Here is a 258,597-nt window from a genome sequence, read left to right as displayed (position 1 = left end):
AACCACCACACTCTTGCTATGGCTCTAATAGCTCTGACCCCAGGGCAACTTTATTTATTAACATACAATTAAAATCATATTTCAGTACAAATAAAATATCACCATACTGTAGCATACAAGAAACATACCTCAACTTTAAAGACAGACACTAGCTCAGAATAAAAGGCTGGGAAAAGACTTTCCAATCAAATGGACTTAAGAAGCAAGCTGGTGTAGCTAACCTAATATTTAATAAAAGAGACATCAAACTAAAATCAATTGAAAGAGATCAGCAAGGACATTTCATACTTATCACAGGGAAAATCCACCAAGATAAAGTCTTAATTCTGAATATTTATGCCCCAAACACAAGAGCACCCACATACGCAAAAGAAACATTACTAAATGTTAAATCGCACACCAAGCCCCACACATTAATTGTGGGAGATTTCAACACCCCAACTTACCACTGGGTGAATCTGCCAGGTTGAAACTTAACAGAGAAATAAGGGACCTAATAGAAGTTATGACTCAAATGGACTTAATAGATATATACAGAACATTTCACTGAAACACAAAAGAATATAACTTCTTCTCAGCACCCCATGGAACCTTCTCTAAAATCGACCACATGCTCGATCACAAAGGAAATCTCAATGGATAAAAAAAATTGAAATAGCCTCCTGTATCCTTTTGGACCACCATGGCTTAAAGTTTGATTTCAACAACAACAAAATTTACAGAAAGTCTCATGGAAACTGGACAGTGCACAAATGAATCACCAATGAGTCAAGGAAGAAATAAAGAAAGAAATTAAGATTTCCTAGAATTCAATGAAAATGAAAGTACTTCATACCCAAACTTATGGAACAGTATGAAAGCAGGGCTAAGAGGAAAATTCATAGCACTAAATGCTCACATAAAGAAGATGGAGAAAAGCCGGGCGGTGGTGGTGCACGCCTTTAATCCCAGCACTCGGGAGGCAGAGGCAGGCGGATCTCTGTGAGTTCGAGGCCAGCCTGGACTACTAAGTGAGTCCCAGGAAAGGCACAAAGCTACACAGAGAAACCCTGTCTTGAAAAACCAAAAAAAAAAAAAAGAAGAAGATGGAGAAATCTAACACTCATGACTTAACAGCTCACCTGAAAGCTCTAAAACAAAAAGAAGCAAAACTCTTCCGGAAGGCATAGATACTAGGAAATGATCAAATTGAGGGCTAAAATCAATGAAATAGAAACAGAGAAAAATAAAACAAGGAGTTGGTTCTTTGAAAAAAATCAACAATATAGATAAACCCTTATCCAAATTAACCAAAAGGCAATGAGAGAGAGAGCATCCAAATTAACAAAATCAGAAATGAAAAGGGAGACATAACAACAGACAATGAGGAAATCCAGATAATCATCAAGTCATACTTCAAAAACCTGTATTCCATAAAATTGGGAAATTAAAAAAATTGGACAGTTTTCTGGATAGGTACCACATACCAAAATTAAATCAACACCAGATAAACAATTTAAATACCTATAACTCCTAAGTAAATAGAAGCAGTTGTTAATATTAAATTCCCCTCAGGTGCCTGGCCTGAGATTTCTTACAGAGTCCTGAGGAAGACGCTATGTGGGCAGGGGTTACCAATCTCAAGGATATCAAATGAAACTACTTCCATGAAACTGTTAGGTTCATTCACTTTATTCTTCTGAGACAAAATTCTATCTACACAGATTCAGTTCTGTTCTCATCCTTAGCTCCTCTCTGTCCCTTCTCCTCCTGTCCTCTCATAGTTCTAAGTTCTTTGTATTCCATTCTCCTCATTCTCTTCACTCCTCTCTTCATCCTTGTTCCTTCCTCTCCTCTCCCTGTGACCCATCCATATACCTATCATCAGCAATATTCTGGCCCTCCTTCTTTCTGGTCAGGTGGGGTAAGTCTGCTCAGAGCTAGGAAATATGCCCCATAGCTTGGACGGGTCGGAGGGAGAGGAGAGGAAGGAACAAGGATGAAGAGAGGAGTGCCTTTGGTTAATTTGGATAAAGGTTTATCTATCTTGTTGATTTTTTTCAAAGAACCAACCCTTTGTTTTATTTTTCTCTGTTTCTATTTCATTGATTTTAGCCCTCAATTTGATCATTTCCTAGTATCTATGCCTTCCGGAAGAGTTTTGCTTCTTTTTGTTTTAGAGATTTCAGGTGAGCTGTTAAGTCATGAGTGTTAGATTTCTCCATCTTCTTTATGTGGGCATTTAGTGCTATGAATTTTCCTCTTAGCCCTGCTTAGTGTTCCATAAGTTTGGGTATGAAGTACTTTCGTTTTCACTGAATTCTGGGAAATCTTAATTTCTTCCTTTATTTCTTCCTTGACAAGACAGTTACCCTAATATACAAACCACACAAAGACACAATGATGAAAGAGAATTATAGGCCAAATTCACTCATGAACATTTATGTGAAAATACTCAATAAAATACTGGCATATTGAATCCAAAAACACATCAAAAAAATCATCCACTATGATCAAGTAGGCTTCATCCCAGAGATGCAGAGATGGTTCAACATACAAAAATCTGTCAATGTAATCTACCACATAAACAAATGGAAAGAAAAAAACCATGATCATCTCATTAGATGTTGAAATAGCCTCAACAAAATCCAATAGCCCTTCATATAAAGGTCTTGGAGAGATCAGGTATAAAAGGAACACAGTTAAACATAATAAAACAACACACAGCAAGCCAACATCAAACTAAATGGATATAAACTCAAAGCAATTTCATTAAAATCAGAAAAAGACAAGGTTTTCCACTCTCTCCAGGTCTATTCAATCTAGTACTCAAAGTTCTAGCTAGAGCAATAAGACAATAAAAGAAGATCAAGGGGATAAAAATTGGAAAGGAAGAAGTCAAACTTTCGTTATTTCCAGATGATATGATAGTATATATAAATGACCCCCAAAACTCTTCCAGGGAATTCCTGCCACTGATGAACACCTTTAATAATGTGACAGGATACAAGATTAACTCGAATCAGTATCCCTCATATACACAAATGATAAGAAGGCTGAGAAGGAATTAGAGAAACATCACCCTTTACAATAGCCAAAAATAACATAAAATATCTTGGGGTAACTCTAACCTAATAAGTGAAAGACCTGTATGACAAGACTTTAAGTTTTTGAAGAAAGGAATTGAAGAATATATCAGAAAATGGAAAGATCTCCTATGCTCTTGAATAGGTAGGATGAACATAGTAAACATGGCAATCTTATCAAAAGCAAGCTAAAGGTTCAATGCAATCCCCATCAAAATTCCAAAGCAATTCTTCACAGACTTCAAAAGAACAATACCCAAATTCATATGAAAAAAAAAACAGTATAGTCAAAACAATCCTGTATAATAAAGGAAATTCTGGAGACATCAGAATCCCTGACTTCAAGCTCTACTATAGAGCTATAGTAACAAAACAGCTTGTTATTGACATAAAAACTGACATGTGGACCAGTGGAATCAAGTTGAAGATCCTTACATTAATCCACACAATTATGAATGCCTGATTTTTTACAAAGAATCCGAAACTATACAATGGAAAAAAGAAAGTTTCTTCAACAAATGGTGCTGGCATAACTGGCTGTCAACATGTGTAGAAAAATTCAAATAGATCCATATCTATCACCATGCACAAAACTCAAGTTCATATGGATGAAAGACTTCAACATAAATCCAGCTACACTGAACCTGATAGAAGAGAAAGTAGGAAGTAGTCTTGAATGCATTAACATGGGAGACCACTTCCTAAATATAACACCCATAGCACAGACACTGAGAGAAATAATTAATAAATGGGACCTCCTGAAACTGAGAAGCTTCTGTAAGACAAAGGACACAGTAAATAAGACAAAACAATAGCCTACAGAATTGGAAAAGATTTTTACCAACCCCACATCTGATAGAGGGCTGATCTCCAAAATATATAAAGAACTCAAGAAATTAGACATCAAAATACCAAATAATCCAATTAAAAATGGGGTACAGATCTAATCAGAGAATTCTCAACAGAAAAATCTCAAATGACCCAAAGACATTCAAGAAAGTGTTCAACATCCTTAGCCATCAGGGAAATGCCAATCAAAATGACTCTGAGATATCATCTTATGCCTCTCAGTATGACTAAGATCAAAAACACTGATGACCTCTTATGCTGTAGAGGTTATAGAGCAAGGGGAACACTTCTCCACTGCTGGTGGGAGTGCAATATTGTACAGTCATTTTGGAAATCAGTATGGCAGTATTTCAGAAAACTGGGAATCGACCTACCTCAAGACCCAGCAATACCACTCTTGGACATATACTCAAAAGTTGTTCACCCATACCACAAGGATATTTGCTCAACTATGTTCATGGCAGCACTATTCATAATAGCCAGAACTTGAAAACATCCTAGTTGCCCTTCAACTGAAGAATGGATAGAGAAATTTTGGCACATTTACACAATGGAGTATTACGTAGTCATAAGAAAACAAACAAAACAAACAAACAAACAAAAAACAATGCCATCATGAAATTTGCAGCCAGTTGATGGAACTAGAAAAAAAAACATCTTGAATCACATGACCCAGACCCAGAGACAAACATGGTATGTTCTCACTCATAAGTGAATATTAGCGGCAAAGCAAAGGATAAACAGGTTATAAACCACAGCTCCAGAGAAGCCGGTAAAGAGGAGGACCCTAAAAGGAACACACATGGATCACCCCAGGAAGGGGAATGGATTAAGATGTCTTGGGTAAACTAGGAGCTGGGGAGTAGAAGGGAGGAGATGAGAGGAACATGAGGGTTCGAGATGGCCAACTTCGGGGAAGGACAGTGAGGGAGGGTAATGACAGAGATATCTTGACAAAGTGAGCCATTATGGGGTTAGGGAGAAATGTGATGTACGCTTTAGAAATGTGTCTTTCACACATCCACAAGGATGTCCCCAGCTAAGACTCATAGCAATGGTGGAGAGGGTGCTTGAAATAGCTTTCCTCTGTACTCAGATCAGTGACAACCCTAATTTTCATCATGGAACCTATATCCAGTGACAGATAGAAGCAGATGCAGAGACCCATAGCCAAGCACTTGGCCAAGCTCCTAGAGTTCAGCTGAAGAGAGGGAGGAGAAATAGGAGCAAGGTGAGTCAAGATTATGATGGGAAAGACCACAGAGACAGTGGAATCCATGGATACTGAACTGACAGCTGGGGAATTTGCATGGGACCACACTAGGCCCTCTGAATGAGGGTGAAAGTTGTGCAGCTTGATGTGTTTGTGGGTTCCCTGGCAATGGGACCAGGACTCATCCTGAGGGCATGAACTGACTTTTTTAAAGTCTGTTCACTATGGTGCCATGCCTTACTCAGCCTTGATGCAGGGGCAGGGAGTTGAGTCTGCCCCAACTTGGTGAGACAGCTTGTGTTGAATACTCAAGGGAGGTCTTACCCACTATGAGTAGTGGGTGGGAGTGGGATGGGGAGAGGTGGGGGGAAGCGGGAGAAGGGGAGGGAGAGGGAAAAGTGGATTTATAAAGAAAACAACAATTTTAAATTAATAGATAAACCTTTAAAAACCAAGAAGAAGAGCAAAAAGAAATAAGATCCTCTTTCATGGGAATGCAGTGGTATTTGCTCTGCCCATGACCTTGGGCTATAGGAACAGTAGGAGGTGGTGCTTCTTGCCATTGTATGTGACCTCTTAAAAGGAAAAGGGGAAGTGTGATGAGCCCTTGCTCCCTGCTGGCTGGTCCCTAGTGTGATTGAACTGCCAGATGGATTTGCCCTGGTCAGATCAGAGGAAGACTTCAGCTGTCTACTCTGTTCTGTATTCATGAGTGTATTTCTTCAATTTACCCTAATAAATTTCACCAATACTCCTTAAGCAGACTCCAATGCATTTATTTCATTACCAGGGCCTATACTGCCTCCCTGACTCCTATCCCTGGGGACTCCAGGGTGTCAGGTCAAAAAAAAAAATTGGAACCAATTGCTAACTGTGAAGCATATCAGCATAACAAAATACATGCTGGTTTCCAGGTTCTCTCAGCATCTGAAGTAGCTCTTACAGAGTGCATGCTGGCATCCTGGTTCCTACCAGCTTTTCTCACAATGCTGCCTACCACAAAATTTTCATTCATGGGTTCTCTTCCTCCAGGTCCTCATTCATATATAGCCCTGCAATTTTGGCCTTGTGCCCTCTTGGCTGTCTTGTGGTCCTCTTGGTCCCCTCTCTCTTGACCCTTTCTCCTCTTTGTACTCCCTCTTCTGGCTCCTCTGTCTCTGTCATTGTCTCTCTGTTTCTCTCTCTCTATTCCTGTCTCTCTCCTTTCATGGCCCAGTTCAGTAGTCTACTGACCATGTTTAGTCTACTAATTTCTTTCCCTCCTCTAGACTCTTCCAGATGCCCATGGCTGTACTTTTCTTCCTTTCAACATTAAGAACCTTCTCCTCAACCATACCTTGGAGTGGTCGTGCCCTTACTTTATACAAAGGGATTATCATGGCAGACTCGGGTGTCCTCTTTCCTGGGGACCTTGTCCAACTCCGCTCTGACCCATTTCCACAACATTGTATCAGCCATCCAATACCTGGAGACATTCAACTAGGTAATCCTCTGGCCACTTCAGGCTAGGAATCAGGGGATGGTGTGGGGGCTACAGGGTTGTGCCCCTGGGCCCAAAGCCTAGGGGCTGCAGAGTTCGGGTATGAGGAATAAAGACTTACCTCTTAGTCCAATTGGGTGCTGGCAGGCTCTGTCTCAGGGAACAGTTGCAGCCCATACTCAGATATTTTAACATTACTTCATCAACATAAAAACTTCCAATTTTTTGGTGACTTTAATATGCCTAAATTTGAAATGTGCATATTGAGACTGATTTTACAGACCACCAAAGACTTAATGTGCAAATAAGTACTTTCTGTACACTGGAGTCATGGTTAAGTTTATGTTAAACACATTGATGTGAGGAAACCAGTAACATCAATGTCAAACTCTGCATGATTGCATTTTAAGAAGACAATTCAAAAATATTTTTAGTTTGAAAGAAGAAACTAAAACATAAATGCTAAATATTTCAAAACTGTGAATCCTATACTTCCAATCCTATGGAAAAGGTGTATCCATCTTTAAAAAATGTTTAAATTTCTATAAAATATTTGCCATTTCTTATATACCCTGTGCTTTTACTAATGAAGATACGGTGTTGTGCATATGAAGCATTCATGCTCTGTGAGAAATAAACAGAAGTAAACACACGAGTTATAGAAAAGATGGAGTGCCTCTGTAGAGAGTAGCAGTTAGGAACATCTGGAAGAAATAACAAATAAAATGCTGATAATGGAGGAAATAATATAATAGGCACTAGAGAAATAAAGAATTCAATAGATATTAATAAGATTTTTCAGAAAAAGCGAAATTGAAAAATCTACTTTGCAAATATACTGGATATTTTAAAGAATGAAAATAAATAACCAATATATTGATAGTTATATCTTTTGAATTCATGATGACAGTCACAAATTGTAAGTGGACAAGTATCACAAAATTATTTCATGACCAACTAAGACTAAAGCAAGAGTTTTATATCTATCTGTTAAAAAGATCTTTGCTCCCTGGAAATGACGAAACGGTTTCACAAAGGGAGTTTTTCCCAGCTTTCAAGAATCTAATAATTCACATTCTCTCATGTACAGTCACAGAATGAACACACAGGAGAATTCAATAAATCTTATGGAAATAGGTAGAATTGTTTCTGATGACTGAGAACAACATTAAAAGGAAAAAAATTCAAAGCACGTACTCCTTATACTGAACTCACATGAAAAAAGACAAGATTATTCAAAAGGAGGAAATTCTATGATCATATTAGGTTTTTTAGTTTATTTCAATAATTTTTGTCAATATAAGTAAATACAAATTATCATGTATTTGAAAATATACTAAAGTATAACAATGAAATAGATAGATTGTTCACCTTATGTCCAACAAAGTAGATGAGCAATATCAATCTGGAATGGTTAAGTGAGAGCATTTGGGAATTTTCACTATTGAGAAATGATTTACTTGAGTCTGAAAAGTCAAAGGAAATGTGGGCAAATTCCAGAGAGCTGGTGCAGAGAAATGGCTTGAAGTAAAAGGAGAACCTGAGCAGAGACCCAAAACAACTTTTGTTCCTAGTGGATATGGATTATTGTGTGACGTGTCCAGAAAGTCATTATGCAAACACAGAGCAGATCCACTGCCTCCTGAAGACCCTTTGGGAAAGGCACTCACCTACTTGGCCCTGGGCTTCTCTGCACTAACAGGAGGTGTTCTTGGTGTCTTTGTGAAGTATCACCACACTCCCATTGTCAAGGCCAACAATCAGGTTCTCACTTACATCCTGATCATCACTCTGACCTTCTGTTTTCTCTCTCCATTGCTCTTCATTGGCCGTCCTAACACAGCCACCTGTATCCTGCAGCAGAGCACATTTGTAGTTCTGTTCATGGTGGCTCTCTCCACAGTCTTGGCCAAACTATTACTGTAGTTCTGGATTTCAAGATAACTGTTGCAGGGAGACTAATAAGGTGAAAAATGGTATCAAGAGCACCTAACTACATAATTCCCATCTGCACCATTATCCAACTTGTGCTCTGTGGAATTTGGCTGAGAACCTCTCCTCCATTTATTGAGTCAGATGCTTACTCTGAGCATGGATACATAAATATTATATGCAACAAGGGCTCCACTATTGCCTTCCATTCTTTTCTGGCATACATCTATGAATCTTACAGATTACTCCATGTTTTTCTTAATTACACAGAAGTCTTCAAGCCTGTTTAGCACAAATCCAATTGTCAGAGTTCATATAGCAATTTGAGGTTTTATATTTGTTGGTTCTAGTTCCTGATGAAATTGATCTTTATTCTCTCATCTTCTATTGTTTTTACATAGTTCTCTAAATTAGAAAGCCTGTTTTCATAAAATTTCATTGTTTCTCTCAATAAATATTAAAGAGAATATTAATGGGATGTATATGTATTCTTTACCTTTCCCACATTGCATAACTTTGCCTTTACAGCATCAAATGTTTTCATATGGATCCATGTGTTTTTGATGCCTTTGGTATGTTTCTTGGATTCATGGTGCTTACATTTCATGTATGCTTTTGCTATGAAGGAAGGCAATTATTAAAATGAATATGATTTTGACATGAAGGAATTACTCTGCCATAAAATCTGCATAATTAGCTGCATACTAGAATAGAATAGACCAATTCATTTCTTAATTATATCCCAAAGTCAGATGTCAGTTAATAAGATATTTACCCAATTACATGAAGCTTCTGTTAAATCTGTAAAGATTGTGAAATGTCCTGCTCTATCCAGTTCTGTAGAATCTGTGCTCATGTCTATCTTTGACTATAGATATCAAAATGGCTTTTCTACTCACTCATTCACAATTTTTCAATTTTGATAAATTACTCTATATTCTTTATTGTGTAACTCCTGCATATTTATGAGTACTCATTTCTCCATATTTTATCAGTATTGCTTAAGAGATATGTAATTCTTTGGGAACAACATTTCTGACTCTTCTTATTTCATGTGCAGTGTACATTTGCATAAATATGTAAGACATTATGTGTTGTGTGCCTTGTATCTTGTGGTTTGTCAACATTTTTTTAGTTTACAAGCTGTAAACTTTCAAGAATAAGGTAAAGGATAACTTATGACAATCACTACAGGTAAATTGAAAACAAGCCAGAGTCTATCTTTGTGAATGGGTTCATCAGGGTGACTTTTATAAATACATTTTCTCATACGATAAATTGTTATCATGGTTTGCCTTCCCTCATCTCCTCCCAGATCTTCCTTAAAACCAACCAACCAACTACCTGACCCCTTTTTCTCTCGCTTTAGGAAACAAACATGAAAAACACCCAACCAGAACAAAATAAAACAAACAACAACAAAACTAGGTAAAGTTTGTAGAACACATGGAAAGGTAGGCAGGCACACACACACACACACACACACACACACACACGTGTCTTGCCTGCAATATAAGCTAGTGCAACTGTGGCATAGATTTTGAGGGAGTAACCAGTCAACATCTGATTTGACTTTAGGTCCACTCTATGGAAAACACACCTGACACTTTTGTGACTGTGCCAAACACCTGAAAGTAAACGGAACAAGGGAGGAGGCTAAAACCAAATACCACTGTTCTATTAAAAGGCCATAGCAATAAGATGACTCCTAATGACATTCTGGAATAGATCAGTGCCTTCCTCAACCACTGTCAGAGAAGCTTCCTCCTGCAGCAGATGAGAGCTAATAGAGATACCCACAGTCAGACATTATGCTGAGAATGATATACCTGGGAACTCTCAGCCCTGAATGTTATGTCTCCCTCTAATCCCTCCCCTCCGGATGTAGGGATGACTGTGGTAGATGCAGCAGAAAGAGTGTTGGAGGGAGAAGGACTAGAGGACACTAGAAGAACAAGGCCCTCTACATCAACAAGATAGGCACACAAGTGATCTCACAGAGACTGTGGCAACATGCACAGGGTCTGCACTGGTCTGTACTAGATGGGGTGAAAGTGGATGTGTTCACATTCCTCCATTCCTAACACAGTAGCTGTTTCCAATTGCTAAGCAATTGCAAATGGAAAGTCTACTTTTTTCCAAGAGAGTCTCACTAAGGAAACAAAAGCTCCTTCTAAGTATAGGATACAAAAGTAACACTAGATTGCCAACAGAAAAGAAACTCAATGGTTTCTTTGGAGCATCCTTGTGTCATAATGCCCTGTCAGGCTTCTCATTTTTCTCTTTTGTATTTTATGTATTTTGTGTATGTATTATGGCTTCTCATTTAGTGGTTTTATGAGATTCCTGAGAGCGTGAACAAGTGGGTCTTGGTGTCTATATCTGTTTTTGTGTGCTCTCTTGGGCAATTTTCCTCTTGTGTGGTAGTTTTGTACTATTCTGATGTGCTAGTTTTTGTTTGATATACTGCAATATTATATTTATTATATTATATTATATTATATTATATTATATTATATTATATTATATTATATTATATTATATTATATTATATTTTATAAATATTCCTTAGAAGCCTGATTGTTTTCTAATGAGAGATAGAATGGAGTTAGATCTGAGCAGGAGGAGTGATGGGGAGGAACATGGAGAAGAACAGAGTGGGGAAACTGTAATTAGGATATCTCATGCAAGAAAAAAGATATTTTCTATCAATAAAAAGGAAAAATAAAAAATATAAAAAATATAATTGGGAACCATCATATCTAAGCAAATGATGTGTAAGCCAAATATTGCAAAAACAGAATATTATGAGCCCCAAAACTTCCAAGATATCATTGATTTCATTTTTTAATTTTGTTGTTTATTGAAAATAGATTTTTTTCATGCACCATTTTGTTATTAGGGTTTTCCTTCCCCCACTCCTCCCAGATCTCCTGCACCTTCCTACTCACCCCAAAATACATTTTTTCTCTTGCCATCATTAAAAACACACAGACATGCAAAATAAATAAGTGAATAAAAATAATCCAGAATAGGAAACAAACAAATAGAAAAAGTCATCATTCCCCGCTGAGTTCATTTTGTGTTGCCATCTACTGCTGGGCATAGGGCCTGCCCTTCAGTGTCCTTTGTGTATCTTGTGAGACCTCATGGGAGAAACAAATTTTTCCTATCATTTCCTAAGCAGGTTTAAGTTTCTGCCTTGATTAACTGAAAACGTTGGATTTTTCTTTTTAAAGCATCTGAAGTAACAAAAAATGGGTCATAAGAGGAGAGGAAATTGTCTTTGTCTTTGGTTTTGTTTTTTGAGACAGGGTTTCCATGTGTAACAGCCCTAGCTGTCCTAGTACTTGCTTTGTAGACCAGGCTGGTCTCAAACTCACTGAGATCCACCTGCTTCTGCCTCCTGAGTGCAGGCATTAAAGGCATGAGCCACCACTGCACAGGTGGAAATTCTTTAAAATGAGCTTGTTCATGATATATTGTGTACCACATTAACTTTGTCAGAAGATCAGAGAGACAAAGGAACAAGCCACTGCCAGGTCTTACCTCTAGGACTCCTCAGCATGAAAAGTCTTCAGCTGATAGGATTCAGGTTGAATGAGCTTCCTCAACCAAAAAGGCCACCACTCTTTGACTCTGTTTATCTCCTAGATTGAGTCAATCTTATGTAGTCCAGGGTGGCTTTGAACTCACAGACATCCAGATGATCTCTGCCTTAGGAGTGCTAGGATTAAAGGTAGGTGCCACCACTGTCTGGCATCTATGTTTAATCTAGTGGCTTGTTCTGTTCTCTGATCTTCAGGTAAATTTTATTAGGGTGCACAATATATCACCACATTTCCACATTTTGTCTAAAATAATAAGAGAAGGTTATAGCCAATATAAGAAAAACTATATAAAATAAGTATATACAATACATACAGTCTAGAATTACATTAACAATGTACAGTCCATTAACATTTGACAAATTCAGACAAAGAGCTCCATTATTTATCCTATTTTAGTGAGTCCAAAATGTTGTATCTAATTCATTTCCTACCCTAACTTGTATTACCAACCGAAAACTGTCTTTTGATGTCTTTCAGACTTGTACACTTTACACCTCTTTTGTGAGTTTCTTTTCTGCATTTGTTAGCATGGAAAACTATTGCTATAACTATCTAGTCTTCAGAACTCATGCTCTTTCTTTAAAATGTAATAAATACTTGATGGTGGAAAACAAACCTGGACAGATTACCTCCCAAAAGATAGCTTTGACTCTAGATCAAAATTTATTAAAGTAAGCAATGTTCAATTTATTTCTTATAGTAACAAGGACAAGTACTGTGGAGAGAGACATAAGATAAAACAAAGACATTTACACACTCACACCCCACACTTTAACCTAAAACTTCTTTAAAACACACCTCTCCAGTTTTAGTATTCCAATATTCTAACAGAATCCAAAATACATATCAGCTCATATATAGAAGGACTTATAGATATTGACTTCTGGACAAATAGTTGCTCATCATTTTCATAATTTACTTCTCTGTTCCCTGTGAGAAAAATTACCTGAAATGAAAAATATAATGGCAGATAGGCTTATTTTGCGTCCTTGTTTTTAAGAGATATCATCAATATTAAGAGCAGACATAGTAGGATTCAGGAGAGCTGCAGGTGGTGAGATTTGAGTGTATCAACTCTTTACAGAGTAGAGTACAAGGAACCTGAACTGGAGGCCAGAACCTGAGGTAGGTAGAACCCTCAAAAGTCTGTGAATAATGACCTACTTTCACCATAAAGGCCCAAACTCTTCAAAATCCTACAATCTCCTCGTATAACCAGAACCTCAGTATCACAGTCAACTGAATTAGAGAAAGAACAGCAGCCATAAGTAAAAATATTCCCAATTTCAGACACACACCCAACATCCAAGTGTAGTATTGAGATGATATGATCCACAATGCACCATCCCTTAACATCAGGTCTGCTTGCTATATAACACACAATTTGGGTTCAACTCCACACCATGCATATGACTTTCCTCAGCAAAAGACATCCAAGATGCAATATCCTCTAAGGCCCTCCCTCCTCACAGGACTCTGGGCATGCCTTACTACACTGGTCAGTTAAGTTGGAAACCTTGACACACACTTCCTTAGGCCCCTCAAGTTTGCAACTCTTTACTTCCTGCAACACAGAACCATTTTTAAAATTCTAGTATGCCCTGCCACCATCTTAAACTGTACCCTGATGCCTTGGGTTATAGTTACAGTAGTCTCTTTGTGATAATCCATAGGAATTTGTCTGTATTTAATCACTCTCTAGCAGGGATCCATCTCATCAGCCTTTTCAGTCAAATACATTCCAAAGGAATTGCCATATTCTCATTTATAGTCTTCTATGGGTGCTCTTTTAAACTGAAGGGACCCCAAATATTATCACTGTGCACAGCTTAAGTTTTCTGTATAGTATTATACATCTGTCAATTCCAGGAGCTTTGTCATAAACTTCCTGCAGCTTTACATTACCAGGTTTGACACAAGATCACGGAATTACTTGTTTCTTGTTATTATTTCTTTTGAGATTTGCACTTGGTCCCTTCCTCTAAGTTACCTTAGCTCTAACACCTGTCTGTATCCCTAAAACTTTCTGTCCTAGTTTTCAACCATCGAGTAAAATGAGTCCTGTCCACATATATGTAGAACATAGTAGAGTAACCCAGGATATAACTATAGATGAAATTTCATACTACTTCTCCCCATGAATGTGTCAAATGACAGTTACTCCTCTTCATGGCTACCTCCAATGTCAATGCAGGAATGTGGTCTGCTGTGTGCTTGCACTAGGCTTGTGCATGCTGTCACACTTAATGTGAGTTCATGACTCAGCTGCCGTGTTGTGTACCGAGGACACTGTTTCCTAGAAGTAATCAACACTGCCTGTCCCTTAGAATCTTTCTACTCCTCCACAGTGATCCATGAACTGGTGAGGAGGCGATAAGATGTAAATGTCCCTAAGGCTGATCATTATCCACTCATATTCCATGTACCTTGGCCAATGGCTTGTCTCAGTGTTAGACACCACCTGCTCTGAATAGAAGCATTTTTTGCATTACTTAACTTTGACATCACTATTTTCACAGTTTGGAATATAACACCTGTTTGATTAAAAATTAAATACTTCATTGTGTGTGATATCACAATATAAAATGAAATTTGGAACTCAGCAACCTAAAGACAATGGGTAATAATGCTGGACTCACATTTATAATCTTAAAAAATAAAAATTATATAGCTGAGAAGTATCAGTGTGGATGGAAGTATAGACAGTGTTTCCATGGTACAAGATGAGTATAAAGGTTCAGGGTAACAAAGGGGGAGTTCATTCTTTGGCATGCAAGAAAGGAAGAGCACTGGAATCCACAAAGAAGTAAGGACCCATATAAAGAGGAAACCAGAAAGGCAATGTGGAGAAAGGAAGGGAACAGTCCACTCTTCCACATGGAGACCAGGTGATAGTAGACGGGAGGACCCACAGAGGATACGGTATCTGGGCAAAGAGCCCTGTTTCTGAAAGACTGGTCTTCCATTTCAAATGAGAGACATGTGGTGTTGGTATGTGTCAACCTAGTGGAGAAATTTCCTGTGACAGTATTCTAGGCAGACTAGATTTGTGAACACAGGGACTCCATTTATTCACAATTCATAGAGTACTATTATCAGGGGCCCACTGGACAGTTTATGGAAGAGTCAAATACCAAGGTGCCTGGGGATCACACTCATTGAGTTTGTGTATGTCAGGTGGTCCAATAGACAGGCATGAATATTGGCCTGTTCACATGCAGATACTCTGGCTAAAGTCAAGAAGAAAGAACCACAGATTACTGTATCTGTCAGGGCACCTAAAATGTAACTTGACACTCTGACTAGAGACATATGCTTGAGGTTGCATTAGTGCTACTTGGATAGGTCAAGGAAATGTCAGAAGAATATTGAAATGACAAATGCCATATAACCAAAAGGACAAGTCTGGTGATGTCCATGCCATTATTTCCTACCATTGGGTTGACTTGTGTTTCTATATCTGAAGTTAAATAAACCCTGCCTCCTGTAAGTAGATCTTTGCCAACTATTAGATCATAACCAGGAAAAAAATTAGTAGTAGAGTGGCTTGACACAAGAATGTGAGAGAAAAAAAATAAAAATCACTATGGATTTTGCCAAGCCTTGATTGGACCATTGCATGTGACATCACATGGAGTCCAAGTGATGTAAGCTAGATATCAGCCAATAAAAGAGCGCCACCTAGGGCTGGGTTTTGTCTTTGTACTTCAAAGAAGCAGTTGGTTGGTGGGAGAGCAGTTGGATTCAGTTGCTTCTGCTAAATTTGGACTTTTCAAAGCCTGTTGGATCTCGACTTAGTGAGTATATTTCCCAGGCTTTCAGTTTGGGCTTTTGTATCTATTAGGTATCTATTCATTGCTTTATTTACATCTTTGGTTTGGGTTTTGATTTGTGCCTGTAAATGCTTTTTCCTTATTTCACCTCATTATTTATTTATCATTTTTGCCTTTGTTCTTGTGGAATTTACACATATAGTGGTATATATTATCTCTATAGCATGAAGAATTTGATCATGACTTCCCATATGTGACTATTTTGCATTTTGATCATATTTACATGCTCTATTTCACTTACCCACACATTGAATGTGACAAGTACTTCCAAATCATCTAAGTTTCTTCTCTCTGCTTGTTTAGAATCACTAGGAAACAAAATGTGACACTGGTGTTTGTGGAACTGGAACATTTGAAGTAACATTTTTTTCTAGTTCCAAATGTTTTCCTGAAAAAGGCATTTCATTCCTTTGATGTCCGATTATAGGTCTTACCTCAGTGTTGTGTGTGTGTTCTGCTTTGTGTCATTTTGTATGTGTAGACGAATCCTAATGTTCCTGGGTGATCGTGAAGTATGGTCTTAATGTGTTGTTGAATTTGGTGTGAGCTATCTCTCATTAAGGATTTTTATAACCTATTAGTCCAGGATATTGCCTGACACTGGCCCCCTTTTACATTTTATTTACTTGGTGTGAGAATAAGGGTAATGCGTTTTTGATGAGAAAATATTTGAAAATGTTCTTTCACTCAGACATATAGGATACCGAAATATCTGGAGAACATTGCTGTTTTCTGTTGAGATGATAGAATTCATCACTGAATTGTCCTGGTCACTGTCTGAGTCTTTCTTGATACTCAGTACTCAGAGTGTTTGTCTAGTTTTATTTCCTAGACTTTAATTTTCTCTTTGACTTATTGTTTCCCTCCTTCTTGGATGCATTTTTGTTTTTATCAGAGGAGGGAGGGAATGGCCAGAGCTTACAAAAGGACAGTGATGCATGGACAGATCTTCCTTTCAGACAAAAGGTCATTAGTAAAGATGGTCTGGACACTCTGTGGGTGTCTTAAGGAGTTTTCTTCCCACCAGACAAAGTGTGTCTCCATTAACTTCATGGTGTCTGAGGGGAAAGGAGTTGCTTCAATATCAAGAAGCAGGCTTGGTTAATATGAGACCTATGCTACATGACAGAGGATGGGATCTGGAATTTAGGCTACTTGAAGAGCTCATTCACAGGGTGGATGGGAGAGTTATGTTCAATGTGTGACTGTGTGACAGCAATGAATCTGTCTTGGCTTCTGGGAAAGTAACAGGAGTGGGGTTGGGAAGGATAGTAGCCTTCTCTGCTAAGGGCATTTCCTTGGGAACATGAACGTGAATAGAAAAAAAATTAATAATTTAACAGAAAATAATTTTTAAAAAATCACTGTGGTTTTTTTCTGAGCCTTGATTGGTCCATAGTATGTGACATCACACGGAATCCTTGTGATGTATGCTAGATACAAGCCAATGAAAAGGCACTGCCTGAGGCTGAGTTTTGTCTGTACTTCGGAAAATCTGTTGGTTGGTGGGAGAGCAGTTGGACTCTGTTGTTTCCCATATACTTGACCTTTTCCCTGACCTGTTGGATCTGGACATAGTGAGTTTGATTCCCAAGTTCTCAGTTTGGGATTTTGTCAATTGTATTTAATTATTTCTTTATTTACATTATTGGTTTGGGTAGTATTTTTTTTCTATAATTCCTTTTTCTTCATCTCAACTTATTTTCCTTCTATCACCTTCTTTTCTTTGTCATTTTTGGCAGTGTTCTTGTGTATTTTACAAATTTATTGTTATATATTAAATGCATAGGATGAGGAATTTGATCATGACTGACATCTGGCTGTACTCTACTTTGATCATATTTATCTGCTACACTTTACTTCCCGACCCATTGAATTGGACAAGTACTTTGTCAAAGGGCCAAGTCCCATTAAATTGGACCCCTTATACAAGGGCTATCCCCCTGCCTGCTCATGACCTGCAGTGAACAAAATGTGACACTTGTGTTTGTGGAACTGACATATTTGTAGTAACACTTTCACTAATTCCAAGTTTTTCCTGAATTAGGCACTCCATTCCACTGATGTCTGATTTAGGACCTACCTCAGTGAGGAGTGTATGCTATGCCCTTTGGCAATTTGTGTCTGTGTACGAATCTTGAGTGTTCCTGGTTAAAGATGTCTTGATCATGAAGACTGGTCTTATTAATGTGGTGTTGAATTTGAGGTGAGCTATCAATTATTCTCATTCAGGTTTTTTTCCAATCTGTCATTCAAGGATATTGGCTGATACTAGGATCTTGTTGAAATGTCTTATATGGCTTGGAAATTGGGGTAATATTTCTTTCATGAAATGTGCTTGAAAGTGTACCTTCCCTCTGTTTTATGGACTACTGAAATACTGCAGATCATTGCTGCTGGTTGTTGAGATTGGACAAGTTGATTTCCAGTTTGTTAGTTTTGGGTCCTGGGATCTAGATTTGCTGCTTCATATTTATATTTATGTTTTTTGGTTTTCTTTATATTTATTCTTGTTTGTACACTACATCCTGACTGCATCCTCCCCTCCCTCCACTCCTCCCAGTTGCCCCTCACCTCCTCTCTCCACCAGATCCACTGCTCTCCAGTTTTCCTTGAGAAAAGAGCAGGCCCCAAGTGATAGCAACTAAACATGGGATAACGAGATTCAATTAGAGTACATTTAAATTTTGTTTTTTTTTTCTTTTTTTAATGTGTAAATACTTTTGAAGAAACATTTAATTTTTTGTTCTTTGAGAATTTCATTTTATTTTTATTATTATAAATTTTCATTTTACATACCAACCACAGATTTCCCCGTCCTCCTTCCCCCGACCCCCGAGCCTCCTCCCAACCCACCCCTCATTCCCAACTCCTTCAAGGCAAGGTCTCCCATGGGGAGTCAGCAGAGCCTGGTACATTCAGATGAGGCAGGTCCAAGCCCCTCTCCCTGCACTAAGTCTGCACAAGGTGTCCCACCATAAGCACTGAGTTCCAAAAATCCTGCTTATGCATCAGGCATGGATCCCAATCCCACTGCCTGGGGACCCCCTAGCCAGTTCAAGCTAAACAACAGTCTCGCCTATCCAGAGGGCTTAGTCCAGTCCCATGGGGGCCCCTCAGCTTTTGGTGCACAGTTCATGTGTCCTCTAGTTTGGCTAGTTTTCTCTGTACTTTTTTCCATCATGATCTCAATGTCCCTTGCTCATAGAATCCCTCCTCTCTCTCATTGATTGGACTTCTGGAGCTTGGCCTGGCCTTGGTTGTGGATATCTGCATCTGTTTCTATCAGTTACTGCATGGAGGCTCTATGATGATAGTTAGACTATTCACTGTTCTGATTACTGGAGTAGGACAGTTCAGGCACCCTCTTGAATATTGCTAATAGCCTAAGGTGGGGTCATCCTTGTGGATTCCTGAGAACTTCTCTAGCACCCTGTTTCTCTCTATTCCAATGATTTCTTCTTTTATTATGTTATCTCGTTCCTTGCTCTTCCACTCTGTCCTTTTTCCAGCTCAACCCCCACCCCATTCCCTTATGTTCTCATTCTCCATTCCTTGCCCTCCATTACCCCACCTCACCCCCAGTTTGCTCATGTAGATCTCATCTATTTCTCCTTCATTGTGCTAGCTATGTGTCTCTCTTGGCATCTTCATTGTTAGCTAGCTTCTCTGGAGCTGTGGGTTGTAATCTGGTTAACCTTTGCTTTGCATCTAATATCCACTTGTGAGTGAATACATACCATGTTTATCATTCTGAGTATGGGTTATCTTGGGATAATTTTTATATACATTTTCATAAGCAATTGCATGATACATTTCCATACATGCCTATACTGTTCTTTGATCATGTTCCTCTGCACTATGTCAGTCCCCTACCATATCTTTGTGACTGATACTGTGACTTTACACAAGCCTAGCCCTCTCCTTCCTGTGACCAGGAGAGACAAAGTAGACAAAAAGACTGTTTCTGTTTGTGGACCTGCCTTGTCTCCTAAAAACTATATCTAGTTTAGCTACTTTCCTTATAACACAGCAGTTCTCTAGTCACTGTGCTGAGTGTGGATTCTTCCCAAAGTCTCATTATGTGGTATGCTGTTCTTCCATTTGTTACAAATGTTACTTCTGCCATTCTGACCATGAACAAAGGCTCTTTAGTGTGTTGCTGAGATGGAGGTGAAGTATGAGGGACTCTCATGAATGATTTTCACACCTATGTTCATCAAGGAAAGGAGCTCACACTTGCTTCATTTGTTGAGCTTACTTGGTGGTGGGATCAGGCTAACACTGGCACAGGGATGTGTTTGGGTGTGTTCCTTTGCTTTTTATTTCTTGCACTATTTTCTATAATCCTGGTATTCATTCTTCTGCAAAGCTTTGAATGATTCAGGGAATCCATGAGATCTGGGCTCTGCCTTGTTTGGAGCTGTTTTTGTTGCCAATCCACACTGGTGTTTATGACTTATGTGTTTAAGTGTTTTTATTTTATTTTAACTCAATATTCACACATGTCTAGGAATTCCTTTCATATTTTATAATTTTCTGGAGTATAAATATTGTAACATCCTAAAGACCATCTGGACTGTAGTTGTATTAGTTACAACATCGATTTTTCTATGGTGTTATTTTTATCTGATCTCTCTTTTTTTGCATAGTGGCTCATCTGTGAACAGAGCAGATCATTCTTTCAGGATTCTCAGTATTTTCTTTGAATACCAAATTTACTAATACCAACTCTGAACTTTCCTATGATTTCTCATCCACTGCCTTAGATTTGGGTTCTTCTAGTATTTTTATATTCTTGAAGAGCATCATTAGATTGTTTGGGATATCTCAATTTCATAACAGAGAATCCAAAGCTATGTCCTCCACTTCTAAAACTGGAATTAATCTTTTTTCTTTTAGCATTGTGTGGGTCTGAGATTGCCCACAAGATAAAGTGGTTGAAATTGAGCAGAACACCATGGGCAGCCACATGGATGAGGACATTCTTGAAAAGGATTTCAGGATGTTAACATCTCTAGGTTGTGGTTCCTTCGGGGAGGTGAAGCTGGCCTGCCACCTTCCCACACATACACGAGTGGCTGTCAAGGTCCTTGAGAAAAACACCAACAGTGTGGCTGACATCAGTACTGAAGTGAACATCCTTCAGTCTTTAGAACATAGGAACATCGTTCGATTTTTTGACATGATCGACACACTGACAACCACTTATCTGATTATGGAGTATGTGGCAGGAGAAGACCTGGAGAGCTGCCTCGGGGCTCTGGGCTGTTTTAAGGAGGAGGAGGCTAGAGTGATTTTCCGGCAGGTGGTGTCAGCAGTTCACTTCCTCCACCAGAGACACATTGCACACCGTGATATCAAATTAGAAAACATCCTAGTTGATGCAGCAGGAAATGCAAAACTTTGTGACTTTGGTATGGCAATTGAAATCACAGAGGGGCAGATGTTGGAGGAGATCTGTGGCTCCTTGCTCTATTGGGCCCCAGAGATCTTGGCAAGAAAGCCCTATGATGGACTGGCAGGTGATATGTGGAGCTTGGGTATCGTCCTGTATGTCCTGGTCACAGGGCACTTCCCATACATGGAAGAAACCCTTGAAGGTATGCACAGGGTCATCACCACCACAATGTGTCCCATTCCCTACCATCTGTCAAAACCCTGTAATTTCATCATTGCCCGACTACTTATGGTCCCTATCTGCTACCGATTCACAATCTGTCAGCTTGTGAAAACAGCATGGCTGGGCCCAATTCAAGAACATGTACTGCCTGCCACCAAAGAAATCCTGCCCAAGGTCGTGGAGACCATGTGCACCATCGGCTATACATGTGAGGAGATTGTTTCATCCCTAACTCACAGGCAAGAAGATAATCATGTAACAGCTACTTGCAACATTCTCAAATATCAGCTGAGTGGTGGGGACAGCCATCAGCAAGAGCAGTTGCCCTGGTTAACCAACAGCCCTGCAGTTCCTGTTCGTCTCCCTCTCCCCTTGAAGAGAGCCAGTGAACCAGCATTTACAACCAGTACACATGCTGGGAAGGGTCACTTTAAGGAGGAAGGTGTGGAGGAAAGAGGCAAAAGATGTAGAAGCTACACCATGCCTCACAGATCCTCCTTCCTGGAGGTGCTGTCCTCTTCAGACAACACAGTCCCAGAAAGAGATGCTCTTATGGCTGATGTCATCAACACTGCTGCGGAGGACATTGCAGTCAAGAGGAATTCTGTTGACCCCCTGCCTGGCAATCTCTCCTCCCCTGAATCAGTCTTGGATGAAACACCCACAGGATTTCTGAACCTGGGCTTCTGTGAAGAAGATTCATCCCGGGAGCCAGACATTCCCAGTGACCAGCCCCAGGTGGCACCCATAACAGCTGGATCCAGGCCATTCAGGGTCTGGAAGCTGGTCAGGAATCAAATTTCCCATGCACTGAGAGCACTCTGCAGCTGCTGTTGCTGCTGCTGCCTGCCCACCCCAAGGTGAGCCCTGAACCCTTGCATCAGGGGCCACAAGGAAATAGAGGACAGTGGAGACCTATATGGAGAACAGTTGGTTGGGCCACACAGATGAATTCCTATGTTGTCTTTTCAATCTGCCATTTTAATATCCTTATACCCACTCAGAAGGCCCAGAATTTGATATGTAGTACATTAGATGGCAAATTCACAGCTTCCTGTTCATGTAAAGTCCTGTCAGGTTGAGGCAAAAGCAGATAGCCTAAAATGGGGACGACAGGGTGGGAAGGAAGGGAGGAGAGTTTTTCTAATGGGGTTAAAGGTTCAGAATGGAGGAATCAGGAAGGGAAATATAGCACAGAAATTTATCTGTCAAAGTCACTAATAGAGGTGCTTTCACGTTTCTTTCTGCTTTGAAGTGTGGAAACTGAAATGGCCAAATAGAATTCCAGACCGGGTGAGGAGTGACTGCCACAGAAGTGAGCCAGAAATCATCTCCAGAGTGCCAGCTCCCTCCAACCCAGGGCAACAGGCTCCTGCCTGCATTTGTCCTCCAGCTATTGGGTCTGAGCTGCCACTTTGCATCTCTTTCAGCTTAATCCAGCTTCAGAACTGTTGTGGGACAATGGGGTTCATAAAGCAGATGGACCCCATGACCCTCTACCTTCCTAGCTTTGGTTGTGCTTGTAGGACCACTCACACTGCATGGAAAACAGCAGCCTCTACAACCAGGAAGGACTTCATACAATCACGGCTGCTCATCATCTTGGTCACTTTATCCCTCCAACTTACTCTGTGACTGCCTTTTGGACAAAACAGCAAGACCTGTGTAAATCCTCTGTAAAATGGAGGTGGGTGAAAGGAGATAAAGAGGACTAATTGGGGAACAATTTTGAGACAGGAATAGAGGACATGAGAGGTGGTGTAGAATACGGAGTAGAGTCTGTCCTGAGGAACTTCCTGTCAACAAAGTAACATGAAAGAGATGTGTGTGCTGACCTGTGACAGGGGCCGTGCACAGTCTACAGCAGGAACAAACCTCCCCTGAAGTGCAGACTGGGAGGGAGCTAGAAATAGCCAGCAGTGAGGAGGAGAGGGCCTGCTCTGATGGTTCCTAGCATGTGTCAAGGCACACAAGTAGGATGTTGTCTTGGAAATAACATCCTGTTCATTCCTACAGAGCTGGGGTATAGCAGGAGAAAAGTGCAGCACTATTGGTCAGTGGAGTCCCATCCTCCTCAGTGCTGAGTAAGTCTTGTCTGTTAAGGTCTCACTAAAAGAGGCACTTTCTTTATTCTTTTGGGTTTTATTTGGGGAAAGTGAATTGAATTAGAGTCTTGGTGTGGTTTAGTGCAACAGGAAGGATCCAGGTTGGAAATCTGTGTCCTGTGTGATGATATGTTAGGCTACAGGTTCCAGTATCCATCCTCCAGGTTAGGGTCTCAGATGCCATCTTCCCCATCCTTCACCTCACTGCTGCCCCTGCACTGTTGTTGAACATCCCTAAGTAGTCACGTGTATCATCGACCCAATGAATGTCTACATCCCTCATGGTTCCTGTGGTGCCAGGGTCCATGGCATCTAAAAGGGCTGCCTCTGTCAACAGGACAGACTGGCACACAGGTCTCAGGATTTCCTCTTCTTGATTCATTCATCACCTCCAAACTGCTTTCTGACTGTCTTTCAGAAGAACTGCAGTAACTGTAAATCCAGTGGGAGATGGAAGAATGGAGTTAAGGGGGAGGAAGAGGGGAAAGGAAGTGCAGAGGATGGAGAGGAAATGAGAGGACACGTAGAGAGGGTAGAGTCTGTCCAGAGGAGCTTACCTGAAATGATCCAGGAGAAAAGGAGATTTTCATGGAACAGGGGTCTTGAAAAGTGAGACCAGGAACAAATGTCTCAAACAGAGCAGAGTGTGACCATGGGTTTATTGCGAGCCATGAGGAGGAAAGACCCTTCTCTGATGGTTCCTGGTATAAGTCAATGTAGTGAAGTATGAGGCTGCTTTGGAAAGGGGCTTCCATTCTGGGCTACTGAAGAAGGGTCTGGCAGAAGAAAAGGGTGGCTCCATCATGTAGTGGGGTCCTCTGCTGCTCCTGTCTGACATGTCCTTTGGCAGATCTGATGACGTCTATGTCTTTGTCTCAGCCTCCTTCATCCAGGATTCCCTTGCTGTCTCCCACCTCCTGATCCAAGAATCTTACATCATTTTTTCCATCTCATGGAGGGATTTATAACTGACATTTGACCTTACATTAACATTGTTCTGCTCCAATGTGGGAAGGTAAGTAGGCCTTGCCAAGCCTGATCCTGGGTTGTTGTCTTTACAAGGCCATAACACTGGACTTCTCTATGACCAATGCCCACCATTGGGGTCAGACTTACAAGGAAACCTTGATCATCATGGATCTCTTGATGACAGCCCTGGTGCATTGTGAAGCACTGGTTGAGGTGGAGTGTCTGAACTGTTTTCCAGGACACCTTCCAGGTAGGGAGCAGAACACTGAGTTGGCAAGGGGAAATGAACTCAACAGTAAATCCAGGGTCTAATTTGTGTGAATCATGGGCCTACAGGTAAGTTTGAGTACAGTAAGTGTCTGTGTGTGGTAGAAGATGAGTCTCTGAAGCCTGGTCTGGATGTGGTAAAAAGGATCCATGAGGTGGCATGTGCCAGCATCCCTGACACAGAGGGAAAGTTATCACTGACTTGCTCAACTGAAGAACAATGGGAGACTGAGAGACTGCAGAGGTTGACAAGGGAGGAACCAGCTTCTCTGCTGTAGTTGGCCTCCAGCTCCATTCTGACCATTTGATCTTGTCCTGTTAACAGAAACTTATGCATATTAAAGTCTTCAGCAAGGTCTTCCCAGCAGCTATCAGTTACTTCTAGAACCCTGACCATCTGGCGAGTCCCATGTGCAGAGAAGAAGATCAGTCATTTTCTTCAAGAAGAGAGAAATTTTCAGTTTGTGGGTATCACCTGGTGTCAGACTGTGTTTCTGCTGCATATCAGTGAAGGCAGGGTTGAGAAATGTTTGAGGATTCTGTTGAATTCTAGAAATGAGATGGGGAAATTTTCTGAATCCTCATTTTATATTTTACTTTTTTTGAGACTGGATCTCACTATATAGCCCTTACTATCCCGACACTCTCTGTGTAGAACATGCAGTCTCAATCTCACAGAGATTGACCTCCTTTCTCTGCATCCTGAGTGCTGCGATTACAGATGTGGACGGCCATGCCTGGCTTCAAGTACTGTATGTATAGCATCAGTGGTAAATTCCTCAAACTTTTGAGGGAAAAGAGACAAGTCTTGTGCTTCTTTCATCCTAACAGGTTCAGGAATGAAGTGAAGGTTCTTTCATCCAGGATGGACTACAAACAGCAGCAAAGTCCAAATCTAATCTTCAGAATAGAAGTCTATGTCCACCAGTAAACATACCTGGAGGTGAGATCTGTTGTCATGAATTCTTCTGGGGACCCCAGTCAGTGGGCTGGAGGAGGTATGCACTAGCTGATACATCCTTGGAAACAAGGCACAGAGCATGCAAAGGCTACTCTCTAACCCTGTTTTTACAGGATCCTTCAGTGCAGTCCAGGCACAAATCCCATGACTTCAACCTGACCAACCAGGAGCGTCCAGATTGACAACCTGGTCTAATTGATTGAGTTCTTTCCATTTGAGCCTTGAGATCACAGCTGAGGACTCAAGGTGGGTCACTGAGACAGCTGGTGCCTGTCTTGGGATGTTGGAGGCAGGGCTTTCACTTTAAGGACACCAGTGGCAGAGGCAGTACATGAAGCCACAGATTCTAGATAGGAGCTTCCATTTCTACTAATCTGACACCCAGATTCTGTCTGCTTGTCTGCTGACTTCCATGGTTCCTCTTGCTCATGGGTCCCACAGTGCTTTTGTTATTTGTCAAAACCACTTTGGGTTGGTTTTAGGCAACTGAACTTTGTTCATACTCCCTGGTTAATGGAGAGCCCAGGGATGAAGGTTTCTGAAATCTGAACCAACTGGGACTCTATGCAGCCCACTATAGACAGTGCATGATGATAGAGGTGATCAGCCCCTCCCAGGAACATTGTGGACCAATCCAGCAAGACCACTGTACTATTTCATGTCCTGAGTGTTCTGTTGTTCATGTTCTGATGCCTACAACCTGTACATTTTGCTTATGAAAGAAAACAGTGATCCTTGTTTTTTTGGGACAAGCTTGTCACACATAACACAGTCATCCTCAGTTGTATCTGTTTTCTGAAAAATGTCTAAATTTCATTTACTCTTGAGAGTGAGAATGTTCTTTTTATCCTGTATGCTCTTCATTTACTTATTTCATCTATTTATTTACTTATCTCTCTGCTGAGTTATTTATTCATTTATATATTCATTGTGTGTCTTTTATATCAGTATCTTGATCACACTCATGATCCTATCTCTTCACACCTGCCCTCCACTCCTACATCTGCCCAAACAAAATTTAAGAGATTCAAAGGGAAAATAAGATAAATTTTAAAAAGGGGAGAGACTTCAAGGTTTCCTCGTGGAGGCTGCAGTGACCAAGAGTGACAGAGTGAGTCACACTATAAACCCCTCTGTCCACATGTCTTCACTTGCTAGTGCTCATTACAGAGTCACTGGTCTGGTTCCAGGCCTTGGGTTTCTACTACGCTAATTTTGTATTTGATACTGTCATCTGTCCTTTGCAATTGGCACATTAACTTTTTTCACTGTCTGGGTATGCAAATTTAAAACTCTGACTTCAAAATTACCAGTGCCACAATACAAACCCGCTTCTAAATAAAGTGTCATGGTGGAGATGGAGAACAGAGGACGATAACCAGGGATTGCAGAGGCAGCAGGAAAGAATTGACTAAGGGAGGAATTTAGATAGAATGGAAGAGACAGATGGGAGGAGCCATGGGGAGAGGGATGCACAGTAGGTCTAGCTTAAGTGCTGCATATTTCAAGTTCCCCTAGAGTCCCTTTCCCATGTCCGTCCTCTTTAAAGTGATGAGCTCTCTACATCAGGAGACACAGGGTGGCGACTTACAGGTGTGGCCTGAGACAGCAGAAGTTGGAGCTCTGCAGGAAGTCCAGATGGCAGTGTGCCCACTTCCCTAGCATGAATGGTCTGTGTCCAGCACAGGAGGAGGTAAGCCAATTACCATAGATTTCCCTCCAGAAAATCCTCATTATCAAGGGAATATGTTTCAGGGCTGGTGTTTCACAGCATCCTTGTCTGAGGGGGACTTGAGCCAATATCATTTACAAGCTACCCTTGAACATGCAGACCATGTGGACCAGTCTGCAGGGGAATAACTAGGAGTATTCATTAACCTGTCCACACTTCAGTTTTCTGATCCTAGTGAATTGTTTCCCCACATGAGGGGAAGGGATCTCCTTCCTCTCCTTCCTCTCCTTCCTCTCCTTCCTCTCCCTCCTTCCCTGCTGTTGTATTTGCATCCTTCATTTATCTCTGTGTCCTGACCATCAGAAAAGACACAGTCCCACTGAATGCTGGTCTAGTTTATGTGTTTGTGAAGGGGCCTCACTCTAGGGAGTTTCATCAGAACCATATTTGTCTCCTAACAGGAAAGTGACAGCAAGCTGGAGGAAAATGGGTACCACTTTGGATGGAATGCTGGGACATTGCTCCACTTTGGAAGTGAGTAGGCCTTACCTAGCCTAGGGCACAGTGGTCAGAGGTGTGGTCAGCACTCTTGAAACTACTTTGTACCCAGTTCCCACTGGGTACAGTGGTCAGGCCTAGACATCCTTGTTGACCATAGAGCTATGGCTTTCTGCTAGGCCTTCTGCTTGCTTGACCTGCTGGGATAATTGTCTAGAGTGTTGTCAGGTGCACCTGACAGGCAGACAGCCTCTCCATGCAGTGAAGGATGGCCACTCTGAGTAGCATGATTGTCAAGGCTCATCTCTGGGCAGCACATTGCTGAAAGCATCTCTGAGACCACTAGTAGATGCATAGTTTTTTGTTTCTTGTCTAAACTTGACTCTGGCTTAGGGGATAGGAAGAATGAGGCTGATCAGGCAGGTCTGCCTCAATCCCAAGAGTAGGTGGTCACTTAGCTTGTATTACAGAGGGCAAGAGATCGATAGATGGATAGATAGCGATAGATAGATAGATAGATAGATAGATAGATAGATAGATAGATAGATAGATGATGGATGGATAGATAGATAGATAGATAGATAGATAGATAGATAGATAGATAGATAGATAGATAGAAACAGCTGTGTCATGGCTATAGAGGGATATTGATATAACCTGGTGTAGGTGGCACATCTCTCCCCTCTGACCCTAACACCATTGAGAAGGAACACTTTGAATCACAGATCGTGAACATCTTCTCACACCTGTATGCTGTGACATCCATTCTGTCACTGGCCAGTGACTTAGTCTGTGTTGGGTTCCAGAGACTGGGGAATGGGGATTGACACAACCTAGCAAGGGAAACCAGCCAGGAGACAATGACTGCTTCCTCCTCTGCCCATGTCTGGTCTGTATGTCAGTGAGTGACCATTAAGGAATGTCTCACCCTGATGCACTTAACTGAACTCATGGCCTGTGGAAGGGAGCCTTGGGTAATGTGGCCAGCCATGGAATCTCTCAGGAGACAGCACATGTTGTCCAGGACTCCAAACCCTAGTAATGATGGTCTCTAAGAATGTGACCCAAGGCCGGGCGATGGTGGGGCATGCCTTTAATCCCAGCACTTGGGAGGCAGAGGCAGGCGGATCTCTGTGAGTTCGAGGCCAGCCTGGGCTACCAAGTGAGTTCCAGGAAAGGCACAAAGCTACATAGAGAAACCCTGTCTCAAAAAACCAAAAAAAAAAAAAATGTGACCCTTAGGAACCAGAGTTGATGCCTAAGAGGCCAGGTGAGTTTAATGTGAACTTTTTATATTGCTGGCCACTGTAGGGAGCATGTGGTGGCTTTTAGATTGTTACATGTCAAATGTCAGATTATGATGAGGCTCACACATTCAACACACTCCTTTCCCACTGCCTACGTCCTGGAGGCAGCAGGAACAGGTTCAGACAATACATGCGTTTTGTACCAAGATCTTTTCACACACTACCCCAAAGTTGCTCAGTAATACTCACTTCCCAGTGGAATAAAGTGAGTCCACATGATGCTGGGTAGCTTGCTTTTGGAGAAAGGCTGACTAGTTTGGACTGTTTAAATTCCTCCAAGGTCATTGACACAGATAGGATGACTAGTGTGGTAACAGCCTGGGTCTCTTTTAGTCTCAGAGGCCAACTCCAGAACTCTCATTGACATCCTTTCTTTCCTCAGATCTGCAGGTTCTGCTGGATATGTTCAGACAAACCTCATCTTCACCGTATGTGCATCCTGTCTCATCTAGGCAAGTGTTCAGTGAGCTGGGTGCAGGAAGCACAGCGTCTAGACACAGACATGTTGGTGAAACTGTGTTTCCTTCTTGATCCTAGAGCCTGTTTATGGGACAGTAGCAGAGCAGCTAGGACAAACCAGTCCCTGCAATCAGGGCTTCTCAAGGAGACCCCACTGAGTTCTCCCACAGGAAGTCACATGGGAAGAAAAGGGTCATTATTCCTGCCTCATTATGTCCTGAACTCCACCAGAAATAAACCAGCTATTATCTGAAAGGCCACAGGTCTAGGGTGGTGAATGTATCTTTCTGACAGCCTCATCAACTACCTAATATAAGCTTTTTCTTTTAGGTGCCTGGCCATATCCTGAATCCTGGAACCTGAGAACTCCTGACCTGACCTTTATGCACACTGAGCAATAGTGACCTTGAGGAAAAAGAGCACCTCTTCCCTCTCCTTCCTATCAGACTAGCATGCCATTGTCTGAGCTCCAGAGGAACTCAGAGGCTCCACACAGCAACAGGAGGACACGCTGTGGAGGACGATGACATGGTTTCTCTGCCACCATCTAACTACAGACAACCACCCCAAATTACCAACAAGATCTGGGGAATCTACAGGAACATCCCCCTGTGAAAGCCTCCCAGTGGGTACTTACTGTTGAATCCTGCCCAACATAGACCCCTTTGCATTTCAACAATTCAGAAAGTCACCTATGCCTCTCTGTCTTCACAGATAACAAAGAAAACCTGCCTGAGCAGGTAAGAAATATCTCAGAAGAACTTTGGGAATTAAATATGCTTCTATTTCTGAATTCAAGAGTGGATCTCCTGAGAAGGGCAGTACCCATGGACAACCTGTCCCAGGCCTCCACTAACATGAAGAGGCAGAACTTGAGGTCATACATTTGGCCCATTTCTCACTGTTTTAGGCAGAAACAATTTACAAAGAAATACTGAAGTATTTCATTAGAATTCCAACATAATTTCTATAAATGGGCATTTAGAATGCTTTGACACCTGGAGGAGAGAAATCCAAACAATATGAGCTCTCAGTTTCTACCAGTTGTTATTCTAAAGGTGACAGATGTTTGCACTTCATCTATAGACTCAGCAAAACCCAGTCTGATGCTCAAACACAAGATGTAACAACCAATGGGACCTAAACCTAAGAGACATGGAAGAGGACAGGAGAGATCCCTCCAGACCCAGATCTTCTTCTTCCAGGACTTCCCACAAATCCTCAGAGATCCATAAAGAGCTACATGGAAGTTATGGAGACTGGATATGTGGAACAGAATAGAAAGACCAGAAACAGACCCAGCAAAACCCTGCCAGCTGATTTTCTCATGGTCACCCATGGAAATCAAGGCAGAGAGAATGGCTTGTCCACAATTGACTGCAGAAGGAGATTTAAAAACAAGCAATAAGGAACCAATTGAAAAACTGAACACAGTCACCATTTCAATTGACCTCAAATACAAACACTATAATGCTCACATAAAGTTATAGAAGAGGACTACATGATTTCTTGCCTTATAAAAAGGAAGATCAGAAATAACACAGAGTAGATGAACTGTGGACTCGGGAGCCCTGATGCCACCAGCCATGAAAATAGAGAAGCTGGAGCATGGCTGGAGCAGACACTCCCTGAGGACATCTAGAGAGAGCCTGGCCCCTGACACACCCCAGCAGACAGCAAATCCCTGACAGTGAACGTTGTGTGGCTATGAGGAGGTGGAGGTGTAGTGTGTGCTGTGTGGTTGTGACGAGGGCTGAAACCTATCACACCATGTGGGATGGAGATGAGCTGTGCAGCTGATCTGATGATAGCACTGTATGGATGGTCCAGTCAGCTGGGGGAAAGCAGCAGGGCTGACACTTAGATACTCACATGTGCTACCCTTGCCCCTCCCCTTGTTAACAACTTACATACAGTGTCAGTGTAAGGACATGAAGGACTCCTCTCATCCACACTCACTACTTAGTTCTCTAGGTTTTAGGACTAGATATTCAACTCCCTTCTGATGTCCCCCAGACAATGCTAGATTCTAGACAATGCTAGACATGCCTCAAACCACAGTGTACTAAGACATGGGGAAAGGTATCAGTCCCTGTTGGACACTTGACCTCCTACAAGGACACACAGTTACTGCGTGGTTCAAACACTCCTGGAATCTTCCTGCACTGACATACAACACTAGGTATAATGCAGTGTGTGACACCACAGCCATGCATCCTCACTTGAACTAGCAGCTGTCAGACCATGACAAACAATCTCTACATCACATACACACACACACACACACACACACACACACACACACACACATACACACACGCTCTAATACACTTCTAAGTATTAGGCCATGCATGACTTCCTACCATATCACACATTGACTGCTAGATATCAGGTATTGCAAAACAAATACTCTCACATACCTCTCATATATTTTTAGGTCTGGATCCAGAATGTAACCCACACAATCCTTTACTAACAGCTACTTATCAGGTCATACAGGACACTATCTTGCCACTATACCAAAATACTCTGCTAGTATTGGTCCCCAGTTGACACCCTAATATCACTGAAATTCCACATACACTGCTAGGGTTCACACCCTCTTGAATATCACACCCAACCACTATAATGTACAATTATAGCATCAGTGCCCAAAGGATATCACATTTAATCAACCCATATATCCCTGTTGGATATCAGACTGCTGGTCATTCCATACTCCATGGCAACTCCTACAAGGCTAGCTGAAGGCCCTGGAATGCACACCTCACCCTACAGCTGCCTCACATTCACTGCTATGTGTCAGGCACTGCTGGATCCCTCAATGCCTCACACACACTCGGAAGTGTCAAGCACACTCGGACATCACATTGCACACTGCCAACATACTTCAAAATGTGATCAGACCTTGACAGACACCAGATCAGCCATCAGCTGACACACACTCAGTAGGGATTGTGCAGAGCTTGACACCCCGTTCTTCCACTGCTCCCCTCTGACATACAGTTAGCATCAAAAACACTGGACACACCACCACCCCTGTGACCACACATCCACTCTAGGTACCAGGTCCAGTTTGACCTCATACCCCACATTAATCGACAGCCATCAGACCATGTGGGGAACATTCACCCTGTGAGGTCTTGCACAATACCTAACAATTAGCATTGATGGACACCCTGCTTCTGCCTAAGACACATCCACACTGCTAGGCATCAGCTTCTACTGGACTCCTTCCTATGCTATACCATGTGCTGGGTCACAGTCTCTACTGCTAGTTACTGGGCCATGCTGGACATAACCCCTGTCCAAACCACAGTGCATATAAAGTGCTGTGTGTCAGGTTCACTTGAGCACCAGGCTCCATCACATGGGACATGCTAGGTACCAGACAATGTTGACACACACCCTTAACCCCGATATGCATTACTGACCCAGTGATCATTGCAATTTCAAGGCTCTTCTAGACACCTCCATCACTGACATATCAAGTTTCTTGCTATCAGACACTACCACTTTGTGCAGATTTCAGTCATGTATATTGAAGTATATTGTATGCATATACAATAATTGTCTTCAAGTCTTACCCAACATAGCACCATTCTGTTGACAACATACACTACCAGACAGGGGCATGGGTCTAAGCACAGTTGAAAATTAGCAGGGCTATTGTGGCAGAATGGGTGAAGGAAGAGAAACTTATTAGATGAGGCTGTTATCATGCACAACATCCGGGTTAGGACTGGGGAGTCCTGAGGATGTGATACACAGTAGGGCATCCAGGCCTCAGGCAGGTATGCAGCAAAGCCTGAAACAAAGCAGTGTGTTTCAGGCTATATGGCAGGGGTAGGAGTGTCCAGCCGGGCCTGATAACTAGTGGTACATGGGTAGGTTTGGCACCAGGACTGGGGGGGGGCAGTAGATAGTAAGTCCTGTCATGCGGCAGTTCCTGATAGTGGGATGAGTCTCTGTGGGAGAAGCAGGGGGATGCTCTGTTGTGTGTCTTATGAACACAATGGTATATGTTGGGTGGCAGCAGTTGGGAGCTGTCTAGATCCATTAGGACATGACACCTAGCAGTCTATGCAGGAAACCAGGGGGGTTGCAGCCATGCCTGTTCAATAGTAATATATGTGGAGCAGTGGTGAAGATGATGATGTTATAAAGAAAAGTGTGTGTTTGAACTTGTGGTGAGTAGTCAGAGAGTGTGCTGTATTGTCATGGAGATAGCTGTCTTAGAGAAAATGAGTCAGTGACTAGGCAAATAGAAGCCCAGGGTCAGTATATTATTAATGAAGTTGATCAGAGAAAGTATCTTCAAGAAATGGATTTGAGAGATTTGGAAGAGTAAGGGTAGAAAACAAGAAATGTGAGGCTTGATGAATACAGGCCTGGGGGAGGAATTTGACTTTATTTTTACTGTACCAAGAAGCCATGTTTTTTCTTTGCCAACAACACTAGGTATCATCATCTCTAAGGTGTCCTCACACTTAAAACCCACCCCCACATTGCTAGGTGTCAGCTTCTACACTGAAAAATGGCTTCTACAGCAGGTGCCAAACACACATGTCTAGGCGTGAGGTCTGGTGGGTCAACTGTCCATTAAAGAAAATGCTCCTCTCATACAGTTGGGTAGCTTGTTCTCCACGACATCAACAATGCAATGGCTAAAGCTCCATGCTCAGGGCTGGGTATCTGGTGTTTCTAAGGATCCCTTTACCTACAGCAGCAGAAGCCATAAACAGACGCCCACATACTATAACACAAGTGTCAGGGGCCAGTATTTATCTCTTCCCATAGAAGCACATATACATACATGGTTAGGTCACATTCCTGATAGGAATCACCTCAGCTGCATCAGAGCTAGGCGTCAGATCCTGCTGGGCACCTCTTCCCCTACATCCAAAAGACCACACAGTTACACAGCTAGTCTTCTAGTACTGGTACCCCTCCCCTATATCAAATGCCTTGTACACAGCCCCACACTCACAAACACACTCAGACACACATGCTTGTATGATCCCATGCACATGCTCATGCACTCTCATCTAGCTGTCATGTCAACAAGGTCTCCCCCATTCATCAAAAGCCCTATTTACACACTGCTGTCAAAGTGCTGCCCTTCTGGGTGTCCATTCCCTGCAGCCAAACACATACACAGAGAGCAACAGATAGACAGACAGAGACAAAGAGATAGAAACAGAGAGACACAGAGTCTGAGATCAGGTCCTGCTTTTCCCACTCTACAACAGACAAAGCTGTCTACTCAGGGCTAGGTGTCAGGTCCTGATACCTACCTCTTTTCCTATATTCAAAGTGCAATATTCTTACACATCTAGTTTACCAGTATGCACCCCTTCCCCTATAATCAAATGCTAGGTACACACTCACACACTCAGAAACATACTCAAGCATGCATGCCCCTACAAATGCCTTCACAAACTCAATGCACTCTCAGCTAGCTATGAGGTCCTAGAAGATAGCCACCATACAAGGAAAGCCCCACATATACTTCTAGGTGTTAAGTCCTGTGAGGTAGAGGTATCACCCATACAAAAAACAACCCCACATACACCTCTAGGTGTTAGGTCCTGTGAGGTGTCACACATAGAGCCAAAGCCCTATTTACACACAGCCAACAAGGTGCTTCTGCTGCTAGGTGTCCATTACCTACAGCCAATCTCTCTCTCTCTCTCTCTCTCTCTCTCTCTCTCTCTCTCTCTCTCTCTCTCTCTCTCTCTCTCTCTCTCTCTCTCTCTCTCTCTCTCTCTCTCTCTCTCTCTCTCTCTCTCTCCTCTCTCTCTCTCTCCCTTCTGCTCTCTCTGTTCTCTGTCTCTCATACACACACAAATACACACAAAAGCACACACACACACACACACACACACACACACACACATGCACACACAATGTATGTGCAGGCCCTGCTAGGTAAAACCTTACCTCTAGCCCATCTCTCATACACATAAACAACTATGTGTCTGTTACTTCTAGACATTTCCTCCCCACAGCAAAAGCCCCACATACACACACAGGGCTAGATTTCTACTCCTGCTGGGTACAATCTCCCTAGGAGGATCTCAGGAAGATCTCTAAGAAGGCATGGTATCAAGCTCTGGAAGAGAAATATACATACAGCCAAAGCTAGACACAAAAAGCCAGGTGTCAGGTACTTTTGGTATCCCCTCCCTTCTCTGCACCTCCATGTTTTATACTCACTTCAGAAGTTTGTGATTCAGAAACAGCTGATGGTTATGATCTCTGGCATTTGTCTTTCTGGATCTGGGTTCTCTCAATATCTTTTCCACATCCATCCATTTACACAAAAAGACGACTTAAAAACAAAGAGGATGATTGTGCTGAGTGTCTGAAACTAGTCCTGTGATTTTTGCAGTTGCATGCAGCTTACAGGACCATTTCTTTATGAATGTCTAATGTGGGAAAAAATGGCCAACTGTGGGTGCCTCCACTCCTGTATTTTGGTCCGGAATTGTGTAAGAAAGTAAAGTGAAGTAGCTGTGAAGAGCAAGCCAGTAAAGAGCTGTCCTCTGAATCTACTAGAGTTCCTAGAAAACTTCCCAAATGATGGACTTTGAACAGAACACAGGAACCTATTAAACTCTTTCTACCACACTGAGTTATGTCACAACTGTCTATAAACAATACTAAGTATACTAGGACAATATCCCAGGACCTGTCTATAAACAATACAAAGTATACTAGGACAGTTTCCCAGGACTGGCCTCAATTTGTAATCCTCCAAACATCACCTACTGACTGCTGGCTTTAAGACTGTAATATAAACCTATATAAACAATAGAAGTTTTAAGGTTGTCTAGATCTCAGGGAGAAAAGAAATCAAGGATCAGTACAATACAAATCCATGGGGTGAGGTTATTTTAATGAAGTTAAACATAGAACACATCTCAAGTAGACAGATTGGAGAAATACTGATGAATGAAGACAGACACAACAAATAGTGCCTAATGATATATACAGAGACAGGGGAGGAATTGAGTGTATTTTTAGTATGTTAAGCACCAATCAGAGGGTATAAACACAGGAGTGAAATCCTATGACTTGAGATAATCATGGGACATATAAGCAGCAACAGAGGTTGCAGGAAGGTCAGTTTAGGAGGCTGGCAGAACTGTGGAAATCATGGCTTGTTCACACTCTGGATCCAATGTTGGTGAATATACCCACTTAACTCTGTGGAACATGGCTCATGAGGTCAGAATACATGTTAGCACATCGTGACCAGCACACACAACCATTGTAATACACATAACCTGGCTCATGAGCAGACATCTCATCTCAACTCCTGCATTCTGGTTGGTGAGGTCAGAAGGGATACTACTCCTAGATCATCCAGTATCAGGAATTTATCCCACCTACAAAACAGCACCATGTGTCTCCACACCTGAGCTCAAGCAGTCTTGCGGGCCGCAGAAATATATCATAAGAACTCAGCTGGTTATGGCAAAGTCACTACCTGGAGGGATCAGGGAATTCCTCCAGAGGAAGCCAAATCCCAAGGAGTTTTTGGTGTTACTTGGCTTGTTATATATCAGCTGTATTCTGTTATGAAAATCATGTGTGCCTTCATAGTTTTCCCAATTGACTTTCCCCTAAGAAGGACTAACAGTGTAGACTGATCACTCTCTGGACATACACATTCCAGGTATTTGGAGAACAGCCTCAGGAAAGGCTTTCTCTGGAACCAGTTATCTCCCTTAGCCACTTTCAAGGACTACAGGAAACACCACCCAGGTGGACGCCCAACTGCCAAAGACTAACAATGATAACAGCCCACCTGAAAGTCTCCTGACTTAAATTCCACAAGGAGACACCACCCAGGGGGGCGCCCAACTTCCAAGGACTAACAAGTGATAGCAGCCCACGTACAAGTCTCCTGACTTACAGTAAATTCACAAGAGGACGCCGCCTAGGCCAGGTGGACACTAAGTAATAGTTTTACACAATTTAGCTTAGGCCCTCCTTTCTTACAGCCTTACTAACTTTATAGACCTCTAACTACTTACCTAACCACTTCTAGGAATACTTAGATAAACTTCTGTGCTAACAGCTATGCTCAGTCAGAACTCCCAGTTCAAGCCTCCCTGTAATTATCATTATTGGTAGCATCCGGCCAGGTCCATCACTGGATGGAGGAAAGTACCTTATCAGAGATACCTTTGTACTCTCTAAGAACAGACTTAAGCATCCAGGCTACCTGTTTGAGAAGGCCTGGTGGATGTGCTAATTAAGCTTAACTTCCTCCTTTCCCAAACCTTACCTCCAGTTCCAGATCTCCCTTTAACTATCACCAGGGGCATCTAGCTGTACACAGGTTGCCTAGAGACTGAGCACACTTTCCTCCACCCTGCAGAAAAACGGCAGACAGCTTGGACAGATAGGAGCCACAGGAAAAAAGAAGACAGTTTTATTTTCTCCCATTGACCTAGCAACTTATAGATTTTTAACATCCTTTACCAAACACATTTAAGGTTATAGCTGTGCACGTAAGATCCCTCTTCTTAGATGTTACCCATATTTAGCCTTTAGTTAATTCATTAGTCACTTCCCCTTTGGGTCACAAATGGTAATTAACAACTAGTGCCCCTCTTTGTAATTCTTATCAACCCTCCATTTGATCCTGATAGCGGACAATCACTGCCTGAGGAAGTTCAGGCTGAGTGTCCTGGGTGGAGGGGAGGATCGTGATTTTGGGGAGATATATAACTGTAAAGCAGAGGACTAGAGGGGAGAAGAGAAAAGAGAATGGAAGAACTAGATGGGTAAGAACTTGAGAGGAACAAGCTGAGATGGGGAAGAACTAGATTGAAGAGCTAAAAGAGAGGACTAGAGGAACGAGATGGAAGATGAGGAAGAGCCAGATGGGGAAGAACAAGATGAGGAAGAGCCAGATGAGAGAGAAGGAGACAGGAGAGGAGCTGATAGGGGAAAGAACTAGATAGATGAGAACCTAGAAGGGACAGAACTAGATGAAGGAATTAAGATAGAACATAGAGGGGACAGTAGATAAATATAGAGAGAAATCAGGCAAGAAAGGAGCTAGACATGAGAACAGAACTGAAGCTGTGTATAAAGGATGTTATGCCAGAGGAATTAAAGCGAATGGATCAAAGAACTCTGAGTGCGTAGACTGATTTACCGACCCTAAAGATTCTCTGCTGGTTGATAGAGCCTTCCGCGGACCCTGGGAGGGGACTATCGAGGGGCTGGACCCCCATAGTCCTCGTTAAAGCAGAACACAGATGAACCTAGCATAGCCAAACTCTGAACACCAAATATCAACCTAAACACTCCCCAACATAAAGGAAACAGAAACACTCAAGTAACAAGGCCCATGACAAAAGCAGAAGTAACATGAAAAACCCAGGACAACATAACTCCTCCCAAAATGACCAATTCCAAAGTAGAGAGGCTTAACCAAATTCAAGGCTGGGTAACAGGGAAAGCCCAAAGGCAGATGCATGGATCTCCCTGCGAGGGGGAAATAAAAGAATATCTCCTGGGGACAGGTGAGGATGGGAGCATGAGGGTTTAGGTTGGGAGGTGCATGAAGGGGCACTCTACTGAGAGATGACTGGAACAGGGGAGCAGAATGGGGTCAGGTAGAACATGATGCAAAGGGAACTCCCCGAAATCTATGAGGATGAAACCAACTAAGATGTCTAGTAATGTCAGATACACAGCCTGAACTGGCCATCTCCTGTGATCAGATTGTTGGCTACCAATTGTCAGAGAGTCTTCATCCAGTAACTGATGGAAATAGATGCAGAGACCCACAGCCAAAAATTACATTTCTTTGGGGTTTCAGGGAATCTTGCTGAAGAAAGGGAGGAAGGATTGTAGGAGTCACAGGGGTCAAGAATATCATAAGAAAACAGAAACAACTAACCTGGTTTATAGGAACTCTGTCTGAACCAACAACCAGAGAGCCTACATGAGACTGAGTAGGCCCTCTACATATATCTGACAGCTGTGTAACTGGGTCTACTTGTGTGACTCCTAACAATGGTAACAGGGGCTGTCCCTCGGGCTTTGGCTGGCTCTTGGGAACCTATTTGTGAGTCCGTGCTGTGCACCACTCTGCTTCTCAACACGTACTGCCAATTGGACAAGTCCTGACTCTCAGAAGGGTAGAGGACACTGAGATAATGTGAGGTCCTTAGATGGACAAGAAAACATGGCTATTACTTTGGGAATATATTGGTGTCATTGGCAGATACTGTTGTGGGGTGTAGGGTGTGAGCACTTTTGAAGATCTGGCAGATCCAGTGCTGGGTAGTGATTAGTACAAACCACATGGCAGGGACCAGGTCAAGGAAGGACTGATGCTCCATTAGTGGGAGCAAACTGCCCATGAGTAATATCCCCGCTGGGTAAGGCTTGTTATTATGCATGTCTTTCCTGACCTCACCCAGCAGCTTACTCCCCAGCTTGCCCATTGGTGGAACCCCAGGAAAGTTAAAGCACTCTGAGAGCAGTGGGCTATGGAGACCACCTGGTGAGACTTAAGGAGGACAGCTCCACAGTGATGCAAACCCCAGGAAAGCAAAGTGGAATGCCATGACCATTGACCTTCAGCTGTGTCTGGGCCACAACATAGCTCCCTTCCCACCTTGGTTTTACATCATACTGCCTAGCCATTCAGTGTTATATGTTAATGACCAAGATCTCATATAGAAAACAACACCCAAATAATGTTGATCCTCCATGGACTGTAAGAATGAAGTTAAAGACCAAGGCCAAAGGGCAAGTTGCATGGTACTAATGACTATGGGGTCTGCTCATTGCTGGTTCATTGCCCACCAGAAAGAACAAGATAGAATGCATACCATGAGAGTTCTTTGGGAATGAAAGCTCAGCAGAGTGGGGAGATTGGATAAAGGTAAAAAGTTCCATAGCAGCCCATGCCAGGAGCAGCTGAGTGGGTAAGAGGCCTTGGCACTTCATTTCCTACACTAACACATATTATACCTTATACCAGGCAAGTGGTCCCCAATCACTAAGGAGCAACTGGGGATCTGTCTTCACACTCAGGTACCCTGTCCTTTGCAGCCATCACTGAGCCAGTCCTGGTCACCTCTTTAGTACCCTTACTCACATGTAGACACCACTGAAGATTCTGATTCCACCTTGTATTGATGACTTCTCAGGGATCACATGGTTCTGTGGGGAAGACAAAGGGAGAACACTACCCATTTTCAGTCCTTTTGAGACTGTTGGCCCCTCCTTTCATCTATCCACTCCCCTTCAAATCAAGATTGGGACTGAACTTCAGATCTCAGAGCTCAATGAACACTGGTTTGGAAATCATCTGCAGCCCTGGTTTTCCCTGGTTCACACCTATCCAGTTCTTAAATTCTCAGAAGACTTTTGGCGATGGGGTGAACATTACCTTTGCATTTAGATTTTACAGTCCTGGCAGGTAAACCAGGGGCCTAGGGTTATATATCCACACTGCCCTGGTCGTCATCCCTTATGCTGAGATCTGAAAACAAAGTAACCCTGACTTGCCTGATACAGACCCTCCATCTGCTAGGAAAGTCCTTGAACTTTCTGAGAAGTTTTTGCACCCTGAAGGCAATCCAAATTAAACTGAATCAGACAGAATTATAAAAGCCCAGGTTTAATGGTTAAAGTGTTCCCAGATGAATCCCCCGTCCCTCAGAGAGGAGAAGGGATGGTAGACTGGAAGAAGCATATGTCTGTTTTTTGGGATGCAGCTCTGGGGGAGGAGCTGTGTTTGGCAGGCTTTGAAGGGGTGGATTTGGGGAGGAACTGTGTTTGGTGAGCTTTGAAGGTGTAGGTTTGGGGAAAGAAATGGGGGAGGAGAGTTAAGATGGATCTTCCACCAGACTCCTTCCAAACATTCCAGACTCTTTGGGTATAGGGAAGCCAGGGTGCCAGGGGCTGAGGTGGAGCTCCCACCCAAATATTCCAGACTCTTTGGGTATAGGGGTACTGGTTCAAGTCTGACTACTTCCTTCAGGCATGGAGCGACATGAGGAAGAGGAGTTGGGGGTTGCTGGGCTCACATACAGCAGGAGGTGTGAGGGGAGGAGCCTCCAGTCAATTGTCATCCTGGAGACCTCAGGCATCTGTTTCCTGAGGCAGCAAGGAAGGCAAATTTCTATGAAAAATAGATTATTAACATCTACTCTAGTTGTACTGTAAAGATGAATGTACAGAGCAGAAGAGCTGACAAACCCTTAATGGGACATGTTGGAAAACCAGTGGATTGCTGGATGTCTTTCTGTATATGGTGAATGTGTGTTGCTCTGATGTGGTTGATAAATTAAATACTGATTGGCCAGTAGCCAGGCAGGAAGTATAGTATAGTTGGGAAAAGCAGGGAGGAGAATTCTGGCAACAGGAAGGTTGATACGGGGGTCACCGGCCAGACACAGAGGAAGCAAGATGTGAAGGTAGAGCTCAGAAAAGGTACCAAGCCATGTGGCTGAACATAAATAAGAATTATGGGTTAATTTAAGTGTAAGAGCTAGTCAATAGTTATCTTGAGCTAATGGCCGAGCAGTCTTAATTAATATAAGCCTCTCTGTGTTTACTTGGGTCCAAGAGGCTACAGGGCTGCAGTAGCCAGGCAGGAGCAATAAAACTTCAGCTACAAATGGCACCCAATAGCTGGAATTTGTACCTGAATCTTGAGAATATTTAATAAGCAATTCTAAATGGAGTCCAAAACAGGTTCCTGCTTCATGTGTCATGTGGGTGGTGAGATACCACACCATGTGGGTTTGAGGTACTTCATAGTGGGTTCGTGGCATGCGGGCTTGACCTGCAGCATGGCAGCAATGAGGCTTCTCCATGTTGCACATTGCACTGCATGGCAAATTTAGCCTTTGCTAATGAAAAAAGAAAGAGAGAGAGAGAGAGAGAGAGAGAGAGAGAGAGAGAGAGAGAGAGAGAAAGGGAGGGAGGAAGGAAGGAAAGAAGGAGAGAAAGAAAGAGAGAGAAAGGTAGGAAGGAAGGAAGGAAGAAAGGAAGGAAGGAAGGAAGGAAGGAAGGAAGGAAGGAAGGAAGTGAAAGAAAAGTTTTTTGGGCTATAAATGGTGAGATGGAAGCATAGACCCACTGCTCCACTGCTCCCCAGAGTTCTGCCATGTTGGGAAGCTGAGTTGGGCGGAGTCAGCAGCCAAGGCTTCTACTTCAGTACTAGCCACTGCAGTTTAAAGCTATAGTTACACAATAAGGCAGATTCAGATGGAACAAGACTTTAAATGGTTTACAATGTGTATATAGGTAAAAATGTATGTAGACTTGGAAGAGAGAAAAAATGAATATAGACAATTATATAAACTAATAGTTTTAAAAATAGAATCTTTAAAGAGACAGTAAAAGTAATATAAAAAATAAACCATGAAAAGATGGATATTACACAGAAAATCTGTATTGTGTTGTCTTTGATATTTTTAACTGCAGAAAGACATTCAATTGTAAAAACTGCTCAGTTAAACCAATATTGCATTTTAAAGGTAACTTGACTTTAAAATTTGGATCTAAGGATATGTTGCTTTGGAAAGGATGCTCTGCTTTTGTTTCCACAGAAAGCAAGAGGCAATGGATTTGTTCCATATGAAGATATATCAGGTTTGAGTAGCCAAGATCCCCTGAAAGGTCTCCAATGACACCATGTCCCAGATGATCCAACATCCAGAACAGTTTCAAGGCAACCCCTCGAAGCCTGCCTGGGCACATACCACATGCCGATTTAGGTGCTTTTCCAACCTTCTTGGTATAAAGGTAAACAATCCTGTTGCCAGGGGTTTGAGACAGCCTAGTTTTGTTAGAGGTTGTGTTGTATGAAAGCCCATGACGGTATGTCAAATGCTGGACCATTCTGAGTGCCTCTAAGCATGGTCCCCGGAGGAGGAAAAGGAAAGCAAGTCCATTTATGTATGAGGTGAAATTTAAGGATGAGAACATCACCCTGAAGGTTCAGGTCCTGGTATTTTGTCCATGGCAAATGATGAACCAAGGCAATTTCCAGTTTTCATCTGCAATGCAGAGACTCAATGTTTTCATGGCAAACACATGGTCCTTGGGAATGCTAAAGAAGACATGAACATTGTTGAATCCATGAGCAACTTGGGTCCAAGAAGAGCAAGTTCAGCAAGAAGCACACCACTGACAACTATGGCACAGCTGTGACAGTTCTGACTGACATACACCTTAAACACCAGACTGTCCCATCTTCAGCTCAAAGGGCACCCATCCATCTGTGGCACCCATCCTTCTTCTATTAATATCTTATAGTCCTTGAGTCCTGCTGCTCTTCTTTGGGTTTGTATTTTCCTCATTCCCCTGAAGTTGAGCTGGATTGCACAGTTAAGTTTGTGGTTATGAGTAGAAACTAAATAAGGGAAAGAAAGACACCATATTGTAATAAGTCAATACCTTCTATCCAAAGGGATTTATTTTGCCAAGCAGAGGGGAGGCTGGGGAGGAGCTGGTAGTTCAATCTTGGGGTAGCAAGCTGAAGAGCTAGACAAACACTAGAGCTGTCAACTTCCTTCCGACCCTCCTTTGATGCTAAAGCATCTGTATGGTGATTCCAAAATGCCTTCCTAAATGCCTCCTGACAGCTTCCTTTGTGAACACATGCAACTCCTCCAGACCTTTGCTGCTGCTGTGAAAGTCTGTTAGTGCTGCTAGGCAAGAGAACCTCTGAATGTTGCCTTCTTTATAGAGAAGCAAAGAGGCCTAACTCAACATTAGTGCAGCCATGACAGGCTGAAAACTAACAATATTAGAACTAGGCCTCACCATTACAATAACCAGGAAAAGCCACAAACTGTACACTGCAGGAGATCAATCAGAATTGAGACAAACAAGTACTAAGTGCTCTAGAACATTAAGGATAGCTTATATAATTTGTACATAGATTGCCAGTTTCCTTGCAGCCAGTACCAACTACTGTTTGACAAAACTTCTGTTACCTTACTCCTGCCCAATCAATCAGGAGTCCAACTCCCATCTGAATCCAGAATTCCCCCAGCCCCGGCCCCCCCCCCCCCCCCCCCCCGTGCCTCAACTGAGCTCCTTGCTCTCCCTGATCCAACTGCTGTGTCAGAATGGATGGAGAGACCAAGCTGGATCTTGCATTAAGGTTCTTTGCTTTTGCATATGAACTCGAACTTCTGGTGATCTCTGAGAGTCTCATGACGTGGACATAACCGGAAGTAGGTTGTAAAAGGAGAACTTGGCATCTGTGTTCATTTCTGAAATTGTATCATAGATTAAATGTGGTATAAAGAGATTTGCTGGGAGTTAAGATCAAGACTGTGATTTTTTTCCATCCTAGCATCAGACTGCTTAGTTATAAAGTAGGTGTTTTATTAGATCTGTTTTCCATTATATTGTGAATTGACTTAGTAGTCAGGAAGATAACCTCTAGCCTTTGCCTGTCATGACTAGTTGAAACTGGTAACTAAAATCTTTATGAACTCCCTTTTTTCTCATAGTTTCAAGAGACCATAAATTATATATTATCTGTCATGAAAAGGATTAAGTGACCACAGTGAGGTAGACCGTGGCAGGATGTGATAAAGTGTGCCATCTAGGGTTTGCTCTCTCTCTCTCTCTCTCTCTCTCTCTCTCTCTCTCTCTCTCTCTCTCTCTCTCTCTTTATCTCTATCTCTATCTCTAACTCTATCTCTCTTTCCTGAGCTTGCACACACACACACACACACACACACACACACACACACACACACGCGCACACACACATGCGCACGCACACACATGCACACACGCACGCATGCACGCACGTGCACATCTAGAAAAGTGACTATGAGATGGCAGAAGGGGACCTAAAGGGAGGGAGGGAGGCAAAGAGGATAATGGTGTGTATATGAGATGAACGCAGAAAGTCAATCTGTTTGGGGCAGGAGAGAGGGAAGGTCTATTTGATGGGGTGGAAGGTGCTCCAACCCTGAGTCATGCTCTAACCCTGAAAAGATCTATTTTTAATAAAATATACTTACTTCTGAAGGCTGTAAGAACAAAGAATGGGTTGATGCTCCTAATAGCCTATCTGGTATCTTGCAGAAAGAGACACAAATGCCGTATGGGTCAAGTGCATGAGATCACTGTGTACCAACTGAAGACAAATGAGGCCTTTGCTCTAGGCCAGCAAGAGAAGCTGGTCTGCAACCAAGAGAAATTGAAACACAGTAAGAGTGACTCTTCTAGAGCTGACAAGCACTCTAGAAAACGTATGGTAACCTAAAAGAGGGGCTCTGAAGGATGAAGAGGAGTTTGTTCATGAGACTGGCCAGTAGAAGCAGGATGTGGTAGTCTTCCTTGCCTGCTTTTATAAATAAAGTTTTATATCAAGGCAGAAATACTGCATGTGGCCACTTTTGCTACAATACCAAAAATGAATGGTCACAAGAGAGGCCGAGGGCTGACGAGGCTGTGATATTTAACTCTTGGTCACTTCCAGACATTTGAGGCTTCTGACTTTGCAGAAGTGTGACTCAGCACTTGTGTCTTTCATAGGGTCCTACTGATATTGAGTGGAAGTTTGCAAGAACAAAGCTCTAGATAGATACTTTGATGAAGGTGGAACTTGCTGCCTCGTTTCAAAATTATCCCAACCGCAAATCATTTCTCTATCTTGGCAACTGATTTAACAACACCTTTGTTGGGATTTTGCCACAGTCCAGCTGCATGACAACACATGCCCAGTTCAGGAACTACTCAAGGGGTCTGGGGTCTTGTGTCTGAAGTCATCAGTGTGCGCTGGTGATTACATATGGGTAGTGTGGTCAAGCAATCTAGCATGCATGGCGTAGCTCTGTAACCTCATCTGCACCTTAAAGAGCCAGACACAGACCTCACCTCCTCCCAGTCTGTTCTGTTGTCCCCGCCCCCCACCATCTTTCTCTCTATCTCCTTCCCCAGGCCTGGTTCTCTTGTTTCCTCCTAACCCTCTTCCTCATAATAAAGCTCTGATACTGATACTGGGGTTTGTCATGGCCATGACCTTTCCTCACAGTAACCAACGCTGGTAACCAGTACAGATTATCATTATTACAACCTTCAGGACTAAAAGTGACCCTAATGGAAGACAGAGGAAGCACAACTTGAGAAGCCTCACAGTGAGACTACAATAAAATCTGTTTTCCTGGACACAAACTGTTTTCCTCCTTTCTCTTCTGCATGACAGTTCTTAAATTAGATATGATAAAATCACTCATACATATGCTTTTGTTATTTCTCAGCCGTGAGCCACTAATCCATTTTACATGCCGAATGTTTACCAAACCACGTGGGCAGGTGAAGGATAAGGGTGCAGTCCCGCTGATGCAAGCTCCCTGTCCATGCTGAGTAACAGGAACGCCAAGCTGATGACCTGATACAAAATCAACATTGTTAGGTACTGCTTCCTCACTGGGATAATCACAGCCAGTTCTGAGGAATAAAAGTCAACTCTAATCTAGCTGTCTGTGGAATTGACTTGACTAGGGTCCGTGTCTCATACAAGCAGCTGTGTGATTTTGAGAAAGAAACTATCTGGTTGTCATTTTAATTTTCTCCTTTTTGCAATAAAGCAGCGCTATCTGGTGGCCTCCAAGAGCGCCAAATGGGATTTCTGTTAAGTTAAGAGGATGTGAGGCTAAGTCAGTAAGATGTGGCAAGGTGAGACAACAACAACTATGGGATGGTAGGTGTGCAGCTCTGGCCACAAGGCCTCGCTCTGTAACTGATGAGCAGACCATGGAGGCCTGAGCGTCCCTCTTGTCCTGTGCTGAGCTGTAAGTCTGATATGTGCAGACCCCAGTGTTGAGAGGCTCCACAATATCTGTCCCTTTGAGACACTGCAGACCTTTGAAACATTGCAGACCCACCAAAAGCCACATCCCACCAGAAAATGCCAGCCTCCCAATAGAGCCACATGCAACACATCCAATCATAAATGGCATGTGAGGCTTAAGCCCGCCCCTGAAGCACTCCGGCCCAATCAGCATCCAGGCAGAGACTCTAAGCCTCCCCCATTCCACCTTGGTCTTCCTGCCTGGGACATTGAGCATGCTCAGACTTGAGGTCGTTAAGGAAAGGCTGAGGAGGTGCTGAGCCGTTGTGGAGGAGGTCAGTGGAGTTCATCTGGTGAGGACAGTCTCATGCCAGGGTGGCCAGGCTCAGGGTCTCCTAAGAGTCTGGACTTCCTCACAGACCCGGTTCTGGGCAGGCTGAGGTGAAGACAAACCTGCCTTCTTGACAGCATTCTCTTCTCAGACCAGGTCAAGCGAGGCCGTCTTCTCATAGCCTGGAGACTCCTCACAGCCCAGTTCTCATGAGGCTGAGATGCCCTCAGTGAAGATCCAGGATGGCAGGATGCAGTTCTGAAAAAAATTATAGGCTTTCATCCAGATTATTATGGGCTTAACGTTTTCTGTATTTCTTTACTTCATCTTAGTACCCGTGGAATCTGCAATATCCGCCTTCTCATTCCTTATGTGAGTAACTTTAATAATCTTTCATTTTTCTTTGCTAGTGTGCCTAGAGATTTATCAGTTTTGTATAGATATACGTCTTTTTTCTACCTCTTGTCATGTTTATTTTCAATTGATTGAATTTTAAAAATTGACTAGAGGCTTCTTAATCACTTTGTTTTTAGTATTTATATAAAATTTATGTCATAGATTACAAATCTACTTAAGTCAGGTGTTAAGTATTTCATGTCTATAATCCAAGCCTTTGGAAATCAGGATTCCATGAGTTTGAGAACAGTGTGGGTTACACACGTAACTCTGGATACAATGCTACAGAGTGAGATCTTATTGTAGAACATACAAACAAAATCCAAATGTATTCACTTTCATATGAAATCATCTAATGTTTTAGTTTTTCTAATCATGGTTTAGCTTATTCCATAAATTTGGTTATATTTTATTTCCACTTCAATACTTTTACTTTCACTATGACTTTCTCTTTTAATTTATTGATTATTTTAAGAATGAAATATTTAATTTTCATTTATTGGGGATTATCAAGATACTATTCTTTAATTATCTTGCCTTTTAATTTTCCTGTAGTCAGATTGCACACATCACTTTATATCAGGTCTTCTATGTTTATTAAAACCTGTTTAGTAGCTTGTAATGTGGAGTATGTTGAAAAGTGACTTGTGTGTTCTGGAAATGCTGTCTTAAGCTGTCATTTGAGGAGGTGTTCTGTAAATGTCTGTCAGGTGAAATTGATTGACAGCAGTGTTCATGTTCTCCTTGTCCTTAATGACTTTCTCTGCTTTTTATTCTTTCTTTTCTCTTTTTACATTAATAGAACTTAATTTGGTTATAATTTAATTTTTCTTAATAGCAAATTATTGCCATATGGATATATCAGGAATTAAATGGAATTTTCTATTCCAAATACAACATCTTGAAGCCTTGTTATATAGGAACTTCTGTTCCTATGTCAAAATTGCACTGAATTATTCAATATGTTCATGTTTTTTAAAAGTTTAAAACCTCATTCATTTGACAACTTCTTATTGTTTAGTTCATATTAACAAATGGTAGAAAGTGAAAGTCAATTTTTTTACATATGCATTGTATTTTTTATTGATTCTTTGGGAATTTCATACCATATACTCTAATCCCACTCCTCTCCCAGACCCTCCATATCTGCCCCTACCTCTTGTAGAGTCCCACCACAAAGGAAAACAAAAAAAAAGAATAAAAATAAGATAAAAATAAACAATAGTAATAAAAAAGAAGAAAACAGTAAAGCACTTTTTACCCCTAGCCCCCATCTTTCCCACCTCTCCATCACCTCACCATCACCTCTCCATCATCTCTCCATCATCTCTACATCATCGTAGTGGCATTGACAGCTGCTGTGTATCATGCAGGTCTAGTATTGATGGTGTACTGAAGCCAGGGACCTTGAACCTGACCAACATCCCATTACACAACAAACATTTGCAAGTGAAGCTGTTGGACTTTCCCTCCTTTTGTTCTGTCGACTCCCATCTCCAACTTCAATTGTGGATTTGTCAGTTTCCATCCACTTTCTCATCCAGGTTGGAGGATTCATAGTTAAATAATTTTCAAGTGGAGTGTTCTGTCTCCCTGGAAAATTGATCGATTTTCACCACACACATGTATGTTATAATATTTGTGTTATTCAGAATAGACACTTTCCCTAGTAAAACTTACTGTTCAGCAGTTTACTTTGGTAGCAGCATGGATACTAGGGCATTTTAAAGAATTCTGCCTTTTCCTGCCTCATTACTCTGACACTCTGCCCATACATTTGTTTTCTATTCATCATAGAGTGAAATCCTGTGTGGTTGTTTATCTTCTCTGGTGATTTCTCCCATCTAGAACTTTATGTTTAATGCAGTTACATGGTTAGTTTGAGTCTTCTATCTTGATTGTTTTCAGTTCACTGTTTCTGTCCAAAATGTCTTTTGTGTCTGGTTTTGGGTTCAGTTTGTCATTCTATTTATCCCCTTACCTAGCTTGTTATTTAGACATCTTTATAAAAAATTAATAGCTGCTTTTCAGGCACTGAAGACCTGAGAGCTACTAAACTCAGAGCTCCTTCTTTGCTAAAAATGCCAGAAAGCTGCCAGACCTCTGGAGCTCATCCATTGTGTGTTATATCAGATGAGACAAATAATAGTTTATATTTTACAGATTATTTGTGCCAAAATTTCTGTCTTTTGTTATGGTGGAATTCAAGACTTTTGTAAACCTCTCTTAATTAAGTACACATGATGAATGACAATATGGTGATGGAACACTGGACCTTTTAGTGACTAAAACTAACGAAATGCTAAGAAATCCCTTATAAAGTTTAAATTTTTTTTCATCACAGGCAATTTATTTTGTTCTATTCATTTACAGTTAATACAGAAAATACTTGGAAACATTTCCATAGAATGTTTGACACAGAAATCATCAAATAGAAGTATACAATGTTGACAGGAGGCAGTACATTTATAATTTATAACCCCAAATGTATTTATAAATTAGAAATGGAAAGATCTACAAATGAAATTATGAAGGTTCACCAAAGTCATTTAATCTCTCATTCTCTCATTCATTTTTATGTCTTAATAATATTCTATTGTATGAATAAGCCACATTTTATTTCTCTCCAGTATTTGATAGCTATTTGAGTTGTTTTAACTTTTTTACTATTAGCAACACACTGCTGTAAACTTTCATGTACATGTTTCGTAGGTGCACATTTTCAGTAGTTTGAGGATATATTCCTAAGGGTAGAATTGTTGAGTAACAGAGTAACAGTGTTTTGCATTTTGACCAACCACCAAACTGTTTTGCCAAAGTGGCACACCATTTTACAATCTCACCAAATCCTTGTTTTTAAGGCTCTGATTTTTGTACAAAAGCATTCAATCATTCTGTCAGACCAAACCAGGAAAAGTAAGCTATAGTTCAGAGCTGTTCTATTCCATTTACTATGCAAAGCCATTCTTGGCATTTGCAACTCTCAGCCCTTTTGAGTATTCTTGCAGTGTTCACCTTTTCCTCCACCACTTTTTTTTCTTCTTTCTTTCTGGTTTATTTCTATCTATTACAAATGTATAAAAAATCCTCCATCAACGCTGCTGTTAGCAGCAGAACCTTGAGAAATATACCTTTGGTTTGCCTCAGAAAAGGAACACATATTGCACTGTAAAGTTTATAAAATTGGCGCAAAACATTGTGATGATGTTACAATACCAATTTTAAGAGTTCAGTGACTAATGGGGAGCCGATGGGATACATGCAGAACTGTGAAAGCGATCTGACTTAGCCAGCTGTACACGTAGACTGTAAATCTACATTCAGATCATTTCTGAACTAAGACTATCATCTCAGTTTATCTGTTGAGGTCAACCAGGAAACCCTAGAATATACCTTGATTTTTGCAAAAAACAAAATAGGGGGAGGGGTTTCTTCAGCATTTCAGTCCACGAGTAACAGTATCCTAACAGGCAAAGTGTTCTCTCACTGTCACCATAGAATGAACTGCTGCTGGAGGTCAACTTGGGCTTTAATTTGCATTAGCACTTACATGCATAGTAGTCCAAGTTGTTGACCTCATGACTTTAAAAAGTAACTCTAAAAAAGTAAAATGGCCCTTCTTGGAAGACTAAAGAAAGACATCCAGCCACACTTGTAAAAAGTCTCATCAAAACAATATACCCTTTTATGAATTACGCCTCAATTAAAAAAAAAAAGTAGACCCAAATAAGAAGCAGCTCTGAAAAAGAAAATATAACTTAAGATATTTGAAAAAATACTTGCAGCTTGATCTGCACTGACAATGATTGTCGAAGCCTAGAATTCAACATTTACAAATTCTCATTCACACACACAAAACACACTATTATCACACAACTTGTGTCTTGAGAGAATCTTCTGCTTTTTAAATCTTTGGCCTCCCAGTCAATCCCAAGTTCAACCAACTTTAACTAAATCTTCACTCAGAATTTCACCAAGCTTTTTCACCCACACATTAATGCTTGTTGTATCTTTCATCAACTGTCAAAATCTGAAGCCTGCTCAGAGATCGCCAGGTAAAAGAAAATAAATGAAATACACAGAGGTTATTTCAAAACAGAACATAACCATCATCCAAAAAAAAAAAAAAGTCACGATTCCCGATTGGGATCATCTTTTGTTTCCCACGTTGGACTATTTCACACTCCGGCCTTGGCCAAAGGACGCGAGAGCTGGTTCTGGAGCATACTGTTTCTCACACAGATGTCCCCAGAGGAACACCAGAGACAAAGTCACGTGAGGCCTCTCCCATACAGAGACTGTCTCACAGGGGCAGTGAGAGAGAACACCCACTAGTTTGTGGAGATCCCTGAGAGAATATGATTCTTAAAATCTGGACTTTACATAATTCACATCAGCCCTGTTCAGGTACTTACTGGAAGAAAGATGCAGCTGTTTGCCAGAACTCAGCACTCCACTCTAGATCTCTGCTGCCTTAGTCTCCGTCGCGGATTTCCGAGTTCTGGTAGTTACCTGGACCACTGAGGCATTACCACAAGACTTCTTCTCTTTTGAAACATCCTTTTTCTCTAGATATTAGGATAGCTACACCAGCTTGTTTCTTAGGTCCATTTGCTTGGAAAGCCTTTTCCCAGCCCTTTACTCGGAGGTAGTGTCTATCTTTGAAGTTAAGGTGTTTTTCTTGTATGCAGCAGATGGATGGGTTCTGTTTTCTTATCCATTCTGTTAGCCTATGTCTTTTTATAGGTGAGTTGAGACTATTGATATTGATGGATATTAATGACCAGTGATTGTTAATTCCTGTTATTATTTGTGGTTGTGTTGTGTTGTCCTTCTGTGGTGTATGTTGGTGTGGGATTATCTATTGCTTGATTTTTCATGGAAGTGTTTAGCTTCTTTGGGTTGAATTTTTCCTTCTAGTGCTTTCTGTAGGGCTGGGTTTGTAGACAGGTATTGATTAAATCTGGTTTTATCCTGGAATATTTTGTTTACTCCGCCTATGGTAATTAAGAGTTTTGCTGGGTATAATAGTCCCGGTTGGCATCCGTGGTCTCTTAGTGTCTGCGTGAGATTTGTCCATGATCTTCTAGCTTTCATAGTCTCTATTGAGTAGTCTGGTGTTATTCTGATGGGTTTACCTTTATATGTTACTTAGTCTTTTTCCTTTGCGGCTCTTAATATTTTTTCTTTGTTCTGTGTGTTTAGTGTTTTAATTATTATGTGGCAAGGGGACTTTTTTTTTGGATCCAGCCTATTCGGTGTTCTGTAAGCTTCTTGTATCTTCGTAGGTATTTCTTTCTTCAGGTTAGGAAAGTTTTCTTCTATGATTTTGTTGAATATATTTTCTGTGCCTTTGAGTTGGTATTCTTCTCCTTCTTCTATTCCTATTATTCTTAAGTTTGGTCTTTTCATGGTGTCCCAAATTTCCTGGATGTTTTGTGTTACTACTTTTTTGTCTTTAGTGTTTTCTTTGACTGACAAATCTATTTTCTCTATCGTGTCTTCAGTATCAGAGATTCTCTGTTCCATCTCTTGCAATCGGTTGGTTATGCTTGTTTCTGTAGTTCCTGTTCGTTTTGTCAGAATTTCTATTTCCAGCATTCCCTCAGCATGTGTTTTCTTTATTGTCTCAAATTCATTTTTCAGATCTTGGAATGTTTCTTTCATCTGTTTAATTGCTTTTTCTTGGCTTGATTTGATTTCTTCCCATTTTTTGTTCGTTTTTTCTTCCATTTCTTTAAGGGAGTTTTTTATTTCCTCTTTAATGTAGTTTTTCATTTCCTGTTTAAGGGAAGTTTTTATTTCCTCTTTAAGGTAGTTTTTCATTTCCTCTTTAAGGAAAGTTTTTATTTCCTCTTTAAGGTAGTTTTTCATTTCCTCTTTAAGGGAAGTTTTTATTTCCTCTTTAAGAGAGTTTTTCATTTCCTCTTTAAGGAAAGTTTTTATTTCCTCTTTAAGGTAGTTTTTCATTTCCTCTTTAAGGAAAGTTTTTATTTCCTCATTGAGGGAATGTTTTATTTCTTCTTTAAGGGCCTCTATCATCTTCTTAAAGTCATTTTTAGGGTTGATTTCTTCTGTTTCTTCTGTCATGGTATGTTTAGGTCTTGCAGGTGTAGAATCACTAGGTTCTGATGTTGCCATATAGGTCTTTATGTTATTGCCTGTATTTTTGCGCTGGCATCTACTCATCTTTTCCTCTGTGCGGTGCAGGTGGTGTCTGTGTCTGAGAGTGCCTCTCTTGTTCTAATTTTTAGTCTTGGTTTAGTAGGGGTTCTTGGTTAAATTGGTGCTATTGGGCTATTTCTTCAGGGGCAGCTGATTTCAGTCGGTGAATTATATACTTATGATTCTGGTGATCTGGTTTGGTGGCTGGGTAGCGCCTTCTTCTGTGTTCCCAGGTCACGTTTTGTTCATTTGTCAACTCCTCAGCTGATCTTGTTTCTTTAGACTTCCAACTGTAGGCATCTGAATCCTCTCCCAGATGTGTTTCAGCTGAACAGGGTAGTCTCACCTCCAAGTTGTTGGGTTTCACAGGATCAGCAGTTGGGCCCTGGGTTGTCCCCAGACAGAGTGCCCAGACTCGCCCTGGTTCCGACCCACGGAGATAGCCTCTTCCCCAGGTGTTGGGGCCAGGGGCGTCCCCGCTCCAAGCTGCGTCTGCCCCTCTCCGTCCCCGGGCCTGTCCACTCCTGCGGCCTGCCGCCACAGGCCCACCTGTGTCCACTTGTCTCAACCGCCGGGCCTATATGTCCCTGTCAGCTGCTGCTGGGTCTGTCTGCCTCTGCAGGCCACCAACAGGCCTGTATGTCCCTGCCGGCTGCCACTACGGGCCTACCTACCTCTGCTTGTCACTGCTGGCGGGGGCCCATCCACCTCTGCAGGCCACCACCGGGCCTGTATCATAAAGTTTAAATTTTATGCAGATTTATTTGCATCAACTCTGTACAACTCAGGTTTCTTGCATGATCCAATTATTTTATATTTCCGTGGCACTATCTTTTTATGGTTCTGGTTTCCAGAATCACCTTATAGTCCTTACATTCTGTTTGGTCACAATCCTTTATTCTTACAAGTGAGAGTAGGAGAATGAACTCATGTCATGTACTGCATGGGTGCAAGCCTCTCTGCCTCCCTGGGTCCATAAAATAAACCGAGAAATTATGAAACAATGATTTGAAATTTGCACATATGTGATTAGACATGTAGGTATGTACACATGAGTGCAGTTCCCACAGAGATGGAAGAGGTGCCAAATTACCTGGAACTAGAGATATTGGTGTTTGATTATGGGTCACTGTGATGGGTGATGGGAACTGGACTCAAGTCCTTCGAAAGAGTACAGTGTGCGTTTTTCTGTTAGGCCAACTCTAGCTCCATCATTCAAAAACATTAAGAGAAGTGTGGAAGATAGTAAAAATGTAGTTATTATGTTTAGTTGTATAAAAATATGTCAGGGACAAGGACAGAATCACTAGTTAGTGGAAAAATACAGACCCCCGATAAGACAGGGAACTAGATCATCTTACAGTCAGGTTGCCTAGCAACAGGACATTGAGTCAGAGCCCTTGACCCATTCACCCTGTAAACATCCTACATGAACATTCTGTTAGCTTGCACCACCTTGGGCAGATAACAGCTTCTTGCTCCCCCTACCCTGCAGGAACTATATAAACCCTCCTGGAGAAAAATCAAGTGGCACCTTGATCAGAATCTTGACTTGGTGTATTTCCTTTGTGTCTCCTGTCCCTGTCATTCTGTCCTTAGGGTGGTCGAGAACCTGTTGAAGCCCTGCTGGCTGGGGCAAAAATATATGAACCCTTGTGCAAATAAGTAATTCTTTTTCTATTTTGTTACTTCTAAAGTTAATCTTATTATTCTGTACATTTTAATTATATACAATAAGTCATTTGTTTCTGTACACCACATTGTTTCCCAGTTATACTCCCTCCATTTAAAATATTTTCCCTCACACTTCAAAATTTTTTAACCCTTTTCCTATTTTTCTAGATTCCATTTATGAAACAAGATATGTGTTAATTGTTTTTGGAGAGTTGTCTGTTTCTAAACTTGATGATACATAGTTGGAACAATTTTCTTGAGAATTATGCAACTTTTTCTATAATTTTATTTTGAATTATCTTGCTTTATTTATGCATATTGTGTGGTCTTTAGTCATTCATATAATGGTGGTTCTCTGAGCTCATTCCCTGAATCATCTATTGCAGGTAGTACAGTGATAAAAAATTACACACAAACTCACCTTACATATGTAGTGATTCAGTGCCGTTCATTTCGATAAGTATGCACACCCAGGAGTGATACAGCAGGCATGACTATGTTAAATTTTCATTCATAACCATCGTTACAGCGTCCACAGTACCTGGAATGTTTTAGTTTACAATGAACATAGCGTATATGTTCTTGTTCCACCTCCTTTGCAGAATTTGAAATACTAGATTTGGTGAAAATGTAATCATTTAAAAGACGTTTAAAGCTGGAATTATGGAGCAATCTGAATATTATTTTACTAATGTGACAAATTGATCTGGGGCCCCAAGAAAATGACCACAGAATCTATAGTATTTGAGCCAGGCTATAAATCCTGCTGAAAATTTATTCTAATTGAAATGGTTGCCATGCATTATTCTGAGTGGTCAAAGCTTGACCTCATATTACTGCAAGGCTGGTTACCTCAAAGTGGTCCATTTGGTAAGGAGAATGTACTTTTGAGTATCTAGTTTAACTTTGCCCCCATATTTGTATTTCCCATATTTGTTGGCATGTGAGATACTATCTAAGATATGCTGATTGTGAAAAATTGTTTTCATCATGCAGAAAATGAAACTCTGCTCTCTATCTTCTACCATACACAAGCTCTGCACCAAATGTGCCATAGACCAGATACCCTGAAAATGCCAAAGGATACAGAAGAGAAAATACTCCTACTTCTAAGCACAGGTAAGGATTTTCTGAATAGGACTCTTGTCCAATAGTAAATGAGACCAAAAATCAACAAATAGGATCTCGTGAAATTAAGACTTTTTATTTCCGCATAAGAAAATACAACTTAAGTGGTAGCATACAGAATACGAGAAAATCACTAGTGTAATAGTGGCATGCGCATTATTGTGTAATTAACTTCCTTCTGATCTGGTGAGGCCTGCACTATAGGAAGGAATTAGTACCTGCTACTGTGTACCTGGTCAAAAGACACTGGCTTGACAGGTCATAGCCCTTCAGATGATGCTACTATTGTTACTTAGTGTAGTAGCAACTGCTTTGTAAATATTTTATTTTACACATAGATCTCTTCAGCTTTCAGTCTTGGCCAGAGGTTCTCTTTCTGTGGTTTGCAGCAGCAAATGCACAGCCTCATAACTTCAAAATGTTGAAATGACCATGAATGCTCATTCCTAAATGGGACCTGTAGATCAACCACTTCCCCTAGGATAGGAAACATCCTGGAAGTGTGTCCTGAATGTCCTGACTGAGCATGAGGGAACTGCTGTGACATGCTGTCCTCTGGACATGACATAGCCATTGCTCACTCACAAGAGCTGTGATCACCTGCAGCTTCAGGTGACCGTGTTCAGGACTGACTGTCAACACACCTATCTGCCCCAAACCAGAGAGCTGGAAGAGGCAGCCTGCTGGTGGAAGACAAAGCCTACTAAGCCTCTCTCTCAGTACAGAAAATAAAAAGGAAGCTAGAAGTTGGCCATTTGTATTACTTATCAATTCCACTTTCTTTATCTGTCTGCCTCCCAGGGAAGACTCTGATTCCTATTCCCTCAAATTAATGAGTTTACTGAGGTTAATACAGGAGTATATGTATGGTATTACTTATAGGTATATGAATAACTCTAATGTGTGGCATCACAAAGGCTCACATTAGAATGGGTGGTTCATGAAGACTAGAACTCTGAATGGGATAGAGGGTCTCATTTCTTCAGTTCTCCTTAGTTATCACCTATTTAACCTTGGGAGTGTAAGAGCCTTGTTAGTCCAGTAAGTTTCAGCTTTTCCAGCCATGATTAATTGCTGGGTATTATGAACCTCCTCTACAGTGATATTTTATTGGTACTAAAATGTGATTTGTATGTTAATAAATAAAGTTGCCTGGGGGTCAGAGTTATTAGAGCCATAGCAAAAGCTGGGCGGTAGTGGTGAATGCCTTTAATCCCAGCGCTTGGTAGGCAGAGCTAGGTAGATTTCTGTGTGGTCAAGGATACAGCTAGCATTGGAGACACATGCCTTTAATCTCAATACTAACCATAAAAGACCTGGAGGTCTGTACAGACAGGCAGTGACCAGGCAGTCATGTGGTTGGGTTTACAACCAAGGGGAATGCAGACCAGAAAGTCTAAAGAAAGACAAACACAGAGGAAGTAGGTCTCGCTTGGCTGAAGAGGCTAGCTGCAGCAAACGGGTAAGGCTCTTACCTCTGGTCTCTTGGCTTTCTTCTTTGCGTTGGTTCTGTTTTTTATTTAATAATACAGTTGGTTACATCTACACTCCTCTCTTTTTCCATAGAACTTTCTGAGACTTAAGGAAATAGGCCTGCCCAGGGAAGAGCACACCAGTTGGATACTCAATATCAAATGGTCATTCTTGAAAATATATATGCCAGCTATACAGAATGACTGGCTTACATTCAGGAAATATATATATATATATATATATATATATATATATATATATATATATGTGTGTGTGTGTGTGTGTGTGTGTGTGTATCTTCATGCACATATATATGTATAAGCATGTAGCAACAATTAATGAAAATAGAGGTCATTAATTAGAAATAGAGCAAGGAAGAGTGTAGAAAGCGTTTGAAAGGATAAAAAGAAAATAATGTAATTATAATCTCAAAAATAATAGAAGAGAATTCATGTCATAAAAAGGAAAACTGTTATACAACACTTCACCCTTTCCTTAAGATGTTAGTTGTTTCTACATGTTCACATTCTCCCATGGAGCTCTGCAAAGGCACTAACGGCAAACACCAGTCCTGAAGTCCCTGGTGAATCAACCATTTTATGTTTGACCTCTGTAAGCATAGCCCAGTGCTCCATCATGCCCAGTGAATTGGCTGTAAAGCACTGCTTCTCTCATATGTATTTTATCAGGAAAACCCCATCCTTCCTTCATCATCTTCCAGTCTGCATGAGACCCTTGCTTGTGATTACCAAGCATCCACAATACTTCCTGTGAGCCAGTCACTCAGAAAGTAATCTCTCTCAGATTTCATTAGATTACATAGCCTGTATTTCAAGGAGGTGTAAGTAAGTGCATGACCTACTTTCCCACTTCTGAAGCACTCAGATTGATCTCATCTGTTCTCATAGCCTACAATCCCATGAGCCAAGCTTTGGCAGGATGTTCCACTGACCTTTTGAAAGTCTTTTGTAATTTAAGCATTTGAGAGACATAATACCCCCAAACTAAGACAGTCTCTTGTAGGCCATTTTAAGGCTCTCTAATATAAGTTCTAGCATGGATTTTCCTTTTCTCTGTATAAACGGTTGAACTATGTGATATCCTCTATCACCTTTATTCCAAACAGAGAATTACATTCTAATTGTATACAAGTGTACTGAATTTTGGCCTAAGGAATTTTAAGAGCAGACTTAGTAGGGGGGTTTCTAGCATTGCACTCACCAGCACAAGGACACCACATACAATGATTAGTCTGGAATTCTTTAAGGAAGGAGGAGATACAGTTTATATATGATCTTGATTTTTTATCTTCCATAAACTTCTGACTTAGGATTAACTCGATTTTCTGGCTTTGTGTACATCTTTCCATTTCCATTTAGAAAACTCTACAGATTTTACCTCTTGACGAAAATCTATTTAGTGAGAAAACGTTTTTGTGAACTTCATGATGGAGAACTAATAAACACTGAATATATCAACTAATTGAATTCATCATATCTAAATTACATTTGTCATATAAAAAACAAACTAAGATGATGTGTTTGCAAGTTATTAAAGTATCAAGCTTTTAGATGTCACTTTTTAGCTGGTTTACACAGTTGCATTCTTTTTTTTTTTTTTTTAAACTTTTATACACTATATTTTCTTCCTATAATGGTTGTGGGTTTTACTTGTTTTTTTTTAAATTATTATTATTATTATTATTATTATTATTATTTTACAACACCATTCAGTTCAACATAATAGCCACAGAATCCCCTGTTCTCCCCCTCTCGCCCACCCCTCCCCCCAGCCCACCCCCCATTCCCACCTCCTCCAGATCAAGGTCTCCCCCGAGGACCGGGGTTGACCTGGCAGACTCAGTCCAGGCAGGTCCATTCCCCCCTCCCAGACCGAGCCAAGTGTCCCTGCATAAGTCCCAGGATTCAAACAGCCAACTCATGCAACGAGCCCAGGACCTGGCACCAATGCACAGCTGCCTCCCAAACAGATCAAGCCAAATGACTGTCTCACCCGTTCAGGGGGTCGCGAGACGGCAGGAACTGACCTACTCTGGTGATGGGATGGCCAGACACCCAGATAGTGGTGCCATAAACCCCATCCAAGGACTGAGGAATCTGAAGGCAGACATCCACGGCTGGGCCCCTGGTGGAACACTGGGAGTCTAATTGGTGAGTAAGAAGAGGGTTTATATGAGCGAGAATTGTTGAAGCCAAGGTTGGATAAAGCACCGGGACAAATAACCAAATGAATGGAAGCACAGGATCTATGGACCAAAGGCTGAGGGGCCCCCAACTGGCACAGTTGCATTCTTTAACAAACACACTTTTATACAAGATTTTTAGTGTCACAGTGTCAGAGATCTAAGGAATGTCACATTTCAGCAAGTGCTGGGGAGGATATGGATTACAAAGATTTTGGGGGGGAAAATATGGAGAATAAAACCCACAGAGAAAAGTTTTTATTTGTTATAATGTAACTAGCATTTTATAAGGCCCTGTAAAAACTTAGGGAGGCAAAAATGATTATAATATCCTGGATGAATAAGGGAAGAGCAAGAAGAAGGAGAAATAGAAGAGGAAGAATAGTAGTAGGAGAAGATGGATGCATGGATGGATGGATGGATGGATGGATGGATGGATGGATGTAGATAGATAGATGGATTGATGGGTGGAGATAGCTGATGGAAAGATAGATAGATAGATAGATAGATAGATAGATAGATAGAAAAAATAGAGTATATACAGTTTTTCAGGCTATAGAATACAGTGGCTATTGTGTCCCACAAAGGCAAAATGGACTCAGAACATTTTTCCTTTTTTTCCCATATTGGTCAGAGAACCAGTTATGGGTGAATAACTCTGGATTTTTTCTTTCAGCATCTGTAGCCTTTTGAATCTGAACAATTCTAGGACTTCTGGTTCCAAGAAATAGCCCTCAAATTTAGTTCCGTTCTAGTTGTCTCTCAGTGGTCCCACTTTTACTTTATTCTGATATATGAGGTGAGGTGGGACAAATACTGGTCATCCAGGGAGCCCTGGCATTCTAGACCCCCACGAATCTTTCTAAATGAATGCTCCAGGTTCTGTGTAAAACTTTAGAAAAGGAACAAGGAATCCTGCCTACAGCAGATGATACAGAACAGGATGAGTTCTCGCATGGTGATATGGATTATTATAATGGAGAGGCAAGAGTCAGTCTCTGGGTCAGGAATATGCAACAGGGTAGACACTCTGAAGATAAAATTTAGACCACTTTTTTTTTTTAGAGCTGCGGACCAAGCCTAAGACCTTGTGCTTGCTAGACAAGCACTCTACCAGTGAACTAAATCCCCATCGCCTGACTTTTAAGGACAGACTTTAGAGAAAAGTCAGAGGGAAATGGAAGATTTAAGACTACCAATGTCTGATGCCATCTCATAGACTTCCCTAGAATGTGTTGGACTGATCGTGTTTATCTTTGGGGGTTGTAGTTTTTATAAAGACAACAGACTTAGTAGGGGGTTCCTAGCATTGAGCTCACCACCACAAGGACACCCCACTCAATGACTAGTCTGGAATTCCTTAAGGAAGGAAGAGATGCAGCAAGTTGATGAAATGAAATGTGGAAGTGACTGCAGTTGAAAGGTCTGAAAGGTCAGGATGAGATGGGTCACTCCAGAATGTTAACCAAGAAAAGTCAGAATAAGGAAAATTAAATATGGGAGAAACTCTGACAATATGTGGGAAAAGTTTGTATTTGTTAATGCTTTGGTGATTGTCATTACACATCATCCTGGGAGTTTAAAATATAATACAATGGGATCCTTCTTTGAGAAATCATTTCCACAATTGATATAATATTTTATATTAAGTTCAACTGTCAGAAATCCTGTAAGAAAAGAGGAACATTATGGACCATGTTTCTGTTAAAAAGAAGTAGAAAAGAATTATTGAAGCAGATTTTGGGTTAGTCCAAGCTTCTTGGTAGGAAGGGTTATTCTAATGTTACTTTCGAGACTTGTTTGTTCCTAAAAGTATCAGCTGAAGTCAAGATTTGGAGTTTTATCAGGCCACAACAGCATGCAGTATATCACCATTTGTATTATGCTATGTCCATATTCATTGGTTACTCAGATGAGAGCTTACATCATATGGTGAGTGGCACATCCTGGCTTGCATGTACTGAGGATGATAAGTGTTGTAAATGAAATGTATGTGATCCACACAGTGGTATATTTGTACATGAAGTCCGTGAGCCTAAGATCTTCAATAAACATTCATCTTTGTGTCTCTGTTGAGGCTTTGACTGACTGTAAAACATCAAGTGAAATTTATGTCTGGGATCAGAGTGCTTCAAGGTTCCCTCTAACTACCACATATGTTAATGATGTTCATTTGCTTTCATCTGTAAGGGAGCCATTGACTCCACTGAGAACATGGTGTTTCTGGCTCCCTTTTCGTTAGGGTGTTGGATGAAGAAGAGAATATTGTGCCCACACATCCTAATGTTCAGGGCTTCTGAGTTTAATTCTTGCTCAGTAGACTGCAGGTTTCCACTGATAGCAGTTTATGATCGGGATGTTTCTTCTCTTGGATTGCCTGGACTCCTTTCACACAGGGCTTGGTCCTTGGCTACTTGATATCAGGGTTTGGCCTAGGAAAAGTTCTTCATTGTGGTTGGAGCAGGCTTCATTTAAATTGTCTCTTCACACTGCACTTTCTAGGGTCAACATTAAGTCTGATCACGTATCTCTTATTGGGTTGGCAGGAGCTCCCTTGATTTAAAAGTTTGTGGTTTATCTTCATCAAGGTCTATTGTTGACCTGTAACATTTCCACTTTTGATTTTGCCTGTTTTGTTCTATGAGTTTTGTATGAGCTCTGAATTCTTCCCAGTCAATATTTGCCCCAGACCTCCTTCTTCATTTGGAGAGTGTTCCAGGTCTTCTTCTCTCCTTATTTTGGCTCAGGCTTTTGTCAGGGTAAGTGTTAGGCTCCTGTGTTCTCCTTTTCCTGCTTTGCCCTGGCCTCTTTCATTTGAGGGATTGGTCTGGGCCCACTTCCTTTCTTAGTTTGGCCCAGTCTTCTTCAGGGTCAGAGGTGAGCTGAGGCCAACTTCTCATCTTGGTGAAGGCTCTGGCTTCTGTCCAGGTAAAGTTTAGTCATGGATACTCTCCTTTTCTTTCTCTGAGCCAGGTCTTTTTCTTCTGAGGAATAGGGTAGGACTCATTTCCCTCTTGGTTGGGGCCAGCCTTCTTTATGGTGAAGGTTAGGTATGGGCATTCTTTTTTTTCTTTTTGATTAATTTCGTTTTGTTACTTTTCCTTCTTCTCCTTTGCCCTTGACTCTTCCATTTAATGAACTGGCCCAGGGATACCTCTTTTTTCTTCTGGGTCAGAGCTTTTTCAGCTTCAGGTTTTGGTGAAGGCCTCTTTTAGGTCATGTTTTGGCCTTTTCATTCCTAGGGTTGGTCCCTGGCCTTTCTGGGTGAGGGAAGCCATTGATAATGTAGATGTTATTCCTGGTCTTCATCAGGTTCATCCTCAGGCCTTGGAATACTTCTTTCTTGACATCATGGTTTAACGTTGAACCCTCGTCTACTTTCACTTTAGGTGCTTAGCATGGGCTTTCTCAGGAGCCATGTCGGTCTGGAGTACATTCAGTGTGTGGCTGTGTCCAGGCAGTTTTTGTGTTAGAGTTAAGCCTGGTTACATTGATATTCTGGGACTGTTGGTACCTGTTTCTCTTTAGGGTTGAAGAAGATGGATACTTTTGAGTGGAGGTTTGACTGAAGCTATTTTGTATTTGTAATTAGCCTTGGATTATGCTCAGCCATTCTGAATAAAATTAACATGTGGATATTGATAGAGGACTGTATTTATTGTTCTTCTCTTACATCTCAAGTATATTCTGAGGAACATTGGCTCTTTCCAAGGGAAATGGGCACAGACACCAACACACAGCACAGACTCCAGATGAAATGAACTACATATTACACAAATAGAAAGGGGAAGTAGGTCGGAGACAGAGGTGCTTGGGAGAGTCCTTGCTGTTGCATTGGTGACTGTGGCCACCATGTGTCAAATTGTTGCTTCTCAATAAAGATAACAAAATAGAGTCCCATCAAGGTCTCTGCTGCCTTTCCTTCCTTCTGTGGTCTGCTCCCATGAAGGCATATCACAGGCAGTTAATTTAACCGCAGAGGCTGGTCCTCTATTGATTTAGAGGCTGCCTTGATAGGCACATGAGGGTTGTGCAGATCTTCATGGGGCCTCTTATGCATTGTGGACATGGTGTCCTCTCCTGTATGTCATTCATGGCATGCCCTATGAGGGTGTTCCTCCTGTCCTTGCTATGGAAACACTTCTCAAAATGTCATTTGTCTTCTACCTTGAAAATCCCTGGAACAATGAACAATTCCTTTGTGATCCCTTTCAAGAAAACTCCTTGTCATGTCCACTCACTAATGTGAGATCAGGTCTTCCCACAAAGAATGTCTGCACTGACTTACAAGATTGATTCCTGCTCACATTGTGAATCACAGGCCACTTTAATAGAGTGAGCTGCCAATGTGTCAAGGGCACACATGTAACCATGACAGTGATTCCTTGTGTAGTGTAACAGAGGTCAGGCCTCACTCTGCTCAGGGAAACTCAAAGGTGGTCAAGCTATGCAGATGTTTTTTGACTGGAATTAGGAGAGGTGCCTGAAGGCTACAGTTATCATCATTGCGTGGGGACAATTCCTGTCCAATCATCTTCTCCTACTACAGAAGTTCACTGGTGAGAAGAGAAAGGATATGGGGATGGGGCAGACGCAGTCAGTATGTACACATTTTAAATACTGCGCCATCATTTCTGAGACTCACTTTATCATCAAGATTCTCTCATCATGACGCTTGTATTGTGCCATCTGCAGTACCCGGGGCTTGGGGAACAGAGCTGTTTGAAATTTTCCCTCCAGCCTGTCCCTTCAACATCATTAAACACACCTTGAAGTGGGACTGACCAGAAAGCAGAAAGCCATGAGGCTTTCCCTACCTCCCCTCATCATGGTTGTTGATGACTTCTGAGGCTGTCACTCACTGGATAGCAGTGTAACAGCAGTTCATCCTGTCCCATTTGGAAAGTGGAGTCCTGGGACAGGTGCTGACTCTGCCTCAGCTGTTGTCACCTTTCCTAACAAACACAAGTGGGAATAGGAGTAGAAAATAATGGAGATATCCCACTCTAAGAATACCCCTTCCCAATCTCCCACTGTCCTTTGCCTTCATGCCTCTCTCCTTCCCTGAAAGTTTATCCCTGAAGGCTGGTCTCAGACCTAACTCAGGGTCCTTTATTGTTGGGTTTCCTTTTTATACTTTGTGGGATGACTCATTCCTAACAGGCTTGAGGGCCAGCCTGCCCAAACAAGTAAAAAAGATACTTTCTGAGAGGCAGCCTGAATCTACCTAATGGTCTTAGCAACTGCAGCTGAAACATGATTTGGAGATGACCTGGACTAATGAAACACATCCATGTCACACCAGCTGATGCATATTCATCAGACCTCCCCCCCCCCATGGAGGGTGGAGGGTATATATGGCTTGCCTCTAACTGAATAAACTGAGTTTGTTGTTTCTACTTTCTCCCTGAGTCTGTGAGGTTTGACTCTGTGTCTACTTGGCCCCTCCCACAAAGGGAACAACAGCAAAGGACCCTGCTACACTTCTTTACCATGGATGCTTTTTTCTTGCCCTAACAAGACATTTGAAGGGTAGTGAGAAGGAGGCATCTTAGCTCTCTGAGAAGTTAGTCAAGGTACCACAGTGTTCCATTCCTCTATCTTATTGCAGATGGAAACCTACAGTTAAGAACTGTAGCATGCAAAAAGAAAGAAAACAAAGCTGAGTTAACATCTTTTTCTACTGGTCCTTAACCAATCAAATCTCAGTTATAAAAGAAAAAGTGTGGGGAAATTCTTCCTGTGATTTCTAGATGAAGTGTAAGCATTGTGCTACCCTCAAAGCCAAACAGGATTTAGGGAGGGTGGCCTCAATAAAACCAGCTATCTAATCACAGAACTTGAAATAATTTTTCTGTCTACACCAGCGGTATGGAAGAAGAGAAGTTATACAGTTGCCCAGCAGAGATGCCCCTTTGCTGTCTCAGCCTGGATGCCTGTGGCAACAGTTGCAGTAGGAACAGCCCACCTGGAAGTCTTCCTGTCAGCATCATTGGAATCTGGGAACCCACAATTTCTTGCTCTTCACCAAGTTCTGGATTGCCAGTAAGCATTGTTAAACTTACTTGATGGGGGTGATTTACTGTAATCTGAAAGAGCAGTGGAGGAGGAAGGAGAAACTGAAAACTTCCATGTGCTTGGTGTCAAATGGTATCTGAGGGACTTAACATGTGACATAGATTGTAGATCTCCATCTAAGAAAGATGCTGAACCATCTACACGTTGTTAGTAACATGGTAGACAACATCAGTGCTCTAGAAGCATGCAAGTTCCATGCACAGAGTGAAGCATGATCAAGCATGCCCCACCCCACTGTAATAATGCCACTACCCCATTGTAAAGGATGAAGGCACCATCAGTGTTGTGCCACAATACACACATGCTTGTTTTCATACAACACACACAAATATGTGCCCACATTCATACATTTAAAAACATGTATGTGTCTACACCTTTGCATGTACACACACACACACTCAGAATTATACTTTGAAATTAAATTAGATGTATTATAAATTGGCATAACAAGAAATTAAAAAGAAACAAACAGCCTTTGTGGCATTGGTATGCATGTGTATGATATGCATGTTTTATACAGAACTATGAGGATAGTTATGTGCATATTTTTATAAGTATCTATATGATATACCTAATGTGTACAACCATATCTAACTGCATATACATGTGTATATAAATATAAAGATAAACTGAAATCCCAACTTCCAGACACCAGCCAAGGAGGCAGCAGAACTTTCCGAGTGGCCAGCTTGATGTGTTAGCTCTTTCCTGCCTTCACCTCTGAGTGCCTGTTATGTTTATTATCAGTATCATTCATTTGAAACAAAATTCTGCACAAATTTTTCACAATGCCCTTTAATATTAAAATATTCTCTAACTTTCAGAACCACAAGAAAACCCTCTAAGGCAGAAAGCCACGAGTTGATCATGAAAAGGACCAGGGAAGGGCCAATGAGATGGCTAGTTGGGTGGAAGTAAAGAGCTGACTCCTCCTAATTTGTTCATTGACCTCCATATGAACAGAATGACAGAATGGCATGGCGTGTATTCTATGTTCATTCTCTCTCTATCGTATGTATGTATTTATTTCTTCATCTCTAAATAAGTAAATAGATAGATGTTATTATTTTAAATTCCAATCAGAAAATATCGATACACTCATCATATGAAATACTTAATTTTTAAAAATAATGAAAAATCTCATGCAGCTCACAACTGTTTGTAACTCCAGGACCAGAGGTTTCGACACCCTCCTACAGGCATACATGAAGGCAAAACACCAATGCACATAAAATAATGAATAAACAATTAAATATTTGTAGGAGCTAGTGGGGCCAGGAGCCCCACAAGCATCCCACAGAACTAAATAACCTAGGCTCATAGTGACTCAGAGACTGAACCACCAACCAGGGAGTATGCATGGGACTGACCTAGGCTCTATGCATATATTTTACAGTTGTATAACTTGATCTTCTTGTGAGATTCCTAACAGTGGGAGCAGGGTTTGTCTCTAATACCTGCTTTTGGGACCCATTCCTCCTACTGAATTGCTATGTCCTGCCTTAATGTAAGAAGTCATGCCTAGTCTCACCACAACTTGATATAATATGGCAGGCAGATATGCACGGGAAGTCTGTCCATTTCTGAAGAGAAAAAAGAGAAGGAGGAATGGATGGGGAGCAGGAAGATTGGAGGGTGGGGGAAGGACTGAGAGGAGAGGATGGAGGGGAAATTTTGGTTAGGATGTAAAAACAAAAATAAATAAATAAAACAAAATTTATTGCAAAAGAGGGAGAATATTGATGGTTACCATATTTAAATTTGAGATACTAAAAGAATGTCCCTCCAGGGACATGGCCACTTATTCTAACTTTATAATGTGTTTGCAGTTGTACAGGGATTGCTGGGGATGACTTTCTGTATTCTGTGAATGTGTTGCTCTGAGTGATTGATTAAAAAAAAAAAAGAAAAAAAAAACGCTAGTTGGACAGTAGCCAGGAAAGAAGTATAGTATTGGCAGGATAAGCAGAGAGGAGAATGCTGGGAGTGGAAGGCTGAGTCAGGAGAAGCCACTGCCACCATGAGAAGTAAGATGTAAAGTACCAGTAAGCCACAAGCCACATGGCAACTAATAGATTAATAGAAATGGGTTAATTTAAGATATAAGAACTAGATAGCAAGAAGCCTGCCACGGCCATAGAGTTTATAAGTAATATGAGTCTCTGTGTGTTTAATTGTGTCTGAGCTGCTGGAGGAGCTGAGTGGACACAGGAAAACTCCAACTACAAGGGATAATTAAATCATGTTAGGCATAATTTTGAGCTGGTCTAATACATAGTGTGTTCATGTTGTACTTGGAGTAATTATATCTTGTTTATGCATTATTAAGTCCTGGTTATTGTTTTACATTTGGAAATTAATCATGACATCAAAAAATATAATTGTGTGTCAAGTTGACAAGGGTGCAATTGTGAGAGCTATTTTTGTTTGTCAAATTTATTACATCTGAAATTCATTAAAACCCCAAAATGGAGGGGCATGCCTGTGAGGTATTTTTGCTTAATTTGAAGAGAGAAGATAAACATGTAGTCCTGATCTTTGCATTAGAAAGACATTCTGTTAATCTGGATATTGATGAGGAAAGAAAAACCTATTATTCAGATGTTTTGAGCCCCAAAACCCCACTTGTAATCCCAGCCAGGCTTTGTGCTGGAAGCCCATATAAAGAAATGGAAGAAGGGAGTTTTGCTCTTTAGCTGCTTGCTCTCACCTTGCTAGCAAGTCCATGCCTTCACTGGCATTGGAGCCAACTTCCTTGGGATCCCAGACTTACTGCTGATGGGCTAAGACATCAAGCATACTGGAGTGAGCAAGTAGTGGATTCGAGGATTTTGCCATTATAGCCAGCCAATGTTCAATTAGCTGGACCCCAGCCTCTAAGTCATTCTAAAACATAGCCTTTTGTATATATAGGAATTCATTCTGTTACCCCATAAAACCCTGACCAATACACCAGACAGGTATAGAATTTTTAGAGTAGTTTGGGCCTGACAATAGCTCTGAGTCCCATGGCTGGGAAATCCTTGTGCATCTCAAGATTCCTGAAACTTACTGAGATACATCAAAGCCTGTGAGTTCAGGGTTTACAGGAGCGTGAAACCTCACCTGCCTAAAGAAGAGTCTCAGAGTGAAGTTTGAAATTGCATTTTATTCATAAAAATACATTCATTTTACTCAATGGGGGCTTTCAAAACAGCAGTCCTTATATATAATGTATAGCCTTAGGAAACTATTAAAACAGTGACAAGAATATAAGAAATAACAAAAATTAACAAAACCTTAAACCAAAATGAAGAAAACCAAAATCCAAAGCATAAATATCCCAACATATAAACAAAAAAATTAAGCAAATTTCAGGATCACTTGGAATTTCATTATGGGAGAGCAAATGAGGTGAGGAACTAGCTTATTCTCTGCAGTGAGTTATCTTCAGCAAAACTTGCACATGACATGGCTTCAAGTCAGCTTGCACAAGTCAGCTTCAGCACTGCACTGGAGAGAATCTTATGCTTTTGGGTGTGGTCTGTCTGGATGGCAGTGTGATGTTAACACAGTCTTCCTTGTCAGATTTCCCATCACATATGGGGTCAGCTTGTCAAAGCCCTTGATAGGACGCTGACAGAAGAACTCTTGCTCACCCACATGTCCTCTTCCATGTTGTTTTGCCCCTCACTGGGGCCACATGCTGATGGATGTCAGGGTTCTTAGTAATTTGTGTTGTGCCCTCTGAATCTCAGACTATTTGTTATACAATCTTTTCTCTGGGAATAGTGAGCCACAGATGTGGGTCAGATTGTGGCTGGCTGGCCTGATGGCAGGTTGATATTTGCCTCACTAGTGAGTTCACAGCTGAAAAGAGGTGGCATTTTCTGAGGAGGCCGTGAACCTGGAGTGTAGAATGCCATGCCTTCAAGGTGTCTCTGGCTTCTTCCAGCCTTTTCAGTTTTCAGAAGAGGTGCTGTTAGGGAAAATCAGCAAAGAAAATATTCAGAAACAGTTTTGCTGTGCCACTGTCAAGAAAATCAGGGCCTATTGATTCCTAGTAAACAAAATTTAAGGAAAAAAACACACCCCATGAATACCCTGGCTCCTGGGGATGGGGCTCAATGGTGGCTTACTTGCCTGGAACATAGTGTTTCTGCCCCAGCAGCTCCATCTGCAGGAGGCTCTCTTCCTGGGCTGTGGTCTGCTCCAGTTCCTGCTGGAGGTTTTCAAACCTAGGGGAGGAAGGCAGCTGGGGCACAAGCCTGGTGGGGACCTGCCATGTCAGCTTTTGAGCCCCCACCAGCTCTACTCAGCTAGACCATTGAGCATTACCTTTCACCTGAATTCATTCCTTGCTTGCCGAAGGAAAAGGGTCAGAGAGCACCTGGGCAGGATTTTTTTCTCAGCTTTTAAAAACTGCTAGAAGTTGGACTGGTAAGTACATACTGTGCTGGATTAGAAAAAAACAGCGTATTTCTCCAACAGTCCAAAGACATCATTTTGGAGAAATATCAGTATGTTAAAGTCTTAGGCACAGTTCAGGAAAGATATCCCTGGCCTTGATTAGATACCAGGTGAATGCGAACCTCCTGGAAAACTCTCTGCCTGCCCTCTAGTGGAGCCTACACGGCAATGCAAAGAAGGCTCTGTTTATTCCTGCAGCTTAGAACCCTGCATGGGATTAACTTGTCAGCTCCTCCTCTGTTTATGACCAAGAGTAAATCTTCTCATGAGAAACTGATAAACATTGCAGAGAGCCTGCAATCAGCAGGAGTGTGCTTTTATGCAGATTTGCAAAAGGTGGACACTTATCTCTAAACGTGATGTTCCTGATGAAAAAGATGCAGGCGACAGACTTTCCTTCATGATCAATGATCCTCCTTTCTAAGTTTCTAGCTGCCATTGGAATATTTGTGGGGAGAGCTAATCTAAGAGATGAGATACGCAGAACATACTAGAGGTCTCAGGAAGGAAGAAGGGGACACAGTCCCCATAAGACCAAGGAGAGAGCATATTGTTTCCTGGTCATAATTCCTGTTGACCGAGCCAGCAAAGACACTCTGAGGGGTTCTTTCCCTGGGGTGGCTGGAAGCTTTGCCAATTGACAAAACTCAAAGAGGACGGAGATCCAGGTACAGCGGACCCACTTGGATCCCCCTGCTTCTGGAAGCCTGGGCTCCTACCTCATCTGGGACACAGTGAAGTGATGCTGCAGCTTTATTGCCAAGTCCCTTTGCTGGGTGAACAGCTCCTTCTGCTTCATCAGGGACTGAAGATTTTCCTCAAGTCTTTGATGTTCCTGTTCATTAGAAAAATTGTGTTTTTAGGGGAGGTTGTCCTCACCATGTACAGAAACATGCATTCTCTCTCTCTCTCTCTCTCTCTCTCTCTCTCTCTCTCTCACACACACACACACACACACACACACACATGTATATGGATGCGCACATACAAGCACATTACATTCCATCCACACTTAGTTTTCCAGATAACTCTTATGTAAGAAGAGATCACCTGGGATACTATGGAGAACAAAGTTACCTTTCATTAACCTACACACTCTCTACCCGTATTCCTGCCTGGAGGCAGGAAACACAGGATGCTCTGAGCACAGGGATGTGGAGAAGATTGTGTACTTTTACAGAGTTTTGATAAATTTTCAGTTTATTTTTAGTTTATATGTGCAGATGTACAGCCTGCTTGTGTATCTGTATAACATGTGCATTCCTGTTGACCTGGGAGAAGAACTCAGTGGGTAGATAAGTCAATGCAGTGCTTGCCTTGAAAACCTGTACACAGACAGGTGAACACCAGAGTTCCTTGATCTGTAATCTGAGCTCTCCTAGCAAGTTTACCATTCTATGAATTGAAGGCTTAGTTCCCCAGCCCAGGACCACTGGATGGCAGTGGACCAGCCCCTTGCTCTCACTCAGTGCTTCCCAGTGCCTCCAAGGAGGGCAGCTTCCTCCTAAAGAAGCTCTCTATACCACAGGTTGCCTCCATTTAGACCCAAAGGAATGAGCTCAGAAAACTAGAAAATCTCTACAATCCGGAGTCTATTTTAAATTTTCCTCCAAGTAAGTTGATTGTGTCAGGGATTTCTTTGAGTAACAGAAGTTTGACTAGCTCATGGCAAAATGACTTCTTATATTATTCCATACTTAACAATAACCCATGGACCACATTGTATGTTTGCACTCATCAGTGATGGGTATCTGAATAGTTTGTAGTTGAGCTGTGGTGATTAGTTCTGCTCTATCCTGTTGTCCCCTATTCTCTGTGGACACCACTTTCCATTCTGGAATCAATGCTCCACCCGAAGTCTGCAGTTCCACTTTCTGAATAATTGTACATAGCTTCTTACAGGACTGCACCATTTTACACTACTAGCAATGTCTGAGAGATCTCATTTCTCCCACCTCTCCATCAGGCTGAATTTAACTCAGTCTGAAGAAATGTGGAATAAAAGCAGTTTCTGAGTGCTGCAGACACAACATGGAGTGGGTACTTGAGAGTATGGTGAGCCTAAACAGTGCCCTGAGACAGCCACTCCTCACACCTCAGCAGAGCTGTGGGACTTCTGCTGGGCTGGGATGCAGCCACATGGCTCTCTGCATTTCACAATTTCTCTGAGAATAAAGTCCAGGCCAAGATACAAGGACAAGGTTAGCTGAACCAAGGTTAGGCAAAGCTGAAAGGAAAATGGCAGCAAGCGATGAGGAGAAAAACAAAACAGGATGCAGGGAAGTCATCAGTCACCAGCCTCCTTTCACCCAGAGCAGAGAGGGACACAAACCTTTCCTGCATTTCCTGCCTCTCAGTAGCCGCTCTCTCACCTTCATGGACCCCATTACTTTGTTTTTCTCCAGAGGATTTCTTTGCAGATAAATAATTCTGCCTCTACAAATACCTGAAAAACTTTTAGCTTGCATCAGTTATGAGGCCTTTGGTTGTAGTTAGCTGTATGGACATGCAGAAGGATAGGCAACTCCATCTGTTCTTTGACGGAGGCAAAGTGGTACTAACCAGATTAGGCACAGTACTTTCTCATTGAAATCCATCTCCATCATTCTTAAAGATGTTCCATTGTTTCGTGAGAGAGTGAACATACACATAGATGCTCAAACACACATTCTCATTCAGCAAAGATACACATAGAGACAACACACACACACATACACACACACACACACACACACACACACACACACACACACACACACACCCCTTTCTTGAATCCAGAAAGGCAAGGTAGAAGACTAGAATGTTGCAGCACCTTTTCTACTCCAGGGGGAGGTAGTGGGTCCTCCCTGCTGTCTACAAGCCTTTTATACCCAGCCAAGCTCTTCTGCCCTGGCCTGAACTTATTTCCCTTCCCAGGGAAGTTCTTATCACCAGACTCACTGATGGTACAGAGAAGTAACAACCTCTGCACAACTTAGTTGGACCACACAAAACCAAGTGCTGGGGGAAGAGGGCGGGACATGAAGCCTCCCGACAGATTTAAGTTGACCCATCATAGTCTCCTTACTAAACTTACCCAGACTCCTCCACAGAAGACATTGACAGCACCAGAGACTAGAAGTCACCCATTGTCATTACCCAACAACTTTTGACCAGATTACAGTGCACATTATATGAAAACAGCCCAAGGCCAGTCAGTGGAAGGCTACTTAGATCATCCACAGCACTTTCTAAAATGCAGCACTCTATACAACTATGAGTTGGACTCTGTCCTAAGAGTGAGCTTCAAAATATCAGGTTTCATGTTCTGAAGCCAGTAGACAAAACAGACCTTACCTGGGAAGTTACCTCTATGGTGTGAAAGAAAAGGAGTCTACTTTTTATTTATAAAGTAGCTCCATTGTTTGATTTTTGTTATTTATTATAAGATACATTAATTCCAAAGTAAAAAAAAAATGTTTAAAAATTAAGAGAAACCAACAAGTCAGTTCTCTTTTTGACCAAAAGAACCATTTCACAATGATATGACAGAAAAAGACAGGACGCTCTACTGTGAGGAGACAGGAGATCCAAAGATCTGTGGCTATCCAGCTTAGCCAGAACAGAAATTTTCAGGTTCAGTTAGAGACATGGGCTGAAGGGAATAAGGGAGAAAGCCACAGAGGACACTCGATGTCATCATCGACCTTCCAAAACACGCACAGATGTATGCGCCCTCACACAGGCATATTCACACACAGACACAAATCCCTCAAATCATCACTGATCAGAACGCAATGAGGAGGACATCACACTGGAAGAGGATGACATTGCAAGATGGTTTTAGACTCCTCACACTAGCTGTTATAAGTGAGTCCCACAGTTCTGCCTCATTTTGGATTAAAATTGCCTGGAGAAACATGCTGTGTCTCTGCAGGCTATGTTGATGCAGTTGGCTCAAATCTGCCACCCTGACCCCTGCCTTTCATAAGCCCTTGCCACATCCCTGGTCATCTAGTGAGCATCTGAAAGTAAGATCCAGGATGGGAAAACTGGCCAATGCCACTCAGAGCAAACAGTACTAACAAGCTGTTAATTTAGATTCTGTCACTGTGAAGCAAGAGCTTGGCCAGGTTAAAAGAACACCATGGCAGTCTGGGAACAAGAGGGTAAAATGCCACATGACACCCAAAAAGATGTCTATGTGTCCCAGTCATTTGGCTTTTTCAGAGGGTGTTGTTCCTTGCATGCTGTTTCTGCTTTGATCACACATGACCGCTGCCAAGCAAATGAGACCCAGACCCTTGACCTTACTCACTCAGATCTCTGTGGATACCATCATAGCACGGCTCCTTACATACTGACATACAGGTGAATGATATGTGACTTATTCGTCTTGCTCAATGGACTGCAGCTTCCCTCAGAGCAGTAGGATTTGCTTGCTCTAAGAGGCTAACTCCCAGAAAGACTTGTGAATAATCACAGAAGCGAACTATTGGATGGGATGGGCCAGTTGGATAAGTGAGTAGAAGGTTACATGTGTATGTGTGTATTGTGTGTATGGTCAGACTGGTGGCCAGGTTGGCCCTGCTGCTTCAACCTACCTGAAGCTGCCTTGTCCAGAGGTCGTAGATCTCATGAGCCTCTTCACAGAGCCTCTTTGCCTCCTCACAGGACTCTTGTAGTAAAATCTGCTCTCCCTCCAGCTTTTTCTTGTCCTCTAGCAACATTCTCACTTTTTCATTCAGCTGAGTCTGTTGACTCAGGTGCTGACTGCAGAGGGTGCTGAAATATCACCAGAAATGATGAGCTCCACCTCCATCTGCCACTCCTGCCTCCCAATACCATGATTGCTGCAAGGTCCCATGACCCATTCCCAACAGCCCTGCACTGGATCCCACATTAGCCATGCCAGCATCACTCAGGTGCAGGCCAAAGCCAAAGAATAGCCCAATTCCAGAAAGATTTACACTACTTCTGGAGACCCTGACAGCAAACCGGGTCCATGTACCTCTGAAGGCTGGATCTGCTACCTCCCACACACACATCCTGGTGCTTAACTGTTCACAGTAATGGGAAAACATGAGCAGGTAGAGGGAAACCATGCTCTGAGGGAGACAGAAGACACATCGGGAATACATTCCATCCATGTGTCTCATAGAAATCAGCTCTGTAAGCTCCTGCCAGATCCACAGAAACCATGGTGCAAACCATGTTTTCTGTCTAGAAGTTCCAGAAGATGACAGGAAAATGTTGGGAGGGGCTCTCAGTCTCTTCATACTTGTGAGAACTCAGTCTTGGAGGCACAAATCCAAGAGCGATAAGGCAGGCTGCTTGCTAAGAGGTAAACTGACCAGAACTACCACCCTCACTTTGGTTCAAAGGTCGAGAAGGAAGAAGATGCTGTGGGATGTGTTTCTGTATGACGTGAATATGTATTGCTCCCATTGGTTAATAAATAAGGTGCTTTGTCCTATGGCAAGGCAAGAAGGAGCCAGGCAGGTAAATTCAGGAGAGACAGAGAAGAAAGGCAGAGGTGGAGAAGATGCCAGCTACCACCCAAGGAGCAACATGCCAGCAGCCTGGCAATGCAGCAGCCATGTAGAAAAACACAGGTCAATAGAATTGGGTTAATTTAAGGTGATAGAGCTAGCTAGCCTGAAACTTAAGCCATTGGCCATACAGTTTGTAAGCAATGTGAGCCTCAGTGTGTTTATTTGGGCCATTTGGCTGTAGGAGGCAGGTGGGACAGATTCCTCCTGACAGGGGTGTCGGGCAGGACTGGAGAAACTTCAGACAACAAGAAGCAGTCCTTAACAAGTTCTGGAGTCCACCCAAGTCTGGCACTAACTGGTAGATTTTTGTCTTCTCACTCAGCTCTGTGCACTTGTACAAAGCCTCACTAATCTCCTTGGGTAAATTCTTCACATCTGACATATCCTTCTTATGCTCTGTGTTTTGCATCTCATGCTCTGAGTTCAGCCTGTTGTAGGGCATAGCCCCAGGAGCGAAGAGCCCTGTGAACTCAGGCCTCAGTGGCCCCATGAATTAAGGTTGTATTTTGCACTACCCTAGCCTACTGGATGTCACACCCTGAATCCTATGTACTGGGACCTCCTGACGTGCATTAGACTTGCTACCCTGCCCCAGGGCCAGGAAAGGCTGGGTGTCAGCAGGGAGGGAGACAGGGCTACATGAGCTCCCTCAGTAGGCCTGGAGAGGTAGACTAGCTCTCTAAGAAGGTCCACCACCTTGGGCCTACCTGAAATCTGTGATTACATTTTCACTGTTGTAAGAACAGAAATGCTTTGTCCTTAAAAGGATACCCAGATCTCATCATCAGTATTGCCATGGAGGAGGCACTCCATGAGGATGGCTTTATAAACTCACAAGGGGATTCCAGTGAGGGACCAGGGTGAGCCCAACACTCAAAGTGGAGCTCCCTGGTCTCAGCACTTATATCACCTGAAGTGTTTGAAACAGGCAAATCCTCAGGCCTACTATCAATCTCTAACTCACAAGATCTGAAGGAACACACAAACGCACACACACACACACACACACACACACACACACACACACACACACACTGTAAGGGAGCCTCTCAAAGACAGTACAGAACACACTGAGATACCAAATCCTCAGCACAAAGAGATGCATTTCCCCGCAGGGCAAGCATGGCATTGGGAGCCTGCCGCTGGATCAGGCAAAGGCAGACAACATGCAGCAGGCTTTTTTCAGCAGTGGGATTTGAAATACAAAGTTTGAGTCTGTGCTAGGGTGAGTTGCTGAGATCCGATTGGACAGGTTGACAAGTGTAGGCAGCTAATGAATTTTGATTGTTGGATTTGGTGTTTATTTTCAAGAATGAGTCAGTGTCCACAAAAGGGAATGAAATGGGGGACTAAATTTAGGAATGTAATCTAATGGTTAATCAAGGGAGAGGGAACTGAAAAGGGCAAAACATGCCACTGCCATGATTGTGATGTTTGGGATCCTTAGAGAGCAATTCACACACACACAAACCCACACACAATTAGGATGACAAGAAATGTAGATAGGTGGCATTGTCTCACAGTATAAGGAACAAGACCAGAGAGGAGCAGAGATGGACACGAGGCCTTCCAGTCACACACAGAAGGACCAAGTAGAACCACCAGGCCCTTCAAGCTACTCCCAGAGCAACAAGCAAAAATATCTTGTCAAATACAGAGACTCAGGTTAAACGCAGAGCACCCAGCATCTCCTACAAGCCAACACTGTCAAGGTCTCTTGAAATGCATGTTGTGATCTTATACCATACTGCCCCTCTCTGTGGATTGTGATTCAGGCCACAGGCTGTGGATTTCATTAGGAGGAATCAGAACAGCCTGTGTCCCATCTCACTCCTACAGGCTTCATTTCTAGCTCTCAGATGCATTCAGGAAAATTTGTTTGTGCAGGTCACCCTGCAGGTGCAGCTTCCAGTGACCCAAGGACTGCTGGAATTGACACAGTTGGGTCAAGACATTCACTAGAGAACAGGGCATGATGAATACCTGTTGTTCAACTCATTGTTGTAATGGGCCAGGAATTCACGCTGTTCATTCCTGTCATTGGTCATCATCTGTAGCTGAAGTTTCAGTTTTTCCACCTGGTTCAGCTGGTGCTCCTGCTCAATGAGGAAGAAGGGTGTGGATGATGCCTTCCTAGCAGTCCCTGTAGGTACATAACCACATGTGAATTTGTACAGATAAATGGCATAAGCTAAGAAGATCATGTGGAGTCCCAAGAGGAGGCCTGAAGAAGAGGAAAAGCATGGAACCCAGTGAAGCCCTTAAAGATCAGAACAGCTCTCCTTAAGCTGTGCCCCATAAGCCGTGTGTCTGTCTCCAATCATTATGGCTAGATATATGCCTCAGGCCTTACTGAAGCCCCCCTGGGTCTAAAAGACATAAGCAAGGCCGGCCATGTTGTTTTGAAATTGTCATCTCATACCTGATGTGATGCAAAAAAGTCCAGCCTAGTGGTTTTCACCTCCCAGCCGTGATAACCTGTGTCCACGACTAAAATGAACTGAATGTTTCAGACCTGGGTACATGTATGGAAGGTTTCCCTTCTTCCTATTTATATCAGATATAAAATGCAACAACTTCCCATTCTGATACCGCATTAGTGGTTCTGTGCCTCCTGTTGCATTCTTTGCCTCTTGTTGCATTCTTTGCCACTCAGAATCAACTGAAGGAGGTTCCTGCACAGCAGCTGCAGCCTTGACCAATCCTGGCTCTCTGCCAACTAACCATCAGAAATCCTCCACCTTGGATCAGCTCTTTAGGAACCCGGATAAGCAGCATAGGCCCATTGCTTCATGATCACATCTATGGGACCCCATTACTAGAAGGTTCATTTCTAGCCTCACCTCCTTCTTAGGAAACTAGGGCTTTCTCTGCCAATCAGTGTGATCAGTCATGTCAATATGTCAATTGGTGAACTCTATAAGCATTTAGTGAATGCCTCAATGGCAGCTGGCATTGCCACAACACTGGTGATTTCACAGGAAATGCCACAGGCTCTCCAGGGTACAATAGAATTTCCAGAGAATGGACTGTTAGGGCCACTGCCAATGGTCATTACCTATCTCATAACAAGCTCTTACATAATTCACAAAAGCCAAGCTGCCCTTTCCAGGAGCCTTTCCTGAGACACAGGGGAAGGCCTTCAGCACCTCCTCCTTCCACCCCATGATCTCTCTGACTCATTAGAATCTAGTTCATTCTAATTCAATAGTTCATCATGTGTGGAGAGCAAGACTCACTTTCCACACACCACCCAGGAATGGCTGTTCATCCTGATGATCGCCAGCTAATAAGATGAGAAATTAAGGATGCTAAGAAATTAGCTAAGGACAATGGGGAAGGAAGATCAGTTCCATGAAGTGTACAAGCACATTAGAGAAGATCCACTGGGCAGTTACAATATATGGGAATGGTGAAGGATTATCTGGTTTTTGTCGGAACAATGATGAATCACATAGGAAATGATGCAGCTTTTGCCAAAACCTCCAGCAAAATACATTCCAACCATCATGATGTTAGCAGAGGTGTTATCAGCCATTGAAAGGTATGACTGAAACTACCTAAGGACTGGGCATCCCCAGGTGAGCTGTCAGACACCAAGAACAAATACTGACAGGAAGAGTCATGTCCCAGTCCTGCACAGAAGGTAGAGGAAAGAGGACTGGCTTGTTAGAGGGCAGGAACTCAGAAACCTTAAGGGTCTCTGACATGTGGCAATACTTGGTGGCTCCTGCCCTGCTAGTGGTTGTTATTTAAAATGTGAGACTCTCTAGATCTGGCCAGGGGACTTTACTCTCCCTGTTATTAGTGACACACACCAAAAGAAATCCAGTGTGGGTGAAGTGCAGGGCTGGAACTGAAACCTCTTTAGTCCCTCTGTGCTTCCTTCCCACTCAGAGTGAAAGCAGAGGGCCCTCAACAGAGCAGCTTCAGCCTTGACAATCCCTGGCTCTCTGCCAAACTAACCATGGAAAATCCTCAACTCTGGGTCTGCGCTTGAAGAACTCAGAGGACCAGGATAGGCCCATTGCTTCTCAGAAACTCTCCCCTCCTGAGCCCTCCTCCTGGAAGGATCAGCTGAAGCCTTCCTCTTCAGGAAGCTCCCCATCCCTTTCCCAGGACTCATTGCGCTTTCCCTAGAACCATTTGTTTCTTGGTGTATGACATGGAGACTGAAGGCCATCTTCCTTCTGTCTCCCTCTGATCTCCCTGTGCTCGCCATCCTGTCTCCCAAGAATCCTGTTCAGTCTAATCAGCATGTCTTTAGGTAAAACATGAGACACTGCACAAATGCCCCAATGACAGTTGGTGTTGCCACAACACTGGTGACATCACATGGAATGCCAGGGCTCTCCAGGAGACAGTAGAATGTCCATGTGCTGATGTCACATGGTATAGCTATTTCATCCCTGCTTCATACCTCACCCAAAAGTGACTTGAAACCAAGGTGCCATTTCCATGAACCTCTGTGGTCACAATGGAAGCCTTTAGGTAGATCCTCCTTCTAAAGTCAGAAAGCTAGCTTTCTGCTTCATTATAAACTTTATCTAAGTGGGCCGGTCGGAGGTGGCACACGCCTTTAATCCCAGCACTCGGGAGGCAGAGGCAGGTGGATCTCTGTGAGTTCGAGGCCAGCCTTGACTACCAAGTGAGTTCCAGGAAAAGGCCCAAAGCTACATAGAGAAACCCTGTCTCGAAAAAAAAAAAAAAAAAAGAGAAAAAAAAGAAACTTTATCTAAGTGATACTGCCTTTCATATATTTCCTTTTTCCCTAAATATTCTGTTTATATTTCCATACCTTAAACCATTTTATCTTAGACCCCATATAAACTTTATTTATATTCAAATCTTATTTAGCTTTAATGTTCCATATTTTTATATCTTAAACTACTACCCCAGGTCAAATACAGAATGTATTCAATCTTTTCATGACGTACTTAAGCCTTTTAATTTTTATAAACATATTACATCTTAAAATACCTTTTTTTCTATTTAATTCATTGAGTTATCCTCTGCTTGAAATTTGATCCAGTTTTTTCTTATCTTAGCCAATAATAATTTTAAACCAGTTCTCTTAAATGATGGCTAGTATTTGTAACCATGCACGGAATGAAGCATGATCAAGCATGTCCCACCTCACTGTGATAATGCAACTAGTCCATCGTAAAGGATGAGGGCACCATCATGTTGTGCCACAATACACATATGCTTGTTTCCATACAACACACAAAAATATGTGCCCACATTTATACATTTAAGATAATGTGTTTATCTAGACAATTGCATGTGCACATACACACACACACACACACACACACACACACACACACACACAAATATACTTTGAAATTGAATTAAATGTACAATAAATTGGCATAACAAAAAATCAAAAAGAAACAACTTTGTTGTATTGGCATGCATGTGTATGGTATGCATAGCTATGAGTATAGTTATGTTCATGATTTATAAGTATCTATATGGTATACATACTGTGTAGAACCATATCTAACTGTATATACATGTGTATATAAATATAAAGATAAACTGAAATCCCAACTCCCAGACACCAGCCAAGGAGGCAGCAGAACTTTCCAAGTGCCCGGATTGCTGTGTTGGCTCTTTGCTGCCTCAAATCTGAGTGCCTGTTATATTTTTTTTTTTGGAAAGGCATCATTTTTTAATTCACAACTGAGGCACTGTATTTGCCTTATTAGAAAATATGTAACATGTAACTTTCAAAAAGTAGAAATATGAGAAATAAACTTTGCTATCAGTATCTAGAAATGAATATCAAAACTTCCTTCAATGCGTTTTTCTATAACTGCATACCATTTCAGTAATTTAATATTAATATACGTCATGAGGTATCATTCTCCATGATGGTAGTGGCCACTACTGTCTCTATCTAAAGCCTCTTCTAGTTGCCTAGAAGTCGAGTTGTTAATTTCTAAATGTACTTGTTTATGGTTCTGTGTAGGCTTAGGAAACATTTATTACACTAGGCTTTGGAGACATAGAGGTAACTAGGGTGAGTAGAATGGGAAGGAGATGGTGGGGGTGTGCTGTCTGCATGTGTTGGGAAAGTTCTAGTTAAATGGGTGAAAGATCACATCTGAGGTAATACGAGGCAAAAAGGCAGAACACAAAGAGAAAAATATTTCTGACTCTGCACGCTGCTACTCAGTCTTCCCCACTGCATGACACATGGATGTCCCAGATTTCCACTTAACAAGGTGAATTGATTGACCTGGGCTTGCTCTGCAGTGATGTATGTCTACATAGAGGATACAGGTCTAAAAGCATTTGTAACAAATACACCTAAATGTACAAACCGTTACAATGTATTCTGCATCTGAGCTGGTTTATGTAAGAGATCCATGCCCAAAGGGTGGTCCAAAAGTAAAATTCTTTTTTGAGTCCATTGTTCTCTGTGATTATGTTGGATACATACTGTCTTAGTTAGGCTTTCTATTGCTGTGAAGGGACACAATGACCACAGCAACAATTATAAAGAAAACATTGAATCAGGAGGCTTACAGTTTCAGAGGTGTAGTCCATTATGATCATGGCAGGACATGGAGGCATGCAGGCAGACATGTTCCTGGAGAAGGAGCTATATCTTGATCCCACAGGCAACAAAATTGCTCTGAGACACTAGGCATGGCATGAGCATAAGAGATCTCAACAACTCCCTTCCCCACAGTGACATACATCCTCCAACAAGGCCACACTCTCTCCATCAAAGCCACACCTCCTAATGGTGCCACTCCCTGTGAGCTTATGGGAGCTTCTTATATTCAAATTAACAAACCTGCTAGATATCCTTAAAAGGCATAATGAAACAGTATTTTGGTGTGCTAATAGGAGATATTTTGTAGAGGAGAGCACTTTTTTTAAAATGGAGAATGGTATCATTTGGTTCTACCAATCTTTTGGTTCAACCTATCTTAGGTTCCTTGATAGAGACTCCAGAACAAAACAGAAATTAACAAGGGAAAAGCATGAACACTCACCTAGTACAACTTTCACAGCACAACTCTTCCTAAGGATCAAGCACCCCCAACAAATGCTTAGACCTGAAATTATTTTTTAAAAATTGTGTTCATTCAGAATTAATTGTCATTATATAGACTATCTTTTGCTTAAGAAGTAATGCTCAAATGTGCATATTTTCATGTAATACTAAGTGAATATGCTAATTTACATATAAGGTCGGGTATTTTAAAATGTACATTAATAGCAACATTTTGGACTTCACTTAATCAGTATCAAATTATTTAACCATAAAATCATATAGTATTGATGCCCACCCACTGAGTGAGCAAGGGAGATGGGAGAAGGTGAACACAGCATCATCAGCTGCCATTCATCCCCACCTCACTCTCATATGCCCTGGGGAGTATCTAACCATGAATCCTGGACCCCTGTGTACCCAACCAGGCACCAGGCTCATTTAGAGAGGTCCCTCTTAGACCCAACTTAATGAGCTTCCAGCTATCAGGGGAAGGATGGAAAGAGGTAACTCTCACTCAAACTGATGATGTGTATGAGGGTATAAGAGCAGCTGTTACCCCGTACATTCTTGCATGTCTTAGAAAAGGGCACATTGCCTGGTCTATGCCAGCCCTAGCCAGCCTTCCAGCCTGAAAGCCAAGAACAAAGTCAAGGACATCAACGTCTCACTAGTGCCTCAAGTCTCAATAGGATGAGCAAGCAAACAGGAGTAGTCCATCCCCAAGAGTCCCCATGCCTCCACCAAAGGGTAGTCACCACAAGCTTCACAGACTCCTGCCAAAAACTGTCCCAAGTGACACCCAGCAGCCTCAGAACACTCCTTAGTTTAGAAGTGGAGTAACATCCCAGATACAAGTCAGAGTGACCCACGGAGCCCATGGAGAAGGTAAAAGGTCATCAGTCTTGCTGTGGTGATGATCTCAAGAGAAATTACTGACACTGCATGTAGCTAGAGACCAGGACAAGTCTACCCAAGAAAGGAAGCCTTTCAAACACTCATCTGGTCTCAAATCAGGCTTCCCTCCCCAAATTCTACAATGTATATGGACAGAAGAGCACATGGCCCCAGAACTGATGGGCCCTTACTCTAGATTTTATTAGGGTCCTGATCCTTAGGGTGGGCTACAGCCTTCATGTCCACCAGAGTTCCTTCCTTCCCACAGAATGATGCCTTTATGTATCCCACATATTTCCCAAAACCCCTACCCTTCACACCTTGGGGGTCTTCTTTGATATTCACCTCCTGGTGAGTCCAGTCATTTCAACCATGTGGCATGGCATTGAGTCCTGGGAATGCACCATGGCTCAGGGCCAGCACTGTGCCTTTTAGAGCATGAGTAGACCTGAGAGTTTATTCCTGAGTTGATGGAAAGTGGAATGTTATGAAACGTGTCTCAAAATTAAAGCAATAGGAGTCAAGCAGATGAATGACAAATAGTGAGGGCTTTTGGATCACATCCTCTCTGTGTGCCTTCATCAGTTTGCAGATATGTGGCTGAACCTTTCCTCCATGGAGGGACATGTGGTGCTTCTGACCTGCTTCAGGAAATTGTCAGGAAGTCCTTCCTAGGTTTTATGAGTGGTTTCAGGGGGAAGATCTGAGTCCCTCCTCACATTCATTCATCCACTCAACTTCCATTGTCAAGCCCCATGTTTTGAGATGGCATATTCTGAGTGCTATCAAGTATGAAATAAAGCCAAAGGTCTCAGTATAATTAATGACTGTGTTCATATCATGTTCTGTGCATGTCATTTTGCATCAACTTTTCAGTAATTTTTGTTTTAAAAGTATTTAGTGATTGAAATATATAAGGTAATTCATCTAACTGGAATGTTTTTCACTAAGTCTTTGATACTTTGGTATTCTAAAATGAGCAGTAACCATGAAGGATATTTAACTTATGAAGTGCTTGGAAAATTTGACCCTTGTAAGAATGTTGTATTTGGTTAAGTATGTGGTGATGGCTGTAACTGGTTAAATGCTGAAACCTGAACTGTCCACAGGGACCTCCAGAGCACTACCGATGACCAATGGCCTTAGACCCGGAAGTGCACTAGGAACACAGGACAGACTCTCAAATGCGCACAGTGCCAAGAAGAACATGCCATTTCATTGACTCATTCTGGAAGCTTCCTTGGTGATTTTTTAATATTCACTGGTGGTTTCCAGTGAACTCTCCTACCTGCATGGCAGAGTAACTTCACTTTTGCCTTTTCCCATGAATTACTCTAGACCAGCAGTTTCTGCAAGCTAGACACATAGCAAAACTCCTCCCACCAAGAATTTTTAGTCTTAGGGTGAGCTCTTATTGAGAGTATCATTCATTTGAAACAAAATTCTGCACAAATTTTTCACAATGCCCTTAATATTAAAATATTCTCTAAGTTTCAGAACCACAAGGAAACCCTCTAAGGCAGAAAGCCATGAGTCAATCATGAAAAGTACCAGGGAAGGGCCAATGAGATGGGTAGTTGGGTGGAAGAAAAGAGCTGAATCATCCGAATTAGTTCATTGACCTCCATATGAACAGAATGACAAAATGGCATGGCGTGTATTGTATGTTCATTCTCTCTCTATTGTATGCATGTATGTATTTCTCCTTCCCCAAATAAGTAAATAGATTATTGTTATTATTTTAAACACCAATAGGAAGATTTCCATACACTCATCATATGAAATAATTTTTAAAAAATGAAAAAGATTGCATGCAGCTCACAACTTTTTGCAACTTCAGTTCCAGGGGTTATGACACCCTCCCACAGACATACATGAAGACAAAACACCAATGTACAAAAACATAATAAATCAACAATTAAATATTTGTAGAAGCTATGGGGTCAGGGGCCCCACAAGCATCCGACAGAACTAAATAATCTAGGCTAATAGTGACTCCGAGACTGAACCACCACCCAGGGAGCATGCATGGGACTGACCTGTGTCCTCTGCATGTATTTTACAGTGAGACTCCTAACAGTGGGAGCAGGGCTTGTCTCTAATGCCTGCTTCTGGGACCCATTCCTCCTACTGAATTGCTCCGTCCAGCCTCAATGTAAGAAGTCATGCCTAGTCTCACCACAACATGATACAACATGGCAGGCAGATATGCGCAGGAGGCCTGCCCATTTCTGAAGAGAAAAAAGAGAAGGAGGAATGGATGGGGAGCAGGAAGAGTGGAGGTTGGGGGAGGGACTGAGAAGAGAGGATGGAGGGGAAATTTTCTTAGGATGTAAAAACAAAAATAAACAAATAGATAAAAACATTCATTCCAAAAAGGGAGAATATTATCATATTTAAATTTGAGATACTAAATTCATGTACCTCAAGGTACATTGCCACTTATTCTAACTTTGTAAAGGGTTTGCAGTTGTACATAATAGTTAGATAATATTAGGCATACTTTTGAGCTGGTCTAATACAAAATGTGGTTGCATTGTACTTGGAATAATTATATCATGTTTAGGCATTGTTATGACCTTGTTATTGTTTTACATTTGGAAATTTATCATGTCATAAAAAGATATAATTTTGTGTCAAGTTGACAAGGGTGCAATTGTGATAGCAATTTTTGTTTGTCAAATTTATTACATCTGGAATTAACTAACACCCAAAAATGGAAGGTCATGCCTGTGAAGTATTTTTGTTAATTAGAAAAGAGAAGATCCATGTAATCCTATTTTTGCAGTATGAAGAATTCCTTTAATCTTGATATTGATGGGGAAAGAAATGCCTTTACCTCAGATGTTTTGAGCCAAACAACTCCACCTGTAATCTCAGCAAGGCCTTGTGCTAGAATCCCATATAAAGAAATGGAAGAAGGGCCTTTTGCTCTTTAGCTGCTTGCTCTTACCTTGCTAGCAAGTCCATTCCTTCACTGGCATTGGAGCCAACTGCCTTGGGATTCCAGACTATACTGCTGATGGGCTGAGACATCAAGCATTGTGGACTGAGCAACTCCTGGATTCAAGGACTTTGCCCTCATAGCCAGCCAATGTTCAATTAGCTGAACTGCAGCCTCTAAGTCATTTTAAAATATAGAACTCAGGAAGAACATCCAGTGCTCGTAAACTCTGAGCCATCTCCTCAGCCTGGGTTTTTTTGTTTTTCCATATGAAGTTAAGTATTGTTATTTCCAAGTCTGTGAAGAATTGGTTTGGAATTTTGATGGGGATTACATTGAATCTATTGATTACTTTCGGTAAGATTACCATTTTTAGCATGTTAATTCTACCTATCCATGAGCCTGGGAGATTTTGATTTTCTGATATCTGCTTTGATTTCTTTTTCAGAGACATAATGTTCTTATCATACAGGTCTTTCACTTGCTTAATTGGAGTTACCTCAAGGAATTTTGTATTATTTGTGGCTATTGTAAAGGGTGATGTTTCTCTGATTTATTTCTCAGCCCTTTTATCATATGTATATAGGAGGGCTACTGATTTTTTTTTTAGTTAATCTTGTATCCTGCCACATTATTAAAGGAGTTTATCAGCTGTAGAAGTTCCCTGGTAGAATTTTTGGGGCCACTTATGTATACTATCATATTGTCTGCAAATAGGGAAAGTTTGACTTCTTCCTTTCAGTTTGTATCCCCTTGATCTCCTTTTGTTGTCTTATTGCTCTAACTAGAACTTCATGTACTATATTGAATAAATATGGCAAGAGTGGACAGCCTTGTCTTCTTCCTGATTTTAATGGAATAGCTTTGAGTTTACCTCCATTTAATTTGATGTTGGCTGTCAGCTTGCTGTAACTTACCTTTATTATATTTAGATATGTTCCTTGTATTCTTGATCTCTCTAGAACCTTTATCATGAAGAGGTGTTGGATTTTGTCAAAGGCTTTTTCAGCATCTAATGAGATGACCATATAGTTTTTTTTTTCTTTCAGTTTGTTTATATGGTGTATTACATTGACAGATTTTTGTTTGTTGAACCACCCTTATATCCCTGAGATGAAGCCTAGTTGGTCATGGTGGACATTTTTTTATGTGTTCATGGATTCAGTTTGCCAGTATTTTATTGAGTATTCTTGTATCAATGTTCATGAGGGAGATTGGTCTGTAATTCTCTTTCTTGCATCTTTGTGTGGTTTGGGTATCAGGGTAACTGTAGCCTCATAAAAAGAGTTTGGTAATGTTCCTTCTGCTTATGTTGTATGGAACAATTTGAAGAGTATTGGAATTAGCTCTTCTTTGAAAATCTGGTAGAATTCTGCACTGAAACCATATGGTCCTGGGCTTTTGGGGGGAGACGTTTAATGACTACTTCTATTTTCTTAGGGGTTATTGGTCTATTTAAATAGTTTACCTGGTTTTGATTTAACTTTGTTATGTGGCACTTATTCAGTAATTGCCCATTTCTTTTAGATTTTCCAGTTTTGTGGAACACAGGTTTTTGAAGTATGACCTGATGATTCTCTGGATTTCCTCATTGTCTGTTGTTATGTCTCCCTTTTCATTTCTGATTTTGTTATTTTGAATGCTTTGTCTCTGCCTTTTGGTTAATTTGAATAAGGGCTTGTCTATCTTGATTTTTTTCAAAGAACCAGCTCTTTGTTTCATTGATTCTTTTATTGTTCTCTTTGTTTCTATTTCATTGATTTCATCCCTCAGTTTGATTATTTCCTGGCATCTATTCCTCCTGGGTGAGTTTGCTTCTTTTAGTTCTAGAGCTTTTAAGTGTGTTGTTAAGTCACTAGTGTGAGATTTCTCCATCTTCTTTATGTCGGTATTTAGTGCTATGAATTTTCCTCTTAGCACTGCTTTCATAGTGTCCCAAAGGTTTGGGTATGTTGTACATTCATTTTCATTGAATTCTAGAAAAATCTTTAATTTCTTCATTTCTTCCTTGACCCATTGGTGATTTTTTTGGGCATTATTCATTTTCCATGAGATTGTAGGCTTTCTGTAAATTTTGTTGTTGTTGAAATCTAACTTTAAGCCATGGTGGTCTGGTAAAATACAAGAGGTTATTCCAGTTTTGTTGTTGTTGTTTTGTTTTGTTTTTGTATGTGTTGGGATTTGTTTTGTGATTCAGCATGTGGTCAATTTTAGAGAAGGATCCATGGGGTGCTGAGAAGAAGGTATATTCTTTTGTGTTAGGGTGGAAAGTTCTGTAGATATCTGTTAAGTCCATTTCAGTCATAACTTCTGACAAAGGAGGTCTTTTCTCATAACTTCATAACTGTATAACAAAAGAGAGCTTTCCTCCTTTTGTGCAGCTCTGGGAGGGACTGAGGAAGAAGGCAGAAGTTACTGAAGCCCAAGGAAAAGGGTGGCCAGCTGGATGGGACCAGGACTAAGCTCTGGGGATTAAAGGGAGGTCTTGGCAGACTTGGGATGATTCTGCCAGTACACTGGTCATTATCATTCACAGGGCCCTCTCCTGTTAACTCATGCCCTTACCCAGAGTCTTTTCTCAACCCCACTCAGCACCCTCACGAGAAGCCTTTCCATAATTGCTTGAAACCCAAGGCTACTCCAAGGCCTCAGTACCCCTTTGCCAGCAAATTCCTAGTGTAGGCACCCCAGGCCCACAGCAGAAACACTCACCCTCTCCTGACAGAGCTCCAAAATCACAAACATAAATTTGCTGTTCTTGAAAACGCTGTGGAAGCCTCCGACGTGTTGATGTGCGAGGCTGCGGTGAATGGAAATCTCTGTGGACAGCTTCTCCTTCTGGGAGGGCCAGAGAAAAGACTTCGGCACGATCTTGGCTGCGAACGACTCCTTTGTGTCTGTGTCTGAGATCTCAAAACATTTCCAATCCTCCTTTATCAGAAAGCTGCCCCTTACATACTGGTGCCTGCTGAGTGGGTCCAATAAGACCTCCGGAATCTCCTTCAGCAGTTGGGCAGCCACTGGGTCCCTGGGAACTGCATCTCCCTGGACCCTGGCTTTCCGGAGGTCAGCTGGTGCTCAAGCCAGCTTTCCAGCTTTGTCTGCTGCATCCATGCTCCTGATTTGCTTTGCTCCCCCAGGAATTCAAACAAAGCACTGGGAATCTTTCAAAGGCCTGCCTGCCTGTTGCTGAATGGCCACAGGAATTTATAAAGAAGCCGCCTGGCACTCTGCATCATGTGAGTGCTCTATGGCACAGCTCCCTTTAAAACCTGCATCTTGTGAGCAAGAAACTTGCTGGGCAGGGACTTGAGGACTGAATGCACGTGGGATAGCCTGGGAAACCAAGAACTAATTGGATATGTGGAGATCGACAGCTGGACTGGATTCGGTCCTGCTGTCTGCCTGTGTGGTCTACCTGTGCCTCATTGTCCTGTGAGGATCTTACACCTTCCTCTGGCTTCAAAGTGGCTTCTGGGGATTCCAACACACAGCAGATGCCCTGCCTGCTGAGCTGTCTCTCCATCAACCTCACCCTTTAAACTTTTAATTAATTTATTTTTTAATAATTTAATAATAAAAAACTGTCGTGCTAAGTTGCTTAGATAGGCTTTCTACTTAGCAACCCTGCTTCAGCCTCTATATGCTCATATTACAGGAGTATGCCACGACTCTTGGGTTATTTAAACTTCTCATTGAAATACGGTGTGTTTATAGAAAAATGGTCTGGTTACAAGTGCAGGCATTGAGTTTCCTCTAGCTGGACACATACTGTATAAAGAGTATCCAGACTGAAAAAGAAGGCACTACCAGCATCCAAAAGTCCCCAGTGACTGCTGTTGGGTCCTGGGAACCACCCTTAGAGATGTACTCTTCTAGTCAGAGGACTGGGCAGGTATTAGGCTTGGCTGCTGTGGTTTGTCAAAAGGTTGCAAAGCAAAAGCAACACAGAAAAAGGCGGCGGTGTGGAGTAAGCTCCGAGGACGGCAAGCCCAGCACCTCGGGCCTGTTACATGAGTGCTCTACCACCTGCCTACCTCCCGACCCTGTGCGCACAGGCCTTCAGTCAGCAACTTGGCTTGAAGCTCTTATAGCAAAAGCTACTATCAGTGGGATCCACTCAGCTAGTCCAACTTTTCATTTTAAAAATAATCAATTAGCCTTTAGCCTTAAAGGGGCTTATAGGTAAAAGACAGAAAAACATTTTTTTTGCCATTAGTATTTTTATGCAACTTGACCAGAGAACTGTGCTGAGGAACTGGTGACAATATGGTATGGACTGAACTGTGTGTCCCCTCTCCCAATTTCTAAGACTGTATTTGGAGAGAGGTTGGAAACCATGGCTTAAGAAGTTGTTGGACCTGTGAGATGGCTCAGTATGTAAAGCCACTTGGCACTCAGCCTGATGCCCTGAGTTAGAGCCTCAGAGCCCACATGGTAGATCCCCAGAGCCCACTCCCCAAAGTTGTCCTCTGTATCCACCCTTGTGTTCACACACACACACACACACACACACACACACACACACACACACACACACGGGGAGGGAGATAGAGATTCACACAATAATCATAAAATATTTTTTAAAAAAATTAGATTTATAGCCAGGCAGTGGTGGTGCAGGCCTTTAATTCCAGCACTAGGGAGGCAGAGGCAAGTGAATCTCTGTGAGTTTGAGACCAGTCTGGTCTACAAAGTGAGTTCCAGAACAGGCTCCAAAAACTACACAGAGAAACCCTGTCTCAAAAAAACAGTCAATCAATTAATAAATTTATTTGTTTATTTTACAACCCAATTGCAGTTTCCTCTCCTTCCAGTCCCTCCCCTATACCCACCCATTCCCACCCCCATTCCACTCCTCCTCCATTTCTGTTTAGGAAAGGGCAGGTCTCCAATGAATATCAACAAAACATCGAATATCAAGTTGCAGTATGACTAAGTATGTCCCATGTATAAAGGCTGGACAAGGCAACCCAGTATGAGGAGTAGGGTCCCAAAATCCTGCAAAAGAGTCAGAAACAGCCCCTGTTGACATTGTTAGGAGTCCCTCAAGAGGACCAAGCTACAAAACTGTAACTTATATGCAGAGTGCCTAAGTCAGTCCCATGCAGGCTCCCTGGTTGTTGATTTAGTCTCTCTGATTTGCTATGAGCCAAGGTTAGTTGATTCTGTGAGTCTTCTGTGGCTCCTACAATCCTTTCTCCTCATCTACAGGATTCTCTAAACTCCTCTGAGTATCTGGCTGTAAGTTTGCATCAGTTTCTATCAGTTGTAGATGATGCCTCTCTGTTAACTTTTTTAAAGAGCATTTGCAGATTGTGCTGTGGCCTGTGGCCACTAGCTTTATGGTCAAGTCCACAGTGGTCTTCAACCTTGGTATAGATACCAACCCTTCAGCTGAGTCTTCTTCTAGTTATTTCAAAGTTCCCAATGTAGAAGAAAACTTTGCTGCTCTGAGCATTTAAGAGGAAGTATTTGGTTATGAGTGTTTATCCTTTCACTGAATTATTCCAGGATTCCTATGTCTGGGTGGTGACATTATGTGCCACAGTCGCTCATATTAAGTCCATTTAATTATGGGGTGAAATTTAAGGGTGAGAACATTATCCTGAATGTTCAGGTCTTGGTATTTTGTCCATGGAAAATGATGAACGAAAGCAATTTCCAGTTTTCATCTGCACTGCAGAGACTCAATGTTTTCATCGCAAACACATGGTCCTTGGGAACGCTAAAGATGACATGAACATTGTAGAAGCCATGAGCAACTTGGCTCCAAGAAGAGCAAGTTCAGCAAGAAGCTCCTCACTGCCAACTAAGGGACAGCTGTGATAGTTCTGAATGGCACACACGTTAAACACCAGACCATCCCATCTGCAGCTCAAAGGGCACCCATCCATCTGTGGCACCCATCCTTCTGCTATTCATATCTTATAATCCTTGAGTCCTGCTGCTCTTCTTTGGGTTTGTAATTTCGTCATTTCCCTGAAGTTGAGCTGGATTGCACAGTTAAGGTTGTGGTTATGAGCAGAAACTAAATAAGGGAAAGAAAGACACCATATTGTAATAAGTCAATACCTTCTATCCAAAGGGTTTTATTTTGCCAAGCAGAGGAGAGGCTGGGAGGAGCTGTTGGTTCAATCTTGGGGTAGCAAGCTGAAGAGCCAGACAAACACTGGAGCTATCAGTTTCCTTCCAGTGTTCCTTTGATGCTAAAGCATCTGTATGGTGATTCCTAAATGCCTTCCTAAACACCTCCTGACAGCTTCCCTCTTGAACACATGCAACTCCTCCAGACATTTGCTGCTGCTGTGGAAGTCTGTTAGTGCTGCTAGGCAAGGGAACCTCTGAATGTTGCCTTCTTTGTAGAGAAGCGAAGAGGCCTAACTCAACATTAGTGCAGCCATGACAGACTGCAAACTAACAATATTAGAACTAGGTCTCACCATTACAATAACAAGGAAAAGCCACAAATGTACCCTGCAGGAGATCAATCAGAATTGAGACAAACAAGTACTAAGTGCTCTAGAACATTAAGGATAGCTTATATAATTTGTATATAGATTGCCAATTTCCTTGCAGCCAGTACCAGCCACTGTTTGACAAAACTTCTGTTACCTCACTCCTGCCCAATCAGGAGTCCAACTCGCATCTGAATCCCCTGACCCCCATCCTTTACTCCTTAAAAACCCTGCCTCAACAGAGCTAGATGCTCTCCCTGATCCAACAGTTGTGTTGGAATGGATGGAGAGCCCAAGCTGGATCTTGCATTAAGGTTCTTTGCTTTTGCATATGAACTAGGACTCCTGGTGGTCTCTGAGGGGTTCATGATGTGGGCGTAACAGGAAGTAGGTTGTGAAAGGAGAACTTGGCATCTGTGTGTACTTTTCTGAAATTGTATTGTGGATTGAATGTGGTTTGAAGAGATTGTGCTGGGAGTTAAGATCAAGACTGTCTGTGATTTTTTCCATCCTAGCATCAGACTGCTTAGGTATAAGGTAGGTGTGTTATTAGATCTGTTTACCATTATATTGTGAATTGACTCAGGAGTCAGAAAGATAACCTCTAGCTTTAGCCTGTCATGACTAGTTGAAACTAGTAACTAAAATCTTTATGAACTCCCTTTTTCTCATCGTTTCAAGAGACCGTAAATTATATATTATCTGTCATGTAAAGTATTAAGTGACCACAGTGAGGCAGACAGTGGAAGGATGTGATAAAGTGCACCGTCGAGGGGTTGCTCTTACACACACACACACACACACACACACACACACACACACACACACACATCTAGAAAAGTGACTATGAGACGGGAGGAGGGCACCTAAAGGGAGTAAGGGAGGCAAAGAGGATAATGGTGTATATATGAGATGAACGCAGAAAGTCAATCTGTTTGGGTGGTGAGAGGGAAGGTCTATTTGATGGGGTGGAAAGGTAGTGAGAGCATAAATGAAAACATAACATGAAAAATGTCAGAGCAGCTCAGTTCTATGCTAAATATAAAAAACCCACAAAACAAAAATGAAGCCGAGATGTGCATGGAACAGCATAGCACATGTGGTCAAACATCATCAGCTCTAGAGGCAGTTTCAGGTAAATGAAGGTTCTAGATTGGGTTCATAGGTCAGTGGGAAGTTGTGGTCACCTTTCCAGCAGGGGCCCCATTCATCTGCTCTTTTCTATACACAGCAGCATTTTCCATGAATGCTCACGGAGATGGGCATGCAGAGGAACCATGCCAAGAATCTGCTCAAGAAACACATTTCACGTGGAGGTGCACACCCACAGTGTCATTTACTCAGGAGGCCCAGGCAGGTGTAACATTTGAAGTCGGGGCTTTAAGATCATCCTGGGCATCATAGTAAACACCAGCCTCAAAAAATACACATGATAAACTTAGTGTTGAAATACATTTTTTTTCTTCCTATTGTATGTTTCTTCCCTAGCCTAGGGATTAAGGTCAATGGGTCAGTTGTTTACCTAGCGTGCACATGGTCCTGGGTGCCATCCTCAGCACTCACACAATAGGGCATGGTGTGGCTAGAGTTTTCCTGCCTTGCCCACAGTCAGGACAAATCTTTGTCACCCGCCAGTCTAGATGAGATACTTTGATGAAGGTGGAACTTGCTGCCTCCTTTCAAAATTATCCCAGCCTAAAATCATTTCTTTTCTTGGCAACTGATTCAACAACACCTTTGTTGGGATTTTGTTGCCAGGCTCTAGATGCATGACCGCACATAAACAGTTCAGGAGCTTTGCAAGGGGTCTGCGGTCTTGTGTCTTAAGTCACCAGTATGCGCTCATGATTACATATGTGCAGAGTGGTCAAGCAATCTAGCATGCATGGTGTAGCTCTGTAAGCTCACCTGCACCTTAAAGAACCAGACACAGACCCCATCCCCTCTCTATCTGTTCCATTCTCTCTCTTCACCCCCCCCCCTCGTTCCCCAGGCCTGGTTCTCTTGTTCCCCCCTAACTCTCTTTCTCCTAATAAAGCTCTGATACTGATACTGGAGTTTGTCGTGGCCATGACCTTTCCTCACAGGAACCAGCGCTGGTAACCAGTGTAGATTATCATTATTACAACCTTCAGGATCAATAGAGACCCTGATGGAAGACAGAGGAGGCACAACTTGAGAAGCCTCACAGTAAGAATAAAGTAAAATCAGTTTTCCTGGACACAAACTGCTTTCCTCCTTTCTCTTCTGCATGACAGTTCTTATCTTAAAAATGATAAAATCACTCAAACATATGCTTTTACATTTCTCAGCCATGAGTCACTAAGCCATTTTACATGCCGAATGTTTACCAAACCATGTGGCAGGTGAATGATAAGGGTGCAGTCCCGCTGATGCAAGTTCCCTGTTCATGCTGAGTCACAGGAATGCCAAGCTGATGACCTGATACAAAATCAACATTATTAGGTACTGCTTCCTCACTGGGATATACAGAGCCAGTTCTGAGGAATAGAAGTCAACTCTAATCTAGCTGTCTGTGGAATTGACTTGAGTAGGGTCCCTGTCCCATACCAGCAGCTGTTGTGATTTTGAGAAATCTGGTTGTCTTTTTTTTTTTTTTTTCCGAGACAGGGTTTCACTGTGTAGCTTTGCGCCTTTCCTGGAACTCACTCTGTAGACCAGGCAGGCCTCGAACACACAAAGATCCGCCTGCCTCTGCCTCCCAAGTGCTGGGATTAAAGGCGTGTGCCACCACTGCCCGGCTCTGGTTGTCATTTTAATTATCTCCTCTTTGCAATAAAGCAGCGCTATCTGGTGGCCTCCCAGAGGACCAAATAGGTTTTCTGCTAAGGTAAGAGGATGTGAGGCTAGGTCAGTAAGATGAGGCAAGGTGAGACAGAACAAGAACTATGGGATGGTAGGTGTGTAGCTCTGGCCACAAGGCCTCCCTCTGTAACTTATGAGCGTCCCAATTGTCCTGTGCTGAGGTGGAAGTCTGAGATGTACAGATCCCAGTTGAGGGGCTCTACAATATCTGTGCCTTTGAAACACTGCAGACCTTTCCCACAAAAGCCACATCCCACCAGAAAATGCCAGCCTCCAAATAGAGCCACATGCAACACATCCAATCATAAATGGCATGTGAGGCTTAAGCCCGCCCCTGAAGCACTCTGGCCCAATGAGCAACCAGGCAGAGACTCTAAACCTCCCCCATTCCACCTTGGTCTTCCTGCCTGGGACATTGAGCATGCTCAGACTTGAGGACGTTAAGGAAATGCTGAGGAGCTGCAGAGCTGTTGTGGAGGGGGTCTGTGGAGTTCATCTGGTGAGGGCAGTCCCAGGTCAGGGTGGCCAGGCTCAGGGTCTCCTCAGAGTCTGGACTTCCTCACAGCCCGTGTTCTGGGGAGGCTGAGGTGAAGACAAACCTGCCTTCTTGACAGCAGTCTCCTCTTAGACCAGGTCTAGTGAAGCCATCTTCTCAGAGCCTGGAGACTCCTCACAGCCCAGTTCTCATGTGGCTGAGATGCCCTCAGTGAAGATCCAGGATGTCAGGATGCAGTTCTGAGAAAAAATTATAGGCTTTCATCCAGATTATTATGGGCTTAACGTTTTCCGTATTTCTTTACTTCATCTTAGTACCTGTGGGATCTGCAATATCCCCCTTCTCATTCCTTATGTGAGTAACTTGAATAATCTTTCATTTTGCTTTGCTAGTGTGCCTAGAGATTTATCAGTGTTGTATAGATATACGTCTTTTTCTTACCTCATGTCATGTTTATTTTCAATTGATTGAATTTTAAATATTGACTAGAGGCTTCTTAATCACTTTGTTTTAGTATTTATATAAAATTTATGTCATAGATTACAAATCTACTTAAGTCAGGTGTTAAGTATTTCATGTCTATAATCCAAGCCTTTGAAAATCAGGATTCCATGAGGTTGAGAACAGTGTGGGTTACACACGTAGCACTGGATACACTGCTACAGAGTGAGATTTTATTGTAGAACATGCAAACAAAATCCAAATGTATTCACTTTCATATAAAGTCATTTAATGTTTTAGTTTTTTTCTAATCATGGTTTAGCTTATTCCATAAATTTGGTTATATTTTATTTCCACTTCAATACTTTTACTTTCGTTATGACTTTCTCTTTTAATTTATTGATTATTTTAAGAATGAAATATTTAACTTTTTATTATTGGGGATTATCAAGATACTATTCTGTTATTAACTTGCCTTTTAATTTCCCTGTAGTCAGATTGCACACATCACTTTATATCAGGTCTTCTATGTTTATTTGAACCTGTTTAGTAGCTTGTAATGTGGAGTATGTTGAAAAGTGACTTGTGTGTTCTGGAAATGCTGTCTTAAGCTGTCATTTGAGGAGGTGTTCTGTAAATGTCTGTCAGGTGAAATTGATTGACAGCAGTGTTCATGTTCTCCTTGTCCTTAATGACTTTCTCTGCTTTTCATTCTTTCTTTTCCCTTTTTACAGTAATAGAACTTAATTTGGTTGTAATTTAATTTTTTCTTATTACCAAATTATTGCCATATGTATATATCAGGAGTTAAATGGAATTTTCTATTCCAAATACAACATCTTGAAGTCTTGTTATAGAGGAACTTCTGTCCCTATGTCAAAATTGCACTGAATTATTCAATATGTTCATTTTTTTTTAAAGTTTAAAACCTCATTCATTTGACAACTTCTTATTGTTTAGTTCATATAAACAAATGGTAGAAAGTGAATGTTGATTTTTACATATGCATTGTATTTTTTATTGATTCTTTGGGAATTTCATACCATACACTCTAATCCCACTCCTCTCCCAGACCCTCCATATCTGCCCCGACCTCTTGTAGAGTCCCACCACAAAGGAAAACAAAAAAGGAATAAAAATAAGATAAAAATAAACAATAACAATAAAAAAGAAGAAAACAGTAAAGCACTTTGCTCCCCCAGCCCCCATCTTTCCCACCTCTCCATCACCTCTCCATCACCTCTCCATCATCTCTCCATCACCTCTCCATCACCTCTCCATCATCTCTCCATCATTAGTGGCATTGGCAGCTGCTGTGTATCATGCAGGTCTAGTATTGATGGTGTACTGAAGCCAGGGGCCTTGAACCTGACCAACATCCCATTACACAATGAACATTTGCAAGTGAAGCTGTTGGACTTTCCCTCCTTTTGTTCTGTCGACTCCCATCTCCAACTTCAATTGTGGATTTTTCAGTTTCCATCCACTTTCTCATCCAGGTTGCAGGATTCATAGTTAAATAATTTTCAAGTTTAGTGTTCTGTCTGCCTGGAAAATTGATCCCTTTTCACCACACACATGTATATTATCGTATTTCTGTTATTCAGAATATATACTTTCCCTAGTAAAACTTACTGTTCAGCAGGTTACTTTGGTAGCAGCATGGGTACTAGGGCATTTTAAAGAATTCTGCCTTTTCCTGCCTCATTACTCTGACACTCTGCCCATACATTTGTTTTCTATGCATCATAGAGTGAAACCTGTGTGGTTGTTATCTTCTCTGGTGATTTGTCCCATCTAGAACTTTATGTTTAATGAAGTTACATGGTTAGTTTGAGTCTTCTGTCTTGATTGTTTTAAGTTCACTGTTTTTGTCCAAAGTTTCTTTTGTGTCTGGTTTTGGGTTCAGTTTATCATTCTATTTATCCCCTTACCTACCTTGTTATTTAGACATCTTTTAAAAAAAATTAATAGCTGCTTTTCAGGCACTGAAGGCCTCAGAGCTACTAAACTCAGAGCTCCTTCCTTGCTAAAAATGCCAGAAAGCTACCAGACATCTGGAGCTCATCCATTGTTTGTTATATCAGCTGAGCCAAATAATAGTTTATATTTTACAGATTATTTGTGCCAAAATTTCTGTCTTTTGTTATGGTGGAATTCAAGACTTTTGTAAACCTCTCTTAATTAAATACACATTATGGATGACAATATGGTGATGGAACACTGTGCCTTTTAGTGACTAAAACTAATGAAATGCTAAGAAATCCCTTATAAAGTTTAAATTTTATGCAGATTTATTTGCATCAACTCTGTACAACTCAGGTTTCTTGCATGATCCAATTGTTTTATATTTCCCTGGCACTATCTTTTTATGGTTCTGGGTTCCAGAATCACCTTATATTCCTTACATTCTGTTTGATCACAATCCTTTTTCTTACAACTGAGAGTAGGAGAATGAACTGACGCCATGTACTGCATGGTTGCATGCCTCTCTGCCTCCCTGGGTCCATAAAATAAACCGAGAAATTATGAAACAATGATTTGAAAATTGCACATATGTGATTAGACATGTAGGTATGTACACATGAGTGCAGTTCCCACAGAGATGAGAAGAGGCTCCAGATTTCCTGGAACTAGAGATATTGGTGTTTGATTAAGGGTCACTGTGATAGGTGATGGGAACTGAACTCAAGTCCTTCAAAAGAATACAGTGTGCATATTTTTGTTAGGCTGACTCTAGCCCCATCATTCAAAAACATTAAGAGAAGTTTGGAAGATAGTAAAAATGTAGTCATTATGTTTAGTTGTATAAAAATATGTCAGGGACAAGGACAGAATCTCTAGTTAGTGGAAAAATACAGACCCCCGATAAGACAGGGAACTAGATCATCTTACAGTCAGGTTGCCTAGCAACAGGACATTGAGTCAGAGCCCTTGACCCTTTCACACTGTAAACATCCTCCATGAACATCCTGTTAGCTTGCACCACCTTGTGCACATAACAGCTTCTTGCTCCCCCTACCCTGCAGGAACTATATAAACCCTCCTGGAGAAAAATAAAGTGGCACCTTGATCAGAATCTTGACTTGGTGTATTTCCTTTGTGTCTCCTGTCCCTATCATTCTGTCCTTAGGGTGGTCGAGAACCTGTTGAAGCCCTGCTGGCTGGGGCAAAAATATATGAGCCCTTGTGCAAATAAGTAATTCTTTTTCTGTTTTGTTACTTCTAAAGTTAATCTTATTATTCTGTACATTTTAATTATATACAATAAGTCATTTGTTTCTGTACACCACATTGTTTCCCAGTTATACTCCCTCCATTTAAAATATTTCCCCTCACACTTCAAAATTTTTTAACCCTTTTCTTATTTTTCTAGATTCCATTTATGAGAGAAGATATGTGTTAATTGTTTTTGGAGAGTTGTCTGTTTCTAAACTTGATGATACATAATTGGAACAATTTTCTTGAGAATTATGCAACTTTTTTTCTATAATTTTATTTTGAATTATCTTGCTATATTTATGCATATTGTGTGGTCTTTAGTCATTCATATAATGGTGGTCCTCTGAGCTCATTCCCTGAATCATCTATTGCAGGTAGTGCAGTGATAAAAAATTACACACAAACTCACCTTACATATGTAGTGATTCAGTGTCATTCATTTCGATATGTATGCACACCCAGGAGTGGTTCAGCAGGCATGTCTATGTTAAATTTTCATTCATAACCATCGTTACAACATCCACAGTACCTGGAATGTTTTAGTTTACAATGAACATAGCATATATGTTCTTGTTCCACCTCCTTTGCAGCACTTAAAAAATTAGATTTGGTGAAAAATGTAATCATTTTAAAGACACTTAAAGCTGGAATTTTGGGGCAATCTGAATATTATTTTACTAATGTGACAAATGGGTCTGGGGCCCAAGAAAATGACCACAGAGTCTATAGTATTTGAGCCAGGCTGTAAGTCCTGCTGACAATTTATTCTATTGAAATGGTTGCCATGCATTGTTCTGAGTGGTCAGACCTGGACCTCATATTACTGCATGGCTGGTGAACTCAAAGTGGTCCATTTGGTAAGGAGAATTGTACTTGTGAGCACCTAGTTTAACTTTGCACCCATATTTGTAGTTCATATTTGTTGGCATTTGAGATACTGTCTCAGATATGCTGATTGTGAAAAATTGTTTTCAGCATGCAGAAAATGAAATTCTGCTCTCTATCTTCTACCATACACAAGCTCTGCACCAAATGTGCCATAGACCAGATACCCTGAAAATGCCAAAGGACATAGTAGAGAAAATACACCCACTGCTAAGCACAGGTAAGGATTTTCTGAATAGGAGTCTTGTCCAATAGTAAATGAGACCAAAAATCAACAAATAGGATCTCATGAAATTAAGACTTTTTATTTCAGCATAAGAAAATATAATTTACGTGGTAGCATACAGAATATGAGAAAATCACTGGTGTAATATTGGCATCAGAGTTATTATGTAATTAATTTCCTTCTGATCTGGTGAGGCCTGCACTATAGGAAGGAATTAGTACCTGCTACTCTGTACCTGGTCAAAAGACACTGGCTTGACAGGTCATAGCCCTTTAGATGATGCTACTATTGTTACTTAGTGTAGTAGCAACTGCTTTGTAAATATTTTTGTTTTATACACAGATCTCTTTAGCTCTCAGTCTTGGCCAGAGGTTCTTTTTCTGTGGTATGCAGCAGCAAATGCACAGCCTCATAACTTCAAAATGTTGAAATGACCATGAATGCTCATCCTAAATGGGACCTGTAGATCAACCACTTCCCCTAGGCATAGGAAACATCCTGGAAGTGGGTCCTGAATGTCCTGAATGAGCATGAAGGAACTGCTGTGACATGCTGTCCTTTGGACATAACATAGCCATTGCTAACTCACAAGAGCTGTGATCACCTGCAGCTTCAGGTGACCATGTTCAGGACTGACTGTGAACACACCTATCTGTCCTGAACCAGACAGCTGGAAGAGGCAGCCTGCTGGTGGAAGACAAAGCCTACTAAGCCTCTCTCTCAATACATAAAATAAGAAGGAAGCTAGAAGCTGGCTATTTGTTTTTTTTCTTTTCTTTTCTTTTCTTTTCTTTTCTTTTCTTTTCTTTTCTTTTCTTTTCTTCTCTCTCTCTCTCTCTCTCTCTCTCTCTCTCTCTCTCTCCCTCCCTCCCTCCCTTCCTTCTTTCTTTCTTTTTTTCCTTTTATTTTGTTTTACAATACTATTCACTTCTACATATCAGCCACAGATTCCCTTGTTCTCCCCCCTCATGCCCCCTCCTTTTCCCCCCAGCCCACCCCCCATTCCCACCTCCTCCAGGGCAAAGCCTCCGCTAAGAACTGAGATCCACCTGGTAGACTCAGTCCACACAGGTCCATTCCCCTCCTCTCAGACTGAGCCAAGCGTCCCTGCATAAGTCCCAGGTTTCAAACAGCCAATTCATGCAATGAGCACAGGACCCGGTCCTACTGCCTAGATGCCTCCCAAACAGATCAAGCCAATCAACTGTCTCACCTTCAGAGGGCCTGATCCAGTTGGGGGCCCCTCAGCCTTTGGTTCATAGTTCATGTGTTTCCATTCATTTGGCTATTTGTCCCTGTGCTTGATCCAACCTTGATTTCAACAATTCTCGCTCATATAAACCCTCCTCTTTCTCGCTAATTAGACTCCCAGAGCTCCACCCGGAACCTAGCCATGGATCTCTGCATTCAGATCCCTCAATCCTTGAGTGGGGTTTCTGGCACGACTATTAGGGTGTTTGGCCATCCCATCACTAGAGTAGGGAGGTTCCAGCTGTCTCTGACCATTGCCAGCAGTCTATTGTGGGGGTATCTTTGTGGATTTCTGTGGGCCTCTCTAGCACTTTGTTTCTTCCTTTTCTCATGTGGTCTTCATTTACCATGGTCTCCTATTCCTTGTTCTCCCTCTCTGTTCTTGATCCAGCTGGGATCTCCTGCTCTCTTTCCCTCGACTCTCACCCTTCATTACTCCCACTCATGTCCAGGTTGTTCATGTAGATCTCAGCCATTTCTCCGTCATTGGGCGATCCTCATGTCTTTCTTGGGGTCCTGTTTTCCAGGTATCCAACCTGGTGATGTGAGTAGCAGTCCATCATCCTTGTTCCACCTCTAGTATCTTCCTATGAGTGAGTACATACCATATCTGTCTCTCTGAGTCTGGGTTACCGTACTCAGGAAGATTTTTTCTAGATCCATCTGTTTGCCTGCAAACCTCATGATGTCATTGTTTTTCTCTGCTGAGTAGTATTCCATTGTGTATATGTGCCACAATTTATTTATCCATTCTTCAGTTGAAGGGCATCTAGGTTGTTTCCAGGTTTTGGCTATTACAAACAATGCTGATATGAACATAGCTGAGCAAGTGCTCTTGTGGTATGATTGAGCATTTCTTGGGTATATGCCCAAAAGTGATATAGCTGGATCTTGGGGGAGATTGATTCCCAATTTTCTAAGAAAGCACCATATTGATTTCCAAAGTGGTTGCACAAGCTTGCATTCCCACCAGCAGTGGAGGAGAGTTCCCCTAGTTAAACGTCCTCCCCAGCATAAAGAGTCTTCAGTGTTTTTGATCTTAGCTATTCTGACAGGCATAAGGTGGTATCTCAGAGTTGTTGTGATTTGCATTTCCCTGATGATTAGGGATGTTGAGCAATTCCTTAAATGTCTTTCAGCCATTTGAGTTTCCTCTGTTGAGAATTCTCTGTTTAGTTCTATAGCCCATTTCTTAATTGGACTGTTGGTCGTTTTGATGTCTAATTTCTTGAGTTCCTTATATATTCTGGATATCAGTCCTCTGTCAGATGTGGGGATGGTAAAGATCTTTTCCCATTCTGTATGCTGTCGCTTTGCCTTGTTTACCGTATCCTTTGCTCTACAAAAGCTTCTTGGTTTCAAGAGGTCCCATTGATTGATTGTTTCTCTCAATGTCTGTGCTACTGGTGTTATATTTAGGAAGTGATCTCCTATGCCAATGTGTTCAAGACTACTTCCTACTTTCTCTTCTAGCAGGTTCAGAGTAGCTGGATTTATGTTGAGGTCCTTGATCCACTTGGACTTAAGTTTTGTTCACGGTGACAGATATGAATCTATTTGCAGCCTTCTACACGTTGATAACCAGTTATGCCAGCACCATTTGTTGAAGATGCTTTCTTTTTTCCATTGTACACTTTTGGCTTCTTTGTCAAAAATTATATTTTCATAGGTGTGTGGGTTAATGTCAGGGTCTTCAATTCGATTCCATTGGTCCACTGTCGGTTTTTATGCCAATACCAAGCTGTTTTTATTATTGTAGCTCTATAGTAGAGCTTGAAGTCAGGGATCGTGATACCTCCAGAGGTTGTTTTATTGTACAGGATTCTTTTGGCTATCCTGGGTTTTTTGTTTTTCCATATGAAGTTGAGTATTATTCTTTCCAGGTCTGTGAAGAATTGCGTTGGTATTTTGATGGGGTACAGATTGCATTGAATCTGTAGACTGCTTTTGGTAAAATTGCCATTCTTACTATGTTGGTCCTGCCTATCCATGAGCGTGGGAGATCTTTCCATTTTCTGACATCTTCTTCAATATCTTTTTTCAGGGACTCAAAGTTCTTGTCATATAGGTCTTTCACTTGCTCGGTTAGTGTTACCCCAAGGTATTTTATGTCATTTGTAGCTATTGTAAAGGGTGATGTATTTCTGGTTTCCTTCTCAGCTTCTTTGTCCATTGTATATAGGAGGGCTACTGATTTTTTTTTAGTTGATCTTGTATCCTGCTATATTGCTGAAGGTGTTTATAAGCTTTATCAGTTCCTTGGTGGAATCTTTGGATTCACTCAAGTATACTATCATGTCATCTGTAAATAGGGAAAGCTTGACTTCTTCCTTTCCAATTTGTATCCCCTTAATCTCCTTATATTCTCTTATTGCTCTGTCTATATCTTCAAGTACTATATTGAATAAGTATGGGGAGAGTGGACAGCCTTGCCTCATTCCTGATTTTAGTGGAATTGCTTTGAGTTTCTCTCCATTTAATTTGATGTTGGCTGTTGGCTTGCTGTAAATTGCCTTTATTATGTTTAGGTATATTCCCTCTATTCCTAATTGCTCCAAGACTATTATCATGATGGGGTGTTGGATTTTGTCAAATGCCTTTTCTGCATCTCGTGAGATGATCATGTGGTTTTTTTCTTTGAGTTTGTTTATATCGTGTATTACATTGATGGACTTTCATATATTGAACCACCCTTGCATCCCTGGGATGAAGCCTACTTGATCATGGTGGATAATTGTTTTGATGTGTTCTTGGAGTCTGTTAACCAGTATTTTATTGAGTATTTTTACATCAATGTTCATGAGGGAGATCGGTCTGTCGTTCTCTTTCTTTGTTGTATCCTTGTTTGGTTTAGGAATCAGGGTAATTGTAGCCTCATAGAAGGAGTTCTGTAATGTTCCTTCTGTTTCTATTGTGTGGAACAATTTAGAGAGTATTGTTATTAACTCTTCTTTGAAGATCTGGTAGAATTCTGTGCTGAAACCATCTGGTCCTGGGCTTTTTTTTGGTTGGGAGACTTTTAATGACTGTTTCTATTTCCTTAGGAGTTATTGGAATATTTAAATAGTTTATCTGGTCATGATTTAACTTAGGTATGTGGTATCCATCCAGAAAATTGTCCATTTCTTTTAGGTTTTCCAGTTTTGTGGAGTACATGTTTTTGAAATATGACCTGATAATTCTCTGGATTTCTTGAATGTCTGTTGTTATGTCCCTTTTTTCATTTCTGATTTTGTTGATCTGAATTCTCTATCTCTCTGTCTTTTGGTTTGGATAGGGGCTTGTCTATCTTGTTGATTTTCTCAAAGAACCAACTCTTTGTTTCATTAATTTTTTGTATTGTTCTCTTAGTTTCTATTTTATTGATTTCACCTCTAACTTTGATAATTTCCTGGTGTCTATGCTTCCTGGGAGACTTTGCTTCTTCTTGTTCTAGAACTTTCAGGTGTGCTGTTAAGTCACTAGTATGAGATTTCTCCACTTCTTTATGTGGGCATTTAATGCTATGAACTTCCCTCTTAGCATTGCTTTCATAGTGTCCCATAAGTTTGGGTATATGGTGTCTTCATTTTCGTTGATCTCTTGGAAGTCTTTAATTACATTCTTATTTCTTCCTTAACCCATTGGTGATTCAGTTGAGTATTATTCAGTTTCCATGAGATTGTAGGGTTTCTGTAGTTTTTGTTGTTGTTGAAATCTAACTTTAAACCATGGTGGTCTGATGGAACACAGGAGGTTATTCCAATTGTTTTGTATCTCTTGAGATTTGCTTTGTGTCCAAGTATGTGGTCCATTTTAGGGAAAGTTCCATGGGGTGCTGAGAAGAAGGTATATTCTTTCTTGTTAGAATGGAATGTTCTGTAGATATCTGTTAGGTCCATTTGGGTCATGACATCAGTTAAGTCCTTTATTTCTCTGTTAAGTTTCGATTTGGGAGATCTGTCCAGTCATGAAAGTGGGGTGTTGAGATCTCCCACTATTAATGTGTGGGGTTTTATATGTGGTTTAAGCTATAGTAATGTTTCTTTTACATATGTGGGTGCCCTTGTGTTTGGGGCATAAATGTTCAGAATTGAAACTTCATCTTAGTGGATCTTTCCTGTGATGAGTATGTAATGCCCTTCTTGATCTCTTTTGATTGATTTTAGTTTGAAGACTATTTTGCTGGATATCAGGATGGCTACACCTGCTTGTTTCTTAAGACTGTTTGATTGGAAAGTCTTTTCCCAGCCTTTTATTCTTAGGTAGTGTCTGTTTTTGAATTTGAGATTTGTTTTATTGTATGCAGCAGAAAGATGGGTCCTGCTTTTGTATCCATTCTGTAAGTCTATGTCTTTTTATAGGTGAATTCAGTCCATTGATATTAAGGGATATTAATGACCAGTGATTGTTAATTCCTGTTATTTTTTGGTGGTAGTGTGTATGTACTTCTCTTCTTTGGGGTTTACTGCAGCTGTGGCTTTATCTATTGCCTGTATTTTCAAGGGTGTATCTGACTTCCTTAGGTTGGAATTTTCCTTTTAGCGCTTTCTGTAGGGCTGGGTTTGTGGATAAGTATTGTTTAAATCTGGCTTTGTCTTGGAATGTCTTGTTCATTCCGTCTATGATGACTGAAAGTTTTGCTGGGTATATTAGTCTGGGCTGACATGCATGGTCTCTTAGTGTCTGCATTACATCTCACCAGGTCCTTCTGGCTTTCAAAATCTAAATTGAGAAATCGGGTGTTATTCTGATAGGTTTACCTTTATAGGTCACTTGGCCTTTTTCCTTTGCTGCTCTTAATATACTTTCTTTATTATGTATGTTTAGTTGTTTAATTATTATGTGGCGAGGGGGCTTTTTTTGGGGTTTTAGTCAGTTTGGTGTTCTATAGGCTTCTTCTATGTTCATAGGCATTTCCTTCTTTAAATTGGGAAAGTTTTTTTCTATGATTTTGTTGAATATATTTTCTGTGCCTTTGAGTTGGTATTCATCTCCTTCTATCCCTATTATTCATAGGTTTGGTCTTTTCATGGTGTCCCTAATTTCTTGGACATTTTTGGGTCATGACTTTGTTGGCTTTAGTGTTTTCTTTGACTGATGAATCTATTTCTTCTACTGTATCTTCAATGCCAGAGATCCCCTCTTCCATCTCTTGCATTCTGTTGGTTATACTTGCATTTGAAGTTCCCGATGGTTTACTCAGATTTTCTATTTCCAGCATTCCCTCAGTTTGTGTCTTCTTCATTTTTTCCATTTCCCTTTTCAGGTCTTGGACTGTTTCCTTTATTTGTTTAATTGATTTTTCACGATTTTCTTTCTTTACTTGATTGTTTTCTTCCATGACTTTATTGTTTTCTTCTAATTTGTTTGCCCTTTCCTGTAGTTGTTTATAGCGTTCTTCCGATTTTTTTTTTTGTTTTTTCCTCTATACAAGCCTCTACCTTCTTCATGATGTTATTCATAAGGCTGTTTTCTTCTGTTTTTTCCAATTTTTGATGTTCAGGTCTAGATGTTGGAGGTGTGCTAGGTTCTGGTGATGCTGTATTTCTTTTCATTTTGTTGTATGTACTTCTGCCTTGACATCTGCCCATCTCCTTGTGGTTCATTCTTGGTCTTATCAGCGCACTTGGTTCAGACAGAGCTGACAGATTCAGGAAGTCTCTCTCTCTTGTCCAGATGGGAGCACTCTTGTCCAAATGGGAACTCTGGGGCAGGATGGAAGCTCTCATCAAAGTTGGCCAGTTGTATTACTTATCAGTTCCCCTTTCTTTATGTGTCTGCCTCCCAGGCAAGACTGTGATTCCTTTTCCCTCAAATTAATGAGTTTATTGAGGTTAATACAGGAGTATAGGTATGGGATTATTTATAGGAATATGAATTACTTTAATGTGTGGCATCACAAAGGCTCACATTAGAATGGGTGACTCATTAGGACTAGAACTCTGAATGTGGCTGCATGACTTGTTTGCAGCTGAATGGGACAGAGGGTCTCCTTTCTTCAGTTCTCCTTAGTTATCACCCATTTAACCTTGGAAGTGGAAGGGCCTTGTAATTCTTGTAAGTTTCAACTTTCCCAGCCATGATTTAATTGCTGGATATTATGAACCTCTTCTCTTTTTTCATAGAACTTTCTGAGACTTAATGAAATAGTCCTGCCCAGGGAAGAGTACACCAGTTGGATACTCAAAATCAAAGGGTCATTTCTGAAAACATATATGCTAGCCATACAGAATGATTGGTTTACATTTAGGAAATATAACTATATGGATATATATATATATATATATATATATATATATATATATATATATTTCATACACATATATATGTATAAGCATGTAGCAACAATTAATGAAAATAGAGGTCATTAATTAGAAATAGAGCAAGGAAGAGTATTGGGAGGGTTTGAAGGATGAAAGAGAGGAGAAAGTAATCTCAAAAATAATAGAAAACTATTTCATGTCATAAAAAGGAAAACTGTTACACAACACTTTACCCTTTCCTTAAAATGTTAGTTGTTTCTACAAGTTCACATTCTCCCATGGAGCTCTGCAAAGGCACTAATGGCAAACACCAGTCCTGAAGTCCCTGGTGAATCAACCATTTTATGTTTGACCTCTTCTGTAAGGACAGCCCAGTGCTCCATCATGCTCAGTGAATTGGCCATAAAGCACTGCTTCTCTCATATGTATTTTATCAGGAAAACCCCATCCTTCCTTCATCATCTTCCAGTCTGTGTGAGACCTCTGCCTGTGATAACCAAGCATCCCCAATGCTTCCTGTGAGCCAGTCCATCAGGAATAATCTCTCTCAGATTTCACTAGATTACATAGCCTACTCTACAGCACTCAGATTGATCTCATCTGTTCTCATATCCTACAATCCCATGCGCCAAGCTTTGGCAGGAGCTTTCATTGATCTTTTGAAAGTCTTTTGTAATTCAAGCAGTTGAGAGACAGATTACTCCCTAACTAAGACAGTCTCTTTTTGTAGGCCATTTTAAGGCTCTCAAATGCAAGTTCTAGCATGGATTTTCCTTTTCTCTGTATAAAAGGTTGAACTATGTGACATCTTCTATCGCCTTTATTCCAAACAGAGAATTACATCCTAATTGTATACAAGTGTACTGAATTTTGGCCTAAGGAATTTTAATGAATACAGCAGTTTCATAAATGATCTTGATTTTTTTTATCTTCCATAAAACATTTGACTTATGATTAACTCTATTTCCTGGCTTTGTGTACATCTTTCCATTTCCATTTAGAAAACTCTATGGATTTTACCTCTAGACAAAAATTTATTTAGTGAGAAAACATTTTTGTGAACTTCATGGCTAATGAAGAACTAATAAACACTGAATATATCAACTCATTGAATTCATTATATCTAAATTACATTTGTCATAAAAACAAACTAAGATGATGTGTTTGCAAGTTATTAAAGTATCAAGTTTTTAGATGTAGGTTTTTAGCTTGTTTGAAGCACAGTTGCATTTTTTAACAAACACACCTTTACACAAGATTTTTAGTGTCGCAGTGTCAGAGATCTAAGGAATGTCACATTTCAGCAAGTGCTGGGGAAGATATGGATTACAAAGATTTCGGGTGGGAAAATATGGAGAATAAAACCCATAGAAAAAAGTTTTTATTTGTTATAATGTAACTAGCATTTTATAAGGCCCTGTAAAAACTTAGTGAGGCAAAAATGATTATAATATCCTGGATGAATAAGGGAAGAGCAAGAAGAAGGAGAAATAGAAGAGGAAGAATAGTAGTAGGAGAAGATGGATGCATGGATAGATGGATTGATGAATAGAGATACCTGATGGAAAGATAGATAGATAGATAGATAGATAGATAGATAGATAGATAGATAGATAGATAGATGATAGATAGATAGATAGATAGAAAGAAACAAAGAAACAAAGAAACAAAGAAACAAAGAGACAAAGAAAGAAAAAGAAAGAAAGAAAGAAAAATAGATTGAGTATATACAGTTTTTCAGGCTATACAATATAATGGTTATTGTGTCCACTGAAGGCAGAATGGACTCAGAACGTTTGTTCTTTTTTCCCATATTGGTCAGAGAACTTGTTATGGGTGAAGAACTCTGGATTTTTTCTTTCAGCATCTGTAGCCCTTTGAATCTGGACAATTCTAGAACTTCTGGTTCTCAGAAATAGCCCTCAAATTTAGTTCCATTTTCATTGTCTCTCAGTGGTCCCACTTTTACTTTAGGCTGATATGTGAGGTGAGGTGGAACAAATACTGGTCATCCAGGGAGCCCTGGCATTCTAGACCCCCAAGAATCTTTCTAAATGAATGCTCCAGGTTTTGTGTAGAACTCTAGAAAAGGAACAAGGAACCCTGGATACAGCATATGATACAGAGAGGTTGTGATAAAACAGGCTGAATTCTCGCATGGTGATATGGATTATTGTAATGGAGAGGCAAGAGTCTCTGGGTCAGGAATATGCGACAGGCTAGACACTCTGAAGATAAAATTTAGACCACTTTTTTTCAGAGCTGAGGATCAAGCCTAAGGCCTTGTGCTTGCTAGACAAGCACTCTACCACTGAACTAAATCCCCATCGCCTGACTTTTTTGTTTGTTTGTTTGTTTTGTTTTTGTTTTTCGAGATAGGGTTTCTCTGCGTAGCTTTGTGCCTTTCCTGGAGCTCACTTGGTAGCCCAGGCTGGCCTCGAACTCACAGAGATCCGACTGGCTCTGCCTCCCGAGTGCGGGGATTAAAGGCATGCAGCACCACCGGCCGGCTTATCGCCTGACTTTTAAGAGAGAAGTCAGAGGGAAATGGAGGACTTAAGACTACCAATGTCTGATGCCATCTCATAGATTTCCCTAGAATGTGTTGGACTGATCGTGTTTGTCTTTGGGGGATGTTATTTTTATCAAAACAACAGACTTAGTGTGGGGGGTTGCTAGCATTGAGCTCACCAGCACAAAGACACCCCACTCAATGATTAGTCTGGAATTCTTTAAGGAAGGAGGAGATGCAGCAAGTTGATGAAATGAAATGTGGAAGTGCCTGCAGTTGAGAAGTGAGGATGAGGTGGGTCACTCCAGAATGTTAACCAAGAAAAATCAGAATAAGAAAAATGAAATATGGGAGGAACTCGGACAATATGTGAGAAAAGTCTGTATTTGTTAATGCTTTGGTGATTGGCATTACACATCATCCTGGGAATTTAAAAACTAATACAATGGGATCCTTCTTTGAGGAATCATTTCTACAATTGATATAATATTTTATATTAAATTCATCTCTCTGAAATCTTATAAGAAAAGTGGAACATTATGGACCATGTTTCTGTTAAAAGAAGTAGAAAAGAATTATTGAAGCAGATTTTGGGTTAGTCTGAGCTTCTTGGTAGGAAGGGTAATTCTTATGTTACTTTTGAGACTTGTTTGTTCCTAAAAATATCAGTTGAAGTAAAGATTTGGAGTTTTATCAGACCAATACATCATGCAGTATAACACCATTTGCATTATGCTATGTCCATATTCATTGGTTACTCAGATGAGGGCTTGGATCATGGTGAGAGGCACATCCTGGCTTGAATGTACTGAGGATGATAAGTGTTGTAAATGGAATGTATGTGATCCACACAGTTGGTACTCAGGATGTCAACTTATATCTGTACATGAAGTCTATGAGTCTAAAATCTTCAATAAACATTCTTCTGTGTGTCTCTTTTGAGGCCTTGATTGACTGTAAAACATCGAGTGAAATTGAGGTGTGGGATCAGTGTGTCTCAAGGTTCCCTCTAACTCCACATATGTTAATGATGTCCATTTGCTTTCATCTGTAAGGGTACCATTAGCTCAATTGACAACAATTGAGGTGTTTCTGGCTCCCTTTTGGTTAGTGTGTTGGATGAAGAAGAGAATATTCTACCCACACATGCTTAAAGTTCAGGGCTTCTGAGTTTAAGTCTTGCTCAGTAGGCTGCTGGTCTCCACTGATAGCAGCCTATGGACAGGATGTTTCTTCTCTTGGATTGCCTGGACTCCTTTCACACAGGGCTTGGTCCTTGGCTACTTGATATCAGTGTTTGGCCTAGGAAGAGTTCTTCATTGTGGTTGGAGCAGCTTCCATTTAAATTGTCTCTTCAAACTGTGCTTCCTAAGGTCAACATTAAGTCTGACCATGTATCTCTCATTGGGTTGGCAGGATCTCCCTTGATTTTAGATTTTGTGGTTTATCTTCATGAAGGTCTATTGTTGGCCTGTAACATCTCCACTTTTCATTTTGCCTGGCTTGTTCTATGAGTTTTGTATGAGCTCTGAATTCTTCCCCAGTCAATATTTGCCCCAGACCTGCTTCTTCATTTGGTCCTTGGAGAATGTCCCAGGTCGTCCTCTCTCCCTGTTTTGGTTCATGCTTTTGTCAGGGTAAGTGTTAGCACTCTTGCATTCTCCTTTTCCTGCTTTGCCACCGGCCTCTTTCATTTGAGGGATTGGTCTGGGCCCACATTCTTCCTTAGTTTGGCCCAGTCTTCTTCAGGGTCAGAGGTGTGCTGAGGCCAACTTCTCATCTTGGTTAGGGCCCTGGCTTCAGTCCAGGTAAAGTTGGGACATAGATACTCTCCTTTTCTTTCTTTGAGCCAGGTCATTTTCTTTTGAGGGATACAGTAGAACTCATCTCCCTCTTGGTTGGGGCCAGCCTTCTTCAGGGTCAAGGTTAGGCATGGGTGTTCTTTTCTTTTCTTTTCTTTTTGTTTCATTTCATTTTGTTACTTTTCCTTCTTCTCCTTTGCCCTTGGCTCTTCCATTTAATGGACTGGCCCAGGAATACCTCTGTTTTTCCTCTGAGCCAGAGCTTATTCAGCTTTAGGTTTGGGTGAAGGCCTCTTTTAGGTCACGGTTTGGCCTTTTCATTCCTAGGGTTGGTCCCTGGCCTTTCTGGGTGAGGGAAGCCATTGCTAATGTAGGCGTTATTTCTGGTCTTCATCAGGTTCATCCTTAGGCTTTGGAATACTTCTGTCTTGATATCATGGTTTAATGGTTAATCCTGGTCTACTTTCACTTTAGGTGCTTAGCATGGGCCTTTTCAAGGGCCGTTTTGGCCTGGTGTATTTTAAGTGTGTGGCTGTGTCCAGGCAGTTTATGTGTTAGAGTTAAGCCTGGTTATATTGATATTCTGGGACTGTTGGTACCTGTTTCTCTTCAGGGTTGAAGCAGCGGATAATTTTGAGTGCAGGTTTGACTGGAGCTACTTTGTATTTGTAATTAGCCTTGAATTATGCTCAGCCTTTCTGAATAAAAATAACATGTGGATATTGATAGAGTACTGTATTTATTGTTCTTCTCTTACATCTCAAGTATATTCTCATGAACATTGGCTCTTTCCAAGGCAAATGGGCACAGACACCAACACACAGCACAGACTCCAGATGAAATAAACTACATATTACACAAATAGAAAGGGGAAGTTGGGAAGAGACAGTGGTGCTTGGGGGAGTCCGTGCTGTTGCATTGGTGGCTGTTGCCATAGTAAAGAGGCACCATCAGATCGTGTGGAAAATTGTTGCTTCTCAATAAAGATAACAAAATAGAGTCCCAACAACGTCCCTGCTGCCTTTCCTTCTGTGATCTGCTCCCAAGAATGGATATCACAGGGGGTTAATATAACAACAAAGGCTGGTCCTCCATTGATCTAGATGCTGCCTTGATAGGCACATGAGGGTTGTACAGATCTTCATGGGGCCTGTTATGCAGTGTGAGTATGGTGTCCTCTCCTGTATGTCATTCATGGCATGCACTATGAGTGTGTCCCTCTTGTCCTTGCTATGGAAACACTTCTCAAAATGTCATTTGTCTTCTACCTTGAAAACCCCTGGAAAAATGAACCATGCCTTCATGATCTCTTTTCAAGAAAGCTTCTTGTCATGTCCACTCACAGATGTGAGATCAGGTCTTCCCACAAAGAATGTCTGCACTGACTTATCAGAAATTGATTCTTGCTCATGTTATTATTGTTGTGAATCACAGACCACTTTAATAGAGTGAGCTGCCAATGTGTCAAGGGCACACATGTAACCATGACAATGATTCCTTGTATAGTGTCACAGAGGCTAGGCCACACTCTGCTCAGGGAAGCACATAGGTGGTGAAGCTATGCAGATGTCTTTGTACTGGTAATTAGGGTAGGTGCCTGAAGGCTTCAGTTATCATCATTGCTTGGGGACAATTTTCCATCCAATCATCATTTCCTACTACAGAACTTCACTGCTGAGAAGAGGAAGGTCATTGGGGAAATGTCAGACTCAGTCCATATGTACACGGTTCAAATATTGGTCTGTCATTTCTGATTCTCAGTTTATCATCAGGAGTCTCTCATCATGAGGCTTGTATTGTGCCATCTGCAGGACATGCAACTTGGGGAACAGAGCTGTTTGAAATTTGCCCTCCAGCCTGTCCCTTCAACATCATTAAACACACCTTGAAGTGGGATTGACCAGAAAGCAGAAAGCCATGAGGTTTTCTTTACCTCCTCTCATCATGGTAGTTGATGACTTCTGAGGCTGTCACTCACTGGATAGCAGTGTAACAGCAGTTCATCCTGTCCCATTTGGAAAGTGGAGTCCTGGGACAGGTGCTGCCTCTGCCTCAGCTGTTTTCATCTTTTCTAACAAACACAAGTGGAGATTAGGAGTTGAAAATAATGTACATATCCCTCTGAGAATACCCCTTCCCAATCGCCCACTGTCCTTTGCCTCATGCCTCTCTCCTTCCCTGAAAGTTTATCCCTGAAGGCTGGTCACAGATTTCCAGCAATCCTTCTAACTCAGTGTCCTTTATTGTTGGGTTTCCTTTTTATTCTTCTTTTCCATGGATGCTTTTTTCCTGCCCTAACATGACATTTGAAGGACAATGGGAAGGAGGTACCTTAGAGATCTGAGGAGTTAGGCAAGGTATCACAGTGTTCCATTCCTCTATCTTATTGTGGATGGAAACCTACACTTAAGAACTGTGGCATGCAAAAAGAAAGAGAACAAAACTGAATTAACATCTTTTTCTACTGGTCCTCAACCAATCAAATCTCAGTTATAAAAGAAAAACTGTGGGGAAATTCTTCCTGTGATTTCTAGATGAAGTGTAAGCATTGTGCTACCCTCAAAGCCTAACAGGATTTAGGGAGGGTCGCCTCAAGGCTCAGAGGTTAAGAGCACCGACTGTTCTTCCAGAGGTCCTGAGTTCAATTCCCAGCATCCATATGCTGGCTCACAACAATCTGTAATGATATCTGGTACCCTCTTCTGTGTACATAATAAACAAACAAACAAACAAACAAATAAATAAATAAATAAATAAATAAATGAATCAATGAATAAATGAATAAATAAATTAAAAAATAAAATAAAATAAACCAGCTATCTAATCACAGATCTTGAAATCCTTTTCCTGTCTGCAGCAGCAGAATCTGGAAGAAGAGAAGTTATACAGTTGCCCAGCAGAGATGCCCCTTTGCTGTCTCAGCCTGGATCACTGTGGCAGCAGTTGCAGTAGGAACAGCCCACCTGGAAGTCTTCTGTCAGCATCACTGGATCCTGGGAACCCACAATTTCCTGCTCTTCACCAAATTCTGGATAGCCAGTAAGCATAGTTAGAATTACTTGATGGGGGTGATTTCCTCTAATCTGAAAATTTGTCTCTGCTTGGTGTCAAATGGTATCTGAGGGACTTAACATTTGACATAGATTGTAGATCTCTATCTGAGAAAGATCATGAAACATCGACACGTTGTTAATAACATGGTAGACAACATCAGTGTTCTAGAAGCATGGAAGTTCCATGCACAGAGTGAAGCATGATCAAGCATGCTCCATCCCACTGTAATAGCACTATTACCCCATGATAAAGGAAGAGGGCACCATCATGTTGTACCACAATATACACATGCTTATTTCCAAACAACACACACAAATATGTGCCCACATTCATACATTTAAGAACATGTATGTGTCTACACCTTTGCATGCACACACAGACACACACACACACACACACATACAGAATTATACTTTGAATTCCAATTAGATATTCAATAAATTGGCATAACAAGAAATTAAATATAAACAAGCAACCTTTGTGGCATTGGTATGCATGTGTATGGTATGCATGTTGTATACAGAACTATGAGTATAGTTATGTGCATATTTTTATAAGTATCTACATGATATACCTAACATGTCCAACCATACCTAACTGCATATACATGCCTATATAAATATAAAGATAAACTGAAATCCCAACTCCCAGACACCAGCCAAAGAGGCATCAGAACTTTCCAAGTGGCTGGCTTGATGTGTCAGCTCTTTCCTGCCTTCAACTCTGAGTGACTATTATGTTAATTAACAGTATTATTCATTTGAAACAAAATTCTGCACAAATTTTTCACAATGCCTTTTAATATTAAAATATTCTCTAACTTTCAGAACCACAAGAAAACCCTCTAAGGCAGAAAGCCACAAGTTGATCATGAAAAGTACCAGGGAAAGGCCAATGAGATGGGTAGCTGGGTGGAAGGAAAGAGCTGACTCCTCCTAATTTGTTCACTGACCTTCATATGAACAGAATGACAGAATGGAATGGCGTGTATTGTATGTTCATTCTCTCTCTATTGTATAGATGTATTTATTTCCTCATCACAAAATAAGTAGATAGATAGTTATTATTTTAAATACCAATCAGAAGATTTCTATACACTTATCATATGATATAATTAATTTTTTAAAATAACGAAAAAAATCTCATACAACTCACAACTGTTTGTAACGCCAGGACAGAGGAGTTGACAGTCTCACACAGGAATACATAAAGGCAAAACACCAATCAACATAAAATAGTGAATAAACAATTAAATATTTGTAGGAGCTAGTGTGGTCAGGAGCCCCACAAGCATCCCACAGAACTAACTAACCTAGGCTCATAGTGACTCAGAGACTGAACTACCAACCAGGGAGCATGCATGGGACTGACCTATGTCCTCTCCATGTATTTTACATTTGAATAACTTGATCTTCTTGTGAGACTCCTAACGGTGGGAGCAGGGCTTGTCTGTAATGCCTGCTTTTGGGACCCATTCCTCCTACTGAATTCCTGTGTCCAGCCTTAATGTAAAAAGTCATGCCTTGATATAACATGGCAGGCAGATATGCACAGGAGATCTGCCCATTTCTGAAGAGAAAAAAAAGGAGGAATGGATGGGGAGCAGGAAGAGTAGAGTTTGGGGGAAGGACTGAGAGGAGAGGAAGGAGGGGAAATTTTGGTTAGAATGTAAAAACAAAAATAAATAAATAAAACCAAATTTATTCCAAAAGAGGTAGTATATTGATGGTTATCATATTTAAATTTGAGATACTAAAAGAATGTCCCTCCAGGAACATTGCCACTTATTCTAACTTTATAATGTGTTTGCAGTTGTACAGCAATTGCTGGGGATGACTTTCTGTATGCTGTGAATGTGTTGCTCTGAGTGATTGATAAAAACAAAACAAAACAAACAAACAAAAAAACACTGGTTGGACAGTAGCCAGGAAAGAAGTATGGTATAGGCAGGATAAGCAGAGAGGAGAATGCTGGGAGTGGAAGGCTGAGTCAGGAGAAGCCACCGCCACCAGGAGAAGTAAGATATAAAGTATGGGTAAGCCACAAGCCACATGGCAACTTACAGATTAATAGAAATGGGTTAATTTAAGATATAAGAACTAGACAGCAAGAAGCCTGCCGTGGCCATACAGTTTATAAGTAACATAAGTCTCTTGTGTGTTTACTCGGGTCTGAGTTGCTGAAGGAGCTGGGTGGACACAGGAAAACTCTAACTACAAGGGATAATTAAATCATGTTAGGCATAATTTTGAGCTGGTCTAATACATAATGGGTTCGTGTTGTACTTGGAGTAATTATATCTTGTTTAGGCAATATTAAGACCTGGTTATAGTTTTACATTTGGAAATTAATCATGACATCAAAAGATATAATTGTGTGTCAAGTTGATAAGGGTGCAATTGTGAGAGCTATTTTTGTTTGTCAAATTTATTACATCTGAAATTCATTAAAACCCCAAAATGGAGGGGCATGCCTGTGAGGTATTTTTGCTTAATTTGAAGAGAGAAGATCCACATGTAATTCTCATCTTTGCATTAGAAAGACATTCTGTTAATCTGGATATTGATGAAGAAAGAAACACCTATAACTCAGATGTTTTGAACCCCAAAACCCCACTTGTAATCTCAGCCAGACCTTGTGCTGGAAGCCCGTATAATGAAATGGAAGAAGGGAGTTTTGCTCTTTAGCTGCTTGCTCTCACCTTGCTAGCAAGTCCATGCCTTCACTGGCATTGGAGCCAACTTCCTTGGGATTCCAGACTATACTGCTGATGTGCTGAGACATCAAGCATATTGGATTGAGCAACTCCTGGATTCGAGGATTTTGCCATTATAACCAGCCAATGTTCCATTAGCCGGACCACAGCCTCTAAGTCATTCTAAAACATAGCCTTTTGTATATATAGAAATTCATTCTGTTACCCCATAAAAACCTGACCAATGAACCAGACAGGTATAGAATTTTTAGAGTAGTTTGGGTCTGACAATAGCTCTGAGTCCAATGGCTGGGAAATCCTTGTGCAGCTCAAGATTCCTGGAATTTACTGAGATACATCAAAGCCTGAGAGTTCAGGGTTTACAGGAGTGTGAAACATTGCCTGCCTAAAGAAGAGTCTCAGAGTGAAGTTTTAAATTGCATTTTATTCATAAAACACATTCATTTTACTCAATCGGGGCTTTCAAAACAGCAGTCCTTATATATAATGTATAGCCTTAGCGAACTATTAAAACAATGATAAGAATATAAGAAATAACAAAAATTAACAAAACCTTAAACCAAAATGAAGAAAACCAAAATCCAAAGCATAAATATCCCAACATATAAACAAAAAAATTAAGCAAATTTCAGGATCACTTGGAATTTCACTATGGGAGAGAAAATGAGGTGAGGAACTGGCTTATTCTCTGCAGTGAATAATCTTCAGCAAAACTTGCACATGACATGGTGTCTGCTTCAGCACTGCAGTAGAGAGAATCTCATGCTTTTGGGTGTGGTCTGTCTGGATGGCAGTGTGATGTTAACACAGTCTTCCTTGTCAGACTTCTATCACATATGGGGTCAGCTTGTCAAAGCCCTTGATAGTAAGCTGACAGAAGAACTCTTGCTCACCCACATGTCCTCTTCATTTTGTTTTGCCCCTCACTGGGGCCACGTGCTGATGGATGTCAGGGTTCTTAGTAATTTGTGTTATGTCCTCTGAATCTCAGACTATTTGTGATACAATCTTTTCTCTGGGAATAGTGAGCCACAGATGGGGATCAGATTGTGGCTGGATCGCCTGATGGTAGGTTGATATTTGTCTCACTCGTGAGTTCACAGCTGAAAAGAGGTGGCATTTTCTGAGGAGGCTGTGAACCTGGGGTTTAGAATATCATGCCTTCAAGGTGTCTCTGGCTTCTTCCAGCCTTCTCAGTTTTCTGAAGAGGTGCTGTTAGGGAAAACCAGCAAAGAAAATATTCAGAATCAGTTTTGCTGTGCCACTGTCAAAAAAAATCAGGCCCTATTTATCCCTAGTAAACAAAAGTTAAGGAAGAAAACAAACCCCATGAATACCCTGGCTGCTGGTGATGGGCTCAATGGTGGCTTACTTGCCTGGAACATAGTGTTTCTGCACCAGCAGCTCCTTCTGCAGGAGGCTCTCTTCCTGGTCTGTGGTCTGCTCCAGATCCTGCTGGAGGTATTCAAACCTAGGGGAGGAAGGCAGCTGGGGCACAAGCCTGATGGAGACCTGCCATGTCAGCTTTTGAGCCCCCACCAGCACTACTCAGCTAGACAATTGAGCATTACCTTTCACCTGAGTTCATTCCTTGCTTCACCAAGGTAAAAGGGTCAGAGAGCACCTGGGCAGGATTTTTTTTCTTAGCTTTTAAAAACTGCTAGAAGTTGGACTGGTAAGTACATACTGTGCTGGATTAGAAAGAAAACCAGCATATTTCTCCAACAGTCCAAAGACATCATTTTGGAGAAATATCAGTATGTTAAAGTCTTAGGCACAGTTCAGGAACAATATCCCTGGCCTTGATTAGATACCAGGTGAAAGTGAACCTCCTGGAAAACTCTATGCCTGCCCTCTAGTGGAGCCTACACAGCAATGCAAAGAAGGATCTGGTTATTCCTACAGCTGAGAACCCTGCATAGGATTAACTTGTCAGCGACTACTCTGTTTATGACCAAGAGTAAATCTTCTCATGAGAAACTGATAAACACTGCAGAGAGCCTGCAGTCAGCAGGAGTGTGCTTTATGCAAATTTGCAAAAGGTGGACACTTCTCTCTAAACGTGATGTTCCTGATGGAAAAGATGCAGGGGACACACTTTCCTTCATGATCAATGATCCTCCTTTCCAAGTTTCTGGCTGCTATGGGAATATTTGTGGGGAGATCTAATTTAAGAGATGAGATACTAGAGCATACAAGAGTTCTCAGAAAGGAAGAAGGGGACACAGTCCCCATAAGAGCAAGGAGAGAGCATATTGCTTCATGTTGACTGAGCCATCAACGACACTCTGAGGCGTTCTTTCCCTGCCCGTGGCTGGCAGCTTTGCCAATTGACAAAACTCAAAGAGGATGGAGATCCAGGTACAGCGGACCCACTTGGATCCCCCTGCTTCTGGAAGCCTGGGCTCCTACCTCATCTGGGACACAGTGAAGTGATGCTGCAGCTTTACTGCCAAGTCCCTTTGCCGGGTGAACAGCTCCTTCTGCTTCATCAGGGACTGAAGATTTTCCTCATGATTTTGAAGTTCCTGTTCATTAGAAGATTGTGTTTTTAGGGGAGGTTGTCCTAACCATGTACATAAACATGCATTCTCTCTCTTTCTTTCTCTCTCTCTCTCTCTCTCTCTCTCTCTCTCTCTCTCTCTCTCTCTCTCTCTCTCTCTAGCACACACATGCATGTGGATGCACACATACAAGCACACTACATTTCATCCACACTTAGTTTTCCAGATAACTTATGTAAGAAGAGATCACCTGGGATACTATGGAGAACAAAGTTACCTTTCATTAACCTACACTCTCTACCCATATTCCTGCCTGGAGGCAGGAAACACAGGATGCTCTGAGCACAGGGATGTGGAGAATATTGTGTGCATTTACTTGGTTTTGATAATTTTTCAGTTTATTTTTAATTTATATGTGCAGATGTACAGCCTGCTTGTGTGTCTGTATAGCATGTGCATGCCTGGTGACCTGGGAGAAGAACTCAGTGGGTAGATAAGTCAATGCAGTGCTTGCCTTGAAAACCTGTACACAGACAGGTGAACACCAGGGTTCCATGATCTGTAATCTAACTCTATTAGCAATTTCCCCAGTCTGTGCATTGAAGGCTTAGTTCCCCAGCACAGAAACACTGGATGGCAGTGGACCAGCCCCTTGCTCTCACTCAGTGCTTCCCAGGGCCTCCAAGGAGGGCAGCTTCCTCCTAAAGAAGCTCTCTATACCACAGGTTGCCTCCATTTAGGCCCAAAGGAATGAGCTCAGAAAACTAGAAAAGCTCTACAATCCAGAGTCTATATTAAACATTCCTCCAAGTAAGTTGATTGTGTCAGGGATTTCTTTGAGTAACAGAAGGTTGACTAACTCATGGCCAAATGACTGCATATATTATTCCATACTTCACAATATCCCATGGACCACATTGTATGTTTGCACTCATCAGTGATGGGTATCTGAAGAGTTTCTAGTTGTGCTGTTCTGATGAGTCCTGCTGTATCCCTGTTGTCCCCTATTCTCTGTGGACACCACTTTCCATTCTGGAATCAATGCTCCACCTGAAGTCTGCAGTTCCACTTTCTGAATAATTGCACATACCTTCTCATAGGGCTGCACCATTTTACACTACTAGCAATGTCTGAGAGTTCTCATTTCTCTCAACTCTCCATCAGGCTGAATTTAACTCATTATGAAGAAGTTTGGAATAAAAGCAGTTTCTGAGTGCTGCAGACACAACATGGAGTGGGTATTAGAAAGTATGATGGGCCTAAGCGGTACCCTAAGACAACCTCATCTCACACCTCAGCATAGCTGTGGGACTTCTGATGCAACCACAAGCACCTCTGCAGTTCAGAATTTCTCTGAGAATAAAGTTCATGCCAGCTCCAAGGGCAAGGTTAGCTGAACCAAAGTAGGGCAAAGGTGAATGGAAAATGGCAGCAAGCGATGAGAAGAAGAACAAAACAGGATGCAGGAAGTCATCAGTGACCAGCCTCCTTTCACCCAGAGCAGAGAGGGACACAAATCTTTCCGGCCTTTCCTGCGTCTCTGTAGCCTCTCTCTCACCTTCATGGACCCCATTACATTGTTTTTCTCCAGAGGATTTCTTTGCAGATAAATATTTCTGCCTCTACAGATACCTGAAGAACTTTTAGCTTGCATCAGTTACGTGGCTTTTGGTTGTAGTTAGCTGTGTGGACATGCAGAAGGATGGGCAACAACATCTGTTCTTTGATGGAGGCAAAATGGTACTAACCAGATTAGGCACAGTACTTTCTCATTGAAATCCATCTCCATCATTCTTAAAGATGTTCCATTGTTCCGTGAGAGAGTAAACATACCCACAGAGGCTCAAACACACATTCTCATTTCTCAAAGATACACATAAAAGCAACAACAACAACAACAACAACAACACACACACACACACACACACACACACACACACACACACACACACCTTTCTTGAATCCAGAAAGGCAAGGTAGAAGACTAGAATGTTGCAGCACCTTTTCTACTCCAGGGGGGGACATAGTGGGTCCTCGCTGCTGTCTACAAGCCTCTTAAACCCAGCCAAGCTCTTCTGTCCTGGCCTGAACTTATTTCCCTTCCCAGGGAAGTTCTTAACACCAGACTCACTGATCATACAGATAAGTAACAACCTCTGCACAACTGAGTTGGACCACACAAAACCAAGCGCTGGGGGAAGAGGGTGGGACATGAAGCCTCCCGATAGATTTAAGTTGAACCATCATAGTCTCCTCACTAAACTTACCCCGACTCCTCCACAGAAGACATCGACAGCACCAGAGACTAGAAGTCTCTGTCATTTCCCAACAACTTTTGACCAGATTACAGTGCACATTATATGAAAACAGCCCCAGGCCAGTCAGTGGAAGGTTATTTAGGTCATCCACAGCACTTTTCTAAAATGCAGCACTCTATACAACTATGAGTTGGACTAAGAGTGAGCTTCAAAATATCAGGTTACATGTTGTGAAGCCAGTAGACAAATCAGACCTTTCCTGGGAAGTTACCTCTAGGCTGTGAAAGTAAAGAAGTCTACTTTTTCATTTTTAAAGTAGCTCCATTGTTTGATTTTTGTTATTTATTTTAAGACGCATTAATTCCAAAGTAATAAACATGTTTAAAAATGAAGAGAAACCAACAAATCAGTTCTCTTTCTGAACAAAGGAACCATTTAGCAATGAAATGAGACAGAAAAAGACAGGACGGTCTACTGTGAGGAGACAGGAGATCCAAAGATCTGTGGCTATCCAACTTAGCCAGAACAGAAATTTCCAGGTTCAGTAAGAGACTCGGGCTGAAGGGAATAAAGGAGAAAGCAACAGAAGACACTCGATATCATCATCAGACCTTCCAAAACACCTACAGATGTATATACACCCTCAGACAGACATACTCACACACAGACAAACACCCCTCCAATCATCAGTGATCAGAATGCAGTGAGGAGGACATCACACTGGATGAGGATGACATTGCCAGTTGGTTTTAGACTCCTCACACTAGCTGTTATAAGAAAGTCCCACAATTCTGTATCATTTTGGACTAAAAATGCCTGGGGAAGCATGCTGTGTCTCCGCAGGCTACGTTGATGCAGTTGGCTCAAATCTGTCAACCTGACCCCCACCTGTCATAAGCCCTTGCCACATCCCTGGTCATCCAGTGAGCTTCTGAATGTAAGATCCAGGATGGGAGAACTGGCCAATGCCACTCACAGCAAACAGTACTGACAAGCTGATAATTTAGTTTCTGTCACTGTGAAGCAAGGGCTTGACCAGGTAAAGAGAACACCATGGCAGTCTGGGAACAAGAGGGTAAAATGTCTAATGACACCCAAAAAGTAGTCTATGAGCCCGGGTCATTTGGCTTTTTCAGGAGGTGTTCCTCCTTCCATGCTGTATCTGCCTCTGATCTCACATGACCCCTGCAAAGCAAATGAGACCCAGACATTTGGCCTGACTCACTCAGATCTCTGTGGCTCCCATCATAGCACGGCTCCTCCCATACTGACATACAGGTTAGTGGTATGTGATTGACCTGTCTCCCTCAATGGGCTGCGGCTTCCAGCAGAGCAGTAGGGTTTGCTTGCCTAAAAGGCTAACTCCCAGAAAGACTTATGAATGATCACAGAAGTGAACTATTGGATGGGATGGGTCAGTTGAGTAATTGAGTAGATGGTTACATTTGTGTATGTGTATGTGTGTGTATGGTCAGACAGGTTGCCAGGTGGGCCCTGGCGTTTCAACCTACCTGCAGCTGCCTTGTCCAGAGGTCATAGATCTTCTCATGGACCTCTTCACAGAGCCTCTTTGCCTCCTCACAGGACTCTTTTAGTAAAATCTGCTCCCCCTGCAGCTTTTTCTTGTCCTCTAGCAAGATTCTCACTTTTTCCTTCAGCTGAGTCTGTTCACTCAGGTGCTGACTGTAGAGGGTGCTGAAATATCACAAGAAATGATGTTCTCAGATTCCATCTGCCACTCCTGCCTCCCAATACCATGATTCCTGCAAGGTCCTATGTACCCATCCCCAACAGCCCTGGGCTGGAGCCCTCATTAGCCATGGCAGCATCACTCAGGTACAGGCAGAAGCCAGATAATAGTCAAATTCCAGAAAGATTTACACTACTTCTGAAGACCCTAACAGCAAAAGGGATCCATGTACCTCAGAAGATTGGATCTGCTGCCTCCCACACACATACCCTGGTACTTAACTATTCACAGTATTGGGAAAACATGAGCAGGTAGAGGGAAAACATGGTCTGAGGGCGACAGAAGACCCATCAGGAATACTTTCCATCCATGTGTCCCATAGAAAACAGCTATGTAAGCTCCTGCCAGAGCCACAGAAACCATTCATGGTTCAAACTATGTTTTCTGTATAGAAGTTCCAGAAGCTGACAGGAAAATATTGGGAGGGGCTCTCAGACTCTTCACACTTAGGAGAACTCAGTCTAGGAGGCACAAGTCCAAGAGGAATGAGGCAGGCTGCTTGCTAAAAGGTAAACAGACTAGAACCACAGCCCTCACTTTGGCTTAAGGTGGAGAAGGGAAGAAGATTCTGTGGGATGTCTTTCTGTATGCCGTGAATATGTATTGCTCCCATTGGTTAATAAATAAGCTGCTTTGGCCTATGGCAAGGCAGGAAGGAGCTAGGCATGAAAGTCCAAGAGAGACAGAGAAGAAAGGCAGAGGTGGAAGAGATGCCAGCTGCCACCCAATGAGCAACATGCCAGCAGTCTGGCATTCAGCAGCCATGTGGGAACACACAGATGAATAGAATTGGGTTAATTTAAGATGATAGAGATAGCTAGCCTGAAACTTAAGCCATTGGCCATATAGTTTGTAAGTAATGTGAGCTTCTGTGTCTTTATTTGGGACCATTTTGCTCAGGAGGCAGGTGGGACATATTCCTCCTGGCAGCAGGGTCAGGCAGGACTGGAGAAACTTCAGACAACAAGAAGCAGACCTTACCAAGTTCTGGAGTCCACCCAAGTCAGGCACTCACTGGTAGATTTTGGTCTTCTCACTCAGCTCTGTGCACTTGTACAAGGCCTCACTAAATTCCTTGGGTAATTTCTTCACATCTGACATATCCGTCTTATACTCTGTGTTCTGCATCTCATTCTCTGAATTCAGCCTGTGGTAGGGCATAGCCCCAGGAGCAAAGAACCCTGTGAACACAGACCTCAGGGACCCCATGAGTTAAGGTCATATTTTGTACTACCCTAGCCTACTGAATATCACACCCTGAATGCTATGTACCGGGAATTCATGATGTGCATTAATTAGACTTGCTACCCTGCTCCAGGGCCAGGAAAGCCTGGGTGTCAACAGGGAGGGAGACAGGGCTCCATGAGCTCCCTCAATAGGCCTGGAGAGGTAGACTAGCACTCTAAGAAGGTCCACCACTGTGGGCCTACCTGAAAACTGCGATGACATTTCAACTGGTGTGAGAACAGAAATGCTTTGTCCTTACAAGGATACCCAGAATTCATCATCAGTATTGCCATGCATGAGGCACTCTGTGAGGATGTCTTTATAAACTCCCAAGGGGATTCCAATGTGGCACCAGTGTGAGCACAGAGACTGAGTACAGTGATGCTCAAAGTGGAGCTCCCTGTTTTCAGCACTTATATCACCTGAAATCTTTGAATCAGGCAAATCCTCAGGACTACTATCAATATCCAATTCAAAAGATCTGAAGGGACACATACACACACACACACACACACACTTTAAGGGAGCCTCTCAGAGACAGTACAGAACACACTGAGACCTAATCCTGAGCACAAAGAGATGTATTTCCCCAGCAGGGCAAGCATGGCATTGGGAGCCTGCCTCTGGATCAGGCAAAGGCAGACAACACCCAGCAGGCTTTTTTCAGCAGTGGGATTTTAAATAGAAAGGTTAAGTCTGTGCTAGGGTGAGTTGCTGAGATCTGATTGGACAGGTTGGCAAGTGTAGCTGAGTAATGAATTTTGATTGTTGGACTTTGGTGTTTAGTTTCAAGAATGAGTCAATGTCCACAAAAGGGAATGAACTTTGGGGACTAAATTAAGGAATGCAATCTAATGGTTTATCAAGGGAGAGGGAGGTGAAAAGCGCAAAACCTGAGACTACCATGTTTGTGATATTTGGACCCCTAATAGGGCAATTCACATGCACACAAACCCATCCACAATTAAGATGCCAGAGAAATTCAGGTGGGTGGCATTGTCTCACAGTATAAGGAACAAGACCAGAGAGGAGCTGGGATGGACTCCAAGCCTTCCATTCACACACAGATGGAGCAAGAAGGATCACCAGGCCTTTCAATCTGCTCCGAGAGCAACAAGCAAAAATAAATATCTGGTCAAATACAGAGACTCAGGTTAAACTCAGAGCACCCAGCATCTCCTACAAGCCGACACCTGCCAAGGTCTCTTGAAATGCATGTTGTGATCTTACACCTTAGTGCCCCTCTCTGTGGATTGTGATTCAGGCCACAGGCTCTGGTTTTCATTAGGAGGAATCAGAACAACCTGTGTCCCATCTCACTCCTACAGGCTTCAGTTCTGCCTCTCAGATGCATTCAGGAAAATTTGCTTGTGCAGATTACCCTGTAGGTGCAGCTTCCAGTGACCTAAGGACTGCTGGAATTGACACAGTAAGGTCAAGACAGTCACCAGAGAACAGGACATGATGAATACCTGTTGTTCAACTCATTGTTGTAATGGGCCAGGAATTCACGCAGTTTATTCCTGTCATTGGTCATCATCTGTAGCTGAAGTTTCAGTTTTTCCACCTGGTTCAACTGCTGCTCTTGCTCAGTGAGGAAGAAGGGTGTGGATGATGCCTTTCTAACAGTCCCTGTAGGTACATAAACACAAGTGTATTTGTACAGATGAATGGCATACGCCAAGAAGATCATGTGGTGTCCCAAGAGGAGGCCCGAGGAAGAGGAAAAGCATGGAACCCAGTGAAGCCCTCAAAGATCAGAGCAGCTCTCCTTAAGCTGGGCCTCATAATCCATGTGTCTGTCTCTAATCACCATGGCTAGATATATGCCTCATCCCCTACTGCAGCCCCACTGGCCCTGAAAGACATAAGCAAGGCCAGACATGTTGGTTTGGAATTGTCATATCATACCTGATGTGATGCAAGGAAGTCCAGGAGTCCCTAGTGCTCTTTGCCTGCAGCCCTCATAACCTGTGTCCATGACTAAAAGGAACTGAATGTCTCTGACTTGGGTACATGGATGGAAAATTTCCCTCCTTGGTATTTATATCAGACATAAAGTGCAACAACATCCCATTCTGATACTGCATTAGTGGTTCTGTGCATCCTGTTGCATTCTTTGCCACTCAGAATGAACTGAAGGAGGTCGAAGCACAGCAACTGTAGACTTGACCATCCCTGGCCCTCTGCCACTGAACCATCAGAAATCCTTCACCTTGGATCTGCTCTTTAGGAACCCGGATAAGCAGCATAGGCCCATTGCTTCATGATCACAGCCACTGAACCCCAATACTAGAAGGTCCAGTTCTAGCCTCACCTCCTTAGCAAACTAGGGCTCTCTCTGCCAATCAGTGTGATCAGTCTTGCCAACATGTCAATTTGGTGAACTCTATAAGTACTTAGTGAATGCCTCAAGGGAAGTTGACATTGCCCAGACTCTGGTGATTTCACAGAAGATGCCAAGGGCTCTCCAGGATACAATAGAATTTCCAGAGAATGGACTGTTAGGGCCACTGCCAATGGTCATCACCTATCTGATAACAAGCTCTTCCCCAATTCACCAAAAGCCAAGCTGCCCTTTCCAGGAGCCTTTCCTGAGAAACAGGGGAAGGCCTTCAGCGAACCTCCTCCTTCCAATCCTGAGATCTCTCTGATTCATTAGAATCTAGTTCATTCTAATTCAACAGTTCATCATGTGTGGAGAGCAAGAGTCATTTTCCAAACACTTCCCAGAAATGGCTCTTCTCATTCTTATAATCGCAAGCTAATAAGATGAGAAATTAAGGATGCTAAGAAATTCGCTCAGGATAATGGGGAAGGATGATCAGTTCCATGAGATGAACAAGCACATTAGAGAAGATCCACGGGGCAGTTACAATGTATTGGAATGGGGGATGATTATGTGGGTCCTGTCAGAACAATGATAAGTCGTATTGGAAATGATGGAACTTTTGCTAAAACCTTCAGCAGAATACATTTCAGCCATCATGAAGTTAGCAAAAGTGTTATCAACTACTGATAGGTATGCCTGAAAATATTTAAGGACTGGGCATCCCCAGGTGAGCCCTCAGTCACCAAGAACAAATACAAAAAGATTTATGTCCCAGTCCTGCACACAAGGTAGAGGAAAGAGGACTGGCTAGTGAGAGGGCAGGAACTCAGAAACCTTAGGGGTCACTGACATGCAGCAATACTTGGTGGCTCCTGCCCTGCCAGTTGTTGTTATTTAAAATGTGAGACTCTCCAGCTCTGGCCAGGGGACTTTACTCTCCCTGTTATTAGTGACACACATCAAAAGAAATCCAGTGTGGGTGAAATCAGGACTGGAACTGAAACCTCTTTAGTCCCTCTGTGCTTCCCTCCCACTCAGAGTGAAAGCAGAGTGCCCTCAACCTAGTAGCTGCAGTCTTGACCATCCCTGGTTCTCTGCAAACTAACCATGGAAAATCCTCAACTCTGGGTTTGCTCTTGAAGAACTCAGAGGACCAGGATAGGCCCATTGCTTCTCAGAAACTCTCCCCTCCTGAGCCCCACTCCTGAAAGGATCAGCTTAAGCCTTCCTCCTTCAGGAAGCTCCCCTTCCCGTTCCCAGGACTCACTGTGATTTCCCCAGAACCATTTGTTTCTTGATGTGTGACATGGAGACTGAAAGCCACCTTCTTTCTGCCTCCCTCTGATCTCCCTGTGCTCGCCATCCTGTCTCCCAAGAATCCTGTTCAGTCTAGTCAGCATGTCTGTCGGTGAAACAAGAGGCACTGCACCAATGCCCCAATGACAGTTGGTGTTGCCATAACACTGGTGACATCACATGGAATGCCAGGGCTCTCCAGGAGACAGTAGAATGTCCATGTGCTGATGTCACATGGTATATCTGCTACCCTTTGCTTTGCATTTAATATCCATTTAAGAGTAAGCACATACCATATTTGTCTTTCTGGGTCTTTGTACCTCCCTCAGTTTCTAGTTCCATCCATTTGCCTACAAATTTCGTGATGTCACTTTTTTTTTTAACCACTGAGGAATATTCCATTGTGTACAGATATCACATTCATACTATTATATCCTTCATTTGAGGGCCATCTAGGTTGTTTCCTGGTTCTGGCTATTACAAATAATGCTGTTATAAACATGGTTGAGCAAGTGACCTGTGGCATGATTGAGCATCCTTTGGGTATATGCCCAAGAGTGGAATAGCTGTGTCTTAATATAAGTAGATTCCTAACTTTCTGAGGTACTGCCCTACTGATTTCCTGAGTGGCTGTACAAGTTTGCACTCCACCAATAGTGGAGGAGTGTTCCCCTTGTTTCACATCCTCTCCAACATAAGCTGTCATTAATGGATTTGATCTTAGTCATTCTAACAGGTGTAAGATGGTATCAGTGTCATTTTGATTTTCATTTGCTTGATGGCTAAGGATTTTGAGCAATTCCTTAAATTTCTTTTTGCCAATTAATATTCTCTGTTTCCAATTCTCTGTTTAGATCTGTACCCCATTTTTTCAATTGGATTATTTGGTAATTTGATGTCTAGTTTCTTGAGTTCCTTATATATTTTGGAAATCATCCCTCTGTCAGATGTGGGCTTGTGAAGATTTTTTCCCATTCTGTAGGCTGTCATTTTGTCTAGTTGACTCTGTGTAGCACAAATCTTAACAGTTCGTATTAATAAAAACAAACCTGGACCCAGGTATTGGGGTGAATGCTGAATGATCAGAGAAAGAACAAGCCACAGCTAACCTCAGCTTACCAATTTCTCAGTCAATCCTGTTTCCTCAGACTGGAAGCCTCTGACTTCTCATCTGAATGGATCCAGATGAACTCCTGCTAAAAGCTAAAAGCTTAAAAAAGGCTCTAGTTCCTGGTCCTCATGCCTTTCATCCCAGGAAATGATGGCAGGAATCAGAAAAAGTATATAATGTGTGAGGACCAGGCACTATATCCTTTTTTAAGCTTTTAGCTTTTATAGATATAATCAGGAATAGGAAACATCCCTTATATATAACTTACATCGGATCCCATATGGGTCTGCCAGGCCCTCTAGCACAAGGTAATGACTAGATCAAAAAACTAATGATAGGAAATGTGCTGGAGGCCAGAGAATTTCATAAAAATATTATGTCAATAGTAAAGATTTAAAAAACGATTTATCCATAACCTGGCAACAAGCCAAGGAAATGTCCTACTTGTTCTTTTTACAATCAGACTCCATTATCAGCAGAATGTAACCCAAAGGGTACTCAGAAAAATGAAATCTGGCACATGGATGTGTTTCACTTTGCAGAATTTGGAAGACTGAAATATGTACACCACACTATTGATACTTATTCATGATCTCAACGGGCAACTGCTCTGAGATCTGAAAAAGCTGATTCAGTAATCATGCATTTGCCAGAAGTCATGGCCAACATGGTTATTCCTGTATAAATTAAAACTGACAGTGCTCCAGCATATGTCTCTGGTAAAATGAAACATTTTTTTGCTTATTACAATATAAAGCATATTACAGTTATACCACGTAATCCTATAGGCCAAGAAGTCATAGAAAGATCAAGTTGAACTCTAAAGAATATGCTAAATAAACAGAAAGGGATAACAAAAAAACCCAGAAATTGATTACATAATGCTCTTCTAACTTTGAATTTTCTCAATGCTAATGAGACAGAAACAACAGCTTCAGAGAGACATTGGATAATAGAAAAAAACTACAGAATTAAATCACCTTATATACTTTAAAGATATGCTGACCTCAGAATGGAAACCAGGATATGTTTTACCTTGAGGATGAGGTTTTGCTTTTGTTTCTACAGGAGAAGAAAAGTTATGGATACTATCAAAATTGATAAAGCTTAGATTTGAACAAGAGAAACCTCTTTATTAGAAGAGATGATAGTTCATCAACCAGCATGACCACCCAATTTAAACTTACTTACACCACTAACAAATGCTTTTCATTTAATCAGATATAACTTGCCAAAAAGGAACATTTCTAAAGTTAGGCTTGGGGAAGGTTTTTTGTCTTTATCTTTCAGGAGAATGAAGGCTAAGGAATCTGAAGAACACTAGACAAAAGAGAAATCTGAAGAAAAGGACAAATCATCTGGAAAAAAATGTCCCAAGAAAAGGAGTAAATTAGCCTATTGGTATATCACATATAAAATTCCATAATTCTTCCTAAATGTTAGTTTCTGCTCTTCTCTACAGACACTTAACACAAATCGTCTTTTTTTAGTCTCACTTCAATTAAAAATTAAAGTTGGCTTTGGAGTTGATGAATGGCTCTCTCCTCTCTAACCCCAAGCATTTAAACAGAAAATGCAAAATCTCTGTACCATCTCAAAAAAAGAGCCATCTTCTGATATGGGACAGAAGAAAACAAAAAATTAAAGGACTATTCTATTGCCACTTATCTTGATTCTTTGGTTCTATTTTCATTTTTTAAACTTTTCTTAATGTATGAATTTTATAACAATATTTATAAGATTTATATATATATGTATGTATTTAACTGTTTTCTTGATATTAATGGTAATATAGAGTAATAACAAATTATAGAAAAAAGGCTTTATTTAGCAGCCTATACATGTTTTTGTGTTGGAGTCTCTGTCAGTTTGCTGCAGAGAATCATGACCAGGCCTAACATCAAATTTGAAGTCTCCAGAAAGATGATGGGGCGCTACAATGATGATTCTGCACGGACAATAATAATACCATTAAGCTGACAAACATCATCAAAAGATCAGATTTGGACTACAAACTGCTCAGAACAATTTCAAGATGGCTAGCTGAGATGATCCAGCTTCACAGAATACTCAAACAAGGACTTGAGATAAGCCCTGCACTTTGGCATTATGCAGAGACAGGACAACAAATGATATAGCTACCTCTCCTGGAACTTGACAATTAACCTAAAATTTTTATTTTCAGAATCCCCTAAAGATTCCTTTGCCCACAAACAGCAAGAAGCAATTTTAGGAACATGATGTCCACATTCCCAAGAGGTGGGACAGGTGGTTTTTTTGTCTTTTTATGGGTTTGGGATAATTTTCATTGTTTAGGATTATTGATTACAAGTTGTTGTTGCTAATGGTCAGGAAAAGGGCTAAACAAAGGAGATTAGACTTAAGTTTTTTGTTTAAACAAAAAGAAAAGAAAAGAAATAAAAGAGGATATAGATAAGAGGTAAATTATTGAATCTACTCTGAAAAAAAATATAGAAATGATAGAATAAAGGGTAGATTGTTGAATCTACTTTTAAAAGACAACTAGTAGTTTTAAATAATTTACTTTGGATTGGTAAAACACGCCTTTAATCCCAATACCAACCATAGAGACCGGGAGGTCTGTATAGATAGGCAGTGACAAGGAAGTGAGGTAGCTGGGCTAAGAGCCAATGAGAGGGCAGAAGAGCAAGGTAATAATGGCGCAGGTGGAAAGGAAGTAGCTCACTTTCAAAGCTGCAGCATGGTGAGATAAGGTTAGTGGTGGCTATTCCTATTTCCCAGATCTCTAAGGCTTTCACCCCTATATTTGGCTATTGTTTTTTATTTAATAAGACTGCTTAGAAATTTGTCTACAACTCTGTCTTTTGCCTCACAGAAGTTTCTCAGTTGCAGGAGGTCCCATTTATTAATTGTTGCTCTCAGTGTCTATGCTACTTCTCTTCTATCAGGTTCAGTGTAACTGGATTTATGTTGAGGTCTTTGATCCATTTGGACTTGAGTTTTGTGCATGGGGATAGATAATGGGTCAATTTGCATTCTTGCACATGTCGACATCCAGTTATGCCAGGACTATTTGTTTAAGATGCTTTCTTTTTTTTTCATTGTATAATTTTAGCTTCTTTGTCAAATATCAGGTGTTCATATGTCTTTGGATTAATGTCAGGGTCTTTGATTCGATTCCATTAATCTATGTGTCTATTTTTATGCCAATAACAAGTTGTTTTATATGATAGCTCTATATTAGAGTTTGAGGTCAGGGATGGTGATGCCAGACATTCCACCATTGTACAGGGTTGCTTTGGCCATCCTGTGTTTTTTGTTTTTCCATAAGAAGTTGAAAATTGTTCTTTCAAATTCTGTGAAGATTTTTGTTGGGATTTTGATGGGGATTAAAGTGAATCTGAAGATTGCCTTTGGTAAGATCACCATTTTTACTTTGTTGATTCTACCTATCCAAGAGCATAGGAGATCTTTCCATTTTCTGGTATCTTCTTAAATTTCTTTCTTTATACACTTAAAGTGTATCTTATCAGACAGGCTGCCTCAAGGTATTTTATGTTGTTTGTGACTATTGTAAATGGTAATATTTCTCTGATTTCATTCTCAGCCCATTTATCATTCATATGTAGGAGGGCTACTGATTTTTTTTAGGTAATCTTGTATCCTGCCACATTACTGAAGGTGGTTATCAGCTGAAGGAGTTCCCTGGTAGAATTTTTTGGGTCACTTATGTATACTATCATAACATCTGAAAAAAGTGAATGTTTAACTTCTTCCTTTTCAATTTATATCCCCTTCATCTCCTTTTGTTGTTTTATTTCTTTGGCTAGAACTTAAGGACTATATTCATAGATATGGAAAGAGTGAACAGCCTTGTCTTGTTCCTGATTTTAGTAGAATCCCTTTGAATTTCTCTTCATTTAGTTTGATGTTGTGCCCAGTGGCTAACTTTTCCCACAAAGAAAGTGAATACCACATTGAGTATCTTTAGGCTTGGTGTATGTTGCCTTTATTATGTTTAGGTATGTTCCTTGTATCCCTGATCTCTCTAAGACTTTTATCATGAAGGGGTGTTGAATTTTGTCAAAGGCCTTTTCAGCATTTAATGAGATGATCATGTGGAGTTTTTTCTTTTAGTTTATTTATATGGTGGATTATATTGACCGACTTTCATATGTTGAACCACTGAAACAAAAGGTTGCAGAAATGAGAGGACAAAGATTAGATTATTGAATCGACTCTGAAAATAAAAAAGAGAGGTTAAAGATATGATAAGATAGAAAGCTAGATTATTGAATCTACCTTTAGAAGGCAACTACTAGGTTTAAATCTTTCACATTGGATTGGATTTTTGTATATTGTATATAAATTTTATATAATGATACATATTTGAGATTGATTTTGTTAGAAAATACTGTACATATATATCTAGTCTTGTTCAATGTATCATTCCTATACAGTTCATTTCACAATGCAATGCAATTTTCTAGTCCTTGAAAGTTATTGCCATTATTTATGATAATAAAGAAATGCAGATTAGTAGTTAGTTATTACAATGAAACCGGTAGTCATATTATGTCTGTTCTCAAGGTCAAGCAGAAATATATTTTAGATAGATAGGCCATCTTAAAGCACTTCAGTGATCTTCAGAATATGGCATTTAATATGATAACATAGGTTTTTTTTTCTTTTTTTATATCTATGAGACATGTCTACTCCTGGCAGCATCAATCTACTTCAAAGAAGATGACTAGCATTAAAGATACTCAATGTGGTATTCACTTTCTTTGTGGGAAAAGTTAGCCACTGGGCACAAAAGTGGCCTTACATCAACTGCTGACAGTATGCTGTCCAAAATGGACAAGCAGGACACAAAGAACTGCTGCACCTTGCAAAGACAAGGTAGGGCATCCCTTCAGAAAATCCTGCTTCATAGATGAATCTGTCAGATATGCTAGACCTGTAGGCCAAAGATGGATGTCCCAATGTTGCAGAGAAATCTTGAGTGACTGTCCAGGAAACCAGCTGTTTCTGTCATTTCTCACATATTTTGGAAGTTGCTTAGTTATACTTCCTGTTTACTCAGCTAATATTATTTCCTTCTTGGGTCTCTGAAGGAGTTGAAGATTAGATAGTTATAGTTTTCCTTGTTAAGAAATTCAGAAAAGTAACTCACTAAAGAGGTGTAAAGTGTATAAGTTTGAAAGACATCAATGGAGAGTTTTCATTTGGTAATGCAAATTAGGATAGAAGGTGAATTAGACATAGTCCTTTGTATTCACAAAGATAGGATAGATAATGGTATATTCTTTCAGAATTTGACAAATGCAAATGGACTAGACATTGTTGATGTATTTAGTGCCTTTATATGTTATATATAGTTATTGTACTTATTGTATTTATGGCCTATATGTATCGTATATAGTTATTATACATATTGTGTGTAATTTTTCTTATATTAGTTATAACCTTTTGTATTTTAGACAAAAAGAGGGGAAATGTGGTAATATTTTATTTCTGCTCTAACAAAGCTTGTCTGAAAATCAGAAGGAGGAGCTAGCCATTAGTGAACCATAGATGTCTGGAGGTCTGTACAGACAGAAAGGATAGAGCTGGGTGGATAGAGGGAGTGATAATGTGGTGTGAGAGAAGCACTAGCTATCTTTTGGTGGGAGATTCCATAGGGGTAAGAACTATTGGCTTGCTGCTCTGCCTTTCTGATCTTTCAGCTCTTACTCCAATATCTGACTCTTTTTACTATTATTATTATTATTATTATTATTATTATTATTATTATTATTATAAGACCTTTTAAGATTTGTGTTACATTGAACTCTAGCTGTGGTCTCAACTAGGTGATAAGCTTTTTGTTCCTTGTGGTGATTTTTTTTCTCTTCTGGATAAAGTTTGATTCTAGTTTCATAGAATTTATTGTTCTTTTCCCTTTTTGCACATGTGTAGATCAAACAAAATTAATATTTTAGTTGCTTTTATAGTCTATATATGATGCTTATCTCTGATATGGAGCTGGTGAGATTTTTACCCAGGATGGTGGCTTCTTTTTCACTTAAGTAATGGTGATCTTTGCTGTACATATACTCTTTAATTTCATGAGGTTTGATTTATAAGTTTTGTTTTTAATGTTTGTACTATTGCAATCCTGTTCAGAAAGTCATTTACTGTGTCAATGAGGTCAAGCCTGTTTTCTACTTTCTCTTCTGTCAGATTCATGGTATTTGGCCATTGATTCCTGTGGAGTTGAATTTTGTGCTTGGTCTGGATAAAGGATTGAGTTTCATTCTTCTCATTAGAGCTATCGGGATTGATTTGCATAATTTGTAGTATTGCTGTCAAATCCCTGAGATGTACTGTGGACTTCTTGTTAAATGACACATGTGTATATGGATATAAATTTATGTATAGGTTCTTACTTATATTTCATTAGTCAATGACTATTTTTGGATGGCAAAGCCATACTCTTTTTAATTCCTTAGGTCCTGTAGTTTAACTAAAAATCTGTGGTAGTACTACCTCAAGTACTATTGTTGTTGCTTATGATTGCTTTGACTAATCTGGGTCTTTTGTACTGAACTATGAAATTTAAGTTGGGATAAATCAGGAAAGGAATTTGTGTGCTAGAAATATATCCTTATTGTGGTTATGTGAAGGCATTACGAGTCTATCATAAATGTGTTCAAATATAAACTTACAGATGATAGGGTAGCAAAAGTCTGTAGGTCACTAAAAGCTAAAGCTGTCACTTTTTTCCTCTGCTACCAGTTTTCTGACAGGATGGGGGAAGAGTATTGATAGCTAGTCAATCTGCATCACAGCTTGAAATGCCTGCTAAGAGGAAAGTCCTTTTTGATCTAAGAGGTTCTTTGGGGCAGTGAGGGAGGGAGAGAGAGAGACAGAGAGAGAGAGAGAGAGAGAGGGAGGGAGGGAGGGAGGGAGGGAGGGAGGGAGGGAGAGAGGGAGGGAGAGACCTTGATTTGCACAAGAAACAAAGCAATTAAACAGGAGAAAGAAACAGTTCAAGACCTGAAAAGGGAAACAGATACAATGAAGAACACACAAACAGAGGGAATGCTGGAAATAGAAAATCTGAGTAAACAAACAGGAAACACAGATGCAAGCATAACCAACAGAATACAAGGGATGGAAGAGAGAATCTCTGGAGTAGAGGATACAATAGAGGAAATAGATTCATCAGTCAAAGAAAATACCAAGCCAAAATTCATAACTTTGAAAGCCAGAAGGACCTGGACAGATGTAAGGCAGACACTAAGAGACCATGGATGCCAGCCTAGATTAATATACCCAGCAAAACTTTCAATCATCATAGACAGAGTAAGCAAGACATTCCAAGACAAAACTAGATTCAGACAATACCTATCCACAAATCTAGCCCTACAGAAAGCACTAGAAGGAAAATTCCAACCTGAGGAAATCAAATACACCCCCCAAAACACAGGCAATAAATAACCCCACAGCAGTAAATCCCAAAGAAGAGAAGTACATATACACCACCACCAAAAGATAATAGGAACTAACAATCACTGGTCTTTAATATCCCTTAATATCAATGGACTTAATTCACCTATAAAAAGACACAGGCTAACAGGGTGGATATGAAAGAAGGACCCATCTTTCTGCTGCATACAAGAAACACACCTCAATTTCAAAGATAGACACTACCTCAGAATAAAAGCCTGGGAAAAGTCTTTCCAATCCAATGGTCTTAAGAAGCAAGATGGTGTAGCCATCCTAATATCAAGCAAAATAGGCTTGAAACTAAAATCAATCAAAAGAGATCAAGAAGGACATTACATACTCATCACAAGAAAGATCCACCAAGATGAAGTTTCAATTCTGTTTGTTTAAAATATTCTTTTTTTTCTTTTATTTATTTTATTTTACAATACTATTCAGTTCTACATAACAGCCACAGATTCCCTTGTTCTCCCCCTTCCTGCCTGCCTCCCCTTCTCCCCAGCCCACCCCTCATTCCCACCACCTCCAGATCAAGGCCACCCCCGAGGACAGAGATCAACCTGATAGACTCAGTCCAGGCAGGTCCAGTCCCCTCCTCCCAGATTGAGCCAAGTATCCCTGTATAAGTCCCAGGTTTATATGAGCGAGAATTGTTGAAACCAAGGTTGGATAAAGCACAGGGACAAATAGCCAAACGAATGGAAACACATGAACTATGAACCAAAGGCTGAGGGGTCCTCAACTGGATCAGGCCCTCTGAATGGGTGAGACAGTTGATTGGCTTGATCTGTTTGGGAGGCATCTAGGCAGTGGTACCAGGTCCTGGGCTCGCTGCATGAGAAGTTTCAATTCTGAACATTTATGCCATGCATCCTCACTTGAACTACCAGCTGTCAGACCATGACAAATAATCTCTCATCACACACACACACACACACACACACACACACACACACACACACACACAGACACACACACCCTTTAATGCACTTCTAAGTATTGGGCGATGCATGACTTCCCACCAAACCACACACTGACTGCTAGGTATCAGGCATTGCTAAACAAACCATCACACATACCTCTCATGTATTCCTAGGTCTGGATCCAGAATGTAACCCATACAATCCTTTATTAACAGCTGCTTATGAGGTCATACAGGACACTCTCTTGCCACTGTACCCAAATACTCTGCTAGTATTGGTCCCCTGTTAACACCCTAATATCACTGAAATTCCACATACACTGCTAGGGTTCATGCCCTCTTGAACATCACAACCAACCACTACAATCTACAATATTAGCATCAGGGCCCAAAGGATATGACATTTCATCAACCCATATATCCCTGTTGGATATCAGACCTGCTGGTCATTCCAAACTCCATGGCAACTCCTACAAGGCTAGCTGAAGGCCCTGGAATGCACACCTCACCCTGCAGCTGCCTCACATGCACTGTCAGGTGTCAGGCTCTGCTGGCTCCTTCAGTGCCTCACACACACTCTGAAGTGTCAAGCACACTCGGACATCACATTGCACACTGCCAACCTACTTCAAAATGTGAACAGACCTTGACGGACACCAGCCATAAGCTGACACATACTCAGTTGGGATTGTGCGGAGCTTGACATCCTGTTCTTCGACTGCTCCCCTCTGACATGCAATTAGCATCAAACACATTGGACACACCACTACCCCTGTGACCACACATCCACTCTAGGTACCAGGTCCAGTCTAACCTCATACCCCACATTAATCGACAGCATCAGACCATGCTGGGAACATTCCCCTGTCAGGTCTTGCAAAATACCTAGCAATTAGCATTGACGGACACCCTCCTTCTGCTGAAGACACATCCACACTGCTAGGCATCAGCTTCTACTGGACTCCTTCCTATGCTATACCATGTGCTGGGTCTCAGGCTCTACTGCTAGTTACTGGGACATGCTGGACATTAACCCCTGTCCAAACCACAGTGCATATAAAGTGCTGTGTGTCAGGTTCACTTGAACACCAAGCTCCATCACGCATGGCATGCTAGGTATCAGACAATGTTGACACACACCCTTACCCCCAAAATAGACTACTGACCCAACAAACACTGCAATTTTAAGGCCCTTTTAGACACCTCCATCACTGACATATGAAGTTTCATGCTAACATGCTCCTACTACCACTCTGTGCAGATTTCAGTCATGTATATTGAAGTATATTGTATGCATATACAATAATTGGCTTCAAGTCTTACCCAAAATAGCACCATTCTGTTGACAACATATACTACCAGACAGGGGCATGGGTCTAAACATGCCTGAAAATTAGCAGTGCTTTTGTGGCAGCAGGATGGGTGAAGGAAGAGAAACTTATTAGATGAGGCCATTATCATGCACAATATCCAGGTTAGGACTGGGGAGTCCTGAGGATGTAATACACAGTAGGGCATCCAGGCCTCAGGCAGGTTTCCAGCAAAGCCTGAAACCAAACAGTGTGTTTCAGGCTATAGTGGCAGGGGTAGGAGTGTCCAGCCACATGATAACTAGTTGTACATAGGTGGGTTTGGCAGCAGGACTAGGGGGCAGTAGCTAGCAAGGCCTGTTGTGTGGGCAGCCCCTGATAGTGGGATGAGTCTGTGGGAGAAGCAGGGGGATTCTCTGCAGTGTGTCTTATGAACACAATGGTGTATGTTGGGTGGCAGCAGTTGGGAGCTGTCTGGATTCCTTAGGACATGACACCTAGCAGTCTATGTAGGAAATCAGGGGGGTTGCAGCCATGTATGTTCAATAGTAATATATGTGGAGCAGTGATGAAGATGATGATGTTATAAAGAAAAGTGTGTGTTTGTGTGTGCGTGTGTGTGCACATGTGCTTGAACTTGTGGTGAGTGGTCAGAGAGTGTGCTGTATTGTCATGGAGATAGCTGTCTTAGAGGAAATGAGTCAATGACTAGGCAAATAGAAGCCACAAACAGCTGTCCATATGCTATAACACAGGTGTCAGGGTCTAGTATTTATCTCTTCCTTAGATCCACATATACATACATGGTTAGGTCACTTTCCTGATAGAAATCGCCTCAGCTATAGCAGTGCCACACCCCCAGAGCTAGGTGTCACATCTTGCTGGGCACTTCTTCCCCTACATCCAAAGGACCATACAGAGCTAGTCTTCTAGTTGGTACCCTTCCCCTGTAGTCAAATGCCTTGTACACAGCCACATACTCACAAACACACTCAGACACATGTGCTTGTATGATCCCATGCACGTGCTCATGCACTCTCATCCAGCTGTCATGTCAACAAGGTCTCCCCCATTCAGCCAAAGCCCTATTTACACAGAACCATCAAAGTGCTGCACTTCTGGGTGTCCATTCCCTACAGCCAAACACATACACAGAGAGCAACAGACAGAGACATAGACAGAAATAGACAGACAGAGACAGACAGAGAGACACAGTGTCTGAGGTCAGGTCCTGCTGTTCCCACTCCATAACAGACAAAGCTGTCTACTCAGGGCTAGGTGTCAGGTCCTGATACCTACCTCTTTTTCTATATTTATAGTGCAATATTTTTACACAGCTAGTTTACCAATATGCACCCCTCCCCTATCATCAGATGCTAGGTACACAGTCACAAACTCAGAAACACACTCAGGCGTGCATACTCCTACAAATGCCTTCACAAATTCAATACACGCTCAGCTAGCTATGAGGTCCTAGAAGATAGCCACCATACAAGGAAATCCCCACATATGCTACTAGGTGTTAAGTTCTGTGAGGTAGAGGTATCACCCATACAAAAACACAACCCCACATACACCTCTAGGTGATTGGTCCTGTGAGGTGTCCTTCATAGAACCAAAGCACTGTTTACACACAGCCAACAAGGTGCTTCTGCTGCTAGGTGTCCATTCCCTACAGCCCATCTCTCTCTGTCTGTCTCTGTCTCTCGCTCTTTCTTTCTCCTCCCTCTCCCTCATTCCTCTCTCTCTCTCTCTCTCTCTCTCTCTCTCTCTCTCTCTCTCTCTCTCTCTCTCACACACACACACACACACACACACACACACACACACACACACACACATCTAAGCCCCTGTACTGTTAGGTATACACTTGCCTAGAGCCAAAGACTCCCAATATATGTGATTTGACTGGTCCTTCAAGGTATTGCCTCCATTGCCTCCATTACAGGGAATGTCACCCCCTCATCCACACAAATTACACACACACACACACACACACACACACACACACACACAAACACACGCGCGCGCGCACGCACGCAGTTATGTGGCAGGTTCTGTTAGATATACAACTGCTTTAGAGCCAAAGCATCTAAACATCTGAAACAGTCATTAAATGTCTCCAAACCAAAAAAAGCCCATGAGCAGATGCTTTCACTGCAGAATTCTACCAGATTTTCAAAAAGAGCTAATTCCAATACTCTTCAAATTGTTCCACACAATAGAAAGAGAAGGAACATTACCAAACTCTTTTTATGAGGCTATAGTTACCCCGATTCCCAAACCACACAAAGATGCAGCAAAGAAAGAGAATTACAGACCAATCTCCCTCATGAACATTGATGCAAAAATACTCAACAAAATGGTGAAATGAATGAAATCTACATGAGCAACCTGGGGGTGAGGAGGCATAATGGAGGGCAAGAAACAGACAGGGGATGGGAGTTTAGAGGAGAGGGAGGTTTGAGCTGGAACGGGAAGAGAGTGGGAGAACAAGGAAAGAGATACCATGATAAATGAAGACACCATGGAATAGGGAGAAGCAGAGTGCTAGGGAGGTTTCCAGGAATCCACAAGGATGATTCCACCATAGACTACTGGCAATAGTTGAGAGGATGCCTGAACTGGTCTACTCTGGTGATAGGATGCCTGAATACCCCAACTGTCATCATAGGACCCTCATCTGTGACAGATGTAAGCAGATGAAGAGATCCATGGCCACATTCCAGGCAGAGCTCCAGGAGTCCAGTTGATGAGAGAGAGGAGGAATAAAATGAGCAAGGGATATGAAGACCATGACTGGGAAAAGTACAGAGACAACAAGCCAAAGTAGTGGAAACACATGAACTGTGGACCAATAGCTGAGGAGCCTTCATGGTACTGACTAGGCCCCCTGGATAAGCAAGACAGTTGTTTACCTTGAACTGCTTAGGGGGCCCCCTGGCAGTGTGATTGAGACCCATCCCTAGTGCATGTGCTGGCTTTTTGGAGCCTAATGCACAACTGAGGCACTTTGTGCAGCTTAGTGCAAGGAGGAGGGGATTGGACCTGCCTCAACTGAATGTACCAAGCTCTGCTGACTCCCCATGGGGAGACCTTGCCTTGGAAGAAGTAGAAATGGGGGTGGGTTGGGGAGAGGGCTGGGGGGCAGGAGGAGCGAGGACAGGGGAAGCTGTGGTTGGTATGTAAAGTGAATAGAAAATCTCTTAATAAAAATAAAATAATAGCATGAAATATAGAGGGAGTTAAAAAGGACCAATGGAATTCAAAGGGACTAATGGGAATTAGGCTAGCTTCAAAAACATTGGTGTTCTCTGCCTCAGCTTCTCAAGACTGAATCACATCTGTGCTGCTTAGTTCTTTGTTATCATGATACAGCCCAGTTCATCTGTGAAGAGGGAACCTCACCTGAGAAAACAGCTTCATCAGGTTGTCCTTTAGGCAAGACTGTGGTTCATTTTCTTGATTAATGTTTGATATTATAGGGCCCAGACCACTGCCAGAGTTGCCACCCCTGGGCATGTGGTCTGGGTTTACATAAGAAATCAAGCTGAGCAAGCCTTCTAGAGAAAGTCGATAAGCATCACTCCTTCATTACGTTGCCTCAGTTCCTGCTGTGAGTTCCTGCCCTGATGTGATGGAGAAATGGAAGTCAAATAAACCCTTTCCTCCCTAAGATATTTTTGGTCAGTGTTTTATCACACCAATAAAAACCTAATGAAGATAACAGGCAAAGGTTATTCTGCCCAGTAAGATTCTCTTTGATTGATTCAGTCAACTTCCCTTGTCTTTGAGCAATATTCTCTGAAGATACCACTGATCTATCACCTTGTTTGATCTTGTCCATCTGTCACCACTGAAGATATCCATCTAGTCTGAATCTGTGATGGAAAAGAAACTGTCAGATGTCAAGGATCAGGGCCATTAAAATCCTCCAGCCAGTTTTTAGCAGGTAAGAGGTATAGCAGGAATAGCTCTTCGGTCAGGCCTGCAGATCCGGAGATTCACAGCCAAACACCAGACAGAGCTCCAGGAGTCCAGTCAAAGAGAGAGAGAGGAGGGATTCCATGAGCAAGTGCATCAGGATCATGATGGGAAAACCAGCAGAGATGACCAAACCAAACTAGTAGGAACTCATGAAAATTGGATCAATGGCTGTGGAGCCTTCATGGGACTGGACTAGGCCCTCTGCATGGCAAGACAATTGTGTAGCTTGATTTGCTTGAGGGGGGTCCCCTGGCGGTAGGATCAGAATCCATTCCTGGTGCATGAGCAGGCTTTGTGGAGCCCACTACCTATGATGGGAACCTTGTGCAGCCTTGAGGCAGGGGGAAGGGCTTGGACTTGCCTCTACTGGATGTGCCTCCCTGTGGGAGGCCTTGTCTTCTTGTGAGGGGGAGTAGGGGTGGGTTGGGAGGGGGAGGCTGGGGGGGGGGGACAGAAGGAGGGAAGAGGGGGATCTTTGATTGGTGTATAAAATGAATGAAAAAAATTTTTTAATAAAAAATATCCAACCTCACAATATTTACTACAAAATGTATTTTCTGTTAGCAATTGTTCTATAGAAAGTTCACCCATCTCTGCAGCCACCCAGGGCCGTGGTGACTTCCCCACCCAGGATGCTACTGAAGACTGTATCTGGGTCCATAGTCCACAGCCTGTGTTTGCCACCAAAAGCCAGAAGGATGCCAGAATTCTGGGCCTCAACCTGTGGCCATGTTCGGGTCCAAGAGATGTGCTGCTGCTGGGGCCAATCTGACCTGAGTTGCATACATTGCCACCCAAGGCCATGTTGATATCCAGGCCTGCACTGTGTGGCCAGGGGCCCGTGTCTGGGTCCACGCCGCTACTGCAGCCAGGGTCTGGATTGAGGTCCATGGTTCCTGTTACCCTGGAGGGTCATGAGACTGTCTGGGATCTGGGCGGCCACCTGAAGCCATGTTGGAGTCTAGGGACCACACTGCTAATGGGTCCATGCCTGAGAGTCATGTGCTGCCACCTGGGGCTATGGTAACATCTGGGCCCAAGCCACTGCTAGTGGCCATGTCTGGGTTCATTGTCCTGCCACAGCTGCAGTCTGTGTTGGTTCCAATGCCCGTATTACCACAGGGGCCCATGTAAACCATGTGTTGAAGTATAAGGACCATGCTGAACTGGCCCAGTCCATCATTAGCCCAGGAAGAACTGTGGCCTCTCACAGGAGAGCTAAGTGACCCCTATGACCTCTGCATGGGAGAGCTGGCCCCACCCCTAATAGAAGAACTGCCCCCCAACCCCCACCCACACACATTCTTGTGAAAGCTGCCTTTGTCCCCCACCTAGGGGGATGGTCCCAGCAGCCAAGTCAGACCAACTCAGCTACCACCCACACATGCATCCAGAGCTTCGAGTTGGCACACCCCAACCTCTACTCCATCTGTGACCTGCAGGAGCATTTAAAAGGACTGGTCCTTCAGAACCATAGCCACAGAGATCTCTGTAACTCAGGGCAATGGCAGGATATCCAAGAGGATTTTCAGTGAGGGTCTAGTACTGATGGTGTACCAAAAGCCAGAGGCCTCGTACCAGACCAACATCACATTACAAAATGAACATTTGCAAGTAAAGCTGTGTGGACAAAGGGTATCCTGCTTGACACATGGCAGCTCCCAGTGCCACCAAGACAAATGCAGAGGCGATGGCGAGGCAGGAAAGGCCGAGGAGTAAAGTGGGTTTTGTTTTTTTGTTTTCGTTTGTATGTTTGTTTTTGTTTTTTAATTAATATTCTTATTTGTTATTTTATTTTCATCTTAATTGCATTATTTATTTTTTTAGTTTTCCTTTTGGGGGGACACTGCAAGGGTAAAGGGCAGATACAGAGGGAATGAGAGGCGAATGGAATTGGGGTACATGATGTGAAATTCCCAAGGAATCAATAAAAATGTAAAAAAAAAAAACAAGAAAGAAAGAGAGAAAGAAAGAAAGAACAGAAGGGGCACCCACCTCGACATCAATATGTATATACCCTATGCACCAAGGCCCAGAAATCATGCAAAACTATCTCTATTACAGAGAGGCCAATTCTAAATCAATCTTTTGAAATTGCAGATTAAGTTTGTCTGGCAAAAAAAGAAAATTTAGAAAATTTCTTAGCACTTAAGAAGACGATTTTAAGAATAGAATCACCATTTAAATGTAAGATAGTCCTCATCTCTCCAGTCTACCCCATAACAAGATACTTTTACAGCCTCAGTTACCATAACTGACAACTGAGGGCACTAAACCCAAACCTGTGCATCTGGAGGGAAGCTTGAAATTCCTCTGTTAAGCAGTCATGATTTTAGTGGGGCTTGCCAGAGGAGAGTCTCATATAACCAGTTTTCCTGCCGTCTTGAATTCTAAGGAAATGATTTCAATTCCTCTGTCTTAGATGAACATCCTTTCAAAGGAAAAAAAAGGGGGGGGAACTAGGCAAAAGCGACAGTTCTTATGTATTAAATATGTAATCTAAAGTCATTTCCACACACCCCAGTCCATCAGGCACACACCTTTCAGCCCAGTACTGTGGAGGCAAAACCTCACCACCAACCCCTCCATCTATCCATCTGCCTGAGTCTATACCATGAGAAAAATCACGTCAGATTCTCAGCTGAAATACATAGGGAAGACCAAAACTGGGGACAATTTAAAACAGCCTTAAAACCTGTAGCTGTAAGTCTAAGCATGATAATTGTACAAACCAAGTATTCCTACATTTGCTTTAGTAAACACTTTTAAAATGTGAAAACCCCAAATTTAAACTTTTCACTTCTTTCTCTTTTTGTAAAATATTGTATTGGAAGCAACTTGGATTTAAATTTTAGACTAAATCAAATTTGCTGAAATACTCTAAAATTAATCTAAACTGAATTTTAGCCACTTTCCATTCTTATAAAGGTTACAGAATTTGATGGGCAAAAGCTTTCTCACTAGCTGTAAAATCAAACTAAAACTCACTTGTTAATGAAACTACAGGACAACCAACAATTGATAAGCTGATGAACATATGTGATTCAGGCCCTATAAACAGCTGGTGGTCAATAAATATTTTACTAAATTAATGTCTGGGGGATTGCTTTCATTGTGCAATCTTGCCACAGGTTAGATAATATGTATTAAAATTAATAGTTTTCATGTGTTTGTAAAGCATCTTTGTAGTTAATGGACCTTATCTATTTTCTTCTAGAGTTGGGGATGGTTCACTCATTTCTTCTCACTGTGTTTGTTCAAGGTCCCTTGGTGTCTAGTGGGCAAGGGCTTCTTCAACCATAAAAATCAATTGTCCTAAAGGTTGTGTTGAGAGTTGGCATCATAACTGGTGTGTGAATTTCCCTAATGAGTCCATCTGTATTCATCAAGGGTTTTGTGTCCCAGAACACATAGACTCAAATTTACCTTTGAATGAAGTCCAAATGAAGATGGGCTTAATCCACTGTCTGTAATCTTAATGGTTAAGAAGTTAGTACATTCTCTGAACAGGGTCAATGTCTGTGCATAGTATTATCAACTGTCTAGTGTAAAGGAAATCATTAAGTACATGACTGAAGTGTGGAGGTTCATCTCTGACACTTGACTCCATCCATTACAGTTGGGCTCTGATTAGAGTAAATGATAGCCTGTAATTTTATTTATGGTTTTAATAACAATGAGAAGAATTATGATTACTCTAGTAGTTAAATTCATGTCAAATGTTCTCCATTCAATATTTTATAATGAACATTATTATGTGGAGAATACAAATATTTCTAACATTTTGTTTTGTTTTTTTTTTTTTGAGACAGGATTTCTCTGTGTACCCATGGCTGTCCTGGAACTCACTCTACAGATCAGGCTGGCCGCAACCTGACAGAGATCTGACTAGCTCTGCCTCTCAAGTGCCGATTTAAGGTATGTGCCACCACCACCTAGCTGAATAAAAGTATTTCTTTTCAAGCCTATTCACCATCTTTATTCAATACCACATATAATTTGAATGTATTACTGAAGAGACTAGGGCACCAGGCTGGTAGCCAACTCTGCCCATTCTCTGAATTTCACAAATAATTCAAAAGAGTTAAGAGCATTGTAGAGTGACATCACTAGAATGCACAGTGAAGAGTGCACAGTGTACATTCAAGTGTCAAAAGAGGAGCAAGTTCACACTAAGGCTAAAGCCCTGATTAAGCTGTGTGTGGTGGAGCACACATTGAATACCATCGCTCAGGAGCCAGAGGCAGGCAGATCTCTGAGAGTCTGAGGCCAGCATGGTCTGCATAGTGAGGTCCAGGCCAGCAAACTGGGACTCTTGTCTCAGAAAATCCCAACCACATGGTTACAATTTCATGAGTTTGTTGAGAATGAACTACCGACCTTTATCACCTTCACATAACCACCTCATCTTATCACATGCCTTCCGATGAGTGTAACAAATGGGTAAGGAATTAATTTCCTGGGTGTTAATCAGACCTGGCATCATCTGTGGCTCTGTGGACCTATGTTTCCAGTAAGACCACCTAGCCCCATATCTACTCCTCTTAGGAGCTTGAACCCCCTAGCAGTTATAAAATTTCCTACTCTCTTCTCTCTCTGGCATCTAGGATCAAAAAAATATCTAAATATTTCCTAAACTTTATGGAATAAAGTTCTATGGGTAGGTTAGTAATGAATGCCTAAAAGGCTCAGGAAGGGATTGGCTTCAAAATGCAGTTAATGAAAGGTTTATGAGCACAGCAAGATCAGACACTTGCTGTTGGCCATCAGGTTTCTGACCCATTCCCTAGTCTCAACTCTTCTCTCAGTCTTACTTCACTCTCCAGTCAAACAGGTCTCCAAACAGAGTCGAACCCTCTCCTTTTTCTGGGTCTTTGCAATGCATATCGGAATGTTCTCCTGGATGGTCATGGGACATATGCCTAATTCTCAATGACTTATTAAAATAGTAACTTCTGTCCTGGCAAGAACGCTCAGTGGGGGAAGGCACTTGGTGAAAGCCTAGGGTTTCCTCAACCTATATCACAAAGCTTTTTGACTTTTCTACCACAAACCTTAACTAAAGGCCTAAAAGACACATGGTCAAAATTTCACAGTAAACACTCTAATTCTTGGCATAGTTTTATGCTAATTTTCCCAGCACTCTGTTAGAGTATGTGATAGAAGCGGCTTAGTGGACGAGAAGTTGGTTGTGACTTACATCTTAAGGGGTATAGTCCATCATACAGATAGTGCTCACGACTTGTGGCATCATCACATGGTACTGACCAGGAAGAAGACACAGAATCAGAAGCAGAGGAAATGTAGGATCTCAAAGCCTGGACCTAGTGACCTTTGTCTATCAGCTTGTCATTTTGTCTCACAGGTTCCACAACCTCCCAAATTAGCTTCATCAGAGAGGAACCATGTGTTCATTCACACAAGCCCCTGGGGGACAGTAAACATTCAAACTGTCACATCCCCATGGTTTGTAGTTGGAATGGGATCTCTATGCAAAAGAGTTTTTGTTGACAATGTTATTTAGGTGCAGGTTGTGAAACACCAATCTGTGTTTCATTTCTGATTGGTCTGGAAAATAAAGAACCAATGTAAGCCACATAAGATCTCCATGTATGTATGATATACTTAGCAGAAGCTCTCAATACCAACATATTTTGCTATCATGAACTATACCTATAAATCTGACTAGTTTATTAACCTAGGAACCTTTTTAGCGATTCATTAAAACTGGGGGTAGTGTAGGAGTCAACTGACAGAAAGTGGGAGAACATTCCAAACCCAGAAAATACCTAATGCAAAACAGCAGAAAGGAATGCAATTAAGATTTAGATAAAGAGCTTTCAAAAGACTCTGTCCAAGGACACACATCCGTGTGGAAGATGGATGACCCAGAAGGTATATCTGCTGAGCCTCACCTAAAGTTTTCCTCTCAAACAGCCAAGAATAATGAACAGGCATCCAGACAGCCAAGCAGACTTGATCTCTTTTCCTTCAGTGTACATGTTACAGGTCTATCCTCAGTGGCTGACAAGAGGAATACATGAAACATGTTCAAATACAATAATCACTTGTAAACTTCATTTAAACTTTTTGTAGGTTGTATAAAACAGTTGCATTCTTTCGTTCAACCTCCATCCATTATACCATTGACATCACAAATTACATCTTTATATATCATATACCAATTATGGTTGACATTTTACCCATTTCCTTTTGTATCTTATGAAATGATGAAGAGGGGAACTACCAACCCAAATTATGGGAATCTGTTTTGAGATTTATTTATATATTTAATTTTACCAAAGAATTTTATGTTTTCTCATAAGTTGATGTTATTCTCTAGTGAAAATGTACACATTGCACTCATTGTAACCCATTAGAATAGAAGCGGAGTGTTAGACGGCCCATTCCCCTTTCCTGGAAAGTATCTCCAATCTTCTGGTGTCACTACAGTCATGTCATCATTAAGACTGACTTTTCTCCCATAACTTAATGGCTAGGAAGACATTTGAATTCAAATGGCTTCTTCTGGCCTTTCCTTTGGCTAGCATAATTTTTGGATATGTTGTTGACCACTTTTCAGAAAAATTAGAGTGGTCACTAAGGAATCCCAATTTTATTTAATGTATCTGCCTAATATTCATTGATTAATATCTGAATTTACTAAGGATTAATTGTTCATTGAGGGATTTTCTTGGTATGATTACACCAGTGAGACACTACTACAGAAAAACATGAGGTATATGTCATTATTAGTGGTTTTCCCACATATGCCCTTTGGGTGTATTTAAGCATACCTTACCTGGGGGAAGCAGTAAAAGACATGACTTCCTGAGGACAGCAGTACAGTTGTTATTAAGTGTGTACACCTGGGCTGAGCCAAGTCCCTTTTGTCAGAGTTCCCAACACAGAGTGAGGACAAACTGAAATTCATGAAGTTTATGTGGTTAATTGAGGTCTCTGTTTAATATTTAACAGGGATTATTCCAGTGTGATAATGCTGCAAGTCAACAGCCAATAACTGTCACCGTCAGTAATTTCACTCAAATTGCAACATACTCTACATGGCAGACAGCTTCAGTCACCTTCCTCCCACTGCTCTCCTTCCTAAAGTCCACATGCTTGCTATTTTTGAACTTAGCTCATAGTATGCTAGAACTTGGGAACTAAGAACAGGTAGTTCCTTGGGCAGGACAGGGGAAGGAGAATAGTAATGTCTTCCCAAGGTGAAGTGAGTGAGTGACAGGTGTGGAGTGCTTCTCAGGTGTCAGAACTCCACTGGTGACTTCCTTTGGACAGTGCGGTTAGGTCACCCTACCTTTTGTCCTTAGTCTGACTTCCTGTCTTAAATCTCTCTTGGTGTTGCTTCTCTCCAAGCCCAGAGTGGTATCTTCACACTGGAGTATGGACACATCCATGATAACACACTTCTGCCCCAATCATTGTGCATGATTATATAAGGCCACCTTTATGCACCTATATATGCGCCTATATAATGTACTTTGATCATAGCCCACATAGTGTGCTACCCTTCCCTTTCCCCTCCATTTTCCCATTTCTACCCTCAGTCCTCCCAGACAGCTTCACTCTGCTTTCATATCATATGTACATAAATACTTTTTTGTGTCCACCAATGCTAGGACCCACAAATAACAGAAATATCCAATATTTGTCTTTCTGAGGATGACTTAATATGCTTAATTTGCTTATTTCTGGTTGTATCCATTTTCTTACAAATAATATAACTTTATTCCCCTTTTTATGACTGAAAAGATTCTATGCTATATTTTCTTTAAAAACTATGTTGGTCTTATAACTTAGCAATCATAAATAGTGAGTACTTCAAGAAACATTGATATGCAGGTGTTGCTGATATTGAGACTTTGGTGTATGAAAAATAATTTTATTTATCCCATTGTTTTAGAAGATATGATTCCAAATAGTTTATCACTGACTATGGGCAGGATCCCTGAATCTGTGAAATCATGGCAGGGTGTGTTGTGGTGGGAGCATCATTAAGAGGTAGAGATCCACAGTTCATTGGCTTCCACTAGTTTGGCCGGTCATCTCTGCATGTCCTCCCATCATGATCTCTACGTCCCTTGCCTATAGAATTCCTCCTTTCTCTCATCAATTGGATTCCTGGAGCTCAGCCTGGTGCCTTGCCATGGATCTCTGCATCTGCCTCCATCAGTCACTGGACAAAGGCTCTAGGATGACAGATAGGTTATTCCCTAGACCAGTCACCAGAGTAGAGCAGTCCAGGTACCCTCTGGACCACTGCCAGCAGACCAAGGTGGGGTCATCCTTGTGGATTCCTGAGAGCCTCCCCAGCACCCTGCCTCTTCCTATTCCCATGATGTCCTCATCTATCATGGTATCTTCCTCCCTGCCCTCCCACTCTGTTCCTGTTCCAGCCTGACCCTCTCATTTCCCTGTTCTCTTCCCCCACTCCTCACCCTCTGCCACACTCCCACACCCAGTCCACTCACCCATGGGACTGGACTAGGCCCTCTGGATAGGATATGGAAGATGGTTGTTTGGCTCAAACTGTTTTGGGTGCACCCAGGCAGGGGCATCAGGATCCATCCCTGGTACATGGGCAGGCTTCTGGGAATCCATTGCCTGTGGTGTGATGCCTTGCACAGCCTTGGTGCAGTGGGAAGGGGCTTGGACCTGCCTAGGCTCACTGTATATGCTGTGGGAGCCCGTTCTTGGGTTCTCTGTGGCTTTACCCACCAGGTCCGCATAGAGGATGATTAGGACCATGGGCCTGAGGATGATTAGGACCATGGGCCTGAGTGCAGGTGTCTGAGATGATCGGCACTTGGCTGTGCTGGGGGATGGTCTGTATGTCAAATTGCTCTGATTGGTCAATAAATAAAACCTGATTGGCCAGTGGCTAGGCAGGAAGTATAGGCGGGACTAACAGAGAGGAGAAATAAAAGAACAGGAAGGCAGTAGACACGGCCTGGAGCCGCCACCAGGACAAGGAAGATGTAAAGTACCGGTAAGCCACAAGCCACGTGGCAAGGTATAGATTTATAGAAATGGATTAATTTAAGATATAAGAACAGTTAGCAAGAAGCCTGCCACGGCCATACAGTTTGTAAGCAATATAAGTCTCTGTGTTTACTTGGTTGGGTCTGAGCGTCTGTGGGACTAGCGGGTGAGAGAGATTTGTCCTGACTGTGGGCAAGGCAGGAAAACTCTAGCTACATACCAGGCTCTGCTGACTCCCCATGGGAGACCTTGAATTGGGAGATGTGGGGGTGCGGGGTGGCTTGGAAGAGAGGGCTGGGGGGGTGGAGGAGGGAGGAGGTGGGATCTGTGGGTGGTATGTAGTGTGAGTAGATAATTTCTTGATAAAGAAAAATGAAAAAAAAGAGGTATAGGTCATATGGCAGGGCAGGAATCTAGAGCACCGGATGGGAGCCAATATCTACTTCCCATTATGCTTCTTCCCTGAAGTTTCTACCACCTCTGAACACCACCATACTGGAGTTCAGTTCTGACTCATGAACTGGAGTTCAAACTATATCCAAACTGTAGTACTGTGATTTTTAGTTAGGAGTGATGGTAAATGTGTTAATGAAATGTGTTGTTTTCTGTTTTGATACAGGTTCTTCCAAAGCTAGCAATTTCTATTGATGTCACATCAAATGTCAATCATGAGTGACCACATCTCACACTCTCAGAATCCAGTGGCTTCTGTGTAAGATGGTGCAGGAGGAGATTTGCCTGGAGGAGGAAAGAATCTCGGGGTGATCAAGACTAGATCAGATGCAGGACAGGAGAAGGTCGGCAGGTCAAAAGACAATCTCCTTTATCGTAAGAGATGGCTTGGTTGCAGTTGAAATGGATGGAGGTAAGAGACAAGAACACAGATCTTGGCTGCTGGAGGCACTGCCACGCAGGGCATCTATGCAGATGGCCATGGAGACAGAGTGCATGCTGTGGCATCTGATGGCCAGTGTTTGTGTCGTTCTCCAGCATGGACCAGCAGTGTGACACAGTGGTGGAGGGACAGTTCCTTCAGTCTTCCCGGTCTCAGTTTTCCTCTCTAGAAAGTGAGGTTGCTGACCAACCACACCTACCTCGTAGTGCATGTGGAAGGGTCAGCGGGTTAAGCACATTGCCATTTAAATTGGCCTTCTGCAGTGATGGCAGGCCGGGGAACGTTTTCCTCTGCTGACTTACTCCCTGGTATGAATTAGGGGGAAGGGGTACCACAAGCGACAGCAGGATCAACTGTGGACCCCATGTTTCTAGTATGCATGCTCAAAAAAAAAAAGCTAGCTTACTTCAGGCCATAAAAGCAAACTCTGCCCTCAACAAACTCTCATCTTTTAATCCATGCAAACTTGAACTCTTATCTCTTGCAGACACAGTAAATACATCATGCAAGGTAATGTTACTGTAAAACTTTTGCCCTCTGATACCCTACTTGTATTCTTCATCTGCAGTGAAAATTTGTGGGGAGAATGGCAAGTCTTGGGACTGGACTAGTGTCCCATTCTCACTAGATAAAGGCAGCCATGAACCCAGTTTGCCGTTTTAGGTCCTAAGTCCAATCTAGGTCCAGTATTGATTTGGTCTGTTGTGAGGTCATTGTGGAGGGAAAGATGCTGTCATCAGCATCTGTTTTGGAGATTAGATTTTTGAGGGTAAAGTTCAAATCTGTATAGATTCTATGCTATAGAAGTACCTGACAAACACCATGCTAGGTGAAACATGCCAGGTGTAAAAATCACATGTAGTCTATGATCTTCATGATTTGAAGGACCCAGAGTGAGTCATCCAACAATGACAGACACACAATGGGGAGTCAGTAATGGGATAGAGAACAGGAAGGAATCCACACAGTTTCAGATTAGCAGGAGTGTGTGCATAAAAGTGAGTGTACTGAATAAATTGCACACTTAAAACTAGTTATTTTCTGCCAGACCTGGTGGCACACACCTACCCTAGCACTCAGGAGGTAGAGGCAGATGGATCTCTGTGAATTCAAGGACAGCCTAGTCATACATAATGAGTTCTAGGACAGCCAGAGTTATATAGGGAGACCCTGTCTCAAAAAACTAAAAGTTACCTTTCTGTTGCACTAATTTCATCATAATACTTTACATTTTGGGTAATAATAGCATGTTACTCATAACAGAAGCTCATACCACATGTACTGCAGTTTGGTCACACTCACCAATCATGAACCTCTCTTCTCTGTTCCACTCCACACAGCAGCTTCCCAGACACACATTTCTATGTCTGTCTTTTCTGACCCACTGAGATTCATTCAGCTTCCTTACAGGAAATTGGATGAGGGCTCGTGAAATACCTGCTGAGGACCAGGAGACATATATATCATCACTCTGGTGCCTACAATAGACAGAGATGCTTCCAGGGGCCATGCCAATCTGATGCCTCTTGCCAGCTGGTCCAGGATTAAGTCTTAATGCCAGAAGCATGTAATCCATATCCTGTTATATATTCTATTATCTTTCTTATATGCGGAAATTTTAAAAACCACACACCACTATTGTAATTTGGTAAGTGCAATTTCTCTGATTTAAATGCATACCCTCAAGTTTATGTATTAGAAACTTAGTCTAAATGTAACCCAACAAAGAGACTGAACTCTCAGGATGGATAAGGCTGTGGAGGGTATGTTTTCATGAGTAGATTAAGGCTGTTTTTACAGACATGAGCCAGTTGCTACAGGGTTGGGGTCTTGAGGAAATGATGGATTTCACCTCTTCCTTCTCTTTCATGCTCCATTGTCCTCCACACCTTTGTTATTTGGGGTTTCCTGCACATTTTTCTATCAGTCTGTGAGATAGTCAAGGAATTATTTAGGTATTATTCACTGCTATATCTGTAGGCCCTTGCTGAATATTTTGTATCTGGTAGACATCCTGACAGGTTATTTGAATGGGACCTATGGACTTAGTCTGACCATGTTAAACTTCCTAACTTGCTAATGCAAGACGAATTGCCTCTGTCAAAGCCACTCTCACTAGAAGCTCAGGATGATCAACCAGGATTCTGTTGACATTTGGTCCTTACAGGAAAGACCACAAATGGATGGATGGCGTGGAAGCTGAGGGATCACTAGGCAGTATTTAGCAGCCTTTCAAATGACCCTGTTGTAGACTGCAAACTAGACAGATCATTGGCCAAGACATATACCCATCCATCCGAAAAACTATCTATCTAAGGCCAATGGGTACAAAAGAATCAAGCAACAGCATTCATGTCCAGATGGAGGCCAAGCACATCAGCCACCAATGGTAAGGCAGTTGTCACTAAAGACAGATGCACAGCACCCCAGAATAGTAGTAAAATTTAGAGAGGAAATTGATCCATTTTGTACAGAGGAAAAAAGTAATCCATAGTAGGGTGTCCTAGTCAGGGTTACTATTGCTGAGATGAAACTCCATGACCAAAGCAACTTGGAAAGGAAAGGGTTTATTCAGCTTGCACTTCCATACCACTGTTCATCATCAAAGGAAGTCAGAACAGGAACTCAAACAGGACAGGAACCTGGAAGCAGGAGCTAATGCAGAAGCTGTGGAGGGATACCACTTACTGGCTTGTTCCCCATGGCTTGCTCAGCCTGCTTTCTTATAGAAACCAGGACCATGTGACCAGGGGTGGTCCTATCCACAATGGGCTGGACCCTCCTCCATCAAGCACTAATTAAGAAAATGACTAATAAGCTTGCTTGCAGCATGGTTTTTTTTTTTTTTTTTTGGTTTTTCGAGACAGGGTTTCTCTGTGTAGCTTTGCGCCTTTCCTGGAGCTCACTTGGTAGCCCAGGCTGGCCTCGAACTCACAGAGATCCACCTGGCTCTGCCTCCCGAGTGCTGGGATTAAAGGCATGCGCCACCAACGCCCGGCCAGCATGGTTTTATGGAGGCATTTTCTCAATTGAGGCTCCATCCTCTACATTGATTCTAGCTTATGTCAAGTCAACATAAATAACTAGGCAGCACACAGGGTGATTCTCCTTGTTGGGTGTGATTGGTGAGAAATGACTCCACCAGGTTCATATTTTTTTTCTGAGCTGTGTTTTGATGGATAATTTCAAGTCCTAATGGATATAGAGGAACCTTACAGGAAATGGAATTGGGGGCTATGCAAATGACTCTGAAAAGTTGCTGTGAAAGGGACCCAAGTTAAAGTTTCTAGTACCCATGTATTATTCACTGGGCTGCTGGCAAATGTCTATAACGGCAGAAAGGGAGGACGTATGTGGTAGAAAAGGTGGTCCTCAGGGCCTTGCTTCCCAGGCAGTCTAGCTGAAATGGCAAGCTCTAGGTTCAGTAATAGATCCTGTCTTGAAAAATAAGGTGGAAAGTGACAGAGGATGACACCCATTGTACACACACACACACACACACACACACACACACACACGAAAAGGAAGCCTTGCACTGGTGAAGATCAGTAGGTACAGTTTCTCTGTATGTTTTCAACGTGTTTTGGAATGAGAACATGCATGAAAGAGACCTGCAAATTAGAAGAAATTTAGTGCCAATGGATTTAATTGAGTTTCTGGAAGAACAAATATTTACCTAGAATATGTATTCAAAGGAGGTCAGAGTAGGATTGTGCATGAACTTTTGAACTTTGAAAAGGCCATCTCAGTTCTCCGAGTTCAGGCAGTGCAAGGGAGGACTTTCTACTGGCTGAATCCCTGACACCACCTCCTTTCTCAGCACATAAACACTGCAGACTGGTCTCATTGGATCTCAGCTGGGCACAGCAGGGGAGCCCTGCAAGACTCTCAGCTGGGAGGGAAACTTGGAGCCAGAACTCCTGAAGAAAGCTGAGATGGAGCTGATCCCCAGCCTTTCCATGGAAACCTGGGTGCTGCTGGCTACCAGCCTGGTGCTCATCTACATGTGAGTAGCTGTCCAAGCTTCTCCCTATCTGTAACTGGAGTTGGAGTGATACACAGGCCCCCTTCCCTTTCCTGTTAGAACATCCGAAGAGAAGATGGAGGAGAAGTTGAAATCGAGGCTTTGGTAGTGCAGTTCCTACTGACATTATTGCCAATGACATTATACACTTCTGACTCCCTCCAGCTCTTACCTTATGGCTCAGAGGGTTTTGACAAGACTTGCTCCTGGGAAGATGGAGTTGGCTCTCAGTCTGTACTCAGACTAACCAACATCAATCCAGAGAATTTATAAACAATTCACCACTACAGCCCTTCTGAGTTTGGGGAGTCCCAAGATCATGGAGGTGCTTAAACTTCTCACTGTCCTTGCCTCCTTGCTTTCCTTAGCATGCACTAATGACGTGTATAAGGCTTCTCCCCTGGGCATACACATGTCTATTGCTCTCTCTCTCATCCCCTAACATGCTTTCTACAAATTCCCATCATGCATCCTAGACATTGTAGGAGGGTCGGCATCTACTCTTCCCTCTTTTCTGTAACCCTCACCTGACACACCCTTCCTGTGGATAACTCAAGCTGTTTTATGTCTTTCGGTATCCAGAACCCAGAACCATTTCCTATTCAGTGCTGTGTTTTTAGAGCAGACGACAGCTAGCACTGATCCTGAGGGAGGGTCTCCATTGCTGGTTGGATCATGATAAAATGTTCTTGGCTTTTTCTTTTAATTTATAGATATGGGACCTATTCTAATGGGATTTTTAAGAAGCTCGGCATTCCTGGACCCAAACCTCTGCCTTTTTTGGGAACCATTTTGGGCTACGGAAATGTGAGTACTGTTTGAGCTTTCTTTTCTTCTTATGGATGTGACTTCTTGTGTATCTGTTTATGGATCAGTTCCATAGATGCAAACGCCAGTCCTAGGGAGAAAGTTCTGGGGTGTCAGACCACTGGAAACTGTGTGTGTCCATCCAGGAGAGTGCTCGGGCTTCCCTTTAGGATTTGCTGACATATTTGCAGCTGTGGTTAGAAAGCTGTGACCGCAGACATATCAGAGCCTGGTGTTCAGCACTTCATGCTCAGACTGTGAACAGGAGCGGGAGATGTCTGGGGTTTCCCTAAGTGGAGCCTCCAGGAAGGCACAGGTGTCCTTAACTCACAGAAAAGCATGCCTGGTCACAGTAGCACCACAGCAGCCTGTATGCACTAGACCAGACTTCACACTGGGCTCAGGAGCAGCACTTTTTCTCTTCCTGCTGGCCAGCTCTGCAGCATCCCTGCATCAGGACGCCTGTGTGTTGACTACAGGGAATTCCCCTTTACCAGAAACCTCTCAGGGACTCCTGTGTCCCCTGCAGCTACTTCAATGACTCCATACTGTCTTAATACCCAGGGCATCTTTGAGGGTTTGAGAAAGTAATGGTGTTCTGCATTGGTTCTTTTCTCCAAGACAGCACCCTCAGGGCCAGTCTGAGTAGGATGTGGCTGCAAATGAAACAAGTTAGTGCTTGTCTCTCACCCTCAGATACCATAGGACAAAAGAATTTTTGCTTTTCTAAGTGAAGGCAGATTCCTTTATAGAATCATCCCAGGAAGGATGATTTTATCAAATCTCTAGAGACACTGAAAGTGCACCATAAATGCAACAAGGACCATGAATGTTGGCTGATTCTTTATGGCTTTGGTTGATCGGCCAAGGCTGGCATCTGGCTAGATTATAATGAGCTCAGATGCTGCAGGCCATCAGCAGAGCCTGCGAGCCGGCTGCTCTCTGCTAGGATTTCCTTCCCCACATACTCCAGTTGCCTGTCAGAGTCCAAGTTTTACAGTTAGAAGTTTATTGCAGGCCTGAGATCTAAACGAGACCTCTCTTGCCCCACAACTGCCTGAGAAAGCCTTAAGGCCATCCCCCTTGAAAGGGGAACACTTTTCATATTCACCCCAGCACATTTCCCTTCCTGAATCTTCTTTTGCATTAAGTCACAGATATGATGTCATGACAGAACATTTCCTCTTTTCAACTTTGGCATTGGAAACTCAGAGCTAGTGTTTCCTTCGCTCTGTCCTGCTGTAGAAAGGGGCCTCTCACTGATTCCTGGATCCCATCATGATTTCCCCATTACCTCCACTCACCCTCAATCTTCTCTCGTTTTTCTTTTTATTGCTTCTTAATTTTTTGATGATCCTTTTTATGTTTTCTCAATTTGCATTAGTTCTCTGAGAATTTCAGGCAATGCGTTTTGATTGTATTCACTGCCCACCCCAAGCTCCCCCCACATCCCCAGTCCTTCCCTACCTACCCACTTTGTGTATTTTTCTGTAACCCATGGAGTCTGATTGGTGCTGTCTGCACACTCTCAGTTGTGTATATAACCACACACTGGATTGTGGTTGATCTGTCTTGAGCCACACCCTTAAGGAAAACCAACTCTTCCTCTCCCAGCCCTGGCCAATTGCCAAAAGCTGCTCAGATTGGGGGGGCGGGGCACTTCATGTCCTCCTCTCCTCTCCTCTCCGTGCTAGGGTTTGTCTGGTTTGTTCTTGCTCAGGTCCTGTGTACACTTTCACAGTCACTGTGAGTTCATATGTGCAAATGCCCTGTTGTGTCCTTGAAAACAGTTTTTGTTGTAGTGTTTTCTGTCTCTGGCTCATGCAATCTTTCTACCCCTGTGCCAAGGGAAGGAGATCATTATACAGAGGCGATGTCCCATTTAGTGCAGTTTCTGAAGCGTCCTATTCTCTGCACCTTGGCCAGTTATCGCTCTTTTGTTTCCCCTCGTTTAGATGTTGAGATGACATCCACCCTGGCCTCAACTTTTCCATCTTCTTGCTTCTTCCTGAGTGCTAGGATTATAGTTGTGTGCCACCAAGTCTGGCTTTACTCTGTCACTTTTGTACTAATAAAACAACGGGATAATACTGAACCAGGATATAGAAGGTTTGTGCATATTCCCCTAGTTTGGATTCTTGAGGAACATTTCAGAGTGTTCTAGGATTTCAAAGACAACACACACACACACACACACACACACACACACACACACACACACACCTCAGACAAGAAACTGCTTGGTATTCATAAGTAAGGACAGTTCTTTCAATGGATACAACACTGAGAAAATTCAAGACCAGCCTTAAACTCTCCATTCCAGACAATTCTTCTAGTCTCCCCTGCCCCTTCAGGTGTCTCTAATAAGAACTTGCCTCTAATCCCTGGTGAGGGATAGGAAGCCTGATTTCACAGAATTTGAGTCATTTGCACCCCAGTTAGAGAAGGGATCCACTGTATGCAGGCCAATAATGGATTGGACTTTGTTTCTTTTTCCAGGGTTTGTGGAAATTTGATATAGACTGCTATAAAAAGTATGGGAAAATATGGGGGTGAGTATTCTGGAAACTTCTACTGGGTAGACTTGTTGAATGAAGCACTCCACTGCATGAGGACAAGGCCTTTGGAGGTTGTCCTGCCAGGGTCTAATACATGACAGTTGTGAATTTGAACAGCAAGAATTCCATGGGGGTATTCCCTACTGGGACATCTTCTGGACTGATTAATCAAGGGCTCCAAGACTCAATGTCTTTGCACCTAATGCTCAGAACCTTCTAATATGTGCTCAGAAATGCATGATCATCTCAACGCCAATTCAGTTTTAGTCAAACCCAGAACTCCTTTATATCAACTTAAAAGTAATGTTCACTTTTGAAAGATACACTGGGAGATGTACGAAAATAGACTGGGAACTCATCTATATCCTAAAAACATGTGTAGCAATTAAAATATTAAATTTACTAGAAAAACATGGGTATTCCCCGTATATCTAATTCTGATGACTTTGAAGAAGAGATGTGAGGTATTTGTAAAGCACTGTGTTCTCCTTTGAGCCTATGTCTTCAATGGTGCCACAGAGTAGCTGACGGTTTGGAGAGAGGTTGGAGGAGGTGTCACTGTTGTGCTGTGAGACACAAGCAAGTGGAGGAGCCTCTGTCTCTGCATCTCCTCTCATTCATCCTCAGAAACCACAGGCCTGGTCACAGGGTCTGCAGAGGTCACATAGAGACCATGTGAACCAATGCCAAGCATGGGTTATGCTGCCCTCTGGTGGTCCCAAAGCAACCGCTACTGCAACAGTATTAGGAACACTGAGTTCTTTGTCTCTAAGTTTTGAGTTCGGAATCATTGACCATTTTTTCTGGATTTTTTATATCTCTGGAGGTCAAACCCAGTGCCACACACTTGATAGACGAGGGCTCTACCACTGAGCCACACCTCCAACCCAGGTACTGAACTATTTACACAAAAGAATAGTATTGGCAATAACCATGTGAGTTTGCCTCGCCTTAGCCAATGTTTCAGTGTTCATTCTTACTAGAGACGTCTTTGAAGAGCTGTTTTGTCCTAAGTGTCTCTTCCCTGCTTCAGCCATACTATCCTTCATTCAATTCCAGTGTCTTCTATGGTCAGAACTTGAAGTAGGGGTTCATGTTGCTGTGCTATAGAGCTGGCAGTGTGGCCTGTACAGCCTCAGGGGTAGAGTCTGGAGTCCTGGGTGTAACTCCAACTGTAGAATCCATTTTCTGAGGTTCAGTCCACCCTGTGTTCCCACCTCAGGTTTTATGACGGTTGACAGCCTGTGCTGGCTATCACAGATCCAGAGATCATCAAAACTGTGCTGGTGAAAGAATGCTACTCAGTATTCACAAACCGTCGGGTAGGTGTCCTTTTTAGGAAATATAATGATTTATTTTCATTAAAATTTAATTTAAAAAGAATTATATGATCACAATAAAGAGCCACCACCATGCTCAGAATATTTCTTGATTTTTATAAATGGTAATGTCTTGCATGAGTATAAATATATTCTGGCCAGTATACTAAGATGAAATTAGCTTTGATGTCATTGGGAGTTTATTTACATTTCCTCTGAGTGGCATTCCCTGATATCTATCTCTCTCTCTCTCTCTCTCTCTCTCTCTCTCTCTCTCTCTCTCTCTCTCTCTCTCTCTCTCTCTCTCTCCTGTGTGTGTGTGTGTGTGTTGTGTTTTGGACATTGTTACAATCCTGTTTATTGTTGAAGCTACACAGTGAAGACACAGGACTGTCCCTTCACCATGGGACTTCCTTCTAAACATGTGGTGTGATCATGAGAAGCCTGTCTTTTCTTCTTGGCAGTGTCTGATGCATTTTATGGATGTTTTCAGGGTCAAATTTGATAACATTTTGCTTAACTTTCTTATTTTTTAATGATAATATGTAGTTTTATATTTTAGATTTATGTCTATAATCTATCTGTAATTTTTTTTGGTATGAGAAACAAAGGTCAGCTCAAGATTTCTGTTGTACCATGCATTTTCAATTGTTCCGATGCCATTTGGGAGAAGTTTTTCCCTCCAAAAATTACCAGTCCTGTTACATGTGTGGGACACTTTCTCATCTTTCTCTTCAATCAATCGATCACAGTGTTTTCCCTCTATGGGGACCATTTCTTCTTGATGAGTGACTTCATGTGGATTAATTACTCCTTCATTTTTTTTTAAAAAAATTGTTTGGTTGGTTCTTGGACCTTTGCTTTTCTATCCAAATTATGAATGGTCTTGTCTGAATTTAAAAGCTCAGTGTGATTTTGATAAAAATTGAAACAAATATAGGGGAAATATTGTTACTGTGTTGTGTCTTCTAATTCATGGCTAGCATGTACCTCTCTGATTTTTAGTTTGCCTTTGCTTGCCAAATAGACAATTTCAGGTGAAAGACCCAACATGTATTTTGTTATATCAGTGCTTTAAGTATTTAATTTCTAGTTATTGCTATGACACAATTTTCTCAATATTTCTCCACTTATCATTGCAATTATGTACAAATTCAAATGAATTATGTGATGTCATTGTGTCCTATGACTTTTCAAACTCACTTCTTTATTCCCTGTATTCTGTATGCTGTTTGGTATGCTCTACATGGACAATGGAGGTGCCTGAAAATCAGAACACTTATACTCATTGCTTTGCAATCTGTATGTTTCAATTGAATTTTCTTACCTTATTGTTCTAGCCGGCATTTCTAGGATAGTACTGAATAACAGTGGTGAGGGGAACCTTCAGAACTGCTCCTGTTTGGAGGGTCAAACATTCAGGCTCTCACTATCAAGTGTGAAGTTGGCTAAGGCTTTTGTATAAATTTTCTCTCCATCATCAATTCTGTTTTGCTTATTTGTTTGTTTACTTGTTTTGAGACAGGGTCTTTCTCCATAGACCTGGTTGGCTCAGAAATCACTACGTAGGCCAGGCTGTCCTTGAACTCACAACAAGCCATTAGCCTCTGCCTCCCCAGCACTGGGACTAAAGATGTGTGCTACCATGCTTGACATCATTCCCAATTCTTAATCTTTTCTACTTGCCATAATTTAAAAAACAACAGCTCTCCAATTGATTATGCTGTTGGTAAACATATTGCAGAACTACCCTAAGATAACAGTAACCCAAGACTATGTAATTTTTAAAAAATTTTATGTGTATGGATGTTTTGTCTGTTTATACATATGTACACCACATGCATGTGTGAAGGTCCGAAGTGGGTGTCAGATATCATGGAATTACAGATGGCTGTGAACTGCCATGAAGGTACTGGGACCCAGACATGGGTCCTCTGCAAGAGCAACACGTGCTCTTAGCCTCTGAGCCATCTCTCTATCTCTCTATCTCTATCTAAGGCCAGTTGAGTCCATTTCTACTATAAAAAGCTGTAGGGCTTTTCTTTTCTGCTCCTTTGGAAGAACTGTTAAGTCCAGCTTCAGTGGGGTTCAGGTCCCAAAGAGGAAGGGGACTGAATGCACATCTGACTGTTCAGCAGCTCTCTCTCTCTCTCTCTCTCTCTCTCTCTCTCTCTCTCTCTCTCTCTCTCTCTCTCTCTCTCTCTCTCTCTCTCTCCCAACCAGAGACATTCTTTATTTACATAGCATATTGTCTACATTAGGCATTTGACTAGCATCAGAGCCCTGGATTTTTTTTTCATCTCCTCATTAAATGTCCAACATGAAAAAGCAAAATATAAAACAGACAGTCTTACCTGAAACATCTTTGGACAGCATCTGTCAAAACAGGAAGTTACAAATTCAGAGTCTGCAAAACATAGGACCTTTTATTTTCACAGTCTGTGTCTAGGTTGGCTATTCACAGTAGCAATATGTTAGACAGTCTGAAATTATTTTTACCTTAACCAAGTTATGTATAGAAGTATAAGATGTTTTCTAAAATACAAACTTTAGAAAACATCCCATAATAATCATTTAACTGTCTGAATTACAACATTTTTTGTTGTCTTCAGTTTTATAGTAGGGGCCTGTTGCTTTCATATGTTCCCAGAAAGGAAGATTCTGGTATCTCAGTTTTTTTCCATCAACCCACACTATTCCTGTTCCTTCTGTGTAAGCTCTAGTGTAGGGCAATGGATATACTTGTGACATCTTGTATTCAGATCTGAACAAGAAATTTCACAGAATCTGTCCTATTGGTACCATGGTCCTTCGGCCACAAAGAAGACTCTTTCTTCTGTGACTCTCAGGGCAAGACCGCTGCCTTCAAAGTTTTCTGCCCGGAACATGCATATATTTCCCTAGGGGCTGCATAAGTAGAAAACTCCCCACTATGTAGACAACTGCTTCTAAAAGCTACCACAGCACCCTCTGCCTGAGGACTTGAGCCACCCCTTGTGCTACAGCCTGCTCCAAACAACACTTTTTCCCTTACAAGAGGGGTTTCCATTTAAGAAGAGATTTTGAAAGAAAGATTTGAAGCCATGCTCTGATGATAGGTGACACTCATGATTATATAGGCTGTGAAGTAATTTCAATGAATCATAAGTGGGCGTGCCACTTAGGATCAGTAACTATCTGTTAAATGAATGATGTTTGTTTGATATATTTTCTGTAGCTGTGGACATATACATAACTTCTGCAAGATAAATTGGCTTTCAATTTGAACTCTAGGCTTTTGGTCCAGCGGGACTTATAAAAAAGTCCATCAACTTATCTGAGGATGAAGAATGGAAGAGACTTCGAACACTGCTGTCTCCAACTTTCACCAATGGAAAACTCAAGGAGGTGATGAGGGAGAGGGCATTTACTTATGGAATGAATCTGGGGACAGGTAGAAAACAAGTCCACGTTCCCTTTCCAAGGGTTGGTCCTCTGAGTTACAATTCCTATAAAATGACCTTCTGTCTTCATGCGCAGAGGACTCTTTTTAAAATCTACTGTAACATCCCACTCATTGCTTCATGACTGGGGATGATTTGTCTTTCTGGGACCTGAGTTTCCTCATTTAGCTACAGATGTTGTGCTTTGTGCTTAGATGTTCCCCATCATTGGGCAGTATGGAGATACATTGGTGAAAAACTTGAGACGAGAAGAAGAAAGAGGGAAGCCTGTCACCATAAAAGAGTAAGTGGTGGTGCAGTTGATGGGACTGTAAATACCTTAGTGTCCCTTCAACTCTAGGAAAGGGGCATCTGCAAACCAACACCAGGTAAAGGCCCCATGTGTGATTGTGATAGGAGCCTAGCCCCCACTGATGATCCAGCATGTGATTCTGTGTGGCTTCCTGCCTGGGTAGCTTGGAACTATGAGCTGCCTCAGATGCAGACACTGATTCCCATGTCTCTCTCCTCAGTATCCTTGGAGCTTATAGCATGGATGTGATCACTGGCACATCATTTGGAGTGAATATTGATCCCCTCAACAACCCAGAGGATCCCTTTGTGCAGAAAGTCAAGAAGATATTAACAAGTGTGAATTTTCTTGACCCATTTCTTCTCTCTGTATGTATCTACTTCCTCTCTTTTTTCTTACTCTCTCACATGCTACAATCAAAATAATATCATTCATCATTACTGAAATACAATTCATATATAAAAACAATGTGCCTGCTTACAATGTGTAATTCAGGTTTTGCTCATACAAGGTAATGTATATCCATCACCATTGTCAAGCCAGGGAACATTTTATCCAAGAAAACCTGTACCATTTCTTTCTCATCTTCCATTCCTCCTTGTCATAAGAAACATCAGTTCACTGTTCTGTAGATCTGCCTCTTCCCACATTTGCCATTAAAATACAGCATAAAAATGTCATAGAATACATACAATTTAGTGACTCTTTCAGTTAACACAATATATTCAACAGAAACATTTGTTACCACACCCATGTTCTGTAGATAAATCAAATTTGATGCCATCTGATGGTCTTTCAAATTGTTTTCAGATTCGGGATGCTGCCAATAAGCTGTCATGGACATTGACACCTGAGATTATGATTGAACACTTGTTTTCATGTTTTCTGGGTAGGCACTTGGGGGGATTAGTAAATTACATAGGACTTCTGTGTTTGACTTACTGAGCAAGTGAGTTTTTTCTTTGATAGAGGCAGCATTTTGTTTTCTGTTTAGGAATTCATGAGGACTGCCATTCAAAACTTGGGGTTGTTTTTATTTCATGATGTTCATCCCAGATGCCCTAGTGGACACTCAATAGTATAGCACCATGAGTGTTGGGTTGTGTTTCTTCCAGGTTGTAATTATACTCCCCCACTTGGAAGACATTATTGTCTTTCTTAGATAAACATCTGTTCAATCGTTGCTCCTATATAGCTGAATTGTTTATGTGATTGCCATTGAGTTATAAGATTGGCATGTGTATCATGAATAACAGTCACTTTCCAGACATATAATTGGCATATTTTCTCTACTTTGAGATGTCGTTTAATGTTTTTGATGGGATCTTTTGAAGTACACATTTTTAAAATTGTATGATGTACAATTTTATAATGTGCTATGTTTTAATCTCTAAGTCAAATGGTCAGAGTTGAGGTTATGAACATTTAACCTCCCTCCAGTTTCATCTTAATTGGGCAGTACATTCCTTAAACATTTTTTTTTGATACAGGGTCATGCAGCCCTGTGTGGAGGCCCACAAATGTTTCCTAGTGAGATCTGAGCTTGCTTTATCCAGTAGGACTGCATTAGAGGATTGTTTTACTATACATATGGTTACTAGGTGATTGGAAGGGTCGACAGTTGGTGAGCTAGGGGAAGATCTTTGCTCCACCCCTTGGCATTCCTATAATTCCTCTTTAGAAGAGACAGAAGAGGCCAGTTGATAAAGTTCAAGGCTATTCTTTGTTTCTATCTGTTTCTCTCCCCTCTATCCTTCTATCTAAATATTTCTCACTTCACCTTCCTCAAAAGCACCCTGGAGGAAACATGTGGGAGATGGTCTCCCTCAGATGGTGCATGGAAAAGGGACCAGGGACTTGATGAAAGGAAGGGAGAGGATCCTGCAGGAAGTTTGGGCATGTCCAGTTATGTTGAAAAATTAAGGTGGGGGTATTCTATTTTCAGGAGTGAAAGTAAGGTGGCTAAAAGAAATGCCAAAGTGAGGCTGCAGTGAGTATCTCTCTATATCTAGGTTTCTTTTTTTCTCTCTCTCTTAATTTCTATCTAAAAAATTAAGGAAAAATGTAAAGTAGAATGTAGGAATACAGTGTAGAAAAATTAGGGAAAACTGGGCAGCAGTGGTACACACCTTTAATCACAGCACCTTGGAAGGCAGAGCCAGGTGGATCTCTGTGAGTTCGAGGCCAGCCTGGTCTACAGAGCAAGATTCAGGACAGACACCAAAACTCCACAGACAAACCCTGTTTCAAAAAACAAACTTAGGACAAGAAGGAAAAAAATATAAGGTAGACTGTAGTAATGTACTGTAAGAAAAACCTTAGGATAAAATAAGCACAAGACAGAGGAACTATGTCCTTGATTTTTCCAACTGGGACTATGAATGCAAACTCCTGGGAGGAATCAGAGTTATAAAAAAATAGGATGAGAAAAATGGACAGAAAAAGATTCCTGTGGATGCTTTTGATCTGTATGTAGCTTAAATCTGAGTCCTGAGTGTCAGAGCAATGAATGTTCCCTGAGACAGATGTGGATGAAGTAAAACTCAACTCTGCTCACAGTGTTACTGCATGAAAAAATCAAACTATCAGAATTAGTTTCCTCTTGGCCATGAAGCCAAAGTTTAGGAAACAGAAGTCTTGGAAAAAACTTAGTTATCTTTCTCTCAAAAACTGAAAGCTTTCTTGGGAAAAACTTAGTAATCTCTCTCTAAAAAACTGGAAGAATTTTGGGTCTTTCCTTCTTAGATTTTTTTCTCTTTCTGTAAGGGCAAAAATTTAACTCATTTGGAAACAACACCTATCAGTATGGGAAAAGCACCTGTAATTGCCCTAGAAAAAAAAAGAAAAAAACTCTTTGAACAGGGCAAATCCTCCCTGCTAGTCCTATCTCCCCTTCAAGCCAGTATCAGAAAAACAGCAGGTACTTTAGACACTAGCCAGAATTCCCTGTAGCTAGAGCCTAGTGAAAGACACCAAGGAAAGCACAGGGGGAGAGCTGATCAGGGAACAACATCCCCCCATAGTGGAACAGCTGCTGAGGACAAGATTCTGGCATGAACGTAGCGGGTGAGGCTTTGAAAGCCTCCCTGCAATAAGGGAGGAAAGGTCTAAGTTCTAGCACTAATGACAGCATGAGAAGAGCTGAGAGTAAATTTGGCCATACAAACAAGTCCATCAGGAACAGGGAGAACTGCCTGCTTGACTGTGAGCTCCGAGTTGGTAGGTGGGGCTACACAGCACCCACAGCTGCCAAGAAAGCTCTTTCTTTTCTTTTTTTTAATCAGGGAACAAATTCTTTTAAAAAAAGTATTTTTTCAAGTATTCTCATTCCTTTTCACTGACCTACTGAGACAGAGGTTTTTGCTTCTGGCAACAAATGCCTGCTAGAGAGCACAGGGACAGGCTTAACCCACTCTGGGATCAGTATGAGGTGAAAAAAATCTGATTAGAGAGGTACATCTGTCAAATGATAATGCAGGGGTCCTAATGTAAGCTTGGGGAGGAAAAAGTCTCCTGTGATAAGAGCAAAAATTTGACTTTGGTTTCAGCATGAATACAGACTGTGTAAATTGATGTTTTCTCATAGCCCCAGAAAGGCAGCATGGGGTATGTAGTTCATTCTTAACAGCCTGACAATGTAGAGAAGGACAGCTTGGGAAATGTAGTCCATAAGGTAGTTTGTAACAATGTGATGATGTACAGAAAAGCAGTTTGGGAAATGAAGTCTGTAACAGAGATACCAGTACTACATGGCCCAAAAACTGTTTTTTCAGTGTGTTTTTTTTTCCAGCTCAAAATGCAGTGTTTTTCCAAATGATGTTAGAAAGCTTCCCCTTCACTACTGAGAACTAGAAACAGGTGAACAGCTTGCTTGTCAGGAGACAATTAAAATGTTAATACAGTTTGTCAACAAACCACTTTAAAACACTCATGATAATATTAAAAACAACTTCTAAAAATTAAGAAGAGGGAGCTGACCTCAGTAAAGCTTAGAACCACTGATAAATTAGGTTCTGACTTCAAACTCTCAAGCAAACTTTCAGAATAATATCAAAGGTAACTACAAAATATGAACTTTAGAAATGATTTGTATACTTGCTGTCTTGTTAATAGGTCAGTTAAGAATTCTTCTAGATGTTTGCTAATAAAGTTTGCTTTTGAATATAAGTATGGGTAAATAGTTCTTTTAATAAATCTCTTCTAGATATGTGCTAAAGTTTGTAAAATAGTCCTATAGAATTTTCCTTTTTAATATGTTTGTAAAAAGTGTAAATGTTGGATGTAAGTCTGTAAAAGTGTAAATGTTGAATATAAGTTTGTAAAAACTAAATATGTATAGTCATGTTCATACTAGAATTGTCTTTATTATTCCATCAATATCTGTCTGGACAAATTAGGTAACATTAATTTTTAAAGGAATATGTTTTATCTTCAGATAGATTTGAACATTTTTATGATAGCTCAAAATATAATTTTATGGTCTTAGTGGCCCCTGGAAAACTTAAATGTCATAATTAAGAGAGCTTTTCTATCTTCTTCCTAAAAGCTTCCACTCTTCCTCTGTTTCTGTTTAGAAAGAGGTAGGCCACCCACAAAAAGTTAGGATTTCCATGATTGTGTTAGTTTGTACAGAAATTCTCCTGCTAATTAAACAGATAAAAGCGTCTTTATAATTAGCATGCGTTTTTGTTTACTTGAGTGGATACTTTGAAGTGATTTGAAATGATTGCTTTTTCCTGGGAATCAAAATAGTCTCTTGAAAATATTATTGAACATCTGTTAGGAAAGACATTTGATTTGGAAAAGGGCTTGGTGTAGCTAATACTGTTGTAGTCACCTTAGACCCATTCCAAAAAGGATATTCCATCTTTACTATCCTCTACTCCTTTACTGGGAGGTGGATGTTTGCAAGCTCAGCAGGGACCTGAGTCAGAGCTGAGTTAGGCTCTATACCCATTCCTATCAAAGGCTGGTAGTCAAAGACAGGCAACTTTCTTCTTGATAGCTTCCAGCATAAGGCAGAATATGCTTGATGGAAAGTATATCTCCATGATTGGTAAGGAAACTAATCAAGAAGGATGACCTAAGACAGGCACAGTCTATCTGAGGGGCCTGGGAAGCCCTTTATTATATCTAGAAGAGGGATGTGGAGGCCCACAAAGATTTCCTAGTGAGATTTGAGCTTGCTTTATCCAGCAGGGCTGCATTAGAGGATTGCTTGACCATGTGCATGGTTACTGTACTTGGCTGAGCTTAGGGACTGTCTTTGCTCCACACCTTGTCGTTCCTATAAATAACCCTTTAGTAGAGACACAAGGGACCAGTGGATAAGGAAACAGGCCCTCCTGAGGGTATTCTTTGTTTCTATCTGTTTCTCTCCTCTCTATTCTTCTATCTAAATATTTCTCACTTCACTCTCCTCTAGAGTACGCTGAGGGGGGAATGTGGGAGTTGATCCCCCATAGCCCTGGTTGTTCTGGAACTTTCTATATAGAGCAGCTGGCCTTAAGCTCACAGAGACCCACATGCCCCTCTCTTCAGAATCCTGAGATTAAAGGCTTGTGCTCACCACACCCATCTTAGACCTGGATCTTTGACCCACTTTTAGTTAAATTGTGTGTGCTGTTATCAAATTTATTCCTATTGAAGAGTAGGTACAAAGAATGTAAACACTGGAATGTGAGGAGGAACATCATCTTCTGGACATGCATGGCTATCACACTCTCAAACTCAGAGCAGTTACACTAGATCAAGCCAACCAATATTCCCTCCATAGATATGGGAGATGCTCTCAAGGTCCAACCCCTTTCTGAAGAATGTTTGGCAGTTGATAGCTTCTAAGGAAGAGAGAATCATCCTTCTTTGATGGTGTGGCCACTTGTCAGTTTCCCATGCTTCAGTGGATGGCTCCACTTCAGTCTTATTAAACAACAACATAAAGCTGTGAAAGGGATGTCTTGAGGGGGATGTGGGGGAAGTTGGAGAAGGAATATAGGGAGTGGAATGAATATGTTATTTCATTGCCTAAATAATAACAAGTATTTTTCCTATATATATTTTTAAATTTTGTTTATTTTTAATTACTCTCTCTCTCTCTCTCTCTCTCTCTCTCTCTCTCTCTCTCTCACACACACACACACACACACACACACACACACACACACACACACACACACACACATGAGTGCCATACCTCTAGAGTCCAGTTGAGGGAGTTGATTCCTTAGAGCTGGAGTTGTAGTTGTAGTTTTGAACCATTCAATGCCAAGTACTGGGCATCGAACTTGAATCTCCTGTAAGCAGCAAATGCTCTTAACCACTTAGCCATTTCTCTAGCCCATATCTTGAGTGTTTTACATCTTGATGTATTATAAATAGATAACTATTTGTTAACATCAGTTTGGTACTTCCTTTGAGTGGAATTGAAATACAAGTGGATCCTGAAACTTAGCTGAAATTGTGTTTGATTTCTAATGAGTGAATAAGAATTTAGTGCAGATTTTCATTACATGTTCTCTTCTTTTCTCTGTAGTTATGTTTCCATTCCTTACTCCACTATATGAGATGCTAAGTATCTCTATTTTCCCAAACGGATTAGTGGACTTTTTCTATGAATTTGTAAAGAAGATGAAGCAAAATCGCCTTGAAACAACTCAGAAGGTATAATATGGTGTTTTGTAAGAATGCTCATTGATTGATCATGTATCAGGCTGTGAACATGTCAGTTGTACCCTTTCTCTAATTGTCCATTGTGGACATTTCTCTTTCTGCTTCCAGACTCGAGTGGATTTTCTTCAGCTGATGATGAACACTCAGAACTCCAATAGCAAAGAGTCCCTGAAAGGTAACTCAGGATGCTTCACCATGTTTGGAACAAGAAGCCCAGAGAGAAGAGGGTGTCGGGACATGTGCATGGGAGAGTGGTCCAAGATGGAAATTTCTGCCAAATTTCAGAAAGCCATGCAATGGATGATGTCTATGATGTCCATGGGAGCTTTCTAGAAGCACACTGGGGTAAAAGGACCAGAGCTTGTAGGGAAGCCACAGAGAAGCATTTCATGCCCAGAAGGCCTCAGTTGTGCTGGGTCATCTGTCAGAGCAGAGACTGATTCTCAGTCCCTTTCAATCCCAATGATTCTGGATCTCTGCCTAGATTTTGCATCTAGGCCCCAATTAGGAAGAACACTGTCCAGCATTCAGGATGGTCTCTGGGAGTGAGTGGTGGAACAGTGTTCAATAACTTCATCTGTAATTCTGCTCTGTATAAATAGCATCTGGGAAACTATATACCCTGCTCTTCTTCATTCTTCAGGCCCCTGGTTTTATAACATCCTCCATGCTAGCTTTGTGTCATAGACTATTATTACTGATGTAGCCACAGATTGACCTTAAACTTCTCATATTTATTCCATATTTCTAGTCACTATCCATCATAGAAAGGATTTTCAATCCTTAATATTTGCTTTATAAAATATCATTCAAAAATATATTCATTTGTCTCTAGCAGTGTGACCTTTTGCTTCCCCTGTTACTTTCTTCTTATGATTATTTAGTTGGCATTTCAAGTTGTCAGGCATGTCCACTGGAAGCCCTTTTATGTGGCCTCATGAAGCCTTCCATCGTCTGGGCTTTCATTTCAATTGCTACAAGAGACTTTAATTTTAGGGTGTTTTCTGGTAGAAGCAGAGCTTAGGGGGGAAGTACAGAGACTCCCTATACATTTTTGTGTACACTCCTCCACCAGAGTGAAGCGTTTTCAGGACAGACACTCAACCATTTCCCACCTGTTTTGTCTCGCATTTACTAATATTAAGGTATTTGTCTTAGTCCCTCATGCTGTTACACTGACCAAATAACTGAGGAAACACCTTAAGGAGAGGTTTATTCTGACCCACAGTTTAGTGATTCAGTCCATCATGGCGGGGAAGTCCTGGTACAGCAGGCTACTGGTCACATGGCATTAGTAGTCAGGAAGCAGAGACTATCTCACAATCTTCTTTTTGCTCAGTAAGGGACCCAAGGCCATGGAATGTCCCACCCACATTTAAGATGTGTCTTCCCACATCAAGCAACTTAAGACATCTCTCAAAGGAATGCCGGTCTTGTCTCCTAGGTGATCCTAGATCCTCTCAAGTTGTTGGTCAATGTTAACACCTGTATTTCTTTTATGTTTATAAGTATGTATGAGGACAATGTGTGGTGGGTGGAACTACACATTTGTGGTGGTGAGTCTGGTCTAACAGGACAGATAGGCCACAGATTTCACCAGAGTGGAATTCAGTCCCAGGGATTGTGGACTGCCTTTCTCTATTTGTTTCCAGACGGCTGGGAGCACCATTTGAATTTCTTTTCATTTCAACTATGATGTTCTGCTTTGATCTTCCTTATCTGAGAATTTCGTTTCCTTTTAGCTCTTTCTGATATGGAGATCACAGCCCAATCATTTGTTTTCATTTTTGCTGGCTATGAAGCCACAAGCACGTCCATTTCCTTCGTGATGTATCAACTGGCTACTCACCCTGCTGTGCAGAAGAAACTTCAGGATGAGATTGACAGAGCTCTGCCCAATAAGGTGAATGGGTGGTACCCAGAGAGGGAGGGCAGAGGTAAAGGATTCACAAGAACATGTCTCATCACTTGCAATGAGAAATTTTACAGAGAGCCATGCAGTGGTTCTTCCACCAGCAAGATTCTAAAAGAGAAAGAAAGGGAGGGACATAGGAGATGAATGCAATCTGTAGAAATACATGATCTTTTTAAAAAGATTTTTATTTATTTATTATGTATATATAGTGTTCTGCCTGTGTGCGTGTCTGCAGGACAGAAAAGGACGACAGATCTCATTGTAGATGGTTTTGAGCCGCCATGTGATTGCTGGGGATTAAAATCAGGACCTCTAGAAGAGCAACCAGTGCTCTTAAACTCTGAACCATCTCTCCAACCCAGAAATACACAATCTTTAATACAGTGCCAGCTCTGGTGCATCTGTATCTATTATAACAGTTATACAAGTAAGAGACACCAGAAAACCTGTGTGATACATAAGGGTGAGCACCAGTCCCTCAGGTGTCTGGACAGTTATCTCTGCTGATGTCCTCGGGTTCTGTCTATGCTATCTATGGTGCTAGGCTGGCCTTCACTGGTCTTGGCAGACTGACTTGACACTACTGTCAATGGCTCTACTGTCCAGTCCGATAGCATGGTGTGTGTGTTTGTGTGTGTGTGTGTGTGTGTGTGTGTGTGTGTGTGTGTGTGTGTGAATTAGTGGAGTCTTTTTTTTCTTATGGTGCAGATAGCATCACTTTTGTAATTTCTTTGAGTGTCAGTGCCCTCTGTTGACCAGAGCTGGCATTGCAGGCAATGTGCTGGACAGGTTTTCTCAGGAAGTCTCCAAGTCCAACCCTCTAAGGTGGCTAATAGAGATCTGGTCAGGACAATGGTAGGGACACCTATCTGTGAGCAATTTACTTCCTCAGCCTCCAGCCACATGTACGTTTAAGCAAATAATCCTGCCTCTTTCCACAAATGTCACTCAGGTAATCTCTTGTCCTAGGGTTGTGGAGCATTAAGTTCACCCTTCCTGTCCTGTGATCAGTCCCTATTCTCTGCCTCCCTGAGCTGTTCAGTTTCCAATGCAAGATTCTGTATAAACAGGTTAACTGGCTTCTCCATTCTGAATCATCCAGAATGAGAGCCAGATTCCTCTTCACGGTTGCAGGAATTCAGTTTCCAATGCAAGGTTCTGTATAAAGATGTCAACTGGCTCCTCCATTCTGAATCATTCAGAGTAACAGTGGGATTCCTCTTCACAGTTGCAAGAATCAGCCCCCGTCTCACCACACTCTCATTGGTTTGAAGTCTGTGGAGGCTGTGGGGGTGTCCTGGAGGGAGGACTCCCTGCCCCCTTTCACCAGAGCCTCTTGGGGTTTTTTGGGAGGGGCTTTGTGTTCCCCTTCCCCTGGAAATGGGGAACCAGGCATCCAGAGGCATCTTCAGTTTGGTTTCTTTTCTATGAATCATCCATTTTCCCACCATGCATTTTCAATTCCTACTACTTCCTCTGTGTTTCTGAAGCTCTTCCTCTCTCCTTGACATAGACTGTGTTTTGTTTCTTGTTTTCCTGTTGCTTTGACTCTTCTTCACACACAGAGGCAGTTTCTAGTGTGGGCAGTTCCAGAAGTCTCCATTGTAACTTTCTTTCCAACTTATTACACCTGCCACCCTCCAGGGAGTTAGCAAGCAGGAGTTGCCTAGTCTGAGAAGCTGGGGACACAGCTCAGTCATACAATGCTTGGTTTGTGAGGACCTGAGTTTGAGTTCCAGAACCCATGTGGAGGGAAAAGGTATAATTGGAGCACTGAGGAGAGAGAGACAGTATGAGCCTCTCTTCCCCAGGAGCTCACTGGCCAGCCAACCCATCCTGCTTGGTGAGTGTCAGGCTACTGAAAACCTGTTTCAAAAACATATATAAAGTGGACTCCCAGAGGAAGGTTGGACTCTGGCTTCCACATACAGGCCAGTGCACAGCAGTTGTCCACATCCCATTAACATGCACGCGCGCGCGCCCGCGCGCGCGCGCGCGCGCCCGCGCGCACACACACACACACACACACACACACACTTACGCAAAACTAGAACAATCCAAAAACCTTGATATGGACCAAGAGTGGGTGTTGTTCCTTGCAATGGTGTGATTTCCTTGGTGTAGACTGGTCTATGCAGATGAGACCATGACACCATTGCATTTTGCTGAGTGTATCTGTCATACTGATCATATGTGCTCACATGGGAAACAAATCAGAGCACCACAGTGATGATGATGAGGGAATCTGGACAGGGGAGTGTCCCAAATGGCTCCTGGGCTGAAACTTATACTTCATACCCTAATGGGCCATCATCAGGACAAAGGTCATCATCATAGGTGCAGAATGATTTATTAAGGCTAAGGTCTACTAATCGAGGTCAGCCCTTGCAGCTTCTGACATGCAATAACACTAGAAACTGAGTCAAAGATGAAGTCCAAACCTCATCTGGAAGCATCTATTTCTTCTTTCTAGGCACCTGCAACCTATGATGCCCTGATGAACATGGAGTACCTGGACATGGTAGTGAATGAAACTCTCAGATTGTACCCAGCTGCTAACAGGCTAGAAAGGATCTCAAAGAAAGATGTGGAAATCAATGGAGTGTTCATTCCCAAAGGGACTGTAGTTATGGTACCAACCTATCCTCTCCATCGGGATCCTGAGTACTGGCCAGAGCCTGAGGAATTCTGCCCTGAAAGGTACAGAGACCTCGGAGAATGGTCCCCACTAGGAATCAGGCAAATTAGACATATTATGCTGCCTACTGGAAATTGCATGTATGTGATTTTGTATCCCTTTTCATCTGTATGAATTTGGGAAATTAAACCTTTTAAAATTACAAAGTGATAATTCTTGATGCTGCAAAAACAGACCAGAAGAAAAGTATTCATGGCCATTCAGAGTCCCAAAATGTTCACCTTAGCTCCATTAATAGTGAAATATATCCTCAAGGATTTATTTGTATGTATGTAAAGGTTTTGCAAAAGCTAGTATATTGTAATTGTATTATGAATCACTAATTACTTAAACACTAACCTATTGTGGAATATTACTTTAACTATATAAACGTGTTGCATTTGTTTATGTTGGATTTGTTTAATGATTTGTTTAATTTGTTTAAAGAAGTGCTACATTTGTTCATGCTGCATTTGTGTAACAATGTAAAGATATGTTGTTTTGCCTGCCTAAAGCACCTGATTGGTCTAATAAAAAGCTGAACGGCTAATAGCTAGGCAAAAGAGTGATAGATGTGGCTGGTTGGCAGAGATAATAAGATAATAAGGAAGAGGAAGCTCAGTGGGGGAGAGGGGAGAAAGAGAGAAGAGAGAAAGAGAGGAGAGGCAGATGCTCGGATGCAGCCAGCCAAGCAGCCACCAGCCAGTAGGTCACGAAAGAAGTCATGGAAAAGTAGGACACACAGAATGAAAGCAAGGTAAAAAGCTCCAAAGCAAAACGTAGATGAAGAGAAACAGGTTAAATTAATTATAAGAGCTAGCGGGACAGGCATAAGGCTGAGTGTTCATAACTAATAAGTCTCTGAAACATGATTTGGGAGCTGACTGGCAGCCCAAAGAAAGCCGCTACACTAACCTATATACCACACCTTGTCATATACAAGTATGTCTTATTTGGTGACTAGGTAGTAGTTGATACAAGTGATATCTAAAGTCACATATGTAGGATTTTTGTTCTTTTTTCATGTATTCTGTGCTGGTTCCAAATTTACCATTAGCTTTAAGAACTTTTCCCATTGTCTGTTTGGTTAGAAACCACCTTCTTGAAGGTTGAGGCGGTAGCATACTTTTCACTCTAATTCTGACATGTCTTTCAGAATGTGAGCATATACCCACCCCAGACAGAATTTTGGTATTTAAAGATGTATTTCCTCTCTATAAGCATTCAGCTCAGCTCAGCTAAACACCAGAGGCTCCTCTATTTTAAGGGACATAGAAAGACCATTAGCTTACAATGCCTTTATTTTTATTCTTTTTTTATGTGTATGGGTGTTTTCCTGTATGTATCTGCATCACATGAACCTGGTGCCTCAGAAGGTCACCAAAGGGTGTCAGGTACCTGTGCTGGTCATCAAATCTAGGCCCTCTGGAGAAGAAGCCAGTACTCTTATCTGCTGAGCCATCTCTCCAGCTCCTGACTTAAAATTCTTAAAGTGAGACATCCATAGCAAGAGTTCAGTTGCAAGTCCACAAATGTAAGCTGGTAGAGGGGTGTCAGAACTCCAAACATGGAGCTCTTGGGTCTTTATGTTCCATAGCCTCGTTTGCATCCCCACTCTGTCTCCAGGTTCAGCAAGGAGAACAAGGGCAGCATCAATCCTTATGTATACCTGCCCTTTGGGAATGGACCCAGGAACTGCCTTGGCATGAGGTTTGCCCTCATCAGTATGAAATTCGCTGTCGTCAGAGTCCTGCAGAACTTCACCCTCCAGCCTTGTGAGGAAACACAGGTGAGGCAGGAAACTCTCTCTATAAATCATATTTAATTGGGAGTTTTTTGTTTTTTAATTTAGTTTCACCTATAGAAAGGGGAAATTGGTCATTCATCATGAAATATAGGATTTGACCTGTAAGCTTAAGGACCTTCCATTCTGAGCTGCAAGTCTGTGTCTGGATAAAGCACTAGCAGAGAAATTATTTAGAGTTCATGCAGATCAGCACGACATGATTAAGTATAGTGTCTTTAAGATCAAGTCCAGGTTTAAATTGTGTGACTGACCGGAGATTGGGAAACTGTTGCACACGCTCATAGCTCGTAATGATCACCTTGCTGTGGTTTGTGAATGGAGGGCTTCCCGGCACTAGCTCTGCTTTGAACTTTGTAACTTTAAAAACTCACTGTGCCTAATCACCTCAGATACCTGGAAATGATTTACCCAGAGCATGGCTTTAAGAGATCCATATTGGCTGTAGTGAACACTGATTTCAGACACTACTATAGCACATAAAGAACTTCAACCCTTCAGGATCATCCTGACCATTTGATCTCACATTTTCATCACTGTGCTACATGAAGACGTCTTTTATGTTCTCTGAAGTCTGTCTTCTACTGTCTTGCCTCTTCATTCTGTGCTTATTCTTCAAGTTGAAGTAGGTGACTAAGTCATTCAAACAAGCTGTCTGGCCATGGCCCACCTACTCCTCTGCTCTAGTGATGTCTGAAGCCTCTTTTCATCACAAAGGCAATGCACCCAATTTTGTTCTCTGCACTGAAAATTATGTCTTTGAATTTCACCTTATTTTTGTTTACTTACTCTACCAAGACTGCTTTGCTGGGAAGTCTGTGAATATCTTAGGTATATTTTAAGGAGTATTTTACAACTGTTCTGGAGTTCTTAAATATACATTTAACCTATTTTTATATTTTAAATTTGCTCCTGTAAGCATACAAGGGCATATATGCCTATCTTTCTGTGGGTGTATCTCTGAAGAGAATAGATTCATGTTGTTAAAACACAAACAATACACTTAGAGAAGTTGACATGTTGCCCCCTCCCCAAACTTAAAGGTCAATTGTCTTTACTTCCAAATAAAGCAATGAATGACAAGGCTGAATTCTGGTCCTGTATGTAGCTACACAGCTCCTCTCATCAGCTGTCCTTTCTTCGTGGTCTTAGAGAGGTCGTCATCCCCTCATTTTTCACCCAGGGTAACTGTGTAGCTGTCCTGTCTACACAGTGCTTCAGAAAGATGGACAGACAAAGACTTTAATCTTGAAAGCTTTCCATAAGCTGACATTCTTCAGTTTCCTTGATAACCTGTTTCCCCACCATCTACAGAGACCAGATGTTGGCAGCTTCTCTTCTCCCATAAGATGGAAGAGACTGAGGTAAAATGGTTGGTGGAAACACTGAATGATTCAGAAGTTCCCCATTCACACTACCCTCCGGGGCTAAGAGGAGATCTTAGGAAAAATCACAAGTTCTTGCCTGCCATTAAACTGGACAGGCACAACTGGCCTGAGAATTTGAGTTGTGCCCACAGAGCTGCACTGTCTGACATGTGTTCAGGATTACCTTCTACGTGTCAACAAATGTGATTTACCTTTATATTGCCTATCAAAAACAGTCTTCCACATACTTAAAATGTGATCCAGAATTTCAAAACTCAGCCTTTTCACTTAAATTCAAATCAATAAAGAACATGGGTCGGCATAGTCTCCCCCCTCAGGTTCTATATACAACAATTACTCCAAAATGACTTTATTGCATGAACAGTAGACCTGGGTGTTTGGACTACCCAGTCCTAATGAAGATGTATGTATAAAGAATTCAAGACATATGAAGCCTAAAGTGTTTTATGTATATAAAATACCACTGTCCTGAATGGATTTGTTCTTCTTTGCTGTGGTTGCTGGCTCATTCATTCCTTTTCAATGTGCTTCTTCAACTGCCACAGATTCCCTTGAAGTTAAGCAAGCAAACTATTTTTCAACCAGAAGAACCCATCATCCTGAAAGTTGTGTCAAGGTGAAATTACAAATGGAGCTTGAGTTTCCAGCAAGATTTCTGCTGTTCTTCAAAGAAGCTGTGCCACCCATCATCAGAGAATCTAATTTGCCTTTGAATTAATCAGTTTAATTGCCCTTGACGATTAGGTGTTCAGGAATTCATTGAGCATGCTCAGTGTCTGTGCTGAGTATCATGTATTGTGTGATTTACAGAAAATTATTAAGTCAATATAGAACTGAGATTTTTCTGATTCTAGGGGCCATCCTGATTGTACTAAGCATTTCTCTGCTATCTTATCAATCATATTGTAATGAAATGGGAGGTACTATGGTGATTCTAGTGAGAAATCTGTCTCAAATGTTGTTTTAATATTGTATAATATTACAAATAGAAATCATCTTTCCAAAAATATGTGATGTCTTCCTTTGCATCAATAAAACTGAGACACAGCATTTCTGATCATAGTCACTCATTGTTTGAGTCTGTTTGGGTCTCTTTTTGACTTCTCAGAGTTTGATGATGTTCACTTTGGTTTGGTACATTTTTTGGAAATTTCATTTACAATTTATTTAATTTTCAAACTTTTAAAATATAACTAAAATGGGAGGCGGGCTGGAGAGATGGCTCAGTGGTTAAGAGCACTGACTGTTTTTCCAGGGGACCTGGGTTAAACTCACAGCACCCACATGGCAGCTCACAACTGTAACTACAGTTCCTGGGGACCTGACACTCCACACAGACGTACATGGAGGCAAAACACCAGTGCATATCAAATAAGAATAGTTAAAAAATATATCTAATAAAATAACTAAATGGGGTGAGGTTTTTCTCACTCCGTTTGCCTTATTTCTACTTGATGTTTATAAAGGGCAGAGATATTGTTTTCCTTTCAGAATCCATCATGACAGTCAACATAAAATAAAAATGGCTGACTGGTCAATGGATTGGGCACCAAAGGCTAAAGTGTTCCATTCTTATCTGGCATCAGAAACTTCATGTGTTCTTCCACTTTAGTTTACACTCTTTTATTCCCTTCCTGAGTCATTTAGTCTAAAATCACTGCATGGAGGCACATGAAGGTGTCTACATATTATACTGGAAAAGAAAATTATGGCAACTTCAAATGAGATCCAGTAGTACAAGGAGGGTCTTGCCTGCCTGGGTGTGGGGTAGACAAGGGGGTGTCTACACAATCAAAGAGTAGGATGCAGAAAACCAAAGTTAGGTAAGGAAAGCATCGATGATTAAGAAGGATGCATGGAAGTTGGCTCTATAAAAAAGAACTTCTCATGAATTCACTTTGTACACCAGCTGGCCTTAACTCAGAGATTCACCTACCTCTGTCTCCAAAGAGCTGGGATCCAAGGCATGAGCCACCACCTCCCAGGCAGCTAATTTAAAGGAAAGAATTTAACTGAGGGCTTAAGTTTCAAAGACATAGTTCATTATCATCTCAATGGGGAGCATCACAACATGTAGGCAGACATGGTGCTAGAGAAGCTGAGGGCTATACCCTGATCCACAGGCAGCAGGCAAAGAGACAGAGATGGCCCGGTGTGAGCTTTTGAAACTTCAAAGTCCACCTCTGTTGGCACACATTCTCCACACCAAGGCCACCTCTACTCCAACAAGACCATACCTCAACCTTTCCAACAGTCCAGCAACTGAGAACCAATATTCAAATATATTATTTTATGGGGGCCACTCTCATCAAAACTACAACAATATTGACAGGAGAATGACAAAAATAGTAGTCACAAACAATACTTGATGATACTAGAAAAATTCAAAGAAAATAATAAAAAAGATGTGAATCAATATTAGAGCAGCCAGGAAGCTACAAATCTCAAAATGCAAGTCTTGAGGATAGCTGCAGTCTAGTATAGAGCCCCATCTCTCCAGATATGCTGCAGATCACATGTTAAAACAATGCATCCAACCATGAGCTTCTTCCTGTATTAGATCCACAGAAGAAACAATCATTACTAGAGGGAAATCATCTATAGTTTTACAGCCTTTGGCTATGCCAGCTTTGTTGCTTAGGAAATGAATGGAAGTATTTCAGAAAACCCTTCTGTGTTCTCCACTGCAGTCAGTATCAGTTGATCAACCTCATTCAGCCACACTGACGTCCAGGGAATCTCCCAGACAGTACCCACCCCTCTGTGTTTCAAGTGCCTTCTTGAAACCCCTTCTAGTGCTGTTAAGGCAATCCCATCTTACAGAAGACTTAAGTGCATTTGGGTGTCATGGGGGGAAGCTGATACAGGTGGACTGTGAGGACAAAATCAGCTTAAGTTACCTAGGGAGACCTTGTTTCAAAAAACGACAGCAAAAACTAAGTCAGGCAATATACCAGTTTTCTTTATTTCTTTTTACCACTACCTTTTCTTTCTTCATTCTCATGATTTTCCCAACTGGTTAGGTTAGAGGAGGTAAAACTTCCAACATTCCACATAAGAAACAGATGCTGGATTTAATCTCTACCCTTAGAAAGGACACACTGAGTGTCCGTGTGAGCTGTCTGGGACTTTGTGCAAGGTATCTAAACTGGATCTCTGAATCTGTGGTGTCAGCACTCTTTCTTCCACTCGGGGTGGCTGGTTCTAGTCTCTCCAAGAATATGTGAGTCTCCCTACCTTTCACACTAGACACCAAATGTCTTCCTGGAGGAAAACTGAATGTCTTCTTTCTAGTTCTTGTTATCACACCAACTGATGAGTGTGAGTGACAGAATGATGGTACTTTAGTTTGGTTTTTGTTTGTTTGTTTTCTGAGACAAGGTTTCTCTGTGTAGCCCTGGCTGTCCTGGAACTAGCACTGTATACCAGGCAGTCCTTGAACTCAGAGATCCACCAGCCTCTGCCTCCGAAGTGCTAGGACTGAAAGGTATGCACTACCACTATCTGGCTAGTTTTTGTGTTTTCATGTGTGCTGGTTCTCATTTATGTGGAGGCCAGAGGTCAACTGAAGTGTCCTCAACTGCTTTCTGCTTAATTATTGAGACAGGAACTCTCACTGAATCAGTTTGGTCAGATTGGATGACCAGTGAACCCTGTATGGTGATATTTTATTTGTGCTGAAATGTGATTTTATTTGTATGTTAACAAATAAAGTTGTCTGGAGATCAGAGTTCATAGCCATTAAGCAGAAGTCTGGCAGTGGTAGCACACGCCCTTAATCTGATCACATGGCAGGCAGAGTCTCTGTGTGTTCAAGGACACAGCCAAGCACGGTGACACACATCTTTAATCCCAGTACCAACCATAGAGACCTGGAGATCTATATAGATAGGCAGCGATGAGGAAATCATGTGGTTGGGTTTAGAGCCAATGAGAAGGTAGAATAAAAAGGCAATAAAAAGACAGACACACAGGAGAAGGTCGCTCTGAGGGGAAGGATAGCAGTGCATGGTAAGCTAAAGGCTGTGATCACTTGGGCTATTAACTCCTCATTTGGCTCTGGGTTTCATATTTAATAAGACCATTTAGAATTTCATCCACATTTGGTGCCTATTGTGGCACAAATTCATTAAAAACTATTGGTGGCTTCACAGGCCAGGGGTTTCAAACCCCAGAGTAGCCAGAGTTTACAGGCCCCAGGCCCGGTCAGAGCTACCGGTCTGGCTGCACGAGGTCAGAGCTGCACTCGACTGGAGTTGCTTGCAGCTGAACCACCAGTTCACATGGTCGGGGCTTAAGGATGCCAGAGCTCAGGCCCAAATTGGCTCAAGCGGGAGCATGTCCCTGGAGTTTGGCTTTTAGCCAAAATAATACGTGGCTACTCTTTCTTTCTTTCTTTCTTTCTTTCTTTCTTTCTTTCTTTCTTTCTTTCTTTCTTTCTTTCTTTCTTTCTTTCTTTCTTTCTTTCTTTCTTCCTTCCTTCCTTCCTTCCTTCCTTCCTCTCTCTCTCTCTCTCTCTCTCTCTCTCTCTCTCTCTCTCTCTCTCTCTCTCTCTCTCTCCCCACAACCACACTCGGTAGCTGTTTTGAAATTCCCTCAGATTTCTACTGTTCTACACAGACTTGGTAAGTCAATTAAGATATCAGATATTTTAAACAGTAAAACTACTTAAAAGGGAAAAATTTCTCCACATTAAAAAAATGGGTAATATCTGTACAATAGAAGGAAATAGATCTTTGTTTGAAAAACATTAGGCAATCTGAAAATGGAACAATTACAAGAGAGGATTAATGTTGATGGGATATATGTAACATTATTTATGCATATTATTAGTTTACTTATCCTTATTTTACAATTTAAAAAGATAGTCAATTTAAGTGCTAGGATAAAAGCTTTAGAAAAACCTGTCAAAATGAATTATAGAGAAATTCAGACTCAGAAGAATTTAAGGGTAAAATTATTTCAGGATTGGATTATAAGGTTACAGAAAGAAAGCCTGTTTTCAAACAATCAAACTTAATTTATCCAGTAACTGTACAGCAGCTATCTGATCAAGTGAATGTAGAAACTAATTGGACTCCAGTTGAAACGTTAGATTTAAGAAGGTTTAAGGAAGCAATAGTATCTTATGGCATGCATTCCCCATTTGTAAAGCAAATGTAAAACTCCTGGTCAACTTGTAATAGAATTATCTCTCAATACTAGAAAGAGCTGGTAAATGCTGTCCTTGAAACCAGAGCACAGCTGCAGTGGTGGGCATGTATTGCTGTGATGAGGCTAAGATGATAGAAAGTCAGTGGAGGGCTAGAGGTGTGGAAATCCCAGGATCAGCTTCTTGGAGAACGCCAATATGCTGAAATACAAAGAAAATATTTATATGATAATCAAACCCTAATTCTATGTTGAATGGCAGCCATGAATGCATGGGGCAGAATTGAGGAAGCAGGAAAGAAAACTGAGTCATTCATAAAAGTTGTAAAAGGCCCAAAAGAATCCTTCATGAATTTCTTACAAAGAATGTCTTCAGCAGTAAATAGAATGGTCCTGAATTCAGAAGCTAGCCAGATAATAATCGAATCTTTGGCTTTTGAGAATGCGAATGCAGCATGCAAGAGAGTAATCAGGCTGGTAAAGGTAAGATCTGCACCCTTGGAGGACTGGATTAGAGATATGACTAATGTTGAGTCTCATGGTCATGATGATATGGAGATAGGAGACGCAATTTCAAGAGGTTTGAGGAATGTCAGATGTTTTGGATGTGGAAAGCAAGGTCATTTGAAAAGCGACTGTAAAAAGGGCATTCCTAGAAACAATATTTCGTCAAGGAACTGAGAAAGAATTGGCCTTGGTAGAAAAGAACGTACATGAAGGGCACATGATCGTATTGATCCAAAGCTGGATTGCATTTTGGTTATTTTACCCTCTAGACATTCTCCTACAGAAATTTTAATGCAGAGGGAAGATGTTATATTGGAATGGATTTTTTTAACAAATAAACAGAGTAAAAAATTAAAAACTTATGTGGAAAAAAATCTGTGACTTTATTTTGAAAGGAAAATTGAAACTACATCAATTAGCAGGAATAGACCTAGCAGAAATCATCATAGCTTTAAGTAAGGAGGACATTGAAAATTTATGGGCAGTAAGTGAACTTGCCAAAGAGCTTGCAGTAGTTTTTGGAGAGAGTTTAACAGCTAATATCCCCAAAGTGATAGATTTGGTCTTATAAAGAGAGCTGATTGGATTTTGCCTAGAATTATATGGGAAACACCCATATCTGGAGCTTGTACATTTTATACAGATGCAAACAAACAAGGAAAGGCAGGTTGCAAATCAGAAAATTTAAGTAAGTGGTTCAAAGTCCTTATAATTCAGTTCAAATATTGGAACTGTATGCTATTCTGTTGGTATTAATGGATTTTTTAAACACTTCCAATATAGTAACTGACTCTCAGTATGCGAAAGAGTAGTATTAAATATTGAGATGGCAAAATTTATCCCTCATGAATCAGAATTAACTTCACTATTTATTCAGTTACAAGATATAATCAGGAATAGGAATCATCCTTTATATATAAATCACATCCAATCCCATATGGGTCTGCCAGGCCCTCTAGCACAAGGTAATGATGAGATGATAAGTTATTGATAGGAAATGTGCTGGAGGCCTCAAAATTTCATAAAAACATCATGTCAATAGTAAAGGTTTAAAAAAGTATTTTTCCATAACCGGGCAACAAGCCAAGGAAATTGTAAGGAAATGTCCTACTTGTTCCTTTTACAATGAGACTCCATTACTAGCAGGATGTAACCAAAACAGTGCTCAGAGGAATGAAATCTAGCAGATGGACGTGTTTCACTTTGCAGAATTTGAAAAATTGAATAATGTACAGCATACCATTGATACTTATTCAGGATTTCAATGGGCAACTGCTTTGAGTTCTGAAAAAGCTGATTCTGTAATCATGTATGTGCTAGAAGTTATGGCCATCATGGGTATACCTGCACAAATCAAAACTGACAATGCTCCAGCATATGTCTCTGTTAAAATGAAACAGTTTTTTGCTTATTACAATATAAAGCATATTACAGGTATACCACATAGTCCTACAGGCCAAGTAGTTATAGAAAGATCAAGCAGAACTCTAAAGGATATGCTAAATAAACAGAAAGGGGTAGCAACCCCCCCCCCAGAGATAGACTGCATAATGCTCTATTAACTTTGAATTTTCTCAGTGCTAATGAGAAAGGAACAACAGCTGCAGAGAGACATTGGATAATAGAAAAAGCTACTGAATTAAATCAGCCTATATACTTTAAGGACATGCTGACCTCAGAATGGAAACCAGGATATGTGTTACATTGGGGACAAGGTTTTGCTTTTGTTTCTACAGGAGAAGATAAGCTGTGGATACCATCAAAATTGATAAAGGTTCAATTTGAACAAGACAGACCTCTTAGTTAGAAGAGGTGATAGTTCATCAACCAGCATGACCATCCAATTTAAACTACCTTAAACCATTAACACATGCATTTTCATTTAATCAGATATAACTTGTCAAAAGGGAACATCCCCAAAGTTAGTCTTAGGGAAAGGTTTTTGTTTTAGTCTTTTAGGGGAATGAAAGCTAAGGAATCTGAAGAACACTGGACAAATGAGACATTTGAAGAAAAAGGACAAATCATCTAGAAAAATGTCCCAAGACAAAGAATAAAATGTCCTATTTGTATATCATCTATAAAATTTCATAAGTCTTCCCAAATATTTGTTTCTGTTCTTCTCTAAAAACATTTAACACAAATGGTCTTCTTGTAGTCCCAGTTCAATTAAAAATTAAAGCTGGCTTTGGAGTTGGAGAATGGTTCTCTCCTTCATTAAACCTAAGCATGTTGTTAAAAGGAAAATACAAACTCCCTGTATCATGTCAGAAGAAAGAACCATCTTCTGATATGGGACAGAAGAAAACAGACAAACAAAAAATAAGGGACTGTTCTATCACTACTAATCTCAATTCTTTGATTACATTCTGATTCTTTAAACTTTTCTTAAAGTAAAAATTTTATATCAAAATTTACAAGATACATATATATATATATATATATATATATTAAACTTTGTTAGTATATTAATGGTCATATAGAGTACTAACTCTATAAAAAAGGCTTCAATTAGCTGCTTATACATGTCTTTGTGTTCAAGTCTCTATCAGTTTTCTGTAGGAAATCACCACCAGACATCAACTGAAGTCTCCACAAAGAAGATGGGGCCCCACAACAACAATGATTCCATGCGGACAATAATAATACCACTAAGCTGACAAACATCATCTAGAGATCAGCTTTGGACTACAAACTGCTCAGAGCAATTTTGAGATGACTAGCTGAGATGATCCAATTTCACAGACTACTTGAATAAGGACCTGAGATAAGCCCTGAACTTTGGTATTATGCAGAGACTGGACAAAAGATGATATAGCTACCTTTCCTAGAATTTGACAATTAACCCAATTTTTTTCTTTTCAGAATAAAGATGCCTTTGCCCATATCCAGCAGAAAGCAATTTTAAGAACATGACGTCCACATTCCCAAAGTGGTGGTATGGGGCAGGTAGTTTTTTGGTCTTTCAATGGTTTTGGGGTCTGGGATAATTTTCATTGTTTAGGAGGGTTTGTTACAAGTTGTTGTTAAGAGTTAGAAAATGTGCTCAGCAAAGGAGATTAGATTTAAGGTTCTCATTTTAAAAAAAGATATGTAGAAATGATAGACTAGAGGGTAGATTATTGAATCTACTCTGAAAGGAAAGAGAAGATATAGATACAATATAGAGAAAAAGATAGATTATTGAATCACTTTTAAAAGTCAATTACTAATTTTAAATACTTTACATTGGATTGGATTTTGGTATATTGTATACAAATTATATATCTATATATATATATTGTTAGAAAATGCTATATGTATATTTCTAATCTTGTTCAAGATATTGTACTTACACAGTTCATTTAACTATGTAATGCAATTTGCTAATTCTTGAATGTTATTATTACCAACTATTAGAATAAAAAGAAATGAAAGTTAGAAGTTAGAGATTACAGTTAAACTGGTAGTCATATTAGGTATGATTTCAATGTCAAGCAGATATATTTTAGATTGACAGGTTATCTTCAAACCTTTCAGGGATCTATAGAATATGGCATTTAAAATGTTTTAATAACTTAGAAATTTTTTTCTTTTTTTATGACTTTGAGACATGTCAGCTCCTGGCAACACCAATACTTCAGAGAAGACATGGGCATTCAAGAAACTGCATATAGAGTTAACTTTCATTACGGCAAAAGTTAGCCACTGGACAACAAAGTGTCCTCTAATTGACTACTGACAAACAGGAAAAAATGGACAGACCATGAAAAAAAGGACTACTGATTCTTGCCAAGACAAGTGTGGTTGTGGCTTTAACAATAGGCATCTTCTGAGGCCAGGACAATATGGCACCATCCCTGAAGTGGCCTTTGCAATCAGTGCCCCTTTCTTCAAAGGCAGCTAAACTCTAAACTAACAGTGGACCAATGGCTTCTGATGTGCAGTGGAATAACAGCTGAAACAGTTATTCTTGAAAGAGTAACTAAGCTGACAGAGTCTAACCTCTTAATGGTAGACTGGCATTGAATAAAAGAGATGAAGCCACCCACAAGCCGAGAAGAATGGACAGCTGAATTTAAAAAAATCAACAATTTCCCAAATTTAAAATCCTGAATCATGACATGACACTAGTGGAATTCAGGTGTTTCTGGTACATGGACTATTCTCATGAAATGTGAGGTCAAACTGTAGGCCTTGTGTACATCCTAATTCACAAATGAGTCTGTTGGATATGCTAAGCCTATAAGCTGAAGATGATGCCCCGATGTTGTGGAGAAACCTCGGGTGACTGTCTAGGCAGCTGGCTGTTTCTGTCAACTCCTTTTTTTTTTTTTTTTTTTTGGAAGCCGGTTGCTTGTACTTCCTGGTTTTTTAAGGTAATATTATTTCCTTCTTGGGTCTCTGAGGGAGTTGAAGATTAGATACTTATAGTTATAGTTAAGGATTAGATAGTTATAGATTTCCTTGTTAAAAATTTCAGAGAAGAAACTCACTAAAGAGGTGTAAGTATATAAATTTGAAAGACATTATAAGATAGTTCTGTCAGTTATATAAGTTAGGATAGAAAGTGAATCAGGTACATTTTGGACTTACCAAAATAGGATAGATAAGGTAATATTTTCTCTGAGTCTATCAAATGCAAATGGACTAGACATTGTTTAGGTATTTATTGCTTGTATATATTGTATATAGTTATTGTATTTATTGTATATAGTTTTTCTTATATTAGTTATAACTTTTTTTCCTTTTTTCTTTTTATTTGAATAGAAAAGGGGAAATATGGTGATATTTTATTTGTGCTGAAATGTGATTTTATTTGTATGTTAATAAATAAAGTTGCCTGGAGATCAGAGGTCAAAGCAAGCCATAAGCAGAGTCAGGCGGTGGTTGTACACACCCTTAATCTGATCACATGGCAGGCAGAGTCTCAGTGTGGTCAAGAACACAGCCAAACATGGTAACAGGAGCTTTAATCTCAGTACCAACCATAGAGACCTGGAGGTCTGTATAGAGAGGCAGTGATGAGAAAGTCATGTGGCTGGGCTTAGAGCCAATGAGAAGGTAGAACAGGAAAGCAATAAAAGTGCAGGTTAGGCAGGAAGAAGCTTGCTTTCTCTGGGGGAAGCTACTGCTGGAGGTAAGTTAAGGCTAGTTGTGGCTATTGCTCTGATTTCTTTGGCTATTTCCTCTGTATCTGCCTCTGTGTTTCTTATTTACTAAGACTGTTTAGAATTTTGTCTGCACTTATAGCCTAACCAAACAGACAAAATCTCAGAACCTGCTAGGAATATAACCCTATATTGAAAAGACCCACATATGACTAGAGCATCATGTCCTCCTCAGTATCACCTCCCCTCAAGCAAAGTTTCAATTATACATTCATAGCTAGGTATCACTTCATGCTAGGTACCTTAAACTCAACCGCCAATGTTACAGGTACACAAAGAGATGGTGTTAGGGCATTCTAACTACCCCCTGCCTTACAATCAAAGCATGCTCTCTCTCTCTCTCTCTCTCTCTTTCTCTCTCTCTCTCTCTCTCTCTCTGTGTGTGTGTGTGTCTTTCTCCATCTCTCTCTATCTCTCCCATGCTCTCTGTCTCTCATACACACACAAATACATACACACAACTATGTATCTGTCTGTTACTTCTAGACATTTCCTCCCCACAGCAAAAGTCCCACATACACACACAGGGCTAGGTTTCTACTCCTGCTAGATACAATCTCCCTAGGAAGATCTCAGAAGAACCGCTAAGAGGACATGTTATCTAGCTGTGGAAGAGGAGTATAAATGCTAGATGTCAGGTACTTTTGGTATCCCCTCCCCTCTCTGTACCTCCATGTTTTATATTCATTTCACAAATTTGGGAGCCAGAAACAGTTGATGGAGATGACCTCTGACATTTGCCTTTCTGGATCTGGGTTCTCTCACTCAATATCATCTTTTTCACATCCATCCATTTACATAGAAAGATGACTTAAAAACAAAGAGGATTATTGTGCTGAGTGTCTGAAACTAGGCCTGTGATTTTGCAATTGCATGCAGTTTACAGGACTCATTTCTTTATTAATGTGGGGCCTAATGTGGGAGCTCCAGGCCCAATGTGGGTGCCTCCACCCCTGGGTGTTGGTCCCAAATTGTGTAAGAAATTAAACTGAAGTAGCTGTGAAGAGCAAGCCAGTAAAGAGCTGTCCTCTGAATCTGCTAGAGATCCTAGAAAACTTCCCTAATGATGGACATTGAACAGGACATGGGGGCCAAATAAACTCTTTCAATCACATTGAGTTATGTCAGGATGTGTCTATTAATAATACAATGTATACTAGAACAATATCGCAGGACTAGCCTTAATTTGTAATCCTCCAAACTTCACCTACTGACTGTGGGATTTAAGAATGTAATGTAAACCAGTATGAAGAAATGGAAGTTTAAAGTTGACTAGATCTCAGGGAGAAAACAAATCAAGGACCAGTACAATACAATTCCATGTGGTCAGGTTATTTTAATGAAGTTAATCATCAAACATGTCTCAAGCAGACAGATTGGAGAAATACTGCTGAATGAGGGTGACACAAGAAATAGTGCCTGATGATATATACAGTGACAGGGAAGGAATCTGAGTGTATTTTCAGTATGATAAGTACCAATCAGAGGGTATAAACAGAGGAGTGCAATCATATGACTTGAGATAGTGAATCATGGGACATATAAGCAGCAACAGTGGTTGCAGGAAGGTCAGTTTAGGAGGCTGGCAAATGTGTGAAAACATCATGGCTTGTACACTCTCTGGATCCAATGTTGGTGAATATACCCACTGCACTCTGTGGAACACGGCTCATGAGGTCAGAATATATGTTAGCACATCGTGACCAGCATACACAACCATTGTAATACACATAACCTGGTTCATGAGATCAGAGGATGTGGGACATTCTGAATCCTGCCCCAGCAGACATCTCATCTCAATTCCTGTATTCTGGTTGGTGAGCTCAGAAGGGATACCACTTCTAGATCATCCAGCATCAGGAAGTTATCCCACCTACAAAACGGCACTGTGTGTCTCCACACTTGAGCTCAAGCAGAACACAGATGAGCCTAGTAAACCAAACTCTGAACACCAAGCATCAATCTAAACATTCCCCAACACAAAGGAAACAGAAGCACTCAAGTAACAAACTAAATCCAGATGAGCCCATGACAAATGCAGAAATAACATGGAAAACCCAGGACAACATTGTTGTGGCTGCACCTCGAGACCCCTGAGCAAGACCACCACAGAGCTGATATCTGATGCAAAACACACAGGGGTTTATTGATAGCAAGCAAGCCCGGGCTTGGTCCATGTCCAACACTCAACATAGTGGGTGGAGGAGGACGGCCCTGAGCTCTTAGGGTGAGGGGATTTTAAAACGGAAAAACCGCAAGCAGGGTGGCACAAGCCTTGGCATCATATGATTGGGTGAGGGTGTGTAACCTTTGGATTTACTGGTTGGGTGTTACAGTTATCATCTTGGGGGGGGCAGGACTGGAATAGTCCCAGGCTTTGTCCTTGAGCTGCCATGGGGGTTGGCTGGGCTAGCATGTACTGACTGTGGGGACTGACTCAGTGGGCCATGTTCTGTCCTGAAGATGCTATGGAGGCTGTCTGGTCTCACATGTTCACATAGACCCATGTATGTATCTCTTAGCTGGTGAGGGGTCCCAGACAGTAAACAACTGGCTGAAACTTGAGCAGTCAGAGTACTTACAGAAAGGGAGCTACTGCAAGGACTATGTCATAGCCCTCCCAGAAACTGCTTACTCAAGTCTCAGGAAACTGAAATTGAGGCCTGATCTCTGGGAGAAGACTGACAGCCTGTTATGGCTTCTGCTTGGTCCTTTCAACATAACTCCTCCCAAAATGATCAATCCCAAAGTAGTGGCCAACAATAAAAGAGACTTCAACCAAATTCAAGGTTGGGTAACAAGGAAAGCCCAATGGCAGATGCATGGATCTCCCTGGGAAAGGTAAAAAAGAGTTCTCCTGGGTGAACTGGGGTCAGGTAAGGATGGGAGCATGAAGGTTTTGGTTGGGAGGTGCATGAAGGGGCATTCTACTGAGAGATGACTGGAACAGGGGAGCATAATGGGGCCAGGTAGAACATGATGCAAGGGGAACTCCCCGAAATCTATGAGGATGAACCCAACTAAGATGTCTAGTAATATCGGATACACAGCCTGAACTGGCCATCTCATGTGATCAGACTGTTGACTACCTTAATTGTCATCAGAGAGTCTTCATCCAGTAACTGATGGAAAAAGATGCAAAGACCCACAACAAAACATTAATCCTCTTTGGGTTCAGGGAATTCTGCTGAAGAGAGGGAGGAAAGATTGTGGGTTCAGTGGGGTCAAGAACATCCCAAGATAACAGAAAACAACTAACCTGGATCATAGGAACTCAGTCTGAACCAACAACCAGAGAGCCTACATGAGACTGACTAGGCCCTCTACATATATCTGACAGCTGTGTAGCTTGGTCTACTTGTGAAACTCCTAACAATGGTAACAGGGGCTGTCCCTTGGACTTTGGCTGGCTCTTGGGAACCTATTTGTGGGTTCCTGCTGTGCAGTGCTCTGTTTCCCAACATGTACTGCTCAGTATAATCCCAATTGGACAAGTCCTGACTCACAGAAGGATAGAGAACACTGAGATGAGGTTCTTAGATGGACAAGAAAACATGGCTATTACTCTGGGAATATATTGGTGTCATTGGGCAGATACTGTTGTGGGCTGTGGGATGTGAGCACTTTTGAAGATCTGGCAGATCCAGTGCTGGGTGGTAATTAGGATAACCCACATGGCAGGGACCATGTCAAGGAAGGACTGATGCTCCATTAGTGGAAGCAAACTGCCCATGAGTTATGTCCCCAATGGGTAAGGCTTGTTATTATGCATTTCGTGATCTCACCCAGCAGCTTACTCCCCAGCTTGTCCATTGCTGGGACCCCAGGAAAGTTAAAGCACTCTGAGAGCAGTGGGCTATGGAACTCACCTGGTGAGACTTAAGGAGGATAGCTCCACAGTGATGCAAACCCCAGTAAAGCAAAGTGGAACGCCATGACCATTGACCTTCAGCTGTGTCTTGGCCACAGCATACCTCTCTTCCCACCTTAGGTTTGAATTATACTATGTAGCCATTCAGTGTCATACCTTAATTTCCAAGATCTCATATGGAAAACAACACCCAAATGATGTTGATCCTCCATGGACTGTAAGAATGAAGTTAAAGACCAAGGCCAAAGGGCAAGTGGCATGGCACTCATGACTATGGGATCTGTTCATTGCTGGTTCATTGCCCACCAGAAAGAAACAGATGGAATCCATACCATGAGAAATCTTTGGGAATGAAAGCTCAGCAGAGTGGGGAGATTGATTGGAAGACAGTGTCTTCTGTAACATAGAAACTATAGGTATTTCATTCTGGAAGCAACTACATATTTTGAGATTGGAGTCAATTTTGGAATATGATCATTGAAGGAGGACACGACACTTTAAACATGGTCAGTTCAAAGTCATGTATCCCATGCTTTTTAGTGTAAATGAGAGAGGGCTGGGGGAGAGAAAGAACCACAGATTGACTGTATCAGTCATGGCACCTAAAATGTAACTTGGCATTGCCTGACTAGAGACACATGCTTAAGATCACACTAACTACTTGGAGAAGACAAGGATATGCCAGAAGAATATTGAGATGACAAATGCCATATAACCAACTGGACAACTCTGCTGATGTCAATGCCATTATTTCCTTCCATTGGGTTGACTTATGTTTCTACAAATCTGAAGTTAAATAAACCCTGCCTCCTGTAAGTAGATCTTTGCCAACTATTATATCATAACCATGAGAAAAATTAGTAGTAGAGTGGCTTGACACAAGAACGTGAGGGAAAAAATTTAAAAATCACTATGGATTTTGCCAAGCCTTGATTGGACCACTGCATGTGACATCACATAGAGTCCAAGTGATGTAAGCTAGATATCAGCCAATAAAAGGGCGCCACCTAGGGCTGGGTTTTGTCTTTGTACTTCAAAGAAGCAGTTGGTTGATGGGAGAGCAGTTGGATTCAGTTGTTTCTCCTGTATTTGGACTTTTCAAAGCCTGTCGGACTTCGACTTAGTGAGTATATTCCCCAGGTTTTCAGTTTAGGCTTTTGTCATTTGTTATCTATTCATTGCTTTATTTACATCTTTGGTTTGGGTTTTGATTTTTGCCTGTAAATGCTTTTTCCTCATTTCACCTCATTTTCCTTTTATCAATTTCTTTCTTTGTCATTTTTGCCTTTGTTCTTGTGTAATTCACACATATGGTGGTATATATTATCTCTATAGCATGAGGAATTTGTTCATGACTTCCCATATCTGACTATTTTGCATTTTGATCATATTTACATGCTCTATTTCACTTACCCACACATTGAATGTGACAAGTACTTTGAAATGATCTAAGGTTCTTTCCTCTGCTTGTTCAGGATCCCTAGGAAACAAAATGTGACAGTTGTGTTTGTGGAACTGTATGTTTGAAGTAACACTTTCTCTAGCTCCAAAAGTTTTCCTGAAAAAGGCATTTCATTCCTTTGATGTCTGATTATAGGACTTACCTCAATGTTGTGTGTATGTTCTGCTTTGTGTCAATTTGTATGTGTGGCGAATCCTAATGTTCCTAGGTTAAGGAATTCTGAAAATGAAGTATGGTCTTCTTCTTCTTCTTCTTCTTCTTCTTCTTCTTCTTCTTCTTCTTCTTCTTCTTCTTCTTCTTCTTCTTCTTCTTTTCATTATTTCAAGACTGGGTTTCTCTGTGTCGTTTTGGTGCATGTCCTGATCTTGCTCTGCAGACCAGGCTGGCCTTGAACTTACGTAGATCTGCCTGTCTCTTCCTCCTGAATGCTGGGATTAAAGGCATGTTACAACACCACCTGGAAAAGTATGGTCTTCTTAATGTGCTTTTGAATTTGGTGTGAGCTATATCTCATTAAGGATTTTCTAATTTATGTTAGTCAAGGATATTGCCTGATATTAGCTTCTTTTTACCTTTTATTTATTTGGTTTGAGAATAAGGGTAATGCATCTTTTATGAGAAAAAGTTGAAAATGCTCTTTCCCTCAGACTTATAGGATACTGAAATATCTGGAAAACATTGCTGTTAGATGTTGAGATGATAGAATTCATCAGTGAATTGTCCTGGTCATTGTATGAGTCTTTCTTGATACTCAATACTTTCAGAGTGTTTGATCTAGTTTTATTTCCCAGACTTTAATTTTCCTTTTGACTTATTATTTCCCTCCTTCTTGGATGTATTTTCTATTTTTTATCAGGGGAGGGATGGAATGGCCAGAGCTTACAGAAGGGCAGTAATGCATGGACAGATCTTCCTTTCAGACAAAAGGTCATTAGTAATGATGCACTGGACATTGAGGGAGTTTTATTCCCACCAGACAAAGTGTGTCTTCATGAGCTTCATGGTATTTGTGGGAAAGGAGTTGCTTCAACACCAAGAAGCAGGCTTGGTTAATATGAGACCTATGTTACATGACAGAAAATGGGATCTGAAACTTAGGCTACTTGAAGGTCTCATTGATTATATTCACAGGATGGGTGGGAGGGATATGGTCAATTTGTGACTGTGTGACAGCAATGAATCTGTCTTGGCTTCTGGGAAAGTAACAGAAGTGTGGTGGGGATACATAGCAGCCCTCTTTGCTAAGGGCATTAGTCCTTGGGGCAAGAACGTGGATGGAAAAAATAATTTAATAATTTAACTGAAAAATAATTTAAAAAATCACTTTGGTTTTTTGCCAAGCCATGATTGGTCCATTGCATGTGACATCACACAGAGTCCTTGTGAGGTAAGCTAGATACTAGCCAATCAAAAGGCACTGCCTGAGGCTGAGTTTTGTTTGTACTTCGGAGAATCGGTTGGTTGGTGGGAGAGCAGTTGGACTCAGTTATTTCCCCCATATACTTGACCTTTTCCCTGACCTGTTGGATCTGGACATAGTGAGCTTGATTCCCAATTTCTCAGTTTGGCCTTTTGGCAATTGACTATTCTTTCTTTCCTTCTTTCTTTCTTTCTTTCTTTCTTTCTTTCTTTCTTTCTTTCTTTCTTTCTTTCTTTCTTTCTTTCTTTCTTTCTTTCTTTCTTTCCTTCCTTCCTTCCTTCCTTCCTTCCTTCCTTCCTTCTTTCTTTCTTTCTTTCTTTCTTTTTTTCTTTCTTTCTTTCTCTTGGGTTTTTCAAGACAAAGGTGTAGCTTTGTGCCTTTCCTGCATCTTGCTCTGTAGACCAGGCTGACGTCGAACTCACAAAGATCTGCCTGGTTCTGCCTCCTGAGTGCTGGGATTAAAAGCTTGCGCTACCACTGCCCGGCATTTCTTTATTTACATTATTGGTTTTGGTAGTAATTTTTCCCTGTAATTCCTTTTTATTCATTTCAACTGATTTTCCTTCTATTAACTTCTTTTTGTCATTTTGGCTGTGTTCTTGTGTATTTTACAAATTTAATGTTATGTAGTAAATGCGTAGGATGAGGAATTTGATCATGACTGATATCTGGCTGTACTCTACTTTGATCATATTTATCTGCTATACTTCACTTCCTGGCCCATTACATTGGACAATTACTTCCCATTATACAAAGGCTATGCCTCTGCCTGCTCATGACCTGGAGTGAACAAAATGTGATACTTGTGTTTGTGGAACTGGCATGTTTGTAGTAACACTTTTACTAATTCCAAGTTTTCGCCTGAATTAGGCATTCTATTCCACTGATGTCTGATTTAGGACTTACCTCAGTGTTGTGTGTATGCTGTGCTCTTTGGCTGTTGATGAATCTTGAATGTTCCCAGTTAAAGATGTCTTGAGCATAAAGTCTGGTCTTATTAACGTGGTGCTGAATTTTATGTGACCTATCAATTACCCTCATTCAGGTTTTTCTAATCTGTCAGTCAAGGATATTCCCTGATACTAGGATCATTTTGAAACGTCTTATATAGTTTGGAAATTAGGGGAATAACTCTTTTATGAAATGTGCTTGAAACTGTGCCTTCCCTCAGTTTTATGAACTACTGAAATACTTGCCGGTCATTGTTGCTAGTTGTAGAGATTAAAAAGTTGATTTCCAGTGTGTTGGTTTTGGCTCCTGGGATTTAGATTTCCTGTGTCATATTTATATTTATGTTTTTCAGTTTTTCTTTATATTTCATCTTTTTTCATTCAGTACATCCTGACTGCATCCTCCCCTCCTTCTGCTCCTCCCAGTTGCCCCTCAGCTCCTCTCTCCACCAGATCCACTGCTCCTTTGTTTCCCTTGAGAAAAGAGCAGGCTCCAAGGGATAGCAACTGAACATGGAATAACAAGATGCAATAAGATTATATTAATTTTTTTGTTTTTGTTTTAGTGATAATTTGTACTTATTTTATCAATTTCCTCAATAAATGTTACCCAATTTTCATTTTTGAAAATTCAGCGTTTTATTTTCCCTTGGTTTCTTTTCTCCTTTATAGAAAACATTTTTAAATTTACTGGACTAAATAAATATATAAAGCACATTATGTGTATTATAGGTAACATATATGTATAATATAATATTTATAACTGTGTATATTATAATAGATGCTGAGTATATTATTTATAATTCTACTAGTTTAGAGTTTGAATTCATTGAACTATTTTATATAATCTTGATCAACTTTGTTAAGGGGTTTGCATTGTGGCACATCCTTGTAAAGAAACAGCTCATTCTTTCAGGGATCTCAGGATTTTCTTTTGCATGCCAACTTTACTTGTACCAACACTGATCTTTCTTATGATTCCTCATCCACTGCCTTGGGTTTAGGTTCTTCTAGTATTTTTGTATCCTTGAAGAGCATCATTAGATTGTTTGGGATATCTCAATTTCATAACAGAGAATCCAAATCTATATCCTCCCCTTCTAAAACTACATTAATCTTTTTCTTTTAGCATTGTGTGGGTCTGAGATTACCCACAAGATAAAGTGGTTGGAATTGAGCAGAACACCATGGCCAACCACATGGAAGAGGACTATCTTGAAAAGGATTTCAGAATGTTAACATCTCTAGGTTGTGGTTCCTTCGGGGAGGTGAAGCTGGCCTGTCACCTTCCCACACATACACGAGTGGCTATCAAGGTCCTTGAGAAAAACACCAACAGTGTGGCTGACATCAGTACTGAAGTGAACATCCTTCAGTCTTTAGAACATAGGAACATCGTTCGATTTTTTTACATGATCGACACACTGACAACCACTTATCTGATTATGGAGTATGTGGCAGGAGAAGATCTGGAGAGCTGCCTCAGGGCTCTGGGCTGTCTAAATGAGGAGGAGGCTAGAGTGATTTTCCGGCAGGTGGTGTCAGCGGTTCACTTCCTCCACCAGAGACACATCGCACACCGTGATATCAAATTGGAAAACATCCTAGTAGATGCAGCAGGAAATGCAAAACTTTGTGACTTTGGTATGGCAATTGAAATCACAGAGGGGCAGATGTTGGAGGAGATCTGTGGCTCCTTGCTCTATTGGGCCCCAGAGATCTTGGCCAGAAAGCCCTATGATGGACTGGCAGGTGATATGTGGAGCTTGGGTATCGTCCTGTATGTCCTGGTCACAGGGCACTTCCCATACATGGAAGAAACCCTTGAAGGTATGCACAGGGTCATCACCACCACAATGTGTCCCATTCCCTACCATCTGTCAAAACCCTGTCACATCATCATTGCCCGACTACTCATGGTCCCTATCTGGTACCGATTCACAATCTGTCAGCTTGTGGAACGACCATGGCTAGGCCCCATTCAAGAACATGTACTGCCTGCCACCAAAGAAATCCTGCCCAGGGTCGTGGAGACCATGTGCACCATCGGCTATACCTGTGAGGAGATTGTTTCATCCCTAACTCACAGGCAAGAAGATAATGATGTAACGCTACATGCAACATTCTCAAATATCAGCTGAGTGGTGGGGACAGCCATCAGCAAGATCAGATGCCCTGGTTAACTAGCAGCCCTCCAGGTCCTGTTCGCCTCCCTCTCCCCTTGACCAGGAGAGCCAGTGAACCAGCATTTACAACCAGTACACAAGCTGGGAAGAGTCACGTTAAGGTGGAGGGTGTGGAGGAAAGAGGCAAAATATGTAGAAGCTACACCATGCCTCACAGATCCTCCTTCCTGGAGGTGCTGTCCTCTTCAGACAACACAGTCCCAGAAAGAGAAGCTCTTGTGGCTGATGTCATCAACACTGCTGCAGAGGACATTGCAGTCAACAGGAATTCAGTTGACTTCCTGCCTGGCAATCTCTCCTCTCCCGAATCAGTCTTGGAGGCTACACCCACAGGATTTCTGAACCTGGGCTTCTGTGAAGAAGATTCATCCCAGGGGTCAGACATTCTCAGTGACCAGCCCCAGGTGGCACCCATGACATCTGGATCCAGGCCACTCAGGATCTGGAAACTGGTGAGGAAGCAAATTTCCCATGCACTGAGAGCACTGTGCTGCTGCTGCTGCTGCCTGCCCACCCCAAGGTGAGCCCTGAACCCTTGCATCAGGGCTTCAAGGAAAAGAGAGGACAGTGGAGACCTACATGGAGAGCAGTTGGGCCACACAGATGAATTCCTACATTGTATTTTCAATATGCTATTTCAATATCCTTTCTAAATGAAATGTTGTACCCACACAGATGGCCCAGAATTTCAGATATGTGGTACATTAGATGGTAAATTCACAGCTTCCTGTTCATGTAATGTCCTCGAAGGTTGAGGCAAAAGCAGATATCATAGCATGGGGAGGAGAGTTTGGCTAAAGGGGTTTAAGGTTCAGAATGGAGGAATCAGGAAATATGGCACAGAACTTTATCTGCCAAAGTCACTAATAGAGGTGCTTTCATGTTTCTTTCTGCTTTGAAGTGTGGAAACTGAAATGGCCCAATAGAATTCCATACCTGGTGAGGAGCCACAGAAGGGACACAGACAGATCGCCAGAGTGCCAGCTCCCTCCAACACAGAGCAACAGGCTCCTGCCTGCATTCATCCTCCAGCTATTGGGTCTGAGCTGCCAATCTGAATCTCTTTCAGCTTAATCCAGCTTCAGAACTGTTGTGGGACAATTGGGGGTCATAAGGCACATGGACCCCATGAACCTCTACCTTCCTAGCTTTGGTTGTGCTTGTAGGACCACTCACACTGCATGGAAAACAGCAGCCTCTACCACCAGGAAGGACTTCATACCAATCACGGCTGCTCATCATCTTGGTCACTTTAACCCTCCAACTTACTCTGTGACTGCCTTATGGACAAAACAGCAAGACCTGTGCAAATCCTCTGGAGAATGGAGGTGGGTGAAGGAGATAAAGAGGACTAAGTGGGGAAACAGTTTCGAGACAGGAATAGGGGACATGAGAGTTGGTGTAGAATAAGGAGTAGAGTCTGTCCTGAGGAACTTCCTGTCAACAAAATGACATGAAAGAGATGTGTGTGCTGACTTGTGACAGGGGCCGTACACAGTCTAGAGCAGGAACAAACCTCCCCTGAAGTGCAGAGTGGGAGGGAGCTAGGAAGAGCCAGCAATGAGGAGGAGAGGGCCTGCTCCGATGGTTCCTACCATGTGTCAAGGCACACAAGTAGGATGTTGATTTGGAAATAACATCCTGTCTTTCCTACAGATCTGAGGTGAAGCAAGAGAAAGATGCAGCACTATTGGTCAGTGGAGTCCCATCCTCCTCAGTGCTGAGTAAGTCCTGTCAAAGTCACTAAGAGAGGCACTTTCCTTATTCTTTCGGGTTTTATTTGGGAAAAGTGAAATGGTGTACTTGAACTACAGTCGTGGTTTGGTGTAGTGCTACAGGAAGGATCCAGGCTGGAAATCTGTGTCCTGTGTGATGATATGTTAGGACTACAGGTTCCAGTATCCATCCTCCAGGTTAGGGTCTCAACTGCCATCTTCCCCATCCTTCACCTCACTGCTGCCCCTGAACTGTGGCTGAACATCCCTGAGAGTCACGTGTTGCATCGACCCAATGAATGTCTGCATCTGTCCTGGTTCCTATGGGACCAGGGTTCCATGGCATCTAAAAGGGCTGCCTCTGTCAACAGGACGGACTTGCACATAGATCTCAGGCTTCCCTCTTCTTTGATTCCTTCATCTCCTCCAAACTGCTTTCTTACTGTCTTTCAGAAGAACTATAGCAACTGTAAATCCACTCGGAGATGGGAGAATGGAGATAAGAGGGAGGAACAGGGGAAAGGAGGTGTAGAGGATGAAGAGGAAATGAGAGGACCTGTAGAGAGGGTGGAGTGTGTCCAGAGGAGCTTACCTGAAATGAGTGGAGAAAAGGAGGCTTTGCTGGGGCATGTGTTGAAGAAGTGAGACCAGGAACAAAAATCTCAAACAGAGCAAAATGTGACCTCAGCTTTAGAACCAGCAATGAGGAGGAAGGCCTTGATTGTGATTGGCATATGTAAGGTAGAGGCCTATGAGGCTGCTTTGGAAGGGATTCTGATTCTGGGCTACTGAAGAAGGGTGTTGCAAGAGAGGGTGGCTGCATCATGCAGTGGGGTCCTCTGCTGGTCTCGTCTGTCATGGCCTTTGGCAGATCTGATGAAATCTTTGCCTTTTTCTCCATAGCCTCCTTCATCCAGGCTTCCCATGGTGCCTTCCACCTCCTGATCCAAGAATTCTGCATCATTTTTTTTTCCATCTCATAAAGGCATTTATAACTGATATTTGACCTTACATTAACATTGTTCTGCTCCAATGTGGGAAGGTAAGTAGGCATTGCCAGGCCAGATGCTGAGTATTGCCTCTATAAGAACAGCAGCCATGGGAATTCTTTAGGACCAATGCCCACCATTGGGGTCAGACTCAGAAGGAAACCTTGATCATCATGGATCTCTTGATGACAGCCCCTGGTGCAGTGTGAAGCACTGGTTGAGTTGTAGTGTCTCAACTGTTTTCCAGGACAACTTACAGTTAGGGAGCAGCTCACTGATTTGGCAAGGGGAAATGAACTTGACAGGGAATCCAGGGTCCTAATCTGTATGAATCATGCACCTGAAGGTAAGATTGAGTACAGTAAGTATCTGTGTGTGGCAGAAGATAAGTCTCTGAAGTCTGGTCTTGATGTGCTGAAAAGGATCCCTTGAAGTAACATGTGACAGCATCCCTGACACAGAGGGAAAGTTATCATTGACTTGCTCAACTGAAGAGCAATGGGAGACTGAGAGAATGCAGAGGTGTGACAAGGGAGGAACCAGCTTTTCTGCTGTAGTTGGCCTCAAGCTCCACTCTGACCATCTGACCCTGGGCTGGTAGCAAACACTGATGCATGTTAAAGTCTTTGGCTGGATCTTTCCAGTGGATGATAGCCAGCTTGTGTTGTCACTGACTTCTAGAACCCTGACCATCTGGTGAGCCCCAAGTGCAGATAACAAGATCAGTCAGTTTGTTCAGGAAGAGAGAGAGAGAAATTTTCAGTTTGTGGGTATCACCTGGTGTCAGACTGTGTTTCTGCTGCATATCAGTGAAGGCAGGGTTGAGAAATGTTTGAGGATTCTGTTGAATTCTAGAAATGAGATTGGGAAATTTCCTGAATCCTCATTTTATATTTTACTTTTTTTGAGACTGGATCTTACTATATAGCCCTTACGATCCCGACACTCTCTGTGTAGAATATGCAGTCTCAATCTCACAGAGATTGACCTCCTTTCTCTGCCTCCTGAGTGCTGTGATTACAGATGTGGACTGCCATGCCTGGCTTCAAGTACTGTATGTATAGCATCAATGGTAAATTCCTCAAACATGTGAGGGAAAAGAGACAAGTCTTGTGCTTCTTTCATCCTAACAGCTTCAGGGATTGAAGTGAAAGTTCTTTCATCCAGGATGGACTACAAACAGCAGCAAAGTCCAAATCTAACCTTCAGAATAGAAGTCTATGTCCACCACTGAACAGATACCTGGAGGTGAGAACTGCTGTCATGAATCTTCTGGGGACCCCAGTCAGTGGGCTGGAGGAGGTATGTCCTAGCTGATACATCCTTGGAAACAAGGCACAGAGCATGAGAAGGCTACTCTCTAACCCTGTTTTTACAGGATCCCCACTGCAGTCCAGGCACAAATCCCATGACCTCAACCTGACCAATCAGGAGAGACCTGATTGGCTACCTTGTCTGATTGATTGAGTTCTTCCCATTTGAGCCTTGAGATCACAGCTGAGGACTCAAGGTGGGTCACTGAGACAGCTGGTGACTGTCTTGGGATGTTGGAGGGAGGGCTTTCACTTTAAGGACACCAGTGGCAGAGGCAGTACTTGAAGCCACATATTCTAGACAGAAGCTTCCAGTTCTACTCATCTGACACCCAGATTCTGTCTGCTTGTCTGCTGACTTCCATGGCTACTCTTGCTCATGGGTCCCACAATGCTTTTGTTATTTGTCAAAACCACTTTGTGTTGCTTTTAGGCCACTGAATCTTGTTCATACTCCCTAGCTAATGGAGAGCCAGGGCTGTAGGTTTCTGGATTCTGAACCAACTAGGACTCTGTACACCCAACTCTAGACAGTGCATGATGGTAGAGGTGATCAGCCCCTCCCAAGAACATTGTGGACAGTTTCAGGAAGACCACTGTCCTATTCCATGTCCTGAGTGTTCTCTTGTTCATGTTCTGATGCCTATAACCTGTAGATTTTGCACATGAAAAGAAAGTGACCTTTGTCTTCACTTGTTAGTGCTCATTGCAGAGTCACTGGTCTGGTTCCAGGCCCTCAGTGTCTACGACACTAATTAATTTTGTGTTTGATACTGTCATCTGTCCTTTGCATTTGGCACATTACCTTTTATCACTGTCTAGGTATGCAAATTTAAAACTCTGACTTCAAAATCACCAGTGCCATAGTACAAACCCACTTCTAAATAAAGTGTCATGGTTGAGCTGGAGATGGAGAACAGAGGACGATAACCAGGGATTGCAGGGGCAGCAGGAAAGAACTGACCAAGGGAGGGATTTAGAGAGAATGGCAGAGACAGATGGGAGGTGCCACGGGGAGAAGGATGCACAGTAGGTCTAGTTTAAGTGCTGCATATTTCAAATTCCCCTAGAGTCCCTTTCCCATGTCCATCCTCTTTAAAGTGATGAGCTCTCTACATCAGGAGACACAGGGTGGTGACTTTCAGGTGTGGCCTGAGACAGCAGAAGCAGGAGCTCTGCAGGAAGTCCAGATGGCAGTGTTCCCACTTCCCCAGCATGAAGGGTCTGTGTCCAGCACAGGAGGAGGTGAGCCAATTACCACAGATTTCCCTACAGAAAATCCTCATTATCAAGGTAATATGATCAAGGGCTGGTGTTTCACAGCATCCTCCTCAACAGGGGCCATGAGCAAGTATCACGTGTAAGCTGCCCTTGAACATGCAGACCCTGTGGACCAGTCTGCAGGGGAATAACTAGCAGTACTCATTAACCTGTCCAACCTTTATGTTACTGATCCTAGTGAATTGTTTCCCCACATGAGGGGAAGGGAGCTCCTTCCTCTCCTTCCCTGCTGCAGCCTTCATTTATCTCTGTGTCCTGACCTTCAGAAAAGACACAGTCCCACAGCATGCTGGTCTAGTTTATGTGTTTGTGAAGGGGCCTCATTGTAGGGAGTTTTATCAGAACCATATTTGTCTCCTAACAGGAAAGTGACAGCAAGCTGGAGGAAAATGGGTACCACTTTGGATAGAATGCTGGGACATTGCTCCACTTTGGAAGTGAGTAGGCCTTACCTAGCCTAGGGCACAGTGGTCAGAGTTGGGGTCAGCACTCCTACAACTACTTTGTGCCGAGTTCCACTGGGTACAGCGGTCAGGCCTAGACAGCCTTGTTGACCATAGAGCTATGGCTTTCTGCTAGGCTGTCTGCTTGCTTGTCCTGCTGGGATAATTGTTTAAACTGTTGTCCCATGCACCTGACAGGCAGACAGCCTCTCCATGCAGTGAAGGATGGCCACTCTGAATGGAAGGATTGTCAAGGCTTATTTCTGGGCAGCATATGGCTGAAAGCATCACTGAGACCACTATCTAACAGCCTGTAGTAGATGATTAGTTTTTGGTTTCTGGTCTAAACTTGACTCTGGCTTAGAGGTTAGGAAGAATGAGGCTTCTCAGACAGGTCTGCCTCAATCCCAAGGCTAGGTGATCATTAAGCTTGTGTTACAGAGGAAGAGAAAAAGAGGGAGAAGAAGGAGAGGAAAGGAGGGAGGGAGGGAGAGAGAGAGAGAGAGAGAGAGAGAGAGAGAGAGAGAGAGAGAGAGAGAGAGAAACAGCTGAGGCATGGATGGCTACAGAGGGATAATGAGATAACTTGGTGTAGGTGGCACATCTCTCCCCTCTGATCTTAATACCATTGAGAAGGAACACTTTGAATCAAAGATGGTGAACATCTTCTCAACACCTGTATGTTGTGACATCCATTCTGTCCCTGGACAGTGACTTAGTCTGTGTTGTTTCCAGAGACTGGGGCGTGGGGATTCACACAACCTAGCAAGGGAAACCAGCCAAGAGACAATGACCTGCTTGCTCCTCAGCCCATGCCTGGTCTGTTGGTCAATGAGTAACCACTCCAGCAGGCTTCACCCTGATGCACTTAACTGAAACCAGGGCTTGTAGAAGGGAGTCTTGGGTACTATGGCCAGGCATGCAAACTCTCAGGAGACAGCACATGTACACCAGGGCCCTAAACCCTGGGAATGGTCTTTGAGAATGTGGATGTCAGGAAACAGAGTTGATGCATAAGAGGCCAGGTGAGTATAATGTGAACTTTTTATATCGCTGGCCACTGCAAGGAGCATGTGGTCGCCTTTAGATAGTTACATGAGAGAAGTCAACTTATGATCAGACTCACACACTCAACACCCTCCTTCCCCCACTGCCTGCCTCCTGGAAGCAGTAGGAACAGGTGCAGACAATGCATGCTCTTGGTACCAAGAACTTTCCACACACTAACCCAAAGTTGCTCAGTAATATTCACTTCCTTGTGGAGAAAAGTGAGTCCACTTGATGCCGGGTAGCTTGCTCTTTTGCAGAGTCTGACTGGTTGGGAAAGTTTAAATTACTCTTAGGTCTTTGACACAGATTGGATGACTGTTGTGGTAACAGTCTGAGTCTCTTGTATCTGAGAGGTCAATGCCAGACCTCTCATTGACATCCTTACTTTCCCCAGATCTGCAGGTTCTGCTGGATATGTTCTGAGACAAAGCTCATCTTCACCATATGTGCATCCTGTCTCATCTAGGCAAGTGTACAGTGAGCTGGGTGCAGGAAGCACAGCGTCTAGACACAGACATGTTGGTGAAACTGCATTTCCTTCTTGATCCTAGAGCCCGTTTATGGGACAGTAGCAGAGCAGCTAGGACAAACCAATCCCTGCAATCAGGGCTTCTCAAGGAGATCCCACTGAGTTCTCCCACAGGAAGTCACATGGGAAGAAAAAAAGTCATTATTCCTGCATCATTAGGTCCTGAACTCCACCAGAAATAAACCAACTATTATCTGAAAGGCCACAGGTCTAGGGTGGTGAATGAATCTTTCTGCCAGCCTCATCAATGGTCTAACATAAGCTTTTTCTTCTAGGTGCCTGGCCATATCCTGAATCGTGGACCCCGAGAATTCCTGACTTGCATGTGTGCACACTGAGCATTGGTGACATGGAGGAAAAAGAGCACCTCTCCCCTCCCCTTCCTGGCAGACTAGCATGCCATTGTCTGAGCTCCAGAGGAACTCAGAGGCTCCATATACACAGCAACAGGAGGACATGCTGTGGAGGACGATGACATGGTTTCTCTTCCATCATCCAACTACAGACAACCACCCCAAATTACCAATAAGACCTTGGGAATCTCCAGGAGCGTCCCCCTGTGGAAGCCTCCCAGTGGGTACTTACTGTTGAATCCTGCCCAACTTAGACCCATCTACATTTTGACAGTTCAGAAAGTCACCTATGCCTCTCTGTCTTCACAGATAACAAAGAAAACCTGCCTGAGCAGGTAAAGAAATATCTCAGAAGAGCCTTGGGAATTAAATGTGCTTCTCTTTCCGAACTTTAGAATGGATCTCATGAGAAGGGTAGTATCCATGGACAACCTGTCCCAGGCCTCCACTAACATGAAGAGGCAGAACTTGAGGTCATACATTTGGCCCATATCTCACTGGTATTATGCAGAGACAATTTACAAAGAAATACTGAAGTATTTAATTAGAATTCCAACATAATTTCTATAAATTGGCATTTAGAATGTTTTGACCCCTGGAGGAGAGAAATCCAAAGCTATATGAGCTCTCAGCTTCTACCAGTTTTTATTCTAAAGGTGACAGATGTTTGCATTTCATCTATAGACTCAGCAAAACCCAGTCTCATGCTCAAATACAAGATGTAACAACCAATGGGACCTAAACCTAGAAGACATGGCCGAGGTCAGAAGAGATTCCTCCAGACCCAGATCTTCTTCCATGACTTCCCACAAAGCCTCAGAAATCCACAAAGACCTACATGGAAGTAATGGAGACAGGATATGTGGAACAGAATAGAAAGCTCAGAAACATGACCCCGCGAAATCCTGCCAGCTGATTTTCTCATAGTCACCCATGGAAATCCAGGCAGAGAGAATGCCTTGTCCACCAATGATTGTAGAAGAAGATTTAAAAATAAATAAGAAACCCATTGAAAAACTGAACAAAGTCAGCATTTCTATGGACCTCAAATACAAGCACTATAATGCTCACATAAAGTTATAGAAGAGGATTACATGATTTCCTGCCTTATAGAAAGGAAGATCAGAAATAACACAGAGCAGATGAACTGTGGACTCGGGAGCCCTGCTTCCACCGGACATGAAAATACAGAGGCTGGAGCATGGCTAGAGCAGACACTCCCCCAGGACATCCAGAGAGAGCCTGGCCCCTGACATACCCCAGCAGACAACAAATCCCTGACAGTGAAAGTTGTGTGGCTATGAGGAGGTGGAGGTGTGGTGTGTGCTGTGTGGTGTGAGGACGGCTGAAACCTATCACATCATGTGGGATGGAGATGAGCTGTCCAGCTGATCTGATAACAGCACTGTATTGATGGTCCAGTCAGCTGGGGAAAGCAGCAGGTCTGACACCTAGATACTCACATGTGCTACACATGCCTCTGCCACTATTAACAACTTATATACAGTGCCAGGACTATATATGTATGAAGGACTCCCCTCACCCACACTCTTCACAGAGTTCTTTAGGTATTAGGCCTAGGTATTCAACTCCCTTCTGATGTCCCACATACAATTCTAGATTCTAGACCAGGCTAGACATGCCTCCAACCACAATGTCCTAAGACATGGGGAAATGTACCAGGCCCTGTTGCACACTTTATCTTCTGACAAGGACACACATTTACTGCTTGGTTCAAACACTCCTGGAAACTTCCTGCACTGACATACAATACTAGGTATAATGCAACGTGGGACACTACACCCACGCCACCTCACTTGTACTACCAGCTGTCAGACCATGACAAATAATCTCTACATCACACACACAAACACACACACACACACACACACACACACACACACACACACACACACACACAAACACAGAGCTTCTAATACACTTCTAAGTCTTGGGCCATGAATGACTTCTCACCCAACCACACATTGACTGCTAGTTATCCGGCATTGCTAAACCCTCAGACATACCTCACATGTATTCCTAGGTCTGCATCTGGTATGTCACCCACATAATCCTTTATTAATAGCTACTTATCAGGCCATACAGGACACTCTCTTGCCACTGTACCCAAATACTCTGCTAGTATTGGACCCCATTTGACATCTCATCGTCCACTGCCAACTGACTTCAAAATGTTATCAGACTTTGACGGACACCAGCTCAGCCATCAGCTGACACACACTCAGTAGGGATTGTGCAGAGCTTGACACCCCATTCTTCCACTGCTCCCCTCTGACATACAGTTGTCATCAAACACACTGGACACACCACCACCCCTGTGACCACACATCTGCTCTAGGTACCAGGTCCAGTTGGACCTCATGCCCCACATTAATCGACAGCCATCAGACCATGCTGGGAACATTCCCCCTGTCAGGTCTTGCACAATACCTTGCAATTAGCATTGACAGACACCCTGCTTCTGCTGAAGACACATCCACACTGCTAGGCATCAGCTTCTACTGGACTCCTTCCTATGCTATACCATGTGCTGGGTCTCAGGCTCTACTGCTAGTTACTGGGCCATGCTGGACATTAACCCCTGTCCAAACCACAGTGCATATAAAGTGCTGTGTGTCAGGTTCACTTGAACACCAGGCTCCATCACACATGACTTGCTAGGTACCAGACAATGTTGACACACACCCTTACCCCCTATATACACTACTGGCCCAGTGAACATTGGAATTTTAAATGCTCTTCTAGACACCTCCATCACTGACATATCAAGTTTCTTGCTATCAGACACTACCACTCTGTGCAGATTTCAGTCATGTATATTGAAGTACATTGTATGCATATACAATAATTGGCTTCAAGTCTTACCCAAAATAGCACCATTCTGCTGACAACATACACTGCCAGACAGGGGCATGGGTCTAAGCACAGCTGAAAATTAGCAGGGTTATTGTGGCAGAATGGGTGAAGGAAGAGAAACTTATTAGATGAGGCCGTTATGCACAATATTCGGGTTAGGACTGGGGAGTCCTGAGGATGTGATACACAGTACGGCATCCAGGCCTCAGGCAGGTGTGCAGCAAAGCCTGAAACCAAGCAGTGTGTTTCAGGCTATAGTGGCAGGGGTAGGAGTGTCTAGCTGGGCAGTGGTACATGGGGGGGTTTGGCAGCAGGACTAGGGGGCAGTAGCCAACAAGGTGCTTCTGCTGCTAGGTGTCCATTACCTACAGCCCATCTCTCTCTCTCTCCTCTCTCTCTCCCTCCTCTCCCCTCTCTTTCTTCTCTCTTGCTCCTCTCTCTCCCTTCCTCCCCCTGATTCTCCCCCCCCAACACATGTATATATGTACATCTAAGCCACTATACTTATAGGTATAAACTTGCCTAGAGACAAAGACTTCCAATACATGGGATTTGACTGGTCCTTCAGGGTATTGCCTCCATTACAGGCAAAGCCACTCCCTCATCAACACACAATACACACACACACACACACACACACACACACACACACACATACACACACACACACACACACACACACACACACACACACTAGTGTAGTTACGTGGCAGGTTCTGTTAGATATACACTTGCCTTAGAGCCAAAGCCTTCCAAACAGGGCCAGGTGTCAGCTTTTGTTAAGTCCACTCTTCCCTACATCCAATATTCTTCTTACACAACTAGGTATCATGAACTCCTAGACATCCACTGCCATACAGTAAAGTCCCATGCACAAGGCTAGACATCATATTCTGCTAGGAGCCCGGGACAGGGGCAAACACCCAGGCACAGCTCTCATATTCATATAAGGCAAGTGTCAGGCTCAGGTATTTGTCTCTAGCCTTACAACCAAAGTTCCACATACACAAACATGGTTAGGTTTTAGGATCTGCTAGGTACCTTCTTCCCCACAAAAAAACACCAGGTTAACACAAACATAGAAATGCAAGCATGCACACATGCACATATGCAAACAATCATGCATGCAGGCCTGTGGGAACCCTCCCCAGAGTGTGAGTCCCAGGAGTTTTTCCCCTAGCCACATGAATGGAGTTTGGATTTAAGGGAAGGCTAGGACTTTGCACCTACCTGCGAGTGTGTGGCATTGTTGTAGAAGTGGGGGATTCCTTACAGGAATACAAGTAGCCATATATGTGTTTATGGCTTTGGCTGTAAGGGTGGGACAACAATGCTACCCTTGACACCTAGCCCTGTGTGGAGAGCTTGGGCGTAAAATAGAAGTCCATTAGGACTTGACTCGTGTGTGTGTGTGTGTGTGTGTGTGTGTGTGTGTGTGTGTGTGTGTGTGTATGGGTTTGTGCTTTAGCATGGTGAAGTAATACCTAGGTCTTGACATACCTACCTTACAGCCAAAGGTCTTCATACACATATATGGCTAACTATCAGTTCCTGCTGGATAAACCCTTCCTTACAGCCTAGCCAAACTGACACAAATCTCAGAAACTGCTAGGAATATCACCCAATATTGAAAAGACCCACCTATGACTAGGGTATCAAGTCCTCCTCAGTATCACCTCCCCTAAAGGAAACCTTCAACTATATATTCATGGTGAGGTGTCACATCATGCTAGGTACCCTACTCTCTACAACCAATGTTACAGGTACACAGAGATGGTGTTAAGTCATTCTGACTGCCCCTGCCATATAATCAAAGTCTCTCTCTCTCTCTCTCTCTCTCTCTCTCTCTCTCTCTCTCTCTCTCTCTCTCTTATATACACATAACTGTGTTTCTTTTACTTCTAGACATTTCCTCCCCATAGTAGAAGTCCCACATACACACACAGGGCTAGGTTTTGACTCCTACTAGATACCATCTCCCTAGTAGGATCTCAGGAGGATCTCTAAGAGGACATGGTATCTAGTTGTTGAAGAGGAATATATTTACAGCCAAAGCTAGACACACAAAGCTAGTGTCAGGTACTTTTGGTATCCCCTCCCCTCTCTGTAACTTCATGTTTTATACTCCAGATGTTTGAGAGCCAGAAACAGCTGATAGAGATGACCTCTGGCATTTGTCTTTCTGGATCTGGGTTCTCTCATTATCATCTTTTCCACATCCATCCATTTACATAGAAAGATGACTTAAAAACAAAGAGCATTATTGTGCTGAGTGTCTGAAAGTAGTACTGTGATTTTGCTGTTGCATGCAGTTTACAGGATCCATTTCTTTATTAATGCCTAAAGTGGGAGATCAGGCCCAATGTGGGTGCCTCCACCCCTGTATGTTGGTCCTGAATTGTGTAAGAAAGTAAAGTGAAGTAGCCCTGAAGAGCAAGTCAGTTAAGAACTGTCCTCTGAATCTACTGGAGTTCTTAGAAAACTTCCCTAATGGTGGGCATTGAACAGGACATGGGAGCCAAATAAACTATTTCTACCATATTGGGTTATGTCAGGATGTGTTTATAAACAATAAAAAGTATACTAGGACAGTTTCCCATGAGTGGCCTCAATTTGTAATCCTCTAAATTTCCCCTACACTGCTGGCTTTAAGAATGCAATATAAACATATATAAACAAATAGAAGATTTAAGGTTGACTAGATCTCAGGGAGAAAACAAATCAAGGACCAATACAATACATTTCCATGAGGTCAGGTTATTTTAATGAAATTAAACATGGAACGCATCTCAAGCAGACAGATTGGAGAAATACTGCTGAATGAGGATAGAGAAAAGAAATAGTGCCTGATGCTATATACAGAGACAGGGGAGGAATCTGAGTGTATTTTTAATATGATAAGCACCAGTCAGAGTGTATAAACAGAGGAGTGAAATCATATGACTTGAGATAGTTAATCATGGGGAGTGTAATCAGTAACATTGGTTGCTGAAACCTCAGGAGGCAGGCAGAACTTTGAAAACATCATGGCTTGTTAATGCTCTTGATTATACACATTGGTGAATATACCCACTGCACTCTGTGGAACATGGCTCATGGGGTCAGAATATATGTTAGTACATCATGACCAGCACACACAACCATTGTAATACACATAACCTGGCTCATGAGAGCAGAGCATGTGGGATATTCTGAATCCTGCCCCAGCAGACATCTCATCTCAATTCCTGCATTCTGGTTGATGAGGTCAGAAGGGATACCACTGCTAGATCATCCAGCATCAGCTGCTATCTGACCTTCAAACCAGCACTGTGTGTCTCCACACTTGAGCTCAAGCAGAACACAGATGAGCCTAGCACAGCCACACTAGGAACACCAAGGATCAATCCAAATACTCCCCAACAGAAAGCAAACAGAAACATTCAAGTAACAAACTAAATCCAGATGAGCAAGGCCCATGACAAAAACAGAAGTAACTTGAAAAACCCATGACAACATAACTCCTCCAAAAATGACCAATTCCAAAGTAGTGGCCAGCAATAAGAGAGACTTCAACCAAATTCAAGGCTGGGTTACAAGGAAAGCCCGATGGCAGATGCACAGACCTCCCTGGGAAGGGGAAATAAAAGAGATTTCCTGGGTGAACTGGTGGCAGGTGAGGATGAGGGTTTGGGTTGGGAGGTACATGAAGGGGCACTCTACTGAGAGATGACTGGAACAGGGGAGCATTTGGGGGTCAGGTAGAACATGATGCAAGGGAAACTTCCACAAATCTACAAGGATGATCCCAGCTAAGACTTCTAGTAATAGTGGATACACAGCCTGAACTGGGCATCTCCAGTGGTCTGTTTGATGGCTACCTCAATTGTCATCAGGGAACCTTCATTCAGTAACTGATGGAAATAGATGCAGAGACCCACAGCCAAACATTAGGCCTCTTTGGGTTCAGGGAATCCTGCTGAAGAGAGGGAAGAAGGATTATAGGTGTCAGAGGGGTCAAGAACATCCAAAGATAACAGAACCAACTAACCTGGCCCATAGAAATTCACAGAGTCTGAACCAACAACCAGGGACCCTACATGAGACTGACTTGGCCCTATACATATATCTGACAGCTGTGGAGGTTGGTCTACTTGTGGAACTCCTAACAATGGTAGCAGGGGCTCTCTCTTGGGCTTTGGCTGGCTCTTGGGAATCTATTTGTGAGTCCCTGATGTGCACTGCTCTGCTTCCCAACATGTACTGCAATGTATAATCCAAACGGGACAAGTCCTGACTCACAGAAGCATAGAGAACACTGGGATAAGAGAAGGTATGTAGATGGACAAGAAAACATGGCTATTACTCTGGGAATATATTGGTGTCATTGGGCAGATACTGTTGTGGGCTGTGGGATGTGAACACTTTTGAAGATCTGGCAGATCCAGTGCTGGGTGGTGATTAGGATAACCCACATGACAGGGACCATGTCAAGGAAGGACTGGTGCTCCATTTGTGGAAGCAAATTGCCCATGAGTAATGTCCCAGATGGGTAAGGCTTGTTATTATGCATGGCTTTCCTGACCTCACCCAGCACCTACTCTCCAGCTTGTCCATTGCTGGGACCCCAGGAAAGTTAAAGGACTCTGAGAGCAGTGGGCTACAGAGAACACCTGGTGAGACTTAAGGAGGACAGCTCCACAGTGATGCCATCCCCAGTAAAGCCATGAGGAACGCCATGATCATTGGACTTCAGATGTGCGTTGGCCACAGCATACCTCTCTTCCCCCCTTGGTTTTAAATCATACTGTGTAGCCATTCAGTTTCATATGTTAATGACCAAGATCTCATATAGAAAACAACACCCAAATGATGTTGATCCTTCATGGACTGTAAGAATGAAGTTAAAGACCAAGGCCAAAGGACACGTCGCTTGGCACTAATGACTATGGGGTCTGCTCATTGCTGGTTCATTGCCCACTAGAAAGAAACAGATGGAATCCTTACCATGAGAACTCTTTGGGAATGAAAGCTCAGCAGAGTGGGGAGATTGGATAAAGGTAAAAGGTTCCATAGCAGCCCATGCCAGGAGCAGCTGAGTGGGTAAAAGGTCTTGGACCTTCATTTTCTACACTAACACACCTTATACCTTATACCAGGCAAGTTTTCCCCAATCACTAAGGAGCAACTGGGGATCTGTCTTCACACTCAGGTACCCTGTCCTTTCTGCAGCCATCTCTGAGCCAGTCCTGGACACCTCTTTAGTACCCTGACTTACATGTAGATACAACTGAAGATTCTGACTCCACCTTGTATTGATGACTTCTCAAGGATCACATGGTTCTGTAGGGAAGACAAAGGGAGAACACTACCCATTTTCAGTTCTCATGAGACTGTTGGCCCCTCCTTTCTTCTAACCACTGCCCTTCAAATCAAGATTGGGACTGAACTTCAGAATCTCAGAGCTCAATGAACACTGGCTTGAAAATCATCTGCAGCCCTGATTACCTTTGGTTCACATCTTTCCAGTTCTTAAATTCTCAGAAGACTTCATGAACATGAAGGTGAACATGACCTTTTGGTTTAGAATTTACAATAGTGGCAGGTAAAGCAGGGATCTAGGGTTACATATCCTCACTGCCTGGTAGTCATCCCCTAGGCCAAGATCTGAAGACAAAGTGACCCTGACTTGGTCCTGATCTGCCAGATAAAGGCCCTCCATCTGCTAGGAAAGTCCTTGAACTTTCCTTGAATCAGGCCTCCATCTTCCCTGACTGTGCCTGCCATCCTGCCTGAATTTGATTCTCCTCCATATCCAGCAGAAACCAGGATCTGGTCCCTGTCATGCCTTCTCTCTCTCCACCCTTTTCCACAAGTGACCAGTGCTGAGTTCATGCATCCCAAAGTGCATTGGAAAATTCTTGCAATCAACAAGCACAGTGAAAAGGAGTATAAACACAGACATTCCTGAACATGATCAGGGGTGGTCATGGAGCCCATGCTTTCAGAGTTAACTGATGGGAGTAAGGGACAGAAAAGTAGAAGGAGCCTGGCTAAGGGACAGGACACTTAGAAGGTGTAAAGACTCTTGCTGACTACAGAAACATGCTAAAGTTTTAAATTATGCTACTTAGAGAAGGCACGAACATGTCAGAGACAGAGGAACTGACAAACTCCCAGTGAGGACTTAAGTCTCATGACCACCAGAGTCAAGAGATGTTGATGTGCTGTGAGATTCTGAGCATCACAATGTCAGTAACTCTGCTCTGCTGTAAACTCACCACTGTAAATGTCAACATAAAAGCCTTGACCCTGTAAGTAGGTATGGTGAGCTCAGTCTGTAAAAGGCAAAATTCCTAAGGAAATTAAGTGCTGAAATTAAATTCCATAAAACCCCCTCATTCATTCAGCTGGAAGCAGTTAATACAGCTATGTCCAATACCTTGCAAAACTGAAAGTTTCTCCAGTCTATCATCATAAGTAAGTCATTCTGTTATATTTATTCATATTGAAGAAGCAAGGGTCCATGAAAGGGATGTGATGTGCAATGTCACCACTGTCACATAGGTTTGTATACTTGTCCCCACCAGACTATGCTCTTGAGGACACAGTGCAATCCATGCAGACAAGACCTACCAGAGAATCTTAGGTGATTGGAGGAACAGGGGATGAAAATGTCATGTAGGCTAGTACATCACACTCCTGATGTGAATCCTATGAATATCCACATTATGTTTCCTTATACCCTTGTAAATCTGAGGTTAAAGAAGCTCCCCTCTCATAAGTAAATCATTTAAAGCTACCTGATCACAGCCATGAGAAGAATTAGTGTAGTTGTTCAGGATGGAAAGGGAGAGGAGGAAACAACAACAAATACAAAATACTGTTGGTTTTCTTGAGCCGTAATTGGCCCATTGCATGTGACATCACAAGGATTCGCTGTGAGGCAAGTTAGATACCAGTCCATATAAGACACTACATGGGACTGGGTTTTATCCTTGTACTATAGGTAAGGAGTTGGTTAGTGGATAAGCAGTTGGACTCAGTCATTTCTCATAGACTTGGACTTTCCCAACCAGATGGATCTTGGGAAAGTAAGTTTTCTGTTTAGGTTTTGTACTCAGCTTTCATTGATTGATCTTTTTACAATATTACTTTTTGTTTTAAAATTTGGCTGTATTTCTACTTCTTCACTGAGATTTTCCATTTTTTCAAAGTAATTTCTTTGTCATTGTGAGCTGTGTTCTGGCTTATTTTATACTTTGGTGGTGTGGATGTACACAATGAGAATTTGATCAGGACTACATAGTCCTCCTGTAGTAAACTCTGGTAACATTCACCAGCTCTATGCCACCTCCCTGCTCATGTCATGTGATTATTACTTCCCAAAATACAAGAACTTGTCTCCTTGTCTGAATGTGTCCAGAGCTAGACAAAAATTAATATTTTTGTGTTTGTGAAAGTGGATTGTTTGTGGTGAAACTTTCTCTACTTCCATGTTTACCCTTGGCAGGGACATTTCATTCCTGTTCATGGGTGACTATGTCCACTTAATGTTGTGACTATGCTATGATCTTTGTTAATTTTTGTACATTCATTGATTCTTGTGTTCATAGCAAAGGCATCTTGATCATGAATGGTCTTTTTAATGTGTCATTGAGTATGAATTAAAGCATCTAGTACTCTCATTGAGGATAGTCTCATGCTCTTAGTCAAGGACCCTGCCAGATATTTGTCTCTTTCAATGTGTCTTTACTTGGTTATAGAGAAAGGGCCTTATGAAAAGTGTTTATTTTATGAATAGATTTGAAAGAATACCTTCCCTCAGTTTTAGGGACTACTGGAAGATTTGTGGATCATTACAACTATTTCTTTAGATTACTGTAATCATCAGTGAATTCTCCTGGTTACAATACTAGACAATATTTACCCATTGGTTCTTTCAGATCATGTTGCCTAGTTGTATTACTTGGACTTTTAAGTTTACCTCTGATTCCTGTATCTCTCCTTGTTGTATTAGTTTGTTTCTTTAGTGAGGAGTAAGGTATAGATGGAGGTTATAGAAGAACTGTGGTGCTAGGAGAGATCCTTTTTCCCGTCAAAAGGACACTAGTAATGATGACCACTGAGCAGGAATCTGAAGCATTTGCTTTTTTTAGATTTTTTTTATTCATTTAATTGTTGCTCTCAGTGTCTGTGCTCCTGGTGTTTTATTTACAAAGTGGTCTCCTGTGCCAGTGCATTCAAGACTACTTCCTACTTTCTCTTCTACCAAGTTCAGTGTAACTTAATTTATGTTGAGGTTTTGATCCACTTGGACTTGAGTTTTGTTCATGGTGACAGATATGGATCTATTTTCAATCTTCTACATGTTGACATCCAGTTATGCCAGCACCATTTGTTGAAGATGATTTCTTTGTTCCATGGTACAGTTTTGGCTTCTTTGTCAAAAATCATATGTTCATAGGTGTGTGTGTTAATGTCAGGGTCTTCAATTTGATTCCATTGGTCCCCATGTCAGTTTTTATGCCAGTACCAAGCTGTTTTGTATTACTTTGGTCTATCATAGAGCTTGAAGTCAGGGATCATGATGCCTGTATTTTTGCTTTATTAGACAGGATTCTTTAGCTATCCTGGATTTTTTGTTTTTTCTTTTTTAAATATTTATTTATTTATTTATTTATTTATTTATTTATTTATTTATTTATTATGCATACAGTGCTCTGCCTGCATATATCCTTGAGGGCCAGAAGAGGGCACCAGATTTCATTACAGATGGTTATAAATCATCATGTGGTTGCTGGGAATTGAACTCAGGACCTCTGGAAGAGCAGCCAGTGCTCTTAACTTTTGAGCCATCTCTCCAGCCCAGGTTGTTTTTTTTTTTTTTTTCCATATGAAGTTAAGTATTGTTATTTCCAAGTCTGTGAAGAATTGTTTTGGAATTTTAATGGGGATTGCATTGAATCTATAGATTGCTTTTGGTAAGATTACTGATTTTATTGCTAATTCTACCTATCCATGAGCATGGGAGATCTTTCCATTTTCTAATATCTGCTTTGATTTCTTTCTTCAGAGACCTAAAGTTCTTATCATACAGGTCTTTCACTTGCTTATTTAGAATTACCCCAAGGAATTTTATATTATTTGTGGCTATTGTAAAGGGTGATGTTTCTCTGATTTCTTTCTCAGTCCATTTGTCATTTGTATATAGGAGGGCTACTGATTTTTTTGAGTTAATCTTGTATTCTGCCACATTACTAAAAGGAGTTTATCAGCTGTAGGAGTTCCCTGGTAAAATTTTTGGGGTCACTTATGTATACTATCATATTGTCTGCAAATAGAGAAAGTCTGACTTCTTCCTTTCCAGTTTGTATCCCCTTGATCTCCATTTGTTGTCTTATTGCTCTAACTAGAAGTTCAAGTATTATATTGAATAAATATGGGGAGAGTGGGCAGCCTTGTCTTTTTCCTGATTTTAGTGGAAGCGCTTTAAGTTTACCTCAATTTAATTTGATGTTGACTGTCAGCTTGCTGTAAATTGCCTTTATTATATGTAGGTTTGTTTCTTGTATTTCAGATCTCTCTAGAACCTTTATCATGAAGGGGTGTTGGATTTTGTCAAAGGCTTTTTTAGCATCTAATGAGATCACATTTTTTTTTCTTTCAGTTTGTTTATGTGTTGTACTACATTGACAGATTTTTTTTTTTGTTGAACCACCCTTGCATCCCTGGGATGAAGCCTGGTTGGTCATGGTGGATATTTTTTATTGGGTTTTTGGATTCAGTTTTCCAGTATTTTATTTGTTGAGTGGTCTTCAACATTGGTAGAGATAGCAATCCTTCAGCTGAGTCTTCTTCTAGCTATTTGCGAAGTTCCCAAGGAAGAAGAAAACTTTTCTGCTCTGAGCATTTCAAAGGAAATATTTGGTTATGAGTGTTCCTCCTTTCACTGAATTATTCCAGGATTATTCCTATGTCTGGATGGTGACATTATGTGCTGTAGTCACTCATATTAAGTCCATTTATGTATGGGGTGAAATTTAAGGATGAGAACATCATCCTGAACGTTCAGGTCCTGGTATTTTGTCAAATATCCTCAGCTCTAGAGGCAGTTTCAGGTAAATGAAGGTTCTAGATTGGGTTCATATGTCAGTGGGAAGTTGTGGCCACCTTTCCAGCAGGGGCCCCATCCATCCACTCTTTTCTATACATAGCAGCATTTTCCATGAATGCTCACGGAGATGGATGTGCAGAGGAGCCATGCCAAGAATCTGCTCAAGAAACACATTTCACGTGGAGGTGTACACCCACAGTGTCATTTACTCAGGAGGCCCAGGCAGGTGTAACCTTTGAACTCAGGGCTTTGAGATCATTCTGGGCATCATAGTAAAGACCAGACTCAACATATACACTTAGTGTTGAAATACATTTTTTCTTCCTATTTTATATTTCTTCCCTAGTTGAGGGATGTAGGTCAATGGGTCGGTTGTTTACCTAGCATGCACATGGTCCTGGGCGCCATCCTCAGCACTCACACAATAGGGTATGGTGCTGCCTGCCTGTAATTGAAGGACATGGGAGGCGAAGGCTGAAGGATCAGAAGTTCTAGGTCATCCTTGCTATGCAGTGAGTAAAAGGGCCAGCCAGGAGTAGGCAAGACCCTGCCTCATTAAGACAAACACTGTACTGTCTCTTACACAGGTATCCTGGCTTTGAATATTTTCTTTTGTGTGTTTTTGGAGTACATGTGGAAGCCAGGCAATTAGAGACAGGCCATTGGGGATGGACTTGTGAGGGCAGGTGGATACAGGTAAAAAAAAAAATCAAGGTAGAGAGGGGAAATGGTTGGAGTGGAAAGGTTCAAACATGGATGGGGAAGTGACACATTCGGAAAAGACTTAACTAGAATGAAGGGCATGTGAAAAAGCTATAAGAAAACCTACATCTTGTGATAGGTATGGTGTGGCAACCTAAAAGAGGGTCTCTGAAAGATGAAGAGGAGTTTGTTCATGAGACTGGCCAGTAGAAGGAGGGTGTGGTAGCCCTCACTGCCTGCTGATTTCTTCTCTTTCCTGGGCACAAAGCGCTCCTGGAAGACGATGGTGTTTGGACGAATCTTGAAGCAAGCTGCTTCCTTCTGCTGCTTCGGTTCTTCCTCTAGCTGTTGCTTCCACATCTCAGCCTTATAGGCACCCCTCTTGTCTGTCTCCAGGGAGAAAGGCTCAGCTTGAGTCACATTCTTTACCTTTTTCTCTGGCAAGTTAATGGTGTCAAAATGAGGCACAGGAAGGGCCTTGAAGTTGGGCACCTCCCCTTTCTGCATTTCTTTTATTTTCTTCTCCTTCTTCAACTGGCGCTCTTTGTCCTCGGTATCAAAGGAGAAAGGGCACACCTCCATGTTTCTTGCCTCTGGGAGGTGGGGCTTATAAGGCGCCCCATAATGTGGCACAGTTTGAGCTCTTTTCTATTCTATACCTCTAAGTGGATCTTTTAACCATGTGTGATTTTTCTATTGCTATATTTTGTTCTTTTATAAAGTATTTGTAAACAAGTCTAATCACACAATATTAGAGAAATTCCTTGTATTAATGTTACCACCTTCCTCAGAAATGGAGTTAAGTACCAGGAAACTGCTAAAATTCCAGTGAGAGATGGTTTTCCAAAATTGTTAATAATTTATATTTAATATTTTATTTATTTTCTTATTTATATTTGAGTCATGGTTTTATTATGTAGTCCTGGCTAGCCAGGAACATGTTATATAAGTCACACTGCACTCAAACTCACAGGTCTCTGTCTCTGTTTCCTGAGTGCTAGGATTAAAGTAAAGGCATGTACCACCAAACCTGAATGGAATTCATTTACCAAAATATCAATTTTTAATAAAAAATTTAATTTAACAACTATCTATCCAGTTGTTGATTGTTTTCCTTAAATACCAACTCCTTCTCAGCACACAATCATCAGGAACCAGATCTAAGAGTTGGGAGCAGAGGCATGGGCTAATAAGTCAGATTGCCTTTTGAATCCACCTACCTATGTGAAAATTTGATTCAGTGTGTTGTGCCCTGAGTAAGACCACCCCAGAGCCAATATCTGACGAAAGCACATGGGTTTGTTAATAACAAAAGAAACCCGGGCTTTGTCTATGGCCCAAACTTAACACAGGGAGTGGAGGAGGATGGCCTGAGCACTCACTCCAAGGAGTTTTGTATAAGAAAGATTTATGTGCAGAGAGTTATATATCTCTGGATTGGATGAAGGGGTTAGGGTGAGGTAGTTCTTTGAAGTTACTGGCTGAACTATAAGGTAACTATGAGGTTACTAATGGCTAACAGGATGCAGGGTATCTACAGAGACATAAATTTTACTCCCCATGTCCTGTTTTTGCTGATCCCAGGATATATACATTCAGATTTATTGTTTCAGTCCTATTTTCCCATAAGTTCAATCTCCGGTTGGCTCTAAAACTGCTGGTCAGCAAATACCATTAGAGGAGGGGGCGATAGAGCGTCTCTCAAGAGGGCTCCTGATTTTCCCTTTCAGTAGTAGTGTGTATTGTAATTCCAAAAGCAAAAAAATACAAGGCCATAGCAAATAGGCAATCCAGAAGAGAAAACACAAAACCTGGTGTTCCAATGAGCAACATCCTGAATTTGGAATGTAGTATTATGAAGTCAGAAATAGATTGGGTAGTAAATTATTTTGAGGAACAATTCTTTTAGTGTCCGATAACTTAACTTTGATAATATATATATATATATATATATATATTTTTTTTTTACAGCATTCAATTGATAATAGTACCTCATTCAATATTGCATTAAATCATAAATAGAAATAAAAAATAACACATCTCTTTAATGGATGCATTCTCATTTTATTAACAAATTGAAAAATATCATATATTATGTTGAATTTAATAAATTTATATATATTTTTTTTAAAGCTGAAGGGCACTCACACTAAGACCAGTCTCAAATTCATGATCCTACTGCCTTAGCTTCCCAAGTTGGTAGCTTTGGAAATATGTACCATCATACCAAATAAAATGTATTTCTCAAACTGGATGGTCAGATCTATGTACTTACATTTATAAAGTATATGTAATTGGAGTTTATATAGCTGCTGCCAGGTTGCCCTCTCTAGAAGCAACTGCAGAGCTTAAAATGAAACATAAGTCTATTTTCTAGTTTCCTGTCTCAAACCATGCACTTGTGTCTTTCATAGGGCCCTACTGATATTGAGTGGAAGTTTCCACGAACAAAACTCTAGATGACATACTTTGATGAAGGTGGAACTTGCTGCCTCTTTTCAAAATTATCCCAGCCCCAAATCATTTCTCTATCTTGGCAACTGATTCAACAACACCTTTGTTGGGATTTTGCCAGGCTCCAGCTGCATGATCACACATGCACAGTTCAGGAGCTACACAAGGGGTCTGGGGTCTTATCTCTTAAGTCATCAGTGTGCGCTGGTGATTACTTATGCCTCACGAAAACTAGCTTCCATGGTGTAGCTCTGTAAGTTCATCTGCACCTTAAAGAACCGGACACAGACCTCACCTCATCTGGGTCTGTTCTGTTCTCTCTCTCCACCCCCCCCCCCAGCATCTTTCTCTCTTTCTCCTTCCCCAGGCCTGGTTCTCTTGTTCCCCCCTAACCCTCTTCCTCCTAATAAAGCTCTGATAATGATACTGGGGTTTGTCATGGCCATGACTTTTCCTCACAGTCACCAGCGCTGGTAACCAGCACAGATTATCATTATTACAACCTTCAGGACCAAAAGTGACCATGATGGAAGACAGAGGAGGCACAACTTGAGAAGCCTCACAGTAAGACGAAAGTAAAATCTGTTTTCCTGGACACAAACTGTTTTCCTCTTTTCTCTTCTGCATCACAGTTTTTATCTTAAAAAATGATAAAATCACTCAAACATATGCTTTTGACATTTCTCAGCCATGAGCCACTAAGCTATTTTACAAGTGAATGTTTACCAAACCACGTGGGCAGGTGAAGGATAAGGGTGCAGTCCCGCTGATGCAAGCTCCTTGTCCATGCTGAGTCACAGGAATGCCAAGCTGATGACCTGATACAAAATCAACATTGTTAGGTACCGCTTCCTCACTGGAACTAAACACAGCCAGTTTTGCAGAATAGAAGTCAACTCTAATCTAGCTGTCTGTGGAATTGACTTGACTAGGGTCTCTGTCCCATATAAGCAGCTGTGTGATTCTGAGAAAGAGACTATCTGGTTGTCATTTTAATTTTCTCCTTTTTGCAATAAAGCAGCGCTATCTGGTGGCCTCCCAGAGGGCCAAATGGGTTTTCTGCTAAGCTAAGAGGATGTGAGGCTAGGTCACTAAGATGAGGCAGGGTGAGACAGAACAACAACTATGGGATGGCAGGTGTGCAGCTCTGGCCACAAGGCCTCCCTCTGTAACTTATGAGCAGACTATCTAGGCCTGAGCATCCACTTGTCCTATGCTGAGCTGGAAGTCTGCAATGTGCAGACCCCAGTGTTGAGAAGCTCCACAATATCTGTCCCTTTGAGACACTGCAGACCTTTCCCACCAAAGCCACATCCCAACAGAAAATGTCAGCCTCCAAATAGAGCCACATGAAACACATCCAATCATAAATGGCACGTGAGTCTTAAGCCCGCCCCTTAAGCACTCTGGCCCAATGATCATCCGGGCAGAGACTCTAAACCTCCTCCATTCCACCTTGGTCTTCCCGCCTGGGACAATGAGCATGCTCAGACATGAGGACGTTAAGGAAAGGCTGAGGAACTGCTGAGCCGTTGTGGAGGGGTTCTGTGGAGTTCATCTGGTGAGGGCAGTCCCAGGACAGGGTGGTCAGGCTCAGGATCTCCTCAGAGTCTGGACTTTCTCACAGACCCGGTTCTGGGGAGGCTGAGGTGAAGACAAACCTGCCTTCTTGACAGCAGTCTCCTCTTAGACCAGGTCTAGTGAGGCCGTCTTCTCAGAGCCTGGAGACTCCTCACAGCCCAGTTCTCATGAGGCTGAGATGCCCTCAGTGAAGATCCAGGATGGCAGGATGCAGTTCTGAAAAAAATTGTAGGCTCTCATCCAGATTATTATGGGCTTAACGTTTTCCATATTTCTTTACTTCATCTTAGTTCCTGTGGGATCTGCAATATCCCCTTTCTCATTCATTATGTGAGTAACTTTAATAATCTCATTTTTCTTTGCTAGTGTGCCTAGAGATTTATCGGTGTTGTATAGATATACGTCTTTTTCTTACCTCTTGTCATGTTTATTTTCAATTGATTGAATTTTAAAAAATTGACTAGAGGCTTCTTAATCACTTTGTTTTTAGTATTTATATAAAATTTATGTCATAGATTACAAATCTACTTAAGTCAGGTGTTAAGTATTTCATATTTATAATCCAAGCCCTTGGGAATCAGGATTCCATGAGTTTGAGAACAGTGTGGGTTACACACGTAGCACTGGATACACTGCTACAGAGTAACATCTTATTGTAGAACATACGAACAAAATCCAAATGTATTCACTTTCATATAAAGTCATTTAATGTTTTAGTTTTTTCTAATCATGGTTTAGCTTATTCCAGAAATTTTGTTATATTTTATTTCTACTTCGATATTTTGTTTTCACTGTGACTTTCTCTTTTAATCTATTTATTATTTTAAGAATGAAATATTTAATTTTCATTTATTGGGGATTATAAAGATACTATTCTGTTATTAACTTGTGTTTTAATTTTGCTGTAGTCAGCTTGCACACATCACTTCATATCAGGTCTTTTATGTTTATTTAAACCTGTTTAGTAGCTTGTAACATGGAGTATGTTGAAAAGTGACTTGTGTGTTCTGGAAATGCTGTCTTAAGCTGTCATTTGAGGAGGTGTTCTGTAAATGTCTGTCAGGTGAAATTGATTGACAGCAGTGTTCATGTTCTCCTTGTCCTTAATGACTTTCTCTGCTTTTCATTCTTTCTTTTCTCTTTTTACAGTAAAAGAACTTAATTTGGTTATAATTTAAAATTTTCTTATTACCAAATCTTGTCATATGGATATATCAGGAGTTAAATGGAATTTTCTATTCCAAATACAACATCTTGAAGCCTTGTTATATAGGAACTTCTGTCCCTATGTCAAAATTGCACTGAATTATTCAATATGTTCATGTTTTTTAAAAGTTTAAAACCTCATTCATTTGACAACTTCTTATTGTTTAGTTCATATAAACAAATGGTAGAAAGTGAAAGTTGATTTTTTATGTATGCATTGAATTTTTATTGATTCTTTGGGAATTTCATACCATACACTCTAATCCCACTCCTCTCCCAGACCCTCCATATCTGCCCCTACATCTTGTAGAGTCCTGCCACAAAGGCAAACAAAATAGGAATAAAAATAAGATAAAAATAAACAATAATAACAAAAGAGAAGAAGAAAACAGTAAAGCACTTTACTACCCCAGCCCCAGTCTTTCCCAACTCTCTATCACCTCTCCATCATCTCTCCATCATTAGTAGCATTGGGAGCTGCTGTGTATCATGTAGGTGTAGTATTGATGGTGTACCAAAGCTAGGGGCCTTGAACCCGACCAACACCCGCTACACAACAAAAATTTGCAAGTGAAGCTGTTGGACTTCCCCTCGTTTTGTTTTATCTACTCCCATCTCCAACTTTAATTGTGGATTTGTCATTTCCATCCACTTTCTCATCCAGGTTGGAGGATTCGTAGTTAAATACTTTTCTTATATTTTGGTTGTAAGCCTAGCTTTTAACGGCTGAGCCATCTCTCCAGCCCTAAATACTTTTCAAGTGGAGTGTTCTGTCTACCTGGAAAATTGATCCCTTTTCACCCCACACATGTATATTATATTTGTGTTATTCAGAATAGATACTTTCCCTAGTAAAACTTACTGTTCAGCAGTTTACTTTGGTAGCAGCATGGGTACTAGGGCATTTTAAAGAATTCTGCCTTTTCCTTTTATGAGATTTATTTGCATCAAATCTGTACAACTCAGGTGTCTTGCATGATCCAATTATTTTATATTTCCCTGGTATTATCTTCTTATGGTTCTGGGTTCCAGAATGACCTTATAGTCCTTACATTCCGTTTGGTCACAATCCTTTTTTCTTACAACTGAGAGTAGGAGAATGAACTGACATCATGTACTTTATGGGTGCAAGCCTCTCTGCCTCCGTGGGTCCATAAAATAAACCGAGAAATTATGAAACAATGATTTGAAAATTGCACATATGTGTTTAGACATGTAAGTATATACACATGAGTGCAGTTCCCACAGAGATGAGGAGAGGCTCCAGATTCCCCAGAGCTAGAGATATTGGTGTTTGACTTTGGGTCACTGTGATGGGTGATGGGAACTGAACTCAAGTCCTTTGAAAGAGTACAGTGTGCATTTTTCTGTTAGGCCAACTCTAGCCCCATCATTCAAAAACCTTAAGAGAAGTTTGAAAGATAGAAAAAATGTAGTCCTTATGTTTAGTTGTATAAAAATATATGAGCCCTTGTGCAAATAAGTAATTCTTTTTCTGTTTTGTTACTTCTAAAATCAATCTTATTATTCTGTCCTTTTTAATTATATAAAATTAGTCATTTGTTTCTGTACACCACCTTGTTTCCCAGTTATACTCCCTCCATTTAAAATATTTCCCCTCATACTTCCTCAAAAATTTTTAACCCCTTTTCCTATTTTTCTAGATAACATTTATGAGAGAAGATATGTGTTAATTGTTTTTAAAGAGTTGTCTGTTTCTAAACTTGATGATACATAGTTGGAACAATTTTCTTGAGAATAATGCAACTTTTTTCTATAATTTTTATTTTGAATTATCTTGCATTATTTATGTGTATTGTATTGTCTTTAGTCAAACTCATCTTACATATGTAGTGATTCAGTGTCATTCATTTCAATCAGTGTGCACACCCAGGAGTGGTACAGCAGGCATGTCAATGTTAAATTTTCATTCATAACCATCATTACAGCGTCTACTGTACCTGGAATGTTTTAATTTACAATGAACATGGCGTATATGTTCTTGTTCCACCTCCTTTGCAGCATTTAAAAAATTACATTGGGTGAAAAATGTAATTATTTAAAAGACACTTAAAGCTGGAATTATGGGGCAATCTGAATGTTATTTTACTAATGTGACAAATGGGTCTGGGGCCCAAGAAAATGACCACGGAGTCTATAGTATTTGAGCCAGGCTGTAAATCCTGCTGACAATTTATTCTATTGAAATGGTTGCCATGCATTGTTCTGAGTGGTCAGAGCTGGACCTCATATTACTGCTGTGGATATCACTCTATATAAAAAAAAACACTGATGACTGGTGACCTCAAAGTGGTCCATTTGGTAAGGAGAATGTACTTGTGTGTACCTAGTTTAACTTTGCACCCATATTTGTAGTTCATATATTGGTTGACATGTGAGATACTGCCTCAGATATGCTGATTGTGAAAAATTGTTTTCAGCATGCAGAAAATGAAACTCTGCTCTCTATTTTCTTCCATACACAAGCTCTGCACCAAATGTGCCATAGACCAGATACCCTGAAAATTCCAAAGACACAGTAGAGAAAATACTCCCACTTCTAAGCACAGGTAAGAATTTTCTGAATAGGACTCTTGTCCAATAGTAAATGAGACCAAAAATCAACAAATAGGATCTCACGAAATTAAGACTTTTTATTTCAGCATAAGAAAATATAATTTAAGTGGTAGCATACAGAATATGAGAAAATCACTGGTGTAATATTGGCTTCAGTGTTACTGTGTAATTAACTTCTTTCTGATCTGGTGAGGCCTGCACTATAGGAAGGATTTAGTACCTGCTAGTTGTACCTGGTCAAAAGACATTGGCTTGACAGGTCATAGCCCTTTAGATGATGCTACTATTGTTACTTAGTGTAGTAGCAACTCTTTTGTAAATATTTTTTTTTTTACACATAGATCTCTTTAGCTCTCAGTCTTGGCCAGAGGTTCTCTTTCTGTGGTATGCAGCAGCAAATGCACAGCCTCATAACTTCAAAATATTGAAATGACCATGAATGCTCATTTTTAAATGGGACCTGTAAATCAACCACTTCCCCTAGGATAGGACACATCCTGGAAGTGGGTCCTGAATGTCCTGACTGAGCATGAGGGAACTGCTGTGACATGCTGTCCTTTGGACATGACATAACCATTGATTACTCACAAGCGCTGTGATCACCTGCAGTTTCAGGTGACCATGTTCAGGACTGACTGTGAACACACCTATCTGTCTTGAACCGGACAGCTGGAAGAGGCAGCCTGCTGGTGGAAGACAAAGCCTACTGAGCCTCTGTCTCAGTACAGAAAATGAAAAGGAAGCTAGAAGTTGGCCTTTTATGTTACTTATCAGTTCCCATTTCTTTATCTGTCTGCCTCCCAGGGAAGACTGTGATTCCTATTCCCTCAAATTAATGAGTTTATTGAGGTTAATACAGGAGTATATATATGGTATTACTTATAGGAATATGAATAACTCTAATGTGTGACATCACCAAGGCTCTCATTAGAATGGGTGACTCATGAGGACTAGAACTCTGAATGTGTCTGCTTGACTTGTTTGCAGCTGAATGGGACAGAGGGTCTCATTTCTTCAGTTCTCCTTAGTTATCATCCATTTAACCTTGGAAATGGAAGGGCCTTGTTAATCCTGTAAGTTTCAGCTTTCCCAGCCATGGTTTAATTGCTGGATATTATGAACCTCTTCTCTTTTTTCATAGAACTTTCTGGGACTTAAGGGAATAGTCCTGCCCAGGAAAGAGCACACCAGTTGGATACTCAATATCAAATGGTCATTCCTGAAAACATATATGCTAGCTATACATAATGATTGGTTTCATTTAGGAAATATAACTATATATAACTATATATATAACTATACCTATACCTATAACTATAACTATAACTATATATATATATCTTCATGTACATATATATGTATAATCATGTAGCAACAATTAATGAAAATAGAGGTCATTAATTAGAAATGGAGCAAGGAAGAGTATTGGGAGGGTTTGAAGGATGAAAGAGAGGAGAAAATAATGTAATTATAATCTCAAAAATAATATAAAAGTATTTCATGTCATAAAAAGGAAAACTGTTACACAACACTTCACCTTTTCCTTAAGATGTTAGTTGTTTCTATAAGTTCACATTCTCCCATGGAGCTCTGCAAAGGCACTAATTATAAACACCAGTCCAGAAGTCCCTGGTGAATCAACCATTTTATGTTTGACCTCTTCTGTAAGCACAGCCCAGTGCTCCATCATGCCCAGTGAATTGGCCGTAAAGCACTGCTTCTTTCACATGTATTTTATCAGCAAAACCCCATCCTTCCTCCATCATCTTCCAGTCTGCGTGAGACCTCTGCCTGTGATAACCAAGCATCCCCAATGCTTCCTGTGAGCCAGTCCATCAGGAATAATCTCTCTCAAATTTCATTAGATTAGATAGCCTGTATTTCAAGGAGGTGTAAGTAAGTACATGACTTACTTTCCTACTTCTACAGCACTCAGATTGATCTCATGTTTTCTCATAGCCTACAATCCCATGAGCCAAGCTTTGGCAGGATGTTCCACTGACCTTTTGAAAGTCTTTTGTAATTCAAGCAGTTGAGAGACAGAATACTCCCTGAGTAACACAGTCTCTTTTTGTAGGCCATTTTAAGGCTCTCAAATGCAAGTTCTAGCATTGATTTTCTTTCTTTTTTTTTTTGTAAAAAAGGTTGAACTATGTGACAACTTCTATCACCTTTATTCCAAAGAGAGAATTACATCCTAATTATATATAAGTGTAATGAATTTTGGCCTAAGGAATTTTAATGAATATAGTAGTTTCATATATGATCTTGATTTGTTTTATCTTCCATAAAACTTCTGACTTATGATTAACTCTGTTTCCTGGCTTTGTGTACATCTTTCTATTTCCATTTAGAAAACTCTATGGATTTTACCTCTTGACAAAAATTTATTTAGTGAGAAAACTTTTTTATGAACTTCATGGCAGATAACTAATAAACACTGAATATATAACTCATTGAATTCATTATATCTAAATTATATTTGTCATAAAAAACAAACTAAGATGATGTGTATACAAGTTATTAAAGTATCAAGTTTTTAGATGTAGGTTTTTAGCTGGTTTTAAGCACAGTTGCATTTTTTAACAAACACTTTTACACAAATGATTTTTAGTGTCACAGTGTCAGAGATCTAAGGAATGTCACATTTCAGCAGGTGCAGGGGAGGATATGTATTAGAAAGAGTTTGGGTGGGACAATATGGAGAATAAAACCCACAGAGAAAAGTTTTTATTTGTTATAATGTAACTAGCATTTTATAAGGCCCTGTAAAAACTTAGGGAGGCAAAAATGATTATAATATCCTGGATGAATAAGGGAAGAGCAAGAAGAAGGAGAAATAGAAGAGTAAGAGTAGTAGTGGGAAAAGATGGATGGATGGATGGATGGATGGATGGATGGATGGATGGATGGATGGATGGAGATAGATGGATAGATGGATTGATGGATAGATAGCTGATGGAAAGATAAATAGAAAGAAAGAAGGAAGGAAGGAAAGAAAGAAAGAAAGAAAGAAAGAAAGAAAGAAAGAAAGAAAGAAAGAAAGAAAGAAATAGAGTATATACAGTTTTTCAGGCTATACAATACAGTGGATATTGTGTCCACTGAAGGCAAAATAGAGTCATAACATTTGTCCTTTTTCCTCCATATTTGTCAGAGAACTAGTTATGGGTGAAGAACTCTGGATTTTTTTCTTTCATCATCTGTATCCTTTTGAATCTGAACAATTCTAGCACTTCTGGTTCCCTGAAATAGCCCTCAAATTTAGTTCCATTCCAATTATCTCTCAGTGGTCTCACTTTTACTTTAGGCTGATATATGAGGTGAGGTGGGACAGACACTGGTCATCCAGGGAGCCCTGGCATTCTAGACTTCCCAAAATCTTTCTAAATGAATGCTCCAGGTTTTGTATAGAACTCTAGAAAAGGAACAAGGAATCCTGCCTACAGCATATGATACAGAAAGGTTGTAACACAACAGGTTGATATGGATTATTGTAATGGAGAGGCAAGAGTCTCTGGGTCAGGAATATGCGAAAGGCTAGACACTCTGAAGATAAAATTTAGACCACTTTTTTTTTAGAGCTGAGGGCCAAGCCTAAGAACTTGTGCTTGCTAGACAAGCACTCTACCACTGAGCTAAATCCCCATCACCTGACTTTTAAGGACATACTTTAGAGAAAAGTCAGAGGGAAATGGGGGACTTAAGACTACCAATGTATGATGCCATTTCATACTTTCCTAGAATATGTTGGACTGATTGTCTTTGGGGGATGTTATTTTTATAAAGACAACAGACTTAGTAGGGGGGTTACTAGCATTGAGGTCACCGGCATGAGGACACCCTAATCAATGATTAGTCTGGAATTCTTTAAGAAAGGAGGAGATGCAGCAAGTTGATGAAATGAAATATAGAAGTGACTGCAGTTGAGAAGTTAGGATGAGGTGGGTCACTCCAGAATGTCAACCAAGAAAAGTCAGAATAAGAAAAATTACATATGGGAGGAACTCTGACAAAATGTGAGAAAAGTCTGTATTTGTTAATGCATTGGTGATTGGCATTACACATCATCCCGGGAGTTTAAAAAAATACAATGGGATCCTTCTTTGAGAAATCATTTCTACAATTGATAAAATATTTTATATTAAGTGCAACTCTCTGAAATCATGTCAGAAAAGAGGAACATTATGGACCATGTTTCTGTTAAAAGAAGTAGAAAAGAATCATTGAAGCAGATTTTGGGTTAGTCCAAGGTTCTTGGTAGAAAATTACTTTTGAGACGTGTTTGTTCCTAAAAATATCAGCTGAAGTCAAGATTTGGAGTTTTATCAGACCACAACAGCATGCACTATAACACCATTTGTATTATGCTATGTCCATATTCATTGGTTACTCAGATGAGAGCTTGGATCATGGTGAGTGGCACATCCTGGCTTTCATGTACTGAGGATGATAAGTGTTGTAAATGGAATGTATGTGATCCACATAGTTGGTTCTCAGGATGGCAACATATCTGTACATGAAGTCTGTGAGTCTAAGATCTTCAATAAACATTCTTCTGTGTGTCTTTTTTGAGGCCTTGATTGACTGTAAAACATCAAGTGAAATTGAGGTCTAGGATCAGACTGCCTCAAGGTTTCCTCTAACTACCACATGTGTTACTGATGTCCATTTGCTTTCATCTGTTAGGGAGCCATTGGCTCAACTGACAAGGTGTTTCTGGCTCCCTTTTGGTTAGGGTGTTGGATGAAGAAGAGAATATTCTGCCCACACATCCTTAAAGTTCAGGGCTTCTGAGTTTAATTCTTGCTCAGTAGGCTGCAAGTCTCAACTGATAGCAGTTTATGGTCAGGATGTTTCTTCTCTTGGATTGCCTGGACTCCTTTCACACAGGGCTTGGTCCTTGGCTACTTGATATCAGGGTTTGGCCTAGGAAGAGTTCATTGTGGTTGGAGCAGGCTTCATTTAAATTGTCTCTTCACACTGCACTTTCTAGGGTCAACATTAAGTCTGACCACGTATCTCTCATTGGGTTGGCAGGAGCTCTCTTGATTTTAGAGTTTGTGGTTTATCTTCAGCAAGGTCTATGGTTGGCCTGTAACATTTCCACTTTAGTTTGTTCTGAGTTTTGTATGAGCTCTAAATTCTTCCCCAGTCAATATTTGCCCCAGACCTCCTTCTTCATTTGGAGAGTGTCCCAGGTCTTCTTCTCTCCCTATTTTGGTTCAGGCTTTTGTCAGGAAAAGTGTTAGGCTCCTGTGTTCTCCTTTTCCTGCTTTGCCCCTGGCCTCTTTCATTTGAGGGATTGGTCTGGGCCCATGTCCTTTCTTATGTTGTCCCAATCTTCTTCAGGGTCAGAGGTGTGCTGAGGCAAATTCTCATCTTGGTGAGGGCCCTGGCTTCAGTCCAGGTAAAGTTGGGGCATAGATACTCTCCTTTTCTTTCTTTGAGCCAGGTCTTTTTCTTCTGAGGGATAGCGTAGGACTCACCTCCCTCTTGGTTGGGGCCAGCCTTCTTCATGGTCAAGGTTAGGCATGGGCAGTCTTTTCTTTTCTTTTTGTTTCATTTCATTTTGTTAATTTTCCTTCTTCTCCTTTGCCCTTGGCTCTTCCATTTAATGGACTTGCCCAGGAATACCTCTGTTTTCCTCTGGGCCAGAGCTTATTCAGCTTCAGGTTTTGGTGAAGGCCTCTTTTAGGTCATGATTTGGCTTTTTCATTCCTAGGATTGGTCCCTGGCCTTTCTGGGTGAGGGAAGCCATTGCTAATGTAGGCGTTATTCTTGGTCTTCATCAAGTTCATCCTTAGGCCTTGGAATACTTCTCTCTTGACATCATAGTTCAGTGTTTAATCCTGGTCTACTTTCACTTTAGGTGTTTAGCAAGGGTTTTTTCAGGGGGCATGTTGGCCTGGGGTACTTTCAGGGTGTGTCTGTATCCAGTCAGCTTTTGTGTTAAAGTTAAGCCTGGTTACATTGATATTCTTGGACTGTTGGTACCTGTTTCTCTTAGGGTTGATGTGGGGGATACTTTTGAATGGAGGTTTGACTGAAGCTATTTTGTATTTGTAATTAGCCTTGGATTATGTTCAGGCTTTCTGAATAAAATAACATGTGGATATTGATAGAAGACTGTATTTATTGTGCTTCTCTTGCATCTCAAGTATATTCTGAGGAACATTGGCTCTTTCAAGGGAAATGGGCACAGACACCAACTCACAGCGCAGACTCCAGATGAAATAAACTACATATTACACAAATAGAAAGGTGAAGTAGGGAGGAGACGGTGGTGCTTGGGAGAGTCCTTGCTGTTGCATTGGTGACTGTGGCCACCATGTGCAAAATTGTTGCTTCTCAGTAAAGATAACAAAAGAGAGTCCTAACAAGGTCTCTGCTGCCTTTCCTTCCTTCTGTGGTCTGCTCCCATGAAGGCATATCACAGTCAGTTAATTTAACAGCAGAGGCTGGTCCTCTATTGATCTAGAGGCTGCCTTGATAGGCACATGTGGGTTGTACAGATCTTCATTGGGCCTCTTATGCAGTGTGGGCATGGTGTCCTCTCCTGTATGTCATTCATGGCATGCACTATGAGGGTATTCCTCTTGTTCTTGCTATGGAAACACTTCTCAAAATGTCATTTGTCTTCTACCTTGAACCCCTGGAACAATGAACCATTCCTTTGTGATCCCTTTCAAGAAAGCTCCTTGTCATGTCTACTCACTGATGTGAGATCAGGTCTTCCCACAAAGAATGTCTGCACTGATTTACCAGATTGATTCCTGCGCATGTTATTATTGTTGTGAATCATAGCCCACTTTAATAGAGTGAGCTGTCAAGGGCACACATGTAACCATGACAATGATTCCTTGTGTAGTGTCACAGAGGCCAGGCCACACTCTGCTCAGTGAAGCACAAAAGTGGTCAAGCTATGCAGATGTCTTTGGACTGGTAATTAGGGGAGGTGTACGAAGGCTACATTTATCATCATTGCTTGGGGACAACTTCCCACCCAATTGTCCTGTCCTACTACAGAAGCTCACTGCTGAGAAGAGGAAGGTCATTGGGGAAGGGTCAGACTCAGTCCGTATGTATATGGTTCAAATACTGGTCTATCATTTCTGAGACTCAGTTTATCATCAAGAGTCTCTCTTTATGAAGCTTTTATTGTGCCATCTGCAGTACCTGGGTTTGGGGAACAGAGCTGTTTGAAATTTTGCCCTCCAGCCTGTCCCTTCACCATCATTAAACACACCTTGAAGTGGGATTGACCAGAAAGCAGAAAGCCATGAGGCTTGCCCTACCTCTTCTCATCATGGTAGTTGATGACTTCTGAGGCTGTCACTCACTGGATAGCAGTGTAACAGCAGTCCATCCTGTCCCATTTGGAAAGTGGAGTCCTGGGTCAGGTGCTGACTCTGCCTCAACTGTTGTCACCTTTTCTAACAAACACAAGTGGAGATTAGTAGTAGAACACAATGGACATATCCCACTCTGGGCATACCGCTTCCCAATCTCTTAGTGTCCCTTGCCTTCATGCCTCTCTCCTTCCCTGAAAGTTTATCCCTCAAGGCTGGTCTCAGATTTCCAGCAATCCTTCTAACTCAGGGTCCTCATTATTGGTTTCCCTTTTTATTCTTCTTTGTGGGATGACTCATCCTTAACAGACTTGAGGGCCAGCTGCCCCAAACAATTGAAAAAGATACTTTCTGAGAGGCAGCCTGGGTCTGCCTAATGGTCTTAGCAACAGCAGCTGAAACATGATCTGCAAATGACCTGGACCAATGAGAGACATCCATGTCACACCGGTTCATGCATATTCATCAGACCTCCCGCCCCCATGGAGGGGTGGATGGTATATAAGGCTTGCCTCTAACTGAATAAACTGAGCTTGTTGTTTCCACATTCTCCCTGAGTCTGTGTGATTTGACTCTGTGCCTACTTGGCCCCTCCCACAAAGGGAACAACAGCAAAAGACTCTGCTACACTTCTTTACCATGGATGCTTTTTTCTTGCCCTAAGGCGACATTTGAAGGGTATTGGGAAGGAGGCATCTTAGCTCTCTGAGGAGTTAGTCAAGGTATCACAGCGTTCCATTCCCCTATCTTACTGTAGATGGAAACCTACACTTAAGAATTGTGGCATGCAAAGAAAAAAAAAAAAGAAAACAAAACTGAATTAACAACTTTTTCTACTGGTCCTCAACCAATCAAATCTCAGTTGTAAAAGAAAAACTGTGGGGAAATTCTTCCTGTGATTTCTAGATGAAGTATTAGCATTGTGCTACCCTCAAAGCCAGACAGGATTTAGGGAGGGTGGCCTCAATTAAACCAGCTATCTAATCACAGAGCTTGAAATAATTTTTCTGTCTACAACAGCAGAATCTGGAAGAAGAGACGTTACACAGTTGCCCAGCAGAGATGCCTCTTTGCTGTCTCAGCCTGGATGCCTGTGGCAGCAGTTGCATTAGGAACACCCCACCTGGAAGTCTTCCTGTCAACATCATTGGATCCTGGGAACCCACAATTTCCTACTCTTCACCAAGTTCTGGATGGCCAGTAACTATTGTTAGACTTTTTGATGGGGGTAATTTATTGTAATCTGAAAGAGCAGTGGAGGAGAAAGGAGAAACTGAAAACTTATCTGTGCTTGGTGTCAAATGGTATCTGAGGGACTTAACATGTGACATCGATTGTAGATCTCCATCTAAGAAAGACGCTGAAACATCTACACATTGTTAGTAACATCTTAGACAACATCAGTGCTCTAGAAGCATGGAAGTTCCATGCACAGAATGAAGCATGATCAAGCATGCCCCACCCCACAGTAATAGTGCTACTACCCCATCGTAAAGGATGAAGGCACCATCAGTGTTGTGCCAAAATACATACATGCTTGTTTCCATACAACACACAAAAATATGTGCCCACATTCATACATTTAAAAACATATATGTGTCTACACCTTTGCATGCACGCGTGCGCGCGCGCACGCACGCACACACACACACACACACACACACACACACACACACAAAGAGAGAGAGAGAATTATAGTTTGAAATTAAAATAGATGTATAATAAATTGGCAAAACAAGAAATTAAAAAGAAACAAACAACGTTTGTGGCATTGGTATGCATGTGTATGGTATGCATGTTGTATGCAGAACTATGACTATAGTTGTGTGCATATTTTCATAAGTATCTATATGATATACCTAATATGTACAACCATATCTAACTGTATATACATGCGTATATAAATATAAAGATAAACTGGAATCCTAACTCCCAGACACCAGCCAAGGAGGCAGCAGAACTTTCCTAGTGGCCGGCTTAATGTGTTTGCTCTTTCCTGCCTTCAACTCTGAGTGCCTGTTATGTTTATTAACAGTATCATTCATTTGAAACAAAATTCTGCACAAATTTTTCACAATGCCCTTTAATATTAAAATATTCTCTAACTTTCAGAACCACAAGAAAACACTCTAAGGCAAAAAGCCACGAGTTGATCATGAAAAGTACCAGGGAAGGGCCAATGAGATGGGTAACTGGGTGGAAGGAAAGAGCTGACTCCTCCTAATTTGTTCATTGACCTCCATATGAACAGAATGACAAAATGGCATGGCATATATTGCATGTTCATTCTCTCTTTATCGTACGTATGTATTTATTTCCTCATCTCTAAATAAGTAAATAGATAAATGTTATTATTTTAAATATTAATCAGAAAATATCTATACACTCATCATATGAAATACTTAATTTTTAAAAATAATGAAAAAATTCTCATGCAGCTCACAACTGTTTGTAACTCCAGGACCAGAGGTTTCGACACCCTCACACAGGCATACATGAAGGCAAAACTCCAATGCACATAAAATAATGAATAAACAATTAAATATTTGTAGGAGTTAGTGGGGTCAGTAGCCCCACAAGCATCCCACAGAACTAAATAACCTAGGCTCATAATGATTCAGAGACTGAACCACCAATCAGGGAGTATGCATGGGACTGACCTATGTCCTCTGCATATATTTTATAGTTGTATAACTTGGTCTTCTTTTGAGACACCTAACAGTGGGAGCGGATCTTGTCTCTAATGCCTGCTTTTGGGACCCATTCCTCCTACTGAATTGCTATGTCCTGCCTTAATGTAAGAAGTCATGCCTAGTCTCACCACAACATGATATAACGTGGCAGGCAGATATGCACAGGAGGCCTGATCATTTTTGAAGAGAAAAAAGAAAAGGAGGAATGGATGGGGAGCAGGAAGAGTAGAGTTTGGGGGAAGAACTGAGAGGAGAGGATGGAGGGAAATTTTGGTTAGGATGTAAAAACAAAAATAAACAAATAAATAAAACCAAATTTATTCCAAAAGAGGGAGAATATTGATGGTTATCATATTTAAATTTGAGATACTAAAAGAATGTCCCTCCAGGGACATTGCCTCTTATTCTAACTTTATAATGTGTTTGCAGTTGTACAGGGATTGCTGGGGATGACTTTCTGTATGCTGTGAATGTGTTGCTCTGAGAGACTTATAAATAAACGCTGGTTGGACAGTAGCCAGGAAAGGAGTATAGTATTGGCAGGATAAGCAGAGAGGAGAATGCTGGGAGTGGAAGGCTGAGTCAAGAGAAGCCACTGCCACCATGAGAAGTAAGATGTAAAGTACCGGTAAGCCACAAGCCACTTGGCAACTTATAGATTAATAGAAATGGGTGAATTTAAGATTTAAGAACTAGATAGCAAGAAGCCTGCCGCGGCCATACAGTTTATAATTAATATAAGTCTCTGTGTGTTTACTTGAGTCTGAGCTGCTGAAGGAGCTGGGTGGACACAGGAAAACTCCAACTACAAGGGATAATTAAATCATGTTAGACATAATTTTGAGCTGTTCTAATACATAATGTGTTTGTGTTATACTTGGAATAATAATATCTTGTTTAGGCAATATTAAGACCTGGTTATTGTTTTACATTTAGAAATTAATCATGACATCAAAAGATATAATTATGTGTCAAATTGACAAGGGTGCAATTGTGATAGCTATTTTTGTTTGTCAATTTTATTACATGTGAATTTTATTAAAACCCCAAAATGGAGGGGCATGCCTGTGAGGTGTTTTTGCTTAATTTGAAGAGAGAAGATCCACATGTAATCCTGATCTTTGCATTAGAAAGACATTCCCTTAATCTGGATATTGATGAGGAAAGAAACACCTATAACTCAGATGTTTTGAGCCCCAAATCCCCACCTGTAATCTTAGCCAGGCCTTGTGCTGGAAGCCCATATAACGAAATGGAAGAAGGGAGTTTTGCTCCTTAGCTGCTTGCTCTCACCTTGCTAGCAAGTCCATGCCTTCACTGCCATGTGAGCCAATTTCCTTGTGACTCCAGACTATACTGCTGATGGGCTGAGACATCAAGCATAGTGGACTGTGCAAGTATTGGATTTGAGGACTTTGCCATTATAGCCAGCCAATGTTCAATTAGCTGGACCACAGCCTCTAAGTCATTCTAAAACATAGCCTTTTGTATATATAGAAATTCATTCTGTTACCCCATAAAACCCTGACCAGTGCACCAGACAGGTATAGAATTTTTAGAGTAGTTTGGGCCTGACAATAGCTCTGAGTCCCATGGCTGGGAAATCCTTGTGCAACTCAAGATTCCTGGAACTTACTGAGATACATCAAAACCTATGAGTTCAGGGTTTACAGGAGTGTGAAACCTCACCTGCCTAAAGAAGAGGCTCAGAGTGAAGTTTGAAATTGCATTTTATTCATAAAAATACATTCATTTTATTCAATGGGGGCTTTTAAAACAGCAGTCCTAAAAATAATGTATAGCCTTAGCAAACTATTAAAAGAATGACAAGAATAAAAGAAATAACAACAATTAACAAAACCTTAAACCAAAATGAAGAAAACCAAAATCCAAAGCATAAAAATACCAACATATAAACAAAAAAATTAAGCAAATTTCAGGATCAAGTGGTATTTCATTATGGAAGATCAAATGAGGTGAGGAACTGTCTTATTCTCTGCAGTGAATTATCTTCAGCAAAACTTGCACATGACATGGCTTCAAGTCAGCTTGCACAAGTCAGCTTCAGCACTGCACTGGAGAGAATCTTATGCTTTTGGGTGTGGTCTGTCTGGATGGCAGTGTGATGTTAACACAGTCTTCCTTGTCAGATTTCCCATCACATATGCAGTCAGCTTGTCAAAGCCCTTGATAGGAAGCTGACAGAAGAACTCTTGCTCACCCACATGTCCTCTTCATTTTGTTTTGCCCCTCACTGGGGCCATGTGCTGATGGATGTCACAGTTCTTAGTAATTTGTGTTGTGTCCTCTGAATCTCAGACTATTTGTGATACAATCTTTTCTCTGGGAATAGTGACCCACAGAGGTGAATCAGATTGTGGCTGGATGGCCTGATGGTAGGTTGATATTTGCCTCACTAGTGAGTTCACAGCTGAAAAGAGGTGGCATTTTCTGAGGAGGTCGTGAATCTGGAGTGTAGAATATCATGTCTTACAGGTGTCTCTGGCTTCTTCCAGCCTCCTCGGTTTTCTGAAGAGGTCCTGTTAGGGAAAATCAGCAAAGAAAATATGATTCAGAAACAGTTTTTCTGTGCCACTGTCAAGAACAATCAGGGCCTATTCATCCCTAGTAAACAAAATTTAAGGAAGAAAACATACCCCATGAACACCCTGGCTGCTGGGGATGGGGCTCAATGGTGGCTTACTTGCCTGGAACATAGTGTTTCTGCACCACCAGCTCCTTCTGCAGGAGGCTCTCTTCCTGGGCTGTGGTCTGCTCCAGTTCCTGCTGGAGGTTTTCAAACCTAGGGGAGGAAGGCAGCTGGGGCATAAGCCTGGTGGGGACCTGCCACGTCAGCTTTTGAGACCCCACCAGCTCTACTCTGCTAGACAATTGAGCATTACCTTTCATCTGAGTTCATTCCTTGCTTCCCCAAGGGAAAAGGGTCAGAGAGCACCTGGGCAGGATTTTTTTCTCAGCTTTTAAAAACTGCTAGAAGTTGAACTGATAAGTACATACTGTGCTGGATTAGAAAAAAAACAGCATATTTCTCCAAAGACATCATTTTGGAGAAATATTAGTATGTTAAAGTCTTAGGCACAGTTCAGGAAAGATATCCCTGGCCTTGATTAGATACCAGATGAATGTGAACCTCTTGGAAAACTCTATGCCTGCCCTCTAGTGGATCCTACACAGCAGTGCAGAAAAGGCTCTGTTTATTCCTACACCTTAGATCCCTGCATGGGATTAACTTGTCAGCTCCTACTCTGTTTATGACCAAGAGTAAATCTTCTCATGAGAAAGTGATAAACACTGCAGAGAGCCTGCAATCAGCAGGAGTGTGCTGTATGCAAATCTGCAAAGGGTGGACACTTCTCTCTAAACGTGATGTTCCTGATGGAAAAAAATAGGGTACACACTTTCCTTCATGATCAATGATGCTCCTTTCCACGTTTCTGGCGGCCATGTGAATATTTGTGGGGAGATCTAATCTAAGAGATGAGATACTAGAGCATATAAGAGTTCTCAGAAAGGAAGAAGGGGACACAATCCCCATAAGACCAATGAGAGAGCATATTGCTTCCTGTTGACTGAGTCAGCAAAGACACTCTGAGTGGTTCTTTCCCTGGGGTGGCTGGCAGCTTTGCCAATTGACAAAACTCAAAGAGGACGGAGATCCAGGTACAGCGGACCCACTTGGATCCACCTTCTTCTGGAAGCCTGGGCTCCTACCTCATCTGGGACACAGTGAAGTGATGGTGCAGCTTTACTGCCAAGTCCCTTTGCCTGGTGAGCAGCTCCTTCTTCTTCATCAGGGAGTGAAGTTTTTCCTGAAGTCTTTGATGTTCCTGTTCATTAGAAGATTGTGTTTTTAGGGAAGGTTGTCCTCACCATGCACATAAACATGCATTCTCTCTCTCTCTCTCTCTCTCTCTCTCTCTCTCTCTCTCTCTCTCTCTCTCTCACACACACACATGTATATGGATGCACACATACAAGCACACTACATTCCATCCACACTTTGTTTCCCAGATAACTCTTATGTAAGAAGAGATCACCTGGGATACTATGGAGAACAAAGTTACCTTTCATTAACCTACACCCTCTCTACCCATATTCCTGCCCAGAGCCAGGAAACTCAGGATGCTGTGAGCACAGGGATGTGGAGAAGATTGTGTACTTTTACTCGGCTTTGATAATTTTTCAGTTTATTTTTAGTTTATATGTGCAGATGTACAGCCTGCTTGTGTGTCTGTATAACATGTGCATGCCTGCTGACCTGGGAGAAGAATTCAGTGGGTAGATAAGTCAATGCAGTGCTTGCCTTGAAAACCTGTACACAGACAGGTGAACACCAGCGTTCCTTGATCTGTAATCTAAGCTCTCCTAGCAAGTTCCCCAGTCTGTGCATTGAAGGCTTAGTTCCCCAGCGCAGGACCACTGGATGGCAGTGGACCAGCCCCTTGCTCTCACTCAGTGCTTCCCTGTGCCTCCAAGGAGGGCAGCTTCCTCCTAATGAAGCTCTCTATACCACAGGTTGCCTCCATTTAGGTCCAAAAGAATGAGCTCAGAAAACTAGAAAATCTCTACAATCCGGAGTCCATAGTAACCTTTCCCCCAAGTAAGTTGATTGTGTCAGGGATTTCTTTGAGTAACAGAAGGTTGACTAACTCACAGCCAAATGACTGCATATATTATTCCATACTTAACAATATCCCATGGACCACATTGTATGTTTGCACTCATCAGTGATGGGTATCTGAATAGTTTCTCGTTGGGCTGTTCTGATGAGTCCTGCTGTATCCCTGTTGTCCCCTATTCTCTGTGGACACCACTTTCCATTCTGGAATCAATGCTCCACCCAAAGTCTGCAGTTCCACTTTCTGAATAATTGTACATAGCTTCTCACAGAGCTGCACCATTTTACACTACTAGCAATGTCTGAGAGTTCTCATTTCTCCCACCTCTCCATCAGGCTGATTTTAACTCAGTATGAAGAAGTTTGGAATAAAAGCAGTTTCTGAGTGCTGCATCTGCATGGACGGGTACTTGAATGGAATGGGTACTTGAGAGCCTAAGCAGTGCCCTGAGACAGCCTCTCCTCACACCTCAGCATAGCTGTGGGACTTCTGCTGGGCTGGGATGCCTCCACATGCCCCTCTACAGTTCAGAATTTCTCTGAGAATAAAGTCAAGGCCAGCTCCAAGGACCAGGTTAGCTGAACCAAGGTTAGGCAAAGGTGAAAGGAAAATGGCAGCAGGCGATGTGGAGAAGAATAAAACAGGATGCAAGGAAGTCATCAGTTGCCAGCCTCCTTTCACCCAGAGCAGAGAGGGACACAAACCTTTCCGGCCTCTCAGTAACCTCTCTCTCACCTTCATGAACCCCATTACTTTGGTTTTCTCCAGAGGATTTCTTTTCAGATAAATAATTCTGCCTCTACAAATACCTGAAAAACTTTTAGCTTGCATCAATTTGATGTTTTTGGTTTTAGTTAGCTTTGTGGACATGCAAAAGGATGGGCAGCTCTGTCTGTTCTTTGACGGAGGCAAAGTGGTACTAACCAGATTAGGCACAGTACTTTCTCATTGAAATCCATCTCCATCATTCTTAAAGATGTTCCATTGTTCCATGAGAGAGTGAACATACACATAGATGCTCAAACACACATTCTCATTCCACAAAGATACACATAGAGACAACACACACACACACACACACACACACACACACACACACACACACACACACACCTTTCTTGAAACCAGAAAGGCAAGGTAGAAGACTAGAATGTTGCAGCACCTTTTCTACTCCAGGGGGTGGTAGTGGGTCCTCCCTGCTGTCTACAAGCTTTTTAGACCCAGCTAAGCTCTTCTGCCCTGGCCTGAAGTTATTTCCCTTCCTAGGGAAGTTCTTATCACCAGACTCACGGATCATACAGAGAAGTAACAACCTCTGCACAACTGAGTTGGAGCACACAAAACCAAGTGCTGGGGAAGAAGGCGGGACATGAATCCTCCTGATAGATTTAAGTTGACCCATTATAGTCTCCTTACTAAACTAACCTAGAATCCTCTACAGAAGACATCAACAGCACCAGAGTCTAGAAGTCACCCATTGTCATTACCCAACAACTTTTGACCAGATTACAGTGCACATTATATGAAAACAGCCCCAGGCCAGTCAGTGGAAGGCTACTTAGGTCATCCCCAGCACTTTCTTAAATGCAGCACTCTATACAACTATGAGTTGGACTCTGTCCTAAGAGTGAGCTTCAAAATATCAGGTTTCATGTTGTGAAGCCAGTAGACAAAACAGACCTTTCCTGGGAAGTAACCTCTATGGTGTGAAAGAAAAGAAGTCTACTTTTTTATTTTTAAAAGTAGCCCCATTGTTTGATTTTTGTTATTTATTATAAGACACATTAATTCCAAAGTAATAAAAATGTTTAAAAATGAAGAGAAACCAACAAGTCAGTTCTCTTTCTGACCAAATAAACCATTTAGCAATGAAATGAGAAAGAAAATGACAGGATGCTCTACTGTGAGGAGACAGGAGATCCAAAGATCTGTGGCTATCCAGCTTAGCCAGAACAGAAATTTTCAGGTTGAGTGAGAAACTCGCGCTGAAGGGAATAAGGGAGAAAGCAACAGAGGACACTCAATGCCATCATCAGACCTTCTAAAACACTCACAGATGTATGTGCCCTCACACAGGCATACCTACACACAGACACAAATCCCTCAAATCATCAGTGATCAGAACGTAATGAGGAGGACATGACACTGGATGAGGATGACATTGCCAGTTGGTTTTAGACTCCTCACACTAGCTGTTATAAGTGAGCCCCACAGTTCTGCATCATTTTGGACTAAAAATGCATGGAGAAACATGCTATGTCTCTGCAGGCTATGTTGATGCAGTTGGCTCAAAACTGTCATCCTGACCCCCTCATTTCATAAGCCCTTGCCACATCCCTGGTCATCCAGTGAGCTTCAGAATGTTAGATCCAGGATGGGAGAACGGGCCAATGCCACTCACAGCAAACAGTATTGAGAAGCTGTTAATTTAGTTTTTTTCACTGTGAACCAACAGCTTGGCCAGGTAAAGAGAACACCATGGCAGTCTGGGAACAAGAGTGTAAAATGTCATATGATACCCAAAATGATGTCTATGAGTCCCGGTCATTTGGCTTTTTCATGGGGTGTTCCTCCTTTCATGCTGTGTCTGCTCTGATCTCACATGACCCCTGCCAAGCAAATGCGACCCAGACCCTTGACCTGACTCACTCAGATCTCTGTGGCCCCCATATAGCACGGCTCCTCCCATACTGACATACAGGTGAGTGGTATGTGATTGACCCGTCTCCCTCAATGTACTGCAGTTTCCAGCAGAGCAGAAGGATTTACTTGCTCTAAGAGGCTAACTCCCAGAAAGACTTGTGAATGATCACAGAAGTGAAGTAACTATTGGATGGGATGGGTCAGTTGGGTAAGTGAGTACATGGTTACATGAGTGTGTGTGTATGTGTGTGTATGGTCAGACTGGTGGCCAGGTTGGCCCTGCTGCTTCAACCTACCTGCAGCTGCCTTGTCCAGAGGTCATAAATCTTCTCATGGGCGTCTTCACAGAGCCTCTTTGCCTCCTCACAAGACTCTTGTAATAAAATCTGCTCCTCCTGCAATTTTTCTTGTCCTCTAGCAACATTCTCACTTTTTCCTTCAGCTGAGTCTGTTCACTCAGGTGCTGACTGTAGAGGGTGCTGAAATATCACCAAAAATGATGAGCTCCACCTCCATCTGCCACACCTGCCTCCTAATACCATGATTCCTGAAAGATCCAATGTCCCCATCCCCAACAGCCCTGCGCTGGAACCCACATTAGCCATGGCAGCATCACTCAGACTCAACAACAGTATTGCCATGCATGAGGCACTCCATGAACTCCCAAGGGGATTCCACTGAGGCACCAGGGTGAGCACAAAGACTGAGAACAGTGATGCTCAAAGTGGAGCTCCCTGGTCTCAGCACTTATATCACCTGAAATCTTTAAAACAGGCAAATCCTCAGGCCTACTATCAATCTCTACACAGACAACACACAACACACACACACACACACACACACACACACACACACACACACACACACACACTGTAAGGGAGCCAGGGAGCCTCTCAGAGACAGCACAGAACAAACTGAGACACCAAATCCTTAGCACAAAGATATATTTCTCCAGCAGGGCAAGCTTGGCACTGGGAGCCTGCCTTTGGATCAGGCAAAAGCAGAGTACACACAGCAGTCTTTTTTCAGCAGTGGGATTTTAAATAGAAAGTTTGAGTCTGTGCTAGGGTGAGTTGCTGAGATCTGATTGGACAGGTTGGCAAGTGTAGCCGAGGAATATATTTTGATGGTGGGACTTTGATGTTTAGTTTCAAGAATGAGTCAGTGTTCACAAAAGGGAATGAATTTGGGAACTAAATTTAGGAATGTAATCTAGTGGTTTATCAAGGGAGAGGGAAGTGAAAAGGGCAAAACCTGAAACTGCCATGATTGTGATGTTTGGACCCCTTAGAGGGCAATTCACATGCACAGAAACCCATACACAATTAGGATGTCAAGAAATGTAGGTAGGTTGCATTGTCTCACAGTATAAGGAACAAGACCAGAGAGGAGCAGGGATGGACTCCAGGCCTTCCAGTCACACACACAGAAGGACCAAGTAGAACCACCAGGCCGTTCAAGCTGCTCCCAGAGCAACAAGCAAAAGTAAATATCTTGTCAAATACAGAGACTCAGGTTAAACTCAGAGCACCCAGTAACTCCTACAAGCCAACACCTGCCAAAGCCTTTTGAAATGCATGTTGTGATCTTACACCCTACTGCCCTTCTCTGTGGATTGTGATTCATGCCACAGGCTCTGGTTTACATTAGGAGGAATCAGAACAGCCTGTGTCCCATCTCACTCCTACAGGCTTCAGTTCTGCCTCTCAGATGCATTCAGGAAATTTTTTTTTGTGCAGATCACCCTGGAAGTTCAGCTTCCAGTGACCCAAGGACTGCTGGAATTGACACAGTAGGGTCAAAACATTCTCCAGAAAACAGGGCATGATGAATACCTGTTGTTCAACTCATTGTTGTAATGGGCCAGGAATTCACGCAGTTTATTCCTGTCATTGGTCATTATCTGTAGCTGAAGTTTCAGTTTTTCCACCTGGTTCAGCTGCTGCTCCTGCTCAGTGAGGAAGAAGGGTGTGAATGATGCCTTCCTTGCAGTCCCTGTAGGTACATAAACACAAATGAATTTCTACAGATGAATGGCATACGCCAAGAAGATCATTTGGTGTCCCAAGAGGAGGCCTGAGGAAGAGGAAATGCATGGAACCCAGTGAAGCCCTCAAAGATCAGCTCAGCTCTCTTTAAGCTGGGCCTCATAAGCCATGTGTCTGTCTCCCATCCCCATGGCTAGATATATGCCTCAGCCCCTGCTGCTGCCCCACTGGCCCTGAAAGACATAAGCAAGGCCAGCCATGTTGGTTTGGAATTGTCAGCTCTTACCTGATGTGTGGTATTGTGTTCCCCAAAATATTGTGTACCATAATAAACTTATCTGGGTTCAAAGAACGGACAGCCACTAGATACAGTGGCTAGAAAGTAGTGGAATTCACTCCTTTAATCCTAATGTTCCAGAGGCAGAAATCCCTCTGGATCTCTGTGAATTCAAGGCCACATTGGAAACAGCCAGGCATGGTGACTCACGCCTTTAATCCTAGGGAGTGATGGCAGGAAGTAGAAAGGTATATAAGGCATAAGGACCAGAAACTAGAAGCTTTTGGCTGGTTAAGCACTCAGGCTTTTGAGCAGCAATTCAGCTGAGAGCCATTGGTATAAGCACACAGAAGCTTCAAGTCTGAGGAAACAGGATCAGCTGAGGAACTGTAGAGGTGAGGAAGCTGTGGCTTGTTCTGCTTCTCTGATCTTCCAGCATTTACCCCAATACCTGGCTCAGGTTTGAGTTTATTAATAAGAATTGTAAGACTCATGCTACACTGATGTGATGCAAGATGTCCAGGAGTCTCTACTGCTTTTCACCTCCCAGCCCTGATAACCTGTGTCCACGACTAATAGGAAGTGAATGTCTCAGACCTGGGTATGGGGATGGAAAGTTTCCCTCCTTGGTATTTACATCAGATATAAAGTGCAACAACATCCCATTCTAATACCACATTAGTGGTTCTGGGCCTCCTGTTGCATTCTTTGCCACTCAGAATGAACTGAAGGAGGTCACAGCACAGCAGCTGCAGCCTTGACCATTCCTGGCCCTCTGCCAACTAACCATCAGGAATCCTCCACCTTTGATCTGCTCTTTAGGAACCCGGATAAGCAGCATAGGCCCATTGCTTCAAGATCACAGCTACTGGACCCCATTACTAGAAGGTCTTTTTCTAGCCTCACCTCCTCCTTAGGAAAGCCTCCTTAGGGCTCTCTCTGCCAATCAGTGTGATCAGTCATGCCAATATGTCAGTTGGTGAACTCTATAAGCACTTAGTGAATGCCTCAAAGGCAGTTGGCATTGCCACAACACTGGTGATTTCACAGAAGTTGCCAAGGGCTCTCCAGGATACAATAGAATTTCCAGAGAATGGACTGTTAGGGCCACTGCCAATGGTCATCACCTATCTGATAGCAAACTCTTCCCAAATTCACCAATAGCCAAGCTGCCCTTTCCAGGAGCCTTTCCTGAGACACAGGGGAAGGCCTTTCAGCACCTCCTCCTTCCAATCTGGAGATCTCTCTGATTCATTAGAATCTAGTTCATTCTAATTCAATAGTTTATCATGTGTGGAGAGCAAGACTCATTTTCTAAACACTGCCCAGGAATGGCTCCTCTCATCCTGATAATCACCAGCTAATAAAATGAGAAATTAAAGATGCTAAGAAATTAGCTCAGGATTATGGGGAAAGAAGGTCAGTTCCATGAGATGAACAAGCACATTAAAGAAAATCCACAGGGCATTTACACTGAATGGGAATGGTGGAGGATTATGTGGGTCCTGTCAAAACAATGATAAGTCATATAGTAAATGCTGGAACTTTTGCCAAAACCTCCAGCAGAATACATTCCAACCATCATGATGTTAGCAAAGGTGTTATCAACCATTGAAAGGTATGACTGAAAATACCTAAAGACTGGGCATCCCCAGGTGAGCCGTCAGACACCAAGAACAAATACTTACAGGAAGAGTGATGTCCCAGTCCTGCACTCAAGGTAGAGGAAAGAGGACTGGCTTGTGAGAGGGCAGCAACTCAGAAACCTTAGGGGTCACTGACATGCGGCAATACTTGGTGGCTCCTGCCCTGCCAGTGGTTGTTATTTAAAATGTGAGACTCTCTAGATCTGGCCAGGGGACTTTACTCTCCCTGTTATTAGTGACACACACCAAAAGAAATCCAGTGTGGGTGAAGTGCAAGACTGGAACTGAAACCTCTTTAGTCCCTCTGTGCTTCCTTCCCACTCAGAGTGAAAGCAGAGGGCCCTAAACAGAGCAGCTGCAGCCTTGACCATCCCTGGCTCTTTGCCAAACTAACCATGGAAAATTCTCAACTCTGGGTCTGCTCTTGAAGAACTCAAAGGACAAGGATAGGCCCATTGCTTCTCAGAAACTCTCCCCTCTTGAGCCCCACTCCTGGAAGGATCAGCTGAAGCCTTCCTCCTTCAGGAAACTCCCCATCCCTTCCCCAGGACTCACTGTGCTTTCCGCAGAACCATGGAGACTAAAGGCCATCTTCCTTCTGCCTCCCTCTGATCTCCCTGTGCTCGCCATCCTGTCTCCCAAGAATCCTGTTCAATCTAGTCAGCATGTCTGTAGGTGAAACATGAGACACTGCACCAATGCCCCAATGACAGTTGGTGTTACCACAACACTGGTGACATCACATGGAATGCCAGGGCTCTCCAGGAGACAGTAGAATGTCCATGTGCTGATGTCACATGGTCTAGCTGTTACATCCCTGTTACCTACCTCACCCAAAGTGACTGGAAACCAAGCTGCCATTTCCCTGAAAAGCACCACAAAATATCCCAACATATCTTGCAGGAAATTATCTCTTCTTTTCAGTTATCATTCATGTTCTATTTCAAGAAAACCAGAGGCAGATTGCTTGTCATTTTCTGATTTCTTTTATACAATATTAATGAATGTGCTTATTTCCTGAGAGGCCTGGAGCAATATACATGTGTTTTCTTTTAATTTGGTCTACATGATGATTATGTGAATATGTGTGTACAGTGTAGCACATTTTAATGGCAGCAAAATATATGGCGTCAAGGATACAATATGTCTAGTTTTTCTATTATGTAGCGGGTATCCATGGAGTAGGCTATTCCATCCACATCCAAGGTGTCATCCTCCTGTGTAGCCCTGAGACCCATGTCTGGGAAATCCTTATGCAGCCAAAGCTTCCTGAAACTTACTGAGATAAATCCAAGCCTGTGAGTTCTGGGATTACAGAGTGTGAAACCTCATCTGACTAAAGAAGAGTCTCAGAGTGAAATTTGAAATTGGATTTTGTTCATAAAAATACATTCATTTTACTCAATGGGGGATTTCAAAAACAGCCGTCCTTATATACAATGTAACGCGTTAGCAAACTATTAAAACAGTGACAAGAGTAAACGAAATAACAATTAACAAAACCTTAAACCAAAATGAAGAAAACCAAAATCCAAAGCATAAATATCCCAACATATAACAAGAAAATTAAGCAAATTTCAGGATCCTTTGGAATTTCATTATGGGAGAGCAAATGACAATAGGAACTGTCTTATTCTCTGCAGTGAATTATATTTAGCAACACTTGCCCATGACATGGCGTCAGCTTCAGCACTGCAGTAGAGAGAATCTTATGCTTTTGGGTGTGGTCTGTCTGGATGGCAGTGTGATGTTAACGCATTCTTCCTTGTCAGATTTCCATCACATATGGAGTCAGCTTGTCAAAGCCCTTGATAGGAAGCTGACAGAAGAACTCTTGCTCACCAACATGTCCTCTCCATGTTGTTTTGCCCCTCACTGGGGCCATGTGCTGATGGATGTCACAGTTCTTAGTAATTTGTGTTGTGTCCTCTGAATCTCAGACTATTTGTGATACAATCTTTTGTCTGGGAATAGTGAGTCAATGGATGTATATCAGATTGTGGCTGGATGGCCTGATGGTAGGTTGATATTTGCCTCACTAGTGAGTTCACAGCTGAAAAGAGGTGCCATTTTCTGAGGAGGCCGTGAACCTGGAGTGTAGAATGTCATGTCTTCAAGGTGTCTCTGGCTTCTTCCAGCCTCCTCAGTTTTCCTAAGAGGTGCTGTCAGGCAAAATTGGTAAAGAAAATAGGATTTAGAATCAGTTTTGTTGTGAAACTGGCAAGAAAAATCAGAGCCTATTCATCTCCAATGAACAAAAGTTAAGGAATAAAACACTCCCCATGTACACCCTGGCTGCTAGGATGGGTCTCAATGGTGGCTTACTTGCCTGGAACATAGTGATTCTGCCCCAGCAGCTCCATCTGCAGAAGGCTCTCTTCCTGGGCTGTGGTCTGCTCCAGTTCCTGCTGGAGGTTTTCAAACCTAGGGGAGGAAGGCAGCTGGGGCACAAGCCTGGTGGGGACCTGCCATGTCAGCTTTTGAGCCCCCACCAGCTCTACTCAGCTAGACAATCGAGCATTACCTTTCACCTGAGTTCATTCCCTGCTTCCCTAAGGGAAAAAGGTCAGAGAGCACCTGGGCAGGATTTTTTTTCTCAGCTTTTAAAAACTGCTAGAAGTTGAACTGGAATATACACACTTTGCTGGATTAGAAAAAAAAACAGCATATTTCTCCAACAGTCCAAAAACATCATTTTGGAGAAATATCAGTATGTCAAGGTGTGAGGCACAGGTCAGGAAAGATATCCCTGGCCTTGATTAGATCCAGGTGAATGTGAACATCCTGGAAAACTCTATGCCTGCCCTCTAGTGGAGCCTACACAGCAGTGCAGAGAAGGCTCAGGTTACTCCTACAGCTGAGAACCCTGCATGGGATTAACTTGTCAGCTCCTACTCTGTTTATGACCAGAGTAAATCTTCACATGAGAAACTGATAAACACTGCAGAGAGCCTGCAGTCAGCAGGAGTGTACTGTATGCAAATCTGCAAAGGATGGACACTTCTCTCTAAACGTGATGTTCCTGATGGAAAAGATGCAGGGGACACACTTTCCTTCATGATCAAAGATCCTCCTTTCCAGGTTTCTGGTTGCCATGGGAATATTTGTGGGGAGATCTAATCTAAGAGATGAGATACTCAGAGCATACTAGAGGTCTCAGAATGGAAAAAGGGGACACAGTCTTCATGAGACCAAGGAGAAGTGTATTGTTTCCTGGTCATAATTCCTGTTGACTGAGCCAGCAAAGACACTCTGAGGGGTTCTTTCCCTGACTGTGGCTGGCAGCTTTGCCAATTGACAAAACTCAAAGAGGACAGAGATCCAGGTACAGCGGACCCACTTGGATCGACCTGCTTCTGGAAGCCTGGGCTCCTACCTCATCTGGGACACAATGAAGTGATGCTGCAGCTTTACTGCCAAGTCCTTTTGCCGGGTGAACAGCTCCTTCTGCTTCATCAGGGACTGAAGATTTTCCTCAAGTCGTTGATGTTCCTGTTCATAAGAAGATTGTGTTTTTAGGGGAGGATTTCTGCACCTGTGTACATTCACATGCATGCTCTCTCTCTCTGTCTCTCTGTCTCTCTCTGTCTGTGTCTGTCTATCTGTCTATCTATCTATCTATCTATCTATCTATCTATCTATCTATCTATCTATCTATCTATGTATATATCTATCTATCTCTAGCACCCACATGTACATGGATGCACACATACAAGCACACTACATTCCATCCATGCTTAATTTCCCAGATAACACTAATGTAAGAAGAGATCACCTGGGATACTATGGAGAAGAAAGTTACCTTTCATTAACATATACCCTCTCTACCCATATTCCAGCCCAGAGGCAGGAATCACAGGATGCTCTGAGCACAGGGATGTGGAGATGATTGTGTACTTTTACTCGGTTTTGATAATTTTTCATTTTATTTTTAGTTTATATGTACAGGTATTCAGGCTGCTTGTCTGTCTGTATAACATGTGCATGCCTGGTGACCTGGGAGACGAATTCAGTGGGCAGATAAGTCAGTGTAGTGCTTGCCTTGAAAACCTGTACACAGACACGTGAACACCAGGGTTGCTTGTTCCCTAATCTAAACTCTCCTTGCAAGTTCCCCAGTCTGTGCATTGAAGGCTCAGTTCCCCAGCACAGGGCCACTGGATGGCAGTGGACCAGTCCCTTGCTCTCAATCAGTGCTTCCCAATGCCTCCAAGGAGGGCAGCGTCCTCCTAAAGAAGCTCTCTGTACCACAGGTTGCCTCCATTTAGGCCCAAAGAAAGGAGCTCGGAAAACTAAAGAATCTCTACAATCCGGAAACTGTATTAAACTTTCCTCCAAGTAAGTTGATTGTGTCAGGGATTTCTTTGAGTAACAGAAGGTTGACTAACTCATGGCCAAATGATTGCATTTATAATTCCATACTTAACAATATCCCATGGACCACATTGTAT

At 41.7% G+C, this 258,597-nt stretch overlaps 4 protein-coding genes, 3 long non-coding RNA genes and 1 pseudogene across 18 annotated transcripts; 5 read left to right on the top strand and 3 right to left on the bottom strand.

The window, feature by feature from the left end:
• The first annotated feature begins 20,746 nt into the window (after positions 1-20,746).
• On the top strand, positions 20,747-27,780 carry LOC143270595 (putative sperm motility kinase W). Of its 8 annotated transcripts, XM_076561106.1 has the most exons (6): positions 20,747-22,466; positions 22,862-23,293; positions 23,623-23,690; positions 24,591-25,890; positions 26,022-26,154; positions 27,458-27,778. In XM_076561106.1, exons 1-2 carry the CDS (start codon positions 20,944-20,946, stop codon positions 22,884-22,886), a joined length of 1,548 nt encoding a protein of 515 aa, XP_076417221.1. In that variant the 5' UTR covers positions 20,747-20,943; the 3' UTR covers positions 22,887-23,293; positions 23,623-23,690; positions 24,591-25,890; positions 26,022-26,154; positions 27,458-27,778. The 8 variants fall into 8 exon arrangements, with proteins under 8 accessions (XP_076417221.1, XP_076417222.1, XP_076417219.1 ...); XM_076561107.1 differs by having other exon boundaries at positions 22,862-24,726; positions 25,779-25,890; positions 27,458-27,780; XM_076561104.1 differs by having other exon boundaries at positions 22,862-24,930; positions 25,779-25,890; positions 27,458-27,780.
• Positions 27,781-27,924: 144 nt separating this feature from the next.
• LOC121826239 (uncharacterized) lies at positions 27,925-216,412 on the top strand. Of its 2 annotated transcripts, none has more exons than XR_013047813.1 (4): positions 27,925-28,114; positions 29,768-29,837; positions 30,175-30,469; positions 211,724-216,412. It is a non-coding gene; the product is annotated as an uncharacterized LOC121826239 (long non-coding RNA). The 2 variants fall into 2 exon arrangements; XR_013047814.1 differs by lacking the exon at positions 211,724-216,412 and adding an exon at positions 30,559-34,557 and having other exon boundaries at positions 27,932-28,114.
• Positions 47,919-68,837, top strand: LOC143270605 (uncharacterized). The gene is made up of 4 exons (XR_013047815.1): positions 47,919-48,362; positions 57,222-57,344; positions 66,897-67,074; positions 67,932-68,837. It is a non-coding gene; the product is annotated as an uncharacterized LOC143270605 (long non-coding RNA).
• Positions 69,000-82,373, bottom strand: LOC143270602 (disks large homolog 5-like). Its single transcript, XM_076561126.1, has 6 exons — positions 79,668-82,373; positions 79,074-79,233; positions 76,140-76,320; positions 72,276-72,391; positions 71,230-71,324; positions 69,000-71,065 (listed from the first exon to the last, which is right to left on the bottom strand). The coding sequence occupies exons 1-6, from the start codon at positions 79,672-79,674 to the stop codon at positions 70,896-70,898; spliced, it is 729 nt and encodes a 242-aa protein (XP_076417241.1). The 5' UTR covers positions 79,675-82,373; the 3' UTR covers positions 69,000-70,895.
• Positions 104,145-184,094, top strand: LOC121826416 (cytochrome P450 3A25-like). The gene is given in 17 exon segments (XM_076561119.1): positions 104,145-104,341; positions 117,165-117,346; positions 150,059-150,168; positions 155,873-157,796; positions 159,969-160,154; positions 160,886-160,979; positions 163,479-163,531; positions 164,760-164,859; positions 168,130-168,243; positions 168,494-168,582; positions 168,812-168,963; positions 175,124-175,251; positions 175,369-175,435; positions 177,003-177,163; positions 179,649-179,875; positions 181,479-181,641; positions 183,590-184,094. Coding segments are annotated over 13 exon segments (1,494 nt in total). The 5' UTR covers positions 104,145-104,341; positions 117,165-117,346; positions 150,059-150,168; positions 155,873-157,796; positions 159,969-160,083; the 3' UTR covers positions 183,665-184,094.
• On the bottom strand, positions 119,762-131,607 carry LOC143266847 (disks large homolog 5-like). 2 transcript variants are annotated; one of them, XM_076561123.1, is made up of 7 exons: positions 131,416-131,607; positions 129,289-129,448; positions 127,605-127,736; positions 126,351-126,534; positions 122,490-122,605; positions 121,454-121,548; positions 120,343-121,289 (listed from the first exon to the last, which is right to left on the bottom strand). In XM_076561123.1, the coding sequence occupies exons 1-7, from the start codon at positions 131,546-131,548 to the stop codon at positions 121,225-121,227; spliced, it is 885 nt and encodes a 294-aa protein (XP_076417238.1). In that variant the 5' UTR covers positions 131,549-131,607; the 3' UTR covers positions 120,343-121,224. The 2 variants fall into 2 exon arrangements, with proteins under 2 accessions (XP_076417239.1, XP_076417238.1); XM_076561124.1 differs by lacking the exon at positions 127,605-127,736 and having other exon boundaries at positions 119,762-121,289; positions 131,416-131,580.
• LOC107400084 (putative sperm motility kinase W pseudogene) lies at positions 200,568-211,715 on the top strand (annotated as a pseudogene). The gene is made up of 10 exons (XR_013047809.1): positions 200,568-200,723; positions 202,685-204,261; positions 204,643-205,069; positions 206,374-206,498; positions 206,693-207,693; positions 207,824-207,955; positions 208,860-209,003; positions 209,404-209,476; positions 210,927-210,998; positions 211,337-211,715. The product of XR_013047809.1 is annotated as a putative sperm motility kinase W pseudogene (transcript).
• A 28,025-nt stretch (positions 216,413-244,437) lies between the features above and the next one.
• LOC121826737 (uncharacterized) lies at positions 244,438-254,838 on the bottom strand. 2 transcript variants are annotated; one of them, XR_013047811.1, is made up of 6 exons: positions 254,702-254,838; positions 252,071-252,230; positions 250,532-250,714; positions 246,685-246,800; positions 245,661-245,755; positions 244,438-245,492 (listed from the first exon to the last, which is right to left on the bottom strand). It is a non-coding gene; the product is annotated as an uncharacterized LOC121826737 (long non-coding RNA). The 2 variants fall into 2 exon arrangements; XR_013047812.1 differs by lacking the exon at positions 254,702-254,838 and having other exon boundaries at positions 250,532-252,201.
• Between the last annotated feature and the right edge of the window lie 3,759 nt (positions 254,839-258,597).

The sequence above is a fragment of the Peromyscus maniculatus genome, chromosome 23 (genome assembly GCF_049852395.1).
Source record: "Peromyscus maniculatus bairdii isolate BWxNUB_F1_BW_parent chromosome 23, HU_Pman_BW_mat_3.1, whole genome shotgun sequence".
Taxonomy (NCBI): domain Eukaryota; kingdom Metazoa; phylum Chordata; class Mammalia; order Rodentia; family Cricetidae; genus Peromyscus; species Peromyscus maniculatus.
This window is presented reverse-complemented; position numbering and strand designations above follow the sequence as displayed.

What these genes read in the sequence shown, in the direction of transcription:
- LOC143270595 (XM_076561107.1), top strand. Translation starts at nt 20,944, where the DNA reads ATGGGCAGCCACATGGATGAGGACATTCTTGAAAAGGATTTCAGGATG. An exon ending in TGCTGCCTGCCCACCCCAAG is followed by an intron (nt 22,467 to 22,861) that starts GTGAGCCCTGAA and finishes TCTGCTTTGAAG; the next exon opens with TGTGGAAACTGAAATGGCCA.
- LOC143270602 (XM_076561126.1), bottom strand. An exon ending in TCTGGACAAGGCAGCTTCAG is followed by an intron (nt 72,392 to 76,139) that starts GTAGGTTGAAGC and finishes TCTAATGAACAG; the next exon opens with GAACATCAAAGACTTGAGGA. An exon ending in TTCACTGTGTCCCAGATGAG is followed by an intron (nt 71,325 to 72,275) that starts GTAGGAGCCCAG and finishes TTCCTCCCCTAG; the next exon opens with GTTTGAAAACCTCCAGCAGG.
- LOC143266847 (XM_076561123.1), bottom strand. Translation starts at nt 131,548, where the DNA reads ATGCTGACTAGACTGAACAGGATTCTTGGGAGACAGGATGGCGAGCAC. An exon ending in ATGGTTCTGGGGAAATCACA is followed by an intron (nt 129,449 to 131,415) that starts GTGAGTCCTGGG and finishes ATGTACCTACAG; the next exon opens with GGACTGTTAGAAAGGCATCA. An exon ending in TCTGGACAAGGCAGCTGCAG is followed by an intron (nt 122,606 to 126,350) that starts GTAGGTTGAAAC and finishes TCTAATGAACAG; the next exon opens with GAACTTCAAAATCATGAGGA.